The sequence below is a fragment of the Lineus longissimus genome, chromosome 8 (genome assembly GCF_910592395.1).
Source record: "Lineus longissimus chromosome 8, tnLinLong1.2, whole genome shotgun sequence".
Taxonomy (NCBI): domain Eukaryota; kingdom Metazoa; phylum Nemertea; class Pilidiophora; order Heteronemertea; family Lineidae; genus Lineus; species Lineus longissimus.
The window spans coordinates 14315413-14603770 of NC_088315.1; the positions used below are offsets into that span (position 1 = coordinate 14315413).

At 41.8% G+C, this 288358-nt stretch overlaps 7 protein-coding genes and 2 long non-coding RNA genes across 11 annotated transcripts; 4 read left to right on the forward strand and 5 right to left on the reverse strand.

Moving 5' to 3' along the window:
• Window positions 1–514: 514 nt before the first annotated feature.
• LOC135492952 (uncharacterized) lies at window positions 515–3185 on the forward strand. The gene is made up of 5 exons (XM_064779699.1): window positions 515–525; window positions 1006–1067; window positions 1535–1719; window positions 2524–2639; window positions 3044–3185. Exons 1-5 carry the CDS (start codon window positions 515–517, stop codon window positions 3156–3158), a joined length of 489 nt encoding a protein of 162 aa, XP_064635769.1. The 3' UTR covers window positions 3159–3185.
• An 8073-nt stretch (window positions 3186–11258) lies between these two features.
• Window positions 11259–12567, forward strand: LOC135492580 (uncharacterized). Its single transcript, XR_010448091.1, has 2 exons — window positions 11259–11740; window positions 12336–12567. It is a non-coding gene; the product is annotated as an uncharacterized LOC135492580 (long non-coding RNA).
• Window positions 12568–54218: 41651 nt separating this feature from the next.
• LOC135492045 (fibrocystin-L-like) lies at window positions 54219–90636 on the reverse strand. Its single transcript, XM_064778151.1, has 59 exons — window positions 90529–90636; window positions 85703–85786; window positions 85307–85427; window positions 84910–85018; window positions 84574–84634; window positions 84170–84260; window positions 83807–83860; window positions 83536–83606; window positions 83145–83187; window positions 82820–82890; window positions 82442–82552; window positions 82145–82231; window positions 81455–81714; window positions 80985–81058; window positions 79935–80097; window positions 79129–79243; window positions 78749–78880; window positions 78263–78420; window positions 77790–78044; window positions 77442–77575; window positions 77068–77255; window positions 76542–76690; window positions 76091–76232; window positions 75663–75814; window positions 75282–75404; window positions 75039–75147; window positions 74341–74601; window positions 73564–73694; window positions 73171–73300; window positions 72650–72833; window positions 72164–72411; window positions 71728–71916; window positions 71319–71495; window positions 69493–70968; window positions 69113–69277; window positions 68776–68950; window positions 68307–68460; window positions 67883–68039; window positions 67362–67574; window positions 67056–67235; window positions 66679–66864; window positions 65033–66519; window positions 64594–64759; window positions 64027–64284; window positions 63429–63704; window positions 62890–63138; window positions 62451–62633; window positions 61963–62196; window positions 61491–61748; window positions 60764–61213; window positions 60202–60376; window positions 59612–59850; window positions 58877–59140; window positions 57725–58545; window positions 56932–57303; window positions 56210–56585; window positions 55789–55949; window positions 55528–55645; window positions 54219–55203 (listed from the first exon to the last, which is right to left on the reverse strand). Exons 1-59 carry the CDS (start codon window positions 90587–90589, stop codon window positions 54842–54844), a joined length of 13593 nt encoding a protein of 4530 aa, XP_064634221.1. The 5' UTR covers window positions 90590–90636; the 3' UTR covers window positions 54219–54841.
• A 314-nt stretch (window positions 90637–90950) lies between these two features.
• Window positions 90951–99387, reverse strand: LOC135492885 (uncharacterized). The gene is made up of 9 exons (XM_064779579.1): window positions 99012–99387; window positions 98612–98710; window positions 98189–98389; window positions 97224–97465; window positions 96746–96985; window positions 95932–96081; window positions 95305–95484; window positions 94747–94986; window positions 90951–91577 (listed from the first exon to the last, which is right to left on the reverse strand). The coding sequence occupies exons 2-9, from the start codon at window positions 98683–98685 to the stop codon at window positions 91270–91272; spliced, it is 1635 nt and encodes a 544-aa protein (XP_064635649.1). The 5' UTR covers window positions 98686–98710; window positions 99012–99387; the 3' UTR covers window positions 90951–91269.
• A 13289-nt stretch (window positions 99388–112676) lies between these two features.
• Window positions 112677–124366, reverse strand: LOC135492373 (rho-related protein racA-like). 2 transcript variants are annotated; one of them, XM_064778817.1, is made up of 11 exons: window positions 124297–124346; window positions 123996–124079; window positions 119196–119383; window positions 118616–118784; window positions 118359–118486; window positions 117919–118033; window positions 117301–117651; window positions 116721–116951; window positions 115107–115210; window positions 114678–114917; window positions 112677–114477 (listed from the first exon to the last, which is right to left on the reverse strand). In XM_064778817.1, exons 3-11 carry the CDS (start codon window positions 119379–119381, stop codon window positions 114250–114252), a joined length of 1752 nt encoding a protein of 583 aa, XP_064634887.1. In that variant the 5' UTR covers window positions 119382–119383; window positions 123996–124079; window positions 124297–124346; the 3' UTR covers window positions 112677–114249. The 2 variants fall into 2 exon arrangements, with proteins under 2 accessions (XP_064634887.1, XP_064634886.1); XM_064778816.1 differs by lacking the exon at window positions 123996–124079 and having other exon boundaries at window positions 124297–124366.
• A 3364-nt stretch (window positions 124367–127730) lies between these two features.
• LOC135491971 (uncharacterized) lies at window positions 127731–137854 on the reverse strand. The gene is made up of 5 exons (XM_064777974.1): window positions 137546–137854; window positions 134615–134742; window positions 132433–134180; window positions 131422–131560; window positions 127731–129485 (listed from the first exon to the last, which is right to left on the reverse strand). Exons 1-5 carry the CDS (start codon window positions 137852–137854, stop codon window positions 128972–128974), a joined length of 2838 nt encoding a protein of 945 aa, XP_064634044.1. The 3' UTR covers window positions 127731–128971.
• A 5949-nt stretch (window positions 137855–143803) lies between these two features.
• On the forward strand, window positions 143804–195589 carry LOC135492953 (oxysterol-binding protein-related protein 11-like). The gene is made up of 22 exons (XM_064779700.1): window positions 143804–144067; window positions 145180–145214; window positions 149923–150076; window positions 151170–151251; window positions 157847–157926; window positions 162325–162437; window positions 164938–164967; window positions 167816–167924; window positions 168666–168788; window positions 169221–169398; window positions 170848–170981; window positions 171526–171611; window positions 173596–173677; window positions 174680–174694; window positions 181937–182111; window positions 183671–183781; window positions 184344–184504; window positions 185073–185153; window positions 188280–188399; window positions 190302–190463; window positions 190801–190866; window positions 191697–195589. The coding sequence occupies exons 1-22, from the start codon at window positions 143804–143806 to the stop codon at window positions 191769–191771; spliced, it is 2436 nt and encodes an 811-aa protein (XP_064635770.1). The 3' UTR covers window positions 191772–195589.
• Window positions 195590–199925: 4336 nt separating this feature from the next.
• LOC135492904 (uncharacterized) lies at window positions 199926–203764 on the forward strand. Of its 2 annotated transcripts, none has more exons than XR_010448160.1 (5): window positions 199926–200661; window positions 201521–201581; window positions 201924–201999; window positions 202207–202277; window positions 202498–203764. It is a non-coding gene; the product is annotated as an uncharacterized LOC135492904 (long non-coding RNA). The 2 variants fall into 2 exon arrangements; XR_010448159.1 differs by lacking the exon at window positions 199926–200661 and adding an exon at window positions 200840–200884.
• Window positions 203765–282343: 78579 nt separating this feature from the next.
• On the reverse strand, window positions 282344–286802 carry LOC135491968 (uncharacterized). The gene is made up of 4 exons (XM_064777970.1): window positions 286789–286802; window positions 286592–286668; window positions 283266–283308; window positions 282344–282601 (listed from the first exon to the last, which is right to left on the reverse strand). The coding sequence occupies exons 2-4, from the start codon at window positions 286644–286646 to the stop codon at window positions 282346–282348; spliced, it is 354 nt and encodes a 117-aa protein (XP_064634040.1). The 5' UTR covers window positions 286647–286668; window positions 286789–286802; the 3' UTR covers window positions 282344–282345.
• Between the last annotated feature and the right edge of the window lie 1556 nt (window positions 286803–288358).

A 288358-nucleotide genomic window follows, 5' to 3' on the forward strand; every position in this document is an offset into this window, starting at 1 on the left:
GTTGAGTTAACCCTATGAACACCGTGAAGCCTACCTTTTAAGGGCTTCACGGTACATTATCATGCAGCGCACTGCGCATATGTAACGCGTTGCGTAATACGGGCGTAATACTATGTCCATTCCTTGATCTCTTGCACATATTGCCACCCTTTCATATCCTAGGCCTATGGTCAGTTTCTATTGGCTGATCACATAACATGGACCAGAACTACATTGCGTGATCCGCTTCATAAAGAAAATTTCTTTATGGACCGTATTACGTAGCGCAGTGCAGACCGTGTCGTGCACAAAAGGACAGGGTTCTTTGAAAAGCCATTGAACTTTACAATGCGCAGTTTCTATGCGTAATACGCTCCGTGATAACGCAGCGCAAAACGCACAGGTGGAAACAGACCTTTATCATCATTGAGAAATTGATCAGAGCAAGGGAAATAGTCAAGCGATCCTTGATCATGCCATAATAAATCGTCAAACGAATCGGCCAGGGTATAGCGTTCAACTGCATAAATACTGAATGGTAGGGAAGTAAATTCCGGATATGAATATTATGAACTGACCACTTAGAACTGAGCCTACGGTATGTACATTGTATTCACTAAGCACACAATTGGAAGGTTTCAGTTCAAGCTTATTTTTAAAATATTCAAACGAACAGCGCACTGGCATTTTAGGCTGTAAAACGGGTTCATATCTGTGTTCGCTCGCCATTAAAAGCTTTTTAAAACCTCAAAAACCTTCGCTTCTATAAGACTCAACGAAATTTCCCTGGTGGTTTAAAAATATACATATGTAACAAAGGGAAAGTGTATTTTCATAATCAAGTTAACGCCTTTAAAACATTTTACACTCTGAAACGGAAATCGTTTGAAGCTGTCTCTTTGCAGCGGTCATCCCAATCCAACATGTATTGACCGGTAGTGAAAAATCACTGAATCGTGAAAACAGCTACCAAGATTTTAGTGGTGACGCAACAACTGATTAACATGATCGTTCCGTTTGTTTCAGGATGACATATCTTCTACCCTTTTGCCTTGTCCTGATAGCGGTCATCGTCGAAGTCAGATCTGGTACGTTCAGGCATAGTCCGCTGAGCTGACATTTGTAGGGTGGGCCAGCTCCGGTCTAGTTCAGGCACGACAAAGAAAGATTTTCAATAGAAACACGCGAAGTAACTATTATCATCTAGCTAGCGCGACGCTGCAACGTAAACACAATTTTATTCGAGTCTATTCACCTTTCATTAAGTTGCACTGAAATATCGCTTTTTACTTAAAAACTATTACACACTGCGTGTCGTTTACGCTGCAGCTTTTTGGTGTCACACCATAACTGCTGGCATGTTCAGGCAAAAAAGTGGTCGAAAGGGCCGGGCGTTGGTGTGCCAGATTTGCTTGTGAATGCCCCCCCCCCTCCAATAAGACTCCTAAGGGTCAAACCAGCGAGCGCCCCTGTACCATGAGCCGAAGGAACAAGTTAGGAATAAAAACAACGTGTCTGTATACCAGGCTATACACATGCATGTATTTTGTTACAGTTGTCGTGGTCGGCAGCAATTCAGGCGGAGGCGATGATGCAGTGTCCGTGGCAATCTGCCCGACTGGAACAGTTGGTGTGGAATGCTCATGCACTCCTGCCGGCCAATGCGATGGGTCCTACTTCACTGATGATGTTACGTGCAAAGCATTCCATCGTTACGGATACAGTAGCGGACATAGCAATGTAAGTATTTGACGTCGGCTCAGTAGCTACTTCCGTAGGATGTATTGAAGCAGCCACGTCCCAAGTCATTGCTCCTCCGTCAACGCAAGGTTGGATTGTAGCTAACCGAAATCACGAGATCTCGCAGGGAGGCGCGTGGTTTTACCAGGCTGGTGTTGAAGATTGCTTTCTTGGGTCTTTAACGTTATTGTAATGCACTATGTACCTGCATTTAATATTTCGTCCTCAACTTGCTGCTATTAGCTGCAAGAAAAAATTGTTTAGTTTACCGTGCATGAGCTGACACACATCAGAAAAACCGTCACTAGTAGGAGGCTTTTTCCGACTTCTTAACGGTTTCTATCCGACAAAAGTCCGACTTTTCGGGGAAAAGTCGGACAATGTCAGAATTTGTCGGATATATCAAGTAAAAGTTAGGGAAACCGTTAAGAAGTCGGAAAAAACCCCCCACTTGCGCATATGTCGACAATTCAATTCCTCTAATACATAAATCATAATTCAAAATCACATAATTCATAATCGTGCATGATTATTTCTCGGTTGTGAACAGAATATCAATGTCTATCAGTGGGCGAAATGATATCCAACCATCTCTGAGGTCGTTTTCTTCATTTTGATCTGCGTGATTTCGCAGTGCCAGCTCAACTAGCATGCTGGTTAGAGCCAACTCGCTTTCAAAATTTGTTTTAATTTACGACAAATTTGGAATCCCAGAGATAGTTTCCTCTGTTGCTGCAAAACATTCTATATAAAGAAGCAATCTCAATCATCTCAATTATGTCACCATATACATGTATATTTCAGGCCCACGCAACATGCTTGCCGCTGCTGGTCCGTAAGACATCGACTGCGTACAGTGCCGGTCCACACGAATCTTGCGATGCCGAATACACGTTGATGAGCTGTCAGGTCTACTCACCGTACGTATTCTTGATTTGTTATTGTTGATTTACCATGAATATAACTACGGCAACAATTTAAGCAAAGAAGGAAATGGAATTCTTATGAATCATCCTGAAATACCTTAGAGAAACGCGATTGCAAAACAAAAACATTACGCCGGCTAAGTGGAAGGCTATAGGCCTAATGGTAACCGTCATTTTGAAGAAAAGCAGATTGTTGGCACTAGAAATCTCTGCAAGTACATTATATCTACCATTACAAAACTGTTTGGTGCTTTTATCAGCCAGGAGTTCGTCTCACTCGATTGAACTCTTGTCGTGTCCACGTGTAAAGGTGTTCCCATTTGCAAAGGAGTATTTTTCTCCAAACTATAGGTTAGTTAAGCGTAATTATGTGAAAATGTGTACATTATCATTTCCAGCTGGGCACAGAATACCCCAAGTCATATGACACCCATCAGCTCTGGAAGGGACTGCTCCGCTTCATCAGGATGCACGAACTGTAAAGTCCAGGCGGTTTGCGTCTATTCTGTGTAATGTTAATTTGAAATAAATATTAGCTGACAGCACCTAAAATCAACCGTCGTTCCTCTATTTTAAATAACTATAATAAGGTACATCGCAAAAGAGACAAAACACCAAAGACCATGAGATTGCACTGGAACTGTTTTGTTTCGAGGCGGTATGCCGCCCGAGTTTGTTAATTTTGCAAACCGATGTGCTGATGACCGTCCTACAGTAGGACTTTCAATTCCTCAGATTTTCTCTCGTCCAAAAAGGCTGCGTAATACATAGAGCACGTGTATCACTACAATTGACGAACTTATACTCGAGATACATGGTTTCGGATTGAAAAGGTGACATGACACAACGGGTAAAAAGTGACATCGTGAATCGTGATGTAGCCCACTTTTACATTACAAGTGACAACGCACTTGAACTCCGTGTCAACCAAGCTGGTCATTTGAAACCAGTGTCGAATAACTCCCCCCGTCCATTTCGTCACTCTGTCTATCTCTCCTCATGGACTCTAGGCTGGAAGATAAGGCAATGGACATGGCATGTCTGAAAGCATTTTGTGTTTTTCTGACACCGAATCAGATTGCTCAACGTAAAGATAGATATCTTTTTGTTTTGGTGATGTCACCTTTGTCAGTAAATGTGGTTGCTGAAGACGGCATCACCTTTGAATGGGGTTATCGATGCAACTTTCTCTGTGAATGAGGTTGTTGAAGACTGCTTCGCTTGCGAATAATGAGGTTGCTGATATCCAACCCCTATTTCCAGGGAAATGCTAATCAAGTAGTCCCCGTGAGAGAGGTTGGCTGATATCCTATCATCGCCTTACCTGTGAATGACGCTTTTAATGACAGCATCTCCTGTAAATGAGGTTGCTGTTGACAAAATTACCCTGCATGAGGTAACTACTACATGTAACTTCTACACCGGCTATACAGTTCGTGCAATCATGCCATAATATACGATATATACTTTACCACTCGGGGACGTAATGACGAGTCCGAGGTACCATTTCAATTCTATGCCGACGATAACCAACTTCTAAATTTCATGCAATGTGGTAATGCTGTAGAGAGCCTGAAAGTGGTATCTCAGACCGAGACTTGCATTTGTGATGTCAAGCACTGGCTTGTCGAGAATAAACTTGCCTTAAACGCCCCCAAAACTGATATGATGAACATCGTATCATCTTGGAGGACTGGATCTGTGCAGGGTATCACTGTGGATGAAGTCACTGTGGATGGTGTTTGGGTTCCAAATAGCTGTGTTAAAGACCTTGTTGTATGGTTCGATTAAGGCATGAACATGCAACCTCACATTAAAAATGTGTGCAAGGCCGCCAGGGATTCTTTGTACAAGATAGGTCGCATTAGGAAATACTTGGATCAGCAATGCACTGAACGCCTTGTTGGCGCTCTTGTAACTTCTAGGCTTGACCACAACAACGGTCTGTCATGTTACGCTAGTCCTCCGGCAACTACATTGTCTCGTGTTTATTGCAGAGTCTTGCTACATTGCTATAAGGCTGTTCATGTGTCGGCACCTGGTTACCTTCAGCTTCCACTCGCCGTATCTGCTCACACCGTACGAGGTAATCTGCTCCTAGCTTCCAGCTTCAACCAAAGCGCACAAAGACCTCGTTCGGGGACAGAAGCTTTTCGGCGAGTGGTCCCTTCCTTTGGAACCAGCTGCCGGCCAATATCAGGCTGGCAGACAGGATAATTTTATTCAAGCAGTCACTAAAGCCCGCAGCACACTAGCCGCCAACTTCGGCTTTCACTGGCGATTTTTGCCGCAAGAGTCCTGAACGCCTGAAAAATCCCTAGTCTGCTACGAACGGCGTCGGCGAACGCGACTTGCCGCCACTTGCTGCAACTAAACGCCAAATATCTAACATGTTTGATTTTTGACGCGTGTCGCCGCGTTTGAACGCAAGAAGAAGCCAGGTGTGCTACGGATTGCCACCTGAATTAGCGTCGGCGGCGAGGCTATGGCCAATCAGTATGCGTCTAGATGTAGCATGATTTAAAAATGGCAGCCTAAAGTTGCGGAAAAGACGCTACTGGACGCCGATTCTTGGCAGGTGTGCTCTGACCGGGATCCACTGGCCGCCAACGTCGGCGTCGAGAGGCGTCAGCTGAACGCTTCTTGTCGCCAAAGTTGGCGGCTAGTGTGCTGCGGGCTTAAAGACGCGACTGTTTAAGAGACATTTTGAGGGTTGGGCGCCTTGATCACGTTAACACGGTGGCAAGGGGCCCTATAAAAATATACTCTAGTTTCGTCTTTCTAAGGTACCTTCCATATATTCATGCCGGTATTTAGGCCTCAGCCCCAAGTTACCATTACAATGGATCATTCAGTTCTATTCAACATCACTGACCAATGTGAATGGCCGAACTGCATGCCGTTTGCACCGGCCGCGACGAGACGGTCAATGCACATGTCCCAGGAAATGTCAGTTTCATTCAAGGGTTTATTCCAAAATCAGCAAATGGGTTGATTCATACAGAGTGTGCCAGAAAAACAATCTTCAACATTTTAATGTCTCGTTTAGAAAGCCCCATTTCAGCAACCAGACCTACAACTTGCTGTGGATATCGGATTGACCTACCTCTTATTGAGTCCCAAATTAATTAGTGAAATAAATTCACTACAGAGAAAATTGAATTTCATAAAATTTAAAATTTAGTAGGCCATGTGCCTTGCTTTTTCCAGACGCGATGTAAACGGTTATTTCATGGCTTTATGGCAAACGTTGTCACTTTCTTCTATTAAAAACATGTCTAGACATCCTAGGCCTATAAAGGCCTAACGCCGATGATCACTCGCCCCCAGACAAACAGTCAATATGGAACAAGAAGAACCCTTGAGAAAACGGCGAAGGAGCTATTCGGTATCCGAGAAAATAGCGTATTTGCGGGACCTTGAGACAGGGCTATTGAATGGAACAGTCGAAAGCATGAACGAGTTTGCCAAACATTACAAAATCCCAGTTTTAACGTTGAGAAAGTGGAACCTTGAAGACCTGGAAGAGAAAGAGCGCGAAGGTCGCGGCAAGGACAGGACAGTCAAAGAGCGACTGGTGGGTCAATGGCCGGTGTAACATCTGTGGTTGTTTCCAATGTGTCAGTGTTTCCAAACAATAGGCAGCTAGAGAGACAGTGGCCCGGTTGTTCAAAGCCCCCGCTAAGTTAGCCGGTCGCTAGCACTAGCCGGTCGCTAAAAATGCTATCCGGTCGCTAGTTATCCGGTTGCTAACTTTGAGTTGTTCAAAATGCTTTTCATCCCCTCGCTAACTATCCAGTGGCTGAACCCTTGCTATCTCCCATAATTCCCCAAAATCTCACTTCCCATGAAAGCAAACATGGCCGATTTAAACAAATCAAACCCCCTGAGCTCTGCTCAACAAAACAAAAAAAGGGCCCGATCCGAGAATTGGAGCCCTGATGAAAAAGCTCTGCTTGCGGAGATGGTTGAGGAGAATTTCGGTATCCTCCTTAACAAAAAGACAAATGTGGAAACCAATGCGAAAAAGCAGAAGGTGTGGGAGGGCATTGCCCTTGCTGTCACTGCACTTGGGACTAGCACCAGGACCTGGGACCAGTGCAGGGACAAGTGGCACAAGATGTGTACGAGTGGGAAAGAGTATATATCGAAGAAGAAGAGAGCGGCCAGTAAGACTGGGGGTGGCCCAGCTATGGAAGAGGACACCGAGGACACTCTTTTGGAGAAGGTGGGTGCCCTCCAAAAAGGCAATCCATCTTGGCATGGCATTCGAGGAGGGAGTGAGACTGGCCCCACATCATCATCATCAGCAACAGCCCTACCAGCACCTCGTCCAAGTCCACAGGCATCAACATCAGCCACTGCAGCAGCCAAATCTGGTGAGTTTCTTCAGGTTTTTATTAAAATTGGCCTGCAAAAGGCTAGCCAATGCATGCATTGAACACTTGAAATACATTGCCGTGTACATGATGTATGTAGCATGTACAGTGCAGTACAGTGACAGAAAGCGTCTGCTATTTTGACCCAATTATAAACATTGGCACAGAGCCATAACCTGGCAGACATGGCATGGCCGCCTCCATTTTCACAAGCATGGGCTGTTCAACTGGCATCCAAAAGTGAGCCGTTGCAGCAGACAATAAAATCATGACAATCAAGTATCAACATCACTATGATCACCTGACTCTGCCTAAGAATATCCACTAAGTCATGATCCATGACCAACACCATTTGAGCAGAAATATCACTTTTATGCGACCAGTTTTGGGCACACACTCAGCAATGTTGCAACTGGGCGAGATCCGCTTTTATTTCATGCATATGGGATGCCTTCAAAGTAAAAAAAATGATAAAAGAAGATCTCAACATTTTTTCAGAATATGCCTACTATCAGAAATCTTTAAAAAAAGAAATCGCAAATGAATGGTATCAGGTCCCCTCCGGATCAGGGGAGGGGACCTGATAACATTAAGTTATTGGCGGGGGCATGTCCTGGGAGGGACCTCTTAATTACCATGCATGAATCAGCTTTAAAATTCACACAATTCTTTATTTTTTATTTTCAGATTATGTTCCCGTGTGGGAAGTAGGCGACAAATTAGATGAGCTGGAGAGGAAGTGCGCCGAATTAAATGCCCAATTCTCCCCTGTGACAACTGACAAGTTTCATGTCGACTTCCAGCAATCTGAGCTGAAAGATCGTGAAGATGATGCCGGGGAAATGTCAGCAAGGGATATGGCAGCGTACATTGAGGGCAGAGGGTCAAAGCTGAAGTCGAAGAAATCAAAGAAGTCAGCTAAGAAGACCAGCAATGCCAAAAACTCTGAAAGTGACATGGGGTGTAAATGCTATTGCCCGGTGCAGCATGCCTTTCTCGTACAGGAGCTTAAGAACGCGAAAATCAAGGAATTACTTTTGTTGGCAGAGCTTGAGAAGATTCGGGGGAAAGGACACAACGTACTCTCTACTATACAACAGTAGAGCATTTCACTGTTGTCGATATCGCATTAAACAGTGAACATTCTACTGTGTGTTTGCTTTTGCGCACATTCTCTGCGCAACGAAGAATACCATTGAATATTATATAAATATTGCATGTCAAGCCATAGAATAGTCAAAATTATTTGTCAGGTAAAAAATTATTTCACGAGGCTTAACTTTAAACCAAACCTTGAAGAAATCGGCCCAGCAGGTTTTGCACAGCGACCCAAACCACTGTCAAAGTGATTTTTAATCGGCGGATACGCAAATCATGTATGGAGCCAAGACGTGTACATTATGTACTGTAGACAGTGTGTGTTTACATTAGCAGACGATGTTTGTTTGAAGCGAGTCCAGGCCCAACTTGAATGCCTTGTACTTTCTGTTCGTGGATGTAACAGTCCCACCCAATGCAACCTACCTACTTTGTTGGTGTAATTCAAGACCCTGACAGTATCACTGTGCAACTTCCTGGCTTAAAACGCCGTAAATATGCTGTTTTTTTATCGCCGATTTCGTCGAAATCTTAATGGCCGCCATTTGCAATATCGCGTCATCGATGACGTCAGCCGTGGAATAATGCCGTGGAATAGTCAAAAGTATCGCATGGCACGTGGTCGTGAATGACGCGACGTGATTGGCTCACATACTAATGAGGTATGATAATCTGGAATATTGTTGAATGACCACGTGTTTTTAATTTGTTCTATATATAGTTTTTGACTGTAGCCGAATAGACAATTTGAACTTGAAATTTTGACTCTTTTATTTCATTTTAGCAGTGAGGATGGGCGGCTACAGGCGGTATCATTTCCAACACCATGTCACAATAAGAGACCTTTTTCCCCTATGTGCCAGGAGTATGAGGGGTTGGGGCGGTTAGGTCCTGTCATTCTCAGCCGCCAGTCACAATCTGGTAAATTTTTGTCTCAAGTATGAATTTTGGCAATGATTATGGGTCGGGGTCCTATCATTCCTAGCCGCGAGTCACAATCTGGTAACTTTCTGTCTCACGTATGAAATTTGGCAGTGATCATGGGTCGGGGTCCTATCATTCATAGCCACGAGTCACAATCTGGTAACTTTTTGTCTCACATATAAAGTTTGGCAGTGATCATGGGTCGGGGTCCTATCATTCACAGCCACAAGTCACAATCTGGTAACTTTTTGTCTCACATATAAAGATTGGCAGTGGTCATGGGTCGGGGTCCCATCATTCCCAGCCGTAAGTCACAATCAGGTAACTTTTTGTCTTACATATAAAGTTTGGCAGTGATCAGGGGTCAGGGTCCTATCATTCACAGCCACGAGTCACAATCTGGTAACTTTTTGTCTCACATATAAAGTTTGGCAGTGATCATGGGTCGGGGTCCTATCGTTCCCAGCCACGAGTCACAATCTGGTAACTTTTTGCCTCACGTATGAAGTTTGGCAGTGATCATGGGTCGGGGTCCTATCATTAACAGCCACGAGTCACAATCTGGTAACTTTTTGTCTCACGTATGAAGTTTGGCAGTGATCATGGGTCGGGGTCCTATCATTCACAGCCACGAGTCACAATCTGGTAACTTTTTGTCTCACATATGAAGTTTGGCAGTGATCATGGTTCGGGGTCCTATCATTAACAGCCACGAGTCACAATCTGGTAACTTTTTGTCTCACGTATGAAGTTTGGCAGTGATCATGGGTCGGGGTCCTATCATTCACAGCCACGAATCACAATCTGGTAACTTTTTGTCTCACGTATGAAGTTTGGCAGTGATCATGGTTCAGGGTCCTATCATTCCCAGCCACGAGTCACCATCTGGTAACTTTTTGTCTCACGTATGAAGTTTGGCAGTGATCATGGGTCGGAGTCCTATCATTCACAGCCACGAGTCACAATCTGGTAACTTTTTGTCTCACATATAAAGTTTGGCAGTGGTCATGGGTCGGGGTCCCATCATTCCCAGCCGTAAGTCACAATCAGGTAACTTTTTGTCTGACATATAAAGTTTGGAAGTGATCAGGGGTCAGGGTCCTATCATTCACAGCCACGAGTCACAATCTGGTAACTTTTTGTCTAACTCATTGTTAGTTCAAGAAGCGGATAATAGACGGCGAAAGCATCTGGCCAACTGTGAACTGTCCACTGTGTAAGCGGAAAATGGAGACAGTGAAGAGTTCACTGTTTTGTGCGGAGCATGCTCTGAAGGACAGCATGCAAGTGAACAATGAACAATGAACTGTTATTGAAAGAGTTAAAATTGGTTGATAAATATTTTATTAATTGACTAGAGTTTTAAGCAAATTGTAAATAAAATTAAATGTTGATCCATCAATTTATGCGATAATATCCATATCCCATTGCTCAAAAGAATGTGTTTGACACATATTCCCTAGTGGCTCGTCCATTCTGATGTCCTTGATAGACCTCCTCCTCATCACTACTACTGTCATTGCTACTGCTGCTGTCACTATCACTACTGTCCTCTAGTATGTGCAGCCGCCTGTCTACACAAATATTGTGAAGTACCCCACAAGCAACTATTATGTTACACACCCGGTCTGGCTGCATGCGTATCCCCCCTTTTAATACATGGAATCTGCGTTTCATAATCCCAAAGGTCCGTTCGATTATATTTCGGCCCCTGATTTGGGCCCTATTGTACCGCCTCTGACTTGGGGTCCCTGGGTTGAGATATGGTGTCAGCAAATATGGTTTACATGGGTACCCACTGTCCCCCAGCAGATAGCCTTCACGTGGATTCCTCTCTAGGTGCTGGGCAATCTCACTCTCTCTGAAGATATGGCTGTCATGGGTTGCCCCTGGCCAGCGCGCTACTATGTTGGTGAGCTTTTCTGAAAAGATAGATTGAAAACATATTGTCAGATTAGCAGCAAAAAGTTTCAATTATGTTATTTATCCAGCACAATTAACATTAATTGAAAAAAGGCCACAGGGTGCATGTTACTATGTGACACTCTGTATATCATATTTGAAATTATTTCAATAAAGGCACCCCATATGAAATATAGGTCATGCTGGCAGAATTGATGATGTCATCATTTTGTACTGTAAATAACTTTATGAACTTTTTAGCTCAGCTGAAAAGCTGAGCTATTCATATGAGTAAATGGTAGAATGAGTGTCCGTCTGTCTGTCTGTCTGTCTGTCTGTCTGTCTGTCTGTCTGTCCGTTAAACAGGCACGTTTCAAAACTATGGCGGATAGGCGATAGATTTTCCCTCTGAGGCGTTGAGACCCTTCAGGACTCCTGAATAGACCAAATGTGGGTCCGGCAGGATGAGCGGTTTGGCCACTAGGTGGCACCAAGCGAAATTTTCCAAAAACTTTTCCAGCAGCTGATTTCTCAGTTGGGGATCATGAATCAAATCTAATTTTATAGAGCAAAGCTTTCTCTTTCATTATCAATAGGCGTAGTTCATGAATTTCTCACCAGGTGGTGTTACTGGCGCAATTTAGTGAGCACCCCCCAAGAAGAGCATTTTAAATTTCGCGCGAGTTATCCCACGTCCAATCACACATGCAGCGAACGTCACGTCTCGAGTCTGCGCAGTTCAGACGTAAGGAGACCATGCTATGGAATAGATCGCGTTCTGTCAATTCAGAGGTAAGTTCTAATTAAATTCACAATTTCATAGGCGATAATATTTGGCTGCTTGTGTTATTGCATGTTGATGACATTAGGGAAGGCTTGAATTGTTTAATTGGATGTGATTAATTTGAAATAGTTCGTCGACGATCGTTGAAAAACGATCTGCGAAATGCAGCTTGGTTGGTCTGAGAAACGATGTCAAAGTCCGGCTTAAAATCATGGATTTCTCAACAAATAACTCTTGTCACATAGCAGAACTAATGTGAATAAACAAGACAATAATAAACATCGTTCTGATATCATCGGGTAAGGTTGCCAATGTACATAAACAGTGTAATTGAGGATCGACGCCAGCGATTTGAAATGTCAACAAACAGTAAATGCGATATGATACACACTGACACTTGCACACTGTACATAGCACAATGCTTCAAACGGGGCCGATTCATCACTCTTATCACAATGTATTCCCAATCATATCAATGAACTTCCTTGATCACTCGGCCATAGCGCCTTATCAGTTGTTGTTGGCCTTGTATTTGATATAAAACTTGGCTAGCTTACCTATTCTATCAAAATTAAAATGTTATCTCCTCATCATGTTTTGCAGGACAGGAATGATCTGCAGCTGCATTTGAACATATTTGGTGACTACATCTCAAAGATGACCAAGAGAGAGGATCGAGCTATGACTTTGCACATCCCATCGACTTCGGTGTTCACCAGTGCAATCATCAGAAGAGCCAGGCAATTCTAGTATTCAAGTATTTCATTCTGTAATACTTACCTCAAAATTTACTAAATAAAGAAAACCGCATGTGGCAGTTGGTTAAAAAAATCAAGTCTATCTGTTTAAAGTTTTTACTTGCTATCATTATTATCAACATTTCAATGGTGGCATTCTGCTAAGGTTTGTTAAGAGTTTCACTTGACTTAAGCAGGGTGTACACTAGTAAAATATTACCAACATTTTACCAACATTTTACCAACATTTTTACAACAATTTTGCAACAAGCCCTTCAAGGCCCTGTGTTCACTAGCAACAAAATTGCAACAAATTAGCAACATTTTTACAACATGTTGGTAAATTGTTGCAAACTTTTTAGTGGGAACAAAGGGAAATAGGTATTTTGGAGGGAAAATGGATGATTCCAAGGAGAGAAGATGTGTTTTGAGTGCTTCTGCAGCAATTTTAGCTGTCATTGTTGAGAGACGGAAGAGGCGGCGAAATAACCAAAGAGAATATGGACCAGGCCCTGGATCAAAATGAGGGTGGATGATGGGGCATACCACTGCCTGTTAAGGCCGCGTATCCATAGGGTATGCCCTTGTGTAGTGTGGCGTTATGGCGTAACAGCCTTGTGACCTGGCACTATGCCCCGAGTCTCCATTGGATATTCCTTTTTGGTCATGTAGGCCTTTGTAGTCCTCATTTCGCAGCGGTCAATCGCGTTTATCCGCACGCTGTCATTATTTCAGAAGACAATTTCTTATGAATATTGAAAATGAAAATACAAGTAACTTGTATTTTCACTTGCAACATCAAATTGACATGTACATGTATATAAAACCTGACTTTTAAGCAACAAATTACAGGTTCGTGCTTGTTATGATAATCATCAGTTTCGGGATCCCAGAGTAGTTCCCGTTGATGAACCTCTTGAATTAATTTCGCCTCAGACATTGCTTCCGTGTTGTTCACTCGCAAAAGAATGGACATGTTCAATCCCAATATGGGCCTATATTCCCAATCCACAGTGCATATATGCCCGCAATGTGACACGGCATAACCTATGGGAACGATCAATAACACCAACGAAGGTTCATTGTCCGTGTGGCGCGCCAGGCGGTAAAAAGGGAATGTTGTGCAGGGCACGGAACAGCCTATGGATACGCAGCCTAAAGGAGTTGCGGCTGACTGACAAGCCGTCACACAAAAACTTCTAGAAAAGGTTTCATCACCCTACGAAGCAAGACACTCACTTGAGAGTTGCTATACCTGCTTCTTGTTCAAGTCACATGAACTCCGGTAGATCACATGACGCAAATCCTATTTCTGATTGGCTGAAGAGTTTGCAACATTTTTACAACATGCAACAAAGAATTGCATTGCATTTAATTTGCAACAATTTTACAACGTGTTGTAAGACGCGTTTTGCTCTGTACACACTACGCAACATTTTTGCAACATTTGTTGCAACTGGAAATGTAAAAATGTTGCTAATATTTTTCTAGTGTACACAGGCCTTTAGGCAATAATAGAGTTGGGTAGAGCATTTTGTTAATGTTACCCTTTTAGTTAGGGAAACTGGTGCCTTCTGCATTAGGTGGACCCCACTTACTCATCTGTCAGACCGGCCTCACACGTCGGCAGTAGAGTTTAAGGTCCAGTCTGCGAGATTTACCTATTTCTACCCAGCCAAAAGCGGGTGATTGGGCTAGTCTCTCCATGTGATTCAATTCGCATGGATTCTTGTGTCCCGGTGCTGAAAGGATCCCTCCACAAGGGCAGACTACATCCGGTGGCACTGAAGTATGGAAGAAAGACAGAAGACGACCAATTTGCGAAAAGGATCATCATCATCATCATCATGGTAACAGCTGAGGATGAATCATGTTGCTGTGTGTAGAATTGATGGTCCAATATAGGTTAGGTTATCTGTTTGCGCACACATTGCAAGGGTGGAGCTTGCTTGAAGTAGATTGCGCCAGTCTACCGTAATTCACTGTTACACATCCAGAAGCTAATATCCTTAGGCTTTGAGTCCTTAGTTTAGTAGAGTTTGACGAGTAATGTAATATATACGAACAACGCAGCAACAACTCAGCTGAGCGCCAGGCCCTTGGGCCTCTTGTTATGAAGTACCACTTTTCCAGTTGAAATTCATCAGTTTATTCATTAGGTACACCCCTATTGAGTTTGGTGAGGGGTAGGTTACATACTAAACCCAGACCTGACCTGTCATTAATTTGAAATCAGTGAGTGTTGTGTTTTTGGCTGAAGATTTACTCAGTCAGTCACTGATCAGCCGTTGATCAGTACACTGCAGTGTACTGTGTGCTGGCCTACACACACTACAGAGAAAGAAACACTGCCGACAGCAGATATGATGATAATCCATGATAATATAGCACTACAACAGGCCAGTCTAAAGACAGTGGCTTAGAAAACTTTTCTCTCTCTCTCTCTCGAGGGGGGGGGGGGGGGGGGCTATAGGATGCTACTCACCTTCATGATTGCAAATGCCCTGTACATTTATTGAGTAGAAATGCTTCCTGCAGAAAAAGGCAGCCTCATACAGCATTGGGTGAGCCATGGCCTCAGCAACTTCTCTTGGTGGATAGGGGGCTTGGATTTTGATGTGGGTCCCATCCACACATCCAATGACGTTTGGAAATCTGTATTTCTCCATAAATGTTTGCCTGATGTGTCTTCGCTCCCCTGCATCAGGCCACCTGATGAACCTGTCTTTTTGTTCCACCAGGGATGCAGCCACCGTATGGATGATTCTCGATACAGTCCCCTTATCTATGCCAAAAATGTCACCAACATCGTCCAGAAAAGATCCGGATGCAAAGAATTTGAGGGCGACCAACACCTGTGTTTCCACATTCAGGCTGTGATTTCTGTCCGTGTCCCTCATCAAATCATCCCTCACCAAGTCACAGATGAAATGTATGCCTTCAGAATTGAATCTGTACTTTTTCTGCAATTTTATCTCACTAAATTCCTCCAACGGCAATGGTCTGTGGCGGAAATTACGCTGAAATCTGCGATTTTGGGCTGGAAAGTCCAGGAGCAGCATCCTGTGCGCAGCCATCTTGGATGATAATGCTAGCGGTGGCTTAGCAAGGAGATATCGGTGCCCCCTGGGCCCGCTAAATATGACCAGATTTAGCAGGGAGATAATGACCCGCTAAGCAAAAAAAAAATTTGAACAACCCAATTAGCGACTCGCTAAAGTTAGCAGGGGTTTATCCTGTAGCTAGCCAGTCGCTAAGAGTTAGCGGGGCTTTGAACAACCCAGCCCATGACTTTTCAATAGGGGGGATACACAGAAAAACTTGTCAATCTATTTTTGAGCGTTCCCAAACAATGAGGGGAAACACTCAAAAACAGAAACACTCAAAAACATTACACCGGTAGTCGAGGAGCGTGTTTACCAATGGTACCAGCGGCTGAGGGAGAGGAGGCTGCCTGTTGCGATCCAGGACATACAAGCCAGTGCTATGACGAATTTTGAAGACTGGTGGAATCAGTTGCCGGACGAACGAAGACAAGGCTTCATAGAGTCCAGACCTACACAGCACGTTTTCCACGCTTCCGCCGGATGGGTAGAAGCATTCATGAAGAGAAAGAAGATCTCTCTCCGGAAAGTGAATATGAATACCAGCACTCTGCCAGCTGACGCTGCCCAACGTGTCCAGGTCTTCCGCGACGACGTGACGCAGACGATCGATCAGTTTCAGATTGCCTTGCAATTCCTCTTCAATATGGACCAGACGTTTGCACTGTTCGAGTCTCGTCCTTTGTATACAGCCAACGCCAGGGTAGTCAAGTCGGTTGACGTGCGGACGTCACGATCCAACACCAAGCTGGGTTGTACGGTGACCCTTCCCATCACCGCGACGGGAGTAAAGTTACAGGCGCACATCACTTTCCAGAGGACTGGTTTCGTCCGACAACTGGCAGCCCTGCAAGAGGAGGACTTGCCTGCAAACATTATTATAACCTCCTCCGCTACAGGTTGGATGAAGGAGGAGACTGCCAATCATTGGTTAGATGAAGTATTCGAGCCATACATCACCACACAAGATACCGATCAATTTCTTCTCCTCGTGGATAGGTACAGAGTGCACCGCACGGAGAATTTCGGTCTCCGAGTGACAGAATTGGGAGGCATCCTCAATTTCATCCCGGCATGCTGTACGTCTCTGGCACAACCCCTCGATGTTGCCGTGATGAAATCCTTTAAGAACAATTTGCGGAAGACGTGGAAAGCCTGGAAAAATGACAACACCCAAGATGACGGGACCTGTGAACGTATTGGGCTGCGTGAGGTAGTTAATATCGTGAGTGAGGCTTGGGAAGCTGTACCTCCGCAAGTAATTGAGAGTGGATTCGAGTCGGCCTTGTTCAGGGCAGCCCCAATTGACGCCGGACCACTGCAGGAGCTAGACCAAGAGGAGGAGGAAATTGGGCTTGAGTTTGTCAACATTCTGGAGGAGGAAATAGAAATGAACTGAATTTATTGCGACTCAGCATTGTTGGTACGGAGTTTTCCGATTCGAAGTTGAAATTTTTTTTGAACCATCCTGTACGTATAATGACACTTTCCTTCAACTGAATCAGTCGATAGGCCTGATCATCAAAGGGATATTCATTTCATGTTTCGTCATATTAGGCTTTTTAGCACGGTGCGGGTTCGAACCGGATCGAGGAATGTTTGCTTATTTTTTGCACGCAGATAGAAACTAGATTATTGCCACCAGTTGTAACTCTCGCTAATTCCGTAGAGGGCGTCGCGACTGTCACTGGATGGCCTTTTAGAGTTTTTGCTGCCACCACCCGTATTAAGGGAATTAATAAAATCTCACCAGTTTCTATATAGAGGCGAGAGAGTTGGGGTTCGTTAAAAGAACACAAAACACTAAACTAAACCACGTGAATAAGAACAAGGGACTAAAATATCTTGGTAATTAATATTTCATATTTCATCTCAATTATTTAGACAAGATTCATCATTCATTATATACAAATTCATTTACAAAATGGTACAAATACTAAAGGCAATTCTATTCGATTTCTGCTAAAACGACTCGGTAAATCCAAAGAATCTTCTCAAAAACCCCCTCAAACTCTGTTCCCGATTTAAATAAACCCAAACACCGCACAACGCGCTCTCACCGAAACGTACCGAGTCGGACCTCTGTTCCAGACCCCTTGCGCGACGTCATCAACCAGTTTAAATACCCCGCCGACGCTAAAACCGCACTACCTTGGTGACGTCACGTAAAAATGTACACTTACACACTGAATGTAACACAGAAAGAGAGCCTACCCTTTCACGCCCAAAATAATTGTATCATCTATCAAAAACCCTCGAAATTCTCACCCCAGGTCACAAACTGACATTACAATAAGTATCTAAACACTTCGTCAACCTAATGAAATATATTCAGATTACACCAAGAACTATTTTAAACTTCTCACACAGCGCGAGGATCAATGCGCTGAATTTACATCGACGAAATGTCAACATTGAAGATCGTGAACCAGAAACAAACCTCATATAAATTGGGAAACCGTATTCATTAAATTAAACCAGACCAGAAACAATATCTGAATATGATAAGAATTTAACCCCAAGGGTGAAAATAACTAAGAAGTACTCAAACCCCTACAGTTTTGACCCGAATTTCAGTCAAAAGACAGAATGAACACTCTACCTCATTTCCATAAACAGCGGTGCGAACTGTCAAATGTTAAACCCGTAAAAACACAATGAAATTTGTACAAAGGGACAAAAATCATACACACACATATTCTTACCGGTGAAAAGACACAAACCTATAAGTTTCTATTAAAATACTTACGTTTTCTGTACGTAAAAATGCAAATATTGACACTGTTCGGAAGTTTCGCAAATCTATGACCATGGCAAAGATCCAAACGATGAGGACACAGGTCACGTAAATATTCAAATGAGCCATGCGCGTGAAGCACGTGCACAACATAAATATCAACAGAGGAATTTCGCTACAACTACCCCCCACTAAGACTGTACGTCCCGGACAGTATACATTCAAAACACCCAAGACGTCACGTGACGTAACCACATGTTTCTGTTTCCACGAAGACACCTACACATCCCCGAATATCGTAACCATGGTAACCATGACGCAGTGACTGCAGAGGCAATCAACTCAGATTATCCCATTGTAACATACACCGTAAAATACGAGTCACTTACACTGGAAAATTCTAAATACAGTATATACAGGTACAGCACAAATTTTTACCTAGGTAGACCAATACCTTTAAAAGAAATTCACTAGCATATATAATTTACAACAGTAACAGTAACAATCACTATAAAAAAACGCACCAGCCTAGGTCTAGGTCTATACATATACTTACCAATTAAATTTCCTCCTAGAGAAAACCCTTTTTACAACTATCTAGATATAAAAAAAATTCAAAACCCTTCAACAATGAAATATATATACAATTAGACTGTCATCAGATATAACTTACAGTTAAATATCCTCAAGTATTCTCGGTAAACCTTAAAATAATTACAATCTATACAAATTCAACAATATTCGAAATTCCACTATTCCTCCGTAGTCGTTTGGGTCCGAGCATCCCTCATATGAATATTGTCTCTGAAAACGTACGTACACTGTTCGTTGCAAATCGTTCCATCTGGGTAACTCCATGTCCTGTTTCGATGTAGAACGTAAGGTCTCTCAAACTCCTTGGACGGCTTGTCCCCTCTAGTCGGTACTAAAGGCAGTTTCTCTCCATCGCCATCTTCATGGCTATCGCTGAGGCAGCTTGCTTTCCCTAACGCCTCGGCAGGGGTAGCCTTTGGTGCGCACGAGGAGAACTCCTTCTCCACAGGTCGGGACTCATCCCCCTCACCTACATTACTGGCCATGGACGATTCCAAAATCAAATCGCCTGGATCTTCGAATTCCTCGCTTACCACAACGGTAAGTTTCTGGGTATTCCCCGACCGAAACTCCTCTTCGAATTTTGCGAGCTCCTCCGTAGGTTCTGCCGACATATCTCTTGCCAGAGTCTGAGCTCTTCGGTGTCGCTGCTCGTGGAGCCTCAGCTCCACACGTTGAGTCTTCGGAAACTTCTGCTGGCAATACTGGCAAGATAGTTTGCCCCACTCAGGATGTTCCTCGTCTTTATGCTGCATCAGCTGCGCTCTTGTCGCAAATTTTCTTTGACATCCGAAACACTTGAACTTCGTCATCTTTATCCTTAAAATAAATAAATATATACACACATCAGTTAATGGAATTGCAATTAACTTTGAACACATTTTAAACATTGCAAACCCGTCCAATTTTAACATCCGGTCTCATGACAGAAGCTACCCATTCCCCAAATCTTTGAGGAATACTCTTGTTCCTTCCGCTTCGTCGGCCAACACCGGTGTCCTGTTCATGGACAATCGAAGATTTCTCTCCAGTATCTTTAACCAACTCTGAACTAGATTCATGACCTACTTCAATATTTTCACGGGCGTCTACCGCGCCAGCGTCCGTATCTACCCCTTGATTTTCCTCAATGATTTCCGGAGTAGTATCCTTGGATACCTCCCCCCTCCCTATAATGATGTCTCCTCCTGGAGACTCTTCTCCTGGAGTAACCTCCACCATTTCATTTATCTTCGGGAGCCAAGCTTTGAAATCACATCCCTTATAGGGCTTCAAACGGTCATAATGACAGACTATAGGACTAGCTTGAGGTGATTTCTGAAGTCTGTACACAACGTCGTCAATCTTTCCTACTACGAGAAACGGACCTTTCCAGTGACACTGAAGTTTGGGACACACCCCTTTCTTTCGTGCAGGATTATATACCCAGACTACATCACCAACAGAATACGCGGATCCGAATCTTTGTCTATCATAATATCGCTTCTGACGCTCAGAATTTTTCTTAGTTTCATTTCTCGCCATTTCATGAGCTACATGAATATTTTCTCTCAGGGTTTCTACGTAATCAATAGGCTTTACTTGATCAGCATTGTCTTCGATAGGAAAACCTGTCACTAAGTCTAGAGGTAACTCAACCTCCCTTCCCAACATCATTTTGTTCGGCGTTTGACCAGTCGTGTCATGTCTGGTTGCCCGATAAGCCATCATAGCAAAGGGAAGGCACTCTTGCCAGTCTTCTTGGCGCCTAATCGTCTTTGCTAAAATAACCTCTATGGTCTGATTCATTCGTTCGCATTGTGAATTAGATTGAGGTCGCATCGGACTTGTCCTAGTTTTCTCTATTTCAAGCATTTCACAGACTGCCCGAAATAACTTAGACTCATAGGACGCGCCTCGGTCACTGTGAAGTTGTCTAGCACAACCGAATCTGCACAAAAACTCTCTAACAATTGTATTTGCAATAGTCTCCATTTCTTGATTAGGGATAGGATAGGCCTCAGCCCACTTAGTCCAGCTGTCCGTCACTAAGAGGATAAAACGGTTACCGTCACCCTTACTAGGAGGTAAAGGTCCTAGAACATCTGTACTAATCCGCTCTAATGTGTTTCCCACCCGATACTGTTTCAATTCAGCACGTCTTTTCTTACCCGGTCTCTTACTCTGAGCGCAAATATCACACTGTTCAACCCAAGTGATAATATCCCTACTCATACCAGGCCACCAAAACCTTTGTTGTGCGAGAGGCAAAACTCGTTTTGCACCGAAATGCCCTGCGGTTTTAGAAGAATGCAGATCACGGAAAATATCTCGGCGGTATTCGTTGGGTGGAATCATTTTCCAAACGTAAGTTTTCCCGTCGACAGATTCCCAGTTTAATCCTAATACACCTGCTTGGAACTTTAACCTATCCCATTTGGCCCAATATGCCTTAGACAAAGCGTTTTGACTGGAAACATTTTTCCAATCCGGCCTCTCATTTAAGTTCTTTTTGGCATTTAGTATCCAAGTCAACTCTTGGTCTTCAGATTGTTTCTGAGCTAACATTGTCGGGGTCCACTTGTCAGTATCTTGGCTAAATTGCACTGTTTTGCATTTCTGATAAGATCTGGAGGAGTGTTCTTTAACACTATTCGCCTCAATTTCGTGAACTGCGTCTCCTTTCAATCTGGTAGTGTCACTCAGACACCCTACGTCACTACATAGTTCAGATTATGTGCATGACTGATCCAGGGAGAAACTGTCTTTACCGTTTTTCGTCTCCGTTGGCAAAGCCATTACGTCACCTACGTCACTATTGTCAATATCTTTTGACAAAGCGGTGTCACTTTGACACCTGCGTCTCTCAGTCTCATCTTCGTATCGTGACATGCATGACTGATCCAAGGGGAAATGGTCTTTACCACTCTTCATCACCTTCGGAGAAGCCATGACGTCACCTACGTCACTATTATCAATATCTTTTGAGAAAGTCGTGTCACTTTGACACCTGCGTCTCTCAGTCTCATCTTCGTGTAGTGACATGCATGACTGATCCAAGGGGAAATGGTCTTACCCACTCTTCATCACCTTCGGAGAAGCCATGACGTCACCTACGTCATCAACATCAACATCTTTTTGGAGAGTAGCGTCACTTTGACACTTTTGTCTCTCAGTCTTAACCTCATGTTGTGACATGCATGACTGATCCAGGGAGAAATGGTCTTTACCATTTTTCGTCTCCGTTGGCAAAGCCATGACGTCACCTACGTCATCAACATCAACATCTTTTGTGAGAGTAGTGTCACTTTGACACCTTTGTCTCTCAGTCTTAACCTCATGTTGTGACATGCATGACTGATCCAGGGAGAAATGGTCTTTACCATTTTTCGTCTCCGTTGGCAAAGCCATGACGTCACAACTTAAATCAGTCGTGTGGTCAATCTCCGTCACTTCTGTCAGCTCAACAACTCTATTAACCAGAATGTCCCCATCGTACCCCATTCTGTCACATTGTTTACAGTTTGTGCACGGGATTCTACTTAGTCCGTCAGCGTTCCCATGAAGACGGCCTGCTCGGTGTTCAATTTTATAGTTGTAGGTTTCTAACACTTCCAACCACCTAGCCACTTGACCCTCTGGTTCTTTGAAATTTTTAAGCCATGTGAGACTAGCATGATCAGTTCTGATCGTGAAAAATCTACCGTACAAGTAATGTTTGAAATGTTTCACAAAATGTACTACGGCTAGGAGCTCCCTCCTGGTTGTACATTTTGTGAAACATTTCAAACATTACTTGTAATAATCTTCCGCTACTCTTCTTGTAATAAATGCCATAAAACGGCTCAAATACGGTGTCTCTCTTTTTTTATTTCGTGCGCTCTCCTTCCGCCTTTTTCTTCCAACAACGTACATACATTTTTCAACAATCCCCTGCCGTGACCGCCCGACGTCGCCCGAAGACGTCGGCTTCATCGACATACGTCACATGAGGAGGATGCGCCAAACCCGGTGATGACGTCACCCTGCGTAGCAACAGTTCGCAACAGTTAGCAACGGTGCCGTCAAGACCGAGATCACCACACCATCCCCTTCAAAAATTGGTCAGAGTTACTCTGACCATCAAATTCTTATGGAAACTAAACATGGTAGCGACCACATAGGCACTGGATGATATAATTAGTGATACTTAATATTCTATACAAAATTTAGTGATTCCTACGAAGATTATTTCAAACTAACGGTATCTGTAACCACACCTCAATCTATATACATCGCCTGTACACAATGAACACAATATCTATATCTATAATCCTAAATTACCACCTTACGAACTATTAAACTTACAGTGGTTTACATGACTAGAATCTACATAATACCATTGCTCAAATAAAAATTCACTTATTATTTACACAAAACTACTTGCAATTAACCCTCCCCAAACAGTACAATTATATAATGACTGTAAAATTCAACATGAAGGAATATAATTGTTCAGCAAATTTATAATGACGTAACGAAATGGGCGCCAAAGAGTATCCAATGCGGTACTCCCCTCTCCTCCCTACAAATCGTCGGGAGAAGGGGTCTCCGGCCCATTCGTACTTGATTATTGTCCCCTGACATACTGCACAATCTGCCTCTCGACGGTGGTCCTCCCGATCTTGGAGTAGTGGAACTGGTCCTGGTCAAATCCGTATCTATTCAGCATCGGATGAGGAATGGACTGGAATCCAACTCGTTGCATCATTCCATTAAATCGCAGTGCACGTCTCATCATACCATCACTTCTCGCCACCTTTGGGGACACTGGTAGTTGAAGATGAAAAATGCGGGCCATGGGGTAATGTTGTATAAGAAAATCTCTGATGATGATCACGTCTTCTTCCGGCTCCCCATAGTCGTTAGTGTGGTTAAGCCCGTGGGTGATGACAACATCGCTGATATTTAGTCTGGGTTGAATGCTCTTCAACATCACTCTCAACCCTTCTGCCGTCTGCCCTGAAAAAGCTAATGGAAACAGATCTGACGATGGCTTGGTCTTGACAAACATGGAGTCCCCGAGAAGCAAAATCGGCGGACGCTGCTTCCCAGCGGCATTGTACTCCCTAACTCTATCTTGCAGCACACGTACTCGATCTCTAACATCATTAATTTTCAAATCACTGACACCTCTTTCTTTAAGAAACGTGATGACAAGGGTTACCACTTCATTAATAGCTTTCATCTGGACATTCCAGCTAGGACGGATCCGGAAAATCAGCATTTTAAATGTTTGGATCACTGCACTGGTGAGAGTGAGTTTTACGTCGACAACATTTGATGTGGATATTTCTATCAATCGCTCCAATTCAATAAAAGGAATGTCCACCTCCTGACGAAACCGGAGTCTTCGATGAACAAACGAATATAGGGCCTTTGTAACTTCAGACTTTGCCTCTTTCACATCATGCGGCAAACCATCTAGATTGATAACGGACTCCATCTGAAACGATAGGAAAAGAAAGAAAACGGCCTCATTAGTAACCTACAATGTGACCAAAGCGGCACAAGCCTCCATCTCTAACAAAGCGTTGAGAGGAGACCAGGGGTTCCATCTTGACTAACTATTGATGCTATCCTGACAGCCAAACCTGCGTAGTTTACTGCCTTTCTTCAACCAATGTTTCTTCTTCTTCTTGATGATTTCCTGTTGCATCTGATGAAGGCTGCAGCAATCAATTCCAAAACGCGCCGGCTTCAAGATGTTCTTGCGGGGTCGTAATGTACGTGTAGACTGCTTCTCTTCATGTTCGATGTCCGAACCATCCTCGGAAGAAGGACTATCAGTGAGTTGAGTAGACTTAATAGGGGAAGATTCCAAATCGGACTCCACCTCGTGAGAATCTAATGCAGTTTCTCTTGAAGTTTTCCCTACTAATCCTATCTCATTTAGCTGCTCCCTATCTTTCCCCGTATAAAATGCTTTCATATTGTTGAGATGAACTACCTTGGAGTGCCTCTTGGATCCTCCCAGTGGAAATAACTTGAAGTTAACCTCGGACAACTTCTGCAAAACCTCAAATGGTCCCTTCCATGGTTTATGGAACTTGGAAACCTCATCGACTTTCACAAAATGGTTTCTGACTAGAACCTGGTCTCCCGGTTTAAAAGATGAGGACTTCGAATTTCTGTCATAGTGGGTCCTTTGACGTCTCTGCGCTATCTTCAAATTTTCCCGTACCCTTCGGTTTGCACGCTCTATCATTTTCCGGAGATCCGAAACATACTTCGTTGACTCAGTCTCATTGTCTGATGTACTAGATGTTCCAAGGACGAGGTCCAGTGGAAGGTTCATTTCTTCACCAAAGGTCATCGCAGCTGGGGTCTCTAAGGTCGAAGCTTGAATTCCTGAACGAAAGGCCATTAGGGAAGCTGGAAGGTGGTTATTCCAGTCCCTACCCTCCTCGTCCACCATAGTTGTCAGCATTCTTTTCAAGGATCCATTGAAATTTTCAACCTGTCCATTACATTGCGGATGGTAAGCTGTGGTCCTGGATTTATGAATATTCAGTAGTTTGCACATTTTCTTGAATACTTTGGATTCAAAGTTAGTCCCCTGATCCGAGTGAAGGTTCTCTGGAGTACCAAATCTGCAAACATATTCATTCACCAGCACCTTAGCACATGTTGTAGCCTTCTGATTCCTGATAGGCCACGCCTCGGGCCATTTTGTGAAAGCATCCTGGGCCACGAGAATGTATCGGTTTCCTTTCCTTGATGGTGGGTTGATTGGTCCTACGATGTCAATGTGAATTCGTTGGTTTCTACGACCAACTGGAATACTCTGTAAGTCGGCTTTAGTGCGCTTTCCGGATTTGCACTTCTGACAAGTTTCACAAGAACGAATGAAATGTATTACATTTTTCTTCAGTCCTGGGAGCCAACAGCGCTGTTTCACTTTCCAGACAGTCTTTTGTACTCCAAGATGGGCACCAGCATAACCTTGGTGTAATTCCTTGACGACTGTTACAATGCAGGATTGAGGAAGAACTAGTCGGAGTTTGCCCTGGCTTTTCAAGTATAGGATTCCGTCCTTTATTTCCAGTAGACCATGCTGAGCCCAAATAGCTCGCTGGAGAGAGCTACATGACTGTAGTGCCTTCTGTGATGGTTTCTCCGTCGTCTCAGCAATATGTTGTCGAATGGCCCGAATATCTGGATCTTCCTTCTGAGCTTTCCTGATCTCATCAATCGTTAGTTCCGGGATGTCTAAAGAAGTTTTTAGTTGCACTATGTTAACCATTGGAGGTGCTGGTCGGTCTGTGGGTCCACAGGATGGACAATCTCCATGTTGTCGAACTTTCTTTGGTCTCCTAGACAATGCATCAGCATTACCATGTTTTACTCCTGGCCGATGTTCGATGACGTAGTCAAACTCTGCTAACCTTTCTAGCCATCTCGCAATTTGTCCTGAAGGTTCCTTGAAGTTCAACAGCCATCTCAATGCCATATTATCCACCCGCACGTGAAATTGCTTCCCAAGCAGAAAGTACCGGAAGTGCTCTGCAAATGTAACAAATGCTAACATTTCTCTCCTTGTTGTACAGTAATTCATTTCACCTCCTTGTAGACTTTTACTTCCATAGGCTATGACCTTCTCTGTTCCATCTCTCTGCCTTTGTGACAAAACTGCTCCTATGGCAAAATCGCTTGCATCTGTATCCCGAATGAAAGATCCGGCGTCCTTGCTGAAATCTGGATAGGCCAGTATCGGTGAAGTTATCAGCTTCTCCTTCAATGTCTGAAAAGATTTCTCGCACTGCTCCGACCACGCGAATTGCACACCCTTCTTTGTCAAATTGTGCAATGGAGAGGCAATTTGAGCGAAGTCTGGGACAAACTTTTGATAGTACGTCGCAAGACCCATGAACGAACGAATTTCTGACACACAAGTTGGAGTAGGCCAATTTTTTACTTTCTCAACCTTCTCTGGATCTGTTGATATGCCTCCAGTGTTCACAATGTGGCCAAGGAATTTCACCATCTCTCGGAAAAGTTTACACTTGCTTGGTTTTAACTTCAGATTGGCTGCTTCCAGGTGTGTGAATACTTGATCCAGCTGACTCATGTGTTCTTCAAAACTGGATGAATGAACAATGATATCATCGAGGTAAACCAAACAGAAGTCCAGTCCTCCCAGGACTGTGTTCATCATGCGTGTGAACGTTGCAGGGGCTCCTGTTAAACCAAATGGCATCACTTTCCATTCATATTGGTCTACTCCCGTCACAAACGATGTCTTGGCCTGATCCTCAGGTGACATACCCACTTGCCAATAGCCACTGGCGCAATCTAGAGTAGAGAAGAACTTGGCCCCCGAAAGTTTGTTCAGAGTATCATCTATTCGAGCTAATGGCTGTGCTGATTTGACTGTCACTGAATTAAGTTTCCGGTAATCCACACATAATCTGTATGAGCCATCAGCTTTCTTGGCCAGAACGATCGGAGAGCTCCAAGGGCTATCGGACTTCTTGAGCAGGTCTCGATTGAATAGTTCCTTGACTGTGTCCTTAACAAAGTGTTCCTTATGTGGAGGTTCACGTCTTGCTCGCTGCTTGATCGGCACCGCATCTCCTGTGTCGATGGTATGCTGTATGACAGTGGTCTTTCCCAAGTCGAAATCTCCCATAGAGAAAACATATTGATGTCTTGCGATAAGATCTGTCACTACTTCTCTTTGTTCCACGGTTATGTCAAGATCCTTTATCTCCAGTTTTTCCAGAAGCTTTTCTAACCGGGCTTGTGCAGCCTCATTATCAGGAACCTCACTGGAAATTGAAGACTTATCCTTGCAATTATTGTCAGACTCAGAGTTATCCACCGTCTTAATGTTCGCAATGTTAACCTGTGGCTTTTTCTGCTCAATGACAGGCACTTTAGTTTCCAGTGAAATACTCTCTGGTTTTTTCGGGCGTCTTGATCGTTTCGTTTTCTTCGGTGGCTTGAAGTCCAGATCCTTTCGCCGATACTGCTCCAGTCCCTCAGCAGCACTGATCTCCTCCACTGGATGAAACCATCCAATTGTTCGATTTGACTGTATTGTCACTGGCTTGTCCGAGAAATTGGCTACTCTCACTGGCACCTTACCATGGTCCGAAGACGCCAGAGATCTTCCTGCTGTGAATCTTTGCTGGTTATATCCTGTTTCAACTAGTCCTGGTACCAAATGACTTTTTGATGGTGATTTGGCTAGTTTCCCCGGAATAATCATCTCCGTATTGGCAGGAATAGTTACTCGTTTTCCCAGAACAACACGGCAGACCTTTGGCTCCTCACGGTGATTCCGGAGTGGTACTTCCTTCTCACCAATCCTCATCGTCGCTGTTTTATAATCGATTGCACAATCATTGGTTGTAAAGAAATCGCTCCCTAAGAGGCAGTCATGAGTCAGATTCTCCACAACCACTGTCGGATGTTCAAATTCCAAGGATCCAAGTTGGAAGGTTATGTCAACCATGCCTAATATCTTCAGTTTATCTCCAGTAGCAGATTGTAAACACCCATCGACCTTCTTCAGTTCCTTTCCATCTGTTTCCTTTGATTGCTTCCACAGGCTGTTACTAACCAAGGTAAGTCCTGCCCCAGTGTCGAGAAGAATATTTGTGGGCACCCCCACGACTTCTCCACTGACATACAAACTGGTATCTTTAAACTTGATGTGACCAATTGACAAAGGAATTTTACCACAACTCAATTTCGACGCTGGTTTAAAGACTTTGGCAACCGGGTTAAGTGTTGACTGACTCACTTCCATATGCTTACGCTTGTTTGACATATCTGAGGCTGGACAGGTAGTTTCCTCATGAGTAGTAACTAAGGCAGTACTCCTAGCCTGGTCCACTCTCTGTTCAGATGTCTCCATAACTGCAGGCAAATCAGTCTTCCTCACTGGATTATAAAGAATGTTTTTCTGCACCGTGTTGTTAACATGACTAGCAAGGAGTGGTTGAGGTGTCAAGTTATCCTCTCCCTTCCCCTTCTTAAAATAGTGTGGCAAAGTTGGCAGTGGCATACCTAAAGCAGAGCCTATTTCTATGCAATCTAAAGCAGGGTCATAGAAATCCTGATCAATCAAGCTGTCAACTTGGCCACTATCTTCAACTGGAGCTACTGCTGGTTTGAGGTCCGTCCGCCCCTTGACGACCTCACGTTGGAGTTTTCCGAACTCCTAGGGCATGACTTGGAGATGTGCCCGTAACTGTGACAATTGTAACACTCAACAGTGGGACACTGGCTGGATTTGTGCCCGGCCTCCTTGCACCGCCAGCAGAGACCCTGGTCTCCGGATCCATCCCTGGAGTATCGCTGTGAACGAGGTTTCTCCAAATAGCTAATTCGGGTCTCCATCTTTTGAAGAAGTTCTAACACCCTGCTCATCTCAGATTGGGGCTGAACCAGTGGTGAACTTGAAGCGACACTTGCTATCCTTTGCCTTGGTCTCTCTTGAGCTGTGTGCTGTGTGATGTGTCCCTGATTCAAAAGTAGCTGGGCGGCCTCCAACTGTCGCACCTTTCTTATGGCTTCCTCTAGTGTCTTTGGCGAACCAGTGCCAGTAAGCCTACACGAGATAGTGTTCATTCGTTAGGCATGGGTGAACCAAGTGCAAGCAGGGCTTCTTTGAGTCACTCTTATGAACATGATGCCGCCCTAGGCGTACAGGTACCAGATCAGATGTCTTCGTTTTTGGACTGCTTTGCTTCGTTGATGCAAAACAGATTAAAGCAGGAGCAGTCACAACCACCTACGTCTGCGAAGGTGCAGGCTCCAAAGAACTATGCCCCTAACCTTAACTTTAGAATTTGGTTAGAACGGTTCAATTCATATGCGGATCTGGCTAGAATCCCAACATCGCAGAGACGGCAACAATTACTGTCCAGACTTGAACATCAGGCATATGTGGCAGTAGCCAATCTTAATCTTAGTGAGGAGATTTCTTATAAGGATTTTACGTCAGCCCTAGAACGGAGGTTCCACAACACAACCAGGGAGGATTACAAGCTACAGTTGAGAGCACGTCAACAGGGGTCGACAGAGTCACGGGAAAGCTATTCTGATGCATTGCAGGAGTTAGCACTAAATGCATATCCCAACGGAGGTTTTGAACTGCAACAAGAAATGGCTTTGGACCAGTTTTTAATGGGCGTGAAATTGTCCGAGGCATTAAAACAGCAGCTTTTAATGAGTATCGGCGAAAGGATCTGGACTTCAAGCCACCGAAGAAAACGAAACGATCAAGACGCCCGAAAAAACCAGAGAGTATTTCACTGGAAACTAAAGTGCCTGTCATTGAGCAGAAAAAGCCACAGGTTAACATTGCGAACATTAAGACGGTGGATAACTCTGAGTCTGACAATAATTGCAAGGATAAGTCTTCAATTTCCAGTGAGGTTCCTGATAATGAGGCTGCACAAGCCCGGTTAGAAAAGCTTCTGGAAAAACTGGAGATAAAGGATCTTGACATAACCGTGGAACAAAGAGAAGTAGTGACAGATCTTATCGCAAGACATCAATATGTTTTCTCTATGGGAGATTTCGACTTGGGAAAGACCACTGTCATACAGCATACCATCGACACAGGAGATGCGGTGCCGATCAAGCAGCGAGCAAGACGTGAACCTCCACATAAGGAACACTTTGTTAAGGACACAGTCAAGGAACTATTCAATCGAGACCTGCTCAAGAAGTCCGATAGCCCTTGGAGCTCTCCGATCGTTCTGGCCAAGAAAGCTGATGGCTCATACAGATTATGTGTGGATTACCGGAAACTTAATTCAGTGACAGTCAAATCAGCACAGCCATTAGCTCGAATAGATGATACTCTGAACAAACTTTCGGGGGCCAAGTTCTTCTCTACTCTAGATTGCGCCAGTGGCTATTGGCAAGTGGGTATGTCACCTGAGGATCAGGCCAAGACATCGTTTGTGACGGGAGTAGACCAATATGAATGGAAAGTGATGCCATTTGGTTTAACAGGAGCCCCTGCAACGTTCACACGCATGATGAACACAGTCCTGGGAGGACTGGACTTCTGTTTGGTTTACCTCGATGATATCATTGTTCATTCATCCAGTTTTGAAGAACACATGAGTCAGCTGGATCAAGTATTCACACACCTGGAAGCAGCCAATCTGAAGTTAAAACCAAGCAAGTGTAAACTTTTCCGAGAGATGGTGAAATTCCTTGGCCACATTGTGAACACTGGAGGCATATCAACAGATCCAGAGAAGGTTGAGAAAGTAAAAAATTGGCCTACTCCAACTTGTGTGTCAGAAATTCGTTCGTTCATGGGTCTTGCGACGTACTATCAAAAGTTTGTCCCAGACTTCGCTCAAATTGCCTCTCCATTGCACAATTTGACAAAGAAGGGTGTGCAATTCGCGTGGTCGGAGCAGTGCGAGAAATCTTTTCAGACATTGAAGGAGAAGCTGATAACTTCACCGATACTGGCCTATCCAGATTTCAGCAAGGACGCCGGATCTTTCATTCTGGATACAGATGCAAGCGATTTTGCCATAGGAGCAGTTTTGTCACAAAGGCAGAGAGATGGAACAGAGAAGGTCATAGCCTATGGGAGTAAAAGTCTACAAGGAGGTGAAATGAATTACTGTACAACAAGGAGAGAAATGTTAGCATTTGTTACATTTGCAGAGCACTTCCGGTACTTTCTGCTTGGGAAGCAATTTCACGTGCGGGTGGATAATATGGCATTGAGATGGCTGTTGAACTTCAAGGAACCTTCAGGACAAATTGCGAGATGGCTAGAAAGGTTAGCAGAGTTTGACTACGTCATCGAACATCGGCCAGGAGTAAAACATGGTAATGCTGATGCATTGTCTAGGAGACCAAAGAAAGTTCGACAACATGGAGATTGTCCATCCTGTGGACCCACAGACCGACCAGCACCTCCAATGGTTAACATAGTGCAACTAAAAACTTCTTTAGACATCCCGGAACTAACGATTGATGAGATCAGGAAAGCTCAGAAGGAAGATCCAGATATTCGGGCCATTCGACAACATATTGCTGAGACGACGGAGAAACCATCACAGAAGGCACTACAGTCATGTAGCTCTCTCCAGCGAGCTATTTGGGCTCAGCATGGTCTACTGGAAATAAAGGACGGAATCCTATACTTGAAAAGCCAGGGCAAACTCCGACTAGTTCTTCCTCAATCCTGCATTGTAACAGTCGTCAAGGAATTACACCAAGGTTATGCTGGTGCCCATCTTGGAGTACAAAAGACTGTCTGGAAAGTGAAACAGCGCTGTTGGCTCCCAGGACTGAAGAAAAATGTAATACATTTCATTCGTTCTTGTGAAACTTGTCAGAAGTGCAAATCCGGAAAGCGCACTAAAGCCGACTTACAGAGTATTCCAGTTGGTCGTAGAAACCAACGAATTCACATTGACATCGTAGGACCAATCAACCCACCATCAAGGAAAGGAAACCGATACATTCTCGTGGCCCAGGATGCTTTCACAAAATGGCCCGAGGCGTGGCCGATCAGGAATCAGAAGGCTACAACATGTGCTAAGGTGCTGGTGAATGAATATGTTTGCAGATTTGGTACTCCAGAGAACCTTCACTCGGATCAGGGGACTAACTTTGAATCCAAAGTATTCAAGAAAATGTGCAAACTACTGAATATTCATAAATCCAGGACCACAGCTTACCATCCGCAATGTAATGGACAGGTTGAAAATTTCAATGGATCCTTGAAAAGAATGCTGACAACTATGGTGGACGAGGAGGGTAGGGACTGGGATAACCACCTTCCAGCTTCCCTAATGGCCTTTCGTTCAGGAATTCAAGCTTCGACCTTAGAGACCCCAGCTGCGATGACCTTTGGTGAAGAAATGAACCTTCCACTGGACCTCGTCCTTGGAACATCTAGTACATCAGACAATGAGACTGAGTCAACGAAGTATGTTTCGGATCTCCGGAAAATGATAGAGCGTGCAAACCGAAGGGTACGGGAAAATTTGAAGATAGCGCAGAGACGTCAAAGGACCCACTATGACAGAAATTCGAAGTCCTCATCTTTTAAACCGGGAGACCAGGTTCTAGTCAGAAACCATTTTGTGAAAGTCGATGAGGTTTCCAAGTTCCATAAACCATGGAAGGGACCATTTGAGGTTTTGCAGAAGTTGTCCGAGGTTAACTTCAAGTTATTTCCACTGGGAGGATCCAAGAGGCACTCCAAGGTAGTTCATCTCAACAATATGAAAGCATTTTATACGGGGAAAGATAGGGAGCAGCTAAATGAGATAGGATTAGTAGGGAAAACTTCAAGAGAAACTGCATTAGATTCTCACGAGGTGGAGTCCGATTTGGAATCTTCCCCTTTTAAGTCTACTCAACTCACTGATAGTCCTTCTTCCGAGGATGGTTCGGACATCGAACATGAAGAGAAGCAGTCTACACGTACATTACGACCCCGCAAGAACATCTTGAAGCCGGCGCGTTTTGGAATTGATTGCTGCAGCCTTCATCAGATGCAACAGGAAATCATCAAGAAGAAGAAGAAACATTGGTTGAAGAAAGGCAGTAAACTACGCAGGTTTGGCTGTCAGGATAGCATCAATAGTTAGTCAAGATGGAACCCCTGGTCTCCTCTCAACGCTTTGTTAGAGATGGAGGCTTGTGCCGCTTTGGTCACAATGTAGGTTACTAATGAGGCCGTTTTCTTTCTTTTCCTATCGTTTCAGATGGAGTCCGTTATCAATCTAGATGGTTTGCCGCATGATGTGAAAGAGGCAAAGTCTGAAGTTACAAAGGCCCTATATTCGTTTGTTCATCGAAGACTCCGGTTTCGTCAGGAGGTGGACATTCCTTTTATTGAATTGGAGCGATTGATAGAAATATCCACATCAAATGCTGTCGACGTAAAACTCACTCTCACCAGTGCAGTGATCCAAACATTTAAAATGCTGATTTTCCGGATCCGTCCTAGCTGGAATGTCCAGATGAAAGCTATTAATGAAGTGGTAACCCTTGTCATCACGTTTCTTAAAGAAAGAGGTGTCAGTGATTTGAAAATTAATGATGTTAGAGATCGAGTACGTGTGCTGCAAGATAGAGTTAGGGAGTACAATGCCGCTGGGAAGCAGCGTCCGCCGATTTTGCTTCTCGGGGACTCCATGTTTGTCAAGACCAAGCCATCGTCAGATCTGTTTCCATTAGCTTTTTCAGGGCAGACGGCAGAAGGGTTGAGAATGATGTTGAAGAGCATTCAACCCAGACTAAATATCAGCGATGTTGTCATCACCCACGGGCTTAACCACACTAACGACTATGGGGAGCCGGAAGAAGACGTGATCATCATCAGAGATTTTCTTATACAACATTACCCCATGGCCCGCATTTTTCATCTTCAACTACCAGTGTCCCCAAAGGTGGCGAGAAGTGATGGTATGATGAGACGTGCACTGCGATTTAATGGAATGATGCAACGAGTTGGATTCCAGTCCATTCCTCATCCGATGCTGAATAGATACGGATTTGACCAGGACCAGTTCCACTACTCCAAGATCGGGAGGACCACCGTCGAGAGGCAGATTGTGCAGTATGTCAGGGGACAATAATCAAGTACGAATGGGCCGGAGACCCCTTCTCCCGACGATTTGTAGGGAGGGGAGGGGAGTACCGCATTGGATACTCTTTGGCGCCCATTTCGTTACGTCATTATAAATTTGCTGAACAATTATATTCCTTCATGTTGAATTTTACAGTCATTATATAATTGTACTGTTTGGGGAGGGTTAATTGCAAGTAGTTTTGTGTAAATAATAAGTGAATTTTTATTTGAGCAATGGTATTATGTAGATTCTGGTCATGTAAACCACTGTAAGTTTAATAGTTAGTAAGGTGGTAATTTAGGATTATAGATATAGATATTGTGTTCATTGTGTGTTCAGGCGATGTATATAGATTGAGGTGTGGTTACAGATACCGTTAGTTTGAAATAATCTTCGTAGGAATCACTAAATTTTGTATAGAATATTAAGTATCACTAATTATATCATCCAGTGCCTATGTGGTCGCTACCATGTTTAGTTTCCATAAGAATTTGATGGTCAGAGTAACTCTGACCAATTTTTGAAGGGGATGGTGTGGTGATCTCGGTCTTGACGGCACCGTTGCTAACTGTTGCGAACTGTTGCTACGCAGGGTGACGTCATCACCGGGTTTGGCGCATCCTCCTCATGTGACGTATGTCGATGAAGCCGACGTCTTCGGGCGACGTCGGGCGGTCACGGCAGGGGATTGTTGAAAAATGTATGTACGTTGTTGGAAGAAAAAGGCGGAAGGAGAGCGCACGAAATAAAAAAAGAGAGACACCGTATTTGAGCCGTTTTATGGCATTTATTACAAGATGAGTAGCGGAAGATTATTACACCACAATGACCAAAGGCTCATTTGTGCGTGTAGAAAATATCCGAACCTTCCTCGATCCGTTTCGAACCCGCACCATGTAAAAAGGCCTTTTGACTATGGACAATCTGATCAATTACGCGACCCGTCGAGAAATGTGTCAGTTACACCGATGAACTTCATTATACTCCCCTGCCTTGCCCGGCGCCATCCAATCATGTTCCATATGGTGTTTGCCCTGTATGTTGGAGGCGGGCTAACCTGGGCTTAATGAAGGTACCTTAGAAAGACGAAACTAGAGTAAATACTCTAGTCCCGCTTGTAAGAGACCTCACAAAGAAGAAAACTAAATTCCGCCCAACTTTTTGTTATGCATTGGTGTTGAATATTCTTTTGTGCAAACTGGCCTATAGGGAATGTCTGAAAACCGAGTTGGTGTTGGCCGACGTTGCTGTCAGTGGCATGTTCATTTCGCGCTTCTTCCGATATTGAGTCTGGTCAGTTTGGCCCGGATAGTTAGGAAACTTACAGACCATAAAATCGAATAAATCTGACGGTGAAAATTGGGTATTTTTGCAACCACCCTACGTCCGTTAAATGTTGTAGTAGGCCAATGGCGAAAAACAATCGGAAGGAATCCTTTGACGAAACGTTGCTGTCCAGGTTTAGGGCAGGTGAACATGTTTCTCGTCCTGAACTTTTCTGAAAATTGGCAAGGTGCACTGTCTGCATTCGCGAAGTTTTCTCTGCACTGTGTTCTTTGCGTAAAATTTGAATTACATGTAACTCAAAATTAATAAGACCAGATGCAGTGCGATATTTGGGCACGTGCTTAGTCTAATTAGGCCTGCTGGAGAAGCGACTAATAAATAGGGGTAATAGTGACTCTGTTTTGGTGCAATGTCGAAATAATCTTCGTCTTGTTGTCTGTATAAAGCCAACATGGTCTTCTCCTACTGTTAGTGTCAGTTGTACTCGACCGAATTGAGGCTCAAGCTGCACAAGCGTTGAGAAAACAATAGCAAAGTTACAGGGTGAACGAAAAGCTTGCGTACCTTCGAGAACTTGACAATGCCCTTGAAAATGGTACTGTCGCTAGCAAGAAAGAGTTTGCCGATAACTACCGAATATCATTTGAAATGTTTAGGAAATGGGACCGAAACCAGCTAGAACTCGCAGCCGAAGAAAATTACGTAAAGGCACGAAAGGTCAAAGTGAAAATCATCGGAACGTGGATTGATGTTGAAAACGAACTTCTTGAGTGGTTTAGGGATTTAAGGAACAAACGCTTACCAGCAAGCGTCCATGACATGCAAGAGCAAGCAGTGCAGTTATTCGAAAATTGGTGGGATAATCTCCCTGAAGAAAGACGTAATGACATTGTTGACGCTAAACCGATCCGCCACGATTTTCATGCATCAAATGGATGGGTTTATGAGTTTATGAAAAGGAAGGATATAACGGTGCGAAAATGCAACAAAAACACCAAAACTATTCCAGTTGATGCACTGCAGCGAGTTGCAGTTTTCCGGGATGCGGTGACGGGGACAATTGACCAGTTTGCATTGAATTTTCGTTTCATTTTTAACATGGATGAATCGTTCCTCCTTCTGGACTGTCGTCCTCTCTATACCTGCTCAGCCAAAGTCCGTTGATATCAGAACTTCCCGTGTTAACGCTAAGCTTGGATGCACGATAACACTGGGCATCAATGCTGTTGGGGGAAAGATTCCTGCCCACGTGACATTTTCAAGACGCGGTTTCGTGAGACAGTTAAATGGCCTTCTGGTAAATGACTTGCCACATAATGTTAAGGTGACCTCATCCCAAACAGGATGGATGAACAAAGAGACAGTAGAACATTGACTTGATCATGTGTTTCGTCCCCATGTGGAGGCAGAAAAACTGTGAGCAGTTCCTCATTCTCGTGGATAGATATCGGGTGCATATGAGTAAAATGTTCGGAAATGCAGTGACAGAAATGGGTGGGATCATTGATTTCATTCCGGCCGGTTGTACATCCATCGCTCAACCACTGGATGTAGCCGTGATGAAGTCATTTAAGTCACATGCTAAGAAACAATGGAAGAACTGGAAGAATGCAAACACAGCTAATGATGGACAGTGTTCTGAAATTGCATTACTTGATGTTGTAAATATCGTGAGCCAGGCTTGGGATGCTGTCGATGCAGCAGTTATCGTGAACGGTTTCGAAGCAGTCGTTCATGACAGGGAGAATGATGTGGTACCACTGCCAATGGACGAAGGAGAATCGGACGATAATGTTGAGTTCATGGACTTTGAAGAAGAACTAGGCCTTGGTGGCGACTAAGCAGGAAAGGGGTTGCAGCTCTGTTGGGACACTCTGTATAGGTCACTTTGTGGATTGTTCGAACGAAGATTTTTCGCTTGAAGTACGATCCTTTCAATAAAATATTTAAATGTTAGTTCATACGAGTGCTCATGTTTGTTTCATAATACCGACCAGGCCGCGCTAATCCATGCGTGGCACGCCAATTCAAACCCTGGTACGTCCGCTTTTTGATCACGTCCCGAGGAAGGTGTTCCAATCAGGAATCATGAAGAGTAATCGTACTATCTTGGATGAATAATGAAGCAACCTACGTGGGCGGAGTCATATGGTGTCTTAGGACCATAACTGTATGTGCGTACATACTCTACTCTCGGATATTTAAGGCCAGTGACAGGTATTCAAGTACAACCCTCTGAAGTATTATATATTAGGTTGTATTCAATAGAATCTACCAATGGCAGAGCACAAAATGAAGTTGACATCGGTAATGATGTTATGCCTATTGGTGATCATATCAAGCGCCCATGGGTAGATCAATTTCATGTCAAGGAAGCGTTCCGACAGTCATAGTCTGTTTATGATTACGCGGATGAGACAAGCTGTACCCCTTTTAAATAAACGTGGCATTTTTGCACAATGATCTTGTTTGATTTCTTTCATTTTCTGTGTCGTAAAGGACATCTTTTGGCCAAAACGTATAACCCGACATCAGTGGCCTTTCTCCCTGCAGTAGTAGAGACATGAATAACGGAGAACCCTTACCGAAGCGTCGACGGAGCTATTCAGTACTCGAGAAGATTTCCTATCTTCGAGATAATGGGTGATATGAATAAAGACTAGCAAATGCTTTTATCTAAAACTCCATGTACATTTACACCAGACCTTTCTGTACAAAATTGAAGTAAAAGCATTTGCTGGACTTTATTCATATCAGCCCTTGAGGCGGCTTTACTGAATGGAAACGTTGCCACCATGAGTGAATTCGCAGACCATTACAACATCCCACTCAGGACCATGCGGAGATGGGATCTTCCAACCCTTGAACGACAGCATCGGGACGGCCGCGGTGGTGACAGACACGTAAAGGAGCGACTGGTTGGCCACTGGCCTGAAGTAGACGACCGAGTTTATGAATGGTTTCAGCAACTGAGAGAAAGGCGACTCCCCGTGGCAGTCCAGGATATACAAGAGTGGGCTTTAACCGTTTTTGAAGAGTGGTGGGCTGGGCTATCGGATGAAGGCCAACAAGAAATAATCGATACGAGGCCTGAACGACATGCCTTCCAGGAGTCCTCTGGTTGGGGGGATGATTTCATGAAAAGGCGGAATATCTCGCTAAGAAAGGTCAACAAGAATACCAGAATGCTACCTGCTTATGCTGCCAATCGCGTCCAGATCTTTCGTGATGGTGTAACTGAGACAATTGACCGTTTTGGAATCGCCATGCAGTTCTTCTTTAACATGGACCGAACATTTATGCTCTTTGAGTTCCGACCGCTGTATACCGCTAACACCAAGGGAGCCAAGTCGATTGATGTTTCCTCAGTGATGAATTTCTTACTCTACCAAATTAACGCAGCCCTCTTGGAAATTGCGACGGCTCAAAGCTGATTTCACAGTAGCTTGAGTCCGAAATCCTATTGCATGTTCACACATTCAATGTGTGAAATGGACCTGTACCATGCCCTTTGTCTCTTGACTCACCCCGAACAGCGAATTTTTAAAACCTCCTACACCATGCCTACAGAGAATATGAGCCAATCGAGCTGAATTAATGTATGATCTGTGACTGCTGGGGGTGTAAGATATAGGCCTACTACAAGTAAATGATGTGGCCTTAAATATCCGAGAGTACAGTATGTATGTATGTGCGTAGCATTGTTTGTATATCTTGCACGTAATTCCGAGTATTTCGCCTGTATATCATGTAACTTGTGAAACTTCTATCCATTCACTTATCTGGTATCCCAAAAGATCCCAAAACATACGAAGAGCAAGGGTCCTTGGATTTCCAAGATCGGGCTCCTGAACTTCAGATTCAGAACAAGAGCTACATGTAAGCAAGTAACAAACAGGTACTTTTCCTTTGTAAAGACGTACCACTTTCTGAATTATCAGGATTCTTTACTCCAACGTTCCTCCATGGAGAACAATAAAAGTCAGGAAACTGAATCGGGGAGTAATGTGCTTCTCAACACCAATAACAACATTATCCGCTGATATACCCGGGGTATATCACACAAATTGGTTGCATTCACAGCTCATCAATTCCTTTAGAAACGGCCTCGAAGACTACATGCAACTAAAGTCATATGCTCCCAGGAGCAGCGTCAACAATGAACTAACAGTAGAGACCTATTGACTAGATATACATACTATTCTGCTATCTCAGGCCCAGATTGCGAGCATTAAATCAGCAGTTTTTGTTATCTACCTGCTGATGAGAACGCTATCATCAGTTAAAGGCAAACCTCTGCCACAACAGGAGATAAACTCCGGTATAGTGCTTTCTCCATTCACCCTGTGTACCAAGACATGTGTATACTAGAATATCTATCGATCTAACTATCTATCTATCTGTCCCGTGGGGGAGACCACAATTGATTTTTTAAGCCTTTGTTTAGCAGTTAAATTGTCAATGTTTGACCGCGACGCATCAAATACTGCGTGGGGTCGTGAATCTGAAATTTTGTGTCATTCAAACTTACCTATGGAACACTTTTGCATGTTACTCCATTTGGGCTCAAACACAAGAGTATCCCTTTAATTTTCTAAAGGGAGAACTGAGTTAACAGCTCGGCCGCCAGGCGGCGCCCTGACCGATCCCGCGAGATCGCGCCGATCTCATGCCGCCATATTCAGTCTTTACTCTTGTGCTTCTACGAAGCACATCGTTTTTTCAAAGCTGCCGTGAATTCGATTTAAAACCAAATTCAACCAGCCAAGTCTAGACGATTTTTGGGTTCATTCACCTACGGAGTAGACCGCCAAACTAATCTTGGCATTAGTATTGTCCAGTCTATTTAATTATAGACATTTTCTTAGCTAGCTTAGTCGACCCGGCTCCATTATTTTGATCTTGGTAGGGTAGAGTTAAGTAGGCTATTCTCCGCTCTATTGTAATAAACAAGACTCAGATCCATTGCAATAGTGTTTAATTCAAGTAGGCATGTTTTCCTTTCCATTAATTATTGCGTCCTTTCTGGCCTACTTGGGGTTCCCAGTGTTTTTATTGTCATTGGTACCATTTTTTATATGGCGTACCCCTCCGACGGCATCCTTTGTCTCACCACAAAGGAATGCGTCTGGTGGCGGGAAACGGGCCGCGAAGACGCCTAAACCCTCTTCCGGTTCCGTTTCCGGGCATATAACCCGGAGGTCTAGCAAACCTCCCGCCACCACCCCTTCCGTCAGCCGAGTTCCGGTTCCGGCCGCGGCTGCGAAGGATGCGGGATCTGACATTATTAATGTCTGTGGTCCCAAGGGAGACTTACATCCAATAAGTCTCCAAGGGTTTAATATACCCCGGACCTCAGGGAACCTTCCGGTTCCCCTGTCGTCCGCTCCCCCGAGTACAAGCCCTTTGTACCCGCGGGAGCACCCTGCTTCCGGTCCGCCGATTGCAGTTCCGGTTACTGACGCGGGTTCCCGTTTTTCAGTAACCGAAGACTCTACTGGGGGTTTTTCTCAGTCTTTACTGCGAAATAACCCCAGTCCTCACGGACACAGTAGAGTAGGGCCGGACCTTATAACGCCACCTCCGAAACGCCATGCGTCTTCGGTAACAGCGTTTCCGCCCTCCGTACCTCCTTCTAAAAGGGCTTCCGGTAGCTCCATACCGGCGAAGGAGTTACGGGCATTTCCGGTTTCGGACTTCGTCCTACCGGAAATGCAGGCACCTTCCTACGTTGGCCAACCTCTTGGGTGGAACCAACCGGAAGTGCCACCCCCTCCTCGTAGCAGAGGCGTCGTTCCCATGGAACGAGCTACGCAGAGAGGACATCTGAACTCTAGTTCAGAATATGGGCAACTTCCGCTTCCGGAAGACCCATTCGCCCGCACATACGGCTTCCAGGGTTCGCTTATGCGCTCACCCTCGCCTCAACCGCCCGTCGTTGAGAGAAGCCGCACGTCGGGTCCCGAACCCGAGTCGGGACAGCAACTGTCCCAGCTCATCCAGATGGTAGCAGGTCTTTCTGATAGACTTAGCCATCTGGAGCAGGGTTCCGGTTCCTCTGGTGCGCCTGGTCCCATCGGATACCCACCATCCGACTCCTCTATTTTAGAGGAATTTTCTGAGAACGAGAGTTCTCAGCCAGGCTACCGCTCCCCCAATCAGGAGGAGCTGTCACCAGAGGAGGCCAGTATCCTGTCGGATATGAGGACACTCAGATCCTTGATCAGAGCGTACCTCCCGCAGGATCTGTGCCCTACCCCGCCGGAACTGCCAGCCTTGTCAACACCGACCTTTTCACTCTGGGGACAGGAAGTGGATCCCAATCCACAGGTTTCTCAAGGCTCCACTCGGGCACTTGAATTCCTTCCTCCCTCCCCGTCGGTGTTAGCAGTCTCTGAACTTTTGGAGCGTACAATCAGAGACTCACAAGGCGCCCACCAACGTACTTCCATCCCTGTCCTTCCGGCAGTCGGACCGGAAGCTTGGTGTAAACCGGGGAAGTTGTTCACGGCACAACTTCCTCCCGTTAGGCAGTACCGCGCTGACTATTATCGAGTCAGCTCGGCCGGCTGTCCAGCTGCAGCATCGACTTCCATATTAAAGGACGATGTACAGCTGGACCAACTCGTGCCTAGGGTGACTTCCTCCTCGGCTTACCGAGACCTTAGAGCACAAGAGGGTCTGGCCAAAAACACGTTAGCGGTGCTCTCCTACGCAGAGCACACTAACCTGGCCCTAGCCAGATCCCTAAAAGATAATGAGTCACTATCTGATGACACAAAATCGCTTGTGACATCCTACTCCGTAGAGACGCCGCACTGGGCTCTCTCAATGTCATCAGATCCCTCCAGCTGGAAGGGGCCTTAAGAACCGCTCCTATGGACGGTTCTTTCCTGTTCGCAGATTCTGTACAAGAGGCGGCTCAAGCACAGAAAGATTGGGACAAATTATATGCCCCCACTGCGACACAGAGGGCCAAGACCTCTCTACCTAACGCTAGAAAGATAGAGAGGCCCCAGCAGGCATCGGGTTCAATCCCGTACGCCAGGCAGGTCCTGCCTAGGCCTACCCCGCCTAGTCAGCCTGCTCCTGCTGGATCCTTCCGACGGGAAGCGGAGGGTCGCCGGACTGGAAAGAGGAAAAATACTTCCTCTAACCAGGGTGGATCCGGTCCGACTAAGCACTCCTTTCGCCCAAGGGGTGCTGGCCGGAAGAGGTGACTCCCCCCTCCTTTCTCCTCCCGGACGCAAAAAGGAGCCGACTCCGGTAGTCGGGGGCCGTCTGCAAAAATTTGCAGACATTTGGGACGATTGGTGCCCAAAGGGGTCCCCAGTCCCAAACATGTTGAGGTACGGAGTGAAACTAGATTTCAACCGTACCCCCCCGACTACCATATATCCAACCCCAGTTCAGCCACCGAAGGACCCAGTCAAGGCCTCTGCCCTCCAAGCAGAGGTCGCGACATTACTGGAGAAGCAAGCTATCCAGGTCCTTCAAGATCCATGCTCCCCCGGCTTTTACAGCCACGTTTTCTTGGTTCCCAAGAAAGCAGGGACATGGAGGCTGATCATAGACCTTTCCAGGTTAAACACCTTCTTGAATGTTCCTCATTTCAAGATGGAAACCACCAGGTCTATAGCAACGGCGATACAGCCCAACGATTGGGCGGTATCGATGGATTTAATGGATGCGTACTTACATGTACCGATCCATCCAGACTATCAACACTTCCTTCGATTCCATTACGAAGGAAAGACGTATCAATTCAGGGCCCTGCCGTTCGGTCTGGCATCGGCACCCCTAATTTTTACGATGATAGTCACAGCCTTCGTCGCTCCCTTTCACGTGATGGGGTTCAAGCTCCATCACTACCTAGACGATTGGCTACTCCGTTGCAAATCGCGGGAACTACTACTGCAACAACTTCAGGTTCTAAAGCAAAAAGTAGTTTCCGCAGGTTGGATTATCAACGAAACAAAGTCAGAATTCATACCATCCCAAGACTTCGTTTACGTTGGAGTTCGGTTCCTTACGGCCATAGGGAAAATGCTGCCCCCCCTAGACAGGATAAAGAAAATTCTTCATCTCATCGCAGAATTCAGAGGAAGGACTCAAGCTCCCGCAAGGCGATGCTTGAGCCTTTTGGGACTTCTGAATTCGGCAGCAGACCAAATCCCCCTTGGCCGTCTATATATGCGTCCCATCCAGATGTTTCTAATGTCTCTATGGAAACCCCACAGGGACCCATTAGACAAGTTGGTATTGATACCTCAATACCTACTCAAGAACGTCTGGAACTTCTGGGAGTCGGAGACTCGTCTCCAAAGCGGTGTAGATCTTGCTCCACCGCCCCCAGAAGTGTCCCTGTTCACAGATGCTTCCCTACTAGGGTGGGGAGCACATCTGAACAACGGGGACATGTCCATAAGAGGTCTATGGACAAGGGAGGAGACCATTCTTCCAATAAATATATTGGAAATGAAGGCTGTCCTTCTTGCCGTGAGGGCTCTTTCCCTTCGCCTGAAGAATCGGAGAGTAACCCTGTTCTCCGACAATTCTACAGTAGTAGCATATGTCAGGAGACAGGGAGGCACAAAGTCCGGCATTCTTTGCCAGCTAACTTGGGAGCTTTACCATCTTTGTGCCGACCTTGGAGTATCGATATGTGCCAGACACATACCGGGCAATCGCAACATCCTTGCCGACGCCCTGTCCCGTCAGAACAAGCTAGTTCAGACAGAGTGGACACTCCATCAGGAGATTGTAGACGACCTTTGTCGCCTTTGGCAATCTCCGAAGGTAGATCTGTTCGCCACCAGGCTGAACAATCGCCTTCCCATCTATTACTCTCCACTTCCGGACGAAGAGGCCCTGGAAGTCGACAGCCTTACAGCCTCTTGGGTCGGGCTGAACGCATATGCGTTTCCACCCCTCCCTCTCATTCAACCAGTCCTGAACAAGATCTTGACCAGCCATCCGGTGAGAATAACTCTCATCGCACCTTGCTGGCCAAATCAGGCCTGGTTCCCAGCCTTGCTGGAGCTCCTGATAGATCACCCCAGGAGTCTTCCTACTTGGAAGCACCTCCTGTGGCACCCCCTGGGGAGATGCTACCACCAGAACCCTGGATTTTTCAAGTTTCACGCCTGGAACTTATCCAGTTGCATCTCCACCAGAGAGGCTTTTCGGACATCGCTGTCAAGCGCATGTCCGCACCTCAAAGGGGGTCTACCCTTGATGTGTATCAAGGAAAGTGGTCTACCTTCACTTCCTGGTGCAGGGAGAACGGAGTTAATCCGATCTCTCCCTCTATATACAGATTAGTTGATTTCCTTATTGAATTATTCACGGAAAGACAACTATCTGTCACGGCTATAAAAGGGTACAAGTCCGCCATCGCTTCTACCCTCCGTGTTTTAAGCACCTGGGATCTTCGTTGGGAGGACCAAATAACCCCTCTTTTCAGAGGAATGTTATTAGAGCGTCCTAGACCGGTTCACAACACCCCTAAATGGGACCTTTCTGTTGTCCTTAAGGTGCTCATGAGGCATCCTTTTGAACCCATGTCTATTTCATCCATGAAATATCTGACACTCAAAACGGTCTTTCTAGTAGCCTTGGCTACCGCCCAACGGAGATCAGAGCTCCATGCACTTTCTTTTAAGAAGCTGGCTTTTAGAGAGGGAGGGGAGGTTATCCTGGCTTTTATACCAGGATTTCTGGCGAAGAACCAGGGACCGGCCGCCTCTCGGCCCCCGGTTACTATTCCCTCTCTGTCAGGAACGATCTCTTATGATCTTCCTGACAGAACTTTATGTCCCGTCAGGGCCCTAAAGTTCTACATAAATAGGACAAAACCTCCCGGTATCCGCCAGGGGAGAGAGCGTTTGTTTTTGTCCTATAAGGAGGGAAATAAACGAGAGATAGCGGCCGCCACTATTTCAAGGTGGATTGTGGAGACTATTCGTCTTTCCTACAACACCTTGAAGACTTCCTCTGATCTTCGTGCGCTAGCTAACATCTCAGCGCACGAAGTTAGAGCACTAGCCACCTCCTGGGCTAACTACCGAGGAGTTGCTCTTCAAGAAGTCGTTTCCGCTGCATGTTGGAGTAATCACTCCACATTCTCTCGTTTCTACCTACGAGACGTTTCTTCCCCCGTAGATGGCATGCACACAATCGGCCCGATTGTGTCTGCGGGGCATGTTGTTTGATCCTGGCTAGATCAAAAAAGGGGGGGAAGCCCGATTGAAGAGTCAAACGCGCATCTTGCGCCATTTTTGATATGCCCTATCTTCAACATCCAGGCAACCCCTAGTAGACTAGAAAGGACGCAATTTCTTATTGTTGTTTAGCAATAATTCATTCTACACCCTTCAACATGCCTTACTTGCTCTAAGCTCTGTTGCCGGAAAGAAGATGGTTTTATTACGCAATTCTAGCGCTTTCCGGAGAAGGGGTCTATTACTCTCTATAATATGATTGTAATACCGAGATCAAAATACCGGTCCTCCGGTTCTCCCCATTTCTTTCCCCTGGCGGTCCTCCTTAGCTAATATGCCGGTGGTGCCTCCTGGATGGAACAACAGCTCAGCCTTAGGTAAGTCCTCGTTTCCCACCTCCAATAGGTTGCTGGGATTCGATGCAAAAGTGTTCCATAGGTAAGTTTGAATGACACAAAATGCCCATTTCCTTACAAGAAATGGCCATTTTGTTAGTTCATACTTACCTATGGAACACGGCCCTCCCGCCGTCCCCACAAACGGGACATACTCTTTATTAACGCTCAAGAGTAAAGACTAAATATGGCGGCATGAGATCGGCGCGATCTCGCGGGATCGGTCAGGGCGCCGCCTGGCGGCCGAGCTGTTAACTCAGTTCTCCCTTTAGAAAATTAAAGGGATACTCTTGTGTTTGAGCCCAAATGGAGTAACATGCAAAAGTGTTCCATAGGTAAGTATGAACTAACAAAATGGCCATTTCTTGTAAGGAAATGGGCATTTTGATTTGATATTCCGGACAGTCGGGCAAGTAAATGGTGAAAAATAAACTGGTAGTTGACCACAGAAATTTTTTGATAATCGACAAATTAGACAGACTTTGATATTTCCACTCTTTTCAGCCAACTGGCAGAAAAAACACAAAACACGTCCCCTATTACCCAATTAGCAAAATTCGAAATTAATTTTTTCATCAAATAATTTCTTTATATCCGTCGACTTGCCACAGCAAATATTTTTTCAATACCTCTCCAACTATGTACTTGAGAGTTAAAAACATGCACTCGTCTAATTGATAGGCCTCGACCCTCCAACCTATGAATATTCATTAGTGGTCTTGTCTCGGGGCCGGCCGTTGGCTTGGGCGGTACCATCTTTTGCCTATCCTTTGCGAGGCGGATCAGGTCTTCAGTTGTTTTCCCCGTTCAATCTTTTACATCGTCCATCCACCCCCCCCCCATGCTCTGCTTCGCGTGTTAGATTGCCAATAGTAGTTTTCGTAGGGTTCCTTTTGCTCTTGTCATCCTGTGGCCGAATCATCTCAGCTTCCTCTTCTTAGCCACAGCCAGCAAGCTGTCGAAGTCAATCAAAACAATGATATGTACTGTGTAGTGTACTTGAACCTAAATTCTTATAGGAGTTGTTCATCGATAGCCAAATATATGTACATATTTACGACAGTCATCACGGAAAGCACGGATAAAAAAGCCAAGAACCCCATTAACCTTTCTATCTAAAACTGGAACAAAATAATGAGTTGACAGATATTAAGGAACGGATAACCTCTGCAAAGTGGCCTACTGTTGGGGAGTGAAATTTTATCAGATTTTATTTCAGCATTTATACACTGATCAGTTACTGATGGTATTCGGTAAAGCAGTGAGGAATATGATTGTCTTGTCAGTTTCGTGAGTATTTTGTTGATAATTCCTAAACGAATTTGATGTCTTGAAGCAAGTATCTGCCAGACTTGGGCGAATCAATCTCAAAATAATTTATCAACTTAACGATACGGTATAACGAACCGTTTATATCGATGGTTAAGTAGGTTTATAGTAGCCGTCTCCGGTAAGACGTTACCTTCTAATTCAAAAGCGAGGGGAACATTCTTTCCTTGGGCCATTTTTGCGACTGGTAGATCAATAGTTGATGTGTTTGTTGTTTAATGAACGGTCTGGTTTATAGAGAGAAAAGCAAGACAGAAACATATGACAGTGAGGTTCACTAAATTTGAACCTAGTCGAAGGATGAAGCAGTGGTCATAGGATGAAACCCCAACAGACTTTAGCAATGCTGTTCATAATTTTGGAGAAGCCAGAATTCGTCAAGAGCAGGAAGTTATTTGACATTATCACTTTCAATTATTTCATTGAACAATTTTGGTTTTGAGCAACCAAGCCAAGATGAAGTGATATTCTTCCTTCTAAATATTATACTTGATATGTCTCTATCTTTATTTCTGGAATTAAATACATGTACCTCATAATGTTCGCGTGGGAGAGTAATAAATTGATAAATCAGTGATCTGCTATCTGCCATTGCTTTTGGACTATGTACCCAGTAACATCTTGTATCATATGTTGCCGAACGAAGATACATGCCAAAGTCTATGATACTCCAACACAAATTGTGCCATTCATTATTTCATAATGAAGTCTTGTTGGACTCTCAGATCTCTCCCCTATACCAATGGTAGTAAATCTCTGAACTAACTCAACGATGTACGGTACCTGCTATCCTCAAGGGCGATATAAATTCTTCCAAATGTGCAGTTCCTCAAAACAAACAATCCTGATCTTTCATCGATGTGGGAATAGGTGAGTAGGTAAACTAACCTACTAACTTCCCGGATGAACCCTGTTGTTCAATCAGCACAAAAACGAATTCCCGTTCAATCAATCACGATGTAGTTGCCGAATTTGTTGTGTGTTTTTTTTAATCATAAACTTCCTCAAAGGGCAGAGACCTTGCTATGACACAAAATGATGATTGTCAGGTAAAACTCGTGTGGAATTCATTCCCACGGGACCTTTCTTGTGTCTATAGGGATGCATTACTTTCACCACTCGTTTACAGTTTCCTAATCGTAGCCCTCCCCAAACTCCAAACGGGTATCATCTATTCCTCAAACTCGAAAAGAGTCATCGAGAGATATGTTGTTCTGTTTCTACCAACAAGGAGGCACTGGAAAGCCCGTGCGAAATGGGGAATGGCCAAGTGGGAAGGGGAAAAGTTCAAAGTAATTTTCTGGCTTTTGGATTGGTCTCATTCTGATACCAAATCAAAATATCGTATGGCGTACACTAAATCCAATCGAACCCATCATACTCCGTTGAAATGTTTATAAACGGTCTTGTTATTCACATTCCATCACCATACCTTCCTCGATTAATCTTATAATTTAGTTCAGGATGCTGTAGAAAATACCAAGTTCGCCGGGATGGCATATCGGGTTGGATCTGGTGCAGCTTTCAATAACATTGGTGGACAGTTTCTCCCGGGCAGCAGTTCCCGGGTTGATTTCGGCCAAGATGATAATAAAGATAACTTCTAACAAGAACAAATAAAGACTAGTTAAATTAAAATATTCTTGCTTCATATTGGATTACTAACTTGGCCATGAAAGCCTCCAATCGGCGTTATACAAGCAATGCTTGATCTCCGGGCGTAACTGCTCGATCGAGCATTTAGACGGGCGATGGACGGTCATCTTTTCCCCGCAGGTTTCGTTTGTTAGTATCGGAGTTTTTATGTTGAGTGTTTTCACATCCTACGAACTCCGACGTACCGGTACCAGCCGCATATGGCTTGGAGAGTACGTCGTAATTGGTACTTTCGAAGCCGTGAACAGTTGCGAAGCTTCACAAAGAGTCATTTTTGCCAAAGATGACAGATAGTGTACGGAGTCAAACTTCATATCAAGTGAAGTGTTGTTGCGAAATCTCTTTACTAAGGTTAGTCGTTGCCAAAGTATCAATGATGTGATGAGACGTTCTTCTATCAAGCACTTATTTGCTGAACAAATAGGAACTATCATCTTAATGAGTCAGATCTCGTCGTTCACTCATTAGTAAAGAACATTTGATACCAAGGAGGAATCCAGTATGCAATGGAATTATTCACAACATCCATTTACCATTCGGTGGCCACATGATCCATCCCAGAGTTGACTGTAGCATTGTCTGATCCATTCTCGCATTCATTCTGATCCATTCTCTGATAACGAAACTGGTTGTGTGAAAACGTCTTGCTAAATAAACTTCGACTGCGGCATGCACTTTTCAGCGCCTCGGTGCAAAACTAAGCTTTTTGGACGATTTAGAATAGAAATGGAACATGGAGTTGCCTATGATAAAATACAGATTTCAGAAGTATCTGCAAAGCTTTCGGCACATGTATACCTGTATGCTTTTGAAGGGAACTTGTGCAGGAAACAACATACATGTATACGTACACACTGAGGAATCTGATGAAGTCTGGTAGTCATAAAGCATGTTTTGAAGCAAATGAACAGAGGTAGGGAGTTCAGGTTCGGAAACCTATCACATATAAATGATGTTATGGGTTCCTTACAATTATACTTGTTTTGTGTGCATACATCTACAGCGATATATATATGTGAACATGCAACTATGGTTAGAATCGAGTTGTTTTCACCTTAGATAAACTTCAATTGTGTGGATGATACCAAAGTTGTGTGCCCTGAAAATTACAACATCTTGGCTTGAATAGATGTTAGGATGTTCTGAAAGTTTGATTACCATGTAAGCGATGTCTACCAGGTGTAATGAAATATCGTTCAATTTGATTGGCAATGGATCGATATTAACCCACATAAATTTGTAGGATAGTTAGTTTTTAAGTTTTTTTAATTTGGTGTTAGGCCTAACCTGTGGGCATCCACAGCCAGTTAGAAGAAAGAAAAGAAGAAACGGCGCATTACCATTCCCCTAGAAATAAATTCAAGGGGGACAACCCTGGAGGAAAACACTGGCTTACTTGACATTTGTCGGCCCCGTTTCGAAACGGCCCAGGCGAGATCATGGTAAGGTCGCCAATCCCGAAAATAATTAATTCGGTAGCCACCTGCGTTCAACCCTTGTTGAGGCATCAGCAGTAAAGGTCTTATAAATATCAAATGCTGCAGTAATATAGATTCAAAGGCATCTTACGCACGAGTGCTTGAATTTAGTGTCTGCTCCATAGCAGCCTACATGTATGCGTTTCGTGCTGGAGCGTCTTGTTTATCTGTTGTTGCTTTAGTCGTGGCTATCCTCTTTCTTCAAGATATAACACTTACCTTGAATAGTACAATTTTTGTACATCTTCAAGAGCATATTCTCAAGATTGACAAAGGGCAATGCTTGCAGTCATAGGCCTATACTTCTCAGCTTTTTCTGCAGTTCACCTGGGGAATGAACAACAAAGAGTCTAAAACTTTTTACACATAATACAACAGGTAATGGCCTTCATATTTCGTCATGTAAATATATAAATAAATATAGAATTTGTAAAGCGGCTTTCCAGGTCACCCTGCTCAAAGCGCTACCTCCTCCATTTTTTGAAGTGAAGATTGAACAAGTGTGTTTTAAGAGGGGATTTGAATTGGGTGAGGGTCTCAGCAGATGTAATTGCTTTGGGGAGTCGATTCCAGAGATAAGGGGCAGCCACGGAGAAACTGCGATCCCCGTACTTTGATTTTGAGCGAGGTACAAGGAGACACTTTGAACAGGATGACCTGGTAAGGCGCCCACCTTCGTTACGCTGCAAAAGTGAAGACAGATATGATGGCGCAAGTCCACTGAGGGCCTTGAAACACATCACCAGCACCTTGAAGACAGCTCGGCTCTTTACTGGGAGCCAATGGAGCTGCTTCAAGATGGGGGTGATGTGATCACGCTTCCTCGGACCACAGATAAGCCCAACGGCTGAGTTCTGTACCCGCTGGAGCGGAGCAATGGTTTGGTCCGGTAAACCGTACAGAAGCCCATTGCTCATATCCAGCCTCGAGGTGACGTAAGCATGGACAAGGCGTTCAGCACTGGCTTGGTCAAGGAACTTGCGGATCCGACCTATCCAGTACAAGGAGAAGTACATGGATTTACACATGTTGCGAATATGATCTTTCATAGTCATGTTTCTGTCAAACCTGACACCAAAATCTCTGACTGACTCGGAGCTTGAGATGGATACACCATCAATGGTGATTTCAGGCACTGAACCAAGTCTACGACTTGATACAATGTCCATGAACTCAGTCTTTGGAGCATTTAGAGCTAACTTGTTGACGTGAAGCCACTTTTTGACATCAATGATGCACTTTTGAACCTTTTTTACCATGGCAGGACCCTGGACAGGATGACCAGATGGGAAGGAATCTACCAGCTGGTTGTCGTCAGCGTAGAGCTCAAATGGAACCTGGTTATAATGCATGACATCGCTGAGTGGTATCGTGTAGATGGTATACAACACGGGTCCCAACACTCAGCCCTGGGGCACACTGTATCGTAGGGGCACACTACTCGAGATGTTACCGCTGACGCTAAGAGAAAGTTCTATCTTTCAAATTGGAAGAAAACCATTCCAACGCCTGACCCTGAAGACCAACGCATTCTTGGAGCCTGTCCAGTAGAATGTGATGATCGACAGTATTGAAGGCTGCTAACAAATCTAGCAAAACCAAGAGTACCTCCTCTCCCCTGTCGAGATATGTCAAAATATGGTCCGACATCTTTAGTAGAACAGTTTCAGTACCATGATTCGGTCGAAAGCCAGATTGAGAGAGTGCTCTGCCATGTGAGATCGGAGGCGAGCAGCTACTACGCGTTCAATCAGCTTGGACAAATATGAGAGGTTCGACACAGGGCGATAATTTGATAGCAAATCCTTGTCGAGTGATGGCTTTTTCAGCAGTGGCTTGACAATGGCAGACTTCAAGGAGCACGGGACACTAGCACAGGTCAATGATTTGTTTATGATATTTACCAGAACTGGGAGTACAGGGTTCAAACACTTCTTCAGGAGCCAGGTTGGAATGGGTCCAACTCACAACTCTTTGCAGGAAGATGCATTATCAGCTTCCTGACCTCATCATGTTCGTCAGTTGTAATGTAGTTTCAATTGTTTACCATGTTTTACCCATCTCCGGGTATTGTCGGAGATTATTTTTGAACTATCTTATACCTATGTAACCTGTATATCCGGCATTTGTGAATGCTATCTCATTTTGCTAGTGGTCCCTCCAATTTAAAGTTCGACGTCGTTGAAAGCTCCCTGCAAATCCTTGAGCGTCTGACATCAGTTGGGTTTCCAGTGAAGCAAATAGGGGATAGCGCTACAGCACCATCCACAAAGAGTGTCAATCCCTTTTTCTGAACGATGCGAGGTATTTCCAGTAGATTAGGCATCGTATCGTATAGCAGCATAATGTAATGTCAGCTAAAGGCTATTTAAAGATAATTGCTGAAGGCGCTACAACGCACATTTTACATGCGCTAAAGTGCATGTACATGTCCAATGGTAACAATTTTCGCCAAAAAAATTTTATGCTAACATCCCGCGAAAGATTTGAGATGAAGCTTTGAAGCAAGGACCTGGCCGGAAAAGTGCTCTATCAGAAATCAAACTTACTTCACCAGATCCTCTCTTTCCATTTGCTGTTTGAGGCAAATATAGTCGCATAATGACGTGATAAGCAGGTATGTTGTAATCTGGACCTTTTTTGTAATCAATCGCTGGAGGAATGATTATGTAAGTCAACTGCAAAATCAGTTCATTGATACTGATATCATAGGTAGGACACGACCCTTCAGAAACAGTTGGCAGTAAGAGGATCATATACCTTCTGTTTCTAATGTTAATGGTAACCTGACACATTGAAGGTGATACAGCATGACATGTGTAAAAGGGCGGCATTTTATAAAACAGGCCACTGGTGTGCTAAATGATACTTTGAGTAAAATATTATTTTTAAAATCTGAGAGGCAATACAAGTTTCGTTCGAGTTTCAGTTTTAGTGGATCAGTTGGCCCCGATCCCAATTTACAGGATTATCCTCCTTTGGAGGAATGGAGTACATACCTAGGTTATGTCCAGTCTGAACATACGTTTCCACGTTGCACATAAGGTATAAAATCCTAGCCGAATGCAATATGAGGTTACACTGATGGACTGAGCATATCTGCGGATGTAGGCCTCAGAAAATATCACGTGAATAACAGATTTGAGGAGAAAAATATGACTACTATAATTCATGTGGCCCATATCGTTCGTTTAAAGGCCACTGCAGTCGAGACGATTCAACCATTTCGGTTTCGACAAATCTTTAGTGTTCAGCAAAGACCTTGTATTTGTTCAATTTTGTTACGTTTTGAGAAAATGACAGGATCCCCCGAAAACAGCTCAGATAGAATAGAGAAAACTCAATGGTGCAGAAAAGCAGATTTAATGACGTCTGAAGACAAATACATGTAGTTTGAATCGATTAAAAACACAACGCGATGCAAAAGTTCAAGATTACATGATGGGGAAAGGTTCCATTTACAGCAGGTTTTCGCCATGTTTATATTGTTTGAAAAGCTTTTGGTTATAGCAAGATACTACAAAGATACAAGCAAAAAACCAAATTCAAATTTCACACAGAACGCAATGCAAACACATTGATTTTACAATTTATAAAAGTCGTTCACTTTTCCTTGTTACCCAAAATTACAAAACGACATTGTTTGAAGCTATGATCAGGTCTTTTATCATTTGTTGATTTGGAAACCTCACAGAAACTGCATTTTTGCATGGACCCAGCTCTTCCTAGTCCGCAATGTTTGTTTCCGGTCTTTTCTTTTCACTCCACAAACCGCACACACCGGGGTGGGTTGAGATTTGGGAGCTAGAAAGTCACGCGAGAAAATCGCATTCGACGAATTCGACTCGTCGGTGAACATCGTTTTCTGGTCGAGAAGGGAGTCGAATACAGCCCTTCGTCCAGCTGTCGTGCTAAACAAAGCATGAAAACTACGTGCCGTTAATACACAACCCCGAGATTACGGGTACCTCTACTCGATATACGTCATACTCTCAGATGCCCTCAGTTGGTTCGGGGGCCTGTTTGCACTCACCCGGCGGGTTGTGGTAGTGGACATATGGCCTGCCTGTTTGTTCAGGCCATGACGGGGAGTTGGGATGATCTGCCCGGAGATCGCAGCAACTGGTGAATGTCCATTTACCGAACCATCAAACTGCTGGGAGGGCTCCTGGCTGTAAGGTGGTGGATGCAGGGGTGATGGTGTCATCACGTCTCTTGGTGAGGGAGAAGCCCCATGCCAGTTGAGACTTATTGCATCTTCGTTGAGTGGATTGATGAAGTTGCGACTTGGAGTCTCTGATCTGCTTTGCTTTGTCTCCTGGTCAAGCTTGTCTGAAAAGAACGACAGATTATATCAGTCTTCACGGGGTACGCACAGTTCGTGGTTACTTGTTGTCCACGAAAATTGGAATGCTGTTCTACACAATGACGTAGTGCAGTTATTATGGTTACGAATTTGCTGAAACTTGGTATACGTGAATTTGTGTATCTGTCTACATAACGGTACATGACAAATTCAATGAGAATGATTGGTGATCTTCGGTAGGCTTGATTTTTCTCCTCACTTATCCCATTCCTTTTACTCAACTGACAGCTAACTACTATCATTCGATAGAATAACAAATGATAATCAGACATCTGTCAAATATTACTTACCTTTCCTTTTCTTTGCACAGTGAACCGCGGCACCAACCCCCACAATTATGCCACCAGCTACCACACTGCATACCACGGCTATGATAACAGTGTTGGTGTTTACGTCATTACTCCTCTCCTGAAAAATCGAATTCATTACTTGATTTTAAGGAGCAAATATACTCTCTCTTTGGTTTTATTAGCTAGAGTTATCGAGCATTGCATAGCTGTCGGTGGAAACCATTTGTTATCAATAAATTCAAAGGGAAGACAAAGCCTTACCTCTGTGTACAACCTGCCATCTACATATAAGGTCCCATCACTCTTCATCGTATAACCACTAAATGTGATAGTGTAGTTGCCTAGGCTGGCATACAGAGTCTTATGGAAGTCATCTATATCGGTCACACTGCCGTGGACTTGGAAAGCCACCACTATACTTCCTGTAATGGACAGAAAATGAAGTCTTAGTCTACTGTACTGCGTTAAGGACGGTCTATGGTCTATGAGAATTACTAAACTGAACATAAAGTGACCATAATGTTTCTTTTAGACTTAAGTCTTAGTCTACGAAGTCTTAAGTCTTCCGTTCTTTCAGAGGAGATAACCACGATTCCTATTACCTTGACAGTCCCAAATGTTTCGAATGCCCAATGTCTTTTGCAGGCGTAAAAATTCCACAATCAAGTCATGCCCTACTCACCCTTAGATGCTTGGCAGCCGCTGAAATGCACCTTGGAGTATTTCACTGTCATGTCATTCTCCACGGTGGTACAGAATGCTTCCTCATCGCCATCAACAGTGCTGTAATCAGTTATGAAGCGAAGTTTGCATTCCTTGTTTGACTCGTATGAGGTACCATCGCTGACCGTAACCCGTTGCACTAACTCGATTTCGTATCCTGTTGGATTTGACACCAACTGCACCACTAACGCATAACTTCCTTTCATGGTGAAAGAGAGGTCAGTAAACGTTATCACATTGTTGGTCAAGTCTATGGTTCCTTGTTTGTGTCCTTGTAGTTCGCCGAGATGCTTTGCCTTCGTGTGCAGAGCTATAGACGCTGTCCATGTATGGCCCTGAAACAATTTTTAAAAAGCCCCAACTAGACGTGGTTCTTTTGCAATTTTTCCAAACGCAGCAGTCAGTATTTATTACGGTCCTTACAGTTTACTTTGTCTATAGACACTTAATATTATTAAAACTATATGACCCAAACAGAAATGCTGAACTGAGAACAAAATGATGTGGCAACAAAATTGGGTAAAGCTACGCCAAAAACCCATCGACTTGACCTATATAAAGAAAATCTCAAATTACAGTCAGTGGTTAGTTGACTAGTTGGTCGTTTGGTGAGTGCAGGTTGTTTGCTAAAAATAAAAAAATGTAACAGGAAATAAAAGTCCAGCACAATTCATCACCTACCTTCCAATTCAAATTTAGTCCCGCCTTCGCATCCCCCGTATCGGTGACATTCAGCTTCATATCAAACATCTCTCCCTTCATATAGTATTTGACGAGATTCGTTACGGTGAGTCTCAGTTTCCGACGGTGGACATCCAGCGGCTGGCTTGCTATACTCTTCCGTTCTGACAACGTGGGGTTAGTAAGAGTGAAATCTATAATGTAGCCGCTGCCATGATGACGTATTTGCAGATCGGTAAACTTCACGACACCGTCAACAAACGTTGCTGTTGATTCTCCTATCAGTGTAGTCTTTGGGTTGCTGCCGCTACGAAGGGTGGCAGAAACCGTCCAGTTTGTTGTGGCAGTCCCGACGTTGTCGAGGGGAACACCCTGTCAAAGGAAACAACGTTATTGTCAGTTTGTTACCATTTCACAACTGATTGACTATGTTACAGAAAGAATATAAGCTGGCCGTCTGACCGTGTTCTGCGCTGACGACTAAGAAACAAATGTCAAACCGCGAGAATAATCACCTAACAGCTTTGGAAGGAAGCATATTGTTCCCCATCTCAAACTATTTAGAGTTCCCTTTTTGGTCGACTCTTGCTGGCCTCTACCGAATTCAAGTAGTGGCTGCATTTGATAAGGAAGAACTATTCACATGTTATATTTGCCTCACCATAGGCTCCATTTCCATACATACATCGTTCTGGTTTTCGCCCTTTTGTGTAGTACTGTGTAACAATGATCATGAGTAGAGAACAAAAGAAAACAAAATTCTTGCAGCAATCTAAAGTGCCAATCCTCTCACCTTAGCATCTGTGAACCTGAGCCAAGGCTGTGTTTTGAATGGCAATCCCTCTGACAACCCATCAGGATATCGTTCAAATATGAGGCTGTCAGGTACACCCACTGGAGGCGGTGGTCCTCGCCCCATGTTGTTGATCTTCGAGATATAAGCAGCATACTCAGGTGATCCGACCTTTGGGGGCGGAGGCGAGACGGTGGTCGTATGGATCGTGATATTTAGTATAATTGAGAGTTGGTTCGTCTGAGTTTCATCCACCAGTTTTTGAGATAATTGAAACAGATTAATTTGACTTCCTCCAGTGTTTGAAATAACTATTGTCACGACCATGGATGTGGTTGCTCGGCGACGTCGTCCAGCACTCATTGCACCAGACACACCAACAATCTTAATCGTATTCTTCGGAATACCGAGAAACATAGCAAGATTAATAATAATATTTGTCCCATAAAACTCTGCGGTCGTCATTTTAGGCAACCCGAAATCGACTACGATTCCCTCTTTAATTTCGATATCTATGAGCTCCTTTCCTCTCATAATAACTGTCAACAGTTGCGTTTTTCCATCGAAATAATTTGTTCCAGCACTGTCCGTGATTTTCGGTTCCGAGAACCCGGTAGACTGGTAGATCTTCTCGTTTTTCTCATTGACCTTGACATTTGCGGGGTCTACCAAAACACTTTCAGTACCTTTGCTGACCTCCAGTTCCTGACGTGTTTTGTAAAATATGGACACCATCATGGAGTCTGTGGCTGTCACATCTAAGAGACGCAGGCGAAGCTTCTGGGGCGCTGTACTGCTGAAGAAGATTTTGATGCACTTCCCTGAAAAGAGGACAGTGTGTCGTGATATATCACTTCTTGTACATAAACTAAGTGACTCAACAAATGACAAGAACCTAACCGAATCCAATGGCAGCCAGTCCAGCAATGTGATGTCATGTTAAGACATCTCAACTTGCTGATACCACGTTCTTTTAGAAGTCAAATTCCTGTATTATGTAGCGTTAATGTTTTGCCAGACTTTATGACTCTTTGTGTTAGTAGTATTAGTAATGTTAGTGGATGAAAATTGCTTGGGACATTTGCAGATTCGAAAAACAAAGACCAAGTCTTGATATTAGTATATCAATCACACTTTCATACAAGTACTTACCAAGAGGCGCAACCGCCCAGAACGTTGATATCCGCTTCTGACAAGTATAGCCAGAGCACCATCCGTGATCCATGGGTCCATTTAGAAGATCCACGTATTGGTCACTTGCCCCATTACAACTGATTATGGCCACTGGTGAGAGCCGCCTCGTCTCGGTGTCTGCGTCCATGCTCTCAATAACAAGCTGTGCGTACCGTAAACTATCCTTGCATTGGTACGCCTGCCATTCCTTTAATAGTTTGCACTTCTTGTCTCGATAAATACCTGAAGAGTGAATGATTCGAACTGACACTGAGAATGAACCTTTAAACAGACAGCAAAATAGTCTTTATCAGTATTCTTTTCTCTTGGTATCGCTTTTCTTTTCTGGGTTTATAGAAGACGTGTTTGCAGTAGACCTTCAGGTTTTCTGACGTATTATCTCTGTCTAATGTTTACCGTAAATATTGAGGGATACCTCAACATGGTTCCATTGGTTAGAAAAATCTTGTTTTGAAGATTGGTTTGAAATAGAGTGATGATACAAATCTGAGCTGTTGTGAAAAAAAGTTGGTAGTTTGTACTTGTCTCACGAGGATTCATTTCTTGCTGGTTAGCTTGTTGATGTTCACTGGCTATCTTGCAGAATGTCAATATCCCTGTTGTCAACAAAGCCCGAACAATTTGCCGATAGCCATGCAGTTTTCATACTTGAACTAATAGAGCTAAATATTTCGTCTTTCACAAAACACAAACCTTTGTTTGGGCAGACATCAGTCACCTTTAGCTTCACCCCATTCTCATCCTGCAGGGCCACCTTCGGTATCCTATAGTCACCAACACCTCGTACTGGATCGCCGCCCCACTCAAACTCCGCCTCGGGAAGGATGGTACCTTCCCCTGACCCACCGGTAAGCGAACCATCTTTATCTTTGATAAAACACTTCTTTTTTGCATCGCATTCCATGTCTACGCAATCGCTAGGGTTGATTCGTCTGTGGAATACAACAATGTGATGAAAAAGCTGGGCAGATTTTCATTGCATGTCTACTAATAGACCTAATATCGTTGATTTGAGACTCTTTGTCGTAAAGCTGTGTCCTTAATCTGCCTTCTATGATAGAAAACCCACTTTCATCACGTTAGTGGCGAACACGTGTACCGGTAGCCATTTCTTGCCCTACGATTGCCGTCTAAACGAATTGAAATGGTTTATGAAGTATCAGCTCAAACGTAAAGGGAAAAAAACAATTGGGCTACCAACGCTGCGGCAAAGCAGCGTATTCCTGTGTAGATTGTGTCTATACCAACAATCAACTGACTTGAGGTGAAAGGAGAGTATTTACCCTTTATCTGCTCGGTGGAAAAATGCTATGCTTTCGTCCTCAACTTCATCAAGTATTAGGTTATCTGTACTGATGCTGTGTAAGTGATCCTCCTGCGCAGGGTTGGTACTAAATATGTAACTTCGCCGCCATCTTGTGCCACATTGCCTGTTTTTGAAACCATGAAACATGGTGTCTGAAGACAAAGATAGTTTACTTGTGTAGCTACATGAATGTCGAACTCTGAATGAGAAGACAATTCTACGACATCATGGGGGAATAACGGTGCCAATATTGTTAAGGTCGGATACCAAAAGCCTTTCAAAGCCGTTGTTTATTTCGAAAGTTAGACAACCAATGATGAAGCAATAATGTATCACAACATCACACCACAGACTCCTATGTAAAAGTCGATGACTACTTTCTCAGCTGTAAACTACTGCTTTTTGGGCCTATTTTGATAAGAGTTCGTGCAGAAAGCAATTTCTACTTGGTTACTTCACGGTAACCAACGTGCTTGCTGTCCCGCCGTCGAAGAAATAGCACCCCTGAACTGCCAGTCCGATACAAGATGTTCACTTACCTTTTACCAAAGTGTGACCAGATATTGCTGGGTACGACATAGCTCCCTTGAACTGCTTCATATTTGAAGGGGCGCCATTGTATTTGGACAAGAACATTGGCCATCCCACACCAGTATATCCACCTTTCACGTCCCACGACCGCGAATTTGCGCTGAATTCGATATTCTTATCGGTTCTGTGATCCACGTCGTCCTCGCAATGCAATTCACCACTCTCCGCTATGAGAGAATGCTTGATTGTGACGGTTTTTTCTTCGCAGACGTGGCTGACTGATGGAGGCCCAATGACGATGTTTAAGGTCCCAACTGTGTTGTCAGAAAGCAGAAGATTGCTCATTTCTACTTTACTTTCTGTTTGGGAATACGCTCCATAGTCGAACGCCCGCCATATTTTGAAACCTGAGATCAAGGTGCAGTCTTTTTGCTCGTCGCCGGGTAGTTGAAAGGTTCCTAAGGTGCAAGAAATGATATTTTAAGTATGTCGGTTATCTAGTGTACGATGTTGGGTGGGATGCCGCAGTTTAGCAGCAATAAATCGACACCGCATACCTCAAAGGGTGTGGGTACATGTACACTTATCTGAAATGGGACTGGCAGATTTGGACAGCAATTATAGATCGAAAGCTCAATACGATGATGAACATATGTGCACATGATTCGAATTATATTTTTCTATTGTGATTTTTTCCTGCCTTTATATTGCCATACTCTTTATAAATCTGCATACCAATTAACACTGCATGGGCTTCATTATTCTTGTACTTGGGCGCTGCAGAGCAGATCTCTCCTCTGATTCGATAGCCAGCTCTGTCCGACCCGGCCACCACGTTCCCTTCCAATGTCAGATTATCTGCTTTATTAACCACGATCCCAGCTGGCCACTTAGTATTCGTTGGTTCAATTCGTCCGTAGTAATGTCCTTGCCAAATTAGTTGGGTGACGAGGTTGTCGCGGATGACATTATTCATGCCTTCAACTTCGATTCCTGTAAAAAGAAGAGTGTTTTTATGGCATTTCAGATTTTCAATTGCTTTGCAAAAATTTATGGTCAGTTTAGTGCTGTTTATTTGTGTATGATGGAAAGATGGTGACCTATTTTCTGCTTAAAAATCAGTTTAATTAGGTATAGGCTAGCTTTCACCGGGACAGAGGTGAAACTGTAAACCGTGAGACCAACAAGTAAAAAATTACTGAATTACCTGATCCAACTGGCCGAAATACAACATTGTTCTCTAGGGTGACTCCATTTGCTCTAAACACACCAATTGCCGTAGAAAATCCGTGACTAAAGGAACATCCTTTAACGAATGATGGATTCTTTGTCGTTGAATCTCCAGTGTTGAGAAAAGCCAAGCCAAAGCGAGGATCGTACGAATCCGAAAAGCCCAACTGTCCATAGTTTCTAAACCTGACGTTGCGGATTCGAGCCGCACCTGAAGTATAAAAAAATTGTGTAGAACAGCTTTTCATAGTAATAACAAAACTTACGGCGAAAATCTAGATAGTCACTTTAAAAAAGATTATCGCCCTCAAGATATCATAAGATATAACAATTTGATTTGGTACAATTTATTGTATTGGTGGTATCGTTCTACCATTGTGCTAAAATTTGGACTTAAAGTGCGAAGGCGTATAAAACTGCCTAAATCACATGGCCACAAGTACCTCATAACATTACGATACCTACCAGTTGTGACAGCAGTGCTGGTATAGGCCGATCCGATGAGCACCCTTGCACCAAACGCCTCTGCTTGCATATTATCGTACTCTGCACCAATGATTTCGATGGACCTGGAAAGTAGCCCAACCTCCGCAGCAAGCCTGAACTCCTTATTGCTTGACTTGAGTTTTGCTGACGTCGCATTTATAGCTGAAAAATGTCGGGATCGTTGAGCAGTAAATAAAACGGTACTGTCTTGATCAGAATTATGTAAAAAACTGTTTTGTTTCATCATAGCTGACGGATAACTTAATTACAGAAATTTATTTCAGAGTGATGTGGATGATAATGATACGAGAGGAAAGGTAAAACTAACAGATTCGCACATGCAATTCTCGATATTCTGATCGGCATAGCGTAGCTAAAATTACCCAACCAAAAACTAATATTTCGAAGCCATACTTACCAATATGATCGTAAGCCAAACTTGCATTTAAGGTAAGTGAATTTCCTGATACATTCGTTATCGCAAATGTCTCTGTTTCCGAGGTTTTAAATGATGTAGACGTAAGAACAATCTCATCTCCAGCTCCCCAGTCACGCTTGTCATCTATTTCGATTGTGTTGTCACCTTTTTTGGCAGTTTTTGCCAGCCTGGCCAAGGATCTGTTTGGTACACGTGGTTTTCCGAAGAGGTCCAGCACGCCGAATACCGCTGTTTAAGTATATGATAAGAATGTGTTATTTTATTCTTGCTAAATTATATGTATATTATTTCTAAATATTCTAAACAGTTGTTTCGAAAAAACCCACGTCTAAGCTCTATAAATAGCGAGATGAAAGACATGTAGTATCCCGAGTAAGTTTTTAGTGTTAATTTTCGCTGTCTTTGACGGAGCCCACTTTGTCAGAATAGCTTGGATGGATATTTAACAGTTAGCATATGTAGCGACGTGTATGGCAAAGACTTTTCAATGAAATCTGGCAAGTTCAAGTTTTATTAACCTAAAACTTTGGATCCGATGGATGGCGCTCCCTGCAGCTGTACCCAGGGAGTCGATTGAGTGCCAAGTAATTCTATTTTTAATCTCCCGTTCAAAGGAAGATCCGCTTTACTCCCACTAGTGAAGATCTTGCCGCCCAATAAAATCACGTGGGTGGCTCTTAAATGGATGAGATCTGATTCCTGGTCGTTTGAAAATTCCAACCATCCATGTACGAAGAGCTTCCCAAGTCTTGGCAGCTGCCGTCCGATGCTGCCACTGACGAAAACATATTGATCTGAAAAAAATGGCCATTTTCCAGGTTTAGGTGGATGTGAGAACAAATTGGGTCGATGTTCGTAGACTAGTCTATTTCTTTTAAAAACAAGTAGTGAAACAGGGCTATTTTATAAGCATCATTTCTTCTTCTTCGTCACTGGCTTCTAAGGGCATTAATTTTGTTAAGCGTCGCATCGTTTGGACTACGATTGGGGAAATGACCTGTCGATTTAATCTTCAGGCAGAAGAACGACTTTTGTGGCATGCTGATGGACGATTTCTGATAGGTTGGATTTCAGATTTAACATTATTTGTCGAGTTGTTGATTAAATAAGACTGACCTTTCGTGATAACAACGTCATCTCCATCTTCTGGGAGGCATGGAGCCTGACTTGTTCGACAGTTATTGCCGCCCAAACCTTTCGTAGCATTCTTCCAAGTATCGAGATCAAACCAACTTGTTCGTTGAGACGGTGCAATACTATACGGGTCGGGTTGGATGCAGCCTTTGAAGAAACATGTCTCGACCTTGAAGTCGATGTCTCTTGTTACTGGGCCTGGCGGTGCACCGATGCTCGTGATCCTATCCCGGCTGCTGACTGAAAGAGTCCAGTAGTGTCAGGAAGAAAATCATGGTGTTCGAGAATCATGAGAGAGAATGTTCCAATCTTTGCAAATATCAAAGCGAAAGATTACTCTTGTTTCTTCATGACCAAGGATTATCATTTGCGTAGGCCTAAAACAGGAGGCTTCGGGAATGCGTATCATAAGAAGAAGGATTTTTGAAACCAGCGCTTTCAAAACACACCCCGTAGGTATCATTTGTAAATTTCTTGCTCACGTTCTTTACCAGATCGCTTATTTGTAAACGGTGTCAGAAGTAGTTAGGTGATGGGTTAAGGACTTACTCAGATAATTCAGCTTATTGGTCGACCTGTCGAAGTAATAATCTCCATTGAAGTTGTTGTCATAGGTCACCATACTGTTGCTGCTGTTAGCATCTTGGCCCGGGATAATGGAGAAACGGTCTGGTGCTTGAGTTAGGTTGTGGGCGATGATCACGCTATCAGTTACCTGTGAAAATAGCCTCAAAATAAACAGGTGTAACTGGATTCAGTGTCGCCCTAAGAAAAATGCCCTACCTATTTTTTTATTTAATTCCACGGGGTCTTGGTTCACAGATGCTTTAGAAAAACCCTTCCGAATTATTCACCTTGAGCATCTATCGAAATGTCACAAACAACTAAAAAAGATGGACACTGCTGGTTGTTTAGCTCACATGGCTGCACATCTTGATAGAGGGACCTCAGAATTGAGTTAGACTCGACGCAAAGGTACATATCTTACCTCAATGTTATAAACATTTGCTTTGTAGGATATGTTGGTAAGGTGGTTACTGTTCTCAAAACACATCATGATTGGCTTGGTGTTGTTATCGACAGGCAGAATAGCCATCCATCCCTTTTTGTGAGTCAAGCGTTTTACCCTGAAAGGGGCTGTCGCCGTCCCGTGTTCGTTTTGAAACATCATAGTCTTTGCACTCAGTGAAGTTGGTAGAGCATTGTTCAGCGCAATCCTGAAGAATCTGACACTGGCATCGCATCCACTGGCAGCAACACCTCCCGAAAATTCGGACTTGTCTTGGCATTTTGAGGGATTGAGAAGGTCAGTTTTAGGAACAATTGTCATACCTTTTGTTCCAGACAATGTCCCGTCCACATCCACGAGACGTCCTTCGTGCAACCACTCGAATTTTGCCTTGTTTGGAGAGTTGCGCCAAACCGAATTTGAGAACGAGTACGACCACCCACCACACTGATCTATGCATTTACCGTCAACTCTCGTTACTCGTATTCCATAACGGCCATTTTGGTTGAAGTTTGAGAAGGTAACGCCGTTGCACTCTAAACCTGGACTAAACGGCAGAGACAATCCTGCTGCAGCTGAACCTGGTATAGAATAACCGGGGACATTATCTATCATGTGACTGTCTATAATCCTTGCGCTCTGTCCGTGTTTGATTAGTTTTATTTCAAGGCCAGATTTATCATTTGACACCATGACAAAATTTTTGAAATGTATGGCGCCAGTATTTACCGACTCTGCGCCTTTATCGCAGCCATATGTGTGAAAATCCTCAAACGTTGCAATCTCGGGTAGTTGTGCATCGCACGCGCCTCCTTGCATTGGATGATAAGTAGGGAATATCCAAAATCCAAACCAACCTAAAGAATGGGCCGAGTTATTCTTAAATACACCCAAAGGCACGTTTCTTGGGCATACATTAGGATCGAATGAGGGTCCTTCTGCATGCTCATTCAAACGGTACCAGTAGCCGAAATGTGTTCCGCCAGCTGCCACGTTTCCAGTGACTGTGTTGTTTGGATTGGTCACCCATATGAAGGCAGGTGTGATGTCTTCGTTCAGAAGACTTGTACTCGACCGAACAAAGAGTCCAAGATTTTCATTGAAAGTATTACCAGTTTCTACCCCGTCTTCCAAGAAGAACGCACCACCCATCACGTTGTGTAGCACATTCTTCTCAACGACGACATTGTGTGTCCCGTGGATGTTCACAGCCCTGTTGAAGGTTTGATGGAAGCTGCAGCCCCTGACGTACGAACCATCCTGCCTGCCGTTTAAATGGAAATGTACTGGGTATCTCCCGAGTCTGAAGGCTTGCCCCACGAAGGTCAGTTCTGTGTAGGATATCCGTGCTGTGACAAACCCTTGGTTGGGGTCCGGAGCGTGTATCAGAATATGGGCACCGAACTGGTCACTGCCCATCTCCTCACCGAATCTCCCCTGAAAACAGGTCTGCGTTGCGAACTCTCCTGAAAGAGAAAAGAATCATAGACAGCCATCATGATGGAACTATATGACTGCAGTTGCGTGCATCGGGAAACATCAATAGGCGGAGGCTGAAATTTGCATGATTGTAAGGAGCTTTTGGGTAGGGAGGAGGGAACTTATCTTCATCATCATTATCCTACCTGAGTGGAACCCTTTGGGACACTTCTCTATCTTAACGTTCCACTGTGGGTCATCAAAGCCGCGTATAACAACATTTCTGCTCAAGAGTCCGACCTCCGCTTTGATATCAACTATGGTTCCATCTACCGTCTTGGATTCGCCAAAGTGCTGGAACTGCAAGGGTCTATCCAGTGTGATAAGAGCTCCTGGAAAATAAACATTTATATGTTAATATTTCTTAAAGGACAGCGAGGATTAAGGCTGAATTTCGGACTCGGTTTCTACGGTGTCATGCTGAAACCTACAAAGATAACTGGAAGTTGGTATTTTTTTCCATCGGAACTTATAAGTTGGAGGAGTCAACCTATTGTTTCTTTACACTATATGTATATCATACCTGAAACAGTGACAATTTTGCGCTTCTCAGTCTCAATCTGTGAATGCCTGTCAGATGTTGTAGCTATGACAATGGTTGCATTCACCGGCCAGTCTGAGACATCATGTGCAACCGTAATGGTCGTTGCCCCGGTGAGTGCGGTAGCCTCTAGTCGTGTCCATGTAGTCCCAAGCGATTTCCCTGAAGGAAAAAAAAATCATTTAATCTTTTCTATGAGGATGAAACAAGTATTGGGCATAATTGCGGTGGAAAACCAGCTGACTGTATATAGATGTTGCAGAAAATGCAATTGGCCGACAACCTTACCATGGATATCCAGCGTTCCTTTCCTTAAACCGATACTCTTTGAGCCGTAAATGGGCAGCTCTGGTGACCTTGCACTTCCATACATGGTTATGACAGCCCGGTGCTGGTACGGTTTCGTTTCTGATCCGATCTGGAAGAGGCCTCCATCAGTGATGAGGATGTTTTCTGAGTTGAGATTGATGTCTTTAGTGTCACTCACGATGAGTGTTCCACCTGCAACACAGAGACAGTTGTCCATGTATATGAAAGACAGCCCACAAATAATTTAAACCACATTAACTTTGCTTGTATCACGTTTAGAAAAAGTAAGGATATGTGCAATTTCGAAACCATTGTGCAGGGACGCCTCTCTCTTCTCCATATACGTTCCCATTAGCTTGCTCATCTGGCACGTCTATAACCAACCATTGGAATGAGAAGACATCTCTCTTTTTCATACAGTTTGCCTTCCTCTTATTATTTTCTGCTTATTTTGTGAAATATGAATTCATTCACATTAATCTAAATTGTATTTGTCTCACCGTTGATAAGTAGCATCTTGAGTATGGCTGTATCAGTGTCAAGAATCATTGTAGCACCCCGGTCAACCACGATAAATTCACCCTTCGTTGGCAGCTGCCCGTTAGGCCATGTAGCATTTGCAGACCAGTAGAAGGCATAGTTGAACTTAACACTTCCCTGTAAGATGTACAAATCGATCTTAGTGCTCTGGGTCATCATTTGTCAGAGAAAATTACCCGAACTCTAAATAACCCAGAGATTTATGTCACCTAAAAGGTACTAGTAGGTCACTCGACAATCTCACCTGTCAATCAAAGTCACCAACAAAGAAGCAATACTTCCGTGGATGGTGTTGCTTTCAAATGATTCTAAATTGTCCAGAATGTAATCAGTCTGTTACGGGAACTCTCTGGGTTTTTGACATTTTTTACTTTGTTTACTCACCAATGCCAGGCCATGCTTTTTTGAAGTGATGACTACAGTCTCCAAAGTGGACTGGGAGTGAGGCGTCGTCGTACATTTTACCTCAGTGTCAGTGACACTTTGGATAGTACAGGTTGAGCCACCGATATCTATTGACAAATCTGTAGCATCGGTCCTGAAGCATCAATAAGTGAAGATTTTCATATTCTTATAGTCAAATATGTTAACCTGGTTGTCATTTTAGGCCAGAACCAACTGTTGGATATTCACACTCCCTAAGCTTTCATCGAAAAAACCCACATCAGCAAGCAATTTGTTAACACGGGCTATCCCTCTAACGCAATATTTAGTCTGTGCCCTTTAGTCTGGACATATGCCAATGATGAGTTTTTCATTATCCTCATGTTAGAGTTGAGGTTGATGCCGCCGATCACTTGCTGGTACTCCTTTATTTCAAGGATCATGAAAGTAACTGGTACAAAAAACATACCCAAATTGGTCTCCGTTGATGGTGAGCACAGTTCCTCCTGCCGTTCCACCGATTTGAGGGGACACACTGGTTAGTATTGGTGTCTTCAGGAGACTGTACGTGTACCGTGGACTTGCAGTAATGGAACCAACGTAACCTGCTTGGACTTTGACGTCACACAACTTTGCTGCAGTACCTAGATTTAGAAACAATATGATGATCTCAAGGAATTCTTTGTGAGTAGACTGATACGTGTATCTTGTTTGATTAACCATGTTTATTATGTTAATTTCCTAAACTGATTTTCTACTTTTATTAGCTTTTGTAGATATTTCGACAAGACAGATACGCAACATACCTTTTGTCTTTGGTACCTTACAACTTATTTTCGTGACAGTTGCAGGATAGGTAGCGCCGACGTCATTGACGACAGCACACTCAACGTCACATACGGTGACCTTTGTTGATGTCTCTGAAAACCCTTTTCCTTGGAGGGTGATTACTTGCCCTCCGGCAAGACTACCTGTAAAAGCATCAGGGAGATACGAGCAGTGAAAAGAATGTATAGCAAAAAACTATTTTCAATCAGAGATCATGTCGTCGAATTCACGACAATCAAGTGTTCACGTACACGACTAACTTGAATAGACTGAGAGAAAGAGAATTTTTTATTTCCCGCTTTCCACCAAATGAAAAAAATGCCCTTTGAGATTTGGAAAAAACTAAAACGACGCTTACCTTCAATTGGCTGGAAACTGGTGACACCGAGATCTACGTAGATTTTCCCTCCGGTCACTTTCGTAGCATATCCTTTTCCTTCCACCAGAACAACCACCTCAAACTCGCCAGCCGGACAGGTGTGCGCTTTACAGACCAACTGTGAACTGCAGCCCGTAGTCGACGTGACGATGCAAGCGCAACATTTGGTTAGATCGCCTCCGTGACAGAGCTGGACTGTGTTCTTTGCACACGTCTGATGCAGTCCTTGGCCAATAATGGTCACTATTGCCTGTAAAGGATCTCCTGGGACAATGGTAGTCGGCGTCACAACAGTTAGCTTCGGAGTCCATGCATCAGTCGAATCATAGGTGAAGTCTACATCTTCTGTAGTCTTCTGGGAGTTAGAAAAAACGTGAACCTTGTAAACACTTGCTGTACCAACTGGAGTAACAAATTCTAAATTTGTTGCATCTATGACTTTGACTGATTTGGCGAGGAGGACTTCGGATGTAGATTCGAGTTTCACCACTGGTTTTCCCCCGAACCCAGCTCCAGTTGCTTTGACCTGTAAGCCGCCGTTGATGCTGCCCTTGTCCGGTGTTAGTCTTAACAGACCAGGCTGTAGTGTGATTTGTTTCGGGACGGAATAACCGCAGGAATGCCTGTAGACTACCACGTCGTGTTGGCCTGGGATTCGATTTTGGAGTGTGCAGCCAATCTGGGTGGCTGTGCTGGTTGTCAGTGTACACTTGGTACTACCAACAAGAACGTCGACGCTTTCGCCAGCTGCCCATAGTCGGTCGCCTCTTACCACAATTGTGTCCGTACCAGAGGTGTAGGAATGTATCACATCGGTGATACTCGGTGTGCATGACGTAGTACATTGAAAGTGAAGCGCTGTATTTGGCGTACTGCATATTGTTTTATAAGCTACAACAATATTGTGGTCACCTGCCACAAGGTTCGGCGTCCGGCATCTGATTTTGTTGTTCTTCACATCATTGACTTGACATTTGAGACCACCTACTGTTATGCTAGCAACGTTTGAAGAAGATGTGGCGTCCAGCAGATGAAGTCCTTTGCATTCGAGATCAGCACCTCCGCAGGACCCTCCGGTAGGACTACAGCTATGAATATAAGGCTTAAACTCAAAAGTGTTTGTCTCGGGAATCAGAACAATCGCCGATCCGATTTGTGTCCTCGCAGTCACAGTGTGTTTCATTTTGTATGGAACACAGAGTTGCAGGTTAGTCGTTGGGTGGTAATCCACTTCCACTGCCTGCCCTGTAGGTGATCCAGAGACTGGGATATCTTTCATAAAAAGTGCCACGGTCAGACCAGGATTTCTAAGTTTGTTTCCAGTGAGTTGGACAGTGTAGTGATCTGTATCAGGTCGGAAGGTGATGTCGTTGACCTCTGGTGCGCAACTTGTCGAGAATGTGAATGTTCCAGAAGTACTTATTGTACTGCATGATGCGGTTGCTCGTTTTCGACCTAAAAAGTCAAGAAAACTCAAAAACACTTGAAGTTATGTTTCGTGCAAGAAGGGTGCTTCCTGTTTTGTTTTAGGTTATTTTGATAACATTTTTGTATTGCTCACCACACTTACATATAGTATAATACGGATGAAATTTACAATGACAATAAAATCAATCGTACAAGTTAACGGTGATCCTAAAGTAAAGTAAAAGAAAAACGGAGTGCACGAAATGCAACCAGGCATGTTATAAGACATATGCATTCTGAAGAGTAAACGGCATGTTGTTGGCATATGTATGCCTCCTCCTTTTCCTTCCATGTTCCCTTTTCAAAGAAGAAAATCAATAACATCAAAGTGTTCTTACGTTTAGATGTAATCATGGGCTTGTGACCACTAGCAGTGACAGACAGATCGCCTGACCAGGTCGACTTCAATGGTAGAACAGTCACTTGACCATGGTTCGATTTGTCCTGCTGCATATTAAGCAAGTCACTCCAATAGAAATATGTCCCAGCTGTGTCAAAGCATGTTGTATAACTCCCTGAAACCCCCAAAAATTTAGACATTCATAAAAAAAGTTAAAACTGTTGATAAACTGGCAAAAAAATCAAAGATTCACACCTTAACATTTATTTACATCATGTGCGAATGATTATTTCTTTCTTTGTTTCAGAAAATAACTCTGCTCCTATTTCTGACATCTTAGGCAAAAAGTTCTCGTGATGGAGTTGGGTGCAGTAATTGTTTTGGACGCATATGCATTGACCTAGTACCTTCCGTAGATGATGCTTGGCTCTTGAAACCACTTCCTTTGCATGTAGTAGATACTGCGCTGTCTGTCTGACACACTCGCCATTTCGGCCAGTCAATCCTTGGTGCTGAATTCCACTTCCATTCCACGCAATCTTTCTCTTTGATGGTGAGTGCTCTTGGAGTCCACGCCAGATGCTTCACACCGTAATCTGGAATTTATCAAATACATGTTTGCGTTAAATCACGTTGAGTGATTGGCAGGAATGTCTTCAACGAGTGTGTTAAAAATGTCCAACGTTTATTATGCTACATATCAGCTCGATGGGTGCTTACTTTCACAACAGCCAACAAATGCTGCTAGAGACTTGGTCTTTCTAATTACTACTTTTACTTGGAACCGGAGATCCTTCTCTGTGATACTAAATATTCGGTGGACCTTTGGTTCTGTATTGGTACCTGTATTGTAGCCTTGATTCGTGACCAAATGGGTTTTCTTCGTAGAAGGAAGCTCCCCTTTAAACTGAGTAGGTGTTAGGTCCGTGATTTTCACTTCAAGGTGACCGATCTTGACCTTCCATACATTATTATCGGATGGAAACCCCTTTCCGATACACGTGATGAGGGAACCGCCGAAAGCAGATAGATCCGATGGTGTGCAGCTGGTGATTTCAAACTCGTACAGTATTGGTTGAATATTATTCGTCCTGAAAAAAAGGTTATAATTTATATCCATCCGCAGACTATTATTAGTATACACTGAAATGTCTCACAAGTGGTCCTGTCGATAGTTGTCATTTTGGTCTATGTCTCTACCCAGAAACGTTAATATCAACTATCAAAGAGCATTAAAGACCAATTCTTCTAAAAGCGGCAATAATTCAGGTCTCAGATCGATCACCCAGAGACGATTAGCAGTATCATTAGGGGGAATTTATCACTTACATTAAATCAGCGAAACCATCACTGCCAGATTCTAACTTCACTGGGTAAGAACCTCGAGGAAGGGATGGAAGTATAATATCAATTGATGTGTCTGATGTCGTGATGATAAAAGCAGGTTTACCGCCAATGGAGACTTTAGGATTGGAGCCAAAGCCACGACCAGTAATTCCGACTGGTGTAGTACCTTAAATCAACAAGAAAATATTCTAAAAATCCATTTTAGAGGTCAGACATCAAGCATAAAACTTGCATGCTAAAGAGATTTTGAAAGGTCACAATATTACCGTATTGTGGTCTTTGGCTTTGTTATCAATGGTAGCACTGAATCACTCATCACGATGAACGCTGGTGCGGATTACAAGATTACATCCAATGAATGAAACACGTTGGTAACTCATCACCTGTGTGGGTTGGTTGTGCAATGTAAGGGAATCCGCCCCGAATGCCTGTGGACTTCGAGCAATTCGACAACGAACGAATTCAGGGTTCACTAAATGAAGATAAAGAGCAAGTTTGCTTACCATCCACGCAAGCTCTAGTACTGTTTATGTCAGTGATCACCGACACGGCTCGAGTGTGTCCGAACGTCGAGGAGTAAATAGATTTGCCGTCAGGGTCTGTGATAGCAAGTGGGACGTTCTCAGCTGCGGCCTATGAAGTAGAGTTGAAGTAAGATTTGGGAAAATGTATGCGAAAAGTAGTACAGATCTTAGTGTGACACAGAACAAGCCACATCCTCAGTTCCAAATCTTCACAGCTTTTTGGGGACTTTCGTATCTACAAATAAGACGCCATGCCATATACAGGTAAGGCTATGAGAATGCAGTCGATAGTTTTTCTTCGTTTTGTTATATTAAAGAAGTGACACCATGCCCATGACATTATTGCTTAACTGTGCGCACTGTAAAACCTACCACTGGCGGAACTTCGCACTGAATTTTCGTTCCATCTGGGCGTGAAAAGAGCACCTTACATGGATTCAGCTTGATAGTAACCACATGACGACTATCCAAACCTTGCCCAGTCACGTCAACCTTTGTACCACCTACAATAAGACATATCGTCTGGATACATATTTTGCACATTTCAATGCTCATCAAGAAATAGAGATGTATTGTTTACTAAATTTCAATTCACCGCTATATCGTATTAATCAGTGGATAGTCTGAGAAGTTCTTATAGGACTTGTATCGACATGAATCATCATTTGTAATTGAATAACTTAACAACTTTTTTATCTTACTTTTTTCAACAGTGAGATTCTTTATACGATTATGAACACACTGATTCAGGTCTTATATGCGAAGTCTTATCATTCGCCCTGAAACGGCTATGTGGACAATTGGATGCAACACAGTCTAGCCATCTTGTGCCCGGCCGCGAATTTTTTTTCCTGAACCTTTGGGGCACCATAGTGTACATTTGTACAGGGACTTTCAGCCAATCAGATTTCGACAAATACATGACGTCAGAAGTCTTAAAAACTTTTGAGCAGTTGGTAGAGCGCTCGTCAGAAATGGCAGAATACGATGTTTGGATTCTGATTGGCTGAGAACCTGTGTACAAATGAACACTGTACTGCACGAAAGGTTCAGGAAAAAAAATCGCTGCCCAGCCCGGCCACTATGCTTTGCTTTTGTATATATGCATTAGCCTAAAAGATTCGTTTTTATATTTTCTGTTTTGCTTACCTCCTGTGCCGCCATTGGTGGGATTGACTCCAGTGACTTGGGAGTCATACTTGAACACTGCACTTCCTTTTGCTTTGCCCTTCCCCGCCACCGTCACATTCGCAGGGTAGGTCCCAAATATTCCTTTTCCCAGCTTGCATCGTATCTCCGTCTCACTCGAGCTCTCCACGGAACAAGTACTGGTTCCAAACTGTACCGTATTCTCAGCATTGTCTGTTTGGAAGCCAGTCCCTGTGATAGTTACAATGGTATCTTTGATACCTGGAAGAATGTTATCAACATTTCAAGTTGATACATAAACTATGCCCGGAAATTCTGGATCATTTGAAAAATTATTTGACAAAAGCCGTGATTGTGGGGACTAGTGGGCGGGAAGCAGCCTTTCTTTGGTGACAGCCGAGAACTTGCATGTAACGAAGATACATTGCCACGGACATCAACGATCTAATACAATTCTTCAAAAGGTGTCTCAAGTTTGGTTTTAAAAAGTACGGATTTTCATTGCTTTGCAAATGTTCAACTTTCAAGGGTTTGGCAGGAACGACAAGTTATTCTTGGAGATTATTAGACAAGAAGGATTCTCAAAAGACACAAAAAATCTAAATCACATGACAGTGTCTGTGTCCCTTAAAAACAGTTGATTCAAGTGAACGTGTATTTTTTCAGTAGGCAAACCGAACTGTATTTTACGCTCTTACCTTTATTTGGCACGACCGATGAGACTACTGGTGTATTGCTTGGATCCCAAGTGAAATCACACTTTCCTTGTTCGCAATTTGATGGGATGTCATTGATCGTAACGACCACCTGACGAACAAATTAGACACGGAATATCAATCATGGGCACACGACGTTTAGAGCGCAGGAAAGCTGTTCTTCATTTATTCAGAGTGGGTTAACATATCGCGGACTCGAATTACCAGATCACTTGGAACGCTTACCTGTGGCTTGGTGTGTGACGTAGCAAGCAAACGATCAGGAATAGGGTTCAGAAACAAGCTACCGGTGGATATTTTGTCGGTTGTTATCGTGGGATCGGTTCCCTTCAAGTTTGAATCGGATATCTGGAACGGATTGAAGTTCAAGCCATTAAAATACATGTACATGTTAGTCTGCAAGACATATTCATACTCATCCTGAACTTCACTCGGCACCAGCTGGCTACTCGATGTTATGATGGAGCTCAGTAACGTGTGCGATGGGAGGATCAAACGACTGACACTGGTTTTCGAGGATGATTCATACCCAAGCATATATCTTTAATCCATACTAGACCTAAATAAGGCCAGGATGATACAGTACCGGTAAATGATCGTTCATACCGTTATCAGCGTCCTGCTGCCACCACCATCATTGAAATAGATATTCCACTTGTAGCCTGCACATGTCCCGTGCCTCCCAACGCCAAATGCCCCTAGCCCGGCTGTTTGTAGCATCTGTCTGAGTTCTCCAGCACCAGCCTGAGCTGAAACAGCTAATAGAGATAAAGAGATAAAGTTGTTAAAGAGGCCTAGAAGGAGAGGAAACACGTTTTGTAACTTGTAATTGTTCCACTTGCTTCTCCAAATTGTTTCATATTGTAGAAACTAAAATAAGTCTGACACAGCCCAACTCTTCACCCAAGGCAAGTGTTACAACGTACGTGCATCCAGCTGATTGGTATCAAATAAATATCAACTGGTGTACGTTTATATCGCACCCCTCAGTTGTAATCCGTCCATCAATGACACCATTGGAAATGGTGGTTTACCTGTAATTGTCGTTCCATTATAGGTTAGGTCGAAAGTTCCAGTGACTGGGAGTGAAGCACGTGAGAACCTTCTCACTGTGACTTCTGCCCCACTTGGCCAAGTAGACTGGCGGAACGTGCCCGGGTCTCCTGTTGTGCTGCCCTGAAGATCAATGAAAGGTACTATTAACTTTTGAGGTAGATTTCATTCTCTGAGTTTATTTCGGTAAAGCTTCGATCATTTTAAGTGATAACCAGCCGGACCTGCTGCTCGAATTGTCAATTAATCAGGCTATCGAGAATCACTCTGATTGTAGTAGATATATATAAAGACTAAAGCTAGATTCGAGTTTGCATTTATATCAAATTGCGAAATGGAGGGAGACGAAAGCAATAAATGATAAATTTTCCGTGATGAAGAGGAGGAAGGGTTTAAATTACATTTGTTCATTACTACTAAGGCCATATCTACCTCAGAGTTGTAAGGTTGAATAAGGGAGAAGTCAGAGCTACAGTTATAGGCTTCCAGTTTAACAGTGAATGATGTTGAATTTAGTCGCTGGACCCTAACACTCCGTACGCGATGGTTGTTCTTGACCGCGAGTCGTCTGGTGTGCAATACTGGAAAGGAAATAAGGTAATAACTTTGATACATGTAAGCGATATAGAGATAAATGTTGTGCAAAACGCATGTGTTTTAAAGCTGGCTGGAAACATTCATGACACTTCGACCGCCCAATCAAGAATATTTCATGGTAGGATATGATGAATCCAGTATTTACAAATATTCAAAGTGTCCCCTAGCGGTTATTCCATAAGTACAAGGCTAATCGCTGATTTGGATGTAAGCAATATTGTTAAGAGGAACAATTAGAACAGCATGATTAGAGCATAGGCGAACTCCCAAGGCAAAAAAAGCCTTTCATTGCAATCCTCAGAGTTGTTACTTAACGAACTAGAATCTGAGAAATGGTGGAATGACTGCATTGCAAACTCACCCTCTCGGTCAGCTGCACTGAATGGTAACTCCTTCCTCATCTGAATGTCATCCGCAAATACGTCAGACAACTGGTATGGGCGATGTCTCGACATGTGCATTGCCAATATCTGTAGTCCCATTATAGGATTACCGGACGGCAAGGTTGGCAGTATCAAATCGAAAATATTGATGCATCGATACTGCCATCTAGATATAAAACAAAAGAATTGAAAATGTAGGCAGTTTTGTGAGATCTTCTGTCGTAAAACAAGAAATTAAAATCCGCCTCTGTATATGTAGATGGGTTTCAATGTTTTTATTTTGGCGGGTAATTCACATTCATACCGATAACGGCTAATAAGCCTACAACTGCGGAAACCTTGCTTTACGTACCCATCGACAGCGACGTTGTGAATACTTTTCTCGGCAAGGGAAATTGAAACAGTGCCGTATTTACGATTGATCTGGAAGTAGCTGTAATATACATAGATGTCATTCCGGATGTGTCCGTGGCTGGCAAAACAAAGCTGAAATCAGATTTTTTTAAATAAACGATTTTTGAAAGCGAAGTTTCTACTCCTTTTTCGGCAGTATTTATTCTGAGAAGGTGAGAAGACTACTAGCTTTCCGTTTTTCGATCAACGATAGAATGTTTGAAGGCAAACTTCCAATGTATATCAGATCATCATACGTAAGTATCCTTGCTAGAGTGTACGGTTTCTCAAGAAACGAAAGACTTACGAATTTGAACTTCTCTAACATCACGTCATCCTTGTTTGTAGACTTATCACAATGAAAGTTAATCTTGGTAGGTGTTCTCGCCGCCAGCTTCAGACTGTTACGGCCGCAGAATGCCACCCCGATTTCAATAGTTCCGGAATCGACGCAAGAGTCGCCAGACTCGAAGCTCTGGGAGTACTGCACTTCTGTTGCTTCTGGTGCATAGAAATCGTTTGGGCACTTGTTACTGAATATGTCCAAGACGGCGCTTTCGATCTGCAAGACAAAGTGATACAATGATAAGCATTAATCGAGGAATGATAATAATTGTCTGCTCTTTTTTCATATCCTTGTGACCTTTTAACATGTTGATGAAGATGGGAATCCTTAATCTAGAGTTACGTTCTTCCATGGATTAACTATTTTGATATGGGTAATGAAAATGACATAGTTGTTAAACTATAAAACCGTCTGTATATATACTTCGTACTCACTTCTGCCGCATCTGAATTTGCTTTAATTTTCATTCCAGACGTCACACCATCATGTTGAAGATATGTATATTCCATGCTTGCTGTGCCTTGTGTATCAACTGTCACTGTGCCCGTCAGGTTTGATGAACGAGGTATGACCTCTATCTTTCTTCTTGTGCCTATGTTGGTGTGTAAAGAGGAATGACAAAGAAAGTCATGCAAGTCAACAGGCAAGTTTCATGTACGTTTAAGCACATTATTTAGTCAGGTTGGTTGTTGAAAATCAGAGCGAGTATCGCATTCCAGTTTCCTTCGTCCGCAGGTGATAAAATGCCTGATGAAAGCTTTGACCTAATTCCACAGTGCATAAGGTCTCAAAACGATTGTCCACTACCTACTCGGGCGGTACGCAGGCTAATAATGTTGTATACAACTACAGACATGGCTCAGCAATAACTCAGCATCACCAGGAAGCTGTTTTTATGATTGGAAGCTAGCCCAGCATACCTTTGTCTTCTGTGAATGTAACTTTGTAATTCGTACTTGTTCCTTCGACTTTTGCGTTACCGGTTCCAATAACTGGCAGATTTTCAATCGCCCTCAGCACATCGGAGATTGCTTGTGAGGAATCAACTAACCCTGACAAAAAAAGAAGACATCTTTATAACCATGGACGCATGGCAGATTAATGATTATGGTTGCTGACTACACCGCAATAAGTTCAACAAGTGTTCCACATTTCTTGTAATCTAGTAACGAGATGAGCTGATGTCGCGACAAGATCAGTAACACTCCAATGTACATGTTAGCATGATAGTTCAGGACAGAAACTCAGCAGTCATTTAAAAAATCCATCTAAAGCAGTTACTGTTGTAGGATCTTCTTACCAGTTGACATGCCGTCCACCTTTAGTTGGTATTCGCCATTCCCTGTTAGGGCAACAGACTGTTGCTCGTTGCGCTTCACCTGTTGTACATTCGGCAACTTCTCCAGTAAAATTTCCTGTAAAGAGCACTTCAAATAACTCGCAAATAAATGACCGGCAACGGAACTAAAATGTCATGGTCACTCCCATCAGTGACATCAACATACATACAAATGTACTGAAAATGTCTTGCCGATGTTGCAGTCTAATATGTCCCATTGGAATATAAGTGTCCTAAGGACACTATCCTAGAACATTTCAAGGGGATCCCCTAAACTAAGAGCAAAGAGCCAAGAGCCAGGACCACCTTTTTTTTACAGGACAGATAGGCGTACGTACTTGTCTATCACTGCGCCATCTACACGATCCTGCTGGTCAATGTTATATCCAATAAGGGAGCTGGCATCCCCATCCGGATCCATTTTTGACGGTCCGAATGACAAACACGTGTGACTGTACAGAGTGTATGAAGTGCAGGCACAATGTACACCGTATTGTACAGACGGCGTAACGATAGTACGATAAAAAAATCCAGGCTGCAGACAACCCCTATCCAGGCGGCGATGTCATAAACGGTTACAAAAAACTTTATTCATTAGCACCTCGGGCTCCCAGAGATAATACTTATATTCATTTGCCTATATTTTGCCTTTGCTCGTGGCTTTCCTGGCGGCACTTGGCCTTTAAATAGAGTATTGGCTCTTGACTCTTAGTTTGAGGTGTCTCCATTTCAAGCTAATCAGTTTTGTGGATATCAAATGGACAGACCTGAGTCTCCTCTATCTTTGTTGATCTGATTTCGACAGCTTGTACCTCATTACGGGCGTCACTAGTGTGCTGTATACTGTTGAATGTTGTGTTGTACACTTGGACCGCTATTCGTACAGCGCAGTTACCAGTAGGGTTGCTTTGGTGTGCTTCAAGATAATACCTAAAGAATAGAGAACATCACATGATATACGTATGGTCCTTTTAAGAGGATGTCGATCCCCGGCATCCAGATAGATGTATACCTCATAGTGCATTATCATCTCATTGAGTCCGAACAAGCAACTTGATCTTCGATCTTGCAATTGGCCTATTTTGCATGATTAAAATAAAGGCTGGGTCTATTTGGCAAGCCGCTCGCCGAACAGGCATCTTTTTTTGTCCTGTTTGGAGAGCCGCTTGCCAAACAGCACTAAAAAGCCACCCTGTTCGGCAAGCTGGACTTGCCAAACAGGGCAAAAATACTACCCTCTTTGGCGAGCCGGAGAGGTTACAACATGTTGGCCAATCAGAGAGCAGTGACGTCATATTCGAATTTATATGCGCATATTTAACAATGGCCGACTTCCCGCTCTCGATTCAATTTCTGTTACTAAACTCGGGTTTTGGTCAATAATCCATGAAGAAGCATGTACATGTACATAACTGTATGGATTTACAAAAAAAGTCATAAACGTGATTTAACTGATAAGCATGTTAAATGCATTAGTGTGCATTTCTAAAGGCGTTTCACTGTAACTCCAGTGTTGCTGACCGTGTTGCCACGAATGATAATGAGCTCCTAGATGGTTGAATATGCATGAGTTCGGCTCTCCATCTAGGGCAGAAAAAAGGCGCTGGTTGGTGAGCCGGGCTTGCCAAATAGTCACTTCCTAAAATAAAACGAAGACGATCCCCAGAGTCCAATGTAATGGCTGATAGTAGCAGGTAGGTTTTGGGAGTTAAGAACAGTCAAAAACTACGGTAATAAAATCGCCTGAGAGCGACGGTCTAACAATCCTTGATCTCCAGCCAAATTCTCAATAAGTGTGTACATATGGTTATACATACGGCTCCCCTTCTTTCAGATCAAATTCAGCCGACCCAGGGAATTGTGAAAAGCTCGTCGCATTGACGATGAGTTGCTGAAAAATACAAGATTTAGCAGATGGAGATTGAAGTGGACACAAGGAAAATGGCCGGTAGAAGAACCCCGAGCAAATCCAATAATGGTCAGGAAACGCCTGTTACGCCCTATGGTGGGCGTTGGCCGAGTAGCAGGTCAGTAGGTAAAATATTGTGACTGTTCCGACTACTTTCAAGCACGATGTGGAGGACATTGCGACTCTTTCTACTTGCATTAGTGTCGAATTTCTCATATCGCTAAGCAAAATATTTAAACAAATATTTTTGCGTCTTAGACATCACATTTATATTTATTCCTTCTATTACCAATAAAAGGCTTTATATTAATTCCCGAGGAGATTGATTCTAAACGATTGATGTTGATATTCCTAGGGCGAATTGGTCCTGGGACCTACCTTGTGTTCAGGTCTTCCAATCGGGCTAAAATACAACCGCCCGGAGGCTTTCGCCTTGAGGAAAAATTTATGTACGCCTGATACTTTGGCAACGAAATAACCGGACAGCTTGGTCACGCAAGGGCTCGTGTCGCTAGAGAATTCACTGGAATTAAGTATCTTCGTGGTGTACATGGAGCTGTTTGATGCTGCCGTTAAGTTCCCAATGTTGTCTAAGTCCTCTTCTTCATTCCAGATTTCAACTTTGATACCACGGTTGCCTGTTTTTAGAAGAAAAGTAACCGGTATATTTTGTTTGCTTTAACGTTATGGCTATTCTAACGTGCAGGATATTTTTGCACTAGAGGCGGTCGAACAAGTGCAGGACGAAAAATGCAGTGACCAATGTTAGATATGCAAGAAGTTATCAACCCGTAAAGCTGACGATGTTTTAAAGCCACCCGATATATTTGTTTTTAGTAAGTGTCGTAGACTGGAGTAACTTCCAAGGTGGGTGTCCATTCTTACGGTTTGCCTTGCTTGTTTAATACAGAGTAAAATTTTCCGTCATCAGCAGTAGCCTAAAATAGGTAGGATTAGATAAACAAAACGTATTTACAAGTTGTGTATTATGAAACTTTTGATTAGGCTCTACTTTCTATATGTATGGTTATTTCTAATTCTGCTGATATTTGCAAGTTGTTGTCCTACCTGGATACATTACATTCTGACGAGCCATTGGGGCCGTGACACAGGTTATCTTCGTATCCTCTAATGCTAGCACCTTGCAAGGTGTCCCTGTCAACGAAAGGATTAGATTGGACTAACACTTTTGCTCCTATAATAGAACTGAGAAATGAAGAAACTGTCGCAAAAAATTGTTCCAAAGTACTGACCATCGCCATCAGTCATTACCTTAAATGCATCTTGCCCGCGTCTGCTTCTAGTGATGACCAAGGTCTCAGGCTCATGTTGTTAACAAATATGAAAATAATTCACTGTACGTACCTCCTACTGTTACTTTGGCTGGAGATGTCGTTTCATCGAAATATAATCCTACTATTTCAAGAATTGTTCCGCCTTCTGTACTGCCTGCTGCTGGTGAAACTCCTTTCACCCCTGACAAACATTTAACGGAATAAATGTATAGAAAATTGGCAGGATAGCACATCAGGAATAGTTATTGTTTTTTGGCAAACATTATGTGAAACAAAACAAACAGTTTGCTCTCTGAAATCCTTGTAAGGGAAGACATGCTATAAGTCTCCCTTTTTCTAGATGGTGAAACAATCAAGTTCTTGAGATCTACATGCATTGATCCTTTTTTTCAGGAAAAAAATTGTTGTCCTTCATAGAACAAGGCAACGGACATTGAACTATACAGACCTGCGCGTGTCTCAATCATACAGATGTCGGTGCGCGTCATGGCCCTCATTGATGTCGTCATGGCCTTGGATCTGCAAGAGTAATAACAGTAACTGGTCACAAAATTGTTTACTATGTTTGTTGGTAAGTCAGTGTATGAAATCGTAAGTATACTTCACATCTGCTCGTCAATCGTAAGAAGACAGTCGCAATCCAACGAAACATTTTTGGAATTACTCGGCCTAAAATATTTTTATCAAAACTTCCTCCTATATCAGTGCAATTCTTTGTCATTTCGTTTATTCTATTTGGTAAAGACGTTTTTATTATTAATTGATGGACATACCTCCCATATGCTCCGTCAACAATAAAACTTATATCTTGGCAGCCTACAAAAGTAAAAGAAACATTTCATTGAGGCCACAGACTAAAACTCTAAAATAAGTATACAGTTGTCGTGTCAATCCAAATTCCTCCAGAATCGCACCTGGCATGATTACATTCTCTGTTTATAAAAAATACCTCAGCATTCCGCCAGCTGGAGTATATATTGCAGAACTGTTGTATCCAACAGCATTCGAGAATTGGCCACAGTAATATCCATCTGCCGACAAAACAGAGCGTGAAAAAAACTTTCATAAAATTCTAACCCTGTAATTCAAAAAAATATATATCCGATATAAAGTGTTATTCAAATCTGTCCCTGACAGACACTACCCAACTGACTACATCCTTACCTACGAATGTTCCGCTTATTTTGCATTTGAAGGACCCGTGTTTGGTGGCTTCGTTGTATTCGATACCATACCTAGCGAAGAAGAAACGATTCACGCAGTGTATTGGAAGAAGTTATAACTCTATTTATCTGTATTTTTTTCTGATACATGTACAATTTTTGTCACGTATCATTCATTCACGCGTTCTGTTCCCCTTGTTAAATATCATATCAGTCCATTTCTTTGATTTTGGAATCATTTTGTTATCTTGGCTGCACCAAAATTTACGTACTGTTCATCTGTTCCATTAATCCTTAAATCACATGTATAACCGCCAACGTAGACTCTGAAAAAAAAGAAGTACTTGTCCAAGTAAAACAATAAAGAAAACACTATAATATACACTACATTATAGACAAATGTGTCTCAATGCACTAAAACCAGCATTAGATATCTTTAACCCCCGCGACCGAGTCTTGATCGATTCTGTGCATCAATATAAATAACCAAATCTGTTGGCTCTTTGGACAGGCGATTCCGGTAACTAGGAACACGCCATACTTTGGTTGCTTGAAATTAAAAAAAACAATTTGATTTCAAGCAATGAATTACCACCAATAACATGCGAGTTGCCACACGTATATATATCATTTACCTCCTGATCTTCACCGCCTTGTCACTGCAACCCATGTTGTCGCTTTGTGTGCAGTCAGTGATAAGGTTACCCTGGATCTTTACTATGGTGCCTGAAAATGGAATGGGCAAATTAAACTATTCATACAAAAACGCTTATAAATCTCAGAGTAAGAATACCGACAATAAGGGCACCCTCAAACTGAAAATCCAAAAAAGTGCAGTACTTTGTTTTTAAAAGACCGGACCGATATCCTGTTGACGTCACCAGTGATCGGCACAAGTCGGGGATACCTACATTGTAATATAGGGCGAGCGGTTTCATTGATTATTGGTGATACCAGAGTCTCTCAACTATAATTGCAAGACTGGTAAAAACAAGTAAAGATTAAGAGATACCTTTTAATCTGTGCTTGTAGTACTTACCTGGAGGACCAGATGATGGTTCAACTGATTCTACGGTCGGTGTGTCGTCTTTAGTCGTCACCTTTAAAGTTAAATGCGTGACATTGTAAAAGGGGCATAATATGCAGGAGCTAGGGGTCTCAAGTGACCTCTGTTAGCAGTTTAGGAAACTGTGAGTTCCTTGACTTTGCGCTACAAATGTTCCTTCTTCAAGCATGGATTTTGCTGATGTACTGTGAAGAAGGAACACACCTATTCTGTGACTCTGTAAAACTTAGTCTTGCCCTTAAAGCCCTTGCCCACGATGTATCTTGCTCTAAAAAAATGCTTGCATACACCCAAATCCTCAATACTTACCTTGAACAGGCATTTCTCCCTATCTGCTGCACACATCTTACCCCATTGCACATCCTTAGGCCCGCCATTTATTTTAACTCGCAGGTTGTAATGTCCGTCAGCAATTTTCCTAAAGGAAATTTTGTTACGAATTAATAATGCTCGAGGACATTTTGTTGCTCATCGCAACAGAAAATTCTGTAAAGACAGTAGATTTGCAGTATTTTGCACTGAATTATCTCTTTCGAAATATGCCTCATTGTACTGTGAACGGCCAAATTTTTGCACCGTTTCATTGTGCGGATTTCGGGAATTTCTGAAACATCATGTACAATGTAGGTTATTCACGAAATCCGCTAAAATGAAACTCCCGCGAAAATTTGGCAGGTCGCATTATTGGTATTCGGAAAAAACTTACGGTGTACGGAAAATTATTTTGTCACTGTTCGACTGTTCGTCATTAACAGTACCCTTTACAGCCTCTTTCCAGGACACTAACCACACCTCGTTCTTAGGCGACTTGTCATCCTGCCTGAGGCCTGGAATATAAGAGAGACTAGTTGTTTTATCCAGGTCGTTAAGGTAAGACGTAAAAATGTAATTTTCCAAAAATGATCATTATTTGTCCTTAAAATATATTCTCAAAACCATTTAAAGATCCCTATCCATTTTATTAAAAATTGACCAATCACAAAATAATGCATTACAAATTGAAAATTATTAGCCCAACTGACCAGGAATGGTGCGATGTGATTTGGGCACAAATACTTAGAAGGTATGATTTTTTTTGTGGAATTTTTGACAGATAACTTACATTTTCCAATTATGATGATATTTGTCTCTCCGGCGCTGCTGCCGCTTAGTATATTCATGCCTGTGACCTCAGGCTCGCAAGTACCTGACAAAATAATATATTCTGATAACCTATCAAGCTCAACATGTTGAACAGCAACATCTTATTTTCCTCTTTCCTAATGACTATCCATAGAAAAAGTGCCCGGCCGCGACTTTTTTTCCTGAACCTTTGGGGCACTTTCGTGTACATTTGTACTGGGACTTTCAGCCAATCAGATTTCGACAAATACATGACGTCAGAAGTCTTAGAAACTTCAGAACAGTTGGTGGAGCGCTCGTCAGAAATGGCAGAATACGATGTTCGATCAAAAGGTAGCGAGTTCGAATCCGGTTGTGGACAACATTTTTCTTTTTCTTTTTTTCTTTATATTTTATTTTTATAATGCGTTTCTTTCCCTTGTTATTTAGATTCTAGATATTTGAGTTTTGCTGCCTGCAACATACCTACAGAAAGGACAATAACAATAGCCCATCTCCAAGATCCAAGGAATAGTCCATCCATATTGAGTATGAATATACAATGAGACTTGTCTCATGTGAATGGTCTTCCTCCAGTATGAATATGTTTCTCTGGAATGAGACTTGTCTTTCGATACTGCCTCATGTGTATGGTCTTCCTCCAGTATATTTTGATACTGTATGCTTCAAATTTGAGTAACAAGCACAAAACAATACTAGCAACGATTTTAAGTATTTGTATGATCTATTGCAACAGTGAAACACACCAGAAATATACTACAATTACTAATACATATATTTCATCACCAGGAATAGCATCAGGCATGTCACAAGAAGGAACAGTTGGAGATCTTCTTCTTCTTCTTCAGCGTTCAACCTGCCTAAGTACTATAACCTCAGTCCTGTGGCGGAGATGGGTCTGACGCCACAACGAAATAAGGTGCTTTGTATAGGCATTTTAGGTTGTAAATGCGTGCGTACCCGGTTAGACGCCAGTATGGCCGGTGCGTTTCGTCTTCGGTCAGGTTTTATATCGGAGTTTCCGTCTCCTAGTCTGGTTGCCATAACCCGGCTGAAGAGCCCAGACTACCCGGTTACTCCTAGGTGCCAGTCACATGTGTGTCTAGTTACCTGGGAGACAAGTTGGAGATCTGAGAACAGCGTTATTTGAAGCATCATTTTACAGAAATATCTATTGATATAATGGCAAGTTCTACTACACAGTATAAAATACAAACAGAACTATACAAGCAAAATCTTCCGCCATATTAGTTCTAAGTTTCATGATGACGCCCCGATGACGACACAGATTTATCGGATTCTGATTGGGTGAGAACCTGTATACAAATGTACACTGTACTGCCCGAAAGGTTCAGGAAAAACATCGCTGCTCGACCTGCCCTATTATATTCTGACGGATTATCGCACATGGTTTTGTCAACCTCCGAGATATAATCTTTATCCCTAAGCGCATCAAAGAATCATTCCTTCTCCGGATATTTCATCCCAGGACCTCTACCCCTGTACCACCAAAAATGATATACTAAGAGTCACGTGGGGTTTCAAGGATTTGCTTTCGGCAGGATTTTATATATTCCTAATGACGATTCAAGTCTGAAATTAAATTCTTGCATGAATAACCAAGTGTCCGGTTAAGAAATTCGGGTTAATAGCGTGGTATTCGCATCATTCGTCTAGAACGACTGCCAAAGAATGTTACCAGACGAAAACTGCTGTACGAAACATCAATCAAGACTTTAAATAGCATGTCATACCAATAAGATTAAAGGTCAAAAGATGATTAAAAGCCATCAGTCAAAATGAATGCCTGTGCATATAGCACCTATAGTGCGGTAGCAATCATTGACTCAAGTATCAGTGTAATAATTTATTTTTTATGAATTAAGAGAAACCGGGTGATGAACAATGCGCATTGGATATTCCGTAGTTAAATCACCTGAGTGAATGGAATTTTTACATTCCGTGGAAGCTTTTCTGCAACGACCTTGCGATCTGACGGTACATGTACAAATCTGGATTGTAAGGGTCAAATCACTTTGAGCTATTAGGAAACAACGAAATAATAAACATGTTCGATGTAATAAAAACACAAGATGCACGAAATGACATTGATACCTCAAAGATGGAAATGTCACTATAGAGTAACAATCTATCAATTTATCCTATTAAAACTAATGAGTTTACCCGTAGGTTCGCCTTAGAAATTGTATTTTCTTTCAAAGTTGCTCCTTCGGCGTGATGTTAGAAGTGCTGTTTGGAAATAATTATCTTGTGGAAATATTCAAGTTTTCCAAAGTAAACTGTTGTATTTAGTTTACCAGGATGAGTCTTTACAGAATAATCTCTTCGGGCATTTTCATTTGTTATCTTCTTTCCAAACAAATTATTCAGATATCAACCAACTTGTAAATACCTGTCCATTGTTATATGATTTTTATCTGTTATCTTTGTTGTTGATAAACAAGAAACTGCGGTACATGTACGTACAATCATTATACCAAGACGTTTAAACGCATGAACTTTGTGGATAAATAGTTTATGATCTCATACGTCTTGTGATCAACAGGTTTAGGCGATAGGCGCAGCCGTTTCCATCAACCCAACTTTTTTCCTGAGCTCTTCCAGGAAATGATCAATTTGTACTTGTATGAGTACAGAGAGGGCTATCTTGTTGTCACTAAGCAGAATGTTTCTTGTTTCAACATTTTTCTTAATTATAAACCCAAAAGCATAATATTCTTATCCATGGTGCATTATGTACGGTAGCTCAAAACGCACGTGAAAATGGCTTCCAGCAGTAGTCTGTGCACGATAGAATGGAAGGTCCCGTAGCCCACTGAAATTTGCGAGATGATCGTGTTCATCAATATCTCGAGTTAGTATTTGCTTCATTCTTTAACACTCAAAGACGGTCATTGCCACCATAACCTCTTGAAGGGCGTTTGAAGAATCAGTAACAAATGGCATTGAGATTTTCCAGTCAATTGAAACGCCCATATATCGGTTCGATTATTAGTTAAGTTGCAAAGCTATGATAAATTGGCAGTAAGCTGACAAATCTTAACGGTAAACAATATTTTCATTACATTACTATTATAGTACATTGTTGTTGCTAGTCCTGCACTGGTTGCTTTGAAAAATGGATACGGAAATTGGTGACGTCAGCACCAACATGGTCTAGTCAAAGGCCAGCAATCTTTTTTCCCACGACAGTCATGATACTGTTTTTTAACCTTCAGCGTTGAGGCATAGATTTTTAGATGAGCGACACGCTCATCTAAAAATCTAGTTTATGAAGCCTTGCATTCCAGCGGCGCATATATTGTATCATCCTTTTAAACATGATTTACACGTGCGTGTCAATTCACGGGCATTTCTTCGCATGTAATAGCCAGGCTATTACATGCGAAGAAAATCGCCACTCTAATATGAAAACCTCTGTGGTTCAACGGTTAGAATCCTGGACTTTCGATCTGGTGGTCACGGTTTCGACTCTTCATGTATCCACAACATTTTTTTCTCTTTATTTACTTTTTTATTCATGTACATATAGTATTATTATGTTATAATCATTATCATCATTATTATCAATATCGTTTTTATCTTGAAAACCCCTGAACCCGAACTTTACAAACTCAAGCGGATGACAACCAGCTGTCAGGTTTCCTCAAGTGTGGTGATCGTCACCTTGGTTAGGAAGCGGTGGCGCAGACTGAGAATTGTATTGGTGAAGTCAAGGAATGGCTGTTTGTAAATAAGCTATCTCTTAATGCCCCAAAGACCGACTTCATCAATATAGTCCCCTCCCGTAAATCTGGCACTGCTCCCGAGATTACAGTCGATGGTGTTACAATCACCAGTTCAGACTCAATACCAGACCTTGGAGTCTTGTTTGACAGGAATATGACGATGCAGCCTCATGTGAAGAAACGTTGCCAGGCCGCACATTTCAGTCTCTATAAGATAGGTAGAATCCGAAAGTACCTTGACAAGACTAGTACGGAGCGGTTAGTTCATGCCTTTGTCACATCCCGCTTGGATGGGAACAATGGTATTCTTTATGGATTACCAGCAAAGACAATTGCTCCCCTTCAGCGCATCCAGAACACTGCTGCAAAAATTATCTGTCGCAAACGCAAACGTGACCACATTACCCCCGTCCTCAAGGATCTCCATTGGTTACCCGTTGCATGCAGGATCAAATTCATGTCTCCAAAGTACCTCCAGTCACTGTTAAGGGTGGGGACTAATGTGCGCCTTACCAGGTTGTCCTGCTCCGAGCGCCTTGTCCCTCGCAGATCAAAAACCAAATATGGAGATCGGGCTTTTACAACTGCCCCTACACTCTGGAACAAGCTGCCGAGCAACATCAAGGCAGCAAACTCAATTAATCACTTTAAAACCTGTTTCAAACCTATTTCAATAAGTCAGTTGTGAGGAGAACAGCGCTTTGAGCAGGGCAACCTGGAAAGGCGCTATAAAAATATATTATTGTATTGTATTGTAAGTACGCACTGATTTCAGACTGCAACGAAGATCTCACCAAAACTAAATGTAGCTGTAGAATTTCCTAGACATGTCCAAAACCACCCCACAACACTTGCGGAAATCGTTATTAGTGATCGGCGTTAAGTCTGTTGCTACATGAGCGGGCACATGGAGGCGAATAAGTGCTTTTTTTCCTCCTGGTCACCTAAATCCTACATACAAGTTCTCCCTCTAAATTACGGTGAACTTACACTGTATACATTTACTACATTGAAAATAACAAAACTGGCAAATTTGCAATTGACATAAATAACCAACCTGAAGTGAGTTGCAAAATTCCGGAGGCAAGGATTAACACGACTAATACTTTCCCCGTCATTGTCGCTTGAAATTGTTCCTCAGATCATGATCTCGACTGCTGTCAACTCGTCTCATGATATAACCCCAGGTTATTATGTCTAGGCTTTTATAAGGCCTGTAGACTTTCTCGTTTTTGATAGGCTGAAATGATTATCGCGCTTGGGGGAGCAGCATATCGTGCCAGATAATTAGTTGTGTTCAGGGTTCATGCACCAATAATAATGTGTCGAAAGAATATCTCGCTTGATGGAGAAACGGCTATCGTGAGACGATGGCTCTAAGTCCGTCTGGCCTGTGTAGATCCAGAAAGACAAATATTGTCCCACTAGAATGAAGAGTAACTCATAAAGATACTTTGTAATTATCATTTTTAATACCATCCTGGCCGATCTTTTTTATGCATTATTGTTATGTCTACAAACTTACAAAGAAGTTTCCATCATCAAAATTATTGAAATCTGGCATAATGGTGTTTATTAGTTGTGGTTTACCATTTAATGGTATGATAACAAATAACGCCAACATTAATGCCAATCGAAAGTGCCGCAATTATTAGAGGTTTTTTTGCGGCTACTTTCATTGCTTTTACCGGATTTTTTTAGATGTAAAGCATGTTACAACATAACCAAGGTGTAAATGTATATGTTTAGTGAGAACCATTGTTAAGATAATAGTTTATACATATTTCTTGCAAATACTTCATGATATAACACAGGCCTTTGATTTTGTAGCCCCGCCGCCCCCCGGTCGCCCGACGGTCGGCGCCTGGCCTCCACCTTGCAGCCTTGCCCCTAGGTCCTTCCACGCCCCTGTAGCTTTGGCTTGGTCACGCGTTCGCTTGGGAATTTTGATCCTGAGCTGATTGGTGAAAATGTTCCCGAAGATGTAAAACCTAAGCATGTGTTTAATTTGGAGGCCGACGTTGACGTCCATCTCCTCACGGCGGAGTTTTCTCTTGCTGTATTCAGAGAACAACACAACTGTTTCCACATTCAGGATCTGAGCTTCTGGAATTAAAATTGAAAATAATTTAGAATTATTCATTGGCTAGCCTACTCTCCCAAGCCATGATCAAAGCCCCAATAAATCCTTTCCTGCTATCTTGACATTGGCGTAGTTTCGTACCTGCTTTAAGTTGGGATCAAACCTATTGGTTAGTTAATAGCTTTCAGGAATGACTGTTTGCGTTAAAAGTTGGACGGTCAGAGACGGTTTTGCATGCCCGCTGATACAACGTACATGTAAAATTTTCATAACAATGTGCACCGGAAGTTGGACGAAATTCACAACTGAATCGTGCAATATATTCTCATCAATTCATGTAGCTTGAACTTCAAGCATATTTTGGGATCATATTTCTTGACAGTCTGTGAGACACATTCACTGTAAATTCACAATTGTATTAACGACATTGGGTGATATGAATAAAGACTAGCAAATGCTTTTATCTAAAATTCCATGTTCTAGAAGATCTTCACTGGCTCCCCGTCCGTGCCCGTATCGAGTTCAAGGTGCTAACTCTAGTCTACAAGGCGGTAAATGGTATTGCCCCTGATTACCTACAGGATCTTTTGCAGTTATACACCCCATCGAGGTCACTCCGATCATCTGACAAGAACCTCCTATCTGTGCCGCTTTCAAAGACTACATCATTTGGTGGGCGTGCCTTCAGTTTTCTGGCTCCCCAACTGTGGAACTCTCTAAGCTGTAATCTACGGGACACTCAGTCACTCCTTGCTTTCAGGAACACTCTAAAGACGGTCCTATTTCAGAAGTGCTTTGCTCGCTAGGGGGCGCACTCGAACAGTTTAATTGCTGGATTTGAGCGCCTCACAAGTTTTTATTGTATTGTATTGTATGTACATTTACACCAGACCTTTCTGTACAAAACTGAAGTAAAAGTATTTGCTAGACTTTATTCATATCAGCCATTGTCTTTCACGCTTTTATTTTGGAGTTTGTATCTAGATCAGATATGAGATAGACATGTTTGTGAGTGCGGCCTATAGTTTCTAGTATTTGTCACTGAACATGTCAGGTATTGGCCCTTTCGTATATGCACTGATTAAAAATCTCATTCCAAAAGTAGGTCATGTCGCGTATTAATTTTCTTTTCTATTGGAAGACGATAATGATTCGCTTCAGTCATTTGTAGAGCAATTCAATAGTAAAATAGTAAAAATACACACAAATGGCATTATAACAAACCATTGATTGCGTTAGGGCTATATAGATCACATTACTAACATGGATTGCAATCGATACTTTTAAAGTATTTTGTCACACATTCAGAAAATTTCTTCGTATAGACAATCAACCTTGTGATAGTCTCGAAAAATGCAGTATATTTGTTTAACAAAGAGATTAAATAACATTCATAGGACCCGATGGTGAACATTTTGTTAGCGGTTTCTCAGGAATTCGACAGTTGAGCCAAACCAACTGAAGATGAAGTTTTTAGTACTCATGTTTGTTCAAACATTTCTTGCTTCGCAAGAGATGGTTTCAGGAAAGAGGATACTGCTCCTGTCTTACATGATGAAGAGCAGAGTGTTACAAGCCAACGCAATCGCGGAGGGGCTGATTGAAAACAGACACCAAGACTTCATGGCATTAGACACCAAGTTCAACCCACCTGAAAATATGGCAGCAGGGATAAATATCGTTCATTATACGTCCAGCGGCGCTGGGGAGAAGTTAATTCATGAAACGGATTCGTTTCAGAAATTATTATTCGAAATTCTATTTGCCGGTATGACATTTTCCCGATTTGCAGAAATTATCCAGTTCTTTTTCAAGGTATCAAGAGAAGCGTGTGATATGGTGCAAAATACGACGATGTACGCCGAGTAGGACGCCTTGAAACCGGACCTCATCGTGATAGATGAAACGTGTAGATGCCTTTTCCAAATACCTCATAACCTTGGCGTACCTCACGTTAATTTTATGCCGATCTTGCTCGCCGATATGGCTGCTCCAGCCCTTCATACACTCTTACTTTCCCCCGGACCAGCTGATATGGTCTACTACGAGTACTCTATACGCTCCGTCAGCGGACACTCAAGACGCTTACTGGTGACCTTTCTGGGCCCGCTGTTGGAATACGTCATTGCGTACCCATTCTTATAGGGACCTCGCTGACAGAGCACTGCTTCACCTGGTAGACACTGCGAGGGTCTATGAAGTTCCTATCCCAGGCGCCCCAAACCTTATCAACGTTGGTGGCCCAGTTATCAAGCCTGCAAAACAGCTACAGGAAGGCGATTTGAAAGATTTCGTTGATAACAGTGACGGTTTTGTCCTGATATCATTTGGATCCGTCGCTGTCCAACTCCCGGACTGGACAGTCGATACATTATTAGCCTCGATTGGAAAACTTAAACTTAAGGCTGAGTTACAGTTCGACGTCAAGAAGCTCAAACAGGGTCAACATCTCCCCTCAAACACCTATGCCTCAAAATGGCTTCCTCAAAATGATCTTTTGGGGCATGAAAAGGTCAAGGTATTTGCAACGCACTGTGGAAACAGCGGCCAGCACGAGGCACTCTATCATGGCGTCCCGATGTTGGGCCTACCGATTTTCGGTGACCAAGTTTACAACGCGCAAAGACTTATGAGTAAAGGATTCGGATTTTACCTAGAATTGAGGAAGCTGACTGCTGATGACTTTTACACAAACATTACTGAATTGATGCAAAATCAACGCTACAAAGAAGCCATCATGAAGGCTTCCGAAATGTACCGAGATCAGCAGATGACGCTAAAGCAGACAGCTTCATATTGGATAAATCACTTGATGAAATATGGCGGCGATCACATGCAAAGCTACACCAATCGAATGGCGTGGTATCAAATCTTGATGTTAGATGTCGTTGCTGTCGTTTTATGTTCAGTGTTTTTGCTGTGTGCATTGTTTTATGCATGTTTTCGGTGTTGTTTTTGGTTATGCTGCAAAAGGCTTCAAAAAACTAAAATTACGAAAGAAAAGAAACTGTGAGCCACTGCTCAAGTCTTTCACATTTCATTATCTTTCTACCGAGTAGCGTTGTTACTTCCGGTTGCACTCAATGGCCAATCAGACAACCCGATTCATGCTTCTTCAGAGCAGGAAGCAGAATTAAAGCCTTCTCCAATGGCTAACCAACACGACATCATTCAATTACAACACACACACACCTAGTTTTTCAAGATCAATGAGCGCCCTCCTGATGACTTCTGTGAAGGTCTCCACCCTCTCTATCGTCTTCTGCACTAATATCTCAGCCTCGAACAGCGTCCATTTTACGACGGGATTGGGTGGCACTTCCACTAGTTCTGGTCGCAGTGGGGTGGTGTACCATACTCTCAGTACACGAACAAGCTTGGCATTGATCCACACCCGGCGTATTGCGGACTGGCTCTCAACGAAAGTAGGTTCTGAAGAAGAGGGGTGATAATCACATGTACAATTATTTCCGAAAAAAAGGAGGTTAGTTTCGATGGATTGAACAATCAAAAATGTCGTATCTGCAATCCCGGTGAGCAAGCTGAGTTTCGATGAGCCAATCGGGAGGCTCTAAAGTTGCGTTAATTCCGGTCAAATTCTGCTTTCGGAAGTAGGTGAATTACACCATTAAAATAGAAATTTATATCTCTCCTGTGGCTCCAAGACACAAAATGAATAACATTGTAAAATGTTCAGATTTGAAAGGATTTTTGTAGTAGCAATTTTTCACACTAATATTTCCGATTTACGTGTACGTATCAGATAAAGATACTCTATTGTCTTGTCCTTATCAGCGCCGAAGTTACACCAGTCGGTCCTGAAGTTGGTGACATGTATTTTTGACTGTTTCTGAATCCATTCATTTGCCCTGCTGACCATGTGCGTAAAATCTTCGACACCATCGTTCATTGGAATGAAGTCGGCAAAACCTATACAAAGAAGTGCAGAGTGACGATGAAGACGAATTATTGTATCATTTAGTGCCAACACTGTATTATCTTTTCATGTATATATTTCTGTACAGTACACGTTTTTCTATTAGTTTTAAGTGGCTATGAAGATGGCTTTTATCATTTAAGACCAGTACTCCTGAGTCATTGCGTCCACATACGTATTAGGAGCCCATATCATTAAGTTTAGACAGCACAATATGAATCAATGTGTCACTAATACATTTTACATACGAACAACTGGCTATTCTTACGACAGTCATTTTCAATTCACCCCAACGCGTACGCTTATCCAATTGTTCCGAAGGACTGGTAATGATGTCGAAAAATTGAATAAGCGTTCGCGTTTGCTTTTCGGGGGCTTTGCGAAAACTCCCTAATGCAACCTCGTGCAGCCTTAATACACGCACAAGTATTGACATTTACCTATTTTCTCTCCAAGTGACTCGCCGAGCAAATAATAGACTCTGGCCATATGGAACTCTAGTTCGCCAAATCTCCAGAAGGTGGCATCAGGATATTCACATCCGTTGGCTGACATGGGAACCGTGTAGATCTCGGTGCTGATAATTTCCCCTGAAAGGTAATAAAATATAACTGTTTTTTAATTTTATGATTGCAGTTGAAAATATTTCCCGGTCGAAGGCTTAAAAGTTCCAATTAATGGTCTAATGAGTTAAGGGAAGGACATCTGAAGATACATCTGTCCTCTCGTCTTCGCCATCAGTCCGTTATCGACGTTCATACCGCAGCAACCCTTGTTATTTGTCATATGAGTAAAAAGAAGGGTAGGTGTACGGAAAAGGAGGGACGTTGGCTGCCTGCACTTTCTGTTCGAGCACCTCGGTGCGTAAGTGAGGCAGACAAGGTGGAACAACTAGAACCTAGAAGATGGCGATTGAACACCTAGTGCTCTCGTTAGCTTTCGGCTAGTAAACGTCGCGGAAAAAAAGTGCTGTCCTCACTTTGCTGGAAGATACTTGCAATGAATGGACTGGTACTTTAGCAGTGTAGAGTAGCACACTCCCTAGTAAACGGCCGTTGAACGGTTCCTTTTCATGTCTCCGTCAATAAAATGTCAAACCATCTTTGTTGCTTGTCAGTGGAAGGATACCACTACATGTATGACAAGTGCAATGGGCAAAGTTCAAGATACCACGGAAAACCACTGTAACGTGTAAAAAAATTATTGTTATTATCACTATTGATTAACTGGGAAAAGCTTAGAAAGAATATTTACCGGGCAAATGTCTCTCCTCCATGTTATTGTTAAACCGCCCAATAGTAGCGCCAAGGTGTTCGAACCTCCGCTTCGACCTCAGATCTTTGCTGCTACGATACCGGCACGGTATGATATTTACGTAGCCAATCTGCTGCGGTCGCAGTTCGTCCTCCTCTATTTCGCTGACGTCATCATCGTCATCTTTTTCCAAGTGTTTGACGTCTTTTGTGTCGGAGAACGCTACGGACTTTGTTTTCCCTGTAACAGAAGCCGACGAGTGTTTATATTATTCATTGAATTAACAGGCAATCCGCTAAGCTAAGTTTAGAGTTGGTCTGTCCGATAAAAGCCTTTATAATAAATCTCTAGACAGTCTTCGCCGTGCAACGTAACGGTTCCTCGCAGAATGCACTCGCAAAATGCAATCTCAAGCTATCCGCCAAACTTTGCAGTTGGCGACGCCCTCATATACCAGATAATACTGAAGATGGCTCACCTTTATCATCCTTCTTCTTCCCCTTACTGTCCTTGCTAGCTTTAGAACTAATCGACTTTCTCCGATCTGCGTCCTGTTTAAAAGTGGCCATGCTCTCGTTCCTTTCGAATATAGACTTTCGCTTCTTCATGGATGCTTTCCTCCTCTGCTCGGCTTCTTCTTCGCTGATTGTGCTCTCATCGTCATCATCATCATCGTCGTCGTCGCCCTCCTCGGCAAACGTCTTCCCAAGATACCAAATTCTGAAAATCGTCGACAATAATCATGATCAGTACATTCATCCAGATTGCTTTACTTTGTTCAGCTTTTGACTTGTGTTTGCTGCAGTAGACCAACGGAAGCAACGCCCATTGCATGATAAGCCTGAGTGGAGGCCAGTATTGCCTGTATACCGGTACTTGATCTGTATTAAAACTAAGGAATTGTACATGAAGTGATAAGAAAGCTTTATGAACTATGGCATGAATTGAGGCTAAATGCCTAGGCATTGTACTGTATGGTGAAGTTGGGATGCCCATGCAATGTCAGCTGTTAGATTTTGAATTCGATTGAAAGCCTCATTCAAATCAATCGGAGTGTTGGTTCTTATTAATTTATGATAAAGTTTACAATACTAGTATTGCTTACTTACTGGATATGGTGGAAACTTATTGTTCAAAACTGACCAGTATTGTTATCTTGACTGGGTCATCTAAAACAACACGAAAGTCCATGTACGAGCGTCTAAAATTGCCATGATTTTCATATTTAGGCCAATTTTACTCGAAATCGTGGTGGTAAAGCCTATTTTACTTTCTGTCTCTGAATAGCCAATACCAAGCTGTAAAATATATCAAAAGCTCGGCCCCAACGAAGACCTAAAGTTCAAGGAGCGCAACATGCGCCTGATATAGAATGCGTTGAAAGGGGAATGATGGTGTCGCCTCATCTTCTTTTTTTTGTTAAATAAGCAAACACTCTCTCACCTCAAAACATGTAATACTGGATGTCTGGCAGTTCGTGTTTTCCCAGCAATTGTCTCCATGAAGAATTCATCCCAAATCGTGATCTTGTTGTCGAAATCCTCCAAGTAATACTCGTTTGGTTTGATAGCCACAGTTTCACAGTTGATGACAACAACTTGGGGATTCCTCTCCAGCCAATCGTTGGCACGTTGCATAAGTCGTCTGCAATCGAAAAACGTTTACATGTAGTTATAGTAAAATTACAATTCAGTTCGATTCTCAAGTAGAAGGAATGAAAATGTGCGTCTCAATAACCCTTTGCTCTACATCCGTGTACACTATAAATGTAGCCTTCATGATAATGAAAAGGCAATAAAATGCTGTTGTTACTACAAAATTAACACTGACGAAGTCTTATACTTCTATCAACATGGCATGGCTTACCTGAAGCTTTCGTATTTGGAGTGTGCTCCTCCGTAATACTGGACTAGTTTAGGCATGAAGTCGATGTATACCATCTTGTCTGTCTCTCGATTTCTCAATCTACAAAGAATTGAAGCAATGTCAGTCGGGTACGAACAGGTCAAATGAAGTTTGTTTTCAAATGCAGGTTTTCAAGATGGTGGTTGGATATATACCCAAATTACAAGACAGTTTCAGCTGTAACAAGGACATTTCAGCTCTGCTTGTGTCACGAAAAATATTTCAAGCTGTTATTTGGTAAACGTTAAAGTTGCTTAATTGCGAATAACCATTTACCTCGCAATGGTTCAAGTTGACCACCGACGATATTGATTACCATGTCTCTGTTCATTGACAGAGAGAAGAATGAGGTTACACTTACCTTTCTCGAACAGAAGATCGCAGAATGATGTCTACATTTACAATTAGCACCACAGCATTTCAAATTCGCCAGCTGTACACCAAACTCTCGGCGAAGTTTCCTGTATCCTTGAACCACTAATATTGAGAAGCAGTCTTTCCGTCCACAAAGTTCTTCACACACCAACGCTGATCCACCCAAAGTCCTGGTATGTAGCTTTTTTAAATTGGAAATACTCGGGTTTGAAGCTGTAGTTGAATCGGTCTGGGTTTCGGATCATCTAGTTATCTTCCTTACTACATTGCACTGAACTTCGAAAGAAAACATTTGCTCCTTGCGAACTATAAGAGTGCCATTGAGTGTTGACATGCTTAGTAATGATATCTCAGTCGAGGTATATTTTACTAGTTGTTGTTGCACGCAGAGAAAGCGAATGGCAATATCATGCGGTGAATAAATCTTGTTAGAAAGGGATACAATTGATAGCATTGATATCAATGGTTATAATGGCGTTATTGGCCGTTGAATGTCATAAAGACGAGTAATTCGAACCATTTGTTATAAGTAGCATATACATTGACGTGAATCCATTAATAGGATTTTTCAATTTTACCTCTTTCCCATGTGTTATCTTTTCATCGCCTTTGATGAATCGATGATGTCAGCACTTTGACGAGTACTACGCGGGCGATCCATTGTCGTATTCTCTCATCCTTCCCAAAGCCTCGTCTCGTCACGTCATTCATTCCTGTCACTTTCGCCCCCTCCCCCCATCATGATATAAACGATCGACCAACAACAATAAACCACTTGAATCTTCGGCTAACGAGTCTCTGCCACGGAGGTGATCTGGAGTTGCTGACAACTCAAACGAACAAAAGTACTAAAATCACCGACGCAGCAACGCATCAGATAAGACGGCTGGTAACGTCAATATATAAAGATGAAAATCGGCGCTGTTAGTGTTATGTTACCTTTAAAAACGACAGAGAAGGCTGCAACCCCACTAGCGTGCTTTCTGTAACAGTAAAGAAAAGAAAATTCAAGTTGTCGTTGGCAAAAGATAATTTTGTATTTTTCAAGCAAAATAAGACTAGTACAATATAAATATACATGTAGTGAGTTGTGTATTCTATTTTCTAACTTCTAGACATCACAGATAAAAGATAGTTAAGATGAGTATGATATATAGACTTAAGTCATGACAGATAAACTATTTCCACGCACCATCAATTTGGATCAGTTGTAAATCATATATTGATGAAGCGCCGCTCCTTGTATGGTATGACACGATCACAAACATAGCTTGGGTATTGTTGCTATTCTTCATTTAAAGTATAGGGCTCCCAGTGCGAATAGAAAATCGTCATTTTTCATAACTTTTCAAAGGAACTAATAATTTATATGATGGTTTGTAGAAGCTAGGTCAACAAACTATACAATATAATATCATTCGCGCGCGAACGACAGCTTTTTTTCAAAATATACATCCTGCTGACAAGCATGTTTACTTCAACTCCCTTTGAATTTCAAATTTCAGCTGAAACCATATCGGTACTTGGCCGGTTAGTCCACTAGTACAACTTTTGTCTAATGCATTCTTCCTTACCCCAGTGACACTTTCTTTGCATTGGATGTACCTTGGTGTGGCCACGATGACCGGAATGTGCCTGTGCCGTGCTGGTGTCATGGCTTCCAACATGAAACTCGTCTGTAAAATTGCCATCCTCGTCAAATTTGTCACTGAAGATTCCCCCGTAGATTAAGCAGAGGACGCTGTAGTATTTGTTGAAGTTGTTGCCGATAATTGGAATTGCCATCCCTGTGATCAGGATTCCAACAATGGAGCACATGATGCCGATGATGTAGCCAGCTGTTCCGTTAGGGTGCATATCTCCATAACCCACCGTGGTCATGGTGATGAGACTCCAGTAATAATAAATAATAAATAATGTCTGCTATTTTTATAGCGCTCATCAGAACTTATAGCTGTTAAAGCGCTACAGCTGATTTTTCACCGATAATATCCATTGAACAACCAAGTCCAGTAGTACGCCACAGGAATGCTAATGAATCCATTACCGAGGTGGAGTTCAGCGTAGTAAATCAGGGTAGAGAAAATCAACATGGCGACGATCAGGAAAAGAATAAGTGTCATTAATTCAAAGAAGGAGCTCTGCACGACCAGAATTAGAACGCGCAATCCCGCACAGCAACGCGAAAGTTTAAAAATGCGTATTGTCCTGAAGACAGTGGCTACACCTGTGCAGTTGGAGGCATATTTGCATAATTCCGTGGCATTTCCATTAAAATCTTTGCATGCATTCTCCACAATGACGGACAGTGTCGCCGATATACTCATTAGGATATCCAAGATGTTGTAAAAACATGTGAAAAATCGGACTTTTTCAGAACAGAGTAGGAATCGTACTGCAACTTCGAGAGTGAAGAATACCAAAAAGATGATCTGTCCTTTCATTATCCAGAGAGCGGGTGATGTTGACCAATACAAATTCAGTCGAGAGGTAGCTTTTGTAGTTGAATTATTTGACTTTATGTCTGGTTGAGTTGTTGGTGGTGTCGTTAACACTCCACTTCCGTCCACGGATCTAACACTCCTCTTTCCGTTCATCCATTTTGACAAGTGCTGCAACGAAGATGCAACATCTGCAGCCTGTGGCCGCTGTCGTGAACAGGCCGTCTCCGCTTCAATCGTAATCATCGTAATCATTGTAATCATAGTTTTCATATTGTGCTTTTAATGCATTGTTCATAGCCTTGTTCTTGATTGATATAAAAAACAACACTACAACGTTGTATGAAATAGACGACGTTTCGGATATTTTGATTCCTTTTTCAAAGTCTAATAGACAGGAAATATATGTTTATATACAAGTACAACAGAAGACGTGAGGTGATGACGGACGTCATTAAAAACCGGGACTCCCTGTCCACGTGTCTATTTGTTGACGTCTAAAATAAACAAAGTCATTCATCGGCCGGAGGGCAGGGGTCAAAGGTGAAGGCACTGTTGAGTTTACGCTTCGGGAGTTTCCGGTGGATCTCCGAGTTCGAAGTCACGTGATGGGATTGACAAAATGGCGGATCAAGTACAAAGTAAATGATGCGAAAGTGCACATAAAAATGATAATAAAATCATGAATATGGGAGAGATAGTGCACACAACGCCATCGGAACGACTACGGATAGTAAGTATTATGCACAGTGTTCAATTACGGAGACCAGTTGGTTCATTATGTTTAGACCAAGAGGTCTGGCGGACCGAAGTGTATAGATCCAGTAAGACTCGCGTTCTAACGGACGATTTTCGTTGCATTGCGCTGTGGGGAGTTTTTCTAGTCCGTAGACTTTCATGTGATCGACATGATTGTGTCCATTGGAGTTAAAGTGATTAGCAACCGAAGTTTGTTTATTCCTGGAGATATCTGATCGGTGTTCATTGAGTCTAGCTTTTAATTTCATAGCCTTGATCATCACAGCCAGCAAGTCTTGTGTATCGTGTGTCTTAGGAGAATTTGTTGGAGGAACCCTTGATCGACTTGCAGGCAGAGTGGTAATCTCAGTCAAGATAAACACTTTGCAAATGCACAATATTCCAGTTCAGAAGAGAATAACCATATGACTTGGGACAACACAGTCCAGTAATTCCAAGTCAAGTCACAAAACACAAAGTTCAGCAGAATTGTTCCATGATTTCCGCCGATGTACATGTAGTGGATGGCGCAAGAGTGAGTAAGTCGAAAGCAACCAGGAACACCAGGTCAGAGCGACACGGTCCCCCCGCTCCCTACAGAGCGCTAGGAGAGGGGTTCAGTCCCGGCTGCGGACGAACTCAATCAGCGTAAGCGCAACCTCCTTCTTCGCCTCCACACTATAGTGGAACCCGTCCCGATCGAATGCTGGGTGGGCAGTGATGGCTGGATGGGGAATTGAGATGAACCCAACCCTCTCCATCATTCGGCAGAAACTGTTGACGTTGTTCTGCTGGTGCTGATTTGCTGCAAGTCGTAATGGTTAGTGTGATTTAGCCCATGGTTCAACACAATATCGCTTATCCTTAGACGCGGCTGCACATTTTCGAGCATGACCCGCAACTCCTCAGCCCTCTGGCCGGTATAGGCCATCGGAAAAAGGTGCCAGGTTGGTTTCAGTCTGAGAAACATTGAATCGGAAAGTAAGAGAATTGGCCTCCTGTTCATAACATTTAAACCTCGAATCTTCACGATCAGCCTTTGTGAGAATCTCCTTATGTCTACGAGCTCCTGATCACCAACATGCAAAGCTCTAACGAATATCTCCAGATCCGACAGCATGATCAGCAGGTGGTTTTTGCTGATCTCCCATTGTGGCTTCATCTGGCGTTCTACCTTCTTAAGTGTCTGGATTACCGTTGAAGTCAAGGCTGTCGAAACATCAAACAATAATTGTTTGCAGGCCGCAAACACGTCTGCGGCAAAAGAAACGTTGAACCTCTTCCGTTCTTTCAATCGTAGTCTGCTATAACAAACATCAAATAGCGCGCGTTGCAGACCTCTCTTTGCACTCTTCACGGCTTCAGGCATACCGGGTACCTCGTCTAGCTCTAGCTCATCGACCTGTAAGCATAAACGGAAAAATTCATGTAAACAATTTCAATCGACATCTTAAATCTGATAGGGTCCGGCCCTCAACTCCCTCCCCTTCTTCAGCCACTGTTCCCGCTTTCTGGCAATGCGATTCTTCAGCGCCAAGTGGTCGACGCAGCAACCAATCGAAAGGCGGAACCTCGCTGGTCGCTGTATGTTCTTCCTGGGGTGAAATTTCCGTCAAGGTGGTCGGTCTTCTGAAAGATTCAGATCATCGTGATTAGTGCTGGCATCAGAACACTCACTGCTTTGGGAGTCCAGAGCGGTTCCCCCTCCGATGTGTTAAGTGCAACAACAGAGGGCTCAGCAGTTTTGCTTCATTGTCACCGGACAGCTGGGCCACATCATAAGAGAATACGACCTCTTGGGCAGCTAGAGCAGCATCTCCAAATTCTGGGGGAGCAAGGGCAGCATCGCCAGAAACATCGCTCTCAGTCGCTGTCCTATCCTCCAAAGCATCAGCCCTGGTGCCACTCTGGTCGATCTCAGCCTCGCCAGCTTCTCCAATCATGCCACGTTGATCGCAAGGGGCTCTCTCAGCAATCTCCTGACACTGTTGGTGTTTCTATCATCGGTTCTCGGGTGAAGTACTTCTTCAAATTGTTTAAGTGAACTACTTTCCGTTTTGGTCGTCTCCCTTCCTCAGGAATTATTTCGTAATTCACCTCTGACAATTGTCGCAGTACCTTGAAGGGTCCTTTTCATCGCCTACTTTAGGTACAGGCTACCGTCATTGATAACTAGCTGCTCAAACTGTCCCCATAGTAGTCTACTGCATCCTTGGAGGGTCCTTTGACTAGGCTTCTCATTAGAAGTTGACAAGTGTTCATACACAGGTCCTATGTCCTCGTCATCCTGCTCAGCTTTGGTGATATCTTCTTTTGACAGCCCGTGAAGGAGCCCGTCTGCAGTTGTTCTCTCAGTCTGTTTCGGTTTTGGACGCTTCGGTGACTTCCGCGAGGCTGGACTCGGAGTAGTGGCATTGACTGACAGTAGCTCCTTTTCTTGGTCCGGCTGTTTGACGTCTGTCTGACCACAGGAGGGGCAGTTCCCATGCTTCCAGTTACGTTTGGGCCGCCTTGAGAGGGCATCAGCGTTTCCATGTTTGACTCCAGGTCGATGCTCAATTACGTAATCAAACTCGGCGAACCTCTCTAGCCAACGGGCGACTTGTCCAGAAGATTTCTTGAAATTTAGGAGCCACTTGACCGCCATATAATCAGTCCTAACTCGGAATTGTTTGCCCAGCAGGAAATACCGGAAATGCTCGGCGAAGGTGACCAGTGCAAGCATTTCTCTTCGAGTGGTACAGTAGTTGGTTTCCCCGCCTTGAAAGGACTTTCTTCCATAGGCTACGACCCGTTCTGAGCCATCTTCTTGTTTCTGTGACAGCACAGCTCCCATCGCGAAGTCACTGGCTTCGGTGTCAAGGACAAAATCTCCAGCTATTTCACTGAAGTCTGGGTAGGCCAGGACCGGCGCGGACACTAACTTTTCCTTCAAAAGTTTGAACGCCTGCTTACAATGCTCTGAACAGAGGAATGGCACCTCCTTCCGGGTGAGACGATGCAGTGGAGCGGCAATGTTGGCAAACTCAGGAACAAACTTATGATGATATGTCGCTAGCCCCATAAAGGAGCGAACCTCTGACATGTTCGATGGAGTGGGCAAATCAGCCACCTTCCTGACATTCTCCTCATCCGTAGTAACACCGTCTGCCGTCACTTTGTGGCCAAGAAACTTCACGAGGGATCGAAATAACTTGCACTTTGAAGGCTTCAGCTTTAGGTTAGCTTGCTCTAGGCGAGTGAAGACCTCCTCCAGCTCAGCGATATGTCCCTCGAACGTCGCAGAATGGACGATGATATCGTCCAGGTAGACCAGGCAGTACTCAAGGCCTCCTAAGACAATATTCATTAACCTGGTGAAGGTAGCAGGAGCTCCAGTCAGGCCAAAGGACATTACCCGCCATTCATACTGCTTGGTGGCTGAAACAAACGTCATCTTGGCTCGATCTTCAGGTGTTACACCCACCTGCCAGCAGCCACTGGCACAATCCAGGCATGAGAAGTACCTTGAGCCTGACAGCTTGCTGAGGGTTTTGTCAATATTGGGCAATGGTTGGGCTGACTTGACAGAGTAGGAATTCAGCTTTCGATAGTCAACACACAGACGGAATGAGCCATCGTGTTTCCGGGCCAGGACTATTGGGGAACTCCAAGGGCCCTGTCCTTCCTGAAGTAGGTCGTGATCCATCAGCTTCTTTATCGTCTTGTCCACAAACTGCTGTCGATGGGGCGGCTGAAGCTTGGATGTTGTTTTATCGGGCGGGCATCACCAGTATCAATTGTATGCTGAACCACCTGGGTCTGGCCGAGATCGAAATCGTCCATTGAAAACACATACTGGTGTCGTGCAATTGAATCAACCACTGTAGCCGTTTGTTCCTCTGCAAGATCCAGCTCACTGAGTTCCAGCTTCTCAAGCAGTGCGGCAAGCTGCTCCTTATCGTCTTCGGAGCTGTCCTTCCCTGGAGCCGATGTTGGTTGTGGCTCAGACTTGGGTGCACCAGCACTGAAGATGTTCAGACTTGTAGTCTTTTGGGTGGTCTCACTCGGGTTCGTGTCTTGCTCTGAGGACAGTGTTCCCTCAGCCGATCCTATTTCAGCAACAGGATGGAACCAACCGATTGTCCTTCCAGGCCTGATAAACACAGGCTTATCCGTAAAGTTAGCCACTCTCACCGGAACTTTACCATAATCAGAGGACACCAACAATCTTCCTGTGGTAAAAGGGTGCTTCCCTTTTGCTGCTTCCAGCATCCCTGGTGTCAGGTGACTCTCCTTCTGTCCATTGGATAACTTTCCAGGTAGGATCATCCCGGTGTCAGCTGGTATACGGACACCCCTACCTAGCACGACTCTGCACACCTTTGGCTCGCCCTGTTGGTTTCTCTGTGGAATCTCGCAGTCGCCAGCTTCCAAGGTCGCAGTCTTATAGCTGATACTGCAGTCATGGGCCTGCAGAAAATCACTCCCAAGTAGGCAGTCAGGTGTTAGATTGTCCACAATCACCACGGGATGTTCGAACTCTGAAGATCCCAGATGAAGGTTGACCTCTGCCACTCCAATTATCTTCAATTCCTCATGTGGCTGACTGCAAGCCCCTTCAACTTTCTGTAGCTCTTGACGTGATCTCCCTTGACACTTTCCCCACAATGTGCTGCTGGCTTGTGTGAGAGCAGCACCTGTATCAAGCAACATTGTGGTGGGTGTGTTATCGACTTCACCACTCACATAAAGACTGCTGTCTTTGAATTCAATTTGACCAATAGATAGAATTCTAGTCGGGTTGGACTCAGCTGTTGTAAGGTTAGTCGTCAGCTTCGAAGGTGATGTTGTTCTATCCTCAGGCGTATCTGGCGCGGTGCCTGACTGAGCGCTGGTGATCACTAGAGCAGAGTTTCCCATACTCTTGGAAGAGGGCTTGAACTCAGCTGCACCAAGCTTAGGGGTCCAATTTGAGGGTGATGTTGTTACCCTTTCAGGCTTGTCCAGAGCGGTGCCCGACTGAGTACAAGAGATAACTAGAGCAGAGTCTCCAGTACTCTCTCCTCCCTTACTAGAATTGTTGTCATTCTGCTGGGCCATCCTGGAACTCCCCTCGCTCCCAGTAACCAGTATTTGCTCAGCAGGCTGGGGACTGTAACCAAAACTGGGCATGTCCAGAGCAGAGCCCTTCTCCCTGGTATTAAGAGCAAAATTCCAGAAACCTGGTTGGACATCCCCCTGCCAAACTGAAGCTGGAGCTACTGACGCACGTCACGGCCACCTGACTTTTCTAACTTTCCAATTCGGGTGTCCATTTTCTGTAGAAGATCCAGGACCTGACTCACTTCTGATGACCCGGCAGCAGGATGCCCCAGTCGTTGCACTGGCTACCTTAGGCTTGGTTGTGCCACTTGATGTCTTGGCATTCTTTTGGTGTCGCGCTCCCTGCTTCAGGAGGAGTTGAGCTGATTCCAGCTGGCGAAACTTCCTGATGGGCTCTTCAAGGGTCTTGGTCGAGCTCATGAGTAGCTGTTGCTTCACTTGGTCAGCGGCCCTCACCTCCAAAAGGAATTGATCAAGGGCCATTTCCCGCTGCAACTCCCAACCACTATCGGGGTAGGCATTCAAGGCTAGTTGCAATAGAGCATCCGAGAAAGTCTCATATGTCTCTGACCCACCTTGGGTACGAGCTCGGAGTTGCAACTTATAATCCTCCTTTGTTGTGTTGTGGAAGCGGCGCTAAAGGGCAGCGCAGAACTCATCAAACGGCAATGTTGGTGAAATGTGGAGATTCCCCACGGCAACATAGGCTTGATGGTCCAGCCTTGAAAGTAGTTGCTGCCTCCGGTCCCCAACTTTGATTTTAGTTAGATCAGCAAAGGTATTGAACCTCTCTAACCAAATTCTGAAATTTTGATTTACCATGAAGTTCTTGGGTGCCTGTGCTTTGGCAGCAGGTCGAGAGTGCGACACAGGGGTTCTCTGCTTCAATGTGTCAACAAGGTAGGTAAAAGAATCCAAGAAGGATGACATTAGATCAGCGTCCCCTTTGCTTTGATTCGCCATTGGTCCAGGTGGGGTCAACTGAGGTCGAGGGGTGCTGCTTGCGATGGTGGTTGGCATCCTTGGTGGTGCACCTTGCACTACTTGCCCAGTCTTGCTGGTCATAGGGTTTACTTTGGGTCCCGGTCCAGGATTCTCCACCATTGTAGCCTTACCAGGTGTTACCGGTGACAGGTCCAAGGTTAGGGCACCTCCACCCTGATTCTGACGCACTGGTTTTCTTCGGTATAGATTGTGGCCTGAGAGTCCCTGGGGCGCTGTAGGTTGAGTGGGACGGTTCCCTTGTCATCCTGAGGAAACCAGGGCTAATTCTTGCTTCTTCAGTTCTCAAATAAGAGTATTTATCAAGCAGCTTAAGTTAGATATGCCTAAGCTCTAAGTACCATGCTGAGTTAAGTACCATACTCAAGTTGGAATTCATAACTTGACTTAAATAACTACATAGCTAAGAAGTATACTCAAATTTAGGTATGGTGCCTAGATGTGTCCAATTTCCAAGGGTGTATGTCACATTTCACAGGCTTTTTATGTACATTACTGTGGATTGGGGATGGTTCTTGGTCGAGCACCTCAATGACCACGATGATGAACTGTATAATATTATGATTCCGAGTTTGTCTTGGGTGATGCTTTGGTGATAGGGCTATACCAACTGTGCTTGGGCCGGTGTAATGTTTTTGAGTGTTTCTATTTTTGAGTGTTTCCCCTCATTGTTTGGGAACGCTAAAAGATAGATTGACAAGGTTTTCTGTGTTTCCCCCCTATTGAAAAGTCATGGTCTCTCTAGCTGCCTATTGTTTGGAAACACTGACACATGGGAAACAACCACAGATGTTACACCGGTATTCACTAGTTTAGGGCAGTATAGACGCAATGGATAAGTCGACAAGGAAACCAAACTTTCCAAGGAAGCCAAACTTTTCGGAAGATAATGAAAAGGAATTTGATTTGATTGTTTCCAAATTCGGGCCGAACGTCATATCTCAGAAAATGCACCAAGCATGGGTTTGAATCACAGAGGCAATGAACTCACGCAATCTGTCTAATGTGCGGACGGAATTGCAGTTGCTGAAGAAGTGGCAGAACATGTGCAGCAACATGAATTTATGTTCTAAAAACCAACACACTTAGACTTAGGACACCCCGATGTGTCTTAGATTTAGGGGTGGATTTGAGTATGATACTTTAGGTAAGTAGCTTGGAGAATTCCACTTAGGTATAGTACATGTACTTAACTTAGGTACCTACTTCGGCACCATACTTTGACTTAAGTAGCTTGATAAATACGGACCCAGGGCCTACGTATTCGTTTTCCATTAATACTGTGGGGATTCAGACACGGCAGCAAGTCACTGTCCACTATTGTTACCACAGCGCTAGCAGACGACAATAACAAATTTGAAAACTAAGGCCGATTGAACGGCGAATAATTCCTGTTCACTGTGGACAGATCATATGCTTAAGTCGGGTGGCAAACATTATTCTTGTGAGGGATGACCACGAATCGGAAACTAGGAGGAATTACGCGCTGCCTTCTGAGTTAAAACTGCTTGCGACTCTCCGGTTTGCAATTTTTATGCTTGTGGATCATTCCAACAGGTTGTAAATGGTGATACTGTCAACATTTCCCAACCAACCACGAGTCGAGTAAATGCGGAGGTAACAACCTCACTTAACCAAATTTCTGAAACAAGATGATACTCCTCAATTATCTGGTTTTATCATCATATTCTTCGATTTCACGGTGTTATCGGTGTGGTCGATCGAATGCATACAGTATTTGGATTCTATGACGTTCGTTTCACGAGTGGAGATATTATGAGACATTGGGAAGGGGATGAGGTCATCCTTAGGTATTCATTGCGGCCTCAGCTTGTGACGCCATTTTTGAACCCTAACATTCCCAGGTAACGATGATACTATTGTGTACAGAAAAATTATTTGTAATTTGCACTATTGAATACCCACGATCAAGGAATAATAATATGAGTTATAGGCAGAAATCAAAAAGAAATATGACACGGGTACCTGATGTGTCTTTTGATGAAATATAAGTGTTACACTCAAACTTAAGCGGTCAACCTGGCTAAGTGGGGCGCTGAGTAGTTTTATGAATCCCATTTTAGGTGGGGAACTTTGTGAAGTTGACCACTTAGGGTTTTATGGCACTTAAGTTAAGAACTTAACTGAATATGGGCCACTCAAATCGAGTGTTATGAATTTGAGACACCTCCGGGGCAGTCTTAACTCCAAGTGGACTGGTTCTCTCTGTTCATTTTGTGCACGGTGCTCGAAGGAGCTGGCTGCGTTGATGTTGGCTTGGCAAAATGAATTTGCACACAGACGTGCAATTCGCAGGGAAATGGTTTTTCGTGATCGGCTCCATCCACTGGACGCTTACAATGACTTAGAATCGTACCAGCGATGTCGGTTTGATCGGCAAACAATTCTTCAATTGATTGATCTTGTGAGTGCCGGCTGAGTTGATGTTGCTTTTGACCTTTCGGTTTTACGCTTGCGGATCATTCCAACAGGTTATTGATCGACACTGTCCACATTTCCGAACCAACCATGAGTCGTGTGATCGCGGACGTAACAACCACACTGAACCATTCTCTAAAACACATTGTCAAATTTCCGAGACAAGAGGACACACCTCAATTATTTGCAGATGATTTTTATGAGATAGTTCGATTTCCCGGTGTTATTGGTGTTTTGGATTCTGCGACCTTCGTTTCAAGAGTTGAGATTATGTAAACAGGAAAAAACTGGTATTCCATCAAGGTGCACGTTGTATAGGTTCAACAATGTTGTGACTAGATGGCCTGGTAGCACCCACGACTCCGTTGTGCTCCGAGAAAACGCAGTAACCGATATCATCCTCGATGACATTTGATATCCATTGGCCGATGACGCCATTTTTGAACCCAAACACCCCCGGGCAACGACGATATAGTCGGTGTTTGGTTGAAAGGCGTGCACTAGCTTCGGGGACAGGGGGCATGCCCTAGAAAATTTAGAAAACGGTTAGATACGATTTCCAAGTACCTCAGCACTGTAATAAGAGTGCACTCCCCCAGAAATTTTGAAATTTACCAGTAAATGGCCATGCGATTTACAATCATCTCAACATCCAAAACAGGAGTGCGCTCCACCAAAAAAATTGAAACTTTAGAAGGCGATTTCCAAGCTTCCAGCTTCCAAACAGGAGAAGCACTTACCGGTCAGAAAATTTTGAAGATTTTATAGAAGACATGCACTACAGTACATGCAATTTCCAAGCATCTCGTACATCAATTAGGATGGTGTCGACATGCGGCTCCTACCCCCCCCCCCCCTATCCGCGCCTTTTTCTGCTGGGATAACAGATTTTGGTCCACAATTATATCAAATCATGTTTTAGAAACAAAACATATTGTAAAACGTACATATTGCGGATTCAAGACATAATGACACAGCAAAAAATGGTTTATTTTGATAACCATATTTAATACAAAATTATACAACATACATAAATGGAAGCTCATAACAGATTGTGAACACAAGTCGTTTATGTCACATGTAACTAACATACCGTGTTATAACATGTGTATATATTGCCTTTCCCCCGCCTTTTGTTAAGTCATGGTCATGTAATAATCGACATAAATTAGCCTGCTTGTATACTCTACCACTGGTGGACTAGTAAATGTGCAACCCCATCCCTCAATGTATTGACATTGCTACAAGGCGCGTTCAATACCTTGACGAAAAGGGCAGCATGCATTTGAATGCAATCTATTTTTAGCTGAAGCTGATCGGCTATTACACAGGCTTGTGGTATTCGACTCGATGACTCGACGACGCGATGACTCGATGACGCGATCAAGTTGGAATCTTTTTAAAGAATATCACTGCCTGGACTGTAATTTATACATAGAATCATAAGTGGAGGAAAATAAAAAAGAACCGATCATTACCAACCCCTTTCCAGCTGTTTTCACCGTATCTAATCCGACCATTTTTCGTTTCCTACAAGTTCGCATTTTTGATAAAACCATGCGCCATGTTGCTATGCAAGCTTACCGTCAATACAGCTGAATACACCTAAATATAGCTGGTTCAGATCAACCTCCTACCCAGGTTCTTTACGAGCAGAAATTCCAATGTTAAAATGACACGCGAGTTCCTGGAGACAAGGTTGGCTCTGGATATCCGTTCAGCACGGCAATATTAAATGTCCTATACACCTTTCCAGAAATGGGGCGCTGAGTGTCCGAAATAGTGATGTCATAAGGGGAAACTAGGCCTGTGGTGGAGGGACAAAGGAGATAGTCATGGTTGACCAACACACTTGGATGCCTTTAATGACGGACAAGGGGGAAAAAGTTAGTTCCAATGCAAGCCACCAATTTCGGAAAGCATGTATAGGGGCTGATGTATTGGGGGGGGGGGGGGGGGGGGGGCAGATGTCAAGGGGCGGAAGAGGGACTGAGTGACTGAGTCTAAAAAACTGCACATATGCGAAATTCCGATTGTTGACAGACTACCACATGACATCTGACATTGGCCACTAGAAGCTTGTTTGTCAATTAAATCTCCGGTCATTTTGCATGCTATGAAACTTCCGCGAGTCCTTTAAATATCAAAATCAATCGCGGGGACCAATCTTCAGTGGCCATGGCTGGGGGGGGGGCACATCCTTCTACATACCGTAGCTGGGTATGGGAAGGCCGAGCTAAAACCTCTGCTGTTGCAGCGGTAGCCCGGAGACCAGGATCATGGGATTCCGTATTTTAGCAAAATCCATAGCAACGATCGCGTCATCGAGCCATCGCGTCGTCGAGTCATCGAGTCGAATACCACAAGCCATTACACACACATAAACCCCACCGCAGTACACACAATGGTAACAAGATGCTACTGACCATCGCTATTGCTCAATCAGCGGTCTGATATCGCGGGAAGTGTAGCGTTTGGCGTCTCATTCAAAAACCACAATAATGCTTGCAGTGTCCTGAGAAGATTAAAAGAGCAAACCCTGTGAAGTTATTTTGAAATCCAGCTCACATTAACAGCGCAGTGGTTGAGGACTGGAAGTCTCCAGCAATTAGCAGATGCATTTGTTGCGATCAAACGCGAGATGAAAAGACCACCAAGGTCCCCTGACCGCACCCCCTGTGATTTTGTTGGTGGGGACATCTTGAGAACCAAGTTAACAAGTCGCCTCCACAAGATATCAATGAGCTACGTGCCAAAATCGTTGCTGCAGTTGAGACCTTAAGAGGACAGATCGACGTAATCAGGAATGCAGTGAGAGCACTGAGAATCAGAGCTGATGTTTGTGTTGAAATGAATGCAGAGCATGTCGAGGGTAACTGGAGTTAGATTGAGACAGGAATAAGGCCCCAGATGTTAAATCATTTAATACAAATTTTGCTAAGGACACACTGGTCTTTCTTTTTTGTCGGGGTTCCGCTGCGGTAAATCTGGTGCAAGACCAGTTCTGACATGGTTGATTGAATTGCTTCGTTCTCAATCATCTGTGACAGTAAATTGAATTTCATGGTCTCATAAGAAAGAGGACATCATTAGGTAATAAATGGTGGTTGCTGATTTCCAAAATATTTAGCCATGTCCAGGAAATTAACAAATTAATCTCGGTTTCTTTTTTTGGAAACACCCTGTACAGAAAAAAAAACACGTATTTCTTCAGTGGTATGAACGGAGGCAACAGAGGTAATGCCGCTCTAAGTTCAGCGGGGCCCTTGTTCAATCCCGAAATTTCTGTAATCATGGACAAGTTCTTCAGATCAACTCTAGCATAAACGTTAATTGGATCCAGTGAGAACACAGTCCACGCCTCGCCATGTGTAACATTCTCTAAGCCACGTCATTGGTAACCGTTGCAAAGTGATAGACTTACTAGTGTATAGCTTACTAGTGTATTTCACTCCAAGGTAAAGAAAGCCAGGACTCATTGGAGATTGCCTGCGAGAATGTAATTTTGATCCATTTTGATCACATGATCAGGCAACTCTTGCCAGCCTTCTTCTCGCTTGCTTTCTTCAACTTTTTCTCGTACTCTTCGACCTCTTCCAAATATTCTAATGGCGGCCATCGATGTTCCTCCACATATTCTCTATATTCTTCTCCCAGTGCTGAAAACTCGGGCCTCGTCGCAAAGGCGATGTAGTTTGTTGAGATGAAATGGAGGCACCAGTTGGCTAGCTGCTCTGCGTTGTATTGCTGACAAAAGAAGGAAATGTCAGGAAAAAAATACTGAATTCAGTTTATCTGTGATGTAGCGGTGTTCCGAGTCGAGTTCAGGCGGTTGTGTTAGGACTGAACAGGAACAAGCCGCCAATTCTAAAACTTTATCTGAACAAAATTGTCCAATCAAAACTAAATGTACGATTTGATTGATTATCGATTGGTTGAATACTCACCTGTGCTCCGTGAAAAATACCAATCACGTCGATTTTCAAATTTTCAATTTTCTCCACTACAGATTCGTCGACTTCTTTTGTGATATGGAGCTCGCACAGGTTCTTTAGCCGTGAAAGGAAGTATCTGTCGGCTGCAACTAGGAGGCCTACTGAGTCCCCTGACTCGATGGGGGCGTGGTCTGTGTAGAGGTACTCTATCAAGGCCAGAAAATTCTCCAGGGAGATGTCCAGCACAGGAATCTGAAAATAGATGTTACGGGCTGGGTTTAGTCATTGGTGATGCTCCTTTTACAATGGTATCACGGAAAAATGTCATTCTTTCATTTGCTTGATTGATTACACGGTTAAATCTCGTAGTGGTGAAACTACATGTAGACCTTAGTCAAATAATATTTCGACACAGTATCGCTCCGAGATTGGAAGTCATACCTTTGGCATAAGTGAGCTTCCCTCCGTGAAATTTTCACTAAACATGGCCGCCATGACTTCAGACCTACATGCAAGAATGGGCTGGTGACCGTACACCTTAGCACCTTAAAAGAAATAACACATTTACCACTTATTCATTGATACCGGTATCGTCAGATGAGTAAAAAAAAGGAAACGTGTATGATAGAAAGGAATCGGTAAGATGACAAGAAAATGCAAAAATATCTGGCCGGGTATATATATCTGGCCGGTTAGGCAAGCCCTGCTTGCCAAACAGGTAAAACAGTCTACCCTGTTTGGCGAGCCGGAGACTTTACAACACATTAGCCAATCGGAGAGCAGTGACGTCATATATGAATTAATATGCGCATAATTAACAATGGTCGATTTTGCGCTCTCGATTCACTTTCTTTTACTTAACTCGTGTTCTTGTCAAAAATCGATTGAGAGGAATATACACGTGTATGTGATTAACTGATAAGCGATATAATTGCTAAGGTCCTTCGCCATAACTCCTGCAGTAGTGTTATTGACCGCTTTGCCATTGAATGCTAATGAGCTCTTCGACCCAACTATAAAGATTAATGAGTTCGGCTCTCCATTCAGGCCAAAAAAGTCGCTATTTGGTAAGCCGGGCTTGCCAAATGGTCACTTCCAAAATATATAGGGAAAGATGTCTCACAAAGAAGTATAATGAAATGGCAAGGGCCATTGTGCTCACCTCATGTGGAGGAAAGATGGATTAAGAGCATGGTATTGTGTCATGTAGTGTTAGGTTTGATGTAGGTCCAAGCAATTACAATTTCCCCAAAATGGCCAATTTACAGTACATTCGACCTCTGTGACCTTGAAAAGTAGGTCAAATCAAAAAAGATCCGGGTGACACATTGAATGGTTGTTAGAATTAGATGTACTTATGATATAAAATTGGTGCCAATCGGGCAAGTAATTACTAGGAATAATGGCATTTTGAAGAATTTAGGATTTGACCCCCTCCCTGGAGGCCAAACGGCAAATCAGATCGCACCAAACTTCAGTACCTGAGATAACCTGACCAAGGGGTACATGTGTACTTAATTTGTGATCAATAGTCATTGCAGTTAAGAAACGTGCCATAGTTACGGCCTGACGGCCAATTTACACCATTTGACCTCTGTGACCTTGAAAAGGAGGTTAAATCAAAAACCCGGAGGATATATGATGCACCTTTGCTAGAAGTACCTACCATATTTTTTTCAAAATTTCCCGACTACTATTAAGGGAGATATTGCATATTTTCACTTTTAACGTTTGGCCCCCTGGTGGCCAAACCATGAAACGAATCGGACCGAAACTTGGTCTCCAAGGTGTCATTACATAAGGGTACATGTGTACCAAGTTTCAACTCAATAGCTCTAACAGTTATGAAACGTGCCCTGCTAACGGACGACGGACGACGACGGACGACGACGACGACGACGACGACGACGACGACGGACGACGGACGCCACGGTATGGGATAAGCTCACCTCTGCTAAGAGGTGAGCTAAAAAGGAAACCTATAATGGAAAAGAAATCTCGCCGATGACAACATTTCGTGCAGTGCGTAATCGTGGTAACTTGGCGCGGTCATACCTTCCACAAGGAACACTACATCAGCCATCGTGGACTGATTCATGAGCAGTTTCTTCATAGCTTGACCGGTTTCATCATTCAGGAAGGTCGTTATGCTCGGGTTGAGGAAATGTTCATTCGTCTGCACATTGTCACATATCGATACGAGGTAGGGCAGATCAAACATGGTGGCTACCTTCTTCAGTTCGATGAACTCTTCGTCTGTGTGGCAGTCTTCGAAGTTTGGGGTACCTTGAAAAAGTTATGTCAAGAAATCACAAGAACGCACTGGTGAAGCTAACGCAATCTTTGTTGAAAAAAATGTGGTGACGGTAAAAACTCTTCAGGTCGGCGTAACTTCGATCATAAGGCTCTCACAGTATTCTTTGCTCGTCTCATATGAAAGGAAATATTGCATGAGGCAGATGCATCATGGGAATTGCTACATGTGGTCATGGTGGTGATGATGAAGTAAATGCCAGGTTAACTGTACTTCGCCTACGTTTATCGGCGACTGGAGTCATTATATAAAGCATCGGATGATTCATTTGTTGGGATACGCCGGTATCGCAACGAAGAAAAGATTTCAGGGCTTACTCACCAGCGTACAGGAACTCCAGCACGTGGGTAAACGCCTTCGCCGTAATGTCGTCATTCAGGGTGATGAGGGTGTGAATCTTCCCAGACCCCCCAGTCTTCTCTTCTTTTATTCCACTCAGCCCCAAGACCGTTCCAGAATTTATCTCCTCCCAGTAGGTTGTGACTATTGGAGTTGTCTCTCCAAGGACCCTGCAAAACAACCTGGACGCGCAACACAGCATGCATTTATGCGCCTCCAGACGATGGTCTCCCTGGATGACGAATGCAACATCAGTATGGCGGCGGTTCTCCAACATCTTCAACCAGTCGTGGCCAAACGACGACTCCCGCACTTCAATCCGCGGTACTGAACCTAGTAAATGAATAAAAAAGTCACCACTGCAACTTTTACCCTTTGGTAATGGGGGTAGCCCTTCTCTCTGAAACAAATGAGCCCGGTACAAATAATAAGGAGAACTCTATGGTGCGATGACATTGACAATATAGCATGACCTCACGTCAATATTGTGAAAACCGTCTTAAACTCCTGAGGCAGCCAAGATACGACGCTGATTCCACTGTCCCCATAGTGTAAATGCCTCAGCTGAGCAGATTGTAAGTACATCTTGGAATTTATTACCTGCCTCGGGCATCAGTGGTGGTGGTATGGGTGTCATTTTCTTGCTCTTGACTGAGGAAAAAATACCCTTGCCTCTCTTTGGATTTATCGCAATATATGACAGAGCGGCATGGATCTTGAAATATATTGAAAAGTGGTGTATCATTTGGATATCGTCAAGTCTGTAAATGGTTGGCAAAAGACAACAGAGCAAAATTACATATTGCAAAAGGCCTTGATCAGAGAATGTCAACGATTGTCAATGATGAAAATCAATAGCCTCGTTTTGATAGCAGACTATATGCTCTGTGTGGCGTCACCAACACTCTATGACGTCAAACGAACCAGTTTTCATTTTTGTTTGATATTTAATATCATTATAATCATTACGGCGCATAATTTTAATCTAGGAGACAATTGGAAAACTCTGTTTTATTCGATATCTAAGCAAGTAAACTTACCGCTTTGTCAAAGCAGTGGTGGACACCTTCGCGTGTGAGGGCGCTGCATTCCCAATATTGCATCCCTCGCGACCTCGCAAGTTTCTCAGCCTCTATTTTACTCACTGGGCTTGTTTCAGTCCTTAAATCTGCAAAATTAACACACGAAAATTAGACCCCAGTTGATTGCATTCTATACACGATGCAATAAGCTTTTTCCTCCTTTAAATATTGTTTAAAGCTGAACCAGCATATTTTTGTGTATGAAGGTAACTTACCCCCTTTACATCCTACAAGAAGCCTGGGTGTGTCTGGACAAAAATGATCTAGTTCTGGGAGCCAATACGAGGGGATGTTCTCGAATGAGTCCCGTGATGCAATAGAGAAACAGATAAGAAAGATGTCCGTCCCAGGGTACGATAGGGGGCGCAACCTGTGGTAGTCCTCCTGCAAAGAAAATCGGGGAGAGCACTGTACTCTGTTTATTGTCTAATATTCCACGCTGGCGGCGATAGTTTTGTCCCTCTGGCTGGATAAAATATGTTCTCAGTGATATATACCGTTGAACATGACCGCAAAAGCGTTGCGATACAGTCCATCAAAGAGCGTAATGAAATAGCTATTTCGATAATAGTCAGTGAATCTCAATCATCTTAATTCTTGAAAAAACTGATCTTTTGGCTATCTTTTTAATTACTTGATTTCATGGCACACCTCTGTCACAGGGTGTCACAGTAACTTTGCGAATGACGATTGTCAAATTGTCCCAGAATTCTAACCGCGACGACGAAATCAGCTCGCCCTCTTTCAGTGTGACGGGCCAGGCAAGTCTATGATCCTGGTTGACGTCCGACTTACCCCTCCAGCTGTATCGAAGAGAATCATTCTTACTGGCTTTCCTTGGAAAACATGGGTCACCACGTCATTGTCGAACACTGTCGGCACATACTTGTCGGGGAAGTGTTTATGTACGTAGGAGATCAGCAGACATGTTTTCCCCACACAGCCATCCCCGAGTATGATTAACTTCACGCCGTTGTCCATAGCTGCGATAAAGAATGCATATACATAGGCTGCTGAATATGAGGCGCCATGTGGGAATTTAATTATTTACCAAATTTTTTAGAAATAATTTCAAACCATCTACTGTATAAAGGAACATATCAGAACTTATTTCATCCACTGAACTACTTTTTGAAACATTTTTTTTTGTATTCAAAACCAACATTTTTACTTTTCAAACCATCAGTTTATTTCCAAACCAGGAAACCATACACAAAATATTTCCATACCATAGAAGTTGTGCAAATGTATGGTTTGGAAACCACACACAGTTGGCATTTTTATTCTTTCAAACCATGTTGAGTCGCATCGTAATTATTTCAAACCACAGATGTTGCTTAAATTCATGGTTTGCAACCCACGAACATCTATGTAAAACATTATTTGCATCCCATGAAAAAATGCACCCGCTCCAAACTTATGGTACCGGTATGCATATATAATTTTCTAACGCAGTCCCTGCACACGCGCAGTGGACTAACATTGTCTATTCAGGTCTCTGCACAAACAATCATACGCACACAATCAGTAGCAGATCCATGGTTTCAAACCATTGAACTGCAATTTTTATGGGATGCAAACCAAGATTTTCACAACTGTTTATGGGATAAAAGCATGAGTTTAGAAGCATAGGCTGTGGTTCGTTATAATTACGATGCAACTCAATACGATTTGAAAGAATAAAAACGCAAACTTTGTGTGATTTTGAAACCATAGATTTGCACAACTCCAATGTCATTCAAATAATGTCTGCGTGTTTTCCTTGTTTATACCTGACTTTAAACCTGGTGGACGCTGGTGATGATTACAAAAGGAAAAAAGAAAGGCAGATCCGCATTCATGGAAGTAAAACGAAAATCAATGACGCAATTCAAAAAATACATTTTTCGACGTCGAAATTATCCTCAAAAATGAGAAATCACTATTATAATGGACGTAGAGGTGTAATAGTTTGTAATCAAACTCCTCCGTCAGTTTAGATCGAATGACAACAAAACTTCTCCCGAGAGTCGAGGTTGAGAATGTCTTGGCAGGCTATCTTTTTGGAATTCTGGAGCGATTATGGAGAAATTGCATTCACAACGAAGTACGGGCTCTTTGAGTAAGTAACGATGCCATTTGGACTCCAAGGGGCCCCCATGACTTTCCAACGGTTAATGGAGTTAGCCACGATGGTCCCAGGGACGAAATTTGCCTCATATACTTGGACGATATCATAGTATTTTCTAGAGATTTTGACGAACATATGAGCGACTACGGCAGGTGTTTGATCGAATACGAGCCGCAGGGTTTAAACTTAAGCCCTCTAAATGCCATCTACTGCGCCGTAACGTAACATTCCTTGGACACACTGCCTCTGAACCGGGAATTGTGCCAAGTGTGGACATTGTAAAAAAACTTAGGGATTGGCCTACTCCAAAGAATGTGACCGAGGTGAAAGGGATCTTAGGGTTGGGATCCTACTATCGGAGATTCATCAAAGACTTCTCGATACTGATGCAGCCTCTGACTCAGCTAACCGTTCAACTGGTCAGAGGAGTGTGAGGTCGCCTATAGGACATTGATTGAAAAGTTGACAGGGCCAGAAGTGATGTCATGCCCCAGATATTATTGAAGGAAGCTGGACGAAAGTCATGATAAACCAGATTTTGGAGTTGAACATTTATGTCTCTTGATATATTTATGACTTATGATGAAGTAGGAGCAATATACTTTTCAGTTCACGTAGCTATTAAGCACTAGACTCACTGGGCAGCCAATTGCGTCATCCTAATTAGGTCTCCATACAGACTACCACAGCTGGAATTCGTGCGGCTGAACGATTAGCCAATTGGCACGGCTGTAACGAAACTGTCACCGAATCAGAATGCTCGACGTATAACGCTTTGGGATACATGATAGTGTATCTGACATTTGTACACTTCATTTCTCCCATGGTAATATGTAAAGTCAAGGACTTAGTGAGCCCCCCTTTAGGTGGGGGGAGCACCCCCGAACCCCCCTACGATAGCGTAACGTTTTTACCCAGTACAATGGAGGGGAACACCCCCCCCCCCCCAAACCCCCATGTTGGGACCATCCACAGTTCCTTCCGACACATTTTTGTTTTGGTAAGGTAATACATTGGGTGATTTCAAAGTCAGTTTTAAGATTTAGTTTTAAAACTAAATGGGACACTAAAACCCTTGATTAAACCAGCATTGAAATGAAGTGGGTTTCAGTTTCATCCTATTTCAAAGTCGGTGTTTGTTGGTTTTAGCTTTATGTCCAGTTTTAGCTTAAAACTAAGGGATGGTTTTAGTGTCAAAAACTAACACCGGGACTAAAACTAAAACTCTCCAAAACACTAGATATGAAATCAGTTCTGGTCTTAGTTTTGACACTCAGTTTTAGCATTATCCTATTTCAAATTAGGTTTTAGTTTCACACTGAAACCAACTGGAACACCAAGGTCTGATCTTAATCCCAGCTCGATGTTATATTTGGAATATTTGTAGTGCATTTTGTATTACCAATAAAACACCTTTGGCATTAACACCGAGTGGATTTCAAAGTTGGTGTTGGTGTTAAGAAGGGAACAAAATCATGTTATTCGTACCATTTCAAGAAGTAGTTGCATATATTTTGAACGCTGATGGGAATGATGATGGACGTGAAAGAAGACGACCAAATTTCATTCGACGACCAGCAATGGAAGCGGTTACTATAGGGAAACAACAGTAACAACGACAACAACATGCATGTTTTGTTTTTCCAAGGTTTTATCTCTGTCCATCCTGGTGTTAGTTTTACCTGCAGAATAAAACATCTTCTTAGTTTCAGCCCAGGTTTTAGGTGTTTAGATAAAACCAGGTGTTGGTGTTAAACTAAAACCTTGATTTCTTCTTATCCAGACACAGGTTTTTAGGGGTAGAAATTAAGAAAAAAACTGACACTAACACCCAACACTAAAACCAAAACCAACTTTGAAATCACCCATTGTGATTGTCCTTATTCATGCGCGGCCAAGCCCTAACCGCAGTTCCTAAAATCATTGATTTCTCGGTCCTCACAGTATGTCAGTGTTGATTTAGCAGTTGTTTTGGTGAAGACATGTTTTGTTGGAGTTTCTGAAACCTGGAGCGCTACTCAATAGGCGGCTAGCAAGAAACTACGCATTTACTGTTGTTGCCGACGTATGTGTACACTGAACTTGGGATGTGCGTCGGCCCCGTTTTGAAAAACCGTCCAGTGCCAGTTGGTGCGTTTTTCGCCGATTTGTGCAAAATTCAACATATCTCAAAAGTTCAATGGTTGACCCTCGATTTTTTTTTGATTGTTGTGTAGCGTAAGCAACTGTCTTTCATTGGGGAATGGGCACTGTAAGAATTATTCAGAAAGAAATGTATAATATTTGGGGGTTTTCGTGATTGTCCGGCCCAATTGGCAATATTGCAATTTGGGATGGTGAAGAACAGAGCTAGCAGCAAATGCAAATGCCCTTATGATTTATTTAAAGAAATAAAATGCCCGATTTAACATCCTGCAGAATCACGGGAATCGGGCGTTTCCAGTGATATACGACACAAATGGGTTATCCTCATGCATTCACTTTGGAAACGCATTGTAAAATAGATGTTACGCCCTGTTATTAATGGGCCACGTCATCATCGCGTACATTTGGGAAAAACTCCCTAACGAGACCGGAGCAGACGGCTGAAAGTAGTTTAATTATTGGCGGCTAGGGTGCAGAATGTCGCTCACTCGAATTTTTCACGCAACTATAGCTAAATAGAGCTAGTTATAGTTTGTGATTCATTTTGATTCTTCAGATTTGGGCAGTGTACCAATATAACTTAGTCGTCAGTGTGGTTTTAAGCAGGAAAAACGTATTTGTTTTTCTTAAGGTGCCTTTTTGGACGGCTGTGCGCGATTAGATCGATTTGTTTATGTCACGTGACCTCGACCATGTCGACACAAAATTGAAATAAACCACTCTTTTATGTCATTATTTAGGATGGATATTTCCCTAATAAAAATATAAATATAATTGGCCGATTTCTTAGGCATATGTAGCGAATTCCCATGAAGATTTTAAATTAATTTCAACCAATGGGATAGCAACCACCACCGGAAGATCGCGGAGAAATCGTAAAGTAAACGGAGTTAATTCAGCGCCATTTTGAAAAACCAAAAAATATTGTTTGTAGCCTATGCAAGTTACTCTCGTCATTCTCGTCATTATACTCTAGCACACGCGTGTATCTTAAGAGCCCCTACTGAGAAGGGGGGCTTATAATAGTATACATAGTTGACCTACATGTGAATAAATACAATTAAATATTAAATGCACAAATCTTTGTACGATAAAATGTCAGGTTACATAAGCTAACTTGGAAAACGACTACTTTAAAACTTTATTTGTGCTAATTAGCGAAAATTAATACAAATGTTATTCTGACTACAGCAAATCTTGCAGCAATTTGATGAACTATCGGCACCACATTATGGTTGGCAGCCGGCCAAGTCGTTGGCACAATCTCACAACTTGTCGCAGTGGTTAGAGTAAGGAATGACACTTGAAACTCCTTGACTCGGTTTTTGTAATGAACCGACCAGTTTGAAATTCCCGCGAAGACGCTATACGTCATCGCTACTCGCTCCCTGTTTTATCTCCATCCAGAATGATCCAAAACGCATCTATGGAAGTCGAAAAGGTATATATAAAACCTCCCCGATACAACATCTTTCAGTATAAATGTACTATATTATGATAGGATCATTTCTACCCCTTCCCTGGAATGCAAACATTTAGGGAGGGAGATGAAAATCTGATTAATGTAACATATATATACATTGTATACGGAGAATGCAACTCCCTTACATATGCATCATCGTATGACACCCTATGCTTTACCTTTTCTTTCCTGCGAACACTATTGTACGAATTTTGCATTCATGACCATTTTGACTTCCTTGTATGCGAGTTGGACCATTCTATATAGAACCGAGTAAGGACGGAGTGCTGATACGTATGATATGATGACGTTAGGCTTAGCGCCTTCGCGGGAATTTTCAATACATGTAGTTGGTTCATTATGGCACCCGGGATGTGGCACTGACGTTTGACATTCTCCTCATTTTTGGCTCGCCGTAGGGGAGTCTTTACAACACCGCTGTGTCCGTCGTCCGTCGTCGTCGTCGTCGTCGTCGTCGACTGTATCCTGTTTCAAAAACAGTGGCACGTTTCTTAACTGCTAGAGCTATGAACTTGAAATTTTGTACACAGGGCCCCCAGGTCAGGAGACCTCTGACAGTGAATTTCGGTCCGATCTTATTCTTGACTTGGCACGTTTCTTAACCGCTAAAGCTTAGAACTTGAAATTTGGTACATATGACTTACCTGTCATATAACCTCTCACACCGAATGTCGGTCTGATCTGGTTCTCGACTTGGCCACCAGGGGGCGAAATTAAAAAAGGTAAAAAGTGCAATATCTTGCTTAATAGTGACTTGTTTTCAGTGATATTTTATGGTAGGTACCCCGAGCTAGGATGCATCATACATCCGACGGGTTTTTGATTTGACCTAATTTTCAAGGTCACAGAGGTCAAATTGTGTAAATTGGCGTGAGTGTAACTATGGCACGTTTTTAACCGCTAAAGCTATGAACTTGAAATTTGGTACACATAACTCCCTATGTCATGTAACCTCTGTCTTCGAATTTCGGTCTGATCTGATTCATAACTTGGCCACCAGGGCGGCCAGAAGTGCAAAGCTAAAAAGTGTGATATCTCTCGTAAGAGTGACTCGTTTTCGATGACATTTTTATGGTAGGTTCTCCTATCAAGGATACATCACATTTCATAGGAGTTTTTGATTTGACCTAATTTTCAAGGTCACAGAGGTCAAAAGGCGTAAATGGCCGTCTGCGTGTAACTTTGGCACTTTTCATAACCACTTAAGCTATGAACTTGAAATTTGGTACACACGACTCCCTACTACGTCATGTAATCTCGGACACCGAATTTCGATCTGATCGAATTCTCTACTTTGTCACCGGGAGGCCAAAACTTAAAAAGGTAAAAAGTGCAATATCTCGCTTATAAGGGACTTGTTTTCAATGATATTTTCATGGTAGGTACTCCAAGCAACCATACATTACATGACATACCGACTTACTATACATGTAGGCTGTTTCTTTATCAGGATGAATAAAATTCCTAAACACCAAATATATATACGGTGAGCACAATGGCCCATGGCCGTTTCATTCGTCTTCCGTATACTGGATGTACATTTGTATGTCGGCGCTGGCTGGTATCATGGAAAATTATTTCGGATTTGTGCTGTCAACATCAGTATCGGGGTAAAGATCAAGCCGATTCGAGACAATTCATGCATTATATATAGAAAAACACGGTAACCGAATATTGTCGTTTTGACTTATACTTTAATGCTTTAAATGCATTTCAATACAAATAATATACAGTGTGTCCCCAAAAAAGGGTAATCCTGTGAAAAAGCGTTGATATGACCAACTCTAGAGTCATATCACAAAAGCAATGGATTTTTCATGAAGTAGGAGCAATATACTTTCCAATGACACCTTTACGACATTGCTGCGATCACGCACCACTGAGCAGCATTGTCTTGAAACGGGTATGACAGACTGATTAAGGTATAGCATGTAAGGAGAGAAGAAAACAATGGTCACAACCCACGGACTGACAGCATCACGAAGCTAAACAGGAAGCAACCGGGGACGATCGACCGAAACAGGGCACTGCCGATTTAGAAAATATGGAGCCGGCTGGAGACCAGGACCCGGTTGTTAAAAAGTACAAAAGTCACGTGATCCCTAACGGTTAGGTTAAGTATCCTAAGGAATGTTCACTTTCGGTTAATCCCATTAAACATTTCACGTTAACACGTAACGGCTCCGTTAAATATAACATGGTTTTGAACAGCCCGACTCCAGCTCATGTGCTTCAGACCCCTTATCAAGAATAGAGAGGAATACTGGCCAAAGGGCACCAACCTGCCCACAAAGCTTCGGGGCTCTGTGGTGGAACTCTCTAGGACAGCCGACTTAGTTTCCGAAAACGGACTGACGATCTGGCGTGCATCTAAAAAACACCGGACGCAGAAAAAGACGTTAACTGAAATATCAAATTTGAAGAAAAAAAGTTATAGCAGCAAAATTGGCAACACAAGTGTGAAAGAATGTATTTCGTTACCAATTTGATAATAGACCGAAGTAATTAGAGTGGTATCTTGGCGTCGATAATTTTATAAAGATACAAAGAGTTTGTTCAATTGATCTTTGCAATACCGTGTTTTAATGAAAGCCTTACTGATACAGATTGATCCAGTGACTGGATCGTATGAAGACTTTTTCGTTCGAATATTTTCTTCACTAATCTCTGGACGCTTTCACTCAGGTGTATCCGACGGTGACCACAGAGAATGCCTCGTTTTAAATTCGTGCACTGAGGCATTTTAAATGGGTATATTCAGTGGAAGATCCAAATGCTCATCACGGGAGTGCACAGCTTCAGCTTTACTCGGGAATGTATATTTGACCCGTCAGCTTTAACCGGATACAAATCGAAAATAATTCTTGTTCCAACTTTTGCCGATCGTGGCACTATCTAAAAGTCCAATACCTTGACGAGAAGTACAGCATGCATTTGTATGCAATCTATCTCAATGCTGAAGTTTATCAGCTATTACCCATTAATAAACGGTATCGCTGTTCACACAATGGTAACAAGTTAGCGTGATTCCACTGACGCTGAAAGGGTGGATGTCGTCCTGGGTGCCGACAAATGGTACCCAGGTTCGAGATCGACTGGACAATAAACACCCTGGGTGCCATTACACTAGACAAATAGCACCCAGCTTCTTTTTGCCTGGCTTACGGATCTTAGGGACGAGGACGTTTCTTGCAATCTCGTTTTATCTCGCGCCGTGGTACTTGTGGCATTAGCAGTGCTCGAAATAAAAAGAACAGATAAACAGAAAAAAACGCGTTTAGGCCTTAAGGTCTTTGAAAGCACATTTCGGATGATTTATTCAGAAAAGGTATATAGGAGGGATATATCCGAAATTTGCTTTCAAAGACCTATAGGCCTAAACGCGTTTTTTTCTGTTTATCTGTTCTTTTTATTTCGAGCACTGCTAATGCCGCAAGTACCACGGCGCGAGATAAAACGAGATTGCAAGAAACGTCGTCCCTAAGATCCGTGAGCCAGGCAAAAAGAAGCTGGGTGCTGTTTGTCTAATGTAATGGCACTTAGGGTGCTTATTGTCCAGTCGATCTCGAACCTGGGTACCATTTGTCGGCACCCAGGACGACATCCACCCTTTCAGCTCCACTGACCATCACAATTGCTTGATCACCGGTCTGATCATATCTCGATAAGTGTAGCGTTTTTGAGTCTCATTCAAAAACCACAATAGGCCTATGCTTTGCGTTGAAAATCACGTTGTGTCCAGAGGAGACTAAATGGACAAAGCCTGTGAAGTTATTTTGAAATCCAGTTCATATTAGCAGCGCGGTGGCCATGGAAAGTCAGGTCTGTGTGATCGTAAAAACGGGTTCACGAAATCCTGCTTTCTTTACCGCATAGAGATAGTGTACATTGCATACGGCAGAAACGGCTTAAATTGGGCGAGGTGAACCGAAAAGTGAGGCGCGGCGCGCGGTATACAGAAAAATGACACGTATTTCTTCAGTGGTATGGGTGGAGGTATTAATCGGAGGCAATACCGCTGGAATTTCAGTATGATAAAGGAGCTGCTTCCTACCAGTTTGAACGAAAACATGATTGCCATTGTGCCAACGAGCATTTTATTTTGAGCTATTACCAGGATGATACTATGATCATACTCAGGATGCGGGAATTTATCCAATTCAATTTGCTCCCAAACCCATCTTTTACTAAGTATCCTCATCGTGCTAGAGTTCAAATTATTCGAAATGAATAAATCCTTTCCAGTGTGGTACTGGGTCTGCTTGGTTCTCTAAACTACCAAATATTTAGGTAGAACTCCTCCAAGTGATCGTGTACAAAAAAAACATTGTAAAATTTCAGGAAACATCATCTGTAATCAATTGAGAAGTGGGAGGGGTGAACCCGTTCTTCAAAATCAAGTTCAAATACTTCCTATAAATCTTGTGAATTTTTTAATCATCTCGACACTGATCATTCTGACCACGAATAAGATCACCAGCAGACAAAACTATCTGCCGCCCTTGTGGTCAATTGCTAGTCTCTCTTGGGGACTGATAAAAGATCTGATCAATTTCAGATGTTTTCAGAAGTTTTACCATGTTATTTTTTACACGCTCCTTCAATTTCTGCTGTCGATAACGTTCCAGTATTTGTAAACAGTCTTCGCCATTGTCGAAATAGGTGAGCGGCATTACTGCGCTTGACATCGCAATCGCAGCCATCTTTTATGTCGCGACATCTCTTTTCCGAGTAAATGCATTGATGATCAGTTCAAGACTCCGCTCATATCCTGCTCGTTTGACCATCTTTATTGGCAACAGTGGATGAAGAGGGAGGTAAGCGCTCAAGATTTCACGACGTGGAGTTGCGGTTGTTTCGAAGTGTCTCCCAGAGTTGGGTAAGGAGCATGGGGCTGACTGTAAGGCCAGTCGACGCAGTACCTTCCTCGTAACCACTGGTCTTCACATTGGTAAGGGACTGGAGACTCTCATACTTCGTCTCTTCCCGGCCCTGCACGTAGAATCCCACGGGCTCATCATCATGGAATTCACGTTGGGGTGGAAACCCGAGGGGCTCATCCAGATAATCCACGGCACTGTGTGCCTCTGGCGAGCAAGTTGACCTTCCTTGGAAAGTACCGACAAAACCCGCCTGTTGGATGCTTGATGTTTTCTCACCGAAACCCTGGGCACCGTCGATCGGCTGTTGGAAATAGGGCGATCGCTTCTCTATGGAACTCCCCGCGCCATGCGTGTGAGTGGATGTCATTTGGTCACCAGGAGAATTTTCGACGGCGTGGTCGGTGTGGTCGGTGTGGTCGAATGCGTCTCCAAGGTTCAAAGGCTTCAGTGGGGCCAACACAGGCCTGAAATTGAAGATGGTTTATCTTAATTGCTCACCCATCAGTTATATTTAGAATTACTAATTTCTATCTCCATCCTAATTCATAATTCATATAGACTAAATCACTACATTTGTACATACATCAGCTAGTTTTGAATCCTTGTGCATGGATGTTTCCATAAAATAGACGATGTAGAACCGGATGATTCTCAGCGACGAGTTGCAACTAACGTTAAACAGCTTTACTATCGGGTCATTTACAATATGAAACATTTATTAATAACAGGGCAATCTATCGGCGTTGTCCGTTGATATCCGTCGTATCCCTCCTTCGTCTAGGAAATAGATAATGCCTATTACATGTTTATCATTTGAAGCGTAAATAATATTGATTTAGAGTCATGAATTCAATACCTTTTGTTAGACTTTTTGTTGATACTTTTTTTATCATTCGAATGAACTCTTTTGTCTTTTATCACCTATTTCGTCAGGATAGTAGCAATTTACTCCGTCCCCAAAGTGTTGTCACAAAAGACAGCCTCACGGTAATATACCTGACTGCCAACACCCCGCCATTGTGGCCCGCCTCTCGACGATCCGCTAAGTAAATCACAAGTGCGTGAAGATACCAGAATCAAAGTGACCGATCCGCCCCTAACCAACTGATACACAAATGATCGGCAAAATAGTATACTCATTTATGTCTAGGGTGATATCAAATGTATAGGGTTGTCTTTTGTTGGTTATAAGTGTGTTTTCTGCGGGTTTCGTGGGACTGATTGATCGTTATTGATCGGTGTCATCCCATTTCGCCTACACCCACTTCGCCTACACCCATTTCGCCTACTCCCATTTTGCCTACTTCCCATTTCGCCTAATATCCATTTTGCCTAAACCCATTACGCCTACTCCTTATTCGCCTACTTCCCATTTTGCCTACTTCCCATTTCGCCTACTCCTATTTCGCCTACACCCATTTCGCCTACTCCCATTTTGCCTACTTCCCATTTCGCCTAATATCCATTTTGCCTAAACCCATTACGCCTACTCCTTATTCGCCTACTTCCCATTTTGCCTACTTCCCATTTCGCCTACTATGTGATATTAAGGCATATTTCTTAGGCATTTTTGGACATTTTATAGGTCCTGTACATGGGTATGGGGCAGGCATATACCTACTACAGGGTGGGCCAAAAAAAGTGTACCTGCTTTTTTTCTGGGCCCAGGTCTCTACCGCATCAAGAATGGGGACAATGAAGGTGATAGCAACATAGTGTACGGGGTGCTCAGAAGCATGCTCCCTATTGTAAAAGGTTATAGCCAGGCAATAATTGATTATCTAAGATTGTGGGAATAGGCCAGAACCAAAACATTGTCCGGTTCCTTATGACTGCTCCACATGATCAAATACTTAGTGCAATTTTCTGATTATGCTGGAAAAGGAACTCAATGCGGGCCTTAATATTCAAGGCATTAGCCCTATCGGATCCCACCTTTTCTTAGCAGACACCCACTTAAAATATTTACAAACTATCCACAAATTTTATAGTACCACTATCTGGGCAAACCATACTACAGCAGAATGGAAAATGGGAAGTAGGCGAAATAGGAGTAGGCGAAATGGGAGTAGGCAAAATGGGTTTAGACGAAATGAGAAGTAGGCGAAATGGGTTGTAGGCGAAATGGGTTGTAGGCGAAATGGGAGTAGGCGAAATGGGAGTAGGCGAATGGGTTGTAGGCGAAATGACCAAATTTTGTAGGCGAAACGGGAATAGGCGAAATGGGAGTAGGCGAAATGGGAGTAGGCGAAATGGGCCGTAACCTATTGATCTGTTAATGTGGATATCATCACGCGCCTGTGCTCCACATCCGGAACCTCACGGTGAAATGGAACCTAGCACTGACAGAGAGAACACAATTCGATCTGCTTCGAGAATGCGCATCCATAAAACACTTACTCAGGTGTCGGAACCTCTCTTTCGTCATCACCACGACAGCTCATATCAGCCTCGTTTCCACGATCACCCTCGTCATTCGCCTTACTGACGTCAGAGCTATTGTTTTCGGGCTCTGTGGATGGGGTGTGCAGCTTTTCGTCTGTAACAAGTTGAAATGCATTGAGACGAGTATTGTCAAATAAGAAGCAGTACGTCCGGAAAGCGAAAGATTCAATCTTCATAACGTGTGTGAATTTGAATGACACCGATCTGCAAGATCACCTGTGTTGAGCGCCGTTATTTGTTCAACGACACCTACATGTGTGTGTTTTCTCAAAATTCCGATGTCAAATAATCGAGTTTACGCTCACACCAAGATTTTAAGATGACGTACCCACTGCATACAGAGCTCAATACATTCAAGAACTAATGTTTGAAATATTAACGAGTCAGTGACGGTTATGCAAGTGCTCCAGAAAAATAACTTTCGCTGCCCACTGATCTGAACCCATATTTTTCTGTTTATTGTCTACTTTCATTTTAACGCCCTGGGGAAGAGGTTGCGCAGGGTGAACTTTCCCGCTGACAATTCTCTGTTGATTTATCGCCTACACAGGGTGATGTTTATTATATACCCAGGGTTCATGACATATAATCAAGAAGCATGAAAGACGCAGGATACTAGTTCAAACTCATCTCTCATCACCACAAAATAGTATGCTTTTCAATAGCTATTTGTATGTACATATCTGCGGTTCCATACTTGCTCATGAACTGAACGTTACAAACGCATTCGGAGATTGTAAATTACAACTGAATTTGCCTAGTCAATTGGTCGGTTGACCGGCCCACATGTAGTAACAAGTAGAGCAAGCCAACAGGTCGGTTGTCAACTGAATTTGTCAGTTTACCAACTTCCTAGTAAAAAAACGACATAGATCCTGGATCAAAGTAAGTTGGTGAAATTGTCAAGTTCAGTGCACCGTCCGTGGAATCGCTCGTGTGTTCATGCACTGTTTCCGTATCACTTACCGATTACTAACTGGCTTGATTCGGGAGTGCCTGCCTCTGGTTCGTCTTGCGGATGACTGAGGTCAAGGATTGATGTATCAGCCTGGGCGCAAAGCTTGATTGACACAGGATCGAGCTCTTTCTTTACTAGGTTGGCAATGATAGTCCGCCCTTTGCATGGAGATTCTTCTCGCGGAGTGCAGAACAGGTTTCTGGCAGTTGGCGGTTTCTCCAATCTGATGACAGGGTCCGAATGTATTATGCCGGTAGGTTTTGTCATAGTCGCCTGCGGTGCTCGCGAGATTTGCATAGCATTGTTTACGTTCTGGGATATGTCTGGTGGAGTCCACGGAGGCGTCATAACCTGGTTGTATCCGTACTGTGGCTCGGAGTAAAGTGTGTTGGCAGAAAGGATCGGGGACGGGGTATTGAATTTATGATACACAGCGACTGGGCTCGTATACATCGTTCGCGACATCTGGAGAGGTTGGTAGATGCCGCCACTTGTCGGCGTCCAACAAGGTTGTCTCGGAGACGCAAATGCAGGATGTTGGTTCGGGATGCAAGTTTGGGTAGGTTGCATGAAGATTGTTCCTTGGTTCTGCTGATAGGAGCAATTCTGTGTCCTAGGATAGCTCTCAATGACTCTGTTACAGGGCATGAATGAAGAAGGGTGTGCCTGCTGTACGCTTGAGACAACACGCTGTGGTGCCGGAGGGGAAAAGAAGCGACGTTTGCCGACGGCAGTCTGCTGTGGGTCACTTTGCTGGACCATTCCACTCATTGGAGCCGGCACGCCGAACACTCGCTGGTACTGCTGGTACTGCTGGTACTGCTGGAATTGTTGCTGTTGTTGCTGCTCGTGTTGCTGCTGCTGCTGCTGTTGAGTCAGAATAGATGAGATAGAATGCCTGATGTTACTGTACTCCCTGTCGTCTTCGTCAGATGAGATCTGGATTAGGTCCTCCTGGTGGTAGAATTGACGAGACGGGGCCGTCGGTTGACACAGACATGATGAGCTGAAACTTGACATTGGGGCCTGATACTTCGTCTCTGGAAATTCAAACCTGTTGGTATTTGGTATGGACATTGGACATGAGACAGGACTAGCCATCGACATCGGTTTCGCTGGTGCACCCAGAGAAGATGAAGGTCTCAGCATTGGGTTCTGAAAGTTCCTGTACGGTATTGTCATTGTAGGGGCGTCATTTCTACAAGGCATCATGTTGACTGGCGGGGCATATTGAAGATTCTGCATGGCTTGAGCTCTGGTGATAGTAGGATTATGTCGCATCTGCTGATTGCGTTGAGGTAGCTCCCCGTACCCAGTGGAACAAGAGGCATTGACATCTTCCTGTGAACTCGTGGGACTGTCAACCTTGAGTATACTCCCAACCAAGGATTTGATCTGGTTAGCGTCCATTTGGAAGACATCGTCTGCTCCACTTGGGTCCGCCTCCTCGTCGTCATTGTCGTCTTCATCCACCTTGCCAGTGAGGATCTTGAGCTTGGAACCCTTCCCTACATTTAAGCTGCCCAGCTCTTTTTTCAGCTTGGCCCGCAGACGACGTCTTGTGTTTGCGAACCATGTGCGAATCTGATGTATCTCAAGTTGCGTCAGTTTGGCGAGGTCCTCCTTCTGTCGAATGGTGGGGTAGGGATTGTGAGTGTGGTCGCACAACCATTGGCGCAGGATTGCTTTCGCAGCTTTAGGAAGTGAGTTTGATGTGCGCTCACCGGTCGGACAAATGCTCGTTGGCGGTGGGTACCTAAGAAACATTAAAGGACAATGCCATTCACGGTTGAAAGGTAGCAGGATTTGTCGCACAACTTGTACGTTATCGTCAGGTACGTCCAATTCAAAGGGTCAAATGTGCATCGCTAATCATCATCGATCCATGTTATAGATCTAGATATAAGTAGTTTTTTCCTCCAATACAGTCGTTTATTTCATGAATGAATAGGCTTTCATTCAATGCACTGTTAATCAGTTTTACTGTAAGATGACGAGACTCAGATGAAAATTGAAATTACAACTCCCGATGAATTGAGCTTCGCGCTAATGGACGGGCGATTTGTCAGAAAAAAGTAGCCACGTAGAATAAAACAATTTCAACATTTCGCAGCTTGAGGTGGATACTTGATATTTTGTCTTTATAAAAATGAATTTATGTAACTACATGTACCCATTTGGGATATTCACCTTTTCCTGAGCCTAAACTTCTGAAGAGGTGTGAGATATCTGCTTGGGTCCTCCAAGATGTACATCTGATAGTGGACCTCATCCCAGAGGGCGACGAGTTTTTCCAATTCGAACGTAAAGCGACACGACTGGAAAATAAAAGCATCACCACAATGAATATGGGCTGTATGATGATTGTCTAGTGGCAGGAAAAACGACTACGTGTGGCACGCTTCTTGCTGAAACCCAATAAATAAATCATTATGCGCCCATGCAGTATTTGTGAGTTTTTGTGCGCCGAACGGTGCTTTAGATCTTCGCATTACTCCGCAATACTCGCAAAGATGTGAAAGAAACATTCAAAGAATGAATTCTCCTGGCTGCTAACAACAAAACTAGCCAGTCTGATTGGTGCTTTGCTTCATCGACAACAGACAAGTCTATACTTTAGCGTTTTTGTTGTCGATATTTTTTTGATCAATGGCTTTACATAGGACGAGGCAGCAAATGCAACGAATTAGACAGAGAGAAGGGGAGAGATTTCGTTGAGGCCTTATTTTAGTGACTAGCACTATCCCAACCTGTTTTTTACAATCTTACACTCTATCTAAAAATGTATTTATCAATATACTACTAAGATTATAGATATCTGCTGTCTAATAGTGGTAATTCGTATGACTTGTCCTAGGGCTCTTGAGGGATGAAGAACCTTGTAGGCCTAACGGTGAGTATTTTTAACGCACTCAGACCACAGTGATAAGACACATGTACCGATGATTATTTTGATGTCCTGAGGGAGGTGTAATACCATCGAAGTTTGCACGTTTTTTGTCAGAAAAGGGAAGCCCCCCCCCCCATGATACACCACCCTCAATTAAAGAATAATGAATGCATTATTGTGAGTTTGATTGGTGACTTATAATACCCAATAGAAAATGCTTTTCGGCCATTTCTTCCTTTTTACAAGCAACCGGAGATTTAAGCATGACATAAAAGTACTTTTTTAAATCAAATGATCACCAAAATATCACGAACATTATAAGACACGCATGGACAACTTCAAGTAAATTACTTATGTTTCCTGTGAAATTGCCACAACAAAATGCCCGAAATTCATTTTCGCAAACCATCTATAAAACCTCCAAAATTTAAATTGCTATTGTACAATAACGAATGCAGATAAAAAGATCGAACAAACTCAAAACCAAAATAATTGATCTCAGCTGCATGTGGCAAAATTTGGTAAGCATTTAGTTCACATATTTGAGTGATATTGTATATTAATGTATCTATTTTTTCTTGCGTCACCTCGTTCATCAGATTATGGATTGACCCTACATTTCGGCTAGAACGAAGCATCCTCAAGCAATTAGATCTGATGAAGTGAATGGTAATTTCAAGGGTGGGAGCCTGTTCTTGGTTTTCCAGAGAGAAACCTCCGAAATTTTCAAATCGAAGATGTTCTGATTGTTTAAGAATTTCTAGCCAAAGTGGTGGTGCCTATGGTCATCCCTTAAACCAGAGGAAGTCACGTGACCATATGTGAGAGTACGTGACAAAACGAACAAAGATCAAGAGAATTATTACATAACTAGCATTGTACCCGTGGCGCAGGCAGGTTCAAATGGGCTATACCTTGAATAGATTGAATTGCAATGAAAATATAATGCAATATCAAAGGAGCAATATCGAAGAGACAAATTAAACCAACCATTTGTCCACAGACTCGGACCCTGTGGCGTGCTGTATGCGTGCATATAAAAGTAAATCAATTGGTCCGAATGAGATGATGAGGCAATGTGAATATACCTCGTTCCTTAGTCAGCAATATGCCCCTTTTTATACGGAGATGAAGGAGGACCCATATAGGCCTTCACATGTCGGCCTCCAAATGGCTCGGACCAATTGCACTATCACTACTAAAACTTTAAAATGCGTGCTCCTCCTACATGTAGCATGATCTCGGGCAAGGCACTTAGTCGACAGGCAAGCTAGAAGTTCAGCACCGTGAGCAGCTCCTTGATAAGGCCATGCCAAGTTCAGAGTGCCTCTTCAGATACATCAAGTTTTGAAAGCTGTGGTGAGCACATTAACATACCATTGTAACCTTTAATTTGGAAATCCCTTCATAATCAAGGGCTAGCTCTGGCTAATACAGTACCAATATACGATAGACCATCAATTTGACCCCAGCTCCTTACTGCGGGAAAACCCAAGTCCAGCAACCAAAAGTATCAAAATACATTTTTGTTTACATTTGAACTGCACACATGCGTTTGTTTACAATTTCTTTCCCGCGAAATCTCGAAGATCAGGTGACCTACAATCGTGGATTGAAAATAACATTAACCTTGGTTCAGCAGGTCAACACGTGTACAGGCTGTTCCAATCATCCCCCTACAGCCAGCCGTTCAACAGGTAGTGTTATTCACCCCACAGGGAGTGCAGGTGATTCATTAATCCCCTGCATAACTGAACAGCAATGGCTTGGCTTCCGTGAGTGATAAGGAGAATTGACCGTGTCCGATTAAAAATCCCTCATTACTGCTCCGCTGAAGTAAATTTCCGAAAATAAACATGACGTTGCATCAGGATAACATATCACCTGCAAACGTGCAAAATTTCGAGACGAAACACGACCCCCAAATGGCACTTTAGCGAGCCGCCTTATAGTATTATGATATAGATGTATTCATATTACTCGCCACTTGTGTCATGTTGTAATGTTTTGACGAGATGTTCAGTTTAAACATGACGTAATACCACATGTAACACACCCACCCTACCCTCGGGTCCTAGACGAACTCCGCCCATTGCATGACTCGGGCACATCAATACTTGGTTGGAAGTACGTGCCAAACGTTTAGGCATATAGTGCCTCCATACAAGGGCGACTGAGCTTGGGGGTAATGTGACATCGGTGATACAAAGAATCTTTGAAGTAGAACTCACGGTCAAAAGTTTAGTAACTTCTCTGAAATTATGCTGTCTGTATCTCGTAATAACAAGCGCCCGTGTGAACTTCTCATTGGTGCAGAATCTCTCTTCGTTTCCGATGAAGAACCCGGATGCGAGGAACCTGTGCAGGTCATCCAACCTGGCGTGTCGTCTGTAGATGTTGCACATCTCTCCTGCGACTGCGATGGTGACCGCACTGATTTCCTGGTGGATTAGGTTCTTCCAGATCTTCAGATAACTATCAATAGTGCGTTCAAAACAATCGGGGTAGCCACTCTGATTGCCGTGGAGTGCGAGAGACATGATGCTTTCGTTCATTCCGAAATTCGTGTGTCAAGCACGGAATCAGACCTGTGTTGTTTTCAATAGCGCCCTGGTCACATGCAAGAATGATCGACCAATCAATCAGGTTCTTGGCCTTCGTTATGGAATCGAACCCGCTCCCCTTTCGTTACGAGTTGACAATGAGTGGTTGCGTAACGCCATTTTGTATAGACCCTGTTATCTGGGCTGAATTTGGGGACTGGATGTCTTCGGTTTAGTCAGTTGAACATAATTCATAATTGTAAAATAGTCTAATCATCGAGATCTACTAGGCCTTGGCTGGATCATGCACCTCGTTTAAATCGCTGCTCTGCGCAAAGGGTCTCGTCTGTGATCTGCGATGTGTGCAAGGATTCGTACTTTCAATGCGCTAGAACTGGACCAGTTGGCCGAGTTCTGAATGCATCCCCGGTCGGTCCCCGGTCAATTTGACTAGATTAATTTCTGGCCTGGCTACAGCATTTCTTGCAAATGACGTAGTGATTTAGGTGCAAAATGTATCCACCGAAACACCCCCTGCACCGAGAGATATTGAGTACATATGAAAAATCGCACTATTGAACCTAACTGACCCATTTGGGGTGAATTTCTCGAATTTTTAAAATCTTCATCAGAACCGGATAAGTCTTCTTTTAAGTGTTGCTCTTCATGAGTCTATGACTTGCGACAAGGGTCGTTCATAAACAAACTATAAGCGTGGTTTTATCAAGACAAAGGTCTGCAACATGCTCAAGAATAAAGCGACCCCCGTAAAAAAAAACAGAATCTTTCAAATAACCGTCCCCGGGTAACAACGAATTTTAACTGGCTTGGAACCGAAATGGTCTCGGTTGGGTCCAGGAGGGTGTCCTAAGCACCTTTTAAAAAGGTCAAATCGGTTCTCTCTGCCACCGCTTAATCCAGGTGACATTGGTATTTACCACCATGTTTACTATAAACGAAATCACCTCGGGACTTATTAAGTCACGTTACAACCATTTTCCCTTAGAATTGTTTACACTTGCAGGATTCCCACAAATCCTGCCAGGACGAAAAAACCCAACTTAACTAATATAACTTACGTCCTGCATGCAATTATCACTTGATACTCCCTCAAAATGTTCTGATGTAAATAATTAAAGTTACACATGATAATTTATTTCTTTTGCCTTTGCCTTGGCAAGTACCTTGGTCCTCTCTGCTCTAGTATCTCAAGTAGATCTCTGGCTGTGCTTTGCTTGACCTAGTCAGTGGTCACGAGTCATACCAGGAATTGTCTTTAGTTTGCGTGTTGTGTGTCTCTTCGTTGATGCGCTCCCATACTCAACAGTACAGTAGAGACCACATAAAAGGCAGGTGATATCATCAGTAAATAATTGGGTCCTGAAATCTATCCAGCCTGCCATGTTCATACGACTTCCTTCACACCGGTTATCTTACATCACAGGGTGTAATTCCAATACAACCATCACAAACTCCTGACCAATGCAGGACTTGCAGCCAGGGCAGACGACAATCAACCTGTAGACCCAGGGCCAGGGGTCAACAATGCGCCTCCCCACTCCCGGTCCTCTAATTGACCTCAATGCGGCAAATAAACAATAAATTGCACTGAAACTTTTTGTGCCGGTGTGACAGCGGATATAGTCCCCCTGGATTCATAGTCCGGTAGCATTGTATGACCAATTAAGCAGCATGATCTATTGTACCGCTAACCCTAACCAAAACATTTAGCAATGCGGGCTATTGTTACACGGACTATCAGCCCTAGGACTACTATCCCCGTCACACCGGGTGTTACAATGTAGTTCAGCACCCCTCCCCCCCCCCCACACTCCCCATCACCACCACCACCACCAGTGAGTGGCATGCGACATGTTATGTTGACGATTGTGATTTAAGGTTTTTTGCGATCAAACATTATGTTGTCATGGCTACGTCGTAGTTGACAGGTCGTTAGCCTTGATGAAAGCAGATAATTTGAAAATTGCGCAAAAACGCCGGATACGGAAATGGATTTCCGACAATGACGTCAGACAAAATGGCTTCCACGGGGAGTGATGAATTTTCCCCCGACTTGTCAGCACTTTCAGACTCTGAAAAACAGCAGCTAGCTTTAGTAATGAGAAAAGCAAAGGTAGGAAATGAGAAAGACATAATTATTGTTGGTCGTGGCAAATTATCTTTTTGATCGACTATGTACTTTTCCTCCCAGCAGCTGCTGAAGTTTCGGTATGGTTGCTGAATGGTGAATGTGCATGACGACGTTGTACATGACATAGACATAGCCTACATGCTAGCTTTGGTTATTGTTATACATTGTTGCGAGCCTGAAATATGGGGACACCCTTATCTGAGAGCCACGATCACCATGTTTTTTACAGGACAGGTAGGCAGAGTAGTAATAGTCAAGTGGTAAGAAGAATAAACAGCGTCGGCCTAACTACAGAATAGCCGGGACAGTGAGTAGTAGGGCCAAACTACAGAATAGCGCTCCCAGTGATTCACCCTCCCAGTAGTAGCTCTGTACATTATGTACACTCTGTCCTCTGTACATTATGTACACATTCCTATCATTTAGCACAGAGTGTCCCGGGTATTCTGCAGTTGCTCCGCTCTCACTCAAAGTGCACACTCTGGACTACGGTGTCTGCAGAGAATGCCTCACTTTTGATTCGTGCACTAGGGGTATTGGATATATTCAGTAGAAGATCCAAATGCACTTCACGAACATTCCAAAGAGCTGGGCCTCTTGTCTTACTCGGGAATGTAGATTTGACCCATCAGCTTTAACCCTTTAGCACTCCAAACGCCCGCAGCTTTTTCCTTCAAACGCCCGTGGACGCCCACAATCGGCAGGTCACTGTCAATGTCGTGTCCGACAAAACATCAATTGCGTATGCAACATGTGTATGTAAACCCAGACATATTTGCGGCCATTTTATTTTGCGGTTTGCAACTTTGGCACACAAATTAGCGTTTTGACACCCCTGTAAAAATAATGATAATGAAATCAAGCAGTACATGAGATTTGAAGTTGTAGACATGGTCGATGTACATTACTGCTCCCTGTGTGCCAGGGTCTTTGACTTGCTCGTACTACGGAGACACTAAGGTTATGCTGCAATGTAAGGTATCGTGGCTTTTAGTCTCGTCCAAAAATTTGGGGTTCTCTTGATTTGGTTGTAAAGAGGCAGGAATTTTTGTTCCTTGAATCCCTGCTTGTACATTCATTCAAAGAAATGAAGTCCCGGTTCTCACCCTGTAGGCTGTGCTGGAACTCAGGTCTATATTGGAATGGTGGCCAGGAGTGTCCTGAGAACCTCTAGGCTGTGTGGCTACTCTAGTCATAAAATTTGAATATTTTTTGTTTGCAAACTAAATAGTGTGCAACCTGGTCATTGTCACTGCTCGTATTTTTTCCGATTGTCATTTGTGTTTAATGTCTTTATACCAGCTGTTCCAACATTGATTTCTATTTAAAGACCAGGTGTTTAGGGAATGACTGATCAACGTCCACCTTGCATATTGCGTGTAGGTGCTGATATTGTGCCGACTGCTTGCAATGACTTTTTAATTGCAGTACATGTGATGGTAGGCTTTTAGAGAAGTAGGATTTTGGACTAATATCAATCATGTCAATAGAAGGGTTTTGGGTTGAAACTGCCAAGTTTGATTTGGGAATCAATGAGGTTATTCATGGCTTCATTCAACAAAATCATGGAAGTTGAGGTAGGGGCATTATGTTCTTAGTTGGTTTCCACTTCATGTCAGCAACAGCATCCGGACCATATCACGGAACTCGGCGGTACCCTGCAGACTGCTTCAGCTGTAGCTATGAAACTTTTTATTATGAATATGATCATAATTGACATGAATCAGAATATTGCTAATGTATTGTAATTGTTTTCGGGATGTCTTTACTTTAACTTGCAGTTTGGCCTATAAACGGCTTTCAGGACATAATAGCAAAACATTGGGAAAGGTGTCACATCACGAATAGAGCTAAGTGCCTGGGAGGGGGGGGGGGTCATTTCCATAACATCAGACGGTGGAGAACCTTTATCAGAATTAGTCGCCCCTATCAAATCTTTGTGGGGACTGGAATTTTCCAGCATTTTCTGTGGCCAAATTTCAAGAACAACCCTGTATTTACAAAAAAGCATAAAGCAATGTGCTTTGATCTACAGTACCTGCTATGTTGGTTATTTCCTCCAAGTTGAGGCATGTGGGCCTCTAGTCCAATTCCGTCCCCCATTTCCTGTCGTTGAGATGTTTAGACTTGGAAAATGGTTAATAAATCTGACAGTCTGCAAAGGTCCTGCCATGTCTTTTCCTGCACTCTGTCAGGGCATGTCAAATGTGACTCGCTGTACCAAAACTAGGCGCTTGTCGCATCTGAACTCGACAGGTTGATACGGACTTGTTGTTCATTTCCCTATTGTAGACCTTTTGTGAAATCTATTACAAACTGATTTGGTCACATTTCACAAAAGGTCTACAATAGGGAAATGAACAACAAGTCTGTATCAACCTGTCAAGTTCAGATGCGACAAGCGCCTAGTTTTGGTAGAGCGGGTCACAAATGTTTAGTCCTGACCCAACTGCTGGATCCCAAACGTTTGGTGTCCTGTTCCTTGCATGTGTGAATTAGTTAGTGTACTGTTGGTCTCGGTATCACTGATAAACATGTACCTTTGGACCTTCTGTTATCAATTTAATCATTCTTCTGTCAAACTAAATTCAGTTGAGTCTCGAGAAGGGCAGACTAAAGGAACCAGGAACTAATAAGTAATCTAATCTCCCATTTCCAACTATGACAATGGTAATAATAATGACTCTTGACTGTTGATTTGACTTTGAGGCTAATTTGTATAGCGTTGCTGAAGCGCTACCAGGCATGCAAACAGCCCTAAAATTTCAGCCTTTTCCGCCAATTTTCCTAAAATATCCTCATTTTTCTTTCGGGTAACATCCGCGCCGCATCGCATCCTCTCTCTGATTATTTTTGAGGCACATGGTAAGATGGCAAAGACTCGACATCTGATGTCTGAAAGGTGAACTTTGGTATCAGCTTGGTCATAGGGGGAGTCTCACGTGCTTTCTTTGCATCTCAAAGCGTAAACGGTAACTGGGTATAGTATATTGTTTCTCAAGAGGTAAGCCGTTAGTGCTATACAGAAGATACGTAAGTACCTGTAGTATGAAAACATCGGAAAATATTGGAATTATAACCTTCAAATTGTCCTCAAACATCCTAAATTTGAGCCCAATTATCCCAAAAAAATCCCTGAATTTAAAAGAGAAAATCCTAATTTTCTCCCTAAAATGTGCCAGTTGGCTGTTTGCATGCCTGCGCTACAGCTGTGATTCATCACAGATAGTGTCCCTTGAACAGCCGACACTTCAGTGCTTAGTGTCTGGATCCTCGATCGCCGTTATGTCCTTTGGTAATTTATTTCAGAGTCGTGCAGAGGAGACTGAAAAACTGCGATCATGAAAGATTGTTCCTGTCCTGTTCATGGCCAGTTTTCTCGGGAGACGTTTCATCCTGGCGGGCTGACATTCGGCATGTTACCCTCCGTGGCGGACAATATTTATATAAATGTCGCAGAAGTGTGACTTTCACAGTTTTCTGGGGTACATGTATGATGAGACTTTGACAGCTAGGTAAAGGGTTAAAGTGCAAAAATCTTGACTCGATCTAAAGTCAGTCTTGAAATTACAATCTGTTTTTAAGTATCGAAACCAACAGTCTAATAATTGTGTTGCTAATAAAAGCAAGACTTGGACTAAATTCCCTTGAGACACCTCTATCAGCATGATTATCGGCATTTATTTGCATGATTAGTCTTGTTATGTCACCCTACTTCCTAAGTGTTCTGAGTAGATCTGATCCATATAAAATCTTAGGCCAGTTGTGTGTGTAAAGTGACTTTGGATGAAAGCATGGATAAACAACTTCGGGAACAGCTCAAATTGGATCTGTTAGGATCAAAAATACGCTCCTCACTGAAAATCAAAGGGAAATCTTGGCCATCAGTGGGAAAGTCTCGACAGTCCGCTGCTGGTGGTGTGCGTAATTCAGGCTCAAATGGGGGCTCTGCTGAAGTGTCTGATTCCGAATCAGGTGGGACGGCATCTGCCGCAAACTCTACTGATCAGCTGCATGTGGACGAGGTTGCCAGAATGTGCACGGACATGTCTGAAGAGGTCAGTTTAGCTAGCAGCCCACCCTATGGTCTTGGAGATGAAGAATATCTGGTAGTCACTCTCGGGCCATGCCGGCAGGAGGTACTATAATATGTGACTTGTCACAGCAAAATCAGGTGCATGTCGCACAGAAGATGAGCCTAAATGACACCAGGAGATAATGGAAGAAATTGATGTGCGCATATTTCACAAAAGGCAGACAACAGAGAAATGAACAAACAGTCCGTCTCAACCTGCCAAGCTCAGAGTGACATGCACCTGGTTTTGCTGTGACGGGTTTATCCACATACTCATGGTATTCTACCCTGGCTCCTATTCTAACTGGCATACACCTCAACTGCTGAACATAGGCCTATTGTTCACCTTGCCCCCCCCCTCCCTTAGGCGTGTAATTCAGTCAAAGTTGCTTTATTTCGATAGGTTTTGTAGAAAGATGTCAAAATTGAGGTGAGCAATTTTTCACCCGGATACCACAAATTGTCAAAAATCGTACTAATTACAGCCCATCTATGGATAAAGAAGCGTCTCCATATGCATGTACTGTAGATGTACCATGTGAACACATCATCAAGATCGCTTTTGGGTGTTGACTAGTTTGTGAGCTGGTGAGACTTGACAGGCCAGTTTAGGTCATACCTAGTGTCATACCTAAACAAAGACTCCTCAGGGCAGGAGCCTATCCCAGATTGTGTAACATAGATGTATTACTCCAACTTGTTCTTGACAGGATGGTACTACATTAGTACATTGCATGTTGAATTCCCATGCAAGTATGGTTAAGTGCCTTGCTCAAGTGAGCTCTTCTGTGAGCTACACCTTAGTTCTGTGAGCTACACCTTAGTTCCAGGCTCTTCTGTCGAAGGTTGCCAGTTGTAACATGCCACCAATTCAGAGACTAGCTATGCCCAACACTGCTTAATTTCAGTGATGGAGTCAGAGAAAGAGGGGTTGGCCCACCCTCCCCCTGGATTCACTTCTCAGCTGTTAACCTTTACATGTTAATCTTCATCATTTACCGAGGATGCTCAGACTGCAAAATATCATGGATCTCTAAAGCACCCTGCAAGTGCTCTGCATTTTAAACTTATAAGATTCTTCTCTTGTTTTTACAGGAATTTGAGCAACAGGAAGAAAAGCTGAACTTAAGGTTAGTACAAAAGTAGCCTACTATATTTGCACAATATAGAATATCCTGTGACTGTGTGAACTCTGTGCGACTGGACTGGCGATTGTTGTCCCTCATTCTCCGACATTCACCTGTTATTAATGGTGGCACACATGCTCACCAATCAGTGTAGAAACTTCAAACTGGGTTTGTGGTGGGTGTCATCCTATAAAATGACACCTCGGAATCAATATTTGGTTCGGTTCGATTTCTAATTTTGCCACCAGGTGGCTCAAACCGAAAACACAAAAAGTGCTGCATCTCCCTAAAGCCCGTAGCACACTAACCACCAACTTCGGCGTTCACAGGCGTTTTTTGCCGCAAGAGTCCTGAACGCCTGAAAAATCCCTAGTCTGCTACGAACGGCATCGGCGAACGCGACTTGCCGCAACTAAACGCCAAATATCTAACATGTTTGATTTTTTACGCTTGTCGCCGCGTTTGAACACAAGAAGAGGCCAGGTGTGCTACGGATTGCCGCCTGAATTGGCGTCGGTGGCGAGGCTATGGCCAATCAGTATGCGTCTTGATGTCACATGATTTCAAAATGGCAGCCTAAAGTGGCGGAAAAGACGCTACTGGACGCCGATTCTGGGCAGGTGTGCTCTGACCGGGATCCACTGGCCGCCAACTTCGGCGTCGAGAGGCGTCAGCTGAACGCTTCTTGTCGCCAAAGTTTGCGGCTAGTGTGCTGCGGGCTTTACTGAAGGTTCGATGCTCAGCGAATCTTTATCCTCGGTACATGTAATGATGATACATGTCTTATCACACAAGTTTTTGATTTGACCTCGGACTTTCATATCATATAATTTTAAATGCCATTAGCCATAGAGGTAAAATGATGCAAGGTGGCCGTCTAAACGACATGGATGGTACATTTCTAAACTCAAAATGACCATTGATCTCTAACACATATATCCCTCAGTCAGGTGATCATCCCCATCTCTTGGAAGTGAGGAGCAGGCCGGGCATGGCCAACTTTTAGCTGATTCTCAAACTTGGGCCTGCCTTCACAAAACCTGATGACAGACAATGTTAAATACAAGTTGAAGTTACAGACAGCATGAATTTTCACACCAAGACATGATGATTACATGTTTCAAGCTGAGAGCATTGGAGTACTCCTGTACTGTACAGTACAATTATCTGTAAATCAATATAGTTGTCACTAATGATTTGTCTGATCCATCTGTCCAATACGTTTCTCCATTCAGTGCGCTGTGCTGCCATCTATTTTTTCACATTCACATTGCGCATCATTTCCAAAGTTGTGTTAAAAATCATATCTGGTCGTGAATCGTGGAGTTTTACACCTCTATCTACAATGCGGTGCTTCCCTCTTTTGGTATCACCAGATAGTAATTTGTCTGCTGAGCGCGGCACAGTTTTGTAAACACTCCTGTGATGTGAAGAAGTTATTGAGTTTTCCCTGTTGGTACCAGCCTGTCATGTGCTGTGTGGAACTGAAGTGCTTTACCAATACATACGGATGATATGAATTGCAGCCGCTTTTTGAAGGAAGAGCATGTACACTGTGTGCCCCTCAGGGTATAGATTTTGGCTGACAGCATAAAATAATGGTGCTGTCGAATCGGGCAGCGTATGGTCCACGTTTGAAGTCATACTGGATGATTTAATTCTGGCAATTCATTCATAGGCTTTTTATCAGTTCTAAAACGTGTTAATTCAAACTGTTGCTTTCCATTCTGATTGGCCAGTGGTGTTTTAAACCTTAACTTAGGAATATTTTTCCGTCCAGTTTAGACTGAACGCTCGAACATCAAATCGAATTGAAATTAACTTGGAATATGAAAGATAGTTTTTGGGTACATAGGAGTTGAAATGTATCATCAGCATTATCATCATCATCGTCATAATTCCTATGTTTGGCAGCTTATCCTTATTTGGTCTGAAAGCTGATTTGTTTTCTTCGTTTTCTGTTGTGGAATCAGGTCGAGTGGAGTCCTGGCTATTGAACCGAGAGAGGTATTCAGCTAGGCTCAGTCATTCTTGGAGCATCAGTGACTTGATACTGTTGGATTCAGTTTCTTCGATTCAGTCCGCTGGTGGATTAGACACAGTGTAGTTGAACAGTGTATAATCTTCTGTGATATTCATTGTATAATATCTGACATCAAATGTATATTTTAATACCGCTTCAAATGCGAGTTTGATGGAGGAATGATGAGACTCAACCAACATTGTTTGCTCATATTTGGTGAAGATTGGAACAGAGAGTTGACAACATAAAAAATACTGATTCAAAGAAAGTGATCTACCAAAACTTGTGAAAATTCAGAAGGATCAGTAATATTTATGGGATATCATTGAGAAAGGAACTTGTCAGATTTATTGAATTTACACTGACGTTTCCAAGTTATGACACGTCTGTATGACTTTCAATGCTGTGATGAATCGGACATCAAACATTAGTGTAATTTTGCAGATATAAATCTACAAGTTTGCTCTGGAAAGTGACACGCTGGATATTTTAATCAGGTCTGTATACTGAACGAAGTACTAGAAATTTGGGAACAATATGCTGATTGTCTAATCGTTTGTCTTTTTCCCCATGTGAACTCAATATCCTTGCAATCTCACTACCGCAAGACGGGATGGATTACCTTTTTTTTGGAACATCCCATATACATGTAGATTGCTTCAAACTGAGCTCAAGTAACCTAAATATTCTTTGTTACAGTGATATTGACTGGATGAGATCAACATGGTAGAATGAGAAAACACATTTTATGATCCTATTGTAAACCATGAAATTTTCAAGAATCTTTTGTAGATCATTTTTAATTCGTGTTTGCACCATAATTTAGTGGTAAATGTTAATGGTTCAGTCTTAAGTTGGCGTTTGACATTGCTTTAGCAAAAATTGCAAGAATAATACATCTGCAGAAATTTCGCAGTTTACAGTATGTTAATAAATCATGACAAAGCTTGCAGTCACAGTTATGACATTTATGATGCGGCCATTTTGTCCATACAGTTCATATGATATGTATGTGTAGTGCAAATACATTGCCTCTTGAGTATAGCATGCATTTAGCTGATTCTGAATACTCAATTCAGTTTGACTAATTACTAATTTCCCGAACATAGATGTGCTTCGTGTTCAGTTGTTTAGAAGTTGAGTTAACCCTTTGTGGCCAAAATGACATCACAGAATATGTACTGATCTATAGATCTTCAACAGGTTCTTTAGAGCAGGGGTTATGACAGTTGCTGCATTTGACTAATGAGGCGTCAGGTCCACCTATCATGTAAAGTTATTCGGCCTGACCTGAGTCATCTTCACCTCCTTGACTTCTCTTTCAATTTTGTGCACATGCGCATCTCCCTGTACTCATCATAGTGATACTTCAAGTAGATCCTTAAAAGAGTAGACACAGAAGCTATTTCAAAGCAGGATTTCTTCTTCTTCTTCAGCGTTCGCTCTGCACTTGGAGGGGTCATTCTCCTAGGAGTAATCCTCCTCCAAGGCGGGATGAGCGTATCCTGCGTGCCACTACGGTTAGGCGCCAATTGGGTTTATTGGCCTAGTGGTCCGACTTTGGCGAGAGAGATAGAGTCCACGCAAGCTACTCATGTTTCTCACTTGGTGGGGTCTTAGCTTGCCCTGGCATAGACACCAGGTACAAGGAACCTCGGTTTTGAGTCTCATTCGAAGGACTGTGAAGAGCCAGGAATTTTAGTTCCTTGAAAGCCACGCAGGTTCATCCAGACATACGATCCTGGGTTCTCCCCGGGATCGAACCCGGGCCCTATTGCGTGGTGGCCAGCAGTGTAAACCACTAGGCCATGAGGCTCCTTAAAGCAGGATTTGAATCAGGCATGTCAAAATCACTTATGTGTTTAAAAGTTCATGTGGAAGAAATCATTCTTTTGACATAGGTGCGCATCACGCTGGGAGACTGTTATCCACTTTCTTACATGACTTCTAATAGGTACTGCAATCAGTCATTAGGCCTTTCTAAAATTGGAGAATGAGTCACTGATGAGCCTATTTCCCTTTGTATGAGGATGAAGAAAGTTTTTTTTTCATAACGCCCATTCATCAGCACCAAACATCACCTGTTGACAAAAATAAAAGTGAAATGATAATATTTGTTTTAGTAGTGTCAATAGAAGTCAAGTATGCTGACATGGTCTTGATCACAATATGTTGTTTATTTTTGTGAGGTGTTTATTTTACTTTTTTCCCTACCTCTTATGAAGAAAACTTGGCCTCTTCCTCTGCGTTCAAAGGTTGGTGTGACCTTCTAGAGGTTGCGAACTGTCCAGACTCCCACACATTTCTCCCTGTTTTGTCATCAGCTAATGAGTTTTGTTGTCCTCGGTGGTGATGTTGATCATGAAACTGCCTTGAAGTCGTCGCCAACTTCCCTCCCAGGCAGTGCCTCTGTGTCATTTCGCATGATTGTGAAATGTTACATCATTCACCTGTATCGGTAGACATGGTCTCTACGTGGAATTACGCCTCGTCACCAGAAGTATGACGTCTTTTCAAGTCGGGCTTTATTGAATGTTACTGGTTTTTGACATCTTGACTCCACTGAGAGTTGGAGTTTAGATGGTGTCCAACATGTCTGTTCTGTTCCATTTGCTCTCATACTTCTACAACTAAATTAATCTATTTTATGAAAAAAATTCTTAAAATTTCTTCCCTCTTCTCTTTCAGGCAACACCTGGAAGGCCAACTCTATAAGTATACCAATGTTATGAAAGGATGGCAGACCAGGTGGTTCGTCCTCGACCCCACCTCGGGAATGCTGGAATACTTTGAGAAGGAGGAACACAAACGAAACAGAGCAAGAGGATCTGTGCATTTAGCTGTGAGTATTCGCTTGTTCGTGTGTGGTGCTCAAGTACAGTCAGGGTTTCCACCAGCGGGTAAAATTTCGTACCCAAAATATATCCTCGGGTAAAGATACGTACCCAAAAAAATCTGTTTGAAAAGAAATTAGAGAATTTGTTGTTGAATATACATGGTACAAGACTACAGAATGAATTCAGTGGCGATTAGAGAGTCGAGAGTCAATTTAGTAAGTCATATTAGGCCATCCAGATATCAAATAACTGACTTTAAATCCAACCGCTGGTCACTTTTTGTCCGTACCCAATATATTTTTTCTGGTGGAAACCCTGACAGTCTTAACACAATATCTCACAAACCTACGCACCCAATGTATCAACTTGGTGCGGGAATAAGAATCTTTCCATTTACATTGATTTCGGCTTAGATGTATATAGCATGTATTCAAACTGTTTGCGGCCAAAAAATATAGGTTTTGTGGCTTGCATGGATAGCGGTTCCCTTGGTGATGTGAGGGTACTGTTTATCCAGAGTCGTCTTCAAACTGCTACAATCTGACTTTAGGCAGTTTTCTGCATTCCAGTGGTACAGGTATTGTATTGCTTTTACAATTATGTTATGATATGATTGTTATTTTAATTTTTTTTATTAAATTGATAAATTTTTATTGCACCTTTTGAAAATCGGTCTTGCGTGCTTTACAAAGATAAAACATTCATGACACATAAATATCATCATTGTCTATATATAGACAAACCCGTTGGCTTTGAGGGTTGCAGCTAGTGAGGCTGATGATGGCTGAGGAGAGATAAAAGGGGTAAAACACCATTTTGATCCCGATCTGATTTTAAATGTGGCCACCAGGGGGCAAAGTTCATGAATAATCAATCCATTTTTAGCTCACTTGTCCATTTTTAGCTCACCTGGCAGTTCTGCAGCGTTTGTCGTCCGTCATCGTCATATGCAGAACTATTGCATGATTGTCTCCCTGACATTTTTCATAACAACTTCTTCTTCAGGTTCTCCCTTCCATGTTGACAGGTGAGCACAATGGCCCTGACCACTTCATTAAATCACATACTCTTGAAATATCTGTTACTTGTTTGTTTTAGGGTGCTGTGATTAGTCCGTCAGACGAAGATTCACAAACATTTACCGTTCATGCTGCCAATGGAGAAGTGTTTCGGTTAAAAGGTGAGTAATGACTAAGACTCAAACTGCCGAGAGAGAAATGTGAGGATATTGTTGATTGGCTGATCAGTGGTTGTGTTGCTTTGAAGCTCTACAAGTTGGGCATGTGTAACTCTAGTTCCACTCACAGTCAATGATTTGAACAATGTTGTGTTGTTTCCTCGAAAGTTTACTCGCGCTTGCCTCAATTCATAGCTCCCTCGTGATGCAGGGATATGCCTATGAGCGAGGTAAGTTGATTTTTCATTCAGAAGTGGCTTCCTGCTCGATAAGGACATTTAACAGGATCATAGAAAAGTCACTGAACTACAATAACAGTGTTCTTAGACTGAATGTTACTGTAGGCTTATCTAAAATTGGCAAGTCACACTCAAAACCGCCTAGCATAACTTAAGGAACATTATGTCATTAGAGATCAGCTTGAATGGGCCATATGAATAAAAACTAGCATTTCCTTGGAAGCAAGTCCTTCAAGTAGAAGCAGTATTTGCTAAAAGTAAAAGATTATCCTTGTTTTCATATGAATAATGTCGACCGTTTACTGTAAATGCTTTGCTAAACATCTTCAAGCAAATGCTTGAAGGTCGATCCCGATGTCATATGTGTTATGAATGGTCGGTGCTGGTAATCTATTTCATCTTGTGGTTTTGGTATTGTTTAGTTTGGGACGAAGCATCTTGAACTAGGGCCTTTCACTTGGCAGTTATGCTTATAATATAAGCATTGCTATTTTCAAGAGTAATGAGTTGAAGCATAACCTTCTACTTGACTTCATATTCATAAAACAAGCATTTATTAGAAGATCCTTGACTTAAAAATTATAAGCAAATACTTTTTCCTCCTTCTGCATAACAGGGTGAAATCTGATTTCTGGTGTGGGAGATGGGGTGGAGTATGACAATCAATACTGCCCAGGGAATGTTGGCATGCTTTGTTATTGAGGACAAGGATAGTCATGTTTACTCGCATCATCTTTCACCACATCACAAATTCCGTGGATGTTTATAGTACATGTAGCCTTTCCGCTACGGCCTGCGTATTCATCACCATGTGCATGGCACCCCAGTGACTGTCCCCTAGTCTGAAAGCCTGTCCGAAAATTACACTATCAATTTCATTTTTAAAATGATTCCGCTAGTCGGATTATCCGTTAGTACGAAATCAGGAAACGACCTGCTAATCCGTAATGGAAATTACACTGTCATTTGAAAAAAAAAATTGTTTTTCTAATGACTGATGATTATTTTATGGTGGGAAAGCTGGCTTAGCATAATATAACGTTACATTCATGATTACACGTTTTCGGACATGCGGGCCTTCAGACTTGCGGGCCTTCGGACATGCGGGCCTTCATACTTGCGTGCCTTCGGACATGCAGGCCTTCGGACTTGCGAGCCTTCGGACATGCGGGCCTTCATACTTGCGTGCCTTCGGACATGCGGGCCTTCAGACTTGCGGGCCTTCGGACATGCAGGCCTTCATACTTGCGTGCCTTCGGACTTGCGGGCCTTCGGACTTTTGGACCTTCGGACTAGCAGGTCTTTGGACTGGCAAACCTTCTGCTTAGTGGCTTGTAACTGGCGCCCGTGGCTTCAGAACTCTGATGTGGGTATAGTCCTATTGCAAAAGGCATCTCGTACATCATTTGCCAGGTATCAATTGCCAACTGCATCTCTTGCACCCTATTGGGGAGATGTATCCATAGTCCACTTTCTTCAGCACTAGGCGCTGGTTGATGCCATACTAAAGAATTTGAAAAAGCGTATAAAGGAAGGCGGATACAAGTTGGTTGAATTTATGCCAGAGAATATTGCGGCTATCAAAGACTGTGCAAAACCAACTCAAATATATTATAAAAAAGTTATCAAAATGCATGCAACAGGTCTGGATAAATAAAAAGACAAAAGACAAATGGGAAAGCCTATTTCAAGAGTGTATCGATTGGCCATCAATCTATTTCATTCCCAGTCCAAATTGCCGTTTTTCTAGTTAAAAATATAGCATTGTGTTTTGCCGACCAATATCCTGTTGAATAAATATGGTATTAGTGAATCCAGAATGTGCAGCTTCTGTGGCCTTACAAGGAAATGCGGGAACATGTCTTTCTTGAGTCTGGTTGCGATTGTCAAAGTGGCTGTCTGACCATGGACATGGTGAACAATTTCTCCCAACTCTCCGAGAAGTAATTCTGGGAGATCCACGTTCATCGGAACTGGTCCACTACATAAATTTGATTACAAAATAATTCTTATATCACTGTAAACTCAAACAATCGCAACCATTCTTCAGAAACTTATCATCAATGATACTGTTCATGTCAAGAGTAGAGAAGATCGACCTCAGACCCGATAAGTTTATGACCAAATGGGGGCTTCTAATAGATGCCCTGGAGAGTATAGCATGAACATACTATACATGTAGTTGCAGCCTGACACACTTTTGTCTCATTCCGTCAGCCTGGTCGCTCACTCTACCGACCAGTCCCCTGACCGTTTTGAACAACAAGATCGCCATCTATCGTTTTAACAATTTTATGAAAATGCATGCCCTCTCACTCTGTATTACAATTACATGTATATTATGTAACGTTTGTGTTTTTGGTGAATAAAATTATTAATTACAAAAAAGATTTCTCCAGTGTCATCTAAAAAATTATCAGCTAACCATTCCATAGTTGGCTTATCAAATCAATAAAATGGTCAATAAAACGATGGTTGACATGATTTTCTTACGGTGTACTCCTTCAGACTCCTCCCCCCAAGTTGCAAGACACCTGCTATTTCCAACACAGTCAGTTGGCCGCGCCCCCATTTCCGCGTAATTCTCTCTGCGCTACGACGTCACTGCATATTACGAGCTCATTATCGCGTACATTTAGGCATGAAAAATATGAAGTCGGAAATCGATCCTGAACTTGCCAAAATCTTTCTGAATGGCATGTAAACGGAACATATTATTCTAGATGAAACATTAATTAGTAGTTTCATTAAGAAAAAAGTGTAAAAAGTCCTGAGGTTTGCTGTTTACGTGACTTGGAACAGCGATCGTCGCCCGAAAATTTGCAATTTTTTCACGTAATTTTGTTGAATAAATGCACTTAACTCATCAAAAACATCGCGCGTGCTCAGAAGTAATGACTGATATTTATTGTTATATGTATCTTTGACTGAATAACACGATAGTAAAAATGATTATTTCTGTCGCACGGCTGGAAAATACGTTTAAGTTGCCTCTGATTTTTGTCAGAAAATGTTGCAGCCAGATTTAGGTTCCGACCACACCCGAAGTTGAGCCGAAGAGGCCCGAACACTAGGATCGCCACCATCGCTACAAAATGTGTTCAAGAATACTGATTATGAAAACTTGTCCAATAGCCCATCCTGCCATCCCATCCCTCCTTTCATGAGACCACCATTGCCCAAATTTAATGACAAAATGATGCAAAGAAGAAACTTAACATTAAAGATAACTAATCCTCTCTTCTGCATCTTGAAACTCTTCAATAGTGAAACGCTAACATTGAAACAAGAACACCAATAACAAACAGACAGTCAATTGTTGAAGGGTGTAAAACACAATGCCAAATTCAAATTCTTGCAAGTGGTGCTGTTGAACTTTTCAAGTGGAAGGAATCAAACTTATTTTCATTCGCGACGTTATTTGCTAATGATTGTTAACACCATTCAACAGCTTGACATGTTCATCAAACCCGATTGACTGGAGAAGTGAAAGTATTAGCTGAAAGATAAAGCAGATTTTTCCTGAATGAAAACAGCATGGATGTACAATTACAACAGACAAATTGATGACAAACTTCAAGTTAAACCAATCACAATCTTGCAGGAAGATGTCCTGTAATAGGTTAAGTTTACACCTTTAACACTGGCATTGGTCATGCTGCTCAAATTACATACTTTATCAGCTTTTTGATATTATCTTTTACCGATACAGCAACTCTAAAAATGAGATGATGGCAAGTTCTGTGCGCGATGTCTGGCACAAAATAACTCTTGTGGGGGTACTGATGAGGCTATTCCCGGCTTTATAAGCATCATTGATGGCTTGGAAGCCCGTTCAGACCCAGGCCAGGGTCAGGGAAATTAAACTATCCATCCAAAGGTCGTCCAAAATTACCAGACAATGCCTATTATTGAGCCATGTCACCTAGTAGGCCCTGGTGTTTTGGACCGTGAAGATCCACATTGTAATGTGTATATGATTTCTTTTCCTGAACTATGGCAGCCTTTTACAGGCAAATCTTGCAAAAAAGTGCCTAAACATAGGCAACTAAAATTACCAAACAAACAAAAGATATATCATTATGAGAAAGTCTATTTTCACAGAAGATATACAGAGAAATTTCTGAAGAATCAGCCGGATTGCCCAACAGTAGTAGTAGACATCTCAGTCACCTGGATCTTTTTGGAAGTGAAGCATCATGGCTCATGCTTTACTGTTTGAGCACATCCACACAAATCGATAGTATTCCTGGTCAATATCAATGACGATATGGTGGAACACATGACATACCTCCAGTCTCATAACATAACATAACACTCACTCAGTCACTGTCGCTCTGACATTTCTGATGACTATTCTACCAGTAGCTTTATCAAAAGGCTCAAAATCATCTGGTCATTTGGCCACAAGTTGTAGAAATTATAGTCAGACTAAGCATATTCATCAACAGAACTCAAACAGGCTACCATCATGCCATTCTCACTTTTAACCACAATTTTTTGGAGACACGCTGTGCATTAAAATATTTTACAATATCGCGTCGTGCACGCAATTGCCGCGAAAAACGGCTTGATTAACATCACGTGATCCAAAACGTCATAAATATTAATGAGATTTCTTCGAAAAATCACCAAATTAAGTGCCAAAAAAGAAATATTTAGGAAACCGGGTGCTCAAATGTTTTAAAAGACATGAATTCATTTAGGATTGGTCAACCACTTCGCAAAAAAATCAATTTACCAAATATCGTCGCAAAGTGGGAAAATATCTTTGAGTGAGGTATGTTCAGCGAAGATTGTGAAAATATCATCTTTCGAAAAATTGATCAAACTCGGTTGATTTTGCTTGGAATTTGATGAAATAAACACCAATTTTTTCTTTCAATAACTAACAATTTCGCCATCTTTGATCAATCGCTCTCCCCGAACAGTCGTGCATGCTACAGAGGTTTTAGTCTCTGCCACAAATATGGCGCGAGTTAGTACCAAATTTTTACCGATAGGCGACAGTAGCAGCGCAACGCAGAGAGAAACGCTTTTTGAGCGCTGCGAATGGGGGCGCGGCCAACTGACTGAACACATCTGACCAGTTAAAGTTTCAAGTTTGGTCTAAAGCTACCTTGAAAATTCTAAGGATTTACTTCTTAGCATATGCTTTATACTCTTGTTTATAAATATAGAATGATTTCAAGCTTTTGCTACTATACTAAAAAGCAAACACTTTTGCTTGTAATGTAGCATATGCTTAAAAGTATGAGCTCAGCCTTGTGGGCTAGTAAATGATTAAAAATCAATGTGAAAGCAAGTGCTAGATTTTTAAGAATATCAGCCCTTGTCTGGCCATGTTTTTTGCACTTTAAAGTAACAGTTACTTTCTTAGACTTGTTATTCTTACATTTTGATGACAATCGCAGCGCACTGTCTGAGAAGCAATTTCCCACATTAAACACCCCTCGTCATTTCTCTGTGTTGTGCTCTACACTCTAAAGCTTTTGTATTTGCTTAACAATTTGGGCAATTGGGAGCCAATTTTAGTGGTATGAAATGCCAAAAAAAACATCTCATGGGTGATTTATTCCACATCAATTCAAATCTGGCCAAAAAAATGTAAAAGATAAGCACAACAGCTATTTCATTTGTTACAAAGCTGCTTGCACACTTTTGGATTGATTAGTCTTTCTAACTTCTGTTCCTCATTGCAATAGGCGCACTACAGTAGGAAGCCTGTTGAATATTTTAACACACACAGCAATTCTGCTCCATTCCTCATGTTCGAAAACGGCTTGCTATTGATTCTTCAATGGTTTAGTTTGTGAGTGGTCTAGTTGGAGAAATGCATTAACAATTTACATGCTTCAATATGAATGTAGTTCACTCCAGAGCTAGGACTAAAAATACCCCTGGTCTGCCAGTCTATCAGAACCTTTCAAAATATCATGCACTAAAAAGTGTAGTTAACAGGGATTTGACGGAGGATTTCAGCTTTTATATCCTCTGGGATTGTCTTGTAAAGTGTGAAATTACTTTTTTGCAAGTAAGGACAGTTCTACATGTTCAGGGCAACATTTTCACTAAAAGGGTTTAAACGGCTTCAAGATCAGGGCTAAGTTTTATGTCTGTGGATTTAAGAATTTGGTGTCCACCACCAGGCTCAATTCAAGTCGTAAGGCCAAAATTACCCTCAGCAAAGCTAGATGCGACCTCATCATTCTTCTTGTAATGTTATTTAAGTTAAAAAATCAACGATATAGTATTAATTTTCACTCAGAACTTTCTCCTGGTATTGTCTTGCCAAGAGAAATGATTTTCACAGCTTGAGGTATTTCAACCCTAAAATGTGTTCTTCTTTTCATGAACAGCTGCTGATGCAAGAGAGAGACAACACTGGGTCAATCGATTACGAGCGACCGCTGAGTTCCATACAGACACCATATCCTTGGTAAGTGTTCAAGCTTTTTACTCTCGGGATTCTGTACCAACACCATATCCTTGGTGAGTGTTCAAGCTTTTACTCTCAGGATTCCGTGCAGACACCATATCCTTGGTGAGTTCAAGCTTTTACTCTCAGGATTCTGTACCAACACCATATCCTTGGTGAGTGTTCAAGCTTTTACTCTCAGGATTCTGTACCAACACCATATCCTTGGTGAGTGTTCAAGCTATTACTCTCAGGATTCTGTGCAGACAGAATATCCTTGGTGATTGTTCAAGCTTTTACTCTCAGGATTCTGTGCAGACACCATATCCTTGGTGAGTGTTCAAGCTTTTACTCTCAGGATTCTGTGCAGACAGAATACCTTGGTGATTGTTCAAGCTTTTACTCTCAGGATTCCGTGCAGACACCATATCCTTGGTGAGTGTTCAAGCTTTTACTCTCAGGATTCTGTGCAGACACCATATCCTTGGTGAGTGTTCAAGCTTTTACTCTCAGGATTCTGTGCATGACACCATATCCTTGGTGAGTGTTCAAGCTTTTACTCTCAGGATTCTGTGCAGACACCATATCCTTGGTGAGTGTTCAAGCTTTTACTCTCAGGATTCTGTGCAGACACCATATCCTTGGTGAGTGTTCAAGCTTTTACTCTCAGGATTCTGTGCAGACACCATATCCTTGGTGAGTTTTCAAGCTTTTGCTCTCAGGATTCTGTGCAGGCAGAATATCCTTGGTGATTGTTCAAGCTTTTACTCTCAGGATTCTGTGCATGACACCATATCCTTGGTGAGTGTTCAAGCTTTTACTCTCAGGATTCTGTACCAACACCATATCCTTGTGAGTGTTCAAGCTTTTACTCTCCAGATTCTGTGCAGACACCATATCCTTGGTGAGTGTTCAAGCTTTTACTCTCAGGATTCTGTGCATGACACCATATCCTTGGTGAGTGTTCAAGCTTTTACTCTCCAGATTCTGTGCAGACACCATATTCTTGGTGAGTGTTCAAGCTTTTACCCTCAGGATTCTGTGCAGACACCATATTCGTGGTGAATGTTCAAGCTTTTACCCTCAGGATTCTGTTTAGACACCATATTCGTGGTGAGTGTTCGAGCTTTTACCCTCAGGATTCTGTTCAGACACCATATTCGTGGTGAGTGTTCGAGCTTTTACCCTCAGGATTCTGTTCAGACACCATATTCGTGGTGAGTGTTCAAGCTTTTACCCTCAGGATTCTGTTCAGACACCATATTCGTGGTGAGTGTTCGAGCTTTTACCCTCAGGATTCTGTTCAGACACCATATTCGTGGTGAATGTTCAAGCTTTTACCCTCAGGATTCTGTTCAGACACCATATTCGTGGTGAGTGTTCGAGCTTTTACCCTCAGGATTCTGTTCAGACACCATATTCGTGGTGAGTGTTTGAGCTTTTGCCCTCAGGATTCTGTTCAGACACCATATTCGTGGTGAGTGTTCAAGCTTTTACCCTCAGGATTCTGTTCAGACACCATATTCGTGGTGAGTGTTCGAGCTTTTAGCCTCAGGATTCTGTTCAGACACCATATTCGTGGTGAGTGTTCGAGCTTTTACCCTCAGGATTTCTGTTGAGACACCATATTCGTCGTGAGTGTTCAAGCTTTTACTCGATTCTGTGCAGACACCGTATCCGTGGTAAATGTTCAAGCTTTGACACTCAGTTTATGCAGACACTGTATAGTCTTTGGTGAGTTTTGAGCTGTGACCCTCAATAGTTCCATACAGACATGATTTTGTCATTTGGCGGTGTTCAATATTTACAGTCAGTTTTATACTGACCTATTATTAGACAGCCCCAGCAAACGAGTGATTCAACTCACCAGTGATTATAATCACTAAAATGGTAGACACAAGGATCTCATGTCGGCGGGTAAAATCGGTTATCACTTGGTCTGATATCGACTCACAGGTTGTTTCGACCTGCGATGACCACAGCAAACAAGCAATTATCGTCACATGAAATTTACACCGCAGGTCAGCATGATTTAAATCGCTCATCAGCTTGACATTTTACTTCCAGAGTTCCATACAGGTCACATCAGTGGTAAACTCTCTAGAGCTCAATGAAGACAGCATTATGTTGTTGGTGAGCGTTGAACCTTTACTAGACAATCTATCATTATTGGTATCATGGGACTAATGGAAAGTAGTGTCAATGGTAAAACATAACGAGTACATGTACACACGTGATGGAATTAAAATGATACACCTCCCTGCTGCCTCTTCCATGAAGAAGTGAATAAGAGGATTAATTTGTATATCATCTGTCTAAATATACTCTAAATGTCGTATTCTCATCTAAATTGAGATACATTCTTTGGTCTGATACTTGACGGGATACCGAAAAGATTGCATCACCTAATTTTCATCATAGTTATGCAGCAGTCAATGTTGACCCTGAATCCCCTCGCCCAAAATGGAAATGTCTGATTCGGTTTGTTTGTGTAGACAATGATATGGAGCGAGGTGAGTTTTGGCCCTTGGAACAGTTTTAATGGGCTCAAAACAAGAATAAATAATAATAATAATAAAATGATAATAACAAGTGCTTATATAGTGCACTACGTTTCATTGAAACCTTAGTGCGCTTTACAATGTAAAAAATTATTGATTTTGAAACATTTTAAAAACAACATTTAAAAGGATTTAAAAAGGTGGGTGTTATTCACCTTAGTAATATTAAACAGGGTTACGTACAGCACAATCAAAAATATTTTTAGGAAATCATGACATTTACAGCATTTGGTTGGAGCATTCTTGCTGCATACATTTGCACACATGCAATACACAAGCAATGGAAGCCAATACTGGCAGAGATAATTTGCTTGTCTGTTTTGGAGAATGTCATACCTACTGACACGTGATAAAGTTTAAAATCATCATAAATTAAGCTATAAACGTGCAAACTTCTTGAATATTCTTCCCCGATATTCACTTGAACTACATATACAACTCTACAGAGTGGATTTCTTCTTGTCTGCTGCATCATTATACACATTGCGACGAACCAAACTACCAGTCTCCTGACAGAATGCCTTGTGTTTTGTCATTGCCGCAATTGCTGCAAACATCGTAGCCAACCACTAACATCTAGGAGTGTCCCGTAGCAAAGCAATTGAAATTGTTTTTTCCAGTTTCAACAACGACAAATTCAACTGGCCCTCAACTGGTTCACACCCGTCATCTAAGTTGATTCTTCTGAATTCCTTTCTGCGTTAGGAAGCAGAAATGTCAGCACCAGCCAATCCAAGTGGCTTTGTTTCAAATACTGCCCCTCAGAATGTGGTTTCCTGCCGTTGGAAACTCACACGAGACACCATTGAAAAATCAATAAAACATCGGGCCGCTCCATATGAATGATTGTGCCATTGCTGTGTGATGTGGAGTTGGCAGTACTCCCCAAAGACCCATGGTTGAGGAGTTATTATCATATTATTGCGAATATTTTATGAACTGAAGCGCCTGCTGAGTTGTCTATAGTCAGGAGTTAGGTAGGGTGCGCTGCGTGGCAATGTGGTCAAAATGATCAGCTTTGATGCTACTGATCTGAATAAAGCAACCTTCTCAGTCCTGCTGGATAGTTAGCCTACCTTGTGGGCAATAAGTGTCATTGAGCAGCCATCCTCATGATCAGTTAACACGGCATGTTTCGTGAGCCCTGGAACTATGGAATTGAAACTTTGTACATATGTATAACACAAGCAATGACTAGGTAAGATCTCCTTTAAGACCGAATTTCAGTGCAGTATGATTCTTGGTCTGGCCACCAGGGGCCAAAAATAAAAAAAAAATAAAAAAAATACTACATGTAGCTCATTAGCAAATGGCCAAAATCTCACCAAATGTTGATGGTCTGTATCAAAATCAGATCGTCGTTGTTCATATTTCGTGACTGCTGAGGCTATGGACTTGAAACTTTGTATATTTTATTTTACTACTAAGTATAATCCCGTTTGGCCACCTAGGGACAAAATGTAGAAACACAAAAAATGCTCTTTATAGCATATTCCCTAGTGGTCGGAATCTTACCAGATATTTACAGTATGTGTATCTAGTGAGGCCAGTACAAGATATTTTTGCGAGTTTTTGATTTGACCTACATTGCAAGGTTGCAGAGGAAAGTTCATTGTTGTTATCTAACACCCATTAGAAGGGCAGGTTTTGTGACTTGACTTTGAATTGACCGTGACAATATTTTTGCAATATCAGGTGAGAACAAGTCCAAAAATTAGAATGTAGAAGGTCATGTCCCCTTTAAACTTCAGTGAGTGATTGTGAATTCACCAAAACACATTTGCAGTTTCAACTACTGTCCCTGTCATCAAGAGTGTGAGAGGAATCTTCATTCATCATATTTTTCTTCTCCCTGCAGAACTTGCCTCCTGTTCAAAAACTCGATTCCAAGCCTAACAGTCAATTCCATGAGAACCACACCACCCGTGTGGCGAGGCCTCCAGAATTTCTTCCCCCAACAACAGTGACAAGGTGGGTTTGAATCCTCTACTTATACTTGGTTTCATTTGGCATAATTTTGCAGATATTGTAAACCGTTTAATTTTCTCAGAATAGTTTCAACTGTCATGCTTTACCCATTGATTAACTCTTTCCCTGCCTTGGCTATTTTTAATGAATATCCCCCAGTTTGTTATATTTTCCTTGTCTCGGCTTACTCTTTCACCAACATATCAGTTGTACTGCTTTTTAGCTCACCTCTTAGCAGAGGTGAGCTTATCCCATACCGTGGCGTCCGTCGTCCGTCGTCGTCGTCGTCGTCGTCCGTCGTCGTCCGTCGTCCGTTAGCAGGGCACGTTTCGTAACTGTTAGAGCTATTGAGTTGAAACTTGGTACACATGTACCCTTATGTAATGACACCTTGGAGACCAAGTTTCGGTCTGATTCGTTTCATGGTTTGGCCACCAGGGGGCCAAACGTTAAAAGTGAAAATATGCAATATCTCCCTTAATAGTAGTCGGGAAGTTTTGAAAAAAATATGGTAGGTACTTCTAGCAAAGGTGCATCATATATCCTCCGGGTTTTTGATTTGACCTCCTTTTCAAGGTCACAGAGGTCAAATGGTGTAAATTGGCCGTTCGGATGTAACGATGGCACATTTCTAAACTGCAATGACTATTGATACCAAATTTGGTACACATTTACCCCTTAGTCAGGTGATCTCAGGCACCGAAGTTTGATCCAATATGATTTACCACTTGACCACCAGGGGGCAAAATCCAAAAACCTTAAAAATGTGATTATTCCTTAACTTCTTGCCCGATTGCCACCAATTTGATATCATGGGTACATCTAACCACCATACAGTATATGTCACACAGGTTTTCAATTTGACCTTCTTGTCAAGGTCACAGAGGTCAAATGACGTAAATTCGCCGTCAGGCCGTAACTATGGCACGTTTCTTAACTGCAATGACTATTGATCACAAATTAAGTACACATGTACCCCTTGGTCAGGTGATCTCAGGTACCGAAGTTTGGTGCGATCTGATTTGCCGTTTGGCCTCCAGGGAGGGGGCCAAATCCTAAATTCATCAAAATGCCATTATTCCTAGTAATGACTTGCCCGATTGGCACCAATTTTATATCATAGGTACATCTAATTCTAACAACCATTCAATGTGTCACCCGGGTCTTCTTTGATTTGACCTACTTTTCAAGGTCACAGAGGTCGAATGTACTGTAAATTGGCCATTTTGGGGAAATTGTAATTGCTTGGACCTACATCAAACCTAACACTACATGACACAATACCATGCTCTTTATCCATCTTTCCTCCACATGAGGTGAGCACCGTTGCAGAGGGGTACTTTGCAGGTTTTGCTTATTCAGCAGTTTTGTCCCGCTATTTTCACTTGATGACGTCACGAATTGCATGCATGAAATGAGCAGACGATCGTCTGCATGGAAGCCTAACACATCAAACCATTTCCTGGTACAGTACCGAGATGACATCTGGTGTTATGACGGAGAACTAACCGTTTCCTTCCAGAACGAGTTTGGCAGGAAACGGATGGGAAGTTGCGAACGTTCTAGAACGAGTTTGGCAGGAAATGAGTTAACAGCAAATGCATTATTCATTCTTATACCAGTTGTAAATGAATAAATTTGCCAATTTTTAGCTTCAGGAACACTATATGGTTTACAGCACTGTGGGGATTCTCCTTTGAATTCGATGAGTTTTGTTGCAAAACAAGACTTATCCGTTTTGTCCTCCAAAATGCTGGATATGGCATTTATCCCTCTTTGCAATAAAATTCTTCATTTGTGACCCGTCACAACAAAACCAGGCACATGTCGCGAAGAAGAGGAGCCTCAATGACACCATGAGATTATGGAAGAAATTGATGTGCTCACATTTCACAAAGGGCAGACAACAGAGAAATGAACAAACAGTCCGTCTCAACCAGCCAAGCTCAGAGCAACATGCGCCTGCTTTTACTGTGACGGGTCACATTTGGTTTATTGAAAAACTCTGTCCATGCTGTCTCAGGCAACTCCATTGACTTCGGGAAGTGATGGCCACCCTGACTTGTTTTATCTTGTCCCATTCTAACCTTATATACAGAGTAAACTGAAATCCCATGTGTTTGCAACTGTCAATTTGTATCTTGTAACCCCCCTCCTCCAGGTTTAGACGCATTTACAACTTTACGCATATGCTGATAATGCCACAACGGATGAGCAAAGTTCTTGGTAGGATCAGCACTACATTGCTTCACTATCACACCATTACTCTTTGAGTTCAATAGGCTGCCTGAAGCATTTTCAAGTGAGAAATAAGTAACCCTTAGCCTTGGCTAAGTTATACTGCCGAATCTTACCTATACTTGAGGAGGGGAAATCCGAGATACAAATTGATAGTTGCATCATTTTACTATTTTTTGTGTGTGAAGTCTTCCTTATCCCCGCCAGGTTGTGTGTTGTGTCCTTTTCATTTAATTCTGCATCTATCCCCTTGTCTCAATTCCAGGAGTGTGGCTGGTGACGAACCAGATGAAAGGTTTGACGAGTTCTAATAATCCAAATGCTTTAAAGAGTGTCTTAAAAATATCATTTACACCATAGTTTGTCTTTAATTGAACATCCAGTGATAATCATCCATGGGTAATAATCAAAAGATATGTGTTAATATCAATTATCAAAAGCGGAAATTTTGGCTAAAGTTTCTTGCAATGAAGACTAGCTTTGATAGGATTTTGTCAGACGTAGCAGAACTCGTGGAATTTATCACAAATCCTATTGCTTTGTTTGCATTGCTTTTGAAACGAAACGATTCATCACACTTATAAAAAATGTTATTCCTCATTAAAACTACATGTAGCAAAAGTGTTTTTTCAACACCCTGCGGTGCACCTTTACTGGGTTTATGAATAAGTCTGCTCCATATGCATTACCTTTGTATATGTCGTCTTATATTCTGAACATTTTCCACCTTATTGAATCAGGTAGTAGGGTCTTCACACATATAATTTTCATGGTGCTATCTTTTATGAGGAGGAAATGGGATGCCATCTTTCATTTGGTAAAAGAGTTTTTGTTTCGGTCGCTTCAGGGAAGGTCTCGCATGTCTTACTCCATTCTGCGAGAAGAGGAGTCAATAATCACCCTAAGAAACCTTAATAGAATTCTATTGATTTGTTCTTGCCTTCTGCTCTCAAGCATGGGAATGCCGATATCAGCACCTGCGCCCTGCTTTCAAGGCTGGATTACTGCATTACAATGGCGTTTTTGTTTGAAATGTTAACCAATTCAAGCAATCATCAAGCAGACTATCAGGGTCCGGTTGTTAGAAAGCATGTTAGCTCATAACATCATGCTGACATGTTGATAGATGCATTGACTACATAAAGCAACATCAGCTAACATGCTTTCTAACAACTGGGCCCTGTATGTAGTATATGTGAAACTATTTAACCTTTTTCATGCAGAGTTATCTTTGTGTTTCTGAAAAATGAACAATTTTAAAGAAAATGTTCTCAAATGACGAGACTAGCTAGCGAAAAACCCATAAAAAAGTATACTGCCAATGTGTTGATGCAGTGGTGCCACCTATACTTTCAGACTGTGCTTGTCCTCAGTTGGTAAACGTGACTGTTGTTTGAACCGCAGGATGGGAGAAATATTGTTGAGCAAATAACATTTGCCAGCCACACTGAAAGGATATTTGGCCTCTGACAGACAGAGTGGATCCTGAACCTCTCTTTGGCCTAAATAACATGAACCAAACCACTGTGGTCAAAGTAGAAATTCAGGTAGAAAAGGGACAACCGTAAGGACTAATGTAAACTCAGGATTTGATTTATTGTCCCTTTGCACCAGATTTCACAAACTCAAACCAACAATATCTGAAGGAGATAGCGAGCTCACCGGGATTCTCACTTGGCTACTTGGGTTTCGTTCATACACCTGTAGTGATAATCATATACCCAAAGTGAATTGATCCGGCAGACAAGACCAGGAAAGCCTCGCCAAAATCCATTCAAATCCATCCAAATTAGGGATAGTGCACCAGGGACCGGTTTTTGGAAGACGACACAAACCCCACTGCTGTTCATAAGCCATAACTTTGCCAAGGTTATTATGAGAGAAATGTGCGAAATATGCATGAAACAGTTATCAAGAGTGTGCAATACAAACATTCAATAAAAATATCTGTATTGCGCGAGAATGCTCGATGTTATTTCTCGTGCACCCCAGACTCTGACTGTTGAAGAACAGCCCACTTTTACGTCATATTTTTATTGTCATCCTTTTTAACCCTTTGGGTCCGGCCGCTTATGTAACCCCTGTGCCGAGGCTTTTTAAGGAAATTTAATTTTTAAAAAGTTTTTATACAAGTATGGCAAACATGTTGAAAATAGGCCCTATAAACCATGCATATTGGCCTTTGGCTAGTGCTGCTTGATGCTGTAGGCCCTGAAAGTAAAACAGCATGATTAAAAACAGATCCTTAGTCGACCCCCTTTTAAGGGCGCTTCCCTCATGTTTTTAGATTAAAGAGTTGAGAAAGGAAGAATATTCCTCTCCTTCCACAATACCCTCATCACATTCAAGCTCCTACCCCTGACCACCCCCAGACCCTGTGGGTACCTCCTTAGAGACACCCCACGGGACATCCCTTCCCCCCTCACCCTCAAACCTGGTATTATATCATGCCTATGTGGAAAATCACAGGTGCTAGAACACCCAGGTAAACATTTTTCACTTTTCGAATTTGGCGCCTGTGATCATGTGACACAATAAGAAATACAGAATTCCAGTCATCCACACAAAAAGTCATCCCAGTGCTGCCATTTGACAATTTTTACTTCAACTATATTTTAGAATGACCCATGTGCCATACGAACGTACGTGGAACATCCAAATCAATGGGAATAAAATAAACCTTGGTACACTACATGCATGAAATACGTCTATAAGGCACCCAAAGGGTTAACGTTATTATGTTGGAATTCAGCCACAACGATGTCCCAAGTTCGTGATGTCATTACTCATGCTTTGCGTCTTCCTCGACGTTTTCACATCTTGAGGGATTTGGTGAAAAATGACAAACTTGCCTTTTTATCTTCATTTTCTGGATACTCAGATCAGTCACTCGTGCAGTTTTCTTATTGGATCTGGATTGACATCTGCAATGTCTGATGTTAGTAAGTTGTACCTAGAGAAGTCTCTCCCTTGAGCTGACAATGTGCAGGCTTAGCTATTGATTGAGAGCAAAAGTCGCTACTCATGCCAAAAAGATCTCAAAAATTGTTTTAAAGCACCAAGTGCTACCTGATATGTTCCCTTGTGCTGAACTTTCGCTCAGTGTCGAATTTTAAAAAGTATGTGGGTTTTTTTCATTGCAGATCCCATCATAAATCAGTGGTGCCAACGTCACAGGACTCGTTCAAGAATGTGAAGGATATCTTATCTCAAGTCCATGAACAGAGCCATCAGCTTATACAGAGACTTGACGTAAGTTCATATGGATTTGATCTGGGCCTAATAAGGTAATGTGGGGGAAGCCATCTTGAAGCTTAAAGGGTTAAATGCACACAGTTCTGATGGTTACGCAGTGGATACCAATGTTACCAATTCTGTTGGTCTAATTTTAATGAAGCTGGTACAAAGGATCCAAAATGATTCATCAGCTTGGTGTTTTAGATTGATAAAAGTTCTTTTATCACAAGCAGAAGTATTTACCTTGTAAATATTTCATCCTTACACTAAGGACTTCTTCAGTACACTGACTGACAAAGGTAGCTCTGCTCTATAAAGGAACAACAAAGTGCAGTATTGGCTATCAATCGTAAATTTTGTGCAATTCCCGTGTGGAAGTAGAGTTCCCAAAAATGGACAGATGTGCGCACTGAATGGCATCGGCCTAACAGAAGATTACATGAGTCAGTATGTACAAATTTTCCCAGCATCATTTCACAAACTGTGGTGAATCTTGCCAAATTTTCAGGGGGTCTACTTTGGGCTGCTTGCCTGATGTCCTCATTGACAGTTTCCTCCTCGCGATATATACAAAGTAAAACCTCCCTTGGCAGACACTAGTTTTGGTCCCAAATTGGGTATTTCCATTCAATTTGACCTCTCTTATCAGGACACCTCTCTATCAAGGATAGCACTTGTCAGTCCCGAGGGTGTCCTAAATAGAGAGAGGTTCTACTGTACATGATTTATGGTTATTCTCTTGTGTTTTTCTTGCAGGACCTTCCATCACAGGGGCAGTTTCTGAACTCCTTGGACAAGGAGATACTACTACTCAAGGCCACATCGCAGGCAACGATGTCATGTCTTGAAGAATGTCTTTCAATACTTCAGCAACAGCAGGTAGGCTACTCCAGAAAAAAGACATATTGTCAGAAATTAAGTTGACATAGAGAGTGAATGGGAAGGCATGTCTATTGATGGTGTTGGAGGTGGCGTCTTCTTTGGCAGCCTATGAGCTGCTGTAGGGGGCCCCGTTAAGGCCCTCCTCCTTTGATACCAGCAGCCCAGTTAGAATCAAATATCTGGTTGTTCCTATTCTTCCTTTCAGAAGTATAAATGTTGTATGCGCAAGCATACTTCACTCTGGGACTTCCTAGACATTATTTGGTTCACCACAGAGCCGTTCTCAATGATGACGTTATGCTATGCATTCTGTAATGAATTGCATTACTGCATAACCTAATGATAAGACCAGTATTCTGTTCATTGTTGCATGACGAAATATCAGGACATCACAGGAAATTGTTTAATAAAATATGAATATCTTTGCAGGCTGTCGCTACCCAAGGCCCACTGGGGTTGCCGTCAGGGGCAACCATTGAATGGATCAAACCAAAAACACCAAATCGCCCATCATCACCTCTTCATCACATTCGAAAAACTAGTCATACCAGCTCAATGTCATCGCTTGGGAGCAGTGTCGCAAGTGTCGACTTGAAGCCTGAATTAGGTGAGCATGTCATTCCAACGGCTAGTAATAGGTGTCGCTAGTGTTCTGTGTTATTCTACCTCTTTATTTGTGTAATGAGTGATTATGTATCATACATGGAAGTTAGAATTGGAAAATTACGAATGATCAATTTTTTGTTGGAATTTTGATAAAACTTGACATTTTGATAAAAGTGCTTCTACATGTTCATCGTGCTTTTCCCAGAAATACTTGCTCACTCCTTCTTGTGTTTGCCAGGGGTAGGGTTGTGTTAACAATCAGCCAGAGAGTGCCTTACAAGATACAGTTGCATCCAATGAGTTCTATGACTATGCCTTCTTATGGCGCATGCTATTCAAGGGGTCAACTACATGTACATTGTATAATTATGAACATTTTCAAAAGCATCCAAAATATGCATTGTACACCTTTTGCCCTTCCCCTGAAAATTACTTTGAAAAATGTCGATTTTTTAGGACAATATGATGGTATTCATTGAGAATAATTAGTTTATTGTGAACCGCATATGGACAAGTAAATTGCCAGGAGTCAGTCACCTCTCTTGGAATTTTCCGAGCTTAAAAGCAACCCAGGGTGTGGGTTTGGAAACAACCGGTAGTAAATGTTCAACAATAAAACTAAGGATTCCAGAAACTGCCAAATATTCATCAACATTTACTGAAAATTCAAAAATCCACATGTATGTACATGTAGGTCATTAACCTAAGTGTACATTTTAAATGTATTTGAAAATGTTGGAATCATTAATGACCCCTAAACACTCATCCACAAGTACTGAGTCTATGGTCACAATCTCTCTTTGCTTCATCCATGTACTTCATAAGTTGCTTTATTTGTTGTTGTGGGCCATTTGACAGTGATCTGTCTTCGCTGTGAAATGGCTCTTAGATATATTGGGTTGGTCCAAGTGCAACCTCTTTTAAAATTGCTCATATCTCACATATCTCACTAGTGTGTGAAAATAAATCAACCTAAACAGGGCTGTTCACCGGAGGGACTTTTCCTGATTTGTGATGTATGGGAAAACTCTCTATCTATGATCTTGGAACATACATAATTGAAAAGGTGCTCTTATCACAAGCAGTGTTCGAAAATATATCTGTCCATTTTCATATCAACATTACGAGGCTTTTTCAGTGAGGGATATTCTCCAGGTTTTGGTGAGAATGTGGTTTATCCTGTTCACCAGCAATGACTAGGGGGGGGGGTTATCATCTTTTACCGGACTGTTTTTTGCTGGCAATCACGGAAGATATTGGCCAAAAAAATTCTAGTTATAACTCAATTGAGAAGTACACCAATTGTTACAGTTCCAATTTCACGGATCCACAAAATTGAATTGCTGCAAATATTTCTGGGTCTTCAGTATGATATCCATTGCAGTGTACATAAATGTACAGATGGGTGCAGTAAACTCTGGGTGACATGGACAATATTCTATTTGTTTAGTCAAAGTGAATCATGAAGAGGAGGTTGAAGACACATCTGAGTACACAGATACGGACCTAGGGGGCGTCGAGGAACATAAGAGTGTCATCCTGCACTTGTTGTCACAGCTCAAGCTTGGCATGGACTTAACCAAGGTAACTACATTGTACAATACACTACATCTCAAAGCATACACATGGGTATTTCTGGAATGGCTAGTGTTATAGACAACGTGTGGTCAGGTCAATATTTATTGATCATGCCAGCTTTACCAGCGGAAAAAATACAATTTGAAATAGTTCAGTCTGATGGCTATAGTAGTTAGTCAGTTGGGTTGGTTTGAAATCTAAAATAAACTCGCTGACACTGGAGAAAGTGCTGCATCAGATATTGGCACTACAGGCAGCGGGGCATGGTGGCCATTCGGGGTATTGCACGTCCTCCAACTCTGAACTAGTTTTGACAGGTAGCCCGTGGTATCCTGACTTGGGTTTGAATTCATTTACGCAAGCTCCAAAATTAAGTTGCGAACACTGGAATAAGTCTGGCATCAGATATCGGTATTGAGGCACTACAGACAGTGGCGCATGGTGGCCATCCAAGGTATTATCCTCTGACACGGTAAATCCACTGGCCTGTGTGCCCCTTTAAGGAGTTTTGGAGATTCTTTCTAAATCACTTTCAACTTTGCCATTTCAGGTTGTGCTTCCAACGTTTATATTGGAAAAACGCTCACTTCTGGAAATGTTTGCAGACTGTATGGCACATCCAGATACATTCTTAAAGTAAGAACTTATTGGTGCTTTACTGGAAAATTAGTGGCATTTGTTTATGAAGCTGTGAGTTGAGCGAACTCGGGGGTGTCAAACGTAATTTCTGAAAAAAACACAGGGTTTTAAAATCTTGGTAATAGCATGATTAGTGTCAGGAAGTGGAGATTGGGTTTAAATATGCCATCACTTCAATCTAAATTACACACTCACAACACACTTAAGCCTTCTTGACTCGGTTTGAGTGTACAGGCATGGAAGGTCTACCCAAGATTTGTGTGCGCAGAAAAAATATTTGATGAATATTGTTTTGCCTCTTTGTTAAGATGTAAGCGTTCTTTTGAAAGGGACAGAAAAGGTTTGACTCTGCGCAAGTAGACCGTGGAGAAGGCTGCAATATAAACCTCAAGATTATATCTGTCGGGTGTAGAAGTTTTCCTAGGAATTGCAAGCTAATTTTTTGTTCTGAAATACCGAATTCATGTTGTCCGTCCATAGAATCATTTTTAGCACATATCATACATGTACTACGTTATGCCCATGTATGGTCATGGAAGCACGTTATTTTTGATGTTTTATTTTACATCGCATGAGATTTCCCTATATGTTGTTTGTTCTTGTCTCCTCAATGTTAGAGCATGGTATTGTGTCTCTATTAAATGGTGTGATTGTTCTAAATAGAAATGATATATATTTTGAAGTTCAATGATGGTGGCTAGAAAATTCTAGACTGCAGATTGACTAAAGCAGGCAGCAATGAGGCAGATCTTGACGTCAGCTCAGACATATCTAGCGTATCTGTCGGGTAGCTTTCACGCATGGCATATATCGTCCAATTAGCAGAGAACACTTCGTTTATTGGGGCTGTTTAACTGAAACTTTGTGTGACAGGCATATGTGACCCGTCACCAGGCACATGTCGCACAGAAGATGAGCCTAAATGACAGCAGGAGATAGTGGAAGAAAATGATCTGCTCATATTTCACAAAAGGCGGGCAACAGAGAAATGAAGAAACAGTCCGTCTCAACCTGCCAAGCTCAGTGCGACATGCACCTGCTTTTGCTGTGACGGGTCACATATTTGTTGTTTTTTTTTGTCATCAGAATTATTTGGATAACTTGGCCCATTTTGAATTTAAAACTTATAAGTGTGCTGACTATAAAGTGGAACCTCTTTAGTGAGGACATTCTTGGGACTGACAAGAGAGATGTGTCCTCATTAGAGAGGTCGAATTAAATGGAAACAACCAATTTAGGGCCAAAACTAATGTCTTTAATAGAGAGGAAGTTTGTTATATGAGACTTACAAAGTGCAAAATCTAACTGATTTCCGTAGCTCAAAGTGCTTCACGGTATTACCTCTAGCTATTGAACTGTATTTTCATCATTCAAGTTCAAATCTCGGGTAGTATCACGGGTTTGAGCTGCATCTAGTTACAGCGCTCAGGACTAGCATGCATATTTTGCCATCTCTGCCACCTAGGCCTGTGTCCCTATTTACTCATGGATAGAGAGAAGCAAGTCTGGTCAAGAGTCTTGCTCAAGGACAGACACAGAGATCAAACAGTGGTGGTTTTTCTGAGAGGGCTATCCACAAATTTCTGATTGGGTCCCTGAAGCCCTTCAAGGGAAAATATAGGCAGCAGCTAGGCAGAGAAGATAAAGTTACACAAAGTTGCCAATAGGGGTCTGTCACATCTCACAGTAAGCCGAAATGATTCACTCTTGTACGAGGAATATATTTAGTGGGGAATCTGACAGGACCCAGGACCCTCACAGTGGATGTAAGTCACCTGAAGATGGCCAAATTAACCCATCTGCTCCTGCCTATAGTCCCCCTTTAAAATACCAGTATACCTGACTGATCTTCCTCATTCATAAGCACAACACCCATGGGGTAGCCAACTCAACAAAAATCATGTTTGAGTCATTTTAGAACCCTTCTCTTCAATTGATTGACAGCAATTGGAGCACTGACACAGGTATATAAATTTTTCAGGATACCTGACCGACCCGATGCTGAATCCCGGATGCTGGCCGTGGTAGAGTGGTACCTGACTTCATTCCATGCAGGCAGGAAGGTCAGTTATAATTAGCTTGATTGCCAATTATGAGTACGCTTGTAGTAGTAGGTTCTTCGTATGTGCCACTATGAGTTTAAAACTTGTAGCGAAGTCAACAGAGATTCCTTTTTCACTTTGATCATTCTGGCATCAACTTATGCATGGTGTATTACTGGCGTCCAATTCAGACACGATAGGTGGAGAGGCTCATTCTTCATTTACTGGAGGCGAATTTTTGTTTTGAAATCATAAGCATTTCATATGGGTTGCAAATTAAGATTGTGTGCTCATAGTAACTTGTAGTAAAAATAGTCAGTCACATGGTGTTTTGAAAGTCAACAAATTCATGAAAACTCAATAGTCGTAAAAGATTGAAAAGTGTCTGGCTCTCTCAGTTCTCAATTAAATTTCGCAGAAATACAAATGCCACAGGCTGAAATGCTTTGAAGTTTTATAAACAAAGACATGTAAGTGGGAGACGAACATTCAATTGGCATATTTGGTCAATGTCTAATTTCAGACAGTTATAACTCAAGAGCAGCTGACCAAATTTCTCTGAAACGTCATAAAGAAGCGTATTATCTTCTCAGCTTTCAGACTGTGAGGATCTCGCTTCTTCCTCCCCTAATTTACAGCTGTTTAAGCAATGGGGCAGAATTGACATTTGTTACAGTCCACTTTGACATTTGACTATTCATAAATCGTGTTCTTGATGCAACTTTGCACAAATAACTCCATTTCTGGCCTGGGGAGGGGTTGGGCCTAGATAAAAATAAAAACCATACCAAAAGTTCAAGAATTTGGCAAGTGTTTACTTTTCTAGGTTCACCTCAAAAAGATGCCCTTGGCCACAATGGGTCAAGTGATGTCAAATCCTGAGGTGATTTTGTAGTCTTTAAAGTTTATGTTCATGTAGATTGTTTCTCAATCATCTCTGATGTTGAGGATGATTTAGGTTTATGAAATATGAGAATATAATAGTTCTGATGTTTGAATTTTTTTAATCAAATTCATGATTAGGATGGCACGTGTAAGGTAAAAAGGCTTTCAAAGGTTTTCACTCCAGAATTTTTTAATTCAGTCTTAGAAAATTATCAGTAATCTTACTTTTGATTTCCAAGCTTTTCAAATCAAGTTTCATTATTGATATTCTCCTAATTTCTTGGTATATCTAGTCTTACAATGTCTTAGGTTTCTTTTGCTTAAATTCTAGCCAATTCTCTTGTAACTTTGTTGGTGCTTTGCAATGATTATCAATGTTAATAAGTACTGTGGGCTGAGATTTTGTAAACTCTTTGTATCGCCAATAATTTAACATTGGTCTTGCACACTCTCACCCATCTTTCACGTAAAAGATCTTATCGCATCAAAGGCCTATGTTGCAGATGTAGCATCAATGGTGAGTGGGTCACTGATTTGCAACAGTGACTCTGCGTGAATCCAGTTTTGGAGTTTGTACACACCATGTAGCTTGATACTCCTGAATTAAATGCAGACAGTGATTTTTGTTGCAGTGATATGCATCGATGCTGCAGTAAGTGATAAGAAGATTGATTGTCTATGGGTGAAATAGGTCATCTGAGCAATCTGCGATCATGTCGAACAGGTTTATATTTTTATGCAGGCACCTGCAATAGCAGTTTTATAAAAGAATTGTGGGGCGAATTGTGTGTGATGTGCTTTGGACTGATAGTATTAGTAGCAGGATTCAAATATCACAGAAATGGCACACAAATATTGTAAAACATGTAAAACTTTTGCGAATGCCTCTGCCATTGAACAAATTAGTGGCATGTTAATTTCTCAAGTCAAAACATTATAGTTATGGATTCTGAAATTTTACTCACAGTGGTAAGAGAGGTGGTGCTCTGGAGGTGTGAAATTATATCATTTGTTTATTGATGTCACAGGCTAAACAAGCTGTTGTTAAATTGTTTGATACGTGACCCATCACAGCAAAACCAGGTGCATGTTGCACAGAAGATGAGCCTAAATGACACCAGGAGATAATGGAAGAAACTGATGTGCTCATATTTCACCAAAGGCAGACAACAGAGAAATGAACAAACAGTCCGTCTCAACCTGCCAAGCTCAGAGCGACGTGCGCCTGGTTTTGCTGTGACGGGTCACATATAGCAATCTCATCAATTCTGAATCATGGCAATTATAAATTGGACATTTAGCTTTTAAAAAAACCTAAAATTTTTGTGGTCAAATATTTTTGAGAACATGACTCTCTCTCAAAAACTGCTGCATGCAGAACTTTGCTGTTCTACAAGAATCTGGTTAGGGCCTTCATTCTGCATTTAACGTAATTTCTTTGTTTCAGCTTCTTTCAGCTTCGTGCACTTTTAGTTATACAGGGTGTATCAGAAAAAATTAGACTGTCGAAAAAAATCATCATAAAATTAACATAGCGAGGAGTTTGGAAAAACTGGCTACACCCCTTTGTAGAGGGTGTGATTCTGCATCGTATTATACCAGTGTCATCGTTAACACTTTACGTTCCAATGAGCATGGACAATTTGAATTTTGAAAAATTAAAGTCCTTTGCGCACGGGAATGTGAGGGTTAAAATTGGATGTGTCAAAGTGAATTAAAAATTTAGATGGAGTTTTACTCGCATGCCAAAGCGTTTTTAGCTCAGCTGACAAAGTCAGCGGAGCTAGTAGAATAGCTGTTCAAATGGTGTCCGTCCTGCAATCCATCCATCTAGGGACCCATCTGTGGACAAAATTGGACATTTCTGATTGGGAAGGCCTAGCCACTTCGTTGACGGTGCTAAATTAGGAGTTGCCCAAGGTGAACTCAAAAAACGAAAAATCAGCGCGATCCGACCTGTATTAAGAGAATGAGGGCATTTCGCGTGTAGATTTCTTTCCCTTTTTACCTCGGTCCACAGAGCAAATATTGTTTTCAAATGTGGCTGAATATTTTTTAATATTTTTTCATTTTTTACTTTTAATGGAATTAATATGGTTTTCACCGCCAGTTGGCGCTGCAGGCACATTGACTGAATTTTGGCGATTTCAAATTTGGCGGTGGCTCAACTTTTTGCAAGCAGTGCCGCTGATTGGCCGATCGATAGAAGAGATGCCACCATTTAAAAATGGCGGTAGTCGCTGCTTCAATGAAGATGAGTGAACTTTCTCATGTTCAATCGGTTGATACTCTTTTAATCAACATGACCATGTACCTGAAATTTGTTTAGGTACTGAAAAGAGTCTATATAATTCAGATTTATCGATAGTTTTTTATAATATTGCGGAAATTTTGTGCACAAATTAGCGAAAGTTGGTGCTCGTCTCATGTCATTTTAGAGCGAGAAATTTGTTTCCGTCGATCTCTACCACTGAAAAATCGCTTGCATAGCTTCGAATTTTTGTGAAAATAAGTATCTGAACTTGGTTTCAAATAGTCTAGAGAGTTACCTTTGTGGTGATACATATGGTATGTGATAAATATTTGTGGAATTTGTGAAATTCGGTTTTCAAACGTGCCGATGATGCAAGCGATCTCGCGTGAATTTTGCAAGTCCTGATATGTCGACCGGGTGTCAAAAATCACTCGCCTAAATTCAATTCAAAGATCAAAAATAATATCGAACTTAGTTTCAAATAGCCTACGCAATTATCATTTCGGTGATATATAATGCATGCATGTAATAATTGATTAATCTGCCTAAAACGCGCTATTAAAACGGCGAAAGATCGTGATAAACACTCTGGTGGCGGTCGCACTAAATAACGACCGGTAGGGCCCGGCGTCTGGCGGAGAAAAAAAGGTAGCGGCCGGAGGTTGAAACGGGATTTTTATGCACTTTTAACTGTATATATATGTTGTTTGGATGTATTTCTAACAGTTCTGTAACTTTGATGACCAAGCTTGCGCCCAAAGTTGGTGAAATTGATGCTTGTTTATGGACTGCGCTAGCGACCGGAGAATTCGCCGTCGGCCATTTTGGCTACGGTCCCTGAGATGTTGTGGTTGGCAATTTTGCAACAAATTTCGCCATTTAGGCTACGTTTGTTTACAATTATTTTGAAAGTCACATTATGACATCGTAGTATGAATTCCACTGCAGTTTCGTTACGCAGCAATGCTCATGTTTTTGGTTTGCAATCCTGTACTGTCTGTACACTGCGCTGTGCATGGCTGTACTGTAGCTGTAAAAAAGACAAAAACCATAGCCTAGCCCTATAGGACAGGCTTAGAGTATAACTCAACAAACAGGCCCTCATGATTCATTTGATGGACACCTTATTTGATAGTACCTCATCATTAAGTCCACTAGATCCTGTTCTGTCACATGTCGTAGACGATAGACAATTTTCAAAATGTAGTACACCACTCGCTCATCTTTAAGCCCAGCTCTCGGCTCACATGTGGGCACGGTTGGCTGTTGAGTGTTATGGTTCAGTCTGTGAGACTAATTTAAAGAGGTTACACTTTTATTTTGAATTGGAAAACAGCCCACAGGACTGACTTTTCACTGAGTAATAAGTGTGCCCTTCGAAGGTAAAGTCTCTTTCTGGATTTGCTTCCATAGATGCCTTGTTCAGGATATCATCTGACCGATGCCTGATCAAGCACAGACTGTATCCGGTGGTGTACATTTCCCCGTCTATGTCACCCTTTTTTATTCAGTCAGTGTTAATTTCTCTTCTCTTTTTTTACAGATTAACTGTTGTTGGTTATTACAAGAGGAGTCGTTGGCACATTTCAAGTCCAGGAAAGCACTTGCTGTTCCCACATTCAGAGTGAGGTGTGCTTACTCGTTTTACTGCTTTCCATTCCCGGAGAGCGTTATCAAATATCTGCTGCAAGGCAACAAATATCTGCCGCAAGGCGCTTCAAATATCTGCCGAAAGGCATCAAATATCTGCCGCACCAATAAAGTTCATTTTGTTAACCAACTCTTTATCTTCTTTTCTTCACATACAAAAAAGACCGTCCCAAACATTTGGCTGCATCCACTTCATCAATGTCCAGACAACAGTCGGTTCATTTGACCATTGTAAAGCACCAGGCCCCACCTCACAAAATACACTGTAATAATCATGTACCTTGTGTCCATGTGCATGTTATTAGTTCCACCTACGCTGCATGAAGACAAGGACTCCACTCTTTGACGTCACCACACAACTCCTTGACGTCATCACACACCCCACTACTGCAACGGCAATAGAAATGACTTTACGTCATAATACCAGGGTGACGTCAACTCAGTACTTCAGCATGCACTGATATAGCAAGAAGGTCTTTCGCATCAGCACTTCTGCGTGCTAGACGTTATAGCTTCACGTTGCCTCATAATAACGTTACCGACACACACTTGGCCCTTGCCTTCACCTATCCATTTCAGCTGAGCGCCAGGCCCTTGGGCCTCTTGTTGAAATAATTAACCCTTTCACCCTCTAATCCTGAAACAAAACTATCTCATTTCTGAGTGTAGATCTTCATCAAGGGGTTAACGCAATGGCATGAAGTGGTCATGACCATAATAACCATAAGTCCTATCTTGTCAATTTCATATTTTCTTCAAATAGCTACCTTATGTTGGTTAGATAACAGGCCTAACGTAATTCCTGGCCATAAATCTGTGAGCATCTGTGCATTTTGTCCTCACTGTTTGGCTTGTGTCCTGTGGTATGGATGTAAAATGGTCAGGCCACAGTACACCCCTCATCAGAGGTCTTTTCTGGTTACTGAATATCTCCAAACCAAAAGTGTCCCTGCTGTTCTTGAGCGGATCCAACGTCAATTTCCAAATGTGAGAGTTCCAAGTCGTGCCACTGTCTTCAACAATGTCAATAAGTACCGTACTTCTGGAACCAGCCACAATCTCAACAAAGGGAGGTCGGGCCGACGTAGGACGGAACGTACTCCAGCCAACATTGAAGCAGTGAGGACCCTCCTCGACGAACACCATGTCGGACAAGAGAGAGAGGAGACCATCAGCTGCAGAAGGAACGGTCTTGGCATGTCGTCAACCACATTCAATCGTATCTCGCGCCTTGACCTGCGATTCCACCCGTACCAAATGATTAAGAGGCATCAACTTCTTCCCGACGATTTGGCACGTCGCCTACGATTCTGCCAGTGGTTGCTTGGACAGCGGCAACGTTTCCTCGATGACTTTATCATCGGAGATGAGTCTGGCTTCGCCATGAATGCTTTTGTGAACAGCCATAACGTAAGGGAATATCGCCCGAGGGGAGAGCAGCCACTTGATTTTGCATACGAGCGCAATGACGCCCGGCACAAGGTAACGGTCTGGATTGAGTTAGTCGGCAACAGAGCCATCGTCGGACCTTTCTTCTTCCGCCAAAACCTGAATGGCGAGGACTACCTCCAAATGATCAATGAACGTATGGTTCCCGCTATCAACAGAATGCGCAGGTTTAGGCCACAAGGAAGGGATGCCATCGAATTCAGGCGCACTTGGTGGGCGAAGGATGGCGCGCCACCCCACAAACGGAGGGTTGTTACCGAGCGGCTGACAGAACTGTTCGGAGACAGAGTTGTTGCGTTGAACAGACCAGTGGAATGGCCTCCGCGGTCTCCCGACCACTCGACTACTTCCTGTGGGGCCACCTTAAATCAAAGGTTTATGTCACACCCCCTGCCAACCTGGATGATCTTGAGAGAAGGATCACAGCCGAAGTTGAGATCTTAAGGGAAGACGGAGCGGTGATAAGGCGTGATGTTGGACACATGTTGCGAAGGGCACAAATCTGCGTTCAAAGAAACGGTGCCCACGTGGAGGACTAATGAACTTTTGATTGTCCCATTGCACCATGACAGGAAATTCCAGAAAGTACGAGAACTTTGTAAGGAGAATTGTGTGATTTGACAGTTTAATTCATTGTACATTTACATGTACATGTACATTGTGAATGCTTTGTTAAAAATGCCAATGGGCTACTGTACAATTAGGTTATTTTTTCTTTTAAGTGATCTTCCTCAGCCGAACAATGACGGTGTACGCTTATATTCATGTAAACCTAACAGTCAGTACATGTAAAACAGTTTAAGTTTCTTGACCCCTTGATGAAGATCAACACTCAGAAATGAGATATTTTTGTTTCAGGATTAGAGGGTGAAAGGGTTAATTATTTCAAAAACGCTTTGGCACGCGAGTAAAACTCCATCTAAACTTTTCATTCACTTTGACACATCCAATTTTAACCCTCACATTCCTGTGCGCAAAGGACTTTAATTTTTCAAAATTCAAATTGTCCATGCTCATTGTAACGTAAAGTGTTAACGATGACACTGGTATAATTCGATGCAAAATCACACCCTCTACAAAGGGGTGTACCAGTTTTTCGAAACTCCTCCCTATGTTAATTTTATGATGATTTTTTCGACAGTCTAATTTTTTCTGATACACCCTGTAGTAAATTAGTTTGCACCTCTTGATAATTCTAAAAAGCCCTACGCTGTTCATTAAAAATTTGGAATTTCTAATTCAATTTGGAAATTTCAGCATCGCCTTTAAGCGCACATATATATACAAATATTATACGTACAAAGTTTCAGCAAATTTGTATGCATATCAGCTCTAGGGCATTGTGTACAACTGCACTTTTTTTCCTGGACCACCAGTAATTGTGAACAGCGTACCCCTTTTGAAGGAGAAGTGACAATTTTCACATTTTTGATTTGATATCATGAAAATAACAAACAGTAGAATCAAAAAAAGTCACAGGGCGGAATCCATACTTCATGCAAGCAGGGGGAGGGGGGAGGGGGGACGTGACATGGAAAGTCACCTGCAAGTCACCTGCACAATTTTATGGCGTCTGATCTTTGCCAGATTTGTCCTTTATATATTTGTATTACTGGGGTTTTTGCAGTGGCATGTTTGATTATTATCATATTTCAGCTTTAAATCTGCGAACACTGTCAGTTCACCTTTAAGATCTACATGTTGTCCTGTGGCATCCAAATTCAAAGGATGTTTTTTCTTTGCACATTTCACAAGGTTAAAGGATGAAGAGTTAAGATTAAAGGGCAATAAATCTTTCGAGTGTCAGTCATTGGCAAAGTCTGACCTGTGGAATACACTTGCCTGCCGAGAAATATTTCAGCTTATACTATACGAGAAGCTTTTTGGCTGGTTCTCAGTGCATCCAATTCTGTACCACTGGTATTTTGACCAGCAGAAAAGCAGTAAATGAGTTTAATATAATTGAATTGGAAGTTATCTGTTTTCATCAATAACCACAAAGACCCTATTTATTGATGACAGTCTTTTTCCCTTCTCTCTAGGGTTCTGTTGCCAAAAAACCATACAATCCAATCATTGGTGAGCATTTCCATTGCTCGTGGGATGTGAGTAAGGAAGCACTAAGTGAAGCTAGTCGCCCAGTGAATGGAGATGTGAGGACATCGGATGATATCAGATTGTCCTACTGTGCTGAGCAGGTCTCTCATCATCCTCCTAGTAAGTAGTTTAAATGTCATGTTGTACTGAGCAAGTCTGTCATCATTCCTTGAGTAAGTGGCAGTAATTAGGCCATATAAAATAAATTACCTGATTCTTATCAGCGCCCGGGTTGATTTTCGGCACTGGGTGGATTTAAAAGAAGTATTTTATATATTAATTATAAAAGAGCTGTGTCCCACATTCTTCCGCATCAAAGTCAAAATTTATATTTTATAATATATTTGAAGGGCTTAAAATTCAATTTTCATTGATGAATATTGCCGTGATGATGGATTTAAAGGAATGAAAGATCAGTCCCGTCAGTCTGCTCTCTACCCCCAATTTACGTCATAGTCTTGCTCAAGCCAGACATTGCAGCACATCGAATAGCATGCTTTACATCGTCGCCAGCACAGATCATACAGCAGAGACTATAAGGCAATTTTGCCAGTAGTTCCAGAATCAACCTTTTTGTTACTACCTTTTTGTGGTGGATGACGTCATATGAACATTTTTGCGACAAAATTTATATATAAAATATAAATATAAATTGTCCTACTGGACAAACTTTTCACCAATGGTCTGATGAGAATCAGGTAATTAATTTTTTTCTTGCTCTACCATCTGCTTTGTCTCCTACCTCAACTTATTACCGTCATCATCCGCTGAACAGGCCTCTCAGCATTCCTGGAGAAAGTGGTTTGAATTCCTACTGTGCTGAACAGATGTCTCATCATTCTCCAAATCTGGCCCTTTGTATCTTGTTGCATAGAAAAGCAGTCTGCTAGGTTCAGTTCATTCCCTGGGGCTTGGGGAGACCGTCCGTGTGGTTCATTTGGCCAACTCTCGTCTCCTCGCGGAGCGAAGGCAAGTTATTGGTAACGATCCTTCCGCAGGTTCACCTATGGAAACCTTGTTATGACTTTTACTTAGTCTAGGATCCTCATTGTCTGATACCTTTTCTTTGGTTTTGTCCGGTTAGAGACAGGGATTATTCAATCTCGTCACAGATAAAGGCTCAGGGACGGTTAATGGCACCCCGGCTTCCTTGCAGTCGCTTAGGGAATACCATCATGCACAGACCTCAGCCTATGATCAATCAGTTGAAAGTTAATTTGCGGAAAGCCATGATGGTGAAAATGATATCACTAGATGTAAAGTCCAAGATGGACACCTTTGTGGTGAAGATAGATCCGATAGTAATTGGATGACGTTGATGGCGTTAATGACATGATAAGTGACCCTGACAACTGGTCATCAGTGATAGTGTAATGTCAGTGGTGACATCCTTGAACCAGTGCCAATTTTTTGGCGGGGAAGAAATATTTTTGGACTGTCCCGGCAAACATGGAATATAAATAAATCAGTAGTACCAGCATCTAGTCTGGTGTTTCTAGATCAGTTATATGCTCAGTGAGATGACAATAATGATAAGCTGTGCAGTTCAAATATCTCTAAGGAACTAGTATGATGAAATCTTTGTTCATAGGTACATGTAGCTTTTCAGTAAGAGTGATACCTGTTTGCATGGAGGCTTAACCTGCCTGTGTTTTCATTTCTATCATTTTTGTTTGCAGTTTCCGCATTCTATTTTGAATGTCCGGAGAAGGAGATCTGTATGAATGCCTCTATATGGACCAAGTCAAAGTTTATGGGAATGAGTATAGGGGTCGTCATGGTAGGAAAAGGTGAGAAAAATATTGTCCACCGCATGATGACTCATGTGACTTGATAGCCATTTATAGCCATCCAGTTCATTCTGCATAAGCAGAATACAATGGAAATAAGATATTCTTGTATCTGTGATAGAGACAACAGGTTAATTTAATGCCCCCTATCACTCAGGGAAACGTATCCCCCTCTGATAGTGTTCTGTTGAAGCAGAACCAACCGGATGACTGCATGTTCTGTCAATTGATTAACTACAACAGTCCATCTCGTGGTCATAAGAATAATAAGTTTCCATGACCACCATGGAAATTTGACTAATCCACAACAAGATTACCAAGTTTTCAAAGATCATCTGAAGCAACTCTGATGCATTATCAAAACTCATTGAACCTGAAACAGTTTTACGTCAGCGAAACAAGGAACACTTGAAGAGACTTCTCTGCGAAAGATCGTAGACCTGGCAGGTCTTTATTAATTTCGGGTAAATTTACATAATAATAAATAAAGTGGTCCATCAATTTTCGTTTTTTTCCAGTAAAGCAGTACCAGCAAAGTATTGTGATTTTCATTTCATTTCAGTAACATTGTCTCTATTGGGGCACAATGAAGACTATGTATTTACGTTGCCAAGTGCTTATGCAAGGTCGATCCTGACCGTTCCGTGGGTCGAATTGGGTGATAAAATAACGATTAACTGTCCAAAAACAGGTTACTCCTCTTCGGTAACCTTTCATACGAAGGTGAGTGTCAGATCTCATGAAAACATGATGTTATGAGCTAACATGCTTTCTAACAACCGGCCTTGCTATTCAACTTGTGTGATATTTTGTTTCACCTTTGTGTCGAATTTTAAAAGTAACAGCTGAAAATAGAAATAGAGAACTTGTTGCTTTGAAATTTAACCAGAAATTTTGGAACCGTGCTGAGTAGGATAAGGAAGGCGTGGCAGGGTTTGATGTTAAAATGTCTAGTGGGAACTGTTCCCTCCTCAAGCAGAGAAAACAGTATATGCATCTAGAGGGAAAAGGTCAGGTCAGCATACTGACATGTTAGTGGTTCAAGCTTTTGGAGGAATATCTTACAAATATAATTATCAATAACCATAAAAGATTAAAGCACTGTAATAAATGAAAAATATTAATATGACAAAAAAAATGCAAACCACGGAAAAGCATTGTCGGGCATTGAAACCCGGGTTGCCCAGTTCATAGTTCGAGCAGTCATACTGCTTGCGACATGGAGCCCTTGCTGTTGATCTCAGTTCCGAGACAAATAATAAAGAACCAGTACTGTCAATTCCCTATTCAGAGCATTTTGAAAGATTCCTCTCGCGTGCAAGCCATTGACGACCCACAGAGTTCTAAGGTGGCAATACTAGCAGGGTCTAAGGTAGTGTATCGGGTGAGGAAAAAAATGCACCAAACTTTAACGTTGTATTTTTTTTCTTCTCTAAAACACAACATAGCGAATTTATCCTTTTTGAGATAAGACATGGTAAAGTTTGGTACATTTCTTATTGTCCACCCGATTGTATTACCAAGGTGGACAGAGAACTTGCATGAGAGGGATCATAGATGAGACCTTGCTTTTTGGCTCACCGTAGGGGAGTCTATACAATACCGCAGTGTCCGTCGTCATCGTCTGTATCCTGTTTCAAAAACATTGGCACGTTTCTTAACTGCTAAAGTATGAACTTGAAACTTTGTACAAATGACCCCCCCCCCCCCATGTCAGGTGACCTCTGACACTGATTTTCGGTCCGATCTGATTCTTGACTTCGCCATCAGGGGCCAAGTGGAAACCTAAAAAGTGTGATATCTCTCTTATAAGTGACTCGTTTTCGATAACATTTTTCGAGTAGGTTCTCCTAGTAAGGATCCATCACATATCACACAGGTTTTGATTTGACATACTTTTCAAGGTCAAGAGGTCAAATGGCGTAAATTGTCTGTTTGAGTGTAACTATGGCATGTTTCTTAATCACTAAAGCTATGAGCTTGAAATTCAGTACACATTACTCCCTACATGCACGTCTTATAATTTCGGATGCCGAATTTCAGTCTGATCTGATTCTCGACTTGGCCACCAGAGGGCCAAAACTAAAAAGGTAAAAAGTGCAATATTATGCTTATGAGTGACTTGTTTTCGATGATATTTTTATGGTAGGTATTCCAAGCAAGGATACATCACATAACCTGTTTTTTTTTATTTGACCTGTATACTTATACTACCTATATGTTTCTTAACCAGCATGAATTCCTAACCACTAAATATCAATACGGTGAGCATAATGGCCCCTGGCCTGTTCATTTATTGTAAATGATCCCCGACTCAGTTTTTCAAGCTTCGACTAGTTATTTTAGGCTAAGGCCCAAGAAATCTGATAAAAAGCTTACTTTTTACCTGGAAGGTGTGTTTGTGACATTTTTTTCAGGTAGCCAGTCTCATCTATGAGGGCTTCCTTCCTGTAGTTCCTCAACGGGAAAACATGCTGAAATGAATGCTTTTGGGTGTTGCTGGTACTGGGATATATTATGGGTTCTTGCAGAAGGGATGTATCCATGCCATAAATTAGACTACTTTGGAATCTCGTGGTCTTGATATAAGGATGTGGCTGTGTTAGCGGAACGGTCTTTTTTTTTTTTCAAAGAACATTTCGGGTAGCTGTGTTGCGGTGTTTTGTCCAACATGAAGAAGTCTATCACAAGCTCTGGTATAATGGGCACAGGTATTTGTTTATTTAGATTGGTCAATATAATTGAGATATCCTGCATGGCTGGCTTAGTTGCCATGCATGTGTTGCAGTTACACACCTTAGGCATGCTTTGTATTGATAATACGGGGTGAAGTAAAAGAAAATTATATATATCTTTAAAGTTCTGCTACATGTAATCAATACTTTTTGTCTCCAGTTGCTTTAATGTCATTACATGTACCTGCATTATTATACCGGTATTGCACAATGAGTACTTACATTTTTGGCTCACCGTAGGTGAGTCTATACAACACCGCTGTGTCCGTCGTCTGTCGTCGTCGTCTGTCGTCGTCGTCTGTATCCCGTTTTAAAAACAGTGGCATGTTTCTTAACCACTAGGGCCATGAACTTGAAACTTTGTACACGGGACCCCAAGGTCAGGAGACCTCTGACAATGAATTTCGGTCTAATCTGATTCTTGACTTGGCCACCAGGGGGGCCATGAGTGGAAACCTAAAAGTGTGATATCTCCCTTTACTATTTACTCGATAATTTTTTTTGTAGATTCTCCTAGTAAGGATACATCACATATCATACGGTTTTTTGATTTCACCTATTTTTCAAGGTCACAGAGGTCAAATGGCCTTATTTTTCCATATGAGTGTAACTATGGCACATCTCTGAACCGATAAAGCTATGAACTTGAAATACGGTACACATGACTCTCTGCATCATATAACCTCGGATACTGAATTTCGGTCTGGTCTGAGTCTCGACTTGGCCACCAGGGGGCCAAAACTAAAATAGGTAAACAGTGCAGTATCTTGCTTGACAGTGATTTTTTTCAAAATGATATTTTTAATATAGGTATTCCAAGCAAGGATACATCACATGTCATACCGGCTTTGGTTTGACCTATATACTATGTAGAATGTTTCTTAACCATGATGAATTCCTAACCACGAAATATCTATACGGTGAGCAAAATGGCCCCTGTCCGTTTCATTTGACACTTATGCTGCTGAGCAGGTTTTGTTGGTTACGGATCATACTGTCAGACCTCATTTATACACAGGAGGAGAGGAGGAGCAACCAGACGGTGTAGAAGAAAATATATTAGAGAGGTCTAGCAAAAGAGAAAAAAACACTTGGTCTCCAACAGCGAGTGTGTTATTATGTGGTCTTGAGTGTCTAATTGGTGATCAGTGACACCCAATAAAACCTTCTCGATGGAAAAGTGCTAAAAAATGTAAATCAAATGGTCACTGTGCAATAAGGAATGTGGATGTTGAGGTCAAACGAACAAGAAACCAAAAGTATTCATGGTGGTGATTGAAGCCTGAGAACTTTTTCTCTGACACGATTTTGCTCATTGCATTGATTCTTTTGCAGTTGTTCAGGGAACCAGAAGGGCTGACAGCTCATTATGTATCCACCCGTCACCCCTTCCATTTTCTTGATTTGACTGCCAATCTGACATATGCATGAACAATTTCGTGTACAAATAAAATGATTTTGTGTTTGACGCTCGACTGTAGTACTGATCTCAGAATTATGTGAAAAATTTAATATACATTGGCTTAATGTTGCACTTGCAATTTTGACTAAGTATTTGTGGTCTGAATGAGGTCAGGAGTGGACTAAAAGATGGATGACAAGCACTGAAGATAAACCTTTTGTACATTAAACATGTTAAAGTCCTGAATTCAGACTGTCAGAGTAAGAAAATGAGAGTGAAAACATGCCTGTTCTTAAGGTGCTTTATTTTCACCATTATTTTTTGACAATAAAGTCTGTCATAAAGTTTTCTTCTTTCACAGCCATTTTACGGAGGGAAGTTGCATCGGGTGACGACCGAGGTGAGAAACAATGCCACACAGAACATTTGTTGTCGAGTGACGGGCGAGTGGAATGGTGCCATGGAGTTCTCATTTTCAAACGTGAGTAGGAAAATCATAAAAACTAACATGATCTAAAGGTTAGAGGGTCCACAAGACTTGAGCAAGAGGATGCAGTCCCTCTAATGTTATTTGTTTTCGCAATTGAAGTTCCCGCCACCACCAGATGATGATTATCACAAAATTGTGCAGTGGCAGTATGTGGCTAAATATTTCTCCTTGAAAGAATTGTACAGTCCGGTAGTTATGCAGTATTTCAGTTGTGTGATTTAATAAAGAATGTTTGTGGCTGGTTTTAACCTTTGAAGGGTTTTTACCCCTCAGCCCAAATGGGCTAGAGGGGTATTGTCGTCCCGTGCGCCGTCCGTCCGGGCGGGCGTCTGCTACTTGGTTTCCATCGATTTCTAGGAGAACAGCTTTGACAATCAATTCAATTTTTGGTATGTACATTGGGGGTGACTAGAGGAAAGTTCCTTTCGAAAACAGGCTTGTTCCAATTATCAATATGGCCACCAGGGCGGCGTGTTTGAAATTGGTTTCCGTCAATTTCGAGGAGAACCGATAGTCTGATCAAATTCATTTTTGGTATGTACGTTGGGGGTGACTAGAGGAAGGTTCCTTTCGAAAACCGGCTCGTTCTGATTCTCAATATGGTCACCAAGGCGGCGTGCGTGAAATCGGTTTACGTCAATTTCAAGGAGAACTGTTAGTCCGATTAAATTCATTTTTGGTATGTACGTTGAGGGTGACTAGAGCGAGGTTCCTTTCGAAAACGGGCTCATTCCGCTTATCAATATGGCCACTAGGGCGGCTTTCTTGAAATCGGTTTCCGTCAATTTCGAGGAGAACTGTTTGTCCGATTAAATTCATTTTTGGTATGCACGTTGAGGGTGACTAGAGCGAGGTTCCTTTCGAAAATGGGCTCATTCCGATTATCAATATGGCCACTAGGGCGGCGTGCTTGAAATCGGTTTCCGTCAATTTCGAGGGGAACCGTTTGTCCGATCAAATTCATTTTTGGTATGTATGTTTGGGGTGACTGGAGGAAGGTTCCTTTCGAAAACCGGCTTGTTCTGATTCTCAATATGGTCACCAGGGCAACATGCTTGAAATTTGTTTCCGTCAATTTCGAGGAGAACGGCTTGGAGGATGGAATCAATTTTTAGTGGGCATAGGCCTAATGCAGTTTTGTAAGGGGAAAGTTCCTTTCGAAAATCAGCGCAATTCGAAATTCAATATGGCCGCCACGCTCACATCCTCAAAATAGGTTTCCACAATTTTAATTTCCATATGCAAACTAGCCACTCCACTAAGCCAACTTCACCATTATCTCACCTTCAACCTTAATAGGCTGAGGGGTTATGCTCGCTTTGCGATGCTATTTTTTGAAGGAATATTTGTAATCAAGGTATCAAGAAATAGTTTTGGTGCAAATGACGTCATTAATGGTTAATTTGCACTGAAGTTCATGTCAATTCTCGTGAGTCAATCTGACCATAGCTGCTAAATGTGTAACGAAAAGAATAGCTTTATCATCATTGTTTCTTCCAGACAGTATGCATTTGGGTTTTGTAATTTGACCTATATCATAGTCAGATAGTTTAAAGGGGGACTATAGGCAGGAGGGAAGGGGCTAATTTGGCCATCTTCAGGTGACTAGTATGCACAGTAAGGGCCCTTGGTCATGTCAGACTTAGAACTAAATATATCCCTTGTACAAGCGTGAATCATTTCGACCTACTGTGAGATGTGAGAGACCCCTATTGGCGGCTTTGTGTAACTTTATCTTGCCTGCCTAGCTGCTACCTATATTATCCCTTTAAATGGTGTAAATTCCCAGCTTGGATGAAACTATTTCTTGTTTCTAAATCGTAGTTGAATCCGGCTATGACCCTATTGTCATTCACCTTACACCGTGATGATATTCCGACATCCTCATTTCAGGGTGATACGAAACTAGTTGACACAGGAACGTTACCGACCACGATGAAGCGCGTTCGACCGATAGAGAAACAAGAGAATATGGAGTCGCGCCGCCTCTGGCAACATGTCACAAATGCGTTACGAGTCGGAGATATCAACACTGCCACGGAACATAAGAGATTTGTAAGTTAACGTGGAGCTAAGCAGTATTGTTTCTCTGCATCTTAATCAACTTGATCTCGCTTTGGGTTACAGATGTCATATCTGTCAGGTGTTTCTGTGTGTCATGGCATTCTCTTTGACAGCTATTGCTGGTAGATGAAATAAATTTGGAATCGGACAAACTTGAAAAGAGAGGTTAGGGTTGATGCTTTTGAACTCGAGCATGACATGACGGTAGATAAAAGCTTTCTACGTCGAATGTCCTTGCTAATTCAAATGTTCAGAACGTCCTTTGAAACTTGTGCAACTATTATTGCCAGTATCAATTTAGTTCATGATGGAGCCTTGTCTTTTTCAGTTGGAGGAGCGACAGAGGGAGGGTGAAAGGTACAGAAGAGAAACAGAGTCAGCTTTCCCAACCAAGGTAAGCTTCGTATGCATGTACTTCAGTCGTTGACCATTCTCGACTTCCGGGTTATGACATAATAAGACTCGTAAGCACCATATCTAAGAATTCTAACGGCAATTGGGCAAAAGTATAATTCAACAAAATACATTTAAACATGTTTAAAGCGCTCCTTTTTAAAGTCCTCTCTGGGAAAACTGGCTAGTCTCGTCATAAAAACCTTGATTTTTACCAAACAATGTTTGTAAAACTTGTTGTTTTTCCAAATATATTTACGTATATTTCAGGCACCGTAAAAGATACAAATTTATCTATCTTAAAAAAATATTAGTGGTGACAAAATGTGGCTTATAACCCATGCTGTGTGCACATGTGGATAACTCTATATGCCGAAATGAGTTTTAAGGAGCCACTTTGGAGTGATCTATTGAGTCAATTTGAGGTCACCAATCTCTGATCATCGTCATTTAGGTGATTAATAAAAGTTGAGACTACATGATTGACTCAATGCCCATCTGAGGCATCTCATCTTTCACTATTCTTTACCGTTGTCTTCTCACTTCCAGTATTTCCATGTTGAGTGATCTATTGAGTCAATTTTAGGTCACCAATCTCTGATTGAAAGTTGAGACTACATGATTGACTCAATGCCCATCTCATCTATCACTATTCTTTACCATTGTCTTCTCACTTTCAGTATTTCCATGCAGAGTGATCTATTGAGTCAATTTTAGGTCACAATTCCTGATCACCGTCATTCTGGTGATTAATAGAAGTTGAGACTACATGATTGACTCAATGCCCATCTCATCTATCACTATTCTTTACCATTGTCTTCTTACTTTCAGTATTTCCATTTAGAAGGCGACTCGTGGACGTACAATCATGTGCTCAGGAACGGACAGACAAAAGGCACTGTGTAACTTGAAGCACTTGGAGAGACCTCATTGATAGTGGTTCCGTAATTGACAGGAAATCTTGGCGGTGTTGTGAAAAGACTTTCGTGTGCCCTTTTGATGGGAATCAAGATGGATTGCTTTGCTGAAATGTTACGTTTTCAAACTGTCTTTGCTAGAAAAGTAGGGGGCCTACTCAGTTAAAAACATGTCAAATGAAATCACTGTTTGAGATCTTGCAACTAATACCATTTGATTGTTATGCCCCGCTCCACGGGGCATAACATGTTTTTGCTAACATCCTTTTCTGCGTCATCCACCATGTCTACATGTTGCGGTCACTTAACTGGAGCATTTTTGCAGCTATCACAATGAAACTTTATAATCATGTTATCAACCTAATTACCTTGGATTGGATTGCTTGTGGGCGTGTTTTAACTTAGTGAAATAACTGACAGACTGACAGACAGCTTGGCTGTTTACCCATTATAGCCTGAAGCCTTGTGAACATTTGAATTCTCAAAAGTCTTTAATTAGTTACGGAACTGTATAGAGTTGATCATATGATCACATGTCGGGTGGATCTGTAAGCATGATCACACATGTGGATTTGTGGATCTGTGGATCTGATGTCATTGGATGTTAAAAAACGATTTGGTTGTGTGGTATGGTCTCGTCGCTCACAGGGACTCAAGGATTAGACATGTTACATTTATTTGACTTCCTTCAGTTCACTCGAGAGCAAAGTCAGGAGTTTGGATTGGATGTCTACTAAGTCAAGAATTATGTTTATCTCAACAAAGCCTCTAAAGTCAAAAGAAGGCTGATACATCCACGATTAAAAGAAATAAAACATTGTGACCAAGGTGTTTTTGAATGTGCCACTTGGCACAATTGGAATGGGACCATTTGAGAAAATAGAAATGTTTTTCATCTTCATGTAGATACTCTGTTATGATTGAGTATTGCAATGAATCTTATAAAGTTTATCATAATTCCAATATGATGTACCTGTGATATTTTTCTAGGTATTTGTGATTTCATTGAAACCATTGATATCATTCCCATTTCTTGTCATGTTTTTGTATAGGTGATTCTAAGGAGAAGTCATTCAGAAGATGAGGGTCAAATATTGATAATTATTTACTGTTTAAGGGAGCGTCCATTAAGTACGTACGCATGAAAATGCCAATTTTGAGACCCCCCCTCCCCATGTATGCACCTTGTACGCATTGACTCATACCCCCCCCCCACTCCTGTACGAGCGTACGCCTAGAGAACCTTGAATTGCCTAGCAGACGAACAGACATAGTACCTGATTTTGCTACATTGTAGCGCCACAATCGAATTGGCAAGTCGACTGTGCAATTTTTCTCCGACGGCGACACGCATTACCGGGAAATTAAACGACGCTGGAAATTGCTAAAACATTGTAGTCGGGTAACATCCGAACCCAGCAGCGTATGAGTTCACACATCTTGTGAAGAACAAGTATGATTATCCAAATAAGACTAAGAAAGAGGAGAAGATTATTATGATAATATTTATTTATTTTTTATTTGTTCAAAAAATGATTCTTGGGTTGCGTATGTACGCAAGACCATTAACCCCCCCTCCCCCCCTGTACGCATAGTGTACGGATTTCATAGACCCCCCCTCCCCCCTCAGTGCGTACGTACTAAATGGATGCTCCCTAACCACAAATTTTCGTGGGTGATTTATTTTCAGAGCTTCATCGAATTACTTAGATTTGCAATTCAAAAATTGTGAAAAATGTTTTTTTGATTGGAAGAAACGAAAGAAATTTCATAATCCTCAGAGAGAGAAATGGTGAAAATATTATTTTTTTCAGAATATTTGACAAATTGCAAAAGTGATGTGTTGGGGAAAATTTGGCGCTTCACAGAACAATGAACGAAAAGATAAAAATTTCGTACCTTGTAGGAAATTTTGCCAATTGGCTTGTTTCTGCATTATTTTAACATTTTCAGATTATCCTCGACATCATGATTTCATTGTTATTGCACATATTGCAGACGACTTGGTTAGTGGATTTGTGTTGATGAACTATAGGTACCCAAAGGCAAACAGACTGTGTAAATACATTGGTGTATATAGTGTACAGAAATTTAAAATATCATGCATTCTTTTTGAAGAATTTCTAGGTCCTATTGATTCTAATGAGAGAATATGTGATTTTAGACTGACATATCTTTAGCTCGCCTGTGGGGAGTTATACAATACTGCAGCGTCCGCCGTTTGTTAGCGGAGCACGTTTCATAACTGTCAAGGCCAAATTGCCGAAATTTGGCTTGCTGGTAGCTTTTGGCATTGGGCTCTGACCTACTTTCTTGCCATGTGGCTATCTTGGAAAACCTTGTAGTTATTATGTTTGGTTCATCTAATAAGGCTGCATCTCATGCCATTCATGTCTTTTATTTGAGCTACTTGTCAAGGTCACAAGGTCAAAGGTTAAAAGTTTACCCTTGTTCCTTACGTTTTGTTTTGGTGTACTGTTGAGGGTTCTAATTTGGTCTTGAGGAGAGTCTGAGTTCAAACTATGTACGCACCAAATTTCGGCCAAATTCAAATATTCTAACTGTAACCATATTCCTGTACTACACCCACAGGTAAGCACATGGCCCCTGGCCATTTTACTGGTGAATTAGTTGAGTAATCATTGTCATTTCTCAAGCTTATCCAACAGCATGCAAACTATCTGTTTTGAAATGGGGTGAAGAAAAAGATTGATCTTTTTCCAGAATTGACACTTTCCTTGAAAGATGATTTAGAAATGGAGCAGGACATGTTTACTGGTAACTTTATCCAGGTTTTCAAGGAGTACAGTCCTAGGTATATTTGACATCCCTTCTATTTCGCATAAGTTACGTTCAACCTAGGCTAGCTATGTTTGTGGAAGCTGCATGCCGAGTTAGTACGCGCAGGTTGCAGCTTATTGCAATATGTTCCTCAAAGGTTACAGGTATGTTACGCTCTTCGTATGTGAAACGGATCAAACCAGATGATATTGCAATGATGAATTTTAGCTCCAGAGAGGTGAGCTTATCTTATGGCACGTTTTGTAACCTGTGCGCAGGGTAGCTCGTAGGCTGCATGAAACTTATACACAAATGTAGCAAAATATACACACACCAAGGAATGTCAATTGTGATTGTGACTGTATATCTATTGTGCAGTAAGAATTCTCGTGGATTAAATGTACATGTATAAGCAGTTTAAAAAAAAGAATTACCATTTAGTCATTTTATCCAAATACGTAACTTTAAAATCATTTCGATGAAATGCATGTACAGTTGTGTGTCTCATGACCTGATGATATTATAGCAAATCCACGATTCCACCAAAACTCACAGGCATATCCATTACATCAACATCTACCGGTAGCGTTCTGTCGAAGCAGGCAAAAATGTGTTTTATTAAGAGTGTTCCATAGTTGAGTCTGTGAAAGTTGTGATACAAATGGACAGTCCGTGCTAGATTTAGAAGACAAACGACACAAAAATACTGTTTTTATGGAATATTAACTAATTCGTCACTTGTGCTAAACAGAAGGCACCGTCTTGGTACATGTAAGAACATGAGGTCAGAAAGCATGTTACATGTAGCTCATAACGTCGTTTCATGTGCATTGAGATGTACATGAAACAACACGTCAACATGATGTTATAAGCTGACATGCTTTCTGACAACTGGGCCCTGGAATACTATTTTCAAATACATTCTTGTCAGATTTTCTTATGTCATGGGGTATTCCAGCGTTTCATCTTATCCTACATGTAATATATCATAAAATGAATTGTAATAAAAGAATGAACCTGTACATTATTCAGTAAAAAAATTCTGTTTTAGTTTTGATATTTGTACCACAGGTACGAACAAATTAATAGAACCAGAGTTCTCATTTTCTCATTGAAATTGTTAAAATGAGAACTCTGGTTCTATTAATTTGTTCGTACCTGTGGTTGTTGTAGTCCAACTCCTTGCCCTAACTTTAATAATTGTACTTGTCACTGTCGTTTCTTAAAGGCCTACGCCGTGCGTTAAATATTTTGAATTTGTAATTGAATTTAAAGATGTCTAATTGCGGAAATACTTACTGAATATAAATTTCAACATTGCCATTGTGTAGACTGATATACAAATATGAATACCAAGTTTAAACAAATTTATATTCATAATAACTGCACTATGGCATTGTGTATTAGTGGATTTCTATATTCTGGACCACAAGTAATTATGAACGACGTACCCCTTTAAAGGGCAGTAGCCAGGTAGGCATATTAAAGTACATGGAATTGTCAATAGGGGTCTCTCCTATCTCCTATCTCCTTTAGTATATCAAAACTGTTCATGCTTGCACCAGGAATATTCTTTTTGCTAAATGAACCATACCCCAGCCCCCCAGCCGCATAAAGACCACCCGGTAGCTCCTGCCTGTGTTCCCCTTTTTACAAAGGTCATCTAAAGTGACAGTGACAGGTCCAAGATACCATAAGGAACACCGATTTTCACACCCTGACCAAAGTCAGCAGTTACAAGACAAGGTCATCTTAAGTGACACAAATTAACACAACTTGACGAGGGTCAGCAATTACAGTACCAAGTCACCATAAGGGACACCAATTATCCGAACCTGACCTGGTTCAACAGTTTCGAGACCTGGTCATCTAAAGGGGCACCAATTAACACAACCTGACCAGGGTGAACAGTGACAGGACTAAGTCACCATAAGGGACACCGATTTTCACAACCTGACCGGGTTCAACAGTTACAAAACCTAGTCATCTAAAGGGACACCAATTATCACAACCTGGCCAGAGTCAACAGTGACAGGACCCGGTCGTCTAAAGGGACTCCAATTATCACAGCCTGTCTACTCTAGGGTCAACAGTGACAGGACCAGGCTATCTAAATGTAAGAGACACCACTTGTCACAGGCTGACCACAGTCAACATTGACAGGACCTGGTCGTCTATAAAGGGGACACCGATTTTCACAACCTGACCGGGGTCAACAGTTAGAAGACCTGGTCATCTAAAGGGACACAATGAGGGATGAGGGTCAACAGTGACAGTACCAAGTCACCATAAGGGTCACCAAAATCAGAACATGACCTGGGTTTACAGTTACAAGACCTGGTCATCTAAAGGGACACCAATTAACACTACTTGATGAGGGTCAACAGTGACAAGACCAAGTCACCATAAGGGTCACCAATTATCAGAACATGACCTGGGTTTACAGTTACAAGACCTGGTCATCTGAAGGGACACCAATTAACACTACTTGATGAGGGTCAACAGTGACAAGACCAAGTCACCATAAGGGTCACCAATTATCAGAACATGACCTGGGTTTACAGTTACAAGACCTGGTCATCTGAAGGGACACCAATTAACACAATGAGTGACGGGTCAACAGTTAGAAGACCTGGTCATCTAAAGGGACACGATGAGGGATGAGGGTCAACAGTGACAGTACCAAGTCACCATAAGGGTCACCAAAATCAGAACATGACCTGGGTTTACAGTTACAAGACCTGGTCATCTAAAGGGACACCAATTAACACTACTTGATGAGGGTCAACAGTGACAAGACCAAGCCACCATAAGGGTCACCAATTATCAGAACATGACCTGGGTTTACAGTTACAAGACCTGGTCATCTGAAGGGACACCAATTAACACTACTTGATGAGGGTCAACAGTGACAAGACCAAGTCACCATAAGGGTCACCAATTATCAGAACATGACCTGGGTTTACAGTTACAAGACCTGGTCATCTGAAGGGACACCAATTAACACAACGAGTGACCAGGGTCGACAGAGACAGGACCAAGTCACCATAAGGACACCGATTTTCACAGCCTAATCAAAGTCAGCGGTTACAAGACCTGGTCATCTGAAGTAGCGCCAATTAACACAACTTGACCAAGGTCAACAGTGACATACAGCGGGGGGCATACCTATGTGTCCCGGTACCTATGTGTCCCGGTACCTATATGTCCCGGTACCTATGTGCCCCGGTACCTATGTGTCCCGGTACCTATGTGTCCCGGTACCTATGTGCCCCGGTACCTATGTGTCCCGGTACCTATGTTTCCCGGTACCTATGTGTCCCCATAGTAAAGGGGTACCTATGTGTCCCGGGACCCCTGTTGAAAGGTATACAAGTACACCTATATATGTGTACTGGTAAAAAAAGGGTCAGTGACATTTACTCATGAAGGGCTCATGAAGCAAGGCTGTCGCATGCACATCACATACTTTCCGCAAATTCCTGGAAATCGATCTTCACTAAGTTCTAGGAAATACACCAACCCCTTGCACAGAGCTTTTGGACTGCAGTTTAGAAGTAGCCATGGATGTTAGACTTCTTGCAGGAAATCGTGGTGGTCAGGTCCTTGTAATTAATGGATACCGCTACCGCAAGCATCGAAACGTTAATGAAAGAATTCACTGGCGGTGCTGGAGGAAAGAATGCAACGCACGTGTTCGAACGAATGTGTTCAATATGGAAAACCTTGAAGGTGGGAATGAAATTCGCATACTGTTCCATGAGGAACACGCCCATGAGACTGATGACAATATGGTTGATCGTGCTCTATTGAGGGAAACAATGCGGGAAGCAGTATTGGATAACCCTGCTCGTCCAGTTAAGCGTGTGTATGATGCTACAGTTGCTGATGTACACAGACAACATACGCAGGGTGGTGGAGACCGACCTCCCCCCGATCGACAATTTTCTTTCCTTCCGAACAATTCTGAATAGAACCAAGATGAGCCAAATGCCAGAAATCCCAGCTGCAGTCGAAGATGTCAACATAGCTGGGCCTTGGTCAGAAACATGGCTGCATGATCGCTTTTTGCTCCATCAGGATAATGACGGGGTATCTCCATTTTCGCAACTGATGCAAACCTAAGAGCCCTCAGGAGGTGCAGTGAGGTCTATATGGACGGAACTTTCAGATCGTGCCCTGCCCCATATAAACAGTTTTTTACAGTCCTTGGCAGGTACCATGGCTGGATGGTACCTTTGGTAGATGTGCTGATGGAACATCGGGGAATCGGGCATTACCGGCAGGTTTTGACAGCCATTTCGCAGCACGTGCGTCATGTAACGCACCATCGGTGGAGGCCACGGATGGTCATCTGTGACTTTGAACATGCCCTTATTTCTGCTGTGGAAACGGAGCTTCCTCATGCCCAAGTCAAGGGATGTTATTTCCACTTCACGCAGAACATGTGGAGGAAAATTCAGGAACTTGGCCTGGCGGGTCCATACCGCCGTGACAGAAATCTTCGAAAATGTCTGCGTAAATTGATGGCAATTGGCTACCTTCCCTTGGCATTAGTCCAATTGAATTTCAATCTTTTACATGCAGCGAGGAGAACAAATAACCTCATCAACAGATATCCGGCATTAATGGACTTCTTTGCTTACGTAAGGAACACGTACGTCAACGGAACGTTCCCACCAGCCCTGTGGAATGTCTATGATCGCAACATGGATCTACGTACGAACAACAACGTTGAAAGTAATTACATGTTGAAAATAATCCCACTAATTCTAACTTTCCAGAACTAAAACGGGGTTATTCAAAAATCCCAAATTGAAAAAGTGTTCTCAATTCTATGTTCCTGACCAGTGGTATTAACTGATGCTTTGTGTTAGCACCTCCTTTTCACAAGTTGTAGCCGTTTTTGATACTGTCGACTTTTGTAGACTCTGTTCCTGAGTTAGTCCTGAGGGGGTTAGTGATGTTCTTCAATTTGAAATGTGCTCATTACAGGTTATCATAAGCAGCTTAATGATACTGTTGTTGTGAAGCACCCTTCACTGTAGATGTTTATCAGGTATTTAAAGGACAACCAGGCATCTGTTGAGACATCCATCGATGCTGCCGATCGTGGAGACGCACCAGCACCAAGGAGAAGGAAGTGGCGCCAGCTGGAGGCCAGGCTTGTGCGTCTCAAACACCAATATGAAGATGGGGACCGGGACCTAAATTCGTACTGGAGGGCAGTATCGCATTGCATTGGGTACGAATAAAGTCACATATACATATCATTGTTTATGCCTCCTGTGATTAATGAATGTAATTAGCTATTGCAAAAGGCTGTCAACTGCGACCGATCGATCACCTTAAAATCATCTATTATTCACAATGTGATCTTATTTCTGTTCCTGAAAAGTTGTTTTCAGTGTATTTTCTCCTTGAAATCGATCACTTCAGGTACTATTACTGTGCATACCTAGCTAAATTAGTGTCTAGTTTCGTCTCTGATGACCTTTATTTCGTAAAAATCGCTGTTTTTTTCTAAAAAGGTATTTTTGTGGTCATTTTGGCTGTTTATTTCGAGGGTACGGTAGGAGGTCATCGTTCACTCGATAACTCTTTTTAAAATGAAATAAAAGCGTTTTAAGATACATGATATGAATTGATATTAATATTCGTTAAGTGGGATTGTCGGTGGACGTTCATTGTTGAACAGTTGTGCTGGAATTACGAAAATATATCGATATCGTTGAGAGTTCATTCATTAGGGGCCTGTTCTCAATTTTCCTTACAACGCCTCTAGTACTGGGCAATTGCCACCATCTTGAAAAGCAGTGCCGCGGATGGCTATCGCATCGCCACTACGCATGAGAACACGATGGCTGCCCTGCGCTGCATTGATAGTTCGTAATAAATTCACATAAAAACACACCAGAAGATCTCCGATTTTATTTACAAAGATCATATTTTGTTATTTATTGATAAAACAAGCCATTTTACCACAGCAGGTGACACATATTAGGCCTGAATAAGACTTTAGAATTTGAAGTGGTGGTGACGATGCCGATATCCAAGATGGCGGAATTATACCAGTGGTCAAATCTCATCTATTTTGGGTAATTGCATCATTATTTCTTTTTGTGATTGGTGATTTGTAAAATTGAGAATGATTGAAAAATCTGTATTTTTTCACCCAAAGGCATGAGTGAACATTTGATAAGTTTATTGTGATTTAATTGGTAATTTGGTGGACATTTTGACAATTATATTTAGCAATATTTCGATAAATGCGGACCTGCTTCTTCCTCTTTTCGTAGTGACGGTGTTTCGATAACTCAGGTCAGTTTCACGGCAAAAATAAGTGGTAGTTTTGAAATTCGAATGTGCATTTATTGATGTAACGATAAAGTACATTTCCGAGAATAATTAGTGAAAGTTTCAGTAGGTGTCGATTTTTGTAAAGTAGTGTATGGGCGATGGATTGGCTCAGCCATGTGCTCGTAGGCTACACTACAATGCACGTGATTGATGGTTGAACATTCACTCTCGTTGACAGTGTATTATTGAAATATTTGATTGTGATGATGGTGTATTGTACTAGGCCTTGCATGCTCCCAACGTGTGGCATATTTCACATTGATACTACCAGTATCAATTACAAAAAAATAGATTGTGAGTAACAATAGGCCTACAATACAATCAATTCTACATGTCATGAGGGTGGGAACGGGGAAGGGGGGGGGGGGAACTGTCTCGACGTCCCGTTAGGAAAAAAGGCTTATCCCGTTTCCCAATATGCAATTTTAGCCGAATCGTGACGCAAAACACGGCTTGTCTCGAATCCCGCTAAAATAAGGGTGTCTATCCCGAATCCCGACAGTTATTTTCGGCCCATCCCAGTGTCCTGAAAATACCCGTTCTCCCCCTCATAAATAGTAGACCATATTGTCACATTGATGTTTTCTTTCATTACAGTTAGACTTCGAGATCTACATTTTCGACAAAGGCCTGGTGTAATATTACGTACTTGATGAAGGTAATATTAATTTCTTCAAATTTGAAGCATGACGTTAATGGGGTACCAGCACAACTTCATTGACTGCTACGTGGCGCTGGTGGTAACTAAGGTATTGCATCGCTCATATCACTTGAAAAAAACATTTACCCTAGTTACGACCAAAGCTGCTTAGCAGAGGGCAATACCTCATCAGGAGCGCCACAATCATATCATTGGTGTGAAAGCAAGTTTTTCAGTTCTCAATGTGTTCAAAACCTTAATTGTGAAATTGTGCACTTCGAATTCAAATTTACGTCACTACGTTAGTTTGACATCCATTGATGTCACGGTAATTTCACTGTTATGCTGTGCTGCTTTCAGGTTTAATGACACGAATGAGTACAAGTACATTACATTTTTCGACGAAGGCCTTCTGTAATTTCATACGCTTCTTACGGTTAGTATTGATTCATAATTTCTAGTAAAAAAGTTAATTTTGAAAGTGAAAAATATGTTACAATACAATAGACCTGCAAATACCATATACGCAAGTTTTGAACAAATATCACACATATTCCCCAGTTGACTTGTGATGATATTGATAATGGTGGTGGTGGTGTTATCATGTACATGGCTTCTGACGTAGTAAATGTTTTCTTTTCAGCAACATTCAATAGATTTATTTACTGTATTATCATTTCGACCAAGGCGAATTCGACACTTCAATTACACAAGGTTAGTAACTTTTGTTCACAAAATCCAAATGGAGGCAAATACAGAACAATCAAACTTAGTCATTCCAGTCAGTTACTGAAGCACAGTGAAAACTGTCGGGAGCAGTGCAACTGATGGCATGTCAAACTTCCAGTGACTGTCCCTGTCCATATATTTCAAGACAGTACAAATCTTGTAATCATTTTGTTTATGCAATGTACGTTATTATGTATCATTTCAGCACAATCAAACTTAGTCATTCCAGTCAGTTACTGAAGCACAGCGAAAACTGTCTGAATTAGTGCTGCTGATGGCATGTAATTACTCTACTACCACTACCAGTGACAGTCAATGTCCATATATTTTCAAGTGTGCGAAATTAGTACTCGTCTACTTCTTAGTGTTATTTGAATGCAATGTATGTTATAAAAATATTTTTTCAACACTATATCAACATTCTCATTCCTGTCAGTTTCTGAAAATCAGCTAAAGCAATCGCTACCAATGCAGCTGATAACAGCAATTCTTTTTGTTCCCAATGCCCATCCATGACAATATATTTCACGCATGTGACAATCATGTAATCATCCTGTTTTTTGTGTTCTATTCATGCAATAAATAAATTCAGTATTTTCAAATCATTGGTGCTACAAAACTATTCTCATTATAGATTATTCATATTTTATAAAATGCTGTCATGTCAAATTTTGTGTCCTATAAATCATTATGAAGTCGGCATTTTATATACAACTTTTGTACTCCTCCTAAATAAACATACAAATCTTGTTTTATGTAAACTTTGTATATGTGACCCGTCACAGCAAAACCAGGCGCATGTCGCTCTGAGCTTGGCAGGTTGAGACGGACTGTTTGTTCATTTATCTATTGTCTGCCTTTTGTAAAATATGAGCACATCAATTTCTTCCATTATCTCCTGGTGTCATTTAGGCTCATCTCCTGTGCGACATGTACCTGGTTTTGCTGTGACGGGTCACATATTCTATAGATATACAACACTCTAATGTCACAATGCCTCTCTCACTCGCTTTTATATAGCAAGATGTATGAATAAACATGACACACCAACTATGTACAAAATTGCTAACAAACTGCACCATTTGTCAGTACACCACATGAAATACAGAGATATGTCTTAATTCTAATCTTTCATTAGCGACACCATTTCTTACCCGAGTGCCTCCTTCATTCATACATCTTGTACTTTAACTCAAGATACCCATCTTTGAATATTTTTAGCATACCAAGTACTACAATGTCATTGTATTGAAGTCATGTTCTTGTAGTGTTATTGGCTTTCTATTATCTTGTCAAAATACCACTTGGTTCTCGCAAAATCTCAATAAAAACAAATGCTATTGCATGTATTGCATATTCTAACAGCTATCCACTGTATCGATTTATCCATCATCTGTACTATTTGTCACAAAAATGTTATATTATGTAAATCATATTTCATTACATAATGCACACTGCCAATTACTGCTGAACCATTCATATGTCATTTAAATAAATAATTTTCAACTTTTTAAAACCGTCTTATAGTACTGTTCTTGTCACTTAGCTGAACCAATTGCTCTATAGCATGACATTTCCAGAAATGCCCCAGGGACTGAAAAGTGCTGTTTTAACAGAGAGGTGTCCTAAACTGAGAAGTCGAGTTGAATGGAAACAACCAATTTGGGACCAAAAACTACTGTCCTTATTAAAGAGGTTGTCCTCAATAGAAAGGTGTCCACAAAAAGTAGGTCCACTGTATATGAAAGTACAAACCCTGGTACATGTAGTGACATCATCTACTCCTCGATGTGGACACCTGCAAATGCAGCGACAATGTCACATCCGTTATTTATTTCATCGTCCTTTTTGCAGATGGCACCACCCATCAAGCATGTTGGTGACGAATAGTGTCGCAGCATTTCGTCACCGAGCTTACACGAAAATGCACTGTCATTCATTTAAGGAATTAATACCGAGCTGGCGGTCATTGGTTGTATAATCAAGACCGCTCGGGTAGACCGAAAATGCAGTCCAAAACCCGAGGCGCTTCGCCGAGGGTTTTGGACGTAATTTGAGGTCCACCCGAGCGGTCTTGATTATACAACCAATGACCGACAGCGAGGTATTAATTTCTATTCTAAAAGGTTTCAAAATTAAACAAATTAAATACGATTTGAAAGGTATGTTCCGTTTTCGTCAAAGAATGATCCAGCCTGGTGTCCGGAACTCCGCCATATTGTTGCTTGTGAAGATGACGTCACGCAGCAAGGGAATTCCCAGTCTGCTAGCTCGATTTCTACCATTTCCTCGTCTTTGACCTCTTCTGAATCCTGACTGACGACCTCGAAAGAGTCCTCGGGTATCCTCCCTACTTCACAAATCCCAATATATCGGGGAATACTTCAAAATCTCGTGTTCTTGACATTGTTTTGTGGGGCTGAGTCGTTGCTTCTTGGTGAAAATAATTCGTCTGCTAAAATTCAGAATTTTATACCTACCCAGGCGGTCATTGGTTACGATACCAAGACCGCTCCGATCAAAACGAGGCGTAATGTATTTTGTATTAGAAACAATGATATACTGTGACTAAGGCCTTTTAGAATCAGCCATAAGTGTAAGACTGTAGGGTTGTTTCCAACCAAAACATGTTCGAAATGTGTCAAGCATTCGGAACACCCAAAGACTGATTAGAGAAGTCAAAATTGAATGGAAACAACCAATTTGGGACCAAAACCAGTGTCCTTATTGGAAAGGTTGTCTTTAATAGAGAGGTGTCTACTAACGGAGGTTCCACTGTACATAATGTAGGAACCCTTGTTGTGACATTGTCCACTCCTCCAGCTGCACACCACCAAATCCACAACAATGTCACACCAGTTATTTAGTTCATCATGCTTATGGTCATTGTACTTTCATCTTATGTAAAATGTAACTTTTTACACGGTTTCAATAAACGATTTGTAATTTGTAATTTGTAAATTATAAATTTCACTAATAATTTGACGCCGCCAATTCCACTGGTCTTCGAAATACGTAAGCTACACTGTTGACGACTATGACACTCCTCACAAACCACATTGTGAATCAGACGCCGATAGGCTTGTGTTAATATGTTTTAACTCGAATTGTTTCGTTTCGTTTGTGTTAACAGATTTTTATGTTTAAGGAATTGAACCCGAGGCGGAGGACCTTGGTTGAGTTACCAAGACACTCGAGGGTGGAGCTAAAATACAGTCCAAACCCTCGGCTGTCGGCTCGGGTTTGGACGAAATTTTAGCTCCACCCGAGAGTGTCTTGGTAACTCAACCAAGGTCCGAAGCCGAGGGTTCAATTTCTATTCTAAAATACCTCAAACTTAAAAAGATAGGCCACGAAAATAACTTGAATATGTGCGAATTTGGCAAATTCCATCCATCGCCGGCCCGGCCGGAGCGCCGGTAGCGCCATTGTTTACATTATGTTACGGCAACGTTACAGAAAATGAGACATGTACATTTTGTACAGCGCGCATAGGAAGTCCGCATCGGCTCGCTCAAGTGATGCTAAAATCCGCGCAAATGGGCTATTTGGAGCGTTTTTCTCGGCAAATATGTGTAGTGCTCATTAAAAAACTTAGGGTGGTTGATGCTTCCTTGACTGATTTGTGTTTGAAGCAGTGTTTTGAGAGGCTCAAACTTCTGAAGTGAGCTGAAATTCCGTTGACGTGACGTGTGCATGGTTCCACATTTTAGTGCAACCTGAGGGAACTTGGTTGCGTGTCCAAAACACTCCGCTCTCAGAACGAGGCTTATGCATTTTCCATTTAAAAGTTGACTTTACGGTACCAAGGTATTTTAGAATTTTTGTTTGTGTTATGAGAATTGTGAGACCCGTATTGAAAAGATAAGTGCTACAGTAATTCAGTATTATTAAAAAAGTAATTCGGTATTATTTGATTTGTAATAAAAGACATGTTAAGGGAGACATATCTCGTGTAGTTTTATTATCTCGAGACTTTAGATAATACCCCTTTTTTAACATGGGGACACATAGGTACCGGGACACATAGGTACCGGGACATATAGGTACCGGGACACATAGGTACCGGGGCACATAGGTACCGGGACACATAGGTACCGGGACACATAGGTACCGGGGCACATAGGTACCGGGACATATAGGTACCGGGACACATAGGTACCGGGACACATAGGTACCGGGACATATAGGTACCGGGTCACATAGGTACCGGGACACATAGGTATGCCCCCCATACAGCGCAGCCATCTCGGCAAATCCATGGTAGTTGCTGTAGTTTTTAAAGGTTAAATGCCAAAATTAGGCCTAATCTTAAATCAAAGTACATCAGGATATCCTTTTGTTACCTTTAGATGTCAAATGTAGTAAATTTATTTGCATAAATATCGCATGGAATAAAGAAATTCAAATAAGCGTGAAATTGCTTGGCTTACTAGACTTTGCGCAACGAAACGAAACGAGCGAAATGGGGGAGCGACCATTATGTTTTACCCCGGTACGTCAAGTTCGATACATGGTGTCAGTCACCAGTATGAATGAGTGATGACCCACACCCACACAGGCAGCTGAGACACATGTCTTGTTGGACATGCCTACCGATTTTTACTAAATAAAAGCATAACTTCACTTCACACTTTTCGGGGTTGAAAATGTACTCACGTAAATTACCAAAATTACATGCCAAATTCGCACATGACCTGTTATTTCTCAAAGCTTGGAAGCTCAAATGTCTGAATGTAATGTATGCGCGTAATGTATGCTCTCAGCAAGCGAATAGTTGTGATCGTCGGTTTTTGATACGAATCGTTTCCTGTATGGCCGTTACAAGCCGTTGTTTGAATATGATGTGAACCTGTTTACCGTTCAATGCTGCTCCCTGTGACGATGTACCCGCAAATGTTCAATGAAAAAAATGGTGATAATGACTTACACGGCTTGTTCGCATCGTAAACATAGTGGTATCCGGGTTAACTGTCTTTGCGTTTGGCCTAATTTTACAACGATTACTCCCCATGTAACCACGATCTAGGATGGACAGGCTGTGTATTATGAATAGGAAAAGTCACCTAGGGACCGTTGCGTAGAATACTTTTTTGGCGAAATATTGCGCAAAGTCCAGTAAGCCAATTTGCTTCGGCAAAGTTCTTATTTCGTTCGGAAACTCTCGCGGTTTTGGGGAATTCCAAATGAGGAGTGACGTCACTAGTGCTGTCATTGTTAGACTGATCCCACTGCCTGCATACACAAACGCCATGCTGTAGATGACAATTTTCCTCGCGACAAGAAGGCCCGAAAAGTATGGGTAAGACACATGCATCGTCCGTCTTCTTGGGTCCCGTCTCTCGGTGCGAGGGTATGTTCGAAGCACTTCGTTGCCGGAGATTACGTCTGTTTTTATATACGACCGCGTTCTCCGACGTCCTCTTTCACAAAAACATGTGAGGGAAGTTTGCGCGAGCGCCACCCAACGTCTGTTTTGATATACGACCGCGTTCTCCGACGTCCTCTTTCACAAAAACATGCAAGACAAGTTTGCGCGAGCGACGACCGCTTACAAAAACATGTACATATTTTTTGCGGTTTTCACGGCCCATACGACTGCACCTACTATAAGATCCATGCACTTGATTGGGACCAACGTTTACGAAAACGTCGCGTAGACTAATCATCATCATCATCAGGTTAATATCGTAGGACCTAGGGTCCTGTTGATATCTGTAAGTTTTACTCGCTGGTTTATGGTTCTCGCGCTCAGCACAGGTGTGGTTTGTGGTGTAAAAAGTTACAATAAAAGTTCTGCTTCCTCGATTCGCTGGTACTTAAGCCCTAAGCTTTCATCACGGTTTCCTTAAAAACACAAGCATGTCTATTTCCGAGATAATTGCCTATATACAATTACAACTAAACTAGTCTCTAATTATCTCCGTTATCCGATCCACAGTCGATAGAATATGTACAGTCAAAGTAAACTAAAGTCACATACTTCCTGTCCACCCAGGCCTTATCCAGCCTTGATTTAAAAGTATCCACAGTTTTCGCCTCCAAGACTGCCCCTGACAGTGCGTTCCACGGGGAAACAACCCTCTGACAGAAGCTGTACCTGCGTAAATCTGTCCGGGCTTTCTTGCCCGCCAGTTTGAGTGTATGACCCCTTGTTTCCTGGATTCTACCCTTTGCTAGGGGGAGTAATTCATCGGCTGCCTCATGATCTGCGCTCTTCAGGTACTTAAAGGCCTGAATCATGTCCCCCCTTTCCCTTCTATACTTCACTGATTGTAGATCAAGCTGCTTCAGCCTTTCCTCGTATGGCCTCTTCCGTAGGACTGTGATCATCTTCGTTGCTCTAATAAATCAGAGGATGGATTAATCCCACAATTTTGTAATAAAAATTAGCTGCATTAATAGTGTAGTGAAAGTTAATGTAAACAACATCCCCGGAACAATAGCCTCAATTCTATTTCTTATCTTTGCAGGAACACCCTGAAACCTTTGCCATTGGGACACAAGTTGGCTCCTCAGTCTCCATGCGGTTTGCCAAGGCTGTCCAGGTCAATATTGTCACTGGGTCTCGGAACAAAGGTTCACAGACAACCTCCTGCACCGGGGATATTGGCTGTCAGGCAGAACCAGAAGTCCGAGAAATTGCCATTCCGACAGATCTGTTTGACATTGATGTGCCAGTTTTCCAAGGTAACCCCAAACCTGAAAATTATATTGATACTAGTAGCAACCGGACAAGGTGTCAGACAGTTTGGGTTTTACTATCTAACACAATTTTGGTTTGTGCCTGGCAATACGACAGGTACCAACAGGTTGGTACCCGATAAGTCACAGTTTGGTGCCAGACAATGTCTTTGACCACCCCAATATTTTCAGGCTTGAAACCAAGTGATGAAGACATGGAGGATGAAGAGGTGCACTTTCCAAGTCAGGAAACGATGAAGACTGATGACAGTGACGATGAAGACTGGGAGCCATGTGAAGATGATTATTGTCAAGAATTTGATGACTCGCTCCTTGATGACGAAAACGTGTAAGTGTTTGTTGTAGCTTTCTTGAGAAATTGATTCTTTAAAACAATTGAATTGTATTAGAGCGAATGAATAGAATGATAGTCATAAAAGTACCGGTATGGCAGTTTCTGGGACCTGTTATTAGTGTTAACACTAATAAAACTTTACTTTTTTCATGAAGGACTCACTAATGATGCTCTACAATGAGTTTATAAACTGATAAAAGAATTTCATTAGTTTATGCTCCAATGCAAAGTTGTCATTCCTTTTCAAACAATCATTGTCAAATCTTTAACCATAATTATTTACTATTTCAGATCCGGCCAACAGTCAAAAAGTTAAAATGTAGCATGCATGGCAGTCGCCTGTACTTTTAAAAACGAATGATACATTGTAGCGAATCGCCCCAGATCCCTGTACAAATGTACAGTGCGAGCCTTGGGCGAGAGGGTTGGGAATTTGATTGCAATCCAATGCTTGGGACACCAATTGACACAACTTGACCAGGGTCAACAGTGACAGGTCCAAGTCACCAGGGACACCGATTTTCACATCCTGACCAAAGTCAGCAGTTACAAGACCAGGTCATCTAAAGGGACACCAATTAACACAATTTGACGAGGGTCTGCAAGTACATGACCAAGTCACCATAAGGGACACAAATTATCAGAAAATGACCGGGTTCAACAGTTAGAACACCTGGTCATCTAAAGAGACACCAATTGACACAACTTGACCAGGGTCAACAGTGACCGGACCAAGTCACCATTGAGGACACCGATTTTCACAACCTGGCCAAAGTCAGCAGTTACAAGACCTGGTCATCTGAAGTGGCGCCAATTGACACAACTTGACCAGGGTCAACAGTGTCAGGTCCAAGTCTCCATAAGGGACACCGATTTTCACATCCTGACCAAAGTCAGCAGTTACAAGACCAGGTCATCTAAAGGGACACCAATTAACACAACTTGACGAATGTCTGCAATAGGACCAAGTCACCATAAGGGACACAAATTATCAGAACATGACCGGGTTCAACAGTTAGAAGACCTGGTCATCTAAAGAGACACCAATTGACACAACTTGACCAGGGTCAACAGTGACAAGTCCAAGTCACCATAGGGGACACCGATTTTCACAACCTGACAATAGTCATCAGTTACAAGACAAGGTCATCTGAAGTGGCGCCAATTGACACAACTTGACCAGGGTTAACAGTGACAGGACCAAGTCACCATAAGGGACACCGATTTTCACAACTTGACCAAAGTCAGCAGTTACAAGACCAGGTCATCTAAAGGGACACCAATTAACACAACTTGACGAATGTCTGCAATAGGACCAAGTCACCATAAGGGACACAAATTATCAGAACATGACCGGGTTCAACAGTTAGAAGACCTGGTCATCTAAAGAGACACCAATTGACACAACTTGACCAGGGTCAACAGTGACAAGTCCAAGTCACCATAGGGGACACCGATTTTCACAACCTGACAATAGTCATCAGTTAAAAGACAAGGTCATCTGAAGTGGCGCCAATTGACACAACTTGACCAGGGTTAACAGTAACAGGACCAAGTCACCATAAGGGACACCGATTTTCACAACTTGACCAAAGTCAGCAGTTACAAGACCAGGTCATCTAAAGGGACACCAATTAACACAACTTGACGAGGGTCAGCAATTACAAGACCAAGTCACCATAAGGGACACAAATTATTAGAACCTGACCGGGTTCAACAGTTACAAGACCTGGTCATCTAAAGGGACACCAATTAACACAACCTGACCAGGGTCAACAGTTACAGGACCAAGTCACCATAAGGGACACCGATTTTCACAGCCTGACCAAAGTCAGCAGTTACAAGACCTGGTCATCTGAAGCCAATTAACACAACTTGACGAGGGTCAACAGTGACCATACAGCGCAGCCATCTCGGCAAATCCAAGGTAGTCATTGTAGTTTTTAAGTGCAAATCAAAAAGTTAAAATGTAGCATTCATAGCAGTCGCCTGTACTTTTAGAAACGAATGGTACATTGTAACGAATCGCCCCTGATCCCTGTACTAATGTACAGTGGGTATTAATAAACAGTGAAACAGAGAAACGAAGAAATCGAGAACTTTCCCATATCGAGTAGTTAGGCCTTAAAACCTATGTCTATAATGTACGGCGTGAAAATAGACTAATATGCTAGCCTGGTTTCTTCTCCCACGATGAAAAATGGTTCCCATCTGCGTCCCTTCTCAAAGCACCGATGTACACCTGGCACGGCGAAGTTGCACCCCCACTTCATATCTCATTTCAGCCTTGTTGTGTTCTGGCGATCAACGAATTGACAAGATGACGATAAGAACTATGCCAGAGGTTAATTACTTTATGAAGAGGACTGTATATTTATATGGTACAAGCTATCATAAGATACCTACAATTCACTATAGCTGTAAATGCTTCAGCCTAGAGCCAGCGGCTCCGTACTAGTTTTACACACGATTGCGGTGTGTCTTCTCCGGCATCTACAACAGGCTATCCTCCGTCTCGTGTTCGATTGCAGACTTCGGTATTCCAGCCCGGAACGTCAGTAGAAGGGCGTAGTAGATTATATATATATATCAAATTATTTTCCCACCAAGGGGAATATATCAATACAAGTTTTTTCCGCTAAGGGATATATACTAAAATGCTTCTCACAACTCAAAGCGTGCTACAACACAAACAGTCTGTAACATTGACTCAGGCTGACTGAAGCAATCTGACCGCTAGCTAGGACTATATAAATGACTTCGACTCAACCGGTTCTGCCCAGATGGCAACAGACTAGTCCTAACTAGCCGGCAGGTCGTAACAATAAACTAGCCAGTAAATTAAGAATACTATACCGCCACGGGTATTCTATAAACGGGGAGGGACGTCAACAGCAAGGCCTCGTCCTTCTCGATCTCTGCAGGGCGGATTCGTCCAAATCGTCAACACGGCTTCTGGCGTAAGCGGAGAGACAGTGATGGAATCACACCCACTGGCTTCTAACTATATAACTATCAAACAGTCACCTGAATTCAACATACACAGATTAAAACGTGGGTTAACACAACATCTTTTTAGTCCCAAAATACAACTGGGTTTTATATAATGGTTTTCCAGAAATCCGTTCGCACGGTCTATAATTATTAAAGTCTATATAACAGGTTCGAGTATGTCCAATAACACCAATGGACTAAAATACTAAACGATAACGATTCATTCTAACCGAGAATCAACAACATTACAGCCCATTCATCGAAAATAGGCCTAAAAGAGTGGAGTGGAAAGTTGCTCAGGTCGACCTGATCTACGCGAGCCTATTCGAAGCACCTGGTCCGCAAAGACCAGAATGCACCTTCAAACATTAATACACCCCCCTTTTAGACCCCTTCTCAAACTATAGAAAACCATGTCAATTAAATGCACAGATAGCTATACATTAGCGAGAGGAAGACACAAACTGGTGATACGTTTACAAACACAGCACGATACACACGGTCAGTGCATCGGCCGTATACAAATGTACGTAAAGCGTGAAAGGCTTCACACCGGTAAAATTATGGCATTTTCCATTCTATCGGTAAAGTACGGCGTGAATCAATCATAAAAACGTTACCACCATTTCAACGCTGCTTCAACCATTTCAACCATCTCGCTACGAACTTCTGGGCGTTGTCATCTATAGAATAGTACAGAACCGGCGGCGATCCTCACTCAATCGCGGACGGAGTCGAAGTGCTGTCTTGAACACACATGCCCATGGGTGTTACCTAAGTCTCGCCAACATCTCGCAAAATCTCGGTAAACAATTTTTTGGCGCGGAAATAATAATACAATAACGGGGTCAAACCGGGTCAAGGGAGAAGTCAGCTGATCGCAATAACAAACGATCACTGATCGTCACAACATGTTGAGTATTCAGCATAGTCCAGTCTTAATTAGCAAAGTCTGTATTTTAGATCTACCCGGTGTAACAGTAGATCGTAGTCCGACGTGAGAAATAAAGCATCTCATCTCCGATATTCTCGACTCTGTAGCTCTGCCAGACGCTACCCGCCTTACGAAACAAGCCTCGTCCCCAGGACCAAACAAGCAGGAGGGACGAGGTTACCAGGTCTAAAATTGTCCAACTAAAGTCTTGGTTGATTGGTTTTTAGTGGTTGTTTTCTTGGTTTTAATAACCTAATACACAGTCAAAACTGTCCAAGCTAGGTCAGGATTTGCTACATGGCTATACGCCCCTTAATTGTTTTGAATTGATGCTACTTCATTTTGAACAAAACAAAATGGCTGTTGGCACACAAGTACTGATTTTGTGTAGCAATGCATTGGGAGACGAGGCCTAACTAGTCGATGGGGGAAGTTCTCGATTTCTTCGTTTCTCTGTTTCTCTGTTTATTAATACCCATGTACAGTGCGAGTCTTGGGCGAGAGGGTTGGGACTTTGATTGCAATCCAATGCTCGGGATATTGTTAAGCACTTCTGTGTATCTAAGGTTGATGAATAGCGCTATTGATGTATCAAAGCTAGTGTGCCCGTGGTTTAAGCTGCTCTCTGAGTAAAAAAGTCGTGAGTCTTGAGAATGAGACTTAAAAGGCGAGTTCGTTGAAGTCTTCATATATGAAAGAGTCTAATGGGAGAGACCAGGGGTGTTCGGGAACAACTCTTCCAGGGAAGGTGAATGATTTTGGCACCGGGGTAACATGTCTGGCCTCTTAGAGCGAAAGCCAATAGGCCTAATATGTAAAGTCAAGGACTTAGTGAGCCCCCCTTTAGGTCGGGGGAGCTCCCCCGAACCCCCCTACGAGCATATGTTAAGTGCAAGCTCTAACAACTACAGCTGTTACAATGGGGGGGACACCCCCAAACCCCCCTCCGTCGACATAGGTTTTTACCAGTGCGTTGGGGGGAAGCTCCCCCCAAACCCCCCCGGTGGACAGTCAACTAGCCCTTCTGTGTCATACTGCTGGGGGGGGGGGGGGTGCGATGGGACCATCCATATAGTAATTATAGTTCCTTCCGACACATTTTTGTTTTGGTAATGTAATACATTGTGATTGTCCTTATTCACGGGAATCGGGCGTTTCCAGTGATATACGACACTTAAATGGATTGTCCTCATGCATTCACTTTGGAAACGCATTTTAAAATAGATGTTACGTCCTGTTAATGGGGCACGTCATCATCGCGTACATTTGGGAAAAACTCCCTAACGAGACCGGAGCAGACGGCTGAAAGTAGTTTATTTATTGGCCGCTAGGGTTCAGAATGTCGCTCACCCGAATTTTTCACGCAACTTTTGCTAAATAGAGCTAGTTCTAGTTTGTAATTCATTTTGATACTTCAGATTTGGGTAGTAGACTAAAATAACTTAGTCGTCAGTGTGGTTTTAAGCAGGAAAAACGTATTTGTTTTTCTTAAAGTGCCTTTTTTGGACGGGTGTGTGCGATTGTTTTGTTTATGTCACGACTCACGTGACCTCGAACATGTCGACACAAAATTGAAATAGGGCCTAAACCACCCTTTTCTGTCATTATTTAGGACGGATATTTCTCTAATAAAAATATTAATGTAATTGACCAATTTTTAAGGCATATGTAGCGAATTCCCATGAAGATTTAAATTAGATGTTCTCGTAACCTGTTACAACTGGTCTGATTTATAATTCAGCGCTACAACTGGTCTGATTTATTTATTCAGCGCCATTTTGAAAAACAAAAAAAAAATGTTTGTTGGATATACAATATTTACTCTCTTTATTTCACTTCATTTACATTATATACTCCCGCACACACGTGTATCTTAAGAGCCCCTCCTAAAGGGGGTCTTAATATGTAAAGTCAAGGACTTAGTGAGCCCCCCTTTAGGTCGGGGGAGCTCCCCCGAACCCCCCTACGAGCATATGTTAAGTGCAAGCTCTAACAACTACAGCTATTACAATGGGGGGACACCCCCCAAACCCCCCTCCGTCGACATAGGTTTTTACCAGTGCGTTGGGGGGAAGCTCCCCCCAAACCCCCCCGGTGGACAGTCAACTAGCCATTCTGTGTCATACTGCTGGAGGGGGGGTGCGATGGGACCATCCATATAGTTCCTTCCGACACATTTTTGTTTTGGTAATTAATGTAATACATTGTGATTGTCCTTATTCACGGGAATCGGGCGTTTCCAGTGATATACGACACTTAAATGGATTGTCCTCATGCATTCACTTTGGAAACGCATTTTAAAATAGATGTCACGTCCTGTTAATGGGGCACGTCATCATCGCGTACATTTGGGAAAAACTCCCTAACGAGACCGGAGCAGACGGCTGAAAGTAGTTTATTTATTGGCCGCTAGGGTACGGAATGTACGTCGCTCACCCGAATTTTTCACGCAACTATAGCTAAATAGAGCTAGTTCTAGTTTGTGATTCATTTTGATACTTCAGATTTGGGCAGTAGACCAATATAACTTAGTCGTCAGTGTGGTTTAAAGCTGGAAAAACGTATTTATTTTTCTTAAAGTGCCTTTTTTGGACGGGTGTGTGCGATTGTTTTGTTTTTATGTCACGTGACCTCGACCATGTCGATACAAAATTGAAATAAACCACCCTTTTCTGTCATTATTTAGGACGGATATTTCTCTAATAAAAATATTAATATAATTGGCCAATTTCTTAGGCATATGATGTAGCGAATTCCCATGAAGATTTTAATTTAATTTAACTTAATTTCAACCAATGGGATAGCAACCACCACCGGAAGATCGCGGAGAAATCGGTAAACTCAACGGAGTTAATTCAGAAATTTACCAAAAAAAATTGTTTGTAGGATATACAATAGTTACTCTCTTTATTTCTAATCATTCACTATATACTCCCGCACACACGTGTATCTTAAGAGCCCCTCCTAAGAGGGGGGCTTATTAAATGGATTGTCCTCATGCATTCACTTTGGAAACGCATTTTAAAATAGATGTTACGTCCTGTTAATGGGGCACGTCATCATCGCGTACATTTGGGAAAAACTCCCTAACGAGACCGGAGCAGACGGCTGAAAGTAGTTTATTTATTGGCCGCTAGGGTTCAGAATGTCGCTCACCCGAATTTTTCACGCAACTTTTGCTAAATAGAGCTAGTTCTAGTTTGTAATTCATTTTGATACTTCAGATTTGGGTAGTAGACTAAAATAACTTAGTCGTCAGTGTGGTTTTAAGCAGGAACAACGTATTTGTTTTTCTTAAAGTGCCTTTTTTGGACGGGTGTGTGCGATTGTTTTGTTTATGTCACGTGACCTCGACCATGTCGACACAAAATTGAAATAAACCACCCTTTCTGTCATTATTTAGGACGGATATTTCTCTAATAAAAATATTAATATAATTGGCCAATTTCTTAGGCATAGGGGCCTATGATGTAGCGAATTCCCATGAAGATTTAAATTAATTTCAACCAATGGGATAGCAACCACCACCGGAAGATCGCGGAGAAATCGGTAAACTCAACGGAGTTAATTCAGAAAAATACCAAAAAAAATTGTTTGTAGGATATACAAATAGTTACTCTCTTTATTTCTCATCATTCATTTACATTATGTACTCCCGCACACACGTGTATCTTAAGAGCCCCTCCTAAGAGGGGGGCTTATTAAATGGATTGTCCTCATGCATTCACTTTGGAAACGCATTTTAAAATAGATGTTACGTCCTGTTAATGGGGCACGTCATCATCGCGTACATTTGGGAAAAACTCCCTAACGAGACCGGAGCAGACGGCTGAAAGTAGTTTATTTATTGGCCGCTAGGGTTCAGAATGTCGCTCACCCGAATTTTTCACGCAACTTTTGCTAAATAGAGCTAGTTCTAGTTTGTAATTCATTTTGATACTTCAGATTTGGGTAGTAGACTAAAATAACTTAGTCGTCAGTGTGGTTTTAAGCAGGAACAACGTATTTGTTTTTCTTAAAGTGCCTTTTTTGGACGGGTGTGTGCGATTGTTTTGTTTATGTCACGTGACCTCGACCATGTCGACACAAAATTGAAATAAACCACCCTTTTCTGTCATTATTTAGGACGGATATTTCTCTAATAAAAATATTAATATAATTGGCCAATTTCTTAGGCATAGGGGCCTATGATGTAGCGAATTCCCATGAAGATTTAAATTAATTTCAACCAATGGGATAGCAACCACCACCGGAAGATCGCGGAGAAATCGGTAAACTCAACGGAGTTAATTCAGAAAAATACCAAAAAAAATTGTTTGTAGGATATACAAATAGTTACTCTCTTTATTTCTCATCATTCATTTACATTATGTACTCCCGCACACACGTGTATCTTAAGAGCCCCTCCTAAGAGGGGGGCTTACCAATGCTAATATGTAAAGTCAAGGACTTAGTGAGCCCCCCTTTAGGTCGGGGGAGCTCCCCCGAACCCCCCTACGAGCATATGTTAAGTGCAAGCTCTAACAACTACAGCTGTTACAATGGGGGGGGGGGGACACCCCCCCCAAACCCCCCTCCGTCGACATAGGTTTTTACCAGTGCGTTGGGGGGAAGCTCCCCCAAACCCCCCCCCCCCCCCCGGTGGACAGTCAACTAGCCCTTCTGTGTCATACTGCTGGAGGGGGGGGGGGGGGTGCGATGGGACCATCCATATAGTAATTATAGTTCCTTCCGACACATTTTTGTTTTGGTAATGTAATACATTGTGATTGTCCTTATTCACGGGAATCGGGCGTTTCCAGTGATATACGACACTTAAATGGATTGTCCTCGTGCATTCACTTTGGAAACGCATTTTAAAATAGATGTTGCGTCATCATCGCGTACATTTGGGAAAAACTCCCTAACGAGACCGGAGCAGACAGCTGAAAGTAGTTTAATTATTGGCCGCTAGGGTGCAGAATGTACGCCGCTCACCCGAATTTTTCACGCAACTATAGCTGAATAGAGCTAGTTCTAGTTTGTTATTCATTTTGATACTTCAGATTTGGGCAGTAGACCAATAATATGAGGAAGGCCCAGGCCTTGATAGGGAGCTCTTCGTTAATAGGGCTGGTGAGCGAGAAGACTCGGGGGGGGGGGGGGTATATAGTTAGGATGATGCCATCATGGCAGTTTACCGAAGAAGCAGTTGGCTAGCACACAATGTCAATGATTGATGGCGAGTAGTTGGTGGGTGGGAGAGGGGGGATATAGTTAGGATGATGCCATCATGGCAGTTGACCCAATAGACGCTGTCGCAGTATAGAAAATAAGTGGGGAGAATGTGGGAAACTAAACACAACAGGAGAAGGATAGGTATTTTTGCCCGGAGATAAGCATAATGATCCCAAGACCCAAGTGTAATTAAGATTTATATTCTAATTCAAAAAGACCAACGTCGCCTAGACATACAGTCATGCATAGACTGATGTAGCACAATGCATGAGACACCCTGTATAACGCAAATTTGAAAAAAAATCACCTCTATGCCTTATAACTTCAAGATTAACACCTGATCACTTGGTCAAACTTGGTCAGATGTATTCTACAATACAAGAGACATGCTATTCAGAAATGTATTGGTTTGTGTGAGAGTAACGTACTGCCAAGTCTACAGCCGCTGGAACAGGGGTATGCATGAAATGACGTCGCGTCATTTTTGGAGACAGGTAGGCCTGGCCTCCGCACCGGCTTGTGAGACCTGAGGGTAGCGCGTGCGTTTGAGTTAAGTGCGCATGCGCTTTCTACGGAAAATTAAAATGGCCAGTGTTGTGGACGAGTGGTTTCAGGTTTCACGGTAGGATTTTGACATGGAAACGGGGAAATAGACATTGAGACCAATGTACTTTCAAGATTATTGCATTATTAATGGAACCAGACCGTTGACATATTGTCACACCCCATGATATTGACGAAATCGTCGTCGAAACGGGTAGCCCCGGACCGATCATGTTGGTGCGCTTGAAACTACGGAAAAGTTAGCAGACGGAAAATCTTTTGCGGAATTTTGCCAGTTCAAAGCACGATTTCGTCGCGGAAAGAGAAAAGTAATCTCTGGCAGCGATGCAGCTTGTTGTTTAATGCATTTCGATTCGCCCCAGGGTATCGTTGCACTTTGATTCGGCCCTGTTTTGACGAAATCTTCAACCGAACAGCGGCTTCTCTGCGTAAACATCGTAGCGTCCCGCTGAATTGTTTGGAAAAAGAAAATCTCTCCCCAGGTAAATTGCTGTGCATTAGCGTATACGATTCGCGTGCAAAAATGTCACCTGGGTGCAGAGGTTTTCTGGTTCCGGTCAACCGGGTCAAGTTTTTTTCGTTGACGGTATACACACACACATTCGACCCTTAACCATAAAGCTCGCTTAAGAGCTCCCTATAACTTAGTCGTCAGTGTGGTTTTAAGCAGGGAAAACGTATTTGTTTTTCTTAAAGTGCCTTTTTTGGACGGGTGTGTGCGATTGTTTTGTTTATGTCACGTGACCTCGACCATGTAGACACAAAATTGATATAAAACCACCTTTTCTGTCATTATTTATGACGGATATTTCTCTAATAAAAATATCAATATAATTGGCCAATTTCTTAGGCATATGTAGCGAATTCCCATGAAGATTTAAATTAGATGTTCTCGTAACCTGTTACAACTGGTCTGATTTATAATTCAGCGCTACAACTGGTCTGATTTATTTATTCAGCGCCATTTTGAAAAACCAAAAAAAATTGTTTGTTGGATATACAATACTTACTCTCTTTATTTCACTTCATTTACATTATATACTCCCGCACACACGTGTATCTTAAGAGCCCCTCCTAAGAGGGGGGCTTACAAAAGTAATCATGTCCAGTCCTCAACCTGGCCCTGCAACACTCAAGTGATGTAACCTCCTAGTATAATTGCATCCCGGGATCGCATCCCAAGTGCATCAGGGCGTTTATGGCTTCAGCAGTGACAGGGGAGCCCCCCCCCCCCCCTTCACACACACGCACACGCACGCACGCATACACCCCTACACACAGATGTTAATTTGAGTTTTTCCTTCTTCTCTGCGGTAAGCACGGTGGGTAACTGTACTGGTGCATAATTGCCATTGTAAGACAATAGAAACAAGGCGGTCCCATTACAGTGTTTGAGGGGTATGCAATCGGATATATAATAATCCGCAATACAAAAATGATAAATGCGGGCCTTACGCCCCTCAAAATGAACTAATCTTTTGTCGGTTTCTTTTGTGACGTCATTTCCTCTCCAGATAAACACGTATTTTTCTTTGGCAAACCGATACGTTTACCCACCGTGGTTAGGGATAGTGAATAGTGTGCTTTGATCACCCAGGCCCTGTTCATGCTGTTGGTGCTCACCAAGGTCATATCACATTTGTGTGTGGATCCAGTATCTGTCTGTGGTTTTTGTGTCTGTTAACTATTTGTGCATACATGTACTTCTCTCTCTCTTTATCTTGTCAAAAGTTGAACTTTTAGAAAGTTGCACATTTTATCAACTGTTACCATGTCTAAATCATGTCGTACAATACATTTCATCTATTGTATCTTTTACGCACGTTTTCCTCTATTTTTTGTGCTACACTTTTTGCTGAATTTCAATTAAGATGGGGCAGTAATGAACACAATTATGTCGGGAGTTGTTGGGGAACGAAAGCCAAGGCGACTAGGCGCGCCGTGCCCATTTGAATGGCGCAGATGTGGGCAGAATACCTCCCATATGCCATATGGAATCTGACGTGCGCATGGATATTGTGCTTAGGCAAGAATCGAATAATCTATTGTAATCTAATGTAATCTAATTGAAAAGTTCTGGTCATCAGAATAAGGATGACAGACGATTCCACTATTGACTGACTGTTCACCCGTCCGAGGTCTTTTAGTTTACTAAGCATCAGACACATCGGGACGCAACTTGCTGTCTCATCCGACCCGGACGCGAAATTTTTTTCTGCAGGATACTTCTGCCATAGTGTACATCTGACAGCCAATCAGAATTCAAGGCAAGCACGTGTCTTTGTTGACATCATCTTTCCACATGGCGCAATAATGTCAACAATGCCACGTGTTCTGATAATCTTGGAAAGAACAAGTTAGCAAATGGTTAGAGGAGTATATTAGCTAAAATATATTTATTTGCAGTATCTTAACATGTATTTTCATTGTCGAGTGGACTGTATTTATTGGACTTGTCTGTTAAAGGCGCACTGTGCTCGGCAAAATAGCCGAGGTTGAATGTTTATCTGTCAACCGTGTAACTAGTTCTGCTGTATATGCATAGGTGGCGCCACCATTCAATTTATTTTGTTTGCTTGTCAAAATGTGTTTTATACAATGGCCCTTCAACAATGTTCAAACTACCAAAATAGGCCTGATACCTTCAACAGCAGACATCGGATACACTGTCCCTTTAATAATTATCAACATTGGCAACACTGTCAGTGTCACTGCCCCTTAAAATTTCACAAATCGCGAGACATCGGATACACTGTCCCTTTAATAATTATCAACATTGGCAACACTGTCAGTGTCACTGCCCCTTAAAATTTCACAAATCAATGCATGCACTGCAATGTAGCGATCAGATCAGCTGATGCCTCTTTTGTACGCATAATATCATCAATTTTACAATGAATCTGTGCAATTCATTCCTAAACACTACGACACAAACCTTGAGTTGAGCATAATTGGGGTCAGACAATGAACTATTGTCACATTCACAGTTGAAGTGGCACTCGGCATGCGACTCGGTATCGTCCATTGTATTTGCATTATCATGCATAAATAAACAGTGTGACGTCAAAGATCGCGCCAATTGTGATTGGCTGTCAGATGTACACTGTGGCAGAAGTATCCTGCAGAAAAAAATTTCGCGACCCGGACGTCACAATCCTGGGTCAGGATAGCCAGACCTGCATGCCGCCATTGCCGCCTCACTACACTAATATCATTGCGCTGGACCTGCTCAATTTATTTCTTGCTTTGCAGGAACGCTGACAAAGACATGACTTAGAGAAGAATCTCGGCCAAGAAAGGAAGGGACGAGTCAAAGCTTAAAGCATGACAATCCCTTTTACAAAATCTACTTCAAAGAACACTGCAAAGATGTAGTTCTTGGTACAATGTATGCATGTATCATGCACATATTCCTCACCAAGAAGCTATTAAATAGATATATTTCAGAACTGAGGGATGCCGTTTCTTCTTCTTATTTCCACATATTATAAATATGGCCGGGGATATTTGGCAAACCGCTCGCCGAACCATTTTTGTCAGTCCTGTTTGGAGAGCCGGTTGCCGAACAGCACTGAAATATCCACCCAGTTTGGTAAGTCCGGCTTAAGGAGTGCATTCCTCTTGTGAGAACTATAACAAAAGGTTTGTACCGTAAGTAATAAAAACATAAACAGTTTTGATGTGTGTTTATTATCATCAATTAGTCATAATTGACATAGACGTATCAGCGATTTATCGATTTATCGATCACCGATATGCCTTTGTTGTGGTACAAGCATCATCACTTTCAATTTGGCTTATTGATCAATGTTCCTCAATGGATTATTGAGGATCACTCAGATCAAATCTGTATCAGACGTCGATGATAATCGGGTTTCTTCCGCGGAAACGCCCAACATGAAACGCCTGCTGCATTCCAGTTTGTTGCTGTCAATCCACATTTCCTTGCTGACAGAGGCAATCCTACACCAAAATACGGAGCGTGAGTACCACCATACATACTTAGTGCTTTCTATCGCAATTCCGCACTCATCCTCGATATTTTCTCTTCAATGATGAACCTAACCGATTCATTCCTGACCGCAGCCTCCTCCTCTCGAGCCCAAAGATGAACCAAACCGATTCATTCCTGACCTCCGCCTCCTCCCCACGAGCCCAAAGATGAACCCAACCGATTCATTCCTTACCGCAGCTAGCCCATTATATAGCCTCGATCCGCTACGCTGTACATCGAGCCTATGTGTAAGCTCGAAAAATGCCAGGAATTCTAGCCCAAACGCATTTGAGTTTAAGCCATGAAGAAAAACAGGAAAACCCCTCGGTGTAAAAATAGTTTGACGTCAAAAGGCTAGCCAACCAATCAGGCCATTGTTTCGGCAAGAAATCATTTTCGCTATAGGCACCTCGCACTTCGTACGAAGTATTGGTCTAGACCGGAGCCACCTCCCCTCGTACTTCCGCCCATCAAACAGAGAAGGATATCTTTGGAAGAATTCTCGTCTAAGGATATTCTCGTTCCTATTTCAGCTATCATCAGTTATAGTGTGAATGGACCTCATCCAGACGTGAGGTGGGTATAAGTTCCTCTTTCAGCTATCATCAGTTATAGTCTTAATGGACCTCATTCTGACGTGAGGTGGTTCTATGAACATTCTCGTTCCTCTTTCAGCTATCATCAGTTATAGTCTGAATGGACCTCATCCAGACGTGAGGTGGGTATATGGACTTACAAGCAATCACGAAAGGAGGTCTCAAACCGACTTGGATGGCCAATATCACTTAATACCTCATGTTCGCTCAAATGATGCAGAGACGAAACTGCATTGAGCATGGCTTCAAAGGCCATTCATGTCCAAGAATAGTCTCTCTGCCAACGTAGATGTTCATTTAATCGCCAGGTCCCGGATGTGGCACACAGGCGCTTGGCGATATTCGAATCATAGCAGAGCATAGCGATCGTACCTACAATCAGATACCCCCCCCCCCCCCCCCACAGAATACATAGAACGCTGGAGATAAAGGAGTGATAGGGTGCACCTAAAATTTGGAATAAAAACCAGTATTTGACCACTTAGGGTCATATTTGGCCAAAAAGTGTTAAAATGGCTATTTTAACTTGAATGGTTCACATAAGACTGCTGTTTTCGGCATCAGCACACCTGTCTACATTGAATAGGCCTGCCGATCGCGAAACCACCTTACCTAAAATTCTAATCAGAAGCTAGTAAATATGTATTTAATATCAAAATATTGCATTTTTTGCCAAAAAAGGGTTAAAATGGATATTTTGTCTTGAGTGGTGCAAATAAGACTGCTATTTTAGAATGAACGCCCCTTTTTACAAAGAGTAAGCCTGTCAAAACATCCTTACCTACAAATTCTGATTAAAGGCCACTGTATCTTGGAGTACTTGTTATTCAGGTTGTGTCAATTATTTCTTTCGGAGCTGATCAATCGCTATGAATCTGTCATCTTCACGCACCTGTGATATACTCTACGGATCGTGGACGAAGTAAACAAGGTGGCGCCCCCTGTTGGCAACCATTGAACGATGTAGTTACGGAAATCAAGAGCTTTTTTCCCAGTTAATTTTAAGGATAACAACAAAGTTTCCCGAAGACATCTCTTGTAGCATCCTGAGGAAATCATGGATTAATGTCATCACGGTGGATAACCGTAGCGGTTTAGCGACCAACATGTACGGTTCAGCGAACTTTCAAGGTAGCACACATTTTTACAATTTTTGGTAAGTTCCTGTGGTTTAATCCGGTTCTGCTTATAATGCATGCATCATCAGTCGTTGTAGTTTACATCAGTATGCCCATGTGGTTCTGACTTAGAGAAACAGAGCTAATATTCACGTTGAAAGTTGGAAATTTGATGATCTTCAAAGACATCCTTTTATGGCGAAGCGTCTGAAATTGACGCCATTTTTGCATGGCTATCATGTACTACAAAGCTAACAATAAAGACTGACGAAGTAACAAGTAATATGCATGCCCATTTGCTGAGATACATTGTAAAATATGTTGACTTCATGAAAGTGTACGGTATTTAGCGATATTACTATACACTGGTTTAGCAATATAACAAGTGTACGGGTTGTATGGTTCAACGATTAAAGATTTTTTATCGCATTTCACTCGTAATATGGCCCAGACAGTCATAATTCTCAATCTAAAATGTAACTTTACTACCAATAGTCGATCGTTTTTGCCTTCGAGGCGTGGGAATTGTCTTTAATTAGCCAAATATTTTACTCTATTTCAGGAGCAACTTTTGTGAGAAAACGTCGACAAAAATGCACGGTCTCGTCGAGCAGTATCTCATACACCATCCCGGAGAGTGCACTTTATGCTTGTAGGTCTTGTGGCACACCGTATACTCTGTTTTATATGAACCTTGACGTTTATGGATAGGATGACCATGGAGACGAGAAGAACTGGGATTACCATGCCAGTACCGTGTCATGGAATGCAGTGTACATCTGAAACTGAATTTTAACGAACATATTGCCTTTGTTAAACGGTACAAGGTGAAGTCGCTGAACCACTCGAGGGTTCGCTAAACATGTACGGTCATTGCAGAAATTGGTCAAAATCACGAAAAAAATTAAGAAAAGAGCAGAATTACGAATGAAATACCACGAAGCACATACACAGAGGTTGACTCCACAGCTTTGAAAGGAACCTCAGGCTGACGGCCTACCGTTAACTAGACAGCGATGACATGGTACCCTACTAAACTTGTTTAAAATTTCAGGAGTAATGTTTCTTCACAACTTTTGTGAGAAAACGTCGACGAAAATGCACGGTCTCGTCGAGCAGTATCTCATACACCATCCCGGTGTACTTTATGCTTGTAGGTCTTGTCGCACATCGCACACTTGTAAATGTTCTCACCAGTGCTATCTTTGACGCGTCTTGTGCTGATTGAGCGTCCATTTTACACACACGTCGCACACCAGTGCTTCGCATCTTACGAGCTTATTACGAACCGTTGCTCGAAGAACAACTTGTTTGTTGAAAGTAAAAAATAAAATTCTATCAGTCAAATTGTTGTTTGCTTATACCTTTTTGTTCTGTTTTATATGAACCTTAACGTTTATGGATAGGATGTTCATAGAGACGAGAAGAACTGGGATCACCATGCAGGTACCGTGTCATGGAGTGCAGCAGTATACGTCAGAAACTGAATTTCGACGTACAGGTTGCCTTTGTTAAACTGTACAAGGTGAAGTTAATGAACCACTCGAGGGTTCGCTAAATGTTTATGAGCATTGCAGATATCGGTCAAAATCACGAAAATAAATAAGAAAAGGGCAGAAATTCGAATGAAACACCACGAAACACATGCCCAGAGGTTGATTCCATAGTTTTGAAGGGAACCTGACAGCCTACCGTTAACTAGACAGCGATGACATGGTACCCTACTAAACTTGTAATCAATTAGCCCTATAAACGACAAAAACCATCGCGTTATGATCTGAAGGATAGTATCTAGCAAAAGCCCAGGCCGCTACATCGCAAAAATGTATCCATATCTTCCATATTTTACTGTATTGATTTTCAACTCACGTCATCTGCTAGAGTGCATAAGCGGCTGTTCCCTGAACCGTACATTTGTTCGCTGAAACGCTACGGTTATCCACCGTGGTTAGCAGGGCCAAACGTTAACCAATGATTTCCTCACGATGCTCTCAACTAGCGTGAAGTAACAAGATTTCATTTCATTTTCTTTTTTATTATTTGTTCATTATTCAAAATAACTGGTAACGCGCAGCTTACGTTCACTCAGTCATATTCCGGTCTGTCTTGACAATTAGGGACAACACGTCAAGGATCACAATTCCAAGATTCGAAATGAGAGGCTTTAGTTTCACTATAGCTCTTTATATATACATACTCCAACATAATAGACTGGCGATGCTACTAGGTGACTGGACAATACCATTCCAGTTTTGCTTTCATTTTTCACGAAAAGCATTAGTATTTAGACTCTATCAGGTTCATTATAAAAATCTCATTCACTTGCAATGCAAAAATAAAGATACCTTATTAAACCTGCTAGTGTGGACATCTGTCGTTGTGACTTGGGACCGTCGAGAGCGTACAGCAGCGATGTATGTGAATGGTCAAGTTGTCCATAGGCAACATGTCATGAGAAGTAACCTGGACAGTGTTTACAACAAGCATGAGCGGTATTAGCTCGGATGGAAGGGGGATAAGCACGGTGGAATGGGTGTGTTTATCGGATCCATGAGTAGTTTCCATGTTTATCACCATGCACTTTCTCAAAGCAATGTCAAGAAGTTCCATAGCGCCAGTATAGGGAAACGCGACAACAACGGAGCCTTAACGGTTTTTCTTACTTTTTCCTGATTTATCTGACAAAAGTCCGACAAAGTCCGACTTTTCCCTAAGAGGTCGGATTTTTTAAAAACATGTGATATAAAGTGTGAAAGACACACCCAGAGTGACCCAAAGTGTGAATACCAATTAGCTCACTCAATTAGGTAACCTCATTAACCGCATTTAAGATAGTCCTTTGATTTTCATAGCCTTATTTTGGGAAGCCCTGATATTATTAAAGGTTTTTTAAAAAGCCGTCCCTTTCCGGGAAAAGTCGGACATTGTCGGACTTTTGTCAGATAAATTAGGAAAAAGTAATAGTGATATAAGTTATGACATCTTGACCCTCAATGCTCAGCTTACAGACAATGCGCGTCAATACATGGGGTCTCATAAATCAACTAAGGAACAGCACGTTTGGAATATCTTGGCTTCAGTCGGTTAACGTGTTGTTATTCTGTGAAAAAGGCGGACTTAATCACTGTCGTTGGTAAGTTGGGAATATAACAAGATGGCGCCGATCAAAGACCAAACACACAAAGCACGACAAAGCATGCACCCGTACGCGCAAATAAGCGTGGTCGGTCTAAGACCCTGTGTGAAACAGACATAGGGTCGCTTCTAAAATGGCGAAAGGTGTCAGGTGAAAGTGATATGACGGTCCTTGCCGATGTGAGTGTTTGTGGAGCTGTAGGCTGTTCTGATGTTACCGGTTCTTCAGATGATGTTTCATCACCAGTGCCCTCCTGCATTAACGCCGCCGGGGGGTCTGCACCGATTCGTGCAACGGCTGCGACAAAGACGCCGAAAAACCCAGGTCAGAAAACGTTCAGTAACAAGGACATTATGAATGCTATACTTAACCTTACGGGCAACGTCAATGATATAGAGAGAAAGCTTACGGACCAGATTAATACGCTTGAGCGGACAATTGAGGAATCTGTGTTACGCAAGGTGAACGACATCGTTAGTGAGAAAGTAAAAGTGGAAGTGGCAGAAGTGAAAGCTCAGGTGGCTGCTCTTAGAAGAAAGTCGGATGATTCCGCGGAGTTTTTGAATATTGTGATTCGAAATCTACAGGAGGGAAAGAATGAAAATGTCGCAAACAAGACACAATCCCTTTTGCGGGAAGGGCTAAAGCTGAAGGACTTGTCTTTTCAAAAAGTCGAACGCAAACGCTCATACAATGACCGCCCAGGCCTGATTATTGCCACGTGCCGGTCCTATGAGGACAAATCTCTGATAATGGACGCTAAACAATCGCTTAAGGAGTGTCGTCAGTACAGTAATGTGTATATTTCGAACGATAAGCCTCTGTCACAGAGAATCGCCGAGAATAATATACGGACAATTGTGAAAAATCTCCCAGGCGCTGGCGACGTGCTTGAGGTCAAAGGCTCGCGAGTGGTCGCCAAGCAACAGAAATATGTCCCCAACGAGAATAATCGAAACGATAAAATGAATAGCCGAAATCGACCTCAGGGTAACCAAACAGTAACACGAAACACGAACAACCGCCAGGAAGGATATAACCGTGGAGCGAATGCAAACCGCTAGGATGACGCAATGTGTCGAGACAACTCCGCTGGAGAACATGCAGTCAGGGATGGCCACTCATTTATGTTGCTGAACGCTCGTAGTCTAAAAACTGTAAATCGGTCGAAAAATAAGCTGGCGCAATTCCAGCAGTTGGTGCTTTGTAATCAGTTTGATTTCGTGTGTGTTTCGGAGATTTGGTTAAACGCAGAGGTAGCAGACGGTGAAATACTGCCGCCTTCGTACACCATCCATCGAAGGGACCGCAACTCGCAGGACCAAGAACGTGGTGGCGGCGTTCTAATGGCATGTAGATCGGACATGCCGTCGTACCGTAGAACTGATCTGGAAAAAGAAAACTCCGAGATTCTTGTGTGCGAGGTCAAACCAGATTCTGACGAGCCTTTTGCTCTTATTGTGTGCTATAATCCACCGGATAATGTCGATGAGCAGATGGCGTTCCTGGGGGACCTCAGGGACGTTCTCAAAAGTTGTGAGGGAGAATTCAGCAATATTTGTCTCTCAGGCGACCTAAACATTCCGAGCATCAATTGGGACACTGTGTCTAGTGTCAATGGCTCTCATGTGTCTGGGGAGTTTTGTAATTTCGTGAACGATTTCTCGTTAACACAGCTCGTCCTCAACCCTACTCATAAGCATGGAAACATACTCGACTTAATTCTGACAAATCAACCAGAGCGATTCAGTGACACGGAAACATGGCCAGGAATGTACGATTCTGATCATTTTCCCGTAGTGTCGAATTTCCGTACTAGAATGCCCCGTCGTGTTGGAATTGCGCGCGTTGTTTATGACTTTACGCGTGCGGACTACACAGGTCTAAGGTCATTCCTTTGTGACGAGCTTGGTCCCAACTCTGATTTCTGTTTGCAAAATGGCCAGGACGGCATTGACAATTTGTGGTCAGAGTGGCTAGGTGTGCATAACACTGGATTAGACCGCTTTATTCCGCGGAAAACTATTCGTGACAAAAGCTATCCGCCATGGATTGACCGCGAAGTGAGACGCATGTCAACAAAAGTGAATGCTGCCCGCCGCTGCGCAAAAAACAGGAACAGTGACTCTAGTTGGAGGAAATACCGGCGCCTGCGCAATGAACTCAGAAATTTGACCCGTGACAAATACAAAGCGAATGTAAACAATCTTGGATCAGAAGTGCGTAGAAACCCAAAACGTTTTTGGAACTTCTATCACGCAAAAACCAAATCAAACTCTGTACCAGAGACAGCGAAGCTGGGCAATGAGTCTTTTGTGACTCCTCTGCGCAAGGTAAATGCCTTCAATGGTTATTTTTATTCCAATTTTTCTCATCACAACGACTTGAGAAAACCTGATGTTACTATGCATGATAATTATAACCTTGATTCTGTTAACTTTACAGCAGTTGAGGTGAAATCGGTATTAAACAGGCTGGACAAGACTAAGGCCTGTGGGCCTGACAGGGTCTCTAATCGTGTTCTGAGGGAGTGTGCCTCTACACTGTGTTCTTCACTCGCATTTTTATTCAACGTTTCAATGCAGACAGGTTTTTTACCAAACGATTGGAAAATCGCTAACGTTGTGCCAGTGTACAAGAAGGGAGACAAGCATTTGATTTCAAATTATAGACCCGTGTCTCTCCTATCTGTGGTTTCTAAAGTAATGGAACGTTGCATTTATAACAGTATCTATCCAGTCTTAAGTCCGTCAGTCTATAGAGGCCAGCATGGCTTCTGTAACAGGCGGTCAACGGCCACTCAGCTTGTTCAGTTCCAGCATAGACTGGGCCAGGTCTTAGATAGTGGGGGTCAAACTGATGTTATATATTTGGATTTTGCTAAAGCTTTCGATTCCGTTCCCCATTGCCTCTTATTACATAAGATTCGTTCCTTTGGAATCTGTGGACGTCTTCTGAGTTGGTTAACGTCGTATCTTACAAATAGGAAGCAGAGTTGTGATTAATGGCTCGGAGTCATCACTTTTAGATGTACTGTCTGGTGTGCCGCAAGGGTCAATTTTAGGCCGTCTTTTATTCTTATTGTACGTAAATGATATTGCTGAGGTCGTTAGTGACGGTACTGCCATGAATCTTTTTGCTGATGATTCCAAAATGTGTAGGGAGATAGAGTCTGTAACCGACTGTCTGCTACTTCAGACCGACCTTGATAAATTGTACGCTTGGAGTAAACGGTGGGGCATGACATTTAGCCCAAGCAAATGCATGGTCATGAGTGTTACTAGGAAGTTAAATCCGACACACTTCTTTTACAATATCAATGGTTTTGCATTGTCTCGGGTTGATAAATTCAAGGATCTTGGTATTGTCTTTTCTTCGGACCTGTCATGGTCATCTCATGTCAATGGTATTGCAAGCAGTGCAAGTAGAATGTGGGGTATGATCAGGCGTGTATGCGGGCGTACTGCAGACGTTAATTTGAATATCATGTTGCAAGGAGGATACCGCGGTGACGTCACGGCTTTTCCAAGATGGCGCTGCATATTGTAAACAAACTCGATCAACGGCCAAGGGAAAATCAAGTCATCAAAAAAGTTAGATTTTTCGCATCAAATCAGAGTTATTAGTACTTTTCTGCTATGAAATAAGTCTTCAGACAATAAGCTATCATTTGAATAATGAAAAGTGCTGTTTTGATGGGGAAAAATAGGGTTTTTTAAACCAAATAGCCGGCACCGATCTTCCAAAATTAGCGATGGTTTCAAAACAGTCTCCCAGATATGGGGCAATCTCTTCATTATCATAATAGGATTTGGAGGCATGTTTACAGATTTTACAAGTTCGAGACATGTAATACCTAAAACTCGCATAGATCCCCATAGATCCCCTCTATTTGTCGAGTTAGCGCCCCTGTAAGATCATGCATTTTCGGACACTAGAACGAAATCTTCCTGCGGATATCGCGGTTTCGGTGATGATTTAAGGAGAAATTGACTGTTCTTAGAGTTGTATGGGACAGAAATGAGTTCATACTTCATGAATACATGAATATATTATGATATGGGCGGGCTTCTAAGTCAAAACAATAACAAACTCAACTGCATCTCTACCGTGTATCGCGTAGTGCATTGCCTAGTGTATTTCGTAGTGTATTTTAGCGGAGACATTATTTCCCATTATTTCCGCACTTTGGCCACGCCAAACGTCTTTTTTATTCGTGGAAGTTAATCTGTTCTGTAAATTTTATTCTACACAGGAAGAATCCATACTAGGTATTGCAATATTTCATGTCTATTGGTGTTTTTGTGCACAGGAGCGCACCAGACAGTGAGACGTGGAGATGTGTTCAGTGCTGGTGCTGTCAGTAGACTGAATCTGATTGGCCATAGCGATCACTAATATGGGTCGGGATCACGTGATGTGACGTCACCGCGGTATCCTCCTTGATCATGTTGTATAAATCACTTGTGCGTAGTCGCCTTGAATATGGTACGGTGGAATTCGACACACATGTGCGACGTGATCTTGAAACTTTAGAGCGTGTCCAGCGGAGGGTGACTCGTCACATTTTAGGCCCTGATATGCCATATGTGGAGCGTCTGCGAGCGTTGTCTCTGCTGCCCCTGTCGTACCGTCGGGAAATCAAGGATCTAGTTTTTATGCACGATTCTTATTATAATGTCCTGGATTTTAATGCACGTTTTTATATAACCCCGGCTGTAAGGGGCGACGGTTTACGACTGGCGCAGCCGAGATTCCACTCGGAGACGTTCGGTGCCTCATACTGGGTGAGGACACCGAAGCTGTGGAACAGCCTCCCGGTCCAATTACATAATTTGAAAAAAATGCATTTTAAATCGTCCCTTAATGTTTATTATTTTGACAGGTTGGATCGTTTGGATGTCGACGACATGTGCACTTTCGTCACTTTCTGCCGTTGTGAAAACTGTCGGCCCACTTAGTGCGCATGTCGCCGGCACCCCGACGACACAACCCATATTATCTGGTGCCATATAATAGGTCTCGACCTACATGGTTACCAGTGTAATGCATGTACGTTTTATTTTGTTCATAATTCAATGTCTTGTCATGTTATATCAAATATTGTACATGTATTTTACACGAATAAATAAATTATTAAATTATGTAAATTATGTAAAGTAAAGCATGCACTTATATGCAATCTATTTCCAAATGAAGTTGATCGGCTATTACCTGACCATCGCCATTGCTCGATCACCGGTCTGATATCACGGCAAGTGACAACTTGTTTGTGTCTCATTCAAAACCACAATATACTTCTTCTTCGAATCGGGTATTGCATTAAAATACTCGATACGGCGAGGCTGAAGTCACAAACTTTTCAACAGAACCCCAATAGGTAGCTGGCTAAATTCTCTACGTTTTGTTTGTTCAGTCGTCGTTGATAGAGGGAAGTACATCCGGACTAATGCGGACAGAAGCTTATATGACGTATCTGGCCCGATTGAAACAGCAACACGACGCACACCAATAAGCTGCATTGCGTATTGTAAATCGCGGAATATTCCTTGCAAACATGCTATTTTCTCGCAGAAGGCAAAGAAATGTGAGCTATTCTCAATGTCGATTTATGTTTTACAAATAAGAACTAACTTAAAGGCAGAGGTTAAAACAGGATTTCACTTCAAGCTAAAAGTGGAGGCCATGTAATTAATGAATAATTTGGTCATGTAATGATTGAAAAGAGTTGCTTCTATCTGATGAGCAGCATAACAAATTTCCAGTGATACAGATAGAAAAGCCAAAAGTCGTCAGTATACCCGGCGACGAAGGAATTACCTTAACTGGTATCATCAGTTGCGACGTGGTACTATCGGCATAACCTTGTGCACGTGTGGAACATCAAAATATATTCACTAGTAGAGGCGTTTACGACTTCTTAACAGTTTCTCTCACTTTGTCCTGATTTATCCGACAAAAGTCCGACATTGTCCGACTTTTCCCAGAAAGGAAAAAAATGGTGAAAAATATCAGGGCTTCCCAAAATAGGGCATTAAAGATCAAAGGCCTCGCTTTCCAAAATAGGGCATTAGAGATCAATGGCCTGTGTTGGATGGGGTTAATGAGGTGACCTAATTGAGTGAGCTAATTAGTATTTACACTTAGGGTCACTCATAGGTCTTTGGTCGTTATTAATGCCCTAGTCGCCAACTCTACTACATGACAGTATATCGGCAGCGCTCATGTTTCTACGAGGAATATATTTATCACTCAGTCATACCATACCCATGCATCTTGACCACAAGATTTCGACGTTGCTGAAAGTACTTGAAATATTAGTGATAAACAATGGGTGAGCCTATGCGAACCATACGAGACCAGCCGACAAATGTCTTGCGCTCAATCACTACTTGCAGATGAAGACAGATTACGGACACCACATGGTCGAAGACGATGGGGGCTGCTTGCTGCGCATGAAGTCGACTGGTCATGTGCGTAGCTAGTCTTCCGGTCGGGGAGGCTCTCTTGGGGCGGGGTGGCTAATTGACACTTTTTGAAAACATTCGGCCTGAATCACCGATCATAAATAAATACATATAAGACATTATTTTGGTGACCTCTGCGGCATCTGACCCCCCCCCCCCTCGCTGCCCAGCTAGCTTTGCCCAATGCTGGTAATGGTGATCATAAGTCAACCTCACAATTGTGCCATCATGATGTTTAATTTTACACACTTATTGATCCTCATGACGAAATATGCTGCAATCGATAGTCTGGTATATATTCAACAATCTATAAGACATACTTATAGGCCTTTGAAAGTTTGCATCGTTGGCTCACCGAACAGCGCTGATTAACGTTCCTCAATGCATAATTGAGGATCAAATCACTGAGACGTCGGTGATAATCGGGTTTCTTATGCGGAAACGCCCAGCATGAAACGCCTGCTGCATTTCAGTTTGTGGCTGTCAATCATCATTTCCCTCGTAACAGAGGCAATTTTACATCAAAATATGGAGCGTAAGTACCACCATAAAAACACTCTCAGTGCTTTCTTTCCCATATCCCCACTCTTCCTCGATATTTTCTCTTTAAAGATGAACCCAACCGATTCATTCCTGACCGCCGCCACCGCCCCCTCGAGCTTCCGCCCACCAAAGCTGAGCTTGGATCTCACTAGCCAGCGGTGGACCACGCTGGGCGAGACGTCAGACATACCCGGACCCTGAAAATGGTCAAAACTCACATCAGAATTGCCCGACCTGGGACCAAGGAGCGGGCTTATATGCTATGTAAAGGAGATTTTTGAGGCAAAGAGCTGACCTCCATAAGATAACCGGATATATGTACTTTGGAGGTTCATTGCCAAAAGTGGAACCCATCTAAGCTTGTTTCGCTATATGGCCCAGAACACGAACGAAGAAAATTCGCCCTCAATGAACTTGGACAAATCTCGCCCCGCCGCTTGGACGTATGTTATGAAGCCCAACTGGAGTGGCGGCGTGGTCCTAAACTCACAAAAGATGGCCTCATAAAATCACCAAAGCATCCTCTATACATGGAAATTATGATCATGACGTTTAAGTAAGTAGTATTTGGAATAGGACAGGCCCATACATTAACATGGAGACGGGATGCGCCTGAAGAACTGTATTTTTGAGGTAGGACAAAAGGCGGCCACGTATCCACTGGCTAGTGAGACCTTCACAGATATCATTGGAAGATTCTCGTTCCTCTTTCAGCAATCGTCAGTTATAGCCTCAACGAACCTCATCCAGACGTGAGGTATATAGTCTTTAAGATATACATGTACAAGCAATTACGAAAGTAGGTCTCAAACCGACTTGGATGACTAATATCACTTACCAATTGTCCGCTCAATCGATGTAGAGACGAGTCATACCAGATCCTAAGGAATAAGTTTGCCGCTTCGAGTAGTCTGCATCGAGAATGGCTTCATAGACCATTCTCCAAGCAGATCTAATGTCTAGGATTATAGTCTCTCTGCCGACATAGAATTCTATTAAACAGCGAGGCCCGGGATGTGGCACAGGCTCTTGATGATATTCGAATCATAGCAGAGTATAGCTATCGTACCTACAAGAAAAACCCCAACACAGATCACATAGAACTCGTGAAATAAACGAGTTAATTAATATTCGTTTTGGAGCTAATCGAACGCTATGAATCTCTTTGTGATCTACTCTATGGATCGTGGACGAGGTAAACAAGGTGGCGCACCCTGTTGGCAACCATGGAACGATGTAATTACGGAAATCAAGGACTTTTACCCCAGTTAATTTTGAGGACAACAACACAGTTTCCCGAAGACATCTCTTGTAGCATCCTGAGGTAATCAGGGATTAATGTAAGCTGGGGCAGAGAACGTTAACCAATCGTTTCCTCAGGAAGCTCTTAACTAGCGTGAAGTAACTTGATTTCATTTTCATTTTCTTTTTTATTATTTGTTCATTATTCAGAATCACTGGTAACGCAGCTTACGTTCACTCAGTCATATTCCGGTCTGTCTTGACAATTAGGGACAACACGTCAAGGATCACAATTCCAAGATTCGAAATGAGAGGCTTTAGTTTCACTATAGCTCTTTATATATACATGTACATACTCGAACATAATAGAAGGGCGATGCTTCTAGGTGACTGGAGAAAACCACACCAGTTTTGCTTTTATTTTTCACGAAAAGTATTTGTATTTAGCCTCGTTCAGATTCATTATGAACATCTCATTCGCCTGCAATGCAAAAATGAAGATACCTTATCAAACCTGCTACGGTGGACATCTGTCGTTGTGACTTGGGACCGTCTAGAGCGTACAGCAGCGATGTATGTGAATGGTCAAGTTGTCCAAAGGCAACATGTCATGGGAAGTAACCTGGACAGTGTTTACAACAAGCATGAGCGGTATCAGCTCGGATGGAAGGGGGATGAGCACGATCAGCAAGTTGGTGGAATGAGTGTGTTTATCGGATCCATGAGTAGCCTCCATGTTTATCACCATGCACTTTCTCGAAGCAATGTCAAGAAGTTCCATAGCGCCAGTAGGTGTACGCGATGTTATAACTTATATCACCAGTAGGAGTCTTGACGGTTTCTCTAACTGTTTCCTGATTTATCTGACAAAAGTCCGACAATGTCCGACTTTTCCTTGAAAGTTCGGATTTTTTTTAAAACTTGCGATAATATCAGGACTTCCCAAAATAGGTCAATAAAGATTGAATGGGGTTAATGAGGAGTGAGCCAAACACTCAGAGTGAATACTAATTAGCTCACTCAAGCAGGTAACCTAATTCCACTGACCATCGCTATTGCTCGATCAGTGGTCTGATATCTCGGTTAGTGTAGCGTGTTTGTTTCTTATTCAAAACCACAATATACTTCTTCTTCGAATCGAGTATTGTATTAAAATACTCGATACGGCGAGGCTGAAGTCAGAAACTCTTCAACTCTTCTACCCCAATAGGTAGCTGGCTAAATTCTTTACGTTTTGTTTTTTCAGTCGTCGTTGATAGAGGGAAGTACATCCGGACAAACACGGACAGAAGCTTATATGACGTATCTGGCCCGATTGAAACAGCAACACGACGCACAACAATAAGTTGCATTGCGTATTGTCAATCGTGGATTGTTCCTTGCAAACATGCTATTTTCTCGCAGAAGGCAAAGAAATGTGAGCTATTCTCAATGTCGATTTATGTTTTACAGAAAAAAACTAACTTAAAGGCAGAGGTTAAAACAGGATTTCACTACAAGCTAAAAGTGGAGGCCATGTAATTAATGAATAGTTTAGCCATGTAATGAGGGAAAAGAGTTGCTTCTATCTAATGAGCAGCATAAGACATTTCCAGTGATACAGAAAGACAAGCCAAAAGTCGTCAGTATACTCGGCGGCGAAGGAATTACCTCTACTGGTATCATCAGTTGCGATGTGGTACTATCAGCATAATCTTGTGCACGTGTGGAATATCAAAATACTTTCACTAGTAGAGGCTTTTCCGACTTCTTAACAGTTTCTCTAGCTTTTTCCTGATTTATCCGACAAAAGTCCGACATTGTCCGACTTTTCTCAGAAAGGAAAAAAACCGGTGAAAAATATCAGGGCTTCCCAAAATAGGGCATTAAAAATCAAAGGCCTCGCTTTCCAAAATAGGGCATTATGGATCAAAGGCCTGTGTTGGATGGGGTTAATGAGGTGACCTAATTGAGTGAGCTAACTAGTATTTACACTTAGGGTCACTCATAGGTCTTTGGTAGAATAGTAGTATTGTGGTGGTAGGAACTAGGTTATGTTTTAGGCCCTTTTGACCAAAGACCTTACAGGTCTTTTGCCCCAAATTAGCCTACAACCCCCAAAGAACCATCCACCACAATACTACTATTCTATCATTCATGAGATTCCCAGTGAAGCGTTGCAATGAAATGGTCAATGAAATGGTGAGGGAATACTAGAGCTCAATGGGTTATTCCATTAAAATAAATGGCCTTTTTACTGTCTTCATTATCCAAAATTCAAGGAAAAATTCAAGTAAATTAAATGTATTATCCAATAGCAAATCAACATAAAAGTAAATTCACCTATGACTTCTTTAATTTAGAAGTAACTGTTAACAGTAACAATTTCTTCAGGTTACAAGAAACTAAGATAACACCTGGGTTTTTGAGCCTGAAAAATAAGAAAGACTGTCTGCGACTGGAAAAGAATCCATTATCGTTTTACCAAAACCAATTTAACATGGCTGTTTGGTTTGCTACAACAGGTTGTGGTATTTCAATAGACGATCACTTGAATCACAGTGACCCATTGATAAGGTCAATTTACAGGTTTCATGTTTACTATCAAATATTGAAGATCATGAAGAATCTAGAGATACCAATTCCAGGTGAAAGTGATTTTAATGAGACAAACAATAACATCAACCGTAGGAAACTATGAGGGTTATTGAGTGAATTTGGTTTAAAAGACGAGTACGATTTCTCGGTGTTTGAAAATAACGGTGGTTGGAGGTCATGGAGTGTACCGGATTACAACCCGAACATAACTGATCCCGGATATTACATCAATGATTCTAAAATCAATTTCTTCCTCATGCAAGTTCATGAAAATAGAATGCCACCGATGTTCAGTAAAGACTGGGATGCTGGAATGGCTAATTTCAAATATCCTGATACTTTCATTAAGGATCATGTCAGGAGACACAAGAATGTATTTGATGTAATTACACAAAATGAATGTCAAACCTATCAACAATTCATGATATTTAAAACAAATGGTTTCTCTAATCCTGGAATAGAGAGGTTGAATGACACAATAAGAACATATGTTTACTGTATTCTGGGTGCTCAGGCGTTGACCAGAACACCAATAATTGGAGTACCGGGTACAGAATTGGAAGCTCAGAAGGAATTTAACAAACTATTAAAGGACTCGATTAATCAACATCCTGATATTCCCACTTCAATTCAAAGATATCAAAAAGCAGTGAGTGACACTCATACAAGACTAGATTATGTAATAGCACCAGGATTGTATGTCATAGGATCAAATATGGTACTCGTTATTGGTAAGCTGGATAACTACAATAATAACATTTTAATTGCACCAAAAAATGCTAAACCCGGTAAGAATGACATTAACCACAAAAAGACCTTACCACCACCACTGATGGAAGGAAATAGTTCTAAGAAAATAAGAGTTAAGAGTAGCGTTGGTACTGTCAAGACGGACTTCGTCCTGAGAGCAGAGCTCGAGACCAGTCATACACCAAAGAGTAATGTTGATACACCAAAAACAACTGAAACCTCAAAGAATACTCCTACTACTACTAAACTTGACACCAAAGTTGAGAAGGTGGATGATACTCATGAAACAATTAAATTCATGCTTTACTCAGTTGTTGGTACATTAATTGTTTTTATGGTTAGATAAATAAGTAATTATGGCTGAAGGAGGTGAAGATATCCAAATGAGTGAGATAGATAATTATCGCATTCGTAATGTGAATGATCCTAATACAGGTGAAACCAATAGAACTTTTCAAGATGACGGCACAACATACAACACAGGAGGTGGAAATCTTACTACTGAAACTTCATTCAGTACACCAGAAAGGCCAAGAGTTTTTGACCAGCAACTAGAGGAGAAGAAGTCATTGCTAGAGGATAAAGAGGATAAACTTGCAGATGCATTGAAAAGAAGTGGTAAATGGAAATATGACCCTAACAAACTAAGTAAACTAGCACCACGTATTTATTTGCACAACAAGGAACCTTACTTCTGGCCTACAAAAGGAGAATTAGCAAACATTACAGAACAACAAATGAACAATTTGATTAAAATTCCTAATACTTTTGATGGAGGGACTGCCGCTATCATTCCTTTAATTAAATCAAATGGTAAATTCTATTCTGAACTGACATTAAAGACTAAGTATGGTCTGAGATTTGCTAACATAATTAAAGATATGATTGAACCTGATGAACCAGCACCTATGGAAGTACCTAGAATGGCACCTATGGAAGGCCCAACACCAGTAAGTCAAATTCAATCAATTGCACCTGAAACACAGGCAGTAATTGACACTGTAAACAGTTCAAACAAACCAATAGATAAATTAATTGATTCCAATGATGATGAACTTAAAACACTGGGTTTTACTGAATATGCCTTGAGAGAACTTAGAGGGTTAAAACAGGCTGGTGATGATCTAGCTACAGTAAAGAGGGATAAGGACATGCAAATAGAAAGCCTAGAAGAAGAACTTAACAGTAAAAAAAGAGAATATGCTATCCTAGGAGAAGAAAATGAAGTTCTAAGAAATGACTTAATTAACTCTGGAGAAGATCATTCAGACGAAAAGGAAAATCTAATAATAAGAGAGGGAGAGTTGAAAAAGCAAATAGATGAACTAAATGACAAATTGCATGAGGAACAGTCAAAGGTATGGAGGTTAGACAATGACAGGGAGTCACAAACTAGAAGAATTAAACGTTTAATTGTTGATGTTCTAAAGAAACCAGATTCAACTATTCCTCTGAAGGATAGAATAAAGTTACTTTTTAAGACGTATGGTGTAACTATTAGCGCCATAATAACAGCTGTTGTAATGACACTTACAACTCTAGGTCTTAGTATCAGTAGTGCTTTAAGTGGTGCCACTAAATCTGTAAAACCAACTCCAGGACCAGGACCATCTCCAGGACCAGACCCAACTCCAGGACCTACACCAGAACCTGGACCAAAACCATCAATACCAGATAAAGTAAAAGAAGGTCTTAAGAAGTTGGCTGAATGGTTGAAAGAACTAGCCAAGAAATCAACTGCAGCTTTACCTGGAATAATAGGGTCTTTAGTTTCATTTTTATTGAAATCAGTAGGTGCTGCTGTTGGATTTTTAGCCGAACATCTGATCATAGCAGTTATTGCTATTGTGAGCTCCATAATCTATGGTTTAATAGAGGGTGTTAAAGCCTTAAAATCACGTAAAGCCTTAAAATCACGTAAAAGGTCTTAGGTGGCCTTCTATCAAAACAATGTTTAAAAAATAATTATTATGTAAATAGAAGTGAATAGGATGATTTCATTAAAAGACTATTTTAGTAAATGTAGCAATGAAAATCTTACTGGATTCCTTCGTCCTAGGGTTATGGATGGAAATTCTACATTCAATAAAAAAGATGACAGTGGAGAAGATGATAAGCCTACTCGAGCTATGCTCTCAAGACGAAGTCTGACTGAGACAGGCAAAGATGAAAACAACTTTCTTGTGCACAGCTCTGCTGTTAATACCAAAGGTATGCCAAAAATGAAAGAGTATGACACCAGTACCATCGCCAAAGCGGAATTATGTAGAAATTGTAAAAGGTGGACACTATGTGAGTACCGAAAAAACTTGAATTCAGCAAGGTACGCAGCTAAAACTGTCAGGTATCAATTCTGCACCAATTGCAATTTGACTACTTACGACGATGATTTTAAAACTCTTGAGATCAATATTGACAACAAGACACATTACTTTGACAGTATTCTAAGGAAACTTGGATGGAGGCGGCTGTCCGAATCGGCAGTTAAGTATTTAAAGGACTTTGTGGAATGGTATTTGCAGGGTTGCTTTTCAAGTTCCAGAAAATGCCTCAGTAAGCAGAGATATGAAAGTACTCTTCAGTCAGCCCTAAAAATGGGTATTAACACTCTCCCCTCTAAGTTATGTAACCAAGGGTTACATGGTGAAGCCATGCTTTTTAAATTTCACTGTGGGGAATATGACTGGTTTCTTGCAATAGAATTTATTAACAGGGCAATTGGTAAACCCCAATTAACAGATGAGAATATCACTGACCTTAGACTAGTTTACTTTGCCTTCCTAAGATTTCTGCATTACTGTGGTGTGAAGGTCACCATTAACTACAAGGTATTTTTACACCAAGCCTTTAAAACGCTGAAAATTGATTATGTAATATTTACACCTTTTTTAACCAACAAGGAGCGAGTAAATGATTTGGAGAGATTATGGTATGATTTCACTCAAAGTATTTTCTTCCAAAATTACAAATTTGAGAAGGTATATGACCAGGATATTGACAAGCAGTTTGACGTTTTACTGAGTGCCAGTGCAGGTAGAGACAATAACTGCATCAGTAGTATTAAGTTTACACCAGCCGGACTTCGTCCTGAGAGCATAGCTCGAGCTAGTGTTAAGATGCAATAAAGTTGTGAAAACAGCATTTTGCACTTAACAGTCATTTTTCCATAATTTTAAATGAATAATCAGCAAATGAACAGTCAGACATCTGCAGTGATTGAACAACAGATGAAACAGATTGGTGTTATCATTCCAAACCCAGTCGGACACAGTCCTGAGAGCTTAGCTCGAGTTGGGGCTTCTAACCAACAGAACACTGGTAGTTACCAACAAAACAGAACTAACTTTCAACATAACTGCTCTACAAATCAACAAGTTTCAAACAAGCAGTTGAATAGTTCAAATTTAGTTAATCCCAATCAGGGAATAGTTAATCCCAGTCAGGGAATAGTCAATTCTAGTTGGCAACTAGGCTCAACTAGCAATCAACAAAATTTGAACTATTTGACTGATAGTGGCCTTAAAGCCAAACAAGACTTAGAGATTCTAGTTGCAACTGGTAAAAGCAAGGATTTCCTTAATAAACAAATAACTTTTAATGACTTAGATAATATGACTGAAAAAGAAATCTTAAAACACCATAGAATGTATGAAACAAAGATGGCTGCTAGACTTAATGATTCTTTGGGTAAGACAGTACTTAAAGCTTACACTAAATTATCAAGGTGGTTATTACCAATAGATGATGAAGATAATCTTTACCATGATCTTAGAAATGATTATTTGATAACTAACGAGTTGGATAAATGGCTTGGATGGTTGAGTTTGAGAATGGGTGCACTAACTGCACTTGCTTCAACAACACTTATTACTTTAGGTCATTGTCATGAGGAATCATCTATGAATACATCGAGTATGACTGCATCAAATATGAATACACCAAATATGACTGTCTCTGAATGTGACAAACCAATAGATGAAAGTCTAGATATCACAGGTAGTGATGATAAACAAGACTAAATTAACCTGGTTATGAGAACTGAGTTCCAATTAATTTGAGCAAGATAAATGGAACTTGAAACTGTAACTGATACTACTAAAGTTTCAGTGTCTAAGAAACCTCGATCAGAGAAACAATTAGCATGGTCTAGAGAACTGGGTAGAAGATCTAAGGAATTTAAGAGGATAAAAAAGGATAAGACGACATTTAAAGTACAGGACTCTGTCCCAAAAAACAGAGTTATGGAAAAGGAGGAAGAAGAAGTAGAGGAAGAAGAACCACAATCTCAAAATACTGATGTATCACTGCGTGAATCTACCAGTAATACCTATGTCTATGTACTAGGTTTAGGTGCCGTTATTTTAGCAGCATTCATTATGTTTAAGAAACTTCCTAAAAAAGTAAGTAAAGAGCAGCGATCAGGCTTGAATCGAGCTATGCTCTCAGGACAAAGTCCGAATGAAGTTAAAGAGAAGAAATGTACTATTCCTTTAATGGAATGATCTCATCAGGTGGTCAGACTTCGTCTTGAGAGCATAGCTCGAGTCCGAGGTGCTTGTCTTCACCACAAGAGTTTAACTCTATTCGGACTTTGTCCTGAGAGTTTAACTCTATTCTTAACTCTAAAGAAACCTCTGTTCCTCTGAAATTAACTAGCTTACCATTCTCATCAGTGATTTCGAATTTTATGTGATTAGTACACTTATTTATAGTTTTCTTACAATTCGGTTCGTATCGCTGCATTTTTATTTGGTCAGCATCTTCTACAGGTATGATGCAGAAAATGTTAGATGGTTTATTGTTGTAGAGGGTCTTAGCTTTGTCAACCAAATTAGCTTGCAGGAATAGATATTTCCTGTAAAAGTTGAGTGGTCTTGTGGAGTAGTATTTTCCTTTCTTGGTGAATTTAGTTTGCTTAAAGCCAAACCACTCATTCACCACTGTGATCTGTTTTTCTATCACCTCTCTTATGGTTTTGCTTATTTGAAAACCTTCTGTGTTTCTCTCAATCTTGATTTTTTCATTTTTATCTAACTTGTCTACTTTCAGAGGGTACTCTTTATCCTCTGTAAGTTCAAGGGTTATGTAATTATTGTTATCACAGTTGACCTTAACGTGGCTAATTCCAATTTCTTTTATGTATTTTTGCCATACCTCACAGAACTCACTTAAACTAAAATGTTGAGAGTATGGAAATGTGTATTGAGTAATGGTGTCTTTAGTTGTGGTAGATTCATTTTCCAAATGCCGTTCGCAAATTTTCATGACTTCCTTTTCAAGTGTATCTGTTTCAAGTCCAGGAGCAAATAATGTCCTAAATTCATCCATACACCATAATTGTTTATCTAAGGGCACATTTGTTGTAATTCTGGTTATTTCGACTAGAAATGAGAAAATCCTGACTCCCTCTGGTAGAAAATCACCTGTCCACCATGAATTGTAAAAGGTTATCGATTTCAAAGTAATGGATTTTATGTCTAATTGGTCTGTTAAGTAGTACTCAAATTTGGCTTCATTACATTCTTGTTCATTGATTATGAAGTCCATTTCTATTTAATTCAAGAGATTTATTGAATTTAATAAATTTTAATCTGATAAATAGAATGACTGATAAGAATCAGAAAATACTTTGCACTACATGTGACAAGTACATATCCTACAATAATATGGCCATTCACAGGAGAACCAAAGGTCACTTAAGTAAATTAAATCCGGATTATGTCCCTATTGCTCAACCCCGAGCCCAATCACTGGTCCCTAAAACTATGGATAAGAAACTTGCATTTGAGAAAGATGAGCTAGATGGCATAAAGAAAGTGAGTGGAATAGAAATAGTAAAACAATTTGGCAAGCCTGTAGTCACCATTAGTTTGAAGATTGACAGAGAAGCTAAACAAGTGTATGAATACAGAGATAAATTAGAGGAGGTATTATTTCAACTCAATGATTACCATCACAAAATTAGCATATCAGTATTTGCTCAGTTTGATCGTCAGGGTGAAAGTGTAACACACCCCATTCAGCCCCCAATGGAAAGCATAATTTCAAGGAACCAGGCAATTTATGCCATAACCAACCAGTTAAACTACATTAAGACACAGATTGAGGAAAGGTACTTTCAAGGTTCTGGACTTACTTTAAATAAAATAGAGTCTTGTAACATGACCATCTGTTCTTACAAGAGGTGTAAAGGTGGTCATTACACTAAATTACCATTTAAAACAAAAGCAGTAATAAATGTGAAATCAAATGACAATAAATGTTTTCTCTGGTCTTTATTGGCCGCTAAATATCTGAAAGAAAATCCAGAGAGTACATTAAATATTACTACCGATATGCTAGAAATGACTTCGTCACGAGAACAGAGTTCGAAAACTACTGATGTCGTAATCGAGCCTAGCTCTCAGTGCGGAGTACGAATAGACTCATTTCCTGTATGTATTCAAAAGGATATTCCTAAGATAGAGAGTGATAATAATCTCAAAATTGATGTGTTTAAATTGCAGAATGAATCGGCTAAGAGCACCTGTGAGGCAAAACTAGAACCTCTCTACCTGTCCAAGAATTATGATGATGATGATGTCATCGATCTGCTGTATTTCAAGGACCATTTCATGTACATAAGAGACATCAATCTTTTCTTCAGGACACTAGCTCATAGAGTGTATCTTTGCAGGAGATGCATGAATTACTTTTACAGGAAGTCAACACTAGATAATCATAAAAAGAAATGTGGAGAACACGATTACTGTAAGATTACTTTGCCTCCACCTAACAGTAAATGGTCACAAATTAAATTTGAAAAACACTCATTCAAAAATAGAGTTCCGTTTGTGATCTATGCTGATTTTGAATCAATAAGCGAACCTTGTTCTTCTGCCAAAGGCAACATACCAGTAGTGTCAGTAGAGCCACCTATGGTGAAAGAACAGAATTTTAAGAAACTTTTTAAACAAAATGCATCAGCTGTTGGTGTTTATGTTCACTCAGACTACACACACCTTTACAGTAGCCAGTATGTGTCTAACAGGGGTGCTGATGTTGTAGATGATTTCTGTAATTGGTTAATCAGGATGGAAGAAAAATTCTCTAATTTATTGAACTGTAACTTTCCTCTAACAATGACAGATGAAGACTGGCATAAATATCAATTAGAAACACATTGTTACTATTGTAATCAACCTTTGGGATATGACAAGGTCAAGGATCATGATCACTACTGTGGTAGATATCGAGGTGCTGCTCACAACTCGTGTAATTTGAATGAAAAGAAAGCTATGTTTGTTCCAGTGTTTTTTCACAATCTCAGTAATTACGATTCTCACTTATTTATTAAAGAATTAATGACTAAGCTACCGAAGTACAAGAAACTGAAAATACTTGCCAAAACATCAGAGGAATACATTTCATTTCAGTTCGGTTGTTTCAGGTTTTTGGACTCGTACAGATTCCTGCAGTCAAGTTTAGACAACATAACCAAATCAATGTTGGATGATGATTTTAAAATTACCAGACAGCTGTTCCCAAATACCACTGACTTTAAGCTATTGAGGAAGAAGGGTTCAGTACCTTACTCTTTTTACACATCACATGAAAGCTACAATGTTACTTACCTAGAAAAGTCTATGTTTTTTGACGAATTGAAAAATGAAATGGCACCTGATTCTGCCTATGATGAAGCTAAGGTAATATGGGATCATTTCAAGATCAGGAATCACGGTGAGTTCATTGACCTCTACCTCAAAACTGATGTGATCCTTCTAGCTGATTTATTTGAGAAATTCAGGGATGTCAATTTGAACTACTTTCAGATAGATCCATGTCACTGTTACTCGGCACCAGGCCTAACCTGGCAAGCTGGTTTGAAATACACAGGAATAAACCTAGAACTACTGACTGATACCAACATATTACTTACTTTTGAAAAGGCAATAAGAGGTGGAATATCGGGTGTTATGGGCACAAGACATATCAAGGCCGATGAGAGTCATAAATTGCTGTACATCGATGCTAATAATCTTTACGGATGGGCCATGATGGAACCTCAACCCTATGGTAGTTTTGAAATGATAGATATTGATCCACTCGAGCTATGCTCTCAGGACAAAGTCCGACTTAACATGAATGCTATTAGTAAAGAGCAGATTATGGCAATTCCAAGTGATGGTGAGGTAGGGTATTTCTTAGAGGTGGATTTGGAGTATCCAGGAAATATTAAATTTAAGTCAAGGAACTTTCCATTCTGTCCTGAATCTCTCTTTATTGAAGATGATGAATTAAGTCCTTACCAGAGGGAGTTACTGGGTGATGATAAAAGATCAAATGTAGAGAAACTAATACTAACACAAAAGGATAAAACTAATTACATAGTGCATTACAGAATGCTACAGTTTTACCTAAAGCACGGAATGGTACTTAAGAGGGTTCATTCAGTGATAAGCTTTAAACAATCAAAGTGGTTAGCACCATACATTGATTTTAACACTAAAAGACGTATGGATTCTAAGACTGATTTTGAGAAAGACTATTTTAAAAACATGAATAATGCGTTCTACGGAAAGACTTGTGAGAATGTAAGGAACAGGGTTGAAATTGAATTGGTATCGGACGGGGAGAGAGCCAGGAATGTAATGGCCAATCCCAGGTTTTCATCGATATGCGTATTTGACGAACATAATGCTGCTATTAGCATGAGGAAAACATCAATGAAATTCAACAAACCAATCTACATAGGAGCTGCCGTACTTGAATTGTCTAAATTATTAATGTATGAGTTCTATTATGAAGTTCTTCAACCATATTTTGGTGAGAAAAATATTGAACTACTGTATCTAGATACAGATTCTTTCGTAGTTAACATTAATACTGATGACTTAACTAAAGACTTAAAGGAGTTGAGACACTATTTTGATTTCAGTAATTATCCAAAAGATCATACACTCTATGATACCAGTAAAAAGAAGGTACCAGGCTACTTTAAGGATGAGCTAGGAGGAGTAGAGATGACTGAATTCATTGCCCTGAGAAGTAAGATGTACGCTTACAGGACAAAAGATTACGATTCTAAGAAATTGAAGGGTATTGCCAAGAATGTAGTAAGGAGAAATATCTCATTTGATGACTATGTTGATTGTCTTGAAACGAGTAGGTCATTTTACCACAAGATGAGACACTTAAGATCAGATAAACACCAAATCTATTTGGAAGAAGTTGACAAAAAAAGCCTCAGTCCTTTTGATGACAAGAGGTTCATACTTGAAGATGGAATAAGCACCTTACCATTTGGAATGTATTATGAAGGCTACATGGATTACAGCGATTCAAACTTCGCTTGAGTTGCAAAATCATTCTTAAACTAATGAATAGGGTGGTGCTGATGGTAGTGCTACTTGGTGAAATTCATCCCTAACACCAAAGTCATGATAATAGTGATAGTGAATAACCACATTAGGATTAAGACTATTTAGTCGGACTTTGTTCTCGGGACCTTGTCCTAGTCGGACTTTGTCCTGAGAGCAGAGCTCGAGTCCTGTATGATTTACTGAACTTTTAGTTTTTCTAGCATCTCTGTCTGTGCTAGTTTTTTTCCTTCTTCTAAAAAAGTCTTTTTAAGGGACTCTACATCGACATTGGAATTGGTCTCCCTTTGTTTTTTCCTAATGGCATTTTTCATGGAAATGTACTTCTCCTTCTTGAGTATTAAACCGAATTCCTCTGTAGATATGTGAGAATCGGTTAAGGCTTTACTGACCAAATCATTGATTGTGTTAAGTTTGGAAATGGCCAGTTGTGATATCTTCTCATGCTTTTCAATTTTCCTAAGAATATTCTTTTTCTCCCAGCCTAAGGCTGATGAAATAATGGCACTACCTATTGTTACGCCACCCAAAGCTAAGCCTATCGGTGCCGTGATGACACCAGCTAAAGCGGAAACACCAACAGAGCCAGCTGCAACGCTGGCAAAATTAAGGAAATGGCTAATGCCAGTTATCACATCAAAAGCTTTTTTGTATTTTAAAGATATCTTTCTCCTGCATTCAATCTCGCCCTCAAAAAACCTCTTGACATCACTAATTGAATTAAGCCTGAAAGACTGAGGGTTACTTTCTGTATGCTTTTCAGACCTTTCATAGTTTAATTGACTTTCAGAGTTTAAATTACTTAAATCTGGATAAACCTTGTTGTCTCCATCCATTTAATTAGTGGGAATAACTAGAATCAGTTGTTCTGTCATTTCTAGTGTTTAGTGTTGATCTTACAGACACTACAGGTTTTTGAAGTACATTAAATTTTAAAGGTTTTTCTGACCCAGCAGGCCCAGCAGGTTTTAAAGGTTTTTCGGGACCAGGCTCCAACTTTGACTCTACTTCTGCCTCTAATTCTCTATGAAATCGTTCTAATCTTTCTTTCCAATTACGTGGTCGTTTTGTGTAACCCCAAGTTCTATTCATTTAATTAAGTAGAATAAAATCAATTCACTGCAAAGAGTAAATTTCTTTCAAGTCTATTATTCAACTTAATCATCTCGTTTATGATTTCTGTCTGACTACATATGTTAATGTTCTGGTTCATTCTCATGTTATTACTTAAATTCGATAATCTATCAAGCAGAATCATATTTTCATCACGAAGATAATCCCCGAAATGCTGTGATATCACTATTTTCCAATCTGGTATTACATTCTGGTCTCGAAAGACAAACCAGTTTTCACTTCTCATCTTTACCATGAAATCCATTGACCTATCCAATTGATCCTTAAATAGTGTGTAGTTTATTGTAGCACTCTTCTGTCTGTTTTCTGTCTTTTCCATTGGTCTCATGTTAAACCAAGCAAAGCACAGTTCAGGTTTATCTTTGAATTCCTTGATTGGTAAGACATGATCCAACTCTTCTTCTTCTATTCGAACTCTGTTCTCGGGACTTTGTCCTATTGGAGATAGACTCCTCTGGTACTCTAACCACTGATGGAAGAAACTGTCTGTACATCCTAGATTAAATGAGGAATTACCGTTACACTCTCCCTTAGAAATGCGGTTTAGACCAACTCTAATTTTGTGTCTGTCTCTATTACCATTTTGGTCAAGGTAATCCTTTTTGTAATATGAATTAAAACATGATCTGCAGTTACCTCTATTTCCGTATTTACCAAATTCACCATCACTTAGTAATTTAATTTCGTAACATTTATTACATCCCTTGATTTTACTTGAACCACATTCTTTACAGTAATCAAGTAGTTTATTACGCCTGTTCTTTTCAAAATTAATTTCAGGTTTCTTTTCACAGCACTTAACACAATAAATTGTAGGTTGATTTTCCATGTTTTGATTCATCATATTATTCTGATTTTCCATGTTTTGATTTAACATAATCTGATTTAAGATAAACTGATTTATCATATTTTGATTTAACATAATCTGATTTATCATATTTTGATTTAACATATTATTTTGATGCAAATAATACAAAAACTTCTGAATATTTTGATTCATCATATTATCATGATTCATCATATTATTCTGATTCATCATACCATTTTGATTATCAAATATTGCTCCCTCCATTTCTTTCTTTATTTAGTAGGACATTTTTTTTTTAAATTACGTTTTTCGAACTTGTTCTTGTGACTTAAGTCACTTTAGAGACTTTATTTCATTTCAATGATTTGATATCAGAAACTGGTAACCATTCATTGAACTTATCACTATAACCCTTCCACTTCACTAATCCGTATTTCTTGCCTTTACTGGTCTTGTACCTTAGGATTTTCTCGATCTTGTACTCTAGCTGGTCAGGATTAGGAACATAGCTCAATTCCTCTTCATAGAAATATCCTTGAATTTCTTCTTTGTGGTAATCCTCAAGCTTGTAGACGATAGGGTGAGTAAAGATGATCTGTTTGATTTGGAACACCTCCTCAGTGTAGTTGGGCATGTAACCTTTACCAAAAATGGACTTGTACTTTGAAATTCTTACACTGTCACCTACTTTGTACTTTGGATTACCAAATGTCTCTTTGAGGTGAAGACCGTAAAGATTGTACCACACTGTTCCTTCGTTTTCCATCTTTCTGGCGTCTACAGGTTTCATACCTATTGATGAGTGAAATGTGTTATTGTAGCCGCTGACCAGGTCATCCAGAACGTCAATCCACTTGGCAGTCTCCTTAGCGGTGAAATAACGCCACATTTTTTCTTTAAGGGTTCTATTGAATCTCTCTACTACTGCTGCCTTCTTATCAGATTTTGTGGAGAACCATTCTATGTCATTTTCTGTTAAGAGTTCCTTGAAGTGTTTGTTGTAAAATTCTGTACCGTCATCAAACTGGATCTTTTCTGGTTTTGCTTCTCTGAAAATCAATTTGAATGCATCTCTGATTTCTTCTTCCCTCTTACTCTTAACTGCTAGAGCCCAAGAAAAACGACTAAATAGATCTATGACTGTTAAAATGAATCTGAAACCCTTATTCTTACTCTCGAATTTCTGCATGTCAACCAGATCAGCTTGCCACTGTTGATCGATGTACGATACCATTGTCTTCCTGAAGGTGAATTTCTTAATGGCCGGTTTGTGTAGTTGGTGAGTTGGTAGTGTTTCTAGAAATTCTTTCACTTCTTTTTGTTTAATAAGTTTTCCTGAGCTCTGCTCTCGTGACGAAGTCATATCTTCCTTGACCTGTTTCCAGATTTTACTCAAAGAACTGTAAGCCACGGGACTCTCGGGGTTGTAGTACAAATCCCTTAGATACTGCTGTGTGTCATCCTTTACATCCATTTAAATGAGTGAAGTATTTATTTACGAGCCACACAATATGTTAATTTCTGGTGTTACCAATTGTGGTAAGACATATTTTGCCCTTGACCTCTTAGAAAAAGAGTATCGGCACAAGTTCCAGAACATAGTCATTTTCTGTCCAACATATTTCAACAATAAGACATATGAAAGGAAATGGATTTACCAAGACAAGAACGTCTACATAGTTAATCCCGAAGCTGTGCCCAGTAATTTGGACCTTGTGCTTCAGTTTGCTACTCTGACCTTTGCTGGTTCTAACACATTATTCCTCATTGATGACTGTGCTAATTTGAGAGACACAAAAAAGAAGGTGTCCGAGTTATGTAATCTTGCCTTTTCCGGCAGGCACTACAATCTCACTGTTTGGTTACTAGTTCAGAAGTACAATTCAGTTGTCAAGGACTACAGAGAGAACATAAGAATTTTAGTCCTGTTCTTTAACAAGGATGAATCAGCCATGAAAGATGCCTTAGAAGAAAACAGTGTGATTCCTAAGGAGAAAAGACATAGAAGAACTTAAGATGAAAAAAGGATCAAAACTGATCATTAGACTACAACATCCATTTGGATTTACTCTTTCCCATCAAAAATCTTAGTCCCGCTTCTGATCATCAGGACTGTGTCCGATCAGTGGTCTTAGTCTTTCTAACCCTAGTAAAATAATAAATTATTAACCCTAAACCACTAAGTCCTAGGATAATCCATAGGTACTCGTATTTCTTCATTTCATCACTAGGTTGGTAGTAATCACTTAATTGTGGTCGCTGAGGTAGTACAATAGTTCTTTCTGGATGTAAATGATTGTAAACAGTAAGTGCTGAATCAGTATTGTTAAAATCAATAGAAGCGTCTCTTTCTCTCTTTAATTCAAGATTAACAAAGTCAATAGTACTCTTTCTATGCTCCTTCCATTCCGTGGAGGCCTTCTGTAATTGCTCCTGAGCCAAATCATGTCTTTTCACTTCATCTTCATAACCGTTTTTGTCTAGTGACTTGAAAAGGTAACCGGATCCAGTGAATGCTAATCCATTGATTATTGCAGATCCAAATAACATACCAATGCCAGCCATTTAATTTCCACGAATTTTAATTTCAATGATGTGTCGGACTTTGTCCTGAGAGCATAGCTCGAGTTAATACCAATTGGTACTGTACATTATGACCATTAAGATCGATGATGTCACCTTTTTCATCAGTTAAGCGAATATTCAGCTTATTGAATCTTGGTTTACAGGGAATTGCTATTGGTTTCTCAAATGTGTATGCTATTAAATCTCCAAAATTAGCTTCCTTTATTGGTCTTGTGGTTAGCACATCAGATGCTTCACCATTACTTAATACACTAGTAGATTCGATTATGTCACAGTGAAAAACAAAATGGTTAATTGGTCTAAAATTGATGGGTTTCTCGCTTACAACATCATCCTTACTTTTATTGTCTAAAGGGTAAGGCCATTCTGATTTCATGCCAAATAATTCATTACTTTTACCAAGAAAATAGATCTGATAATGCGCCTCATTTTTTCTCTTTAGGAAGTGTAAGATGGCCTTACCTGTTGGTTCTTCAAGGTCAAATCTGACAGCACCTCTACTCATACTATTTTCTTTCAACTTATCCGCAAATACTTTTGAAAAGCTCTGTAGGTCATAGAGACCATCTGGTAGCGTAATCTCTGCCACATCAAACCCCTTAACTTTGATTCGGTTATTCTCCCTGGCTGCACTTATGTTGTAGAATGTACAAGGTATTACTGCAAAAGTTAAAGTGATGCTACATGCATCCTGAATTTCAGTCTTGAGATTGACTGTTAAATCACTTGAACTCTGATCTGGATAGTCACTTGAATCTATGTTCATTACAGTAACCATTTAGTTAAGTAAATTTTCGTTTTCAAATTAACCTTTTATCAAATAAGTAAATTATTCTTACTTCATAATATTTCTGGGTAGGATTCCTTGATCGTAAAGGTACTCTAATGTTCCATTACTAATAGCTACAGTTCCTCCCAGTTTAAGAATTTCCTCTAGGTCGGCCTGACTTGGGGGACCAATATTGATTCTCAAGAACCTTTTCAGTAACATAGAGTAACCAATTGTTGTTGATGCCAACAGTAAACTTTGATACAGTGTATTTATGATATCTTTCTTTCCTGGTGTATCCATTTAATTACTTAGAAAATCACTAGTAAAACTCATTATCTAGTATTTAGTATTTAATTTAGTGTTGTACGAACTTTGTTCTGCAACTAATGTTGTAGTGAACTTTGTTCTTGCAGCACCTCAGTGCTGGAGTGAACTTTGTTCTTGCAACACCTTAGTGTTGGAGTGAACTTTGTTCTTGCAGCACCTCAGTGCTGGAGTGAAGCAATCTGAGAATTCTGAATGTTAACCTGGGCGTCAGAAACCACGAATATGTGCATTTTGTATGGTCCCTTTCCAGATTTCTTTGTAACAGATAATTGAATACCATCTTTTGTGTTCTGAAGCTTCTTTCCTGATCCGTGTAAGCGGTTGTCTTCTGTGGTTCTCAAATCCAACCATAAACCATAGTGATTAGAATCACCATAGTATTTCTCCATTGTCATGTAACAGTCATAAGTTTTCTTCAAATCTTCAGACATAAAATGTTTCTTGATCTCCTCCCATTGATCCATCATTCTCATTCCTTCTGGGAACACCTGATTGGCAACACCCTCTATTGTGATCTGCACTTTACTTATGTTAGGGTTTTCAAACATCTCTGAATCTCTAGCTCCATCTACATAGTCAGACACAAATAGTAATAATAATCCTTTAATAGACATTCTTGGAAAGTTGATGTTCTCATTAATTAGTGTTTCATTAGCAGTAACATTGACTGTCTTAAAATGGTCTACCCAATCATAAAATATTGAGAATCCAGAATTGTACTTGTTACTCAATTGACTAGCAATCATTTTGTTGGTTACGGTGTCATATTCAAAACAAATATTCTCTAGTTTGTAGCCCATACTTGCTGTGGTTGCGGTAACTATGATCTCTTCCTTTGGTGCTAATGTGATTTCAATAATCACATCTTCTTGAATTGGAAACTTGTAAAATGGAGCATGATGGTGAAATAGTTCAAAATCTAACGGTATTTTGTACTTCTTGTCAAACACTTTCTTCAATGTCTTTTCATTAGCTGTTTCTCCAGTGACATCAGCTTCAGCGACTCCTGATCTTAATTCTCTAAGATTTTCTGATTGAATACCCTGAAAAACTCTATCTTTTCTTTCTTCTTCTGTTAACCACAGATCTTTAAATGTAGAATAATGACTGTATTCGTCAAGGTCAAATATCTGCTCTGTTCCCCACTTAACCACCATCTTTGAAATCAGGTTTCTACCAAGATTATTTACAACACTATTTTTAGAATCACCAGAAATGGTTACATCAGCAGACAGATAAAGAGATTTAGGTACAAAGAATGTATTCTCTCGCAATGCCGGTATTCTAACATACAGTGTTTCTTTGGGGTTAGCAGATGAGGGGTTATGAGTAATGATATGATGCTGCCTCTCAGCTTTCAAACCAAGTGGAATCTTATGTGCCCTTTCGGTATTTAATAAATATCCTGTTGCTATTTTCTATTTATTTACTAGTAAAATTATGTTACATTTTCCAGGCAAAATTAAGGCCTCTAAAATTCATGGAGCGTGGCTTTATGCCACATATGGTAATTGATAAACTATTCTTTATTGTAATATTGATCCGGCTCTCATTAGCAATTCAGTCATGCGCATTTTGGTCCTTAACAACGATCCCTGTCAGGAGGATGGTTGCTATGTACAAACACAAACTACCATCTCGTTGACCAGAACCGATTGCGACATCTTTCATTGTAACATCTAACTAAACAAGCTTGACATAGGCCAGACTCGAACCCGGGTATTCTGCGTGGTAAGCATATGTTATCCCACTAGGCTATTGAACTTTCTATTTAGATCAATAACATTTATGCCTATTTAAAAGTAACATCTGTTTAAGGTAATAAGAGCGCCTATTGATTATGCGCGTCACAGCTGTCATGTGATATCTCATTCAGTGTGGCACATGCATGGGAATAGGGTCAATTTCTCTGCTATTTTTTAACGGATATTTGCAATGAGGTATCCTTGGAAAGCTATTGACGTGTACTTTCTGTTGGATTACAGTAAGTCATGATTACATTAACCCATTGAGCTCTAGTATTCCCTCACCATTTCATTGACCATTTCATTGCAACGCTTCACTGGGAATCTCATGAATGATAGAATAGTAGTATTGTGGTGGATGGTTCTTTGGGGGTTGTAGGCTAATTTGGGGCAAAAGACCTGTAAGGTCTTTGGTCAAAAGGGCCTAAAACATAACCTAGTTCCTACCACCACAATACTACTATTCTTTTGGTCCTTATTAATGCCCTAGTCGCCTACTCTACTACGTGACAGTACATCGGCTGCGCTCATGCTTCCACGAGGAATATTTTTATCACTCAGTCATACCATACCCATGCATCTTGACCACAAAATTTCAACGTTGCTGAAAGTACTTGAAATATTAGTGATAAACAATGGGTGAGCCTATGCGAACCATACCAGACCAGCCGACGAATGTCTTGCGCCCTATCACTGCTTGAAGATGAAGACAGGTTATAGACACCAGATGGTCGAAGACGATTGGGGCTGCCTGCTGCGCATGAAGTCGACTGGTCATGTGCGTAGCTGGTCTTTCGGTCGGGGAGGCTCTCTTGGGGAAGGGTGGCTAATTGACACTTTTTGAAAACATTCGGCCTGAATCACCGATCATAAATATATATATATAAGACATTATTTTGGTGACTTCTGCGGTATCTGACACCCCCCCCCCCCCCTTCTGCCTAGCTAGCTTTGCCTAATGCTGGTAATGGTGATCATAAGTCAACCTCACAATTGTGCCATCGTGATGTTTCATTTTAACACTTATTGATCTTTATGACGAAATATGCAGCAATCGATAGTCTGGTATATATTCAACAATCTATATGACAAACTTATAGGCCTTTGAAAGTTTGCCTCCTTGGCTCACCGAACAGAGTATTATACAATGGACCCTCTTTTTGTGCTACAAGCATCATCATTTATTATTTGGCTTACTGATCACTCAGATCTAATCTGTGTCACACGTCGATGATAATTGGGTTTCTTTTTCGGAAATGACAGGCATGCAAAGTCTGCTGCATTCCCGTTTGTGGCTGTCGTCAATCACCATTACCTGGGTGACAGCGTCAGTCCGGCGTCAAAATATGGAGCGTGAGTACCACTGTATACATACTTAGTGCTCTCTATCGCATTTCCCCACTCTTACTCGAAATTTTCTCTTCAAAGATGAACCCAACAGATTCATTCCTGATCGCAGCCACCTCCCTCGAGCCCAAAGATGAACCCAACAGATTCATTCCTGATCGCAGCCACCTCCCCTCGAGCCCAAAGATAAACTCAACCGATTCATTCCTGATCGCAGCCGCCTCCTCTCGAGCCCAAAGATGAACTCAACCGATTCATTCCTGACCGCAGCTACCCCATTATATAGCCTCGATCCGCTACGCTGTACATCGAGCCCATGTGTGAGCTCGAAAAAAGCCAGGAATTCTAGCCCAAACGCATTTAAACTTAAGCCATGAAGAAAAACAGGAAAACCCGTCGGTGTAAAAATAATTTCACGTCACAAGGCTAGCCAATCAATCAAGCCATTGTTTCGCAACAAATCATTTTCGCAATAGGAGCGCACCTCGCACTTCGTCCCTTTTGGGGACGAAGTATTGGTCCAGACCGCAGGCACCTCCCCTCGTACTTCCGCCCATCAAACAGAGAAGGATATCGTTGGAAGAATTCTCGTCTAAGGATGTTCTCGTTCCTATTTCAGCTATCATCAGTTATAGTCTGAATGGACCTCATCCAGACGTGAGGTGGGTATATGGACTTACAAGCAATCACGAAAGGAGGTCTGCCGCTTCGAGTACCCTGCATTGAGAATGGCTTCAAAGGCCATTCATGTCCAAGAATAGTCTTTCTGCCAACGTAGATGTTATTATTATTATTATTATCAAAAACATTTTTATAGCGCTTAACGTTGTTAAAACTTCTAAGCGCTTTACAATTTATAATAAAACATAACATTAATACATGATAGAATAAAAGTCATTACTAAAAAAAACGTGCAAAGGATTCAAAAGAATTTCTTAAAAATATGAGTTTTTAGTGCAGTTTTAAAAACGACCCAGGGTACTCTGGCCACGAACACTATTTGGAAGCTCATTCCATAGCTTTGGTCCCGCCACTGCGAATGCAGAGGAGCCTATCACCCGGTTTGTGCGGATTTCCTTACACAGACCCATTGTACTTGACCGCAGGGAGCGTGAGGGTTTGTAAACTTCCAAGCAGTCTGCGAGATATTTTGGTGCGTAATCATGTAGACATTTGTAGACCATTAGATTAACCTTGTACTCGAGCCTTGCTTTCAAAGGAAGCCAGTGGAGTGTGCACAGAACCGGAGTGATATGATCCCCTCTGGACACCCTTGTGACGAGACGAGCTGCCGAGTTTTGAACCAGTTGAAGCTTACGCACATTGGCCTCAGAGATGTTTTATAGCAGACTATTTGCGTAGTCCAACCGCGAGACAACTAAGGTCCGCACTGCACTTGTTGCTGCTGATTTACTGAGCAAAGATCTTATCTTGCTTATACGATAGAGATGGAAATTTGCCGCACGGCATACAGTGTTAACATGCGTTTTCATGGACATTTCTCTGTCAAATGTTACACCAAGAATCTTGATGGTATCACTCAGCTCAATTTCAGTATCGCCAATTTTCAATTTCAGATCAGACACATACTTCTGTAGGTTCTTTACACATGTTCATTAAATCGCCAAGTCCCGGATGTGGCACATTGGCGCTTGATGATATTCGAATCATAGCAGAGCAAAGCGATCGTACCTACAATCAGATATCCCCACACAGAACACATAGAACGCTGGAGATAAAGGAGTGATAGGGTGCACCTAAAATTTGGAATAAAAACCAGTATTTGACCACTTAGGGTCAAATTTGGCCAAAAAGTGTTAAAATGGCTATTTTAATTTTAGTGGTTCAGCATCAGCACACCTGTCTACATTGAATAGGCCTGCCGATCGCGAAACCACCTTACCTAAAATTCTAATCAGAAGCCAGTAAATATGTATTTAATATTAAAAAAAAGGTTAAAATGGCTATTTTGACTTCAGTGGTGCGAATAAGACTGTTTTTCAGAATGAACGCCCCTTTTTACATAGAGTAAGCCTGTCAAAACATCCTTACCTAAAATTCTGATTAAAGGCCACTGTATCTTGGAGTACTTGTTATTCAGAATGTGTCAGAATGTGATCTACACTACGGATCGTGGACGAGATAAACAAGGTGGCACCCCTTGTTGGCAATCATGGAACGATGTAGTAACGGAAATCAAGGGCTTTTTCCCCAGTTAATTTTGAGGACAACAACAAAGTTTCCCGAAGACATCTCTTGTAGCATCCTGAGGAAATCAGGGATTAATGTCATCACGGTGGATAACCGTAGCGGTTTAGCGACCAATATGTACGGTTCAGCGAACTTCCGTTTTGCTCGAATTTTCAAGGTAGCACACATTTTTATAATTTTCAGTAAGTTCCTGTTGTTTAATCCGGTTCTGCTTATAATGCATGCATCATCAGTCGTTGTAGTTTACATCAGTATGCCCATCTGGTTCTGACTAAGAGAAAAAGAGCTAATATTCACGTTGAAAGTTGGAAATTTGATGATCTTCAAAGACATCATTTTGTGGCGAAGCGTCTGAAATTGACGCCATGTTTGCATGGCTATCATGTACTACAAAGCTAACAATAAAGACTGACGAAGTAACAAGTAATATGCATGCCCTTTTGCTGAGATACATTGCAAAATATGTTGACTTCATGAAAGTGTACGATGTTTAGCGATATTACTGTACACCGGTTTAGCAATGTAACGCACTGAAAGTGTACGGGTTGTATGGTTCAACGATTAAAAATTATTTATCGCATTTCACTCGTAATATGGCCCAGACAGTCATCATTCCCAATCTAAAATGTAACTTTACTACCAATAGTCGATCGTTTTTGCCTTCGAGGCGTGAGAATTGTCTTCAATTAGCCAAATATTTTACTCTATTTCAGGAGCAACTTTTGTGAGAAAACGTCGACGAAAATGCACGGTCTCGTCGAGCAGTTTCTCATACACAATCACTGAAAGTGCACTTTATGCTTGTAGGTCTTGTGGCACACCGTACCGTATACTCTGTTTTTTATGAACCTTGACGTTTATGGATAGGATGACCATGGAGACGAGAAGAACTGGGATTACCATGCCGGTGTGACAGCGGATATAGTCCCCCTGGAGTCATAGTCCGGTAGCATTGTATTTGACCAATTAAGCAATAAAATACCACGAAACACATACACAGAGGTTGACTCCACAGCTTTGAAAGGAACCTGACAGCCTACCGTTAACTAGACAGCGATGACATGGTACCCTACTAAACTTGTTTAAAATTTCAGGAGCAATGTTTCTTCAGAACTTTTGTGAGAAAACGTCGACGAAAATGCACGGTCTCGTCGAGCAGTATCTCATACACCATCCCGGAGAGTGCACTTTATGCTTGTAGGTCTTGTCGCACATCGCACACTTGTAAATGTTCTCACCAGTGCTATCTTTGACGTGTCTTGTGTTGATTGAGCGTCCATTTTACACACACGTCGCACACCAGTGCTTCGCACCTTACGAGCTTATTACGAACCGTTGCTCGGAGAACAACTTGTTTGTTGAAAGTAAAAAATAAAATTCTATCAGTCAAATTGTTGTTTGCTTATTACTTTTTGTTCTGTTTTATATGAACCTTGACGTTTATGGATAGGATGTTCATAGAGACGAGAAGAACTGGGATCACCATGCAAGTACCGTGTCATGGAGTGCAGCAGTATACGTCAGAAACTGAATTTCGACGTGCAGGTTGCCTTTGTTAAACTGTACAAGGTGAAGTTAATGAACCACTCGAGGGTTCGCTAAATGTGTATGAGCATTGCAGATATCGGTCAAAATAACGAAAAAAAATAAGAAAAGGGCAGAAAATTCGAATGAAACACCATGAAACACATGACCAGAGGTCGATTCCATAGCTTTGAAGGGAACCTGACAGCCTACCGTTAACTAGACAGCGATGCCATGTTACCCTACTAAACCTTTAAAAAATTGTAATCAATTAGCCCTATAAACGACAAAAACCATCGCGTTATGATCTGAAGGATAGTATCTAGCAAAAGCCCAGGCCGCTACATCGCAAAAATGTATCCATATCTTCCATATTTTACTGTATTGATTTTCAACTCACGTCATCTGCTAGAGTGCATAAGCGGCTGTTCCCTGAACCGTACATTTGTTCGCTGAAACGCTACGGTTATCCACCGTGGTTAGCAGGGCCAAACGTTAACCAATGATTTCCTCACGATGCTCTCAACTAGCGTGAAGTAACAAGATTTCATTTCATTTTCTTTTTTATTATTTGTTCATTATTCAAAATAACTGGTAACGCGCAGCTTACGTTCACTCAGTCATATTCCGGTCTGTCTTGACAATTAGGGACAACACGTCAAGGATCACAATTCCAAGATTCGAAATGAGAGGCTTTAGTTTCACTATAGCTCTTTATATATACATACTCCAACATAATAGACTGGCGATGCTACTAGGTGACTGGACAATACCATTCCAGTTTTGCTTTCATTTTTCACGAAAAGCATTAGTATTTAGACTCTATCAGGTTCATTATAAAAATCTCATTCACTTGCAATGCAAAAATAAAGATACCTTATTAAACCTGCTAGTGTGGACATCTGTCGTTGTGACCTGGGACCGTCGAGAGCGTACAGCAGCGATGTATGTGAATGGTCAAGTTGTCCATAGGCAACATGTCATGAGAAGTAACCTGGACAGTGTTTACAACAAGCATGAGCGGTATCAGCTCGGATGGAAGGGGGATAAGCACGGTGGAATGGGTGTGTTTATCGGATCCATGAGTAGTCTCCATGTTTATCACCATGCACTTTCTCGAAGCAATGTCAAGAAGTTCCATAGCGCCAGTATAGGTAAACGCGACGATATAACGGAGCCTTAACGGTTTTTCTAACTTTTTCCTGATTTATCTGACAAAAGTCCAACAAAGTCCGACTTTTCCCTAAGAGGTCGGATTTTTTAAAAACATGTGATATAAAGTGTGAAACACACACCCAGAGTGACCCAAAGTGTGAATACCAATTAGCTCACTCAATTAGGTAACCTCATTAACCGCATTTAAGATAGTCCTTTGATTTTCATAGCCCTATTTTGGGAAGCCCTGATATTATTAAAGGTTTTTTAAAAAGCCGTCCCTTTCAGGGAAAAGTCGGACATTGTCGGACTTTTGTCAGATAAATTAGGAAAAAGTAATAGTGATATGAGGTATGACATCTTGACCCTCAATGCTCAGCTTACAGACAATGCGCGTGAATACATTGACGTAAAGTAAAGCATGCACTTATATGCAATCTATTTCCATTGCCATTGCTCGATCACCGGTCTGATATCACGGCAAGTGACAACTTGTTTGTGTCTCATTCAAAACCACAATATACTTCTTCTTCGAATCGGGTATTGCATTAAAATACTCGATACGGCGAGGCTGAAGTCACAAACTTTTCAACAGAACCGTAATAGGTAGCTGGCTAAATGCTCTACGTTTTGTTTGTTCAGTCGTCGTTGATAGAGAGAAGTACATCCGGACAAACACGGACAGAAGCTTATTTGACGTATCTGGCCCGATTGAAACAGCAACACGACGCACACCAATAAGCTGCATTGCGTATTGTAAATCGCGGAATATTCCTTGCAAACATGCTATTTTCTCGCAGAAGGCAAAGAAATGTGAGCTTTTCTCAATGTCGATTTATGTTTTACAAATAAGAACTAACTTAAAGGCAGAGGTTAAAACAGGATTTCACTTCAAGCTAAAAGTGGAGGCCATGTAATTAATGAATAATTTGGTCATGTAATGATTGAAAAGAGTTGCTTCTATCTGATGAGCAGCATAACAAATTTCCAGTGATACAGAAAGACAAGCCAAAAGTCGTCAGTATACCCGGCGACGAAGGAATTACCTTTACTGGTATCATCAGTTGCGACGTGGTACTATCGGCATAACCTTGTGCACGTGTGGAACATCAAAATACATTCACTAGTAGAGGCTTTTCCGACTTCTTAACAGTTTCTCTCACTTTGTCCTGATTTATCCGACAAAAGTCCGACATTGTCCGACTTTTCCCAGAAAGGAAAAAAAATGGTGAAAAATATCAGGGCTTCCCAAAATAGGGCATTAAAGGCCATATATCAAGGTTTTTTGCCATTTTCTGCTGTAAGACGATTTCAAAAGTGTACCTAACACTTTATACAATACAGAAAACCAAATGCAATTAGCTCCATCCATTTTGAAGATATAGCCAATTATGTGTTTGACAACTTGATTACCTAATCAGGCTAGCAACTGGCTTGTTAGAGCCAGGCGTCGGGTTCAGCAAAAGTTGTGATGTAGATCAGGTTATCTGTACATGTCATGCAATCATAAAAGCAGGAGGGCCTTTATTAATCATGCACACCTGGAAGTAATGTGTTTCATTCACTATGGTGTAATGTGTGGCTCCGAATTGTGTCAAGGATAGCACAAAGAACAATCGAATAACGGATGGGACCCATTTTCATGAATTTCCAAAGCCAGTTGAACGAGAGAGGAGGAAGCTGTGGATTCGGAAGTGCAAACGTTTGGAGTGTTGGAAGCCTGGGCCTTCGGCCAAACTTTGCAGTGATCACTTTATCGATACGGATTATCACATGAAGCCGGATATCTGCATCCAACTGAATATTAAATGCCACTTGTTAAAAACAGCTGTTCCAACCATGTCAATTGCATTTAATGCCCGAGGCTGCTGAGGTCGGTTGTTATACATAATGTGTAGGCCCTATTGGGGCCTGTGATACCGCATAGTGTCTTCTTGTGTTCCAGCCATAGCAAGGTGACAGCAACACAGGTCAGTGTCAGTGACAGCCACTGTCAATGACAGATTATTGTCATCTGACATCCAGGCCTATCTAACGTTGCACGGCATTATATTGTCACGTCAAGATGATTGTGCATAATACCGTCACTTTTCAATAGTAGTTCAGCGTCATGACATAACTGGCGATACAACACAGACGAGGCGAAACAATATTGTGCAACATTAGTCTGTTCAAAAATCATACATGTTATGCATCTGCAACCGTCTATCAATGTCTTCTTTGCTATATCGGCAGGTCTGCCATGCAAATTGATTAACCACAAATTCTAATCACTTTCGTCCGAATGATCACTCTCATTATGATCTAGTGATATTAATGGTTCGAACATGTACGGCTCAACGTTTCAATATCCTTCTGTATCGACCAAAACATCCTCAAATTCACTGCTCTCACTCTCTGAACTGTATGCGGAAGCCATCTTGCTTTGTTCTGACTGACCTGATCTACGTCATCAAAAAATCCCTAGCGGCCACATGTGGAACTAATCTAAAGTTGTGTGTGGTGGGAAATTCAAATAGTTTAAAATTGAAAATTGAAATAACTAAATAATGACTTTATTATTAGAATTTTTTTAATGTCTGGGATCTTGTTTTTTTAACCCTCAACATATTTCATGAGTATCAAGCATGTTTTCAAACCTTGATATATTATGGCCTCGCTTTCCAAAATAGGGCATTAGAGATCAATGGCCTGTGTTGGATGGGGTTAATGAGGTGACCTAATTGAGTGAGCTAATTAGTATTTACACTTAGGGTCACTCATAGGTCTTTGGTCCTTACTAATGCCCTAGTCGCCAACTCTACTACGTGACAGTACATCGGCAGCGCTCATGTTTCTACGAGGAATATATTTATCACTCAGTCATACCATACACATGCATCTTGACCACAAGATTTCGACGTTGCTGAAAGTACTTGAAATATTAGTGATAAACAATGGGTGAGCCTATGCGAACCATACGAGACCAGCCGACAAATGTCTTGCGCTCAATCACTACTTGCAGATGAAGACAGATTACGGACACCACATGGTCGAAGACGATGGGGGCTGCCTGCTGCGCATGAAGTCGACTGGTCATGTGCGTAGCTAGTCTTCCGGTCGGGGAGGCTCTCTTGGGGCGGGGTGGCTAATTGACACTTTTTGAAAACATTCGGCCTGAATCACCGATCATAAATAAATACATATAAGACATTATTTTGGTGACCTCTGCGGCATCTGACCCCCCCCCCCCCTCGCTGCCCAGCTAGCTTTGCCCAATGCTGGTAATGGTGATCATAAGTCAACCTCACAATTGTGCCATCATGATGTTTAATTTTACACACTTATTGATCCTCATGACGAAATATGCTGCAATCGATAGTCTGGTATATATTCAACAATCTATAAGACATACTTATAGGCCTTTGAAAGTTTGCATCGTTGGCTCACCGAACAGCGCTGATTAACGTTCCTCAATGCATAATTGAGGATCAAATCACTGAGACGTCGGTGATAATCGGGTTTCTTATGCGGAAACGCCCAGCATGAAACGCCTGCTGCATTTCAATTTGTGGCTGTCAATCATCATTTCCCTCGTAACAGAGGCAATTTTACATCAAAATATGGAGCGTAAGTACCACCATAAAAACACTCTCAGTGCTTTCTTTCCCATATCCCCACTCTTCCTCGATATTTTCTCTTTAAAGATGAACCCAACCGATTCATTCCTGACCGCCGCCACCGCCCCCTCGAGCTTCCGCCCACCAAAGCTGAGCTTGGATCTCACTAGCCAGCGGTGGACCCCGCTGGGCGAGACGTCAGACATACCCGGACCCTGAAAATGGTCAAAACTCACATCAGAATTGCCCGACCTGGGACCAAGGAGCGGGCTTATATGCTATGTAAAGGAGATTTTTGAGGCAAAGAGCTGACCTCCATAAGATAACCGGATATATGTACTTTGGAGGTTCATTGCCAAAAGTGGAACCCATCTAAGTTTGTTTCGCTATATGGCCCAGAACACGAACGAAGAAAATTCGCCCTCAATGAACTTGGACAAATCTCGCCCCGCCGCTTGGACGTATGTTATGAAGCCCAACTGGAGTGGCGGCGTGGTCCTAAACTCACAAAAGATGGCCTCATAAAATCACCAAAGCATCCTCTGTACATGGAAATTATGATCATGACGTTTAAGTAAGTAGTATTTGGAATAGGACAGGCCCATACATTAACATGGAGACGGGATGCGCCTGAAGAACTGTATTTTTGAGGTAGGACAAAAGGCGGCCACGTATCCACTGGCTAGTGAGACCTTCACAGATATCATTGGAAGATTCTCGTTCCTCTTTCAGCAATCGTCAGTTATAGCCTCAACGAACCTCATCCAGACGTGAGGTATATAGTCTTTAAGATATACATGTACAAGCAATTACGAAAGTTTGTTGAAAGTAGAAAATAAAATTCTATCAGTCAAATTGTTGTTTGCTTATACCTTTTTGTTCTGTTTTACATGAACATTGATGAGTATTGATAGAATGTTCATGGAGACGAGAAGAACTGGGATCACCATGCAGGTACCGTGTCATGGAATGCAGCAGTATACGTCAGAAACTGACTTTCGAAGAACAGGTTGCCTTTGTTAAACTGTACAAGGTGAAGTTAATGAACCACTCGAGGGTTCGCTAAATGTGTATGAGCATTGCAGATATCGGTCAAATTCACGAAAATAAATAAGAAAATTGCAGAATTTCGAATGAAACACCACGAAACACATCCCAAGAGGTTGATTCCATAGCTTTGAAGGGAACGTGACTGCCTACCGTTAACTAGACAGCGATGACATGGTACTCTACTAAACTTTATTAAAAATTGTAATTAAATAGCCCTATAAACGACAAAAACCATCGCGTTATGATCTGAAGGATAGTATCTAGCAAAAGCCCAGGCCGCTACATCGCTAAAATATATCATATCTTCCATATTTTATTATACCGATTTTCAACTCACATCGTCTGCTAGAGTGCATAAGCGGCTGTTCCCTGAACCGTACATTTGGTCACGAAAACGCTACGGTTATCCACCGTGGTTAGCAGGGCCAGAGAACGTTAACCAATGATTTCCTCAGGATGCTCTTAACTAGCGTGAAGTAACAAGATTTCATTTTCATTTTCTTTTTTATTATTTGTTCATTATTCAGAATAACTGGTAACGCAGCTTACGTTCACTCAGTCATATTCCGGTCTGTCTTGACAATTTGGGACAACACGGCAAGGATCACAATTCCAAGATTCGAAATGAGAGGCTTTAGTTTCACTATAGCTCTTTATATTTTCAAACTTGAACATAATAGAAGGGCGGTGCTACTAAGTGACAGGAGAAGACCAAACCAGTTTGGGCTTTATTTTTCAAGAAACGAATTTGTGTTTAGCCTCCGTCAGGCTTTTAAAAATGATATCATTCTCCTGCATTGCAAAATTAAAGATACCCTATTAAACTTGCTACGGTGGACATCTGTCGTTGTGACCTGGGACCGTCGAGAGCGTACAGCAGCGATGTATGTGAATGGTCAAGTTGTCCAAAGGCAACATGTCATGGGAAGTAACCTAGACAGTATTTACAACGAGCATGAGCGGTATCAGCTCGGGTGGAAGGCGGATTGGCACCATCATCAAAGCAAGGAAACTGATGTGTTTATCGGACCCATGAGTAGCCGCCGTGTTTATCACCATGCACTTTCTCCAAGCAATGTCAAGAAGTTCCATAGCGCCAGTAGGTGTACGCGATGTTATAACTTATATCACCAGTAGGAGTCTTGACGGTTTCTCTAACTGTTTCCTGATTTATCTGACAAAAGTCCGACAATGTCCGACTTTTCCTTGAAAGTTCGGATTTTTTTAAAACTTGCGATAATATCAGGACTTCCCAAAATAGGTCAATAAAGATTGAATGGGGTTAATGAGGTGTGAGCCAAACACTCAGAGTGACCCAAAGTGTGAATACTAATTAGCTCACTCAAGTAGGTAACCTAATGCCACTGACCATCGCTATTGCTCGATCAGTGGTCTGATATCTCGGCAAGTGTGGCGTGTTTGTTTCTTATTCAAAACCACAATATACTTCTTCTTCGAATCGAGTATTGTATTAAAATACGAGGCTGAAGTCAGAAACTCTTCAACAGAACCCCAATAGGTAGCTGGCTAAATTCTTTACGTTTTGTTTGTTCAGTCGTCGTTGATAGAGGGAAGTACATCCGGACAAACACGGACAGAAGCTTATATGACGTATCTGGCCCGATTGAAACAGCAACACGACGCACACCAATAAGTTGCATTGCGTACTGTAAATCGCGGATTGTTCCTTGCAAACATGCTATTTTCTCGCAGAAAACAAAGAAATGTGAACTTTTCTCAAAGTCGATTTATGCTTTACAAATAAGAACTAACTTAAAGGCAGAGGTTAAAACAGGATTTCACTACAAGCTAAAAGTGGAGGCCATGTAATTAATGAATAATTTGGCCATATAATAATTGAAAAGAGTTGCTTCTATCTGATGAGCAGCATAACAAATTTCCATTGATACAGATAGACAAGCCAAAAGTCGTCAGTATACTCGGCGACGAAGGAATTACCTCTAATGGTATCATCAGTTGCGACGTGGTACTATCGGCATAACCTTGTGCACGTGTGGAACATCAAAATACTTTCACTAGTATAGGCTTTTCCGACTTCTTAACAGTTTCTCTAACTTTTTCCTGATTCATCCGACAAAAGTTCGACAGAAAGGAAAAAAAACGGTGAAAATATCAGGGCTTCCCAAAAAAGGGCATTAAAGATCAAAGGCCTGTGTTGGATGGGGTTAATGAGGTGACCTAATTGAGTGAGGTAATTAGTATTTACACTAATTGTCACTCATAGGTCTTTGATCCTTATTAATGCCCTAGTCGCCAACTCTACTACGTGACAGTACATCGGCAGCGCTCATGTTTCTACGAGGAATACTTTTATCACTCAGTCATGCCATACACATGCATCTTGACCACAAGATTTCGACTTTGCTGAAAGTACTTGAAATATTAGCGATAAACAATGGGTGAGCCTATGTGAGCCATACCAGACCAAATGTACCAGCCGACGAATGTCTTACACCCAATCACTGTTTGGAGGTGAAGATAGATTACGGACATCACACGGTCGAAGACCTGGCCAAGGTTATCTGGAGGAAGTTGGGGGCTGCCTGCTGCGCATGAAGTCGACTGGTCATGTACGTAGCTAGTCTTTCGGTCGGGGAGGCTCTCTTGGGGCGGGGTGGCTAATTGACACTTTTTGAAAACATTCGGTAAGACATGTAAGACATGGAAGACATTTTTTTGCGGCATCTGACCCCCCCCCCCCCCCGCTGCCCAGCTAGCTTTGCCTAATGCCGGTAATGGTGATCATAAGTCAACCTAACAAATGTGACATCATGATGTTTCATTTTAACACTTATTGATCCTCATGACGAAATATGCAGCAATCGATAGTCTGGTATATATTCAACAATCAATATGACAATCTTATAGGCCTTTGAAAGTTTGCCTCGTTGGCTCACCGAACAGAGCATTATACAATGGACACTATTTTTGTGCTACAAGCATCATCACTTATAATTTGGCTTACTGATCACTCAGATCTAATCTGTATCACTAGTCGATGATAATCGGGTTTCTTCTGCGGAAATAACAAGCATGCAACGTTTACTGCATTCCCATTTGTGACTGTCAATCACCAATACCTTGGTGACAGCGTCAATCCGGCGTCAAAATATGGAGCGTGAGTACCACTGTACATACTTAGTCGCTATCGCATTTCCCCACTCATACTCGATATTTTCTCTTCAAAGATGAATCCAACAGATTCATTCCTGATCGCATCCACCTCCCGTCGAGCCTAAAGATGAACTCAACCGATTTATGCCTGACCGCAGCTAGCCCATTATATATCCTCGATCCGCTACGCTGTACATCGAACCTATGTGTGGGGTCGAAAAAAGCCAGGAATTTCAGCCCGAACACGTTTAAGCTTAAGCAAGGATAAAAAACAGGAAAACCCCTCGGTGTAAAAATAGTTTGACGTCACAAGGCTAGCCAACCAATCAGGCCATTGTTTCGGCAACAAATCATTTTCGCAATAGGCACCTCGCACTTTTAGGGACGAAGTATTGGTCTTGACCGCAGCCACCTCCCCTCGTACTTCCGCCCATCAAACAGAGAATGATATCGTTGGAAGAATTCTCGTCTAAGGATATTCTCGTTCCTATTTCAGCTATCATCAGTTATAGTCTGAATGGACCTCATCCAGACCTGAGGTGGTTCTATGAACATTCTCGTTCCTCTTTCAGCTATCATCAGTTATAGTCTGAATGGACCTCATCCAGACGTGAGGTGGGTATATGGACATTCTCGTTCCTCTTTCAGCTATCATCAGTTATAGTCTGAATGGACCTCATCCAGACGTGAGGTGGGTATATGGACACTCTCATTCCTCTTTCAGCTATCATCAGTTATAGTCTTAATGGACCTCATCCAGACGTGAGGTGGGTATATGGACATTCTCGTTCCTCTTTCAGCTATCATCAGTTATAGTCTGAATGGACCTCATCCAGACGTGAGGTGGGTATATGGACACTTTCATTCCTCTTTCAGCTATCATCAGTTATAGTCTGAATGGACCTCATCCAGACGTGAGGTATGTATATGGACTTACAAGCAATCACGAAAGGAGGTCTCAAACCGACTTGGATGGCTAATATCACTTAATACCTCATGTTCGCTCAAATGATGCAGAGACGAAACATAACAGATTCTAATGAGTCAGGGTGCTGCTTCGAGTACCCTGCATTGAGCATGGCTTCAAAGGCCATTCATGTCCAAGAATAGTCTCTCTGCCATCATAGATGTTCATTTAATCGCCAAGTCCCGGATGTAGCACATAGACGCGTGATGATATTCGAATAATAGCAGAGCAAAGCGATCGTGCCTACAATCAGATACCCCCACACAGAACACATAGAACGCTGGAGATAAAGGAGTGATGGGGTGTACCTAAAATTTGAAATAAAATCCAGTATTTGACCACTTAGGGTCATATTTGGCCAAAAAGGGTTAAATGGCTATTTTATCTTGAGTGGTTCACAGGAGACTGCTGTTTCGGCATCAGCACACCTGTGTACATTGAATAGGCCGCCGAAACCTCCTTACCTAAAATTGTAATCAGAAGCCAGTATTTATTATCAAAATATGCCATTTTTTGGAAAAAAAGGGTTAAAAAGGCTATTTTGACTTGAGTGGTGCAAATAAGACTGTGTTTTTAGAATGAACGCCCCTTTTTACATAGAGTAAGCCTGTCAAAACATCCTTACCTACAAATTCTGATTAATGGCCTCTGTCTCTTGGAGTACTTGTTCTTCAGGTTGTGTCAATTATTTATTTAGGAGCTGATCAATCGCTATGAATCTGGCATCTTCACGCACCTGTGATCTACTCTACGGATCGTGGACGAGGTAAACAAGGTGGCGCCCCCTGTTGGCAACCATGGAACGATGTAGTTACGGAAATCAAGAGCTTTTTCCCCGAGTTAATTTTAAGGATAACAACAAAGTTTCCCGAAGACATCTCCTGTAGCATCCTGAGGAAATCATGGATTAATGTCATCACGGTGGATAACCGTAGCGGTTTAGCGACCAACATGTACGGTTCAGCGAACTTCCGTTTGGCTCGAATTTTCAAGGTAGCACACATTTTTACAATTTTCGCTTAGTTCCTGTGGTTTAATCCGGTTCTGCTTATAATGCATGCATCATCAGTCGTTGTATTTTACATCAGTATGTCCATATGGTTCTGACTTAGAGAAACGGAGCTAATATTCAAGTTGAAAGTTAGAAATTTGATGATCTTCAAAGACATCATTTTGTGGCGAAGCGTCTGAAATTGACGCCATGTTTGCTTGGCTATCATGTACTACAAAGCTAACAATAAAGACTGACGAAGTAACAAGTAATATGCATGCCCTTTTGCTGAGAAACATTGCAAAATATGTTGACTTCATGAAAGTGTACGATGTTTAGCGATATTACTGTACACCGGTTTAGCAATGTAACGCACTGAAAGTGTACGGGTTGTATGGTTCAACGATTAAAAATTATTTATCGCATTTCACTCGTAATATGGCCCAGACAGTCATTATTCCCAATCTAAAATGTAACTTTACTACCAATAGTCGATCGTTTTTGCCTTCGAGGCGTGGGAATTGTCTTCAAGTAGCCAAACATTTTACTCTATTTCAGGAGCAACTTTTGTGAGAAAACGTCGACGAAAATGCACGGTCTCGTCGAGCAGTTTCTCATACACCATCCCGGAGAGTGCACTTTATGCTTGTAGGTCTTGTGGCACACCGAAAAAAATTAAGAAAAGAGCAGAATTGCGAATAAAATACCACGAAACACATCCCCAGAGGTTGATTCCATAGCTTTAAAGGGAACCTGACAGCCTACCGTTAACTAGACAGCGATGACATGGTACCCTACTAAACTTTTTTTAAATTCTAATTAAATAGCCCTATAAACGACAAAAACCATCGCGTTGTGATCTGAAGGATAGTAAATTGTATCTAGCAAAAGCCCAGGCCGCTACATCGCAAAAATTTATCCATATCTTCCATATTTTTTTTTCTGTACTGATTTTCAACTCACGTCATCTGCTAGAGTGCATAAGCGACCGTTCCTTTAACCGTCCATTTGGTCGCTAAACCGTTACGGTCATCCACCGTGGTTAGCAGAGCCGGAGAACGTTAACCAATGAATTCCTCAGGATGCTCTTAAGTAGCGTGAAGTAACATGATTTCATTTTCATTTTCTTTTTCATTATTTGTTCATTATTCAGAATCACTGGTAACGCAGCTTACGTTCACTCAGCCATATTCCGGTCTGTCTTGGCAATTAGGGACAACACGTCAAGGATCACAATTCCAAGATTCGAAATGAGAGGCCTTAGTTTCACTATAGCTCTTTATATATACATACTCCAACATAATAGACTGGCGATGCTACTAGGTGACTGGACAAGACCAAACCAGTTTCAGCTTTTTTTTCAAGAAACGAATTAGTGTTTAACCTCCGTAATACTTTTAATAATGATATCATTCACCTGCATTGCAAAATTAAAGATACCTTATTAAACTTGCTACAGTGGACATCTGTCGTTGTGACCTGGGACCGTCGAGAGCGTACAGCAGCGATGTATGTGAATGGTCAAGTTGTCCAAAGGCAACATGTCATGGGAAGTAACCTGGACAGTATTTACAACGAGCATGAGCGGTATCAGCTCGGGTGGAAGGCGGATTGGCAGGATTATCTAGTCGATGGAATGGGTGTGTTTAACGGATCCATGAGTAGTCTCCGTGTTTATCACCATGCACTTTCTCGAAGAAATGTCAAGAAGTTCCATAGTGCCAGTAGGTGTACGCGATGTTATAACTTTTATCACCAGTAGGAGTCTTGACGGTTTCTCTAACTGTTTCCTGATTTATCTGACAAAAGTCCAACAATGTCCGACTTTTCCCTGAAAGTTCGGATTTTTTAAAACCTGTGATAATACCAGGGCTTCCCAAAATAGGTCAATAAAGATTGAATGGGGTTAATGAGGTGTGAGCGAAACACTCAGAGTGACCCAAAGTGTGAATACAAATTAGCTCACTCAATTAGTTAACCTAATGCCACTGACCATCGCTATTGCTCGGTCAGTGGTCTGATATCTCGGCTAGTGTAACGTGTTTGTTTCTCATTCAAAACTACAATATTCTTCTTCCTAGAAGCGAGTATTGTATTAAAATACGAGGCTGAAGTCAGAAACTCTTCAACAGAACCCCAATAGGTAGCTGGCTAAATTCTTTACGTTTTGTTTTTTCAGTCGTCGTTGATAGAGGGAAGTACATCCGTACAAACACGGACAGAAGCTTATATGACGTATCTGGCCCGATTGAAACAGCAACACGACGCACAACAATAAGTTGCATTGCGTACTGTCAATCGTGGATTGTTCCTTGCAAACATGCTATTTTCTCGCAGAAAGCAAAGAAATGTGAGCTTTTCTCAAAGTCGATTTATGTTTTACAGAAAAAAACTAACTTAAAGGCAGAGGTTAAAACAGGATTTCACTACAAACTAAAAGTGGAGGCCATGCAATTAATGAATAATTTGGCCATGTAATGATTGAAAAGAGTTGCTTCTATCTGATGAGCAGCATAACAAATTTCCATTGATACAGATAGAAAAGCCAAAAGTCGTCAGTATACTCGGCGACGAAGGAATTACCTCTACTGGTATCATCAGTTACGAAGTGGTACTATCGGCATAACCTTGTGCACGTGTGGAACATCAAAATACTTTCACTAGTAGAGGCGTTTACGACTTCTTAACAGTTTCTCTAACTTTTTCCTGATATATCCGACAAAAGTCCGACATTGTCCGACTTTTCCCAGAAAGAGAAAAAATCCGGTGAAAATTATCAGGGCTTCCCAATATAGGGCATTAAAGATCAAAGGCCTCGCTTTCCAAAATAGGGCATTAGAAATCAAAGGCCTGTGTTGGATGGGGTATTGTTTGTTATTGTCTTCCCTTTAAAGACAACCCCTCCAAATGACTGGGGGTCAAGTGCAGCTGAGCACAATGTGACGACCCCCACACACACACACGCATATTCTCGGGACAATGGCCTAAATCGGGCCTTACTCCTTGGCGTGGCCCCTATAAACTCTTTCATTGAAGCCAATTATTTGATATGAAATGCAATTTGCTGGGGTTGTGTAAGAAAGTGAATTATAAAGACACAACAAGAGCATTCTAATTCATGGGTCTAAATTATATTTTTTGCATTTCAGGGAAACAGGATGATCATTGTTGTTGTAGACGACCGTCATTCGATGACATTGACGATGCGGCACAACAGCAACAGATTGTTTATTTTTGTCTCATTTGAGGTACTTAATAAATTTGGGGTAGCCCAGTAAAAAAACCGTAACAAAACTGTTGTTCCTATTTCTTTCCGTTGGACTTGGTCTTCCATACATTGTATGAGACGGTATGGAAGGTGCATACATTAAAATGTCCTAATGACACTCGAATGAGTGGAAACACCAGTAACTCTATGTCCATGGAACCTCTTGGATGGTTGTGCCATAGGAACAGGATGTGAAAAATGTTGTTTTTTTTTTACTTTCCTGCCACATCAAAACATGCTCGTGCCAGATATAGACGAGTGGGTCTTCTCCTGTCCTGATACAACAAGCTGCCTCCAGATGGAGGCAACTTGCTTCATTCCCCGTCAAAGATGCGATACGAAACAAAATAATCCATACTGACAACTTCAGTAATGGATGCGACATGACTTCTTCCCACAAGGCAAATACAACATTGTCATGGACGCCTCCTAGAAAGGACCAGAGGGAAGTCATTGACACATGCATCCAGGTACAACGTAGCATGACACATGTAACATCAAGATAGCATAACTTGTCTTGGGTCTCCTTCTATGTCCTGGATGAGACAAGACAGGTCACCTCTAGATGAAGAGCACATGGCTTTGTGTCTTCCAGTCAAGATTTAAAACACGAAAACTTCAACAATAATTTTTATTTTACAAAGGGATAAATAATTAAAACAATCATTTGGACGGAGACAAGTAAAAAACTTTCATTTGACACTTTTAAAGTGGCAGTGAATTGGATGTCAAGTATGGATAAATGATATCAGTGTAAAACCAAAACTCAATGGTTTCATTCCAATCGGACAATACCCCCCCCCCCCCCAAAAAAGATTTAATTCCCTACTTGACATCCAATACACTGCACCTATTTAACATTTGAATCATCAGTCATCAGTAAACAAATTAAAGATGCAATACAAATATTTTCCTTGCACAATTAAAATCAACAAGTTTCCAGGATTTCAAAACTCGGCACAACATCACAATCACCGGTTAACAAGTGCTTATAAGTACCACATGGAACAGTTAACATGGTTTAGCGCCGGTAGCAAATTACGTTAAAAGACATCCTGATCAATCAGGCCTTCTAATCTTCAGTGAAATGGCAGAACCCAGTACATCTGACCAATTTGACATTTTGATTATTTTCACGGAAATTTGCTCAGCAGTAACCCAGCAGTAACCCCTACATCTCCAATATAGTCACTTGGGAAACTACAGTCCATTACAGTACTGGTCTCCAGACCTGATTGCAAATAGCTGCAGTGTCTGCATGCAAGAAAAATTACAAATTGCAGGAAGACCGTATATGCAGAAGATCACCATCGACCTTTAACTGCTTGTAGCCGTTTTCAATCCGTCCGAGTAGAGTGTGATTGCAGTAACCACACTCTTCCGCCTCATGAAGTCCACACTTACACTTGGATGTGGCACTGATGGTAAAGACATGGTACTTTGAATTGTCTCCACAATAATTCTTATTTGTTTTGCCTCATAATTTAGATCATTCTCCCTGAACCAGATTAGATTGACATACTCGTGACGGAAAATCATCGGCCATTTATTCTGTGGAGTGCTGAACTTCCCATACATGGCTGCTCGCTGGTGCTTTGCCTCTCTCCCCTGTGTAGTATTTAGGCCTAAACCAACTCCAAATTTATGATGAATCACTTTGGCATGGGATGGAATAATGTAGCCAATATGCCATGTTGTTAGAGTAACCTTGGTTAGGAGGAGAGAATGCAAAGCATGAAATAGCTCGCAAACAACCTCAAACTGGCTGAACTTCACTTTGGATGACAATGACACCAACTCTTTTTAGAGACAACAACCATAGTGAAGTCGAATTTGGACAAACTTGTCATCATCAGTTCCATTGTCATCATCAAGGGCCTTGAGCAGGTAAGGGAAACCCTGCGAGAATTTGAATGAATCTTCTCCTGTGAATCGTACGGAACAGTCTCTAACAGCTTTAGCTGTCACATTCGAGCTAGATTCCTTGAACCACATAGATAGTCTAGTATGTAACTTTCCTGCTTTCAGTTTGTGTTGCAAAGCATCCAGGTACTTCCTGATAGGTGATGCAACAAAAGTGGGATCATTCAGATCTTTTTTCAAAACACTATAATCTGTTTTGGTGATACAGGCATACAGTACTTGAACATTGAGTTCTTGACATGCATTGTTTTTCACGTGGAGGGGGTCAATTAGACACTTTTCAGAATATCTACCAAGAGGTGGCTCAAATTCATGCCTACATTTCATGTTAGCAATAGCTTTTAGCACTTTAGCTCTTGTTGTTTTTTCACTTTCTCACCCCTTTTGGCGTACTTCAGTCTCTCCAAATACCCCCACGGATGCCACATATCTTCAGTACCACTATCAATGCTTGCACCTATTTTACCAAGTTCATCCTTGTGAACATTTCCGAATGACGATGGACAAGTGGCAGCATTTGATAATTCTCCACAGGCGGTGGCCACCCACTTGCAGTCAGCAGGGACAATTTCTAGCCTTAACCTAAACAGGTACATTTCTAATCTGGTACTCCTTTGTTTCACTAAACTTGTCAATTTCACTGAACTCTTTGACAAGTTTGGTTAAGTGTGCCATGAAAATAAGGTCATCCTCTTTCCAATCACCAATCTACAAGAATGAAATTGTTATCACAACTTCTGACCTTACTCACGGTGTTAAAAAATTACAGCAGCAATGATGGTGAGTATTGAACTTGGAGCACCATCTGCTCCAATGGCAACACAGAAGTTGCCTCTATTTTCTCCGAACCAATTCAGACCCTCTCAATGCTCTGATTTTAGTTTCTCATTAATCTGGAGATACAAGTCACTGAGTTTAAGTAAAGTTTTCTCAATGTCTCCGTAACACCCCTTTCCATCGGCACCATCAATTGAGCCAACTTCGAGGCTTTCCTGGATTTTTCTCAATCTCTTTCACAACTTCTTTGTAAGTAAGGGGCTCAGGTCTAGATACACCAATATTTGAAATTCTAATCGCACTGTATTTTTGACTACTTATGAGACCACCTCAGTAAAGCATCTTAATTGATGCTTCTCACAGCATTGGCCTTCGTTTGCCTCTCTTGAATTGTTGTCCTTTCGGTGATCTTTCCTTCAGAAACAACACCTTCACACTTTTTACTAATGGTGAAATACCTTTTCAGGTCAGAAGGGGTGTAGACCTTGACCAAGGTGTACCACATTCCATCAGTTGCATTTTGCATTGACTGTCCATGGATGGACTTCAGTGCCTCTACAGTCCTATCATGCCGTTTCTTGCTAGTTCTTGGATTTAGCTGGACCTCATCTGCCTCATTGTAGAGAACTGTTGTCGAAATTGACTGTAAGGGAAAAGAAAGGACTCTTAGACACTAAAAGTGTACAGTTTTTAAGGCTGTCACTACTTTCTCTGACCCCCAGACCTACCTTTGGACGACGACAGTCCATGGAGCTACGCCTTGTATAAAAATGCAAACCTTTGTTTGAACAGTGAGTACCAGCACCAGTAATACAAACGTTTGGCTTACCTGAAATGGTACTGATGGTCAAGGCAACCACAAGGATTGAACGAAGGTATTTCATGTTTAATTCTGCAACTGTCGTCCTAAAATTGGAAGGTGCAAAAAATAAGAATAAAATTGTGGTTTCAGGGTTTTTCAAAGCAACTGCGATGGACCAGCATAATTGTATATACTTTATTTAGATTTGCTCAAAGGGGGCGTTTTGATTCAAATTAATATATTCTCTTCTAAGTTCTTTATGCGTATTGTATTCTAGTCTATATCCAGGGGGAATGATTATGCTAGTGGCGTAAGGTTACATAAACTGGGATAAGCCTGGGGTTGACGATTGTGTCCTTTTGGAGCTTTTAGAATAGATGACGTTAACCTTCAACCAAAGCACTTCGACCTATTAGCTGATGAGGAGGGGCAGAGATGCTCTCGATTCCAGGATAGAAATCAAACTTCCAAATTACAATTCCCAATTTATCTTCGAAGTGAATGTGCCTAATTGGTATGGAAAATAGACAGTTTGATACGTAGCTCAGGTTTCGAATGAGTTGTGTTCTCCTCTTGTGCCAACGAAATGTTTAATAAACCAGAGTGTTATGGCCCTATTTATACAAGTTTAAATTCTACTGAATCAATTACGTTTCAAAACTAATTTGAAATATCCAAAAATTTGAATAATTTTGACATAGATTTTAATTTCGAATTCAATTTGTCTCACACACATTATCTGAACACGCCGGCTAATTCCGCTGATTCTGCATAGCATGATCAGCTAGACAAAACAACAGATGGAATGCATATTCCAGGGTCCAACTAGTCTCATCAATTAATTTCTAGGGACCATAATTTCAATCTATGACTAAGAACAGGGGAAACACCTGCAAACTGGAAGAGGAAACGTCCTAGCTTTTCACTGTCCTTTGAATTAGACTTAAAACCAATTTTCTTCGCTGTACCAAGGCTAGCAAAACACCTCACCAAGCGAGTAGTTTGTGATGGACCCCCCCCCCCCCCCCGCCTCCACCTAGGCGAAAACCATCGACCATTGACAATGCTCAAGATTTACGATTTACCACCAGGCCGTACATGGTATAAGTAAAGGCCAGCACACACACACAGTGTATATCAGGACAGTGTTCGTCACATCAGTTCATTCTCCTGCTACACATCATTACTGATGATTGCACCCGTTCGATCTCTCGTGGGAAACAGCCGCACCATCAGGAGCCTCGCGGCTGTTATAAAACGCGGATTCCGCGGAAATCCTCGGAAAAATCACAGAGCCGCCAGTAAATACGCGCATAATATTTAATGATAATTATATTATACAAATAACAACATAAATCATAAATCGGAGGCAAGAACTACCAGTTATCTGCACATTTCATTGGTCCGATTTTAATCCTCTGGAGCGCCATTCATGCCATTCCGATCGACTCTTCCCTCTTTTTTTCTTGGTGTTGATAAACTTTGCATGTTATCTTCGACACCACCGTGGTTCCTTCCCTAACGGAACACATTACGAGGCTGCTTTCAAGTGTGATTGATACCCGGATTGATGTACGTTACGGTATATGCCTCCTTCAAATATAAGTCGATGACGAACTGAATTCTGGTCTACGAAAAAATTTTAGGACAATCTCCTTGCAGCTCGAACCTAACCAACCATATGCGACTGCACATTGGAGTCTATTTTAAGCAATCACAAAAACTTACTTCGCGGCCCGTCTAGAGTATAAGTTTATTTCAAACCACAAGGTGCTTGTGATTTACGGTGGATACAGCGCACCATATAACGGGGATTCCCAAAGACCTTGTCACCAGGAGTACTTCATGCGCACAACAATGCACACTACTAATATGAAAAACTCTCACCTGCGGTTCAGGTAGCCACCCTGTAGCCAAGTTAGATTTTTCGCGGATTTCCGCGGAATCCGCGTTTTATAACAGCCGGGAGCCTCGAGTATAACGACTAAGCTGGTGACAAGGTAAGAACAGAGTCTTTCAAATAAAGAGTCAGGCAACTAGGGAACATATTGTTTCAACATCAAAGCCACCGACCATTCCGAAAGACGCGCGTTTGGACAGAGGTATCTAGGGTTCACGTGGTACACCCAAGCCAATTCCGCACAACTGGACTTTGAACAATTCTTCTATCAGCTGAACATGGCCATTACAAACAACCCGTTTTAAAGCAAATGCCTACTCAAAGTCACTGATCTCTGTAAAACTATTTAGATATAATGTCAAAGATAACATTTATATGAAAAGCGATATGTTTCACATTTTGCTTTTCGACAGTTTTAGTGATGGCATTGGTTTGAGAATAATTTCAGAAAAGCGGTTTTCTACTCCACATCATAATATTTTTTTTGGTTAGCAGTTTAGTATGTTGTCGGTGCTTAATGGACCATCTAAAGGTATCAAATGGTTCCATTTGTTGGCATCTAATGGGATATTAATATCTTATTAATTTTGACGGACTAAAACTAGTTTTATAGCAGGTTTAATTTCGCGTTCGCGGTAAAAAACGAAAAAATACATGAAAAAATGCAAAACATCTCGTTTTTTGTGGTAAGATGTTTACATGTTTAAAAAACCCATTTTATGTCTTTCAAAATTTTTCTAGTTTAATGTAACTGTTATTTATTGGGATATTTGATAGTTTTGTGATTTTGAAGCCAATTTTCTAGTTTATTTAGATTAGAAAACGGTTCATTTTCCTATCGATGAGCATGTTTTGGCACACATAAAGTGGTGTGAGGTACATGTATATACACCGTTCCAATATTGATAAACACGCAATTTGGCTTAAATCTTACAAACATTTATGATGTGTATATCAATTTTTAAGGTACCCCATAAGAAACAATTTGTAGTATATGTTGCCATTGATTACAACCTGATTAAGGATTTTTTATAACAAAATTGCAAACAGAAGAGAGTGCATGCGGCTTAATTGTGTACTGATTATTGTTATGTTTGGAAATAAGCAGCTAATCAACACATCTGCCTAAATTCTTAGATCGTTCTCGTCAATAAAATTATATTGTATGTATTTGTAACCCGATAAATCATTATGTTTACCTCATGTGCAGAATAAATATTTTTCGTTAAATTTTGGTCGTGCCGTCATTGTTTTGCACCTCATCTCAGTTTGTAGCTGAATTAAAAAGGGCTTCATCGTGGCTTCCAATTAATTGCCCGAGAGAGCTGAGGGATCAAAGTCATTTTGCCGTGACCTGACTCTTCATTTGAAAGACTCTGGTAAGAACAACTAAACAAAACACAAGGTAAGAACAACTTAATCTGTGACAACATTTTATTTGGATAATATATTCCACAGCAGAATTGAGGAAAACAAAATAATGTTTTGTTCTTTCGGGTCAATTAGAGCGGTTTACCCGTTGGTTTGTATTTTTCCATCCCTCCAACCCATTTGCCATCTTTCTTGTTCTTGGAGTTTCCTTTGGAAGACCCACTTGCCATGAGCCCGCCGTGAAAACCTTTGCCGCCCTCTGGTGGTTTCGTCCCGTTTTCTTTACACAACCATTCGCCCTTTTTATTCATCTGATTCTGGCAATAGAGGCCAATACAGCAATTGTTCTTTGCATCTTTACAATTTTTATTGCGGGTAATGCATTCTCTGGAAAAACAAATTCAAATGTTACCCATGCAAAAAAACCAGATAAAATGGCTTTATTAGGGCCGTTTAAAAGACAGGAAAAAAGCCACATGCGATCCGATTGAATCCGAATGTGGTTTAAATTTTTCTCGTCTAAATGCAAAATGATCCGGATCAATGTGGTCCCATCCGGATTTAAAAAAAACATCGATCGAGGTAGTTTTAATCTTGATATATCCGGATCAAAAGCGTCGTCTAAACCCGAATGGATACCGAATTGGGATTCATTTTACCCGGGCGTGTGCGCACTAACGCACTTACGCACTAACACAAGCAACAGGTATTGGATAGTTCCACATCAACAGAAATGCGACCAGATGAGACCGGATTGCGCTGATCGTCTCAATGCACGCAAGTTTTTAGCTTGACTGGGCAGAAAAACATCCCACACTGTACTGGAGGTCAAGAGGACCCGAAAAGATTGCATAGACTGTTACAATGATTCATCGATGGTGCAGGGCTACATCAGAAAGGTATGACACACTGTGGCCAAATGTCTTTAGTGGAACCCCACATGGCCTTTACCCCCTTCCCTGTTATTGTAAAGACTGGGATGCACACAGCAATTCATTAACAGCCCGTATATAGGTGGAAGAAGAACTCGATTAATTCAAAATTATCTTACCTTTTGTGAAGAGATTCAATGAAATCCTCTTCATCTGTCATTGCTGTAAAAAAATGATTCAATCGTGACTACAAATTCCTTATTTGAATAACGTAAATATAGCCTTGGATTATCTTTTGTTTGGAGATGGCTAGGAGTCCTGTTAGGCCATGCCAAAACTAGATTATTGTAATATTTAGAGCTGTTTAGATAGGATGCATCCATGTGGTTAGACTTAGTCAGCAAAGACAAGCAAGGTTGTAGTTTTTCGAAATTTGAAGGCCATTTCGGCTGTAAGAAAATGACAAGGCGTTGCTGGGAGCACATTGGGTGACTTTAAAGTTTCGAGTTAATGTTAGTGTTAGGTGTTGGTGTTGGTGTCAGTTTTAATCTACAGCTCCAAACACCTGGTCTGGTTTAACACCGCCATTAACACTGGGAATGGGTGTTGGTGTCAGTGTTAATCTGAACCCCCAGACACCAAGTCTGAATTAACACCGATGTCAACACTCGGTGTTAACACCGTGTTCTACTGGGTGTTGGTGTTGGGGAATCCCCATTTTCAATTTGTAGTTTTTCACTTCACTGTATGACTTGACTGCTCAGGGGCAGCTCCACAGTTATCTCAAATATAGGGAATATATGAAAAGATGATGTGATGTAACATGAACCTCATCTATGTTTTGTCGCTGCTGCATTTTTAAAATGCCAGGAAGGTTAGAATTTACCATCCAAATCAATGAAGGGCTGAATATTCAGAATACATGTGCTTTCGTGCATTAGGCCTCTAGATCATCTTGATCTAAATTTTTACTAGGCTGCATCATGTTGTAAGGAAGGAAGACTAATACGTGTCGCGAAGCACGAGGTTTTCTAGCTATTCTACTCTCCCGGAATGCTTCTGCCACCTTATCAATTTGGTCCTCATTTAGCCTCATGTGGTCCTCCACTGCCTCACTGCTTTCTGCAGCTTTCCACCTGTGGTTTTGCCGTCTTCTTTGTTGAAGTATTCCTGCCACAACTAGTTGAAATGGTACAAACATGGCAGCTAACACCCCTAACTTTAAACGGGGTCATCCCTATGTTCCTCCATATAGTTTTTATGATACAGTGTACCTTGGCCTTTAAGTCACGAAAAAATGAATCTATGCTGAGTAAAAATGTCTTTTAATACAAACAAAAAATACTGAAACGCTGCTTTTGGGGGGATTTCTGGGAATTGCAATTTCCTGGAATTCAGTGACTTTATTCTGTGAGGTCTTTCCAGGAATTTGTGGAAACAAACCGTATCACAAAAAACACATTTTCTTTGCGGTCATATGTACTAGGAACATAGATTCCTGGGGAATATAGGTACCGGGGAACATATGTTCCTCATCGGGGAACATAGGTACCCCTTCGGGGAACATAGGTAGCGGGGAACATAGGTACCGGGGAACATAGGTATGCTCCCCTTTAAACTCCCGTCGGTGTTAACACCTAGGGGTTAGTGTTAGCGCTTATAGAAAATGCACTGCAAATTTAGGAAAATAAACACCAAGTACTGTTTAAGCTAATACATGGTGTTCCAGTCGGAGTAAAATTGATACCTACACCCAACTTTTAAATCTGCTCACACCAACACCGAGTGTTAACACCAACACCACGGACAGATTATAATGTTGGTGTAAGATGACCCTTAGTGTCAGTGTTAGTGTTAACACCAGTGTTAACTCGAAACTTTAAAGTCACCCCACTGTGTCTAAAGTATGGAACAATGCATATACAATTGGATCTACCCAAAACTCACTCCACTTTTTTACTAGTGTCAATGGGGTTTTTGTAACAAACGTTCTACCACAACCCAGTTAGTCCAGGTACAGCATAGAATTGGTGAAATATTAGACAATGGTGGTCAGACAGATGTTATTTATTTGGATCATGCTAAAGTTTTTGATTCGGTACCTCACAATCTTCTGTTACATAAGCTCCAATCTTTTGGAATTTGTGGCCAGTTATTGGCATGGTTGTCATCGTATCTAGGTAACAGGAGACAGACAGTTGTAGTAGGTGTTTCGGAATCTTCACTTTTGAATGTTACATCTAGCGTCCCTCAAGGTTCAATTTTGGGACCTGTTTTATTTTTATTATATGTTAATTATCTTGCTGAGGTTATTGATAACTCATCAATCCTGGATCTTTTTGCTGATGACTCTAAATGTACAGGGAGATCAAGTCAATAGCTGATTCTCTTCAGCTCCAAACTGACTTTTAAAATATATGTGCCTGGAGCAAGAAATGGGGCATGAACTTCAGTCCTGGTAAATGTGTTTACATGAGTATCACGAGGATGGTTATGTTCTTTCAAAAGTTGACAAATTCAGAGACTTGGGTGTTCATTTCCACACAGACAAGTCATGGGCGAGCCACGTGGATTCTATTGTAAGAGGTGGTAGTAAGGTTTGCGGTGTGAATCGCCGAGTTTGTGGACGTAATGCCAGTATTAATTTGTATAAAATGCTTTATCAATCGCTTGTACGAAGTCGCCTGGAATACGGTACAATAATTTTTGACACACAAATTGGACGTGACCGAATCAATTGAGCAAGTACAAAGAAGAGTCACGCGATACATTCGAAGCCGTGATATACCTTATGTAAATAGATTGCATATTTTATCTCTGTTGCCTCTCTCGTACGTCGGGAAATCAATAACATAGTTTTTATGCATGGTTCTGGATTTTGACTCGTCAGCTTTTATTGTTCCATATACGAAAAGGGGAGATAATTTGTTGTTGCGGCAATCAAGATTTTATTCTGAAACTTTTGCGGCTTTCTCTTTTATCCGTATCCCCAAACTTTGGAATTCTCTTCCTTTCAAAATAAGGTGCAATGACAGTCGATTAAATTTTAAATCTATGTTTTTATTTTAACAGAATGGGTCAGCTCAATGTTGACGACATGTGCAGCTTTGTCAGTTTTTTTGTCGTTGTTACGACTGCCGGCCGGTTTAGGCGTGATGGTGGACATGTCGCCAACATTGAAGCGATGTCATTTTTGAGACCATTTACAAGTTCACTGTGACCTGCTTGGTCTCCTGCGTATACATATTTATTGTTATGTTTCCTTGTAATTATTAGTTATGCCCATGTATGTGCTTGTATGTATACACGAGATAAATAAACTAAATAAACTTGACAACATCCCACAGTCTTCAGAGTCATTAGGAGCAACAGCATGTACTAACTGCATCACATTACATACATACTTAATGATCAGACAGTATTCAAATCCACAACCTCTTGATCAAGTGTGCACCACCACACCACTGCTGAAAGCGGTATTCTACACAAGAAAGGTTTCACTTGCCTGCAATGCAGTTGATGACCACCGCAATGACGAGGATCGTACAAACAAACTTCATGTCGGATTCTGTAGATGTTGTCCTGGAATGAAGAAAATGTGTTAGAAAAACAAAAAATTGATTGGTTTCTGTGATTTCGTTGGTCAGCAATACAACAAAACAATATAAGCGCACAGACTTTTGCTAAATTAACTTAGCTGACCATGAAGGGTAGGCCGGTCGACCTAATCGTCCATGATTAATTAGATAAATGATATATACAACGATGGCAGATCCAGATATATGGGAGAGGGGCGTACCCCATCCACAACACACCAAACGTACTATCATGAAATCAGGTGGTCTAGGTCCCCCCTCCCCCCAAAAAATGGGAAAAGTGCCAATTGGAAGTTTTCGGACATTTGAACACAAAATAAGAAGTAGCTATTTGGTTGTGAGCCAAGGGCACCCACCAAAATCATTGCTTTCCAACAAAAAGAGTGGAGGCACGCCTCTTGTGCCCAAAGCTAAATCAGCCACTGACACGATGAACATAGACATAGTGCCTTGAGGTGGGTAACCTAGAAAGGCATGTAGTGATGTGATTGAAGGCAGACATGACAAATAGCTAAATCAGCTCGGGTATCACCAAACAATGAATTCGGTGCAATGTGAAAATTTCGGGTAAAAAGAAGTAGAGCGATAGTACATACCCTGATATTCAGATGTCTCACACTAACTCCTCTGGCACCACTCTGCTCGGAAGTCATCAGGTGAACGAATTTGAACACTTTCACATGAATAATTTAATAATTCAATTTCACGGCACAATGCAAGGCAATTGGGCATAGTTTATTGATTATCTATTACCACTTTGCTTACACATGACAGATGGGAGGTATCTAGTCGTGACACATTGAAAATTCATACCAGCCGGACCCTTTCGTGCGATATAATTCATTTCTAGAGGCAAACATGATGAAATTTCAGGCTTGGTTCGATCTTATCTACTACCGCGAGACATAACAACGCAACATCAACAGTCCCGCCATTTAATCACTTCAGTAGGCTTATTTTACGATACTAAGCTATGATAACCCAAAAGTCAGGTCTCACGAGATGAAAACACAATTCATGCAATGCAGCGCATTTTGTTACCTCACTGCGTCATATTGTGTTTGACCAAAAGACAGTCCATGGTAGTGAACGGAACTTATCAAGACACTGGACCAAAAACTAGTCCATCGAAGTGAAAGGGCTTTAAAACATTAAAATATTTATTTTTAATACGGATCAAAGAGAGATAAGACTCAGCCACCCTGTGACTCCTGAATGGCAGAAAACTTGGGTCAGGGAGAACATTATCATTGCAATTCCCTCATTACCAAAATCAGCATCAGTGTTTCTTCCTTTTCTGCTTGGAGAAAGCAGTATTAAAAACTAGGATTTTTGGCTCACCGTAGTGCAGTCTACACAGCACCGCAGTGTCCGTCGTCCGTCGTCGTCTGTATCCTGTTTCAAAAACAGTTGCACGATTCTAAACCGCTAGGGCTATGAACTTGAAACTTTGTACGCATAAAACCCAGGTCAGGTGACCTCTGACTCTGACATTCGATCTGATCTGATTCTCCACTTGGCCACTAGGGGGCCAAAGTTAAAACCTAAAAAGTGCGATGTCTCGCTTATAAGCTACTCGTTTTCGCTAAATCATTATGGTAGGTACTCTTAGTAAGGATATATCACATATCATACCGGTTTTTTGATTTCATCTAATTTTCAAGGTCGCAGAGGTC

Bases quoted from the DNA above. Each gene is read 5' to 3' on its own strand.
- LOC135492952 (XM_064779699.1), top strand. The intron at 1,720-2,523 runs GTAAGTATTTGA...TGTATATTTCAG, and splicing joins ACAGTAGCGGACATAGCAAT to GCCCACGCAACATGCTTGCC. The intron at 2,640-3,043 runs GTACGTATTCTT...TATCATTTCCAG, and splicing joins AGCTGTCAGGTCTACTCACC to CTGGGCACAGAATACCCCAA.
- LOC135492045 (XM_064778151.1), bottom strand. From the start codon at position 90,589: ATGACGGGGAAAGTATTAGTCGTGTTAATCCTTGCCTCCGGAATTTTG. The intron at 76,691-77,067 runs GTGAGTTTGCAA...TTTCCTTTCCAG, and splicing joins CAGTGCAGCTGACCGAGAGG to TATTGCACACCAGACGACTC. The intron at 74,602-75,038 runs GTAAGAGCGTAA...ACATTCTTCCAG, and splicing joins ATCGGTCGTGCCAAATAAAG to GTATCAAAGATACCATTGTA.
- LOC135492885 (XM_064779579.1), bottom strand. From the start codon at position 98,685: ATGGTATACATCGACTTCATGCCTAAACTAGTCCAGTATTACGGAGGA. The intron at 97,466-98,188 runs GTGAGAGAGTGT...GACGATTTTCAG, and splicing joins CCAGTATTACATGTTTTGAG to AATTTGGTATCTTGGGAAGA. The intron at 94,987-95,304 runs GTAAATCGGAAA...CCTCTTCTTCAG, and splicing joins TCTTTATCTGATACGTACAC to AACCTACTTTCGTTGAGAGC.
- LOC135492373 (XM_064778816.1), bottom strand. From the start codon at position 119,381: ATGGACAACGGCGTGAAGTTAATCATACTCGGGGATGGCTGTGTGGGG. The intron at 114,918-115,106 runs GTATGACTTCCA...ATCTATTTTCAG, and splicing joins GAAGCTCACTTATGCCAAAG to ATTCCTGTGCTGGACATCTC. The intron at 114,478-114,677 runs GTGAGTATTCAA...TTCTTTTGTCAG, and splicing joins GTATTTTTCACGGAGCACAG to CAATACAACGCAGAGCAGCT.
- LOC135491971 (XM_064777974.1), bottom strand. From the start codon at position 137,854: ATGTCTCTCGCACTCCACGGCAATCAGAGTGGCTACCCCGATTGTTTT. The intron at 134,181-134,614 runs GTGAATATCCCA...AATGTTTCTTAG, and splicing joins AAGTTTAGGCTCAGGAAAAG to GTACCCACCGCCAACGAGCA. The intron at 129,486-131,421 runs GTAAGTGTTTTA...CTTCAATTTCAG, and splicing joins AGAGAGGTTCCGACACCTGA to GCCTGTGTTGGCCCCACTGA.
- LOC135492953 (XM_064779700.1), top strand. From the start codon at position 143,804: ATGGATAAACAACTTCGGGAACAGCTCAAATTGGATCTGTTAGGATCA. The intron at 162,438-164,937 runs GTGGGTTTGAAT...TCTCAATTCCAG, and splicing joins CCCCCAACAACAGTGACAAG to GAGTGTGGCTGGTGACGAAC. The intron at 190,867-191,696 runs GTAAGCTTCGTA...TCTTACTTTCAG, and splicing joins AGTCAGCTTTCCCAACCAAG to TATTTCCATTTAGAAGGCGA.
- LOC135491968 (XM_064777970.1), bottom strand. From the start codon at position 286,646: ATGAAGTTTGTTTGTACGATCCTCGTCATTGCGGTGGTCATCAACTGC. The intron at 283,309-286,591 runs GCAAGTGAAACC...ATTTTTTTACAG, and splicing joins GGTCATCAACTGCATTGCAG to CAATGACAGATGAAGAGGAT. The intron at 282,602-283,265 runs GTAAGATAATTT...TTGTTTTTCCAG, and splicing joins ATTGAATCTCTTCACAAAAG to AGAATGCATTACCCGCAATA.